Source organism: Macrobrachium rosenbergii, chromosome 29 (genome assembly GCF_040412425.1).
Source record: "Macrobrachium rosenbergii isolate ZJJX-2024 chromosome 29, ASM4041242v1, whole genome shotgun sequence".
Classification (NCBI taxonomy): Eukaryota; Metazoa; Arthropoda; class Malacostraca; order Decapoda; family Palaemonidae; genus Macrobrachium; species Macrobrachium rosenbergii.
The window spans coordinates 10,979,453-11,267,810 of record NC_089769.1 but is presented as its reverse complement, the minus strand read 5'-3'; the positions used below and the strand labels follow the sequence as shown (position 1 = coordinate 11,267,810).

Genomic DNA, 288,358 nt, shown 5'->3' with positions numbered 1-288,358 from the left:
AAAATACGTAAGCATGAAACAACTCCATTAATAATCAAACAATATATAATCAATTGTCATATGTATTCAGTGCATTACATTCCGTACATATAGTGATGCCATGTAGTTAAGTAATTAGAAAGAGATAATCTACTGTATATTCTACTGTTACTATTATTATGCATTCTATTACACTATACAATACTGCAGAATACAGTATCAAACTAGTTACAGTACCGGAAAGTACTGTAACCGTTGTACTAATGGTATTCATTGCTGGGATATTTGTCATATTAGTGCATTTACTGTGTGTCGCTGTCAATAGAAATGTAATTTGTCATATTATTGTGCACTTTGTCTCATTCACTGTTATCATGACCTAGTGTTCTTTCAATCCGTTTTGAATAATGTTCCATTGTGTCGGCGTTCTGAGCTTAGACATCAATCACCGAAAAGCTGTTTGTCAATAATGCAAAAACGTGTAGATGAATTTATTCCATAAACACTGCTAGTGCCTGTCTACTATGATAAATGTTTCTTCTCAGCCCTTTTACACACATACGTGTGTGAATATATATACATACATACATACATATATATATATATATATATATATATATATATATATATATATATATATATATATATGTGTGTGTGTGTGTGTGTGTGTGTGTGTGTATCACTGAACAGCAGACCAACTTGGAGCTTCTAAAATATGATGAGGGAAAGACGGTTCTAAGTACGTAAGCTGGCCGTGTATGTTTATTTTTGTCATGTAATCATATTGCATAAACCTTTCAGTGTTGTGTTGTCGACCAGTTTCCACACAAATATCGCCGACATTCGCAAAAGTGTCGCCGGCTTTGCATCTTAATCTACCTTTACAGTATCCTGCTCTTCGTCACCCAAATACAGTTCGAATCTGTATGTGGATGGATTCTACCGGATACACATTCTGCAACTCAGCCTTCAAAGAAGGTATTCTCAGTCGACGGCAAGCGGGATACATGGGGTTATAACTAGCATTCCCCGCTCAGCTGTGACCCCGTGTTTTGAGAATCCGCGACGGAAGGTACTTCCGATGACATGACCATTAAAATTGGGCTGGTAGCAAAACCTGCTTCTTCGTAAAAGGATATCAAAATTTGGTTGCGCTCTGCAGTTTTTGTTGTTGTGTGAAAATGTCGTCTGATGGATACGTAACTTTTGCAGACTAGATTTTTTATATTTTACCATAAGTAATGCATTATCTGCTACGGTTAATTATTATGATTAACATGTAAAGTTACTTTTAATACCAAGATATGTAAAAAATGAAAAAAGAACCCAAATTCGAGACCAATTATCTTATAAGAATATCTTCTTAGTTAAATTTTCTCTCTTAAGGCTCTTGGTACTTAATGACCATTCAATAAACCTTCCTTACAGCCAGGAAATCTAAAGAAAGAATAAAACAAATCTCACATGTGTAACTCAAAGGAAGATTTCATTAAACCTACTGTAATAAAATCCTCGTCATTCCTTGCCAGAAATAGAGACGATGATGGAGACCCATCAAAATGAAGAAGGAGCGAGATCCCTCGTCCAAATGGAGCCTCGCGTGATTGATAACAGCCTGGATCGAGAACCATATTTTCTTTCCCATTTCGGTGCATTTTCCCGGATCCCTTTCGGCAATGGACCGGTGCCGAGAATTCCAAGAAACACATGACAGAATGGAAGGAAGACTGGGTCATACATTTACCACGGATAACAAGAGAGCCAGCGAAAAGAACTTCCCTCTGGAGTTGATGCTTAGATGAAAGTGGTTTCTTGTTGCTTTTTTTATTATTCAAATTGAAACAAAATTCGTATGGGACAAAGCCTAAATTGATAATGGCTTACAAAGCAAGCTTCCACAGATGTGATTTAAAACGGAGATAAGAAAATAGCAAATAATTAGCAAAGAAGATAAATCAGTTTACAAATATGTGTTTATATAAACAACTACAAAAGACAGAAAAACAAGGTAATGATGCTCGGGGGTTTAGTGTTTCGTAAATGAAGAGGTATTAAGAAATTACTGGTATAAAAGGGGAAGGAAAACCTCAGAGTGATTAGAGAGAAAGCGTATCAGATGATCAATATCGAAAAAACTTCAGAATTATTAAAGAGAGAGCACATCAGGTGATCAACACCGAAAAACCTTAGAATGATTAGCGAGAAAGCACATCAGGTTATCAACACCGAAAAAAACTTCAGAATGATTAGAGAAAAAACACATAAGGTGATCAACATCGCAAAAACCTTAGAATGATTAGCGAGAAAGCACATCAGGTGATCAACACCGAAAAACCCTCAGAATGATTAGAGAGAAAGCACATCAGGTGATCAGTATCGAAAAAACCTCGGAATGATTAGAGAAAAAGCACATCAGATGATCAATATCAAAAAAACTTCAGAATAATTAAAGAGAAAGCACATCAGGTGATCAACATCGAAAAAAAAAAAACTCAGAATAAGTAGAGAGAAAGTACATCAGGTGATCAACATAAAAAAAAAACAGAATGATTGGAGAGAAAGCACATCAGGTGATCAACATAAAAAAAACTCAGAATGATTGGAGAGAAAGCACATCAGGTGATCAGTATCGAAAAAAAACTCAGAATGGTTAGAGAAAGCACATCAGGTGATTAGCATCAAAAAAACCTCAGAATGGTTGGAGAGAAAGCACATCAGGTGATCAACACCGAATAAAACCTCAGAATGATTAGAGAGAAGACATCAGGTGATCAACATCGAAAAAACCTCAGAATGATCAGAGAGAAAGCACATCAGGTGATCAACACCAAAAAAAACTTCAGAATTATTAAAAAGAAAGCACATCAGGTGACCAACATAAAAACAAAACTCAGAATGATTAGCGAGAAAGCACATCAGGTGATCAATACAGAAAAAACCTCACAATGCTAAGAGAGAAAGCACATCAGGTGACGTGCATAGAAACAGAACCTCTGAGAAAAAATGGAAACCTCTTAACGGTTAGAGACAAAGCAAACCAGAGATGACCGTTACAGAGAGTCAACCTCTGAATGACTAGAGAAGCGGGTCGGGTGACCGTTAGACAATGACAGCCTTTGTCGAGGAAGATGATGATCAAGTGAAAAAAAGGTAGTTCGGGTGATTCAAGAAAAATTCATCCCATTGAGTAAAAACAAAATATACTAGGATATTTGATCCAGAGACAGGCTAATCCGGCGGTAAAATCTTTGAATTATTAATACAAAATCCAAACAAAGAATTTAAAAAATAGTTAGATACTTGACAAAAATTGAGATGCAGATTTGTTGAAAAACAGGGAAGGAAATTTTCGAGAAGGAAAAGAAATCATTCAGACCCTAATAACAAGATTTAAAAAAAAATACGAAGATTTTCCGACTAAGTAAGGAGCAGATCCGGTGCAAAACAGAGAAAACCACCATGATAAAAAAAAAAAAAAAATACCAAGTATGAAAACACTGAGATGACACCTAATGCTTTTACCACCGAATACAATTTGGGATGCAAACATGAAAAGTTTCCACTTAGCGTATTACAGTATCAGTGGCTGGGCACACAAAGGCAGGCAGGAGGAGCAAAAGAAATTCTTGGGAGAAGATAAAGAGTGACCGAGTTACGACAGACCCTCGAGGAGGAGGAGGTCGTCCCCGAGAGAAAAGGGCAGACAAACTCTCCAGCGTTATTATCATGCCTCTTTTCCCCTCCATCCTTTTGTTGCGAGAACATCACCAGCCTACAAGGGTTTGCTTTGAATGTGCGGAACAAGACTGAGGGGGTGAACTCCACAACAGGATGTGATTTAGCAATAAAGAAATCATGGGCTAACAATTATTTTAATTAATTTCTTTAAGAAGAAAACTTACGACCAAATTGTGGTAATTCAGATGCACCGTATACTATGCTTGTTTAAATATATATACTGTATATATATATACATATATACGAATATATATATTTATATATATATATATGTATATATATACATACATATATATATACATACATACATACATACATACACAAAGACGCACACTCCCTTGGGAGGGTGGTGCCTAAAACTGGTGTTACCCTTCTGATTCTCATCAAAGGGCATATAGATCTTCAGAAAAGTTATCCCTTTTGTCAAAATTTCTGAAATGATACTTAAGTAGAGACTAGACGATCCTGAATTTAAATGTTATAGCCTTTTGAGGCCTCAGAAGCACGTTCATATCACCCAGAATAATCGTATCCCATCTGTGAGAAGTAGCATTAGAACTGTGAGTATGTATGAGAGAGAGAGAGAGAGAGAGAGAGAGAGAGAGAGAGAGATTCTGACCATATTTAGACAAATATAGGCAACCTTGGGATGATTGTCAGCATGTGTATAGTTGCAAAGTAAATATACTCAAGCATATTTATCCATATGTAATTGCAGTAGCTACGTGCCCTCTTAACTTCTCGAATTCTTCACACTTTTTTTGACACGCTTGTCACAACAAAGCCATATATCCAAATGCAAGATTTCCGGTAGCGGGAGTCGAACCCGCATCCCGAGCAATCAGATTACTCGGAGTGTGGCTTCGATTCCCGCTACCAGGCATCAGAATTACTTCACATTTCTTTCATCAGGATCTAAGGCTTTGCAATGATAAGCATATTAAAAAAAGTGTGAAGACTTCTAGATGTTAAGAGGGCATTTTACTATAAACAGTATATATATATATATATATATATATATATATATATATATATATATATATATATATATATATATATATATATATATATATATATATATATATATATATATATATGTGCATATTTGTGTCGTCATACTATACACACTGTGTGTATGTGCAGTATGATGACAGAAGTCATCATTGTGGAGTCACGCGAGGGGCCATCAACAGCATTTACTATCTATGTTGCTATTGCTTTTGGGGGAAAAGAGCTGAAGGTGAGACAAAGACGTTGGCAAATGCAAAAAGTGTTGGAAGGGCAGAGTCAGTCTGGGGGTGTCACGTAACCAACGAAAAATAATGAAAAGGAAAGTATGAATTCAGTGGAACGAGCTGATCCTAGTAAATGATATCTCTGAGCTTAGGACGTAATGGAAATTTAGCCATTTTGCAGAAGCGAGTTGGTTGCACTCTTTCTTGAGAGTTAATAAGATTTCTTTTTAAAGCAATACATTGGAAATTATTTCCTTTGTGAACAAGAGAAGGAGGAGGAGGAGGAGGAGGAGAAAGAGTCAAAGGAAGAGAAAGAAGATAAGACGAAAGGACATTGAGGACAAAGAAAGGGGGGAGACCAAGGAAAATGGAGAGGGAGAACCAAGAATGGGCAAGAAAGAAGTAAGTTGAAGAAGAAAGGAAAACGGAATTATCATGAGAAGAAAGGCAAGGAGAACGAAGAGTAAGGAGAGAAAAATGAAGAAGCAAGAAAGAGAAAGAATAAACAGTAAAGGATGGATGAGAAAGTGTGAAATGGCTAGAAGCAGACTAAAAAGAGGGGACGGGAGGGGCATATGGGAGAGGAAAATAAAAGGAATAAAATGGAAAATCAAAAGAGGAAGCGGAATAAGGGGAGAGCGAGAAGTAGAAAGAAAGGAAATAAGAAAGAGAAGTAAGAAGAGTATGAAGGAACAGAGCAAGAAGGATGAAGAAAAAGAAAGGAAATAAAAATAAAGAACACATACACTCACACACACATATATATATATATATATATATATATATATATATATATATATATATATATATATATATATATATATATATATATATATATATATATATATATATATATATATATATATATATATATATATATATCTTGCACGCACATACATATATGTAGATATGTATGTATATATCTATATCTATATATATGTGTGTGTGTGTGTGTGTGCTTGAAATCAACCAGAAGGCGTCGGCCTGCCAGTTCTCAACAAGTCTTACTTTTGGATGAGAATGTTAACCCATTGCCATTTTTAGGCCTGCTTATGAGTATCCATCCACCCATCCTTCCCCAGGAGTAGAACTCGGGTCCCCTTGCTAGGTAGACAAGGATGCTACTGATTCTACTGCAAGCATAAAAGAAGAATAATACCCTATGAGCTCTTAAACCGAAATGAAATGACAGCCACTACCTTTAATTCTTTCGAGCTATATTTTTACCACTTTCATTGACATTTGCATGCCAAATGAGGGAAGCCATGAGTCTCCCTCGAGTGCTCTGAGCATTATCTGAAACATTTTTCCAAAACTACACCAAAGAGGAATTCCCACCACTGAACAAATTGCTGTTCTAAAATTAGGACTGTGAAGAAATTCTTACTGAGAATTCGAAACATTATTAAATTTGAATATTCGGAAAAAATAAATTCTTACTGAGAATTCGAAACATTATTAAATTTGAATATTCGGAGAAAATTAATTGACTCCATGTACATGGGCATCAACCAAATTTTCAGAACTGAATTCAATTTACGTTCCCGAGGAAGCTACAAAATTTTATACACATTCTTTTTGGTCCTTTTCATTCGCTTCTTTCGTTGGGCCGTTCGTGACGATGAAGTGCTTTGAATTACATTACAGATTATCTTAAGGTTATGAACATTCCGATTTCTTGGTTGCTTAAGCCATAAATAATTCACATTATTCCATGTTTTTTTTTCCATGAAGAATTATCTATTCATTTCGGTAAAAAGTGGCACGAACATAAATTTAACAAAATAATAGCTATAATACAGGTAATAAATAAGACACATTTTTGTCAACCCATTTGTCAACACATTTTCCATCTCAGCTTTATATGGGTAACACGAAAACGGACCATTTTCATAGAGGATGAATATAAGAGAATGAATAATGTCAATTTCCTCACTTTCCCTTTCTGGTGAGAGATCAGTGCGTAGAGAATCTAATCATTTTCCCAGAGACAAAAAATTCTGTTATTATTTAGAAAGTTTTACCTCATTACGAGAGGGGAATGAGAAGAGGAATGCATTCGAAAAGGGGAGTGAATCAGAGCAGCAAAGGGAAAACAAACCCTTAAGGGAATACATCAAGGGGAACTGTGCATTAACAAAATAAATAATAAATACACAGGGGAAAATCATCAGAAGATGCCGACTCGCAATGGCTGTGTAAGGTGTATTAGATTTCTCTTTGTTCCCCAATGTCTTGACAATCGATTTTCTAGGGAGAAGGTTAGCTCGTAGTTTGCGGTGATCGTCAATTGTAGTCCAGTAATTTAAAACACTTCCCCACCTTGAGTCAAATGCTATGAAAAATTTTCGGAAGGTGGGTCAAATGCTAAGAAAAATTTTCGGAAGGTGGGTCAAATGCCATGAAAATTTTTGGGAAGGTGGGTCAAATGCTATGAAAATTTTTCGGAAGGTGGGTCAAATGCTATGAAAAATTTTTCGGAAGGTGGGTCAAATGCTATGAAAATTTTTCGGCCAAGAATCTGAGAAAAGGGTAAATGAAAAGGGTAAGAACAGAAGAGGAATGTGAGAGATAGCGGGGAAAAACAATGAGAGACGACGATTCTATTCTTCCACAATGAATGGAGACACACGAGTTACAAAATGAGTGGCAATGCATTATCTAAGCATATGAAAATTGTATGATAAGAAATGCTATTCTTATGTTAAATATGCGACAAAGTTGCAAGCGCTTTTCATTTTGTATTGGATAACTATATAAACTGTGAATTAATGAACGTAAATAAAGAAAAATGTCCGATTCCACCTACAGGCATTCTCTAACCGCAACTTTCAGTTCATTCAAGATATTGCCTTGCTATATACTTGGTAAGATAGTAATAAAGTATCTCGTTCATTTAAAAGATAATCAGTAATTGCATACTTTAGTAGCATAACCTTGCCACAGCTGATACCCACCTTTCTCTACGGATGTTGATCTTTCAAACTTCTAATGAAGGTAATTTGAATGAGCAAGTGAATGAATTTTTTATCATGTTTGTAAGAACAGCTAAGATGGGAGACTGAGATTATTATATATTTAGAAACAGTATTTTAATTGAAAGTTAGAGTAAAAAAGTACTGATGAACACTCAGATATATCCATAGATTATTCATGTTTATGAAATGCATATTCTACTCAAAGTACGAACAATATCAAAGTCCGAGGCTTACAAAACCGGATTGAACGTAATCCTACATTCGATTAATTTCATTTATTTGTTTACATAGAATAAGCCTTTGGTAACAATACTTTTATATTAATATATTCTTTGTTCATCTGTGTTATAAGAGACATTGTCACGAGACAGATTAATTCATCTTTTTACTTCATTGTAACAGATTGAACATTTGGTAACAGAACGGTGTAGATAACATAAGCTTTGAGTACCTGTGTCAAAATAGAAATTGCTAGAGTTATGTATTCAGTTTTATTTATTTCGTAATTATCCAGGAGACGCCACTCACTCTGCAGCAACACAAGACGGAACAGAATATCAAAAGGGGCGGAGTCACACTTGAGGAAAATTATCATAAATAAGTTAACGAAAGTAGATGAAAATTGGTGAAGATGGAGTGTGAAGGGAGGTAAGTGGAATTTCTGGGAGTGCATCCTCTTTAAGGCCATTACTTCTATAGGTGTGGTTATATGGGCGCTATATAAAGTAGGAGAGTAGAGGGGTGAATATGAGCAAGTACTTCAGGGATGATAAGTAGGTGTTCTGGAGGGAAGTGGATGCAGGGGGAAATATTAACGAAGCTTCCAAGCCACTTCATTTACGATTTTGAAGGAGGAAATGTCAGCCTCTTTTAAAGCTAAATGGAAATCTGACTACCACATCTTGTTTCCCTTTTTTTTTGTGGATTCCATCTGAATATTGAAAAAGGTGTCGTTTCCTTTTCAAAATCACGTACAAGTGTTGGTCGTCGATGACCTTAGTCGCTGCAACACCGAATTGCACAACCAAACATAAAGAACCAGATATTAATTGTAAAAATATGATGTGAAAGTGATCTTTCACAACCACGTGATAAATAATTTTCAAAAGATTGATGTGGAGGGCAGAAATACAGGTATTTTTCAGAGAAAGTTCAGAACTACGTTAAAAAGCCAATGAGAAAGTCAGACACGCAGAGAGAGAAAGTGCTTATAATTAGTCAGCACTTTCCAGCACTTGAATTACCTCGGACCACAAATCATAAACAAGCTTAGAATTGTCACTGGTAGTTTGTGAGCATAATATATTAGTTTTTTTTTCATGTTAGTATGTCATGAAAATCGACGAATTATTGACAATGACCTAATAAAGCTTTTGCTAGATATTCACTCAGCCTTTAAATGCGTCTTCACTTGCCAGTATGATGAGAGAGAGAGAGAGTCAAATTTCGATGTTATTTCACACATGACTAGACCTTTCATCGCGTGAGACCCCTCCACAATTCGTGAAGTGAGAGACGGCTTCTGAAAGCCTTCGGCTTAAGATATGATAATTACACTCGATGACACGTTCATGAACATTGTTCCAGGGTTCATGCATATTCTCTTTATACTTTCAGATTTTTATATTTTATAGTCTGTTGAATTTTAATGACAACTGGCTCAGTGAATCATTCACTTCTTGGGTCGAACAATCACTTTATCTTATTATTTTAGACGATGTCATTCAAAACTTCCATTTCCCAACCTGCGGATTTATTTTTTTGTCTTGATCACTTAGTATACATAATAATCCTTTCGATCAAAAGACACCCAAATAAAAAATTACATATCATTTACATAAAAGCTACCACTCACTGTCAAATAAATGTTGCAAGTTTTCTTATTAGCAGAGCAGATAACTACAATCGTTAAACCGATGATGAACACTTAGAATTTTTCTGAGACATTTATTTTGTATTAGATTGTGATGAAGCGATAGCCACTTGAAGTTCCAATGTGACAGCCATTTTCCAGGACGACCTCCAGACAAGCCCTTAATATTGACGTATGGCGCACACTCTCTCTCATTCTACCATTATTCAAAATATTTACTTATAAATACTAATGCTTCATTCTCTCACTGATATATCTTCTTCGTTCACATTTACCCTTATGAAGTTACTCTTGCTCGTATTTACTGTTAAACTCCTTCTCTAGTTTTTTTCAGTTTCTCTTCACTACCTCAATAAGTGCTACATCATCCGCAGATATCAGCGATTCCACAACTTAGCATCTACACCTACTGTCCTTTGTCTGATTTCTTTCGTCAGTCCATCCACAAAGACATCAAACAGCTATGGAAACTTATTACACCCTTCTCTGAGAATTATACATCAGCCAGTTACGCTCTCACTTGCAAAACCCAGCACATGCTTCATTTCCATTATAAAAACCTCTGAGTGCTGTCTGCAACTTACCCTCTATCGACTGCCACGGTAGTTGGCGGTTAGTAAGGCCCAGCCACCCGGAGTACACAAAAACCCCGACTTTGGCCCTTTATAACTCTGGAAATATTCAGCCAATCGGGATGAAACTTTGGCTTTAGAGGTTCCAACTAAGGTCTCTAATCGTGCCAGATGTCATCGAAATCCGTTCAGCTGTTCCAGAGATCCAGATATCGATTTTTGGCATTCAGGGGATGTGGTAGGGTGTGGGTGGGTGGGTGAGGGACCTGTAATATCTGGGGCAATAACGATAAGAGATACAACCGTGATGCTTTGTTTTTCTGAAAGCTCGTATTCTGGAGGGTTGCCTTCTGGGGTTTGTTTTTTGAAACAATGAAATTTTAAAGTTACAGTATGCCATTCATATTAGCCACCATAATTAAAATTGCTGCCCACCTGTGCCGAGTTTGGTGGGCGTATCCGCTTGAATACTTTCTTAAACCTTTCCCTTTCCTGATGCTCAGGTACGGACTGCTCACAACATTAGAGGAGATGCCGTTTTCTTAATGTGTGTGAATAGCAAGTGGTGGCAGGAGAAGCTGGCTGAATTACTGTCAGTTATCTTAATTAAAAATGATCACACACGTTGAATTTACCTACGCGGTTGTGGTTTTCGCGTTGGTTGACCTACCCTAAATAAAGAGCCTTAGTAGTTAGAATGTTTTTACACACACACACACACACACACACACACATATATATATATATATATATATATATATATATATATATATATATATATATATATATATATATATATATATATATATGTATGTATGTATGTATGTATGTGTATTGTCTAATTATGCAGCAAACGAGCTGAGCTGACCTTAATCACGGAGAAGCCACATAGGTCTAAAAAACTGTATCTAAAACCTAAATAACCCCCATTCCTTTGTTACTACATTTTCTCGATCTAGGGCGTTGCCATTGCAAAAAAGGACTGAAATCACGGGCAGAAATGTAATGAAATCACAAAAAGGTTAGTAAAGCCCAGCCACAAGGGACAGATATGGAGATCAGGGGATACAAAGGAAGGGGCAGGGCTTAGGGCTTTACTCCACAACCTGGTAAATTATGATGAAAGTGAAAAATAGAAGTAGGAGTCTTTTCTCAATCAGTATAGAAAGCGAGTGCCATTATAATACGCACAACGCTAGCCATACCTTAAGAGACAGACAGTGGCACTTCTTCAAGCAATACAGTTTGAAAACATAGCAAATGTATCAACTCAGAAGCGCGCGATCATATAACGCAACGCTTGTTTGTGGGTAACATTTTTATCTCTTTTTTTTTTTTTCTTCTTTGTCTTCGAGAATAATACGGGCGAACTCATCCCGCTGTTGCGGAGGCTAGAGTAATGTTCAACAAAAACCTGAATTCAGGGTCTTGACAGAATAGAGGGAGGGAGGTATTCTTCGTGGTTTCAGGAAAATGAATGAATGTATATATTTGGTACTGGAATCAGGCGCTCTTGCATAATTTTCAGTATGTGTATCAATGTATCTCTCTTGTGGCTGGGTTTTACTACCCCTTTTGTGATTTCATCACTTTTTTGCGCGTGATACCATAGAAATTCAACACCCTCCATATTGTCTCGCTATCAATTCGATCATAAGTTTTCTCTAAGTCCCAAGTCTGCCACATACAGAGTTTTCGCTTGATTCCAAACTTCCTAAATAACTGTTTCATAACAATTACTTGAACCAAATGCGTTCCTACTTGTTTAAACCTACACTGTTCCTTAGTTATCGATCCGTCTGACATCTGCCTCACCTCTCAATTCAAATCCTCCTTTACACCTTCCCTGGTATGCTAAGCAAGGTTGCGTTCCAGACTTTACCTTATCCAGACATACCTTGCATATCCCAGCCAGCCACTCTATCACGCTTTCACCATTGTACTGCAGCTTCTCAAGTATAACCCCATCAACCACTGTTATTTCATTTTTCAGCATCTCAACTGCCGTCGTTACGTCCCCAACAGAAACTTCTGCACGTCTTCTCAAAATTAAACTTAATCCTTCCACACTTGTGTCATTCAGCAGATTCTCAAAACATTAAGACTGCTTTATTTTATGACATACTTTCTTCATTTGCATTTATTATTCTGAAATACTGGATTTCATTAACCTTAGGCTCTCTCTAACCTCTCTCTCTCTCTCTCTCTCTCTCTCTCTCTCTCTCTCTCTCTCTCTCTCTCTCTCTCTCTCTCAAAATATATATATATATATATATATATATATATATATATATATATATATATATATATATATATATATATATATATATATATATATATATACTGTATATGTGTGTTTACTAACTATTATTTGTGAATTAAAAGTATGACCCAATTTCATATTAAGACAGTCTTACTCCAAGGGTCTCGAACTGTTGGGCAAAAGAATTATCAAGAGAAGTTTATAAAAATGATGAAACACCAACTAAAAGGTGCAGGAGAAAAGGATTAAATTCTCAAAAGAATTCAAAGAATTCCCTCTTTGCCTTGGTGCTGTTTCATATGTAAGATTCTCGGAAAGAGAAATTGCAATAAAACTCCAAATTTTACAGTTATATTATTTTCTCTCTTGGAGACTTCCAGGAAACGTGTTTTCCAAATGGCGTTTTCGATTTCGTTTACAAAGGCGGCTTCTGTTTGTTGACCTTGACAGAATAAAAAAAAAAATGATAATGGGGAACGCTCTGAAGTTCGTAGATGAATTTTGCGTTTTGGTTTATTGAAAAAGAAATTGACGCTGTAAAAAAAATGCTCAGCACGCGTTCAGAGTGATCAGGTTTAACAAGAACGCATTTTCATATTAACACATGCATTCAGAGACACGCACTCGCACGTTTAAGCGGGTATGTTTGTTGGCAAAGCATATTGTCGTATTCAGACAGGTTTTTCAAAATCCGTGCACTTGGTGAAATTTTCTTTCAGCCCATGCCACATCTATTAATCGGGAATTGAAAGAAGAATAATAAGCAGACGCTCAACAATTTTTCTTTTAATTTTTTTGCGCCTTCTTCTTCGGCATCGATCACCAAAGCAGTTTCGACGCGAGTGTACATAATTTAACAGCCAATACGTAATTATTAATTATGATATCACGATATCCAGTCACAAAATTAAAATTGTACAACTCACTGGTCGGCTCCTTATTTAATCGGCTATATGTCAATGTGCAATCTGAGGCAATTTGTGTCGTAGTTATTTAACCAGACACTCCAACATTCATCCTTGCACGACACGCCCTGGACGGTACTAAACGTTCTTAGCAGAGGTCCTTCAGCTCCAGTTGCATTGTTTTTTGCCGTCTACTCTGTCCATTCCCCTTTTGCCTAGTTTCTTTTAAAATTCATCTTGCTCCAATGTTTTCCTGTCGCTAGAGAACAAAAGCCTATGCGTAATCTCTACCAAAGTTAAGAAATGTAACTCAATGTACAGTACCTGACACTTCATGACAATAATAAACAAGTAAGAAATGCGCCGAAGTTTCTTCGGCGCGATCGAGTTTTCTATACAGCACATAATGCTGTATGAAACTCTCAGCCACAGCCCATGAAAATCTCAGCCGCGGCCCATGAAACTTTCAGCCACAGCCCGGTGGTGACCTGTGTTGTTGGCACCAGACGCACGATCATGGCTAACTTTAACCTTAAATAAAATAAAAACTACTGAGACTAGAGGGATGCAATTTGTTGTGTTTGATGTTTGGAGGGTGGATGATCAACATACCAATTTGCAGCCCTCTATCCTCAGTAGTTTTTAAGATCTGAGGGCGGACGGACAGACAAAATGCCATCTCAATAGTTTTCTTTTACAGAAAACTAAAACTTAACTATTTCAAATATTTGACTTACAAGCGTTATTGGTATTCTGAACAAGTTTGGGTTAATCTCTCTATCTAACTGTTCTGTGCGCGGGCACACGTGCGTCCATTCGATTTTATTCTTCGTTTAATTATAGCAATCATTATTCATTTGGCAACATATTAATTCACAAAATCCATTTGCTAGTATATTGCTTATTGGGGCGTAATTAAAATTCAAATCAGTTGTGTGCGAATTTCCATTTGTGAATTAAACGTTTGAAGAATGTCAGGCACTGGATTCTGCTAGAATAATAATAATAATAATAATAATAATAATAATAATAATAATAATAATAATAATAATAATAATAATAATAATAATAATAACTAAAATTTATACATTTGCTAATAATGAATTAAATTGATCAGTATCCTTTTCTTGGGAGAAACTGATCCACAGCTTCTCAGTAGTCATGAACAGAGAAATTAATCTTGTGCAGAGCTTATATTCACTAATTTCAGTAACTTTTTGCTGGCTTCCTTTCGTCCATACCTTCCATCCAATATACTTCTTCATGAAAAAAGAATAATATACTGGTCGCTACTATGTCTGTGTAAGGTACATTTGCCTCCATATCCATGACAGGTACGAGTACATTTCAGAACCACCATGGAAAGCGGATAGCGGTACCGCCTAAAATATCAAGCCTAGGCAGACTCTACATTACTCAGCGTACATACTTACAGATACTGTCTCTGGTAATTGGTAAATACACATCCTCTTTCTCTTTTAACGTGCTTTTTTTCCCATTTTTTGTATGGGGCAAGCACGATGCCTTCTTTTGAAGGACTTTCAATTTGGCTCTGGGGTAGACCGTAGTCTCGATCGGCTGCCCTGCCTGACATCGCTTAGACCCCGGTAGTGCATGTACATGTATCGTTTCAGTCACCAGCTCCCTTTCTCCCAGCAGCGAGGAGAAGTTGAGAGGTTAGGTCGACAGTTCGAGACGTGTAAGGTGTCTTATGTTTTTAGATGTTGGGGTGGCTTTGTTTGTGCGTGAATTTCACGTTATCATAATACGTGCGTTTCTCGGTCTCGGTTTCCTCCCTGCAAAAGGAATCTGATGTTTAAGCCTAACCACAATACGACTCTGTTACAATAAAAATGGAATAATGAATAGCAATAGAGGAAGGTAAAAGGGAACTATATCATTATAGGGAATTCATGAAGCATGTTTGAATTTAATAGATCTTTGACAATTTGTCAGAAGGTTCTATTTTTTCTTTATATTCCATATAATTTATTTCCATGGATAGTGACCATAATCGTGCAACGCTGGTTTATAACCGCATTTAGTTGAAGAATGTTAATTTAGCACTTAATTTTTTGTCTCCTTACAAAGTTAGTCACACATCAGTTTCGAGGTCAGCGCGACAGTCCTACAACCCGAAGTGTTTTCACTTAAAAGTCTCTCTCTGTCTTGGCCCCGTAGGGGGTTACTGCCATGAGGCACTGTAGGCATTACTTGAGGTTCTTTGCAGCGTTCCTTCGACCATTAGCTGCAACCCCTTTCATTTCTTTTACTGTACCTCCGTTCATATTCTCTTTCTTCCATCTCACTTCCACCCTCTCCTAACAGTTGATTCATGCTGTAACTGAGGTTTTCCTCACGTTACATCTTTCAAACCTTTTTACTGTCGTTTCCGTTTCAGCGCTGAATGACCTCATAGGTCCCAGGGCTTGAACTTTGGCCTAAATTCTATATTCGAAAGGTATACGGCGAAGGATGATGTCTCCTCATCTCTCACCGAAGCATTACACTCACATCTCCATTAAAGTGCATTTCTAATAATATACCAAGATTTAATACGCAATGAAAGGTTCTTATTTCATCCTCATCTTTAAATAGCGTGACCTTTCTTCATGGTCAACAACAACAACAACAGTAATAATAATAATAATAATAGACGGTTGCGACATAATCATCTTAATAGTGATACGCGTGAGGCATTACAATATCAAAAAGGAAAATAAACGCCTGTTTTTGTTAGATGCTTTATCTCAGATGTAAGTGATATGAAACTTAATTTATGCCGTCAGTGAAATGACGGTGAAAGTGAAAATCTTACTTTAGTATGAAGTGCCAGCAGCATAAACGATTTTTATAAAAAGATTAATTCGGGCATTTTGAAGCGCATGAAATACAAAAATGTTTTATGGAAAGCGAATTCATTTGGGAAAATCGAAGTGGAATATAGTTAGATGTTTGTGCCTGTGGTCTGATGCACAAGAAGGTTTTATAGACTTTACGTAAATACGATTTGCCCAGTCATTACTTTTGGCAGCAAAACCAAACTAAATTAAGCAATTACCGAATGTATTTTGTTAATTACATATCAGTGCCACTCCATATAACCTTTTCTTCTGTAGGAAAAGAAATAAAGAAGCGTTTGTTGTCTGATTTTAATATCACGTTAAAAATAAAAGAATAATCAGCATTGGATATGTTTTTAGTATTGAAGCATAAACAATAAAGCACAAATAGAGAGGAAAAATTCTTAATTGTATGAATTCACGGCGATGATCATTTCAGAATTTTAAACCTGTGGCTTTCCTTACATTTTAGCAGCCCGTGCACGATCTCTCTTGCTTACTTGCGTATCGCATTAGCTTGGTAATCTAGATGCAAATGCTGGAGATTTTTCGTCTGGTCTCAACGCTGGAACACAAGTTTAATGAACTTTCAAATTCAGGAATAAATGAAGCCTTCTATAATGCGGCTGGCTTCGCCGAGTCTGTTAGGAAGTTGCACCCACCAACAATAACGACATTAGATTAAAATTTACACATTGTTTATATATGTGTGTATTTATGTGTGTATGTATATTTTCTCTAAAAAAATAAAAACTCTTGATAAGGTCGAAGCATGAATTGAAAAGATCACCAAGATGTATGGCGACAAGTGTTAATTACAGGGACGAAGTTCGAAATGTCTTTACTGTTGTACCAAACATTGCAGAAGTCTCAGTGAGGATAGAAATGGATCAGATATGAACCGAAAAGGATGCCCGTTGGTGGCAACATGTTGTGACCAAAGTCATAAAGCCTTTAGGATCCCTAAACAGGTATATAATTAGCAGTGTATAAAATGAACTAGAAATGGCTTTTGGCAACGCAACTTCAAGGCATGAGTGACGACTCTGTCATTTAATAAATAGTCTCACCAATACTACATCCCCGATGTGAAAGAGTACGTGGAGAAGGAAGAGCTGCCTTTCAAAGGTTTCTCGGTGATAGGCATTGCGCCTGTCCGTCCCCAGTCCACCAGAATGGAAGCTGAAAATAATGCAGTGGAATTTGGCACCGAATCTGATATCACTGCTTCAGCCACTCAATCAGGTCATCGTTAGGTGTGTCAAAGGCCTCAGACACGCCGCAGTTATTCGAGATGATTTGAACAGCAACTGATGCTGAAATCATGGACTGCTGGATATCATTCACAATTGCTGATTCTATAACTTTTCATCAAAGTTATTGCATCGACCGAAGCATAAAATCCGCGCGGCTCATTGAGTTTGTTTCAGCCATGACGACATCAAAATCAAACGACGAATGCTTGTCTTTTTATTTCTCCTTCTACAAAGGAAAGGATTTTATGCACTGGCACTCTTGTGTAATGTCAAAATTCGTAATTAATTGCTTGATGTAGCTTTGTTTTTCTCTCTCAAAAAACAAACCGTAATTAGAATTTATGTATAGTCTACACACACCCCTGTCCATTAGACCTCAGTCACAAACATCTGCTTTTTCCATTTCGATTCTCCTTGATTATGAATTCGCTTCGCATCATACATTTTAGTATTCCATGCGCTTCAAAATTCCCAAATTAAGCCTTATCTAAGAATGTTTAATATGCTCGCAAGTTATACTAAAAGTAAGAGTTTCGCTTTCCCCTTCCTTTTATCTGGTGGCATCAATCAAGTTATGGGTAAAAGCAACTAGCAAGAGCAAACTTTTATTATCAATTGGGTATTCGTCTTTATACTTCACGTGTATTACTCTTATCATAATAAATGTCTTATTATTATTATTATTATTATTATTATTATTATTATTATTATTATTATTATTTTCGTTGGCTATGAAGAACGATCACGTTCCTTAGAGATGTGGATAAAATAAGACCCATTTCTTGTGCGTGTTTTAAATCTTGGTGTGTTGTTAGAAGTATTCTTACATCCTTAAGCTTTACTGTCCTCATCGTCGGATGTTTGGAGTTGACAAGATACTTTGAACGAAAGACGTAATGATCGAAAATATAAGACACGTCCAAATAAGGAGGGCAACATAATCTCTAAGCTAAGAAGAACTAGATCTTCAATAAAACTTATTGTATTTACCTCGAGTTACCTCCTATCTTTTCAGACAGGGAAAGATCTCTTTGTAACTCTTTTTCAACTAAGTTAATCTTTTCAGACAGGGGAAAGATCTTTTTGTAACTCTTTTTCAACTAAGAAAATGCTGTGAAAACACTTCAAAATGAACGTCATATTTTGCACACTTTTTTAATATTTACGGAAGAATTAAAGGTATGAAGAAAACCAGACGATAGCTGTGTTCAGGCATCGAAAAGACTCCATGTAGTTTATTCATTCCTTTCTAACCCTTTTTGTTTCTGTGAGGAAGTTTTTTTTTTTTTTTTTTTTTTTTTTCGAGAAAGTAAAGAGAGGCGTGAAAAGTAGCCACTCACCGGTAGACAAGGACCTCCTGAAGAGACAATCTTCCTCTCACGAAGGGCAACAACTGGTCGTTGTAGTTACGAAATAACGAGGGCGTCGGAAAGATTCCTTAGGATATAATGCATTTTGTTACAATAATGAAAGAAGGTGATGCAAGAATGGCAAGGCATAAAAATTATTATGGAAAACTTTAACCTAAAGTCCATTATTACGAGGAAAAAATATAATATTAATTTATCTAAATTGGAGACTAGATGTATCCAAAGTGTTTATAGCTGAACTTTATGAATCGGTTGAAGCCATAAGGGAGAAATTATAAGGTAACGAAAAATTAAGCATTCAGATGATTTTAATCACCATAAGAAAATATTGAGTCCAGTTGATGTGTCTTGCTCGATCAAAGAACATCATTGAGATGACTTGTTTAAACGCCAAGAATAGGTCATTTTCCAACAATCAAAACACACATCTGATATAGGCATAGGAAATGGTAAATAACTGTGAGGTTAAACATAAAAAGTCTCTCTCTCTCTCTCTCTCTCTCTCTCTCTCTCTCTCTCTCTCTCTCTCTCTCTCTCTCTCTCTCTCTCTCTCAGAAATAATAAAATGAATATGGGATGGACCGTAAAAATTATAGTTATTCGGAATTAATGTATCATGGAATGATAATTATACTAATAAAACCAACTTAGCATTGTGTGCATCTGAAAAGACGTTCAAATGAAGTAAAGAAAAAAATAAATAAAAGTTAACTACTAAGTATAGCATATCTGTAAAATGTGATAGAGAGAAAGAGAGAAAGGAAGCATACAGTATATACAGTCAGTATTATAAGATTTTGTCTGTAATACATCTGCGTTCACCAGATAGACTCACTGAATATGTGTACAGGTAATAGGAATACGATTTTTAAAACTAATTTATATTCTTGAAAATACGTTCATTATCAAATGGCCATGTTACTGATAAAAGTATTGTTGCCTTTCATAAGTAAAATAGATTTTTTTAAATATGTTGATAGCGAATTTATGAGGTACTTTAGTTATTTATTTCTAAGCCGCATTCCAAATCAGCTTTCAACAAAGGTTTAAAAATGGAATTTAAGACAAGCATTTACCTGAGAAATTTCTTTTCCGTATTCGTGGTAAAGTCATTGATTCCAAAACCATTGGAACGAAGGGAAGCCTTAACAGTTACTGAGTTGTATTTTTCAAGAAAATTAAATTTAACTTTTATTTATTAAGAATTGGAAAACGGGTGATTTGTTTTTGCGTGTGTGTGTCAAAGTAATGTGCTTATGAAACAGCGAGTTACATTTTCCACTTGTTTATAACCAGAATTACAGCAGATAATTATGAAGAAATGTGTCGTCTTGGAAAGTTTCTGCGAGAGAGAAAATGAAGTTAGCGAAGAATTACGCGAGTAAATGCGGCCTGGGAAGTTGGATCTTAAGTAAGAGGAAGTTTATCATAGACTTTTCAGGCTTTAGAAGCTAATTGTGAGTAAAGGAAAGGAGTTTTTCGTGAAAACATCCTTTCTAAATACGTTGCGAGGTGCGCCTTGGACGTGATTGTGAATGTGAGTGTGAAGACATGCACCTGAAGAAAAATTGGAATAACACAAGGATGTTATTATGAATTTGTTACGCTATTGCTGAATGTAATGTAATACCCGTTTCTGGTCCGTTCGGTATATTCCTCTTTTAAATCAATTTTGGTTTAACTGATTAAGTCCCACAGTTAAATCTTTAACATTAGGCAGTGAAGGAATAGGGAAAAAAAGATGTGTGGCTTGACATCACCTGACTATAAATAGGCTGACCTTTTGACCTGGATTAGCAAGTTCTTGCTTCCTCACCTCACGAATGCTGGTCATAAAGAGATTAGCAGGAACTTTCAGTGGTCTCATGGAGGTTTTTAAATGGTATTAAAGAGATCAGTAAGAACTTTCAGTGGTCTCATGGAAGTTTTTAATAGTATATCTTAAAATTAACTTTGTTTCGTTGTAAATGATCTCGTTAATTTAATTTCATAAATACTTAGCGCGGTAACATTTTTTATATTTTTAGTTTCATTTCAACGACTTTACAGACAAATCTCTCTCTCTCTCTCTCTCTCTCTCCAGCGCATACCGCTGGCCGCCCTGGCTGTCAGAAAGGTGGAGAGAGAGGGGAGGGAGCGAGTAAGCAAACTTTAAATATTACGTGAATATTAGGAGATTTGTCTGTATACATACAAAATGCTATTAAAGATGAAATTCCTTCTTTACGACGGGCCTATTTCTCTGTATGGCTTGTTTATTTTTTTATTTTTATCATATTTGAATGAAAAACATACTGGCACTAAACACTTCATGATAAATACCAAACGCTCTCATACAGTAAAATATTTCCAATACTTAATGCATATTCAACTTCAAAGACATTTATTCCGGAGCCCTTTGTACTTAACATTATCATTAATTGAAAAACGAGTCAAAAGAATTGATACGACAAGAGGATTAACATATTAATCTGCCCTGAATGCAGGAAGGCGCGTAAAAACATTTGTCCAGCTCACCTTTGCAGCTAGGTCGGGCGACTTTAAATCCTATTATCAATATATGAGATAGATCAATACGCAATAAGCTTTGATCAAACATAATTCTGACATTATTAACTTTCTGACGTCCCTCTCGATTGGAGAGGGGCTTCAAACTTCATGGATAGTTGACCTACAATGTGGATGAACTCACATTAAATTTGTTGGTGATAACGCCGTCACAGAACTTGCAGAGCAAAAGAGTTCATACCAGATTCCATAATTTACTGTATCACAGTTTTATTCTATAAAGTATCAATAGAAGAGAGAAACCTACTTCACTTTCAAGATTACATGCTTTACAGCTCCTGTGTTGGTAGAATTTAGATTTATTTTCCTGAATGTTAAAATACGTTTAGAGTAAAAGACACTAATAGATATTTCAAAATAAAATAAAGAAAGATGTTTGTTCTGGTTTGTTGGTACAGAGGCATGGTTGCTTTGCTTCTAAAAATGAAATTTCAGGCTCATTATCTTAGTTGCCAGACCGAGTCAGGTCTTGAGTTATTAAACTATGCAATATTCCAGTTTTCCTCATAAGTAGGATTAGCGAAGTCATTATTAAATTTAAAATCAGTGCAGTATTATTGCTTGAGGTGTTACTTTTCATTAAAAGCATTTGGGTCTTGAATACAACAGTGAGAGACAGAAACTTGTTTCACTCTTAAGATTACAATCTCAGCAGATCATGTGATGTAGAATTTGTGTTTATTTTCCGCAAGGACTAAAATAAGTTAACAGATTTCATTTCAGGCTCTTGAGTTAGTTCTTCAATTAAAGTACAATAATTTTCCCGATGCACAGGCTTAATGAGACATACTTAGATTAGAAATCAATGGAGTTTAATTAAACTATTGCACTGAAGCTCTATAAAATGATCTGTCAAGGATATATTATGAAGACATTCGTAAGGTAGATCATTATCAAAATGTCTAAATAAATTTTTGTTAAATTACGGTAAACAAAATAATTTCTGTATTTTCAAAATTACAACAGTAGTGTGGATGATATTTAGCCAAGTAAATTCGAAGAGCGTGTTTTTTTTAATTGCCTCAGCTTTAAATGGAATCATTTTAATTTTACCAGTTAAAGCCTTAGACAGGGATATATCTTCTTCAGTTAAAGAAGAAATATGCCATTCCTTACTTTTAATTTCCATAAGTATTCAGATTTACCCCAAAGCTTTCCCCTCAGTGTCCACTGGAAAGAGACGATGTCAGATAACGTAAACTCTGTTGAGCGGATAAACTGCCGAGTACAAAGATATCAAGAGAAATTGTAATAATGTAAATATTTTCTCACAAGAGGATTTGCATCATCTAGAAACAATACCGCAATAAATGGCCCTGTGAGTTATTGCCTATGAGTTGCTCCAAGAATTAAAAGGATGTGAAATCTTTGGGACATTCACAGAGAAATTGAGGTCATCTTTTAATCAGATAGCTGTGACGTAGAATTATGGAGAGAAGAAAACTATAAAGCAAAAAAATAGAAAAACTTGAAGGGGCCAACCTGATGAACCTAAATAGTATCGATTAGAGTACCTCCAAAAATTAAACAGTGTGATGATGATGATTAGAAATTATATTTCTTTTGTTGTTAGTACGTTGCAAAATGATGGTGTAGTTCTGAAATAAGTACCATGCAACGTAATTTGTAACATAATTGTAAAAGATATATATGGCAGTGTGGTTTAAGGCGTCACTGTAGTCCTGAGTTCTTGTTCTTCCGTGGTTCGATCCCACGAGACGACGAACTTATTATCAACTAAAAAATTTCCCTTCGGGTAACATTTACGAAAATATATTATTTCTTAGGTAGAGCGACTTGGATATTAAAGGATATTTGTAGCTTAATGCTTGTACATATGAACCATGGTGATGTGATAAAATTCATTTTTATATATATATATATATATATATATATATATATATATATATATATATATATATATATATATATATATATATATATATATATATTTATATATATATATATATACGAAGGCATTAGGTTCTTCACAGCGTCCCTCAGGCGGCCAACTGCAGCCGCTTCCATTCTTTTATTTGTACCTCTGTTGATTTTCTCTTTCTTCCATCTGACTTTCCACCCTCTCCTAATAATGGTTTCACAGTGCAGCTGCGAGGTTTTCGCCTGTTACACCTTTCAAACCCTCTTACTGTCAATTTCCGTTTCAGCGCTGAACGACCTCATGGGTCCCTGTGCTTGGCCTTTGGCCTAAATTCCTATATATATATATAAATTATATATATTGTATATATATATATATATATATATATATATATATATATATATATATATATATATATATATATATATATATATATATATATATATCCTATTACAATTTAATATATATAAATTACAATTTTAATTTGTTTTTTTTAGATAGTTTAAACTACATGTGCTTTAATCTGAAAACTTTTGACAAGATTAACATGGGTAGTTGTAAAGTCTTTTATTTTGTACGCACTAATTACCTTTTTCTGTCATGGAGTGTAATTTGTCATAAGGATTTAGGGATTAAAACCCATAATCGTGTAAACTGGTCGACATTTAATTATTGCATTTTTTCTACCATGAAGGCTTTTGTGAGAGATGTTTTTCAAATTATTTTTCAAGTCATTTTTTGTGTCCAACGAGAAATCATTTTAGTGGTGGATAATTCTCTGTCCTTTTAGAAATGTTTCCAGATGTAGATAATGTTTGTAATTAATTAATATGTTATAAGTAGGAAATCGTTTTCATAACTTTAAATTGTTTTAACAAAGGTTCTTCAGAGTATATTTGAAGGACCTTGGTTTTAACGTAATTTATGAGAAATGTTTCCGTAACCAGATAATATCATTCAAGTTTGTTTGTTTTTTGAGTGTGATGTGTTTTCCAAGGCAAGATAAACGCTGTTCAAGAATTTGTTGTTCCTTACCGCACAAAGTCTTAATGACTACCCTATGAGCAAGAGCCTGCGCTGGCATAAAGCCAGCTTAATCATAGAAAACAGCAACAACACTCAAAGAGATTGAAGCAAGTTTCACAGCCCAGAACCATCACTCTGATTGTCGCGTTTGAAATTATTTAGGGAATGAGTTGTAACTAATGGTTTGTGTATAGTAAGGTCATAGATGCTCTTGTAGCATTTTGGTCATTATTAGTAGTACGAGCTTGATGGCGCGTGCTACGCTGAGCGGGGCAGGTGGATGGATGTGTCATGTCTCCCCTACCCTCCCGATCCCCTACCTACCATGCCCCCAACCGGGGAGGACAAACAGGTTTGCAGAAGGTACCCTCCCGATCTCCTACCTACCATACTCCCACCCGGGGAGGACAAACAGGTTTGCAGGAGGAGGGTGGATGTATCATGTCTCCCCTACCCTCCCCATCCCCTACCTACCATGCCCCCACCCAGGGAAGACAAAAAGGTTTGTAGGAGGAGGGTGGATGTATCATGTCTCCCCTACCCTCCCGATACCATACCTACCATACCCCCACACGGGGAAGACAAACAGGTTTGCAGGAGGAGGGTGGATGTGTCATGTCTCCCCTACCCTCCCGATCCCCTACCTACTCCGTCCCCCACCCTGGGCGAACAGACAAGATCCACTCGGATTTTATTATTATAGATAGGTAAGGAGAAGACCAACGTAAGCGGATAAATCTTTTAACCCGTGCACCGTCATATTTGATAGCATCTGACGCAGCTTGTACAAAAAAAATCATAGCACTGTTCGTATTGTTTTAGTGTCTTTGTAACATCAGAGTAAAGTTGTGTCAATATTCCCCTTACAGGGCATTTTGACAATGCACACACTACACGAAAAACCTTGTGAGAACAGTGTCTGTCGAGTGCGCAAGTTTTTACCTTTAATAGGTGCGTGTTTTTTTTTTTTTTTTTTTTTTTTGACATTATAAAGATCGGAAGTATTTGAGATCGTAAAGCCAGAAGAACCAAGGAATGAAAAACCTCTCCATTAGCGTGAATAAAAAGTACGCAAATAGAGGCGCTTAAGGAGAATTTTATTGCTTCAAAGGGATCTCGTCTCATTTCGACTCCATCAAAAAGAGGATTTTTCCAAGGTCTTTTCTTTGACGTGAAGTAATTTCGACACTACCGCACCATGTAAAGTTTTGTAATATGTATCAACTCATCCTCATTAAATATCTTACATATAGATCAGATTCATGCATGAGTGATTTCTGTATATAATTAGATAACTGAAGAGCAATTTGGGGACACTCAAGAGTCCCACCTTTAAGTATGCCTCTCTGAAGTAATTAGAGTGTCCTTGCCGCTACTTATGGCTGGTGGGTTCCCTGACCTGTGTCCCAAGGCCTTCCACAGTCTTGGATTAAAGTTCTCTTACTTAAAGGTACAGCCAAGAGCAATTTCCTTTTCTCATTTTTACACCTGTTTTTTCATCAATAAAATGTTACTGATTTTTATTAATTTTCATTCTGTTTAATTGTTCATAACGGCATGCATACACATCTGTTCATTCATATTTAGATTTACTTTCGATTTCTGTTTCAGTCCTAATTTTTCTTGTTTTAATGAAGATGCTTGCAATTCACATCCAAGTGGTATTCAGGATGTTTGCCCATTATGGATAATAATGATAATAATAATTTATACAAATCCCGTAATCACATGCGTCACTTAAATAGTGGAGAAATCCACTGTAATGTAAGTGTAAATATATATTAAAACTTTATATATAACGAGATATTCTCGAAAGTTCTCGTTTTAATGTGTATTTTAATAGATATTTACACTTACGTCATTGTGCATTTCTTCACCAATAATAATAATAATAATAATAATAATAATAATAATAATAATAATAGTTGTAGTTGTAGTAGTAGTATTGTAAATGTGGGTATAATTCATCTGAACCGATGTAGGGCAAATGAGGTCCTTAGTCCAGTTCAGCTTTGCAGCTTGATCAAGCACTGCAATATGTAATTATGATTTCAAAAAGACTTAATAGCCAATTACCTTTGATCAAATACGTTTTTCTCGTTATTAGTTCTTTGATGGTCCCTCTTCATTAGTGACATGCTTTTGACTAAATAGACACCTGACTAAAAAACTGCATCGTTTTGTGAGTTCTAGATACAAACAAAAATATACATACTCGTACACATAGGCTACGTACACAGGCACACACCCATATATGTGTGTGTGTGTTAGAATAGCGATCGAAGTATTTTTTTTTTCACAATGATCGAATTACAGTAAGGAACTCTGGTAGGATCCTGCCTGTCTTGAATTGAAACCGGACGTCCTTGTAGGGAAAGAACACTGTAAAATATTTTATTTTTTCACCATATTTCTGATAACAACGCGAAAAAATAAGTCTAAAAATAACAGTTGTGAGCAGTTACATTGAGACCATTTACTAATATCACAATATTAAGTCTAATGAAGTATATGGTTATTTCTTTCATTCATTTCCTTTCAGCAAATTGTATCCAAGATTACTGTGAAAGAATGTAATGTTGCCAAGCGCTTTTCTTGAGGTTAAACAAAAATTACATGACTGCACCACGAGGACCTAATAATGTGTTCTATCTATCGCAGTCCAGACTTGGATGATGATAGTATTTATGACGTCTTCTCAATATCATGGCCAAGTCACCAGACGATAGAAAGACCCCTTTAATGACTGTTAGCGGTGTACAGTTCGGAAATGTTAGGAGAAAGGAAAGGAGGAAGGTCTAGAATGCTTGAAAGAGATGTTCGGAAGTCAGTGCATTAACATCCAAGGAGCGCGTGGTTACATATAAGAAAAAGGTGAGTGGAACAGTGTGTTTAGGGAGGTTTGTCACGGTGCGGATGAGCCTTCTGGGTAGGTGTAAGAAGCGGCTAGTGTTGTCGAAGTTTCCTGCACAGGGTCTCATCCACGATTCAGCAGTTGCAGCGTTAATGTGAAAGTGACAATTTTCTTGTTTATTTTCTGGAGACAATCGTTCCCGTCAAGGAAAAGATCTTAATTTTTAATATTATATATATATATATATATATATATATATATATATATATATATATATATATATATATATATATATATATATATATATATCAGGCTTCTCTCTTTCCCCCTCTCTCTTCCTGTTCAGTAACAGTGTCAAAATTGCAAATATTACTGACCAGCTGCGAGAGATTAATTCTAATTCTATTTAATTTAATTGAGTATACAGATATACTTATATATAAACATGTATATATATATATACCAGCTGGGAGAGATTAATTCTAATATAATTCTATTTAATTAAATATGTATATATATAATTATTTAATTAAACAGCATTATATTATAGTTAATCTCTGCAGCTGGTTTGGTAATATTTTGCAATCATATATATATATATATATATATATATATATATATATATATATATATATATATATATATATATATATATATATGTGTGTGTGTGTGTGTGTGTGTGTGTATTTATAAATTAAATTAGTATTATATTAGAATTAATCACTCGCCCTTTCCCAACTGAACGCGGCTGGTATTAGATATCACAGGAACCAATAAATTCCATGATATTTGTCATCCACGCTCAAAGAATCGGCAGCTACAAAGATGGAAGGCCTCGCCATAAAAAAAAAAATCATACGACGCATTTTCTATCCAGTTGTAATACATAGTCCCTGTACATGAAACCTATTGTCATATTCACCAAATACGTGGAAACGCAAGGGCCATGTAATCAGTGTTCAGTGTTTCAGTTTCTTAATATTTTGGATACTATTTCCTCTAAATTCCTTATGAAAATCCGAATTAGAAATAAAATAAAGAAACTTCTCTGTTCTCACGCCGAGCGTCTAACTAGTCATTCAGCTAAAAGGTAACTGACCTTATTTTAGCTGAATAAACACCGTGAGATTATTGTGCTTACATACATTCCATGCAATATGTGACTGGTTTTATACTTTGTTTTTCTAGGATCAAGGGCAAGGATTTTTTATATTCAATAAATGATACTTCAACTTTTGGCAAAGTCTAAAACAAACTCTGTTTTCGGGTCACATGCCTCTAGAGTGCAAATGTTTACGTTTCATAGAGAAATGTTTTCTTTTATGCATGGACAACAATGGAAGCCTTTGTAAAGCCTTTGCATTACAGCGAGTCAAAAAAACCTACCAATTTCTCCTGCACGAGCTGTGAGAGAGAGAACCCTTTCTCTTCAAAGAAATCGCTTCTCGAGGATATATTATCCGAAGGCCCATTTCTGTCATTGTAAATAGTGATGGATCATAACGCTACAAATAAAAAAAAAATCTTCTTACATAAAATACCATTCTTTTGTGTGGCTGTCACTCTAAGCGAGGTTTGGAATAAAAATGAGGAAAGGTACTGAGGTATGGAGAAGAATATTGAAGAAGAGAGAGAGGTGTTTAAGTAATCTCAGTGCTACATACTCGCATATCTTGTGTTTTGAAGAATACGCAGTTGGGGATAAGAGATAGCTTTTTAATACTCACCAGTTTTTGTAAAGTAAAGCATTGTTTCATTAAAAGGTAAACAACGAGACATTGTGATTTTCCAATTGCTATTAATGCGAAACAAGTTTACATAATCTTTATGTAAGGATTTCTAGAACAAGCAAAGTGTCTAGCAAGAGGATCAGAAATCGAACTTCCGCCGTGGGCAGGTGAGACGAACAAGATTGACACCCATTGTGCCTTTGTCATATTATGCATGGAATTATGCAGCTGATAAATAGTTGGTTGATTGCAGTGGTTGGCACTGAGGTTGGGGACGGGCATGCGGCTATCAAAACTCATTTAAACAAAGTAATTCATAATCGGAGGAGGTAGCACTTTCTGGGGTGATCTCTCCTATAAGGTGAAAGAAGGCGTATATGTGTTGTATATATATTTTTAATATATGTTTATATATATATATATATATATATATATATATATATATATATATATATATGTGTGTGTGTGTATATGTATGTATGTATGCATGTATATGGGTGTATCTTTGTCAATCTGTATTTGTATGTAGTGGTGTACATATGCTTGTTATTTGTATGCCTCAAATTTTGTATGCATGAAAACGTTGGGCTTCTATTCTCTGCAATTTAGCATTCGGTTATTTGTGTTAATCTTCAGGAATGAAACTTTTAAATTGTAAATGATCATTAGCATAACCGGTTTACACTCTTAGAGACCTAATTGCCTTAACAAGCATACCCAACTTGCCCACTTTTAGAATATTAATGTGTTGACGTCAAAGACAAAATGGAAACTAACGCTGCCACAACATTTTGTTCAGCTTAAAAATTCTGTAGTGGTTGGCGAAAGCTCACTGTTTTCGTAATAAAATTATTTTGATTTAGCTTGAATATCACTGTACACATTTATATATATATATATATATATATATATATATATATATATATATATATATATATATATATATATATATATAAAATCACTCTCAGGGGACAATTGTCCCGTGAGAGTATATTGTGGTTTTTAGCCAAATGAGTTTTGAAGGCCACTCCTACCTTGACACCGGCCTGTAGGTGGATATGTAGTCTAACAGCTGTGCATGTTCGTCAGTACTGTTCCTGTAGTATATATATTTGTGGCTTCTAATACTCTGTATCAGTCCTTCGTCAATGGCTTGAAAATATAGTCGAAACCGGTCAGGCCTACACCCCGCCTCTTATTTTTCACCTGTGGTAATGTGTGATAAATGAATCACGTACAAAAGTGATTATAATCGTGTGTGTGTGTGTATATGTATATGTATATGTGTATATATATATATATATATATATATATATATATATATATTTATATATTTATTTTATACACACACACACACACAGACTGAGACTGACAGGGACAGACAGATAGACTGAAATACAAACCATATTTATCATACACGGTTTCAAGAGTTACTAAGGGAAGTAGGGTTTCATTTTGTGCTCCCCGTCTACATGTAAGGCTTGTAGTGATATGTATACCGAAAAAGAGGTGTAAGGAAATCATGATGTTAGGCTAATAAATACTGAAACACTGTGGTCCAGTGATGAAGAGGCGTCCATTCCGTCTCTTTCAAAATGCATCTGTATTGTGTTTCTGAATTCAACAGATATATGCGTATGTAAGTATGAGCTGAAGCAGACTATTAAATAACCTCTTCATTACCTTATGTGGATCCAGATCCCGCTAGTGAAGGTAGGATTTACTCATTTGCTCTCCTGTCGGGGTTTAAGTCTAGAGGTGGATCTAAGTCTTGAAATATTCATGAAAAATTAGTTCCTTTTCACTCTGTTTTTGTATGTGCATATATTTTGTATAACAACCCTTGTGTAATCCATGTAAGAACGGCTGAATGAGATGGGTCTGCTTTCGGTGCACAGGAGGGAAATAGGAGTATTAGTAAAAGAAATTGTAGTGGCTCCTCTCATCCGGGAGTCAATTTTTTCTCATTGTATTCCTCCTTCTTTCCTTGTCACAGAGCCTATGAAGTCATCGCTCCTGAATTCTTTCTCCTTTGCTTTTGAAGTCTTTTCCTCTGATTAATGCTTATATGTTTATTTATGAGTAATGATAGCTATTATGAGCAGTTACTAAATCGCTGACAAGTTCCCTAAGCTAATGTATAGAATCAGTAATAGATTAATTTTTGTTCACTCTTTGCGTTCACTAAACCTTCTTTCTCGTGCCTAAGTTCTTTGTAAGTTCTCTTTTGTCACTCTTTCTGCCTTGCTTATATTTTCATTTTTTTTTATACTTTGAAATACCTTTTTTCATTTCACTTGTAAAAAGAACGTTTTACCCCTATTCGAAAGAACCAGTCTTTCCTTCTTGTAATTAAAGGTTTTCCTTATTTATTACGGTGATGTTTTATGTACAGTGGAAGCCTTATGCATGCATTTTACATGCAAGGTATGATAAGCAACATATCCTCATTTTGGACACCATTAACTATTTACTAATCACAAACAACATTAAAATTTTGTCTGGAGTTCCTTCCTCACCCTTCCCCCAGCCACTTTCATATCTTATTCACAACATATTCCCAGTATTCTAGTTTGGAAAAAAAAGTATCTGATTTAATTTTGTTCTTCAAGCAGAAATTATCGTGGGAGTTGGAGCTGAAGAGGTACCTAAGGCGATGCTTTGGTTTTATTCCATTTTATTCACTAAACATCTTTTATGTGTCTGGACTTAATTTTTCAGTTAGCTGTAATAATTTTCCAGTATTATTCCTTTTAAGTTTTCTGTAAAATAAAACTACTGAGATGGCTATTTGTCTGTCCGTCCGCACTTTTTCTGTCCGCCCTCAGATCTTAAAAACTGCTGAGGCTAGAGGGCTGCAAATTTGTATGTTGATCATCCACCTTCCAATCATCAAGCATACCAAATTGCAGCCCTCTGGCCTCAGTAGCTTTTATTTTATTTAAGGTTAAAGTTAGCCATGATCGTGCGTCTGGCACCACTATAGGTGCCAACAACACAGGCCACCACCGGGCAGTGGTTGAGAGTTTCATGGGCCGTGACTGAGATTTTCATACAGTATTATGCGCTGTACAGAAAACTCGATTGCGCCGAAAAACTTCGGCTCATTTTGTACTTGTTTTGTTTTGGAGTTAACTTCAAACTTCTTAAAACGAGAAGAAAATAAAAATCAGTGGCCTTTTGACTAGCCAGACTGTTGTGCTAAATATTCACAGATGCTAAGATGACACTATCAAGGATGCGAAAGTCACCTCTCCGCAAAAATGGCTTCAGAAAAAAATGAAGATTAAGCAATTTTACAAACCAGGATGCTTCTGCATGAATCCTCCAAGCCCAGAGAGAGTTACATTGATCTGTAACCATTTTTTTTAGGTCCAACATAGTTCATATCAAGATATTTTCCTTGAGGGCTAATGCACAGGTAGGATCTGTGACTCCAGTACCTGCTCTTATCTTCAAGACTGGAGTTTTGAAGGGATGGACAAAAAAATTTTATTATACTGCTCTATTTGTTTAGTCTTAAGGCGACAGCTGTTTCAGCCATGAACTCAAGCTATTTTCAGGGCTGTATTAGATCTACAGGCACTTGTTGGGAATGCAATATTTTGAAATAAGGTGGATTTTTGTTCAGACACACTCCAGCATGCAGCGTGTATTTTACATAAGTTAGCATAATATATGTACAGTATATATATTATTTATATACAGATATATTTATGTATATATAAATAGTTAAAAATCCCAAGAATTACACATGAAACTAGTGAAACAGTCTCCTTGATTCATGTTGCACGGTCGTGATCAATAAGAAAATGTAAGCGGACAAACCAACAAATGAGTAGCAAAGGTTAGCATTGAACGCAGCACTTATTATGCTTAAACTCTGAGTGCTCTATTTTTTTTATTGTTATTTAAAAGCTGACTTCGGTTTACTACTTATACATGTTATATAATCGTTTTTGTAGCCTATTCAAACCCTTACCATTGAATCTCGAGGGTGCTGATAATCCCCAAACTCCTCGACAGATGATTAATGCTGCTCTTTCATGGAAATAAAAAACCTGACCATTTTTCTTCAAACGCATCTGAACATCCTTGATTAGACCTGAATTTTGAATGCCATATGATTCCTAATTAGGCGGAGCCTTGAAACTTTATAAGCACTTATTCGTTGAGGAAGACACACTTTTTCTCTTCAAAATATGACGTTATTTATGGAATTACGACGCTGAACTGTGTCCTGATAGAGAGCATGTTTGAATTTATTTCAGATTTTCTTAGTTCGTAGATAAAATAAACATGCAATGAACTTTTATTTTCTCGGTTCCTTTAATAATGTTGGATGTGTTCTAGAAAAACGTTAAATTTAGTATTTTTTTTAATGAAATGAAGTTCTTCCTTCATGCCAGGATGCGAGCTCGGTATAAGGAACAGCTGTCAACCACTGAACCGTGAAGGAAAATAACTAAAAGTTCCTTTATACAAATTACATTTGTGGAATTCAACTGTATTCAGGGTTTTCGGTGGAAATAATTCATGAAAGATTATACAAGATGAGTGTAACAAGTAGAATCCAGATTTTCTTACATTTTCCCTCTAGCACCATTTGTGGCGGGCGTTGTATTGATTAATGATCAAAAATGAGTTGCAATTAGGAATTCAATTTTTTATATGAAAAACGTTACATGCGTTCAGGGTTTTTTTTATGAAACTGTAACAAGGATCGCAAGAGAAAAGGTCATAATCAGCATTACTCTTTTAAGCCTCCAGTTGACTACGTAGTAGTGGTGCTTGCGAAAGTTAACAGTCACTGCTAGAAAGCTTGGTACTTATTAAAGATTCTCTCTCTCTCTCTCTCTCTCTCTCTCTCTCTCTCTCTCTCTCTCTCTCTCTCCCAATTTAAAAGTGCTTCACTGCATTAGAACGGTTCCTTTATACTGTTCACATCTGTTTTGAACTCACTCTTACGCTCTCAGAGTGCAAGATCATATTCCGAGTGCAAGATCATATTTTGTTAAGATTATATACATATATATATGTGTGTGTGTGTATATATATATATATATATATATATATATATATATATATATATATATATATATATATATAAAATAAAATGTGTGCGTGTGTACACATGTATATTTTCATTATTATTCATTAGTTATTTTCTTCGCTTCATTTCCTCATTTTTAACATACGGGCAATCTATTTAGTGCAACCTGATTTGCAAGTTGAAGCATTTTGGCAATTTAGTAGTGAATGTGTTCTCTTTATTCCAGTAATAATAATAATAATAATAATAATAATAATAATAATAATAATAATAATTTTTAAATTCTGTTGCTTGCTTTACAGTTCCATATTTCATGATAATGGCCAATATAAGTTCCGCACCGAAAATGACCTTGCTTTTATTGGGAATCACGAGGGGATGGAAGCTCTAGTACATTAGGTAATTAGGTAATTGCATCACACTCGAAATAAGTGAAAATTTGTGATTGAACGGGTAATGTAATTTGAAATGTTACTTTTTCATGTGAAATTGCATATTACTTATACATTTCATACCAATATATTCTTCCAACATTGACTCTGTGGAAATCGGTACTCCTCGGAATACACGGTTCTTTGACTTTTACTTTGCATTTGCTGCCAAGTTAGGGAATTGTCATTCTTCTTCTGATTTTCTTGACTATTGTAATTATATTTTTGAAGACTAACTAGTTTATTGCTTCCATCGTAGTTAATTTCATGAAATCAGGGTTGTACATTAGCTTACTCACTCGTCATGACTTTTTATTCAGTTATATTAACAGTTACCAAAGTTTGAATTTCCCTGGACTGACGGCCTCCATAATCTCTAAAAATTTACTTTCTTCAATCCAGTCTATTTCTCAAAGAGATGAACTGTTAACTTCTTATTCGTTTAGGAATACTTACACACATCTGAACTGCAGTGCAATAAGTACAAGCTGTTAGTCATTGGCATTATTAATTTTTCTTTACTTAGGAAAAAATCCCCAATCATCACATTTCATACATTTTCATCCTAAAATGCCCTTCCTCTATCCCAAGACCGAAAGAAAAACAGGAAAGGGAGGAAAGAAGAATGTGATTTAACTACAAAGAAAGCGATAGACCTCCCTTTTACAGGAGGGAAGGTTGTAAGACCGGGAAAACAAGCAAAAAGAGAGTCCCAAAGCTTGACAGTAGAGGGAAAAGTTGTCACTGAACGATGTAATCCAAGGAGTCTGGTATCGGGTGTTTCGCGATCCTGATCTTTACTAACTTTATGTATAAGTATCATCCCACAAGGAATTCAGGGAAACTAGAAATAGTATGAAAGCACTCACCTGCGTAGGTCTTCTCATTTCGTACGTAACTTGTACCACATATCCATCTTAGATTCACCATACCGCTTCATGCAACGAAAAATGAAGTCGGAAGATTTTCCGATAGAAAAAAATGTCGTTGTTGACTTTCTCATAGAGGTACTCGGGAATAAAAATCATCGCCATTTGAAGGGGCAAGTTGAAAGAGCACATCCTTTCACCCTCTTTCTGTCAATGACACTCCAGTACATTTTTGAAAGAAGCGAAGATGGAAGCCGAACGAATCGATTTTGATTGAAAGGAGAGGAGAGGTTAGTATGAACTGCTTCCTGGAATTTCAGCACAATGGTTCATCATTGCTAAAGGCTTCCTGGAAGTTCAATACAAACGTACCATATAAATTTCTAATCTGTTGCAATAAAAGTGCGGCACGTAGGGCATTTAATGTCGGGTAATAGAGAGAAAGATATTAATGATTAACATTCAGTGGAGGTGCCAGCAAATTCCAAAATTGAATACCAACTGGTATCACTCCTGAACGAAATTTGTGTGTAATCCATAGAGCTGGTGTCAAGGGTACCTGGTGGATAAGCATTTTCCTAGGAAATACTTAAGTTCTCTATGGGTTTAAACTTTCACATTACGCTTTATGAATGGCTACTTCTTAGCAAACATTTCTACTGACAAAGCTCTTCTGTATAAAGTATTTTGGAAGGAATTATCTTATACTCTAAGTTTAAAAGAGACTGTAAAGCTATTTTAAAGTCTCTGAATGCCGTTATTTAGTCGCTTAAATCCTAAGCAGTAGTCTGCTAAAGTATTAATTTTACTTGAGGATTCTCGGGAACAGTTTATCTATGCAAATATTTTTGCTGATTTCTTTTATTTGTTTATTTACATTGGTCTCTCTCTAATTTAATCTCTTTGCTATGGTCTCCGTTTTGTTTCCACTTAGGCGTTTTAATTTTTTTAGAAGTTTGCCGATAATGTTGATGGCCATTTGGCTCGTTTCATGTTTGCCTGTGTTGAATGATGATGATGATGATGATGATAACATTGTCGGTAAAATGTCGAAGACGAACTTTCACGTTCCAGTTGATAATTGGAGATGAAGACTCACTGAGTGAAATTTATATTTCTACTTTCTTCTTGTTATATACACAATTTTACAAATGATTTTCAGTCCGATGACCTGATTATCCTTTAGCTCCTGATCTCGTCCACGGCCGCTTGTATAACTCCAAGGGGTCCTCGCTAATCCTTTGCCTTCTTCGAGTCTGGGGATCTTCAGTAATCATTCTCTTGCGGCCCTTTAGCTGTTGTACCCGCTTTGACTTTTTGAAGATGTAATATGCCTGATTCTTTTAGAATTAATTTGATTTCCATGTTTTCTAGGTTTTCGTATGTTTTGTTTACTTTTGTATACTAGTTTTCTTTCTTCGAACTTCGTATTATGATTTTTATTCCAGCATTGCGTAGCTAATTCATTATTTCTGTCTTGTGTTCATGGCGTTTACGCACACTCACAACCCCGCTACCCCACCACCTCATGGAATTGTAAAAACCCCTGGGCCCTTGTCTCCCTTATTATGTTTGCTCTTACTGCTGAATAATTGTTTCCTTCCAACTGTATTGTTAAATAAAAAGTAAAATCATACTCATCAATTTTAACTTTGCTGTTGGTTTCTTTTATTTTTCGGTCATGAGCTAACTATTATAGCTTTGTCCCCTACATTCTATTTCTTTTTTTCCTGTTAACAACGAAACCCGGAGGGGATTTTCGTTTTTAGCAAAAAAATAGAATGAAGAGATAAAGCTATTATAAAAAACTACCATATGACAGAAAACTCGAGGAAACTACCAGAAAATTTAAAAGATGATAAATACTAAGGATGAATGCTTTAGGAAGTAAGTTGGTGAGCAGGGTCAAAAGTTCTTATGATAAAAGCAAAGTGTGAATTATAATATACTGGTGTGCAAGTGACTGGTTTGATGTAAAATTTGGTCTTAGACAAAAGCGAGTTAAGTCTCCTTGGCCGTTTAATATCTTTATGGATGGAGTGACGAGATGAGTCATAGAAAGGACTATACATGTGGTTATAATGTTATGAGATAGGAAAATTAGTCGTGAATGGAGTGTGGAATGGCTGATACTTGCAGGTGATACAGCACTGATTGGGATAGTGATGGGGGAAGCTACAGATACTAGTGAGTCTGACAGTGTTTACAAGAGGAGAAAGTGAGAAGGAATTGTGAGGTGGAGGAGACTTATGAGGTTAAATGAAAACCAGTACGATAGAGTAATGAATGTTAATATGAATAGTAGAAGAATGATAGAAACAGTATAGGAATTTGGGAGTAACTGTGACAGATGAAATAAGATCAGAGAAGAGGTGAACCACAAATAATGTTGAGACAGGAAGGTAGCGGAGTGTCTCACTCAAGATTGAGGATAGACTTGGAGTGGCTAAGGAAGCCAGGGTTGGGATGTAAGAAAAAATCATTTAGCCAAGTAACCTTCACGGAAGCCAAGTGATACTGTTATTTGTGCATAAGGAAAGGTTGAAACTGTCGTGAAAAACTGATTGCCTTGCGAACGTAATATCAGAAGAATTGAAAGTGAAATGTGTAGATACGAGGAAAGTGGTAAAAAGGTTAACTGATTGCCTTGCGAACGTAACATCAGAAGAATTGAAAGTGAAATGTGTAGATAAGAGGAAAGTGGTAAAAAGGTTAACATTGGTGAAAAGGTGGATTTAGAATGTTTTGGGATGGCTAGATCATGAGGAAGGAACGAAGGACGGTAGGTTAGTGAAAAGATCGTATAGTTCAGAGGTGGTAGGACCCGGAAGTAGAGGAGGGTATAGATAAGGGTGGATACAGCATCTGGAAGAGGTGTTGATTAAGAAAGCCCGTAATATCCATGTATACAAGATAGATGTACGTGTATGAAACAGTTAATAGTTTTTTGCTCAATGGGTTCGTCCACGATTCAGCAGTTAGAGTATGCGTGTGAAAATCATCTTCATGTTATATTTTCTCTGGAGGCCTCCTCCTCCTCCCCCTCCCCGTTCCCTGTAAAGGTCCCCTATAAAGGAAAATTTATATATATATATATATATATATATATATATATATATATATATATATATATATATATATATATATATATATATATATATATATATATATTATATAATGTATGTGTATGTGTGTATATATGTGTATATATATATATATATATTAACAATAAATCATTTGGGTTTCTCTCATTAAAAGATGTTACTCAACGTTCAATGGAAACTGAAAGTACAAATGGTTTCGAATAATTGTTAATGTCGAGGAATATATGTTTTTGGCCTTCTCTTGAGAAAAAAATCAAAATGAAAGTTAATCATTAGCGTAACTGACTTCTTTTTAATTTCGCTTTTAGAACTTGAACAAAATTATAAGAGTTAGTTAGATTAGGAAAAATTATAATTGAGGTTAATTTAGTCTAACTATTTTTTTAATTATTATCTTAATCACGTACGTGGCAACGGTACAATTACGCGTCAGACAAAAGTGAAAAGCAGCTTATTTTTCATCTTGAGTGCTTAAGTTACTTTTCAGCTTATGGGTTTGTAACTTGTATGATTTTATATGCGCTTGTATGAGAAGGTTGTTCATCTTGTATGGATTTGTGTAGGGCATTTCTGTCACGTACAATTTCTATGTGCATTGATGTGTCGAGAATTAAAATCGTAAATGAATGTAAATGTTTATATTTGTGTAGGAGAGTTAAATCTGCTGCGACTGTATATGTAAATATATGTGTAGGAAATATACATGGTTTATAGGTTTATATCCGTGGCTGTATGTGCAGAAAATGTATGTGGATTGTATGTGCAAATGTAGAATTATGTATAGGAAATTGTTTTAAAGAAGGATGTATGAAATATTGCATCCCTTGAATTTTAGTTCCCGCTGCTCAATACAAAGACGCCAAGAATTACTTCCCAGACTTAGATAAAAATAAATAAGATAAAAAGGACAAAATGCGATTCTTCGAACTTAACATTTTTTTCTATTTTAGCTTTTGGTATTTTCCTTATCTTTGCAAATTCAGATTTTTTTTATTTATTCTCTTAAGGTAGATGAATAATTTCATGTTGTTCATCTTAATGGTAGAAGCGAATGAGTAGCTTTCTGACATACCTTTTTACGATGTACAGATGAATGTTAATTGTTAATGTCTCAAATTCATAAGATGGTCTGTAGGGGGTAACTAACAGGGACATCAGCTAAGTAACCGGCAATATTTTCGAAGTGAGAGAGAGAGAGAGAGAGAGAGAGAGAGAGAGAGAGAGAGAGAGAGGCAATATTTTGAAGTGAGAGAAGTGAGAGAGAGAGAGAGAGAGAGAGAGAGAGAGAGAGAGAGAGTCTGCTATGTAAACAAACGTATTCCATAATTTTAATAAACGAAGCTCACACAATTCTAGAATTTATTCAACTAGATTTTCTCAGGTATTTCATGAGAGCAGGATGTTGCTTTCCCTCTCCCAGACCCATAATTACAAATCCAGAAAATATAATCAAGGTGGCAATTCCATTTGATCTTTTATGAAGCGCTATTAATGGACTCCCGGAGATTAACTACAGATATTTTCATTGCTGTGATTTCTTTTTGGCCAAAGCAAAACCGTTGTGGTAAAAAATTGCAATTTTCACAGGATATATGTTAAGCCTCTTATGTTAACGAATATCATATCACATGAATCTGTATTTTTATTAGAGAGAGAGAGAGAGAGATTTATGAATAAATTAGAATGATTTCATGCGAATCCCAAGCGTACTGGATTTTTTTTTATGAAACGTCCCCATACTGGTCGTTCCTCGTTGAGAGATCAAACACAGGTCCACTCATTTGTTGTGTGTGTGAGAGAGAGAGAGAGAGAGAGAGAGAGAGAGAGAGATGCTATTTGCGTAAAATAAACTAGACATATTTTTCAGCTAAAAGCATTCTTGGAATATTAAATGATTTTCTGTGCTGCCCAGTCACGCCAGATATGCACTGGGGAAGCCTGGCTACTGGGACCTGCGGAATCTGCCAATTCGAACCCGTTACTTAGGTACCTGGCAGTTCCAGGCCCGACTAACTTCCAGTTCGTCTGCTTACAAACTCAGATACTCCGATACTCTAGGCTACTACCCAACCCGGCTACTCCGAGCCCGAGAGAGAGAGAGAGAGAGAGAGAGAGAGAGAGAGAGAGAGAGATTACAATAATGATGTTTGCCTAAAATAAGTTGAACTTATATATTTTTTTCAAGTAAAAGCATTCATAGAATATTAAATTGTTTTCTGTGCTGCCCTGTCACTCCAGCCATGCACTGTAGAAACCTGGCAACTGGGACCTTCTAAACCCAAAAACTTTAAGCCTGCTACTTACGAACCTGGCAAAGTCAGACTCGACTAACTAAAAACTCGTCGACTTACAGACCCAACTCTCCTGAACTTGGCTAACTACTAACCTGGCTACTTCATATAAGCTACTTACCAACTTGGCTGCTCGGGGCCCAAATTAAATTAATATTCAAATAATGATATATTCGTGGGGGTTATTCAGTGGGTACTACGTACCCCTTTAACTGCAAAGGTGAGTAGCCTAGTGTGTAAGTAGCTGCTTGACTGACTGGCGACCATTAAATTTGCACCCCTGTAGGCTTCCTACTAAGAGGATTTATTTTTTCCCACAAAAGTACTTCTGTTTTATTTCTTTTTCTCACTTGAAAAACAGCTAACATTTGTAATGGATCTTCCGATAGGTGCGTGTCGTTATTGCTAAAGAGCTTACAAGGCAATCTTCTTTCAAAAACTGATTTAAGTGTGTTTGTTATTCGACCAAATTTGTATGGCATCAGTTTGCCGCTTTGTAACATGACGACTGCCGGTATTGCAACTTTTTTCATAATAAAACTGAAAACCAAAAGTATTCGCAGTGATATTTTTACGAGAAACACATTTCACTTTTCGCCCTTTTCATTGGTCTTATCATGATTATTCATTGCTTTAATGTTCATTACCTCCTTGCAAAATTATAGTCGCTAACTTTTATTCGTTTTCGAGTTGTAAGTGCCCAACTAAACTTCGCACAATTTCGTGATAATAAACGCTTTCCTGAGTGGCTTTTCTCTGCCTTTTTTTTTAATGCACGTACATGAAGATATTTTTAGCGTATGATACATCGTGGCATTTGGAAAGTTAACAAAATTTACGAGTGAATCCCTCACAGTTAGGCAAGGCATTTCGCATGAATTGTGTGCCTGTGCGTCACCATTTGTCTGAATTTGCAAGTCGCCTTTGAAATTCGTCGTTTTCACGTGTATCTTAGGTTATATTGGCTGTAACTCAAAAAATTTAGGTTGGTGGGTACATACAATTTTTAAACACGATAAAGAGCCTTTCGAATACATTTTTTCACTAGCTTTTCTCAGGTATTTCGAAGGCTTTCTTTAACCTGTGTTGTTCTTGCTAATTGGTTACGCCTGGACTTCCCATTTAATTGGTCATGGGTTAAAAAGCCGCTCAGGATTAGGTCATTACTGGAACACGCCCTTCCTGCCTCACTCTGGAGACTCGTTGAGGGTGGCCTATAGGTTTTCCTGCTTAGTCACCGGCAGCCGTCTGTCAAGTTCCCCCAGGTTCTAACGTGGGCGCATGCTCGGTCTTTTGGTAATGCGGTGCAATGTTCCTTGCCCTAGCTGATTATTAACGACCGTTAAACCTTTGAACTTCGTGCATTTCTTTGGCAGCATAAAAAAAAGGTTTTGCGTAGCCCCACCGGAGACATAAAGCGGATAAAAGGCTTAAACAACAAAAAACAAAAACCGGACACATTTCCATCTGTTTTCAGAAACAGATGGTAGTAGTAATTTGTTTTTCAGTGGGTATTTAGAGAATGTGGAACAATTACTGTGCCATAACATATTCATCGTCTGTGTATCTCCAACGATTAATCTATAGTTTTGTACAATTTATGTCAAAATTTATAGGAATGTATAAATTAAAACAAAGGAACATCCTTCGGGACGGAATGGTGGTGGTAGAGTTCAAGCTATTTCATTTTCAAAATTCGGATTCAAGGTCTCCTGTTAAAAGAGTACCCAAAAGTTTTTGAGAGATGAGAAATGGAGAGTTCATTACGTGTTGTCGGTTGTGTTTACTACATATCTAGTGAATTTGACCACTGGGTTCTTTATATTCTAACAACTGTTTGGTTTTGAGGAAAAGGACTGAACGGCCTGTTAATAATGGACGATTATGAATAAAATTCTAATTTGCATGGTTCAAAACTTTTGTACATTAAACCCCTTAAATCAAATATCGTCAAGGTATTTTAAGTTAAGTATATCTTAGTTTCAGACCACTGAGCTGATTTTAATTAGACTTATTTCAAGTATTGAGAACCACATTATGACATCAGAAAAAGGTATTTTAATTATTTCAAGTTTGAGCTGACATCTTTCACCACTTTTCTAGGCAGTTCTTTTTTTTTATTAAAGTTGTCCTAAGTAGTCTTGTGGTGTTCAAACTTGAATTTGTGGCTAAACGATGAATGTGTCAGCGACTATTAGTTTTGTGCTTTCTCAGGAACCATACTTCGTTAAGGAAAAAGCCATGTTATAGAAGAAGGAGAGAGAGAATTAAATGTTACCATAATGTGATGTGATAAGAACACCGTAATGTTTCTTAGCAAAATGATAACACCGTAATATTTCTTAGGAAAATGCTATATTCTCAATAAACTTTTTCCAGTCACCCAAATATTTTTATATATACAAATAAAATAACTACTGAAGTTGAGATTTATTTTGCAATCATCAGTATATTTTCTGCTAATTTCGTATAGAAATGAAGTGCCAGTGGGTTCTGCTGGATTAATACAGTAGTATTGTAGATTTCCTTAAATCGTTTATTGTTGGTAAAGCGTACAAAATTGCAGATAATGATAATAATAATAGATAGTTGGTATGATAAACATGATGCAAAAACATGCATTGACCTGAAACAGTAGCAACTGTGAACAAAGACACAGAAACGCAAACCCAGAGAAACCTTTGTTTCCATCAAAGCGAGAGAAGAATAACTCGATGCGCAAAAGAGCAAACGCCACAAGGCACTCGGAGATAAGAGGCAAAAAAAAGGGTTCCAATTCCATTTGCTGTTGGAGCAATGCAGGCTGGTTGGGAAGCGGCAGATTCCTTTATGGGTTGTTTTGCTCAGAGAGAAAGAGAAAGGGAAATTATCTGATGAGCATCTCATTTGGTCTGAGTAGGTAGGTATTATGATTATGCTCTCTCTCTCTCTCTCTCTCTCTCTCTCTCTCTCTCTCTCTCTCTCTCTCTCTCTCTGTCTCTGAGATCTTCATTCTGGATGTTCAAGGAAATGTTGCAGTACAGTTTCCCTCCTCGATACGGAACTGCTAATATAAAATACTAAACATTTTCGCTGTAGTGACTTAGTATATATGAATCTTATCATGATATCTGTACTGTTGCGTATTCATTTCAGTTTTGGAAAGCAAAATTTTTTCGCAAATTCTACAAACAATTCTGTTAGATTACTTTCTTATTAATCTTTCAGTCAAATGTAATCCCACTGAAATCGTCAAAGTATTTATATCAGCAGATTTCAACCATATATCAAACAGTATAATCCACAATATATTGAAATATATTTTGAAAAACTATCCTACAGGCCCCTATTTAGATCAAGAGGAAAAATAATTAACTGTGTCTGCCTAACAACGAACAGCACGGCTAGTGAATGGGTCCCATAAGCATTGCAGTCAGCGGATTTCATCAGTAAACATAGGCCTCATAATTCAAGTTATTATTCCGTTTCTTTATCTGATGAAACAGGGGAAATATGACGAACTGCTTATCAGATTATTTTTATTAATAAACCTTTACATTTTCCATCAGAATAATTTTTCCCCACAAAAATCATATTTTCAATTTTCGCTTCAGAACTAAACCTTGCAGCAAACTCAGTCCGCTTCCACAAAGCTCTTCCTGTGCTACGTAAGAGGAAAAACTCAGAAGGAGAGAGAGAGAGAGAGAGAGAGAGAGAGAGAGAGAGAGAGAGAGAGAGAGAGAGAGATCTTGCCTCAGAGGTGCCAGATATGTTTTCCCATAGTTTACCTGATTTGCAATTCAAATTGGACGTTCGTCGAAAACGCGTTCCTTTGCTAGATGGCGGAAATTGTGGTTTGAAGTCAATTTAATTTTGAGGTAGAATCTACGTCAAGGATTCCTTTAGAAAGAAGGCTTTCCGTTGGTCTTTTCACAGCCTATGCTTGGCTGTGTTTCGTTCGTTGCGGCAAAGCGAATATTCAAGCTGGTGACTTGTCTAACATGTGTTGGTATAGAGTGGAATATTCTTCTGTCATCGTTGCCATGCTGTTGAACATGAGTTTGTTTGTTCCTCTCCATAATAGTTTTCTTCTTTTGTCATTAGTCCTTTTTCTTCTTTGTCTTCCTTCCTGCGTGGAGTAAATCAAGACGATTCATTGATAATAAAAAAGTTATAAAATGTTGAAAGTTAACAAAACAGTATTACTATTCGCTACATTTGTTGGAAAAAAGGTAGTCATTAGGCATGTTAAAACGTTGTTATGGAAATTGTTTATTTACATTCAACCCAGCAGGATATTACCGTATAATTACAGTAGAATTACCCTTTGATTTGCTCCTTTTTAGTAAACGCGGAGATACTTTGATTTTGTTTCCGCCAACGCAATTTTTGTTACTGGAAAGGTCCACTGGAAGGGATCAACAGAAGTCTATATGACCTAAAGCGGCTGTGAACTTTATATGAAGTTGCCAGTATGGGAAATTAGATGCTTAGATATTTAACGTAAAGGGGGTTCTTAAATCGATTTGTATTTTGACTATGGAACGAATAAATATTACTGCATTTCATTGCAAAGTGAAGGAAATAATGTAGGTTCAGACGACAAAATAAAGTTAGTCGTATTTATATCTTTAACAGTAAAAGAGATATATGTAGACATTGTAATTACATTTTAAAGAGATTTTTGAGTAACAGTACAAGAGCAGGGAACAGTCAAATTAATATTTAACTTGCGTGTATACGAACATCATCATTCTGCAATTATCAGACTTTCTGGAAGGCCTGTGTATAGAAAAAACCTCAAAGTTAAAGAAAGCTTACAATAATTGCACATTCACCTCAACTTAAAAGAGCTGGAATTTGTGACGCTTTTTGCCAAAAGAAAATTGCAAATGCCAATAAACGTTTTGAGTAGAAAGCGAACAACGTTTAATTGCAAATTGCCGGGCTTTTGCAAAATCAAAATTGCAGGGGCAATTAAACACTTTTAGATACAGGCCTTAATTAGCTCCTACGGAATTTTAGCCAGCTGGAATTTTTACAGAACTTGGAGAGACGTCACTTTTACGGTCTGGAAATTCATGTTGATATTTATCATATTTTTTACTGTGAATGAAACTGCTTCAAGGATATCAGACCTGTGAAGTTGCTTTATATGGAAATAGGCATTAGATGTATTTCAGGGGATTTCAGGTAAGCCCACTGAATGAAATTGATTTTCAGATGTCACCTGTGAGAAGTGATGTTGTGTGTAAAAGGAGATCACGTGTGTAAAAGGAGACCACCGAAAGGTAGATCCATTTTCGATGGCCTTGATTATGCGCTGTACAGAAAACTCGACTGCGCCGAAGAAACTTCGATGCATATTTTACTTGTTTGTAATGGTCTGACAGGGAGTGGTATAAAAATGAACGTTTCACAAAATCTAAGAAATTGAAAAGCAAAGAAATATTTATAATAACGAAATTTTTTTGACGAAAAGAAGTTGCATAAGTTAATAACAGGTGTTCTGGCCAAAGCAGTCATGTAATTTTAATGAAAATTCTGAACTGTCTAAAGACAGCGCTCAAGAAGCAAGGTCAAGTGGTGGCACAAGCCCAGCTTAAACTAACATGGAAGACGAAAATATTATAGTTACAGCATTCGGATTACATCAAGTGTACATGGAAATGAATGAATAAATTTCTATCAGAGAAATTTTTAAATGCCACCAGATATATCCGGTGGAGAGTAGAAATAGTTTTGATCACTTACGGAGATAGAAAGACAGAAAAAAGCAACGGCCTGAAAAATATAAATTTGAAACTTTGCCCTTTTTAGAACGATCATTTCTCCATTTTTGTAAACAAAACATAATGCGCTTCATTCAAGACTTGGCATTTTATGACACACGAGAGAGTATACATTCTATTTCAGTAAAATGTGCTTTGTTATGAGAGAGAGAGAGAAGAGAGAGAGAGAGAGAGAGAGAGAGAGAGAGAGAGAGAGAGAGAGAGAGAGAGAGAGAGTTCCAGCCATCCCACTGAATAGAATGCTGGAACGATTGGGTGATTGAAGTGACGTCCTTCTTCATTTAGTAAATGGATCTGGGACGGCGTCTCTAACGTTTTGAGCTTGAAAAGTGTTGGAGATAACTTTGACAAACGTGGCACTTGTCGAAAGATTCTGAAAGATACTAGCCAGAGCGTTTCCCCTCGGAAAATGTAGAACATGGCACTTTTTGTTCATTTGTCAAGCGTCTTTATATACTTTCTTGTCTCACTTGTTCTGCCTGTTATTTCTCAAGTATTTCTTCCTCTTCATTGTCTACATATTAACTTGGATACATGCTGAACACCTACGAACCGGGATGGCTGTATACGAACACAGTCACGTGCTAACTATGCTATATGTGAACCCAGGCTACTTGCAAATCAGCAACCAACTAACCCAATTGTCTACAAATCCACCTGTGTGCGAACAGGTGTTATATCCTAACGTAACCTAACCTAGGAGTGAATATATGAATATTGATTCCAGACTGGTAACGGAGTTGACGAGTTTTGTAAATACCCAAGACACATACGTAACAGGTTTGACTGGCTTTCGTCTGAACACTTACCTGAAGCTCAGTAAAGCATCCACTGGTGTTTCCCAGAGCTACATTTTGGTTCAGTGGTTAAAAAATTGGATTATTCTTATGACACCAATCTTACCTAACGTGACGTGCCATAGACTCTGTGCCATGGCCTTCATTATTCTTGGGCTTGAGTTCCCGTGCTTGGGGTATTTGCTGTGTATTTACTTTTTTTTCTTATCACTAATTTCATATCTACAATTTCGTTCATTGTTATTTGTTATTAATAATGTGCACTACGATTTTATTGCTATTTTACTTACATACAGTATACTCATGTCTGCTCTTTCCTTCTTGTATCTATCCTGTGCAAGCTGATTGTTCTAGTTCCGTAAGAATGAATGTTCACTAATTATAATATTCCAGTGTGGAATTCAGTCAGTGGATGCCATCAGTCACCAGCCCTGATAACCAAAGCGTCAATTTCAGACCGTCCACCTGATCCTCTTACTCTCTCGATAATCAACTCTTGAAATCTCAGAGGCCATGCAACCGTCGGTTCACTTTGGAGTGTATGCAATGAGGAGGGTAATTAATTAGTCATTGGGAAAGGCGTCTTTGTTTCATTCCGAATCAACAGACAGGTGTGCTTGCTATTTCTGTTCATTGTCAAGAGAAAGACGCACGTGCGAATGAATAGATAATCAAACAGATAAAAGATAATTTTTGATAGGGTGGTTCTTGGTAATTTCGTCTTTCCTGTTTACAGTACGGCCTTTGAAAACAGGCGGAAAGTAAAGGAATAAATCATGAAAGGTCATATGATCTTTTGCAAAGCCTCCGACAGGGAAATTGTCTGACTTGATCCTGAGATAAATCTTGCCTGCTGGTCTGACTGTCTCCTCAAACTGGGAACCCAAATACTTTTCCTGTATTCAGGTATATCATGAAAATCATAATTTCGTTAAATAATTGATATCGTAAAAATTCAGTGCTATCTGTAAGCGTGAGACGTAATTTTGGAGCAGAGATTATTTACTCGTTGAAACCATATTGAAGTTTATTATTTATAGGTAGATTCGTTGGGGGGGTTATATAAAAGTTAATCAGTGATCAGCATATCTTATCAAGTTATAATTAAAATTTCTATATTTAGTTTTAGATCAGGTTTTGATTTTTTTATAATGCAAAAATAATATGTATCATTCAAGATTCATTTCCTCTCAACCAAACAAACAAAAAAGATGTAGGACAAATAAACGTAATAGGGAAACCAGTGCCGGTTCTCAGGCTAAGGTCTTTTTTATGGCGTTCACACTCTTGAAACATCATAAGTAAATTAAATAGATAAAACAGTATCACTGGCAGTCTTCCTGAACTTAGATTCGACCATACAAGCTCATATACCATTGTAGCTTTCAAGTTCAACATCCTTCTGCACGTATATGCATCGCAAATGGTTGCTGAACGTTTATAGAAACAGCTTTCTATGCGCCACAGTTCTAATTGAATTTAAACTAAACCATTATTTGAATCATTCCTAGTAGCGCAGGACGTGGCGTTTAACCAGCGTCAACTATAAGCACCAAATAGAAATTCCTAGTGCAAATGAGATAGTTTTGTCAAAGACTGATTTGCGGTGGATGGGGCATTGATTTTAAGTACATAGGGGTCCTGGCCCTCTAGACTTTAGGCCTAATAGGAAATCCGTTCGGATTAGCATTGTTTCGAGCATGGGTGTAATTTGATTTAATCCTTAACATCGTCTGGTAATTTCCTCTTTCCAAAGGAGGCGACCAAATTACTCGAATGAAAATACTGAGAGAGAGAGAGAGAGAGAGAGAGAGAGAGAGAGAGAGAGAGAGAGAGAGAGAGAGAGATCAAGGACCTGGAATTCAGAGGTATTACCAGGTTTTCGTAACTAGACAGAATTATTAAAATGTTTCGGTCAGTAAAACATCGCTGGGGATTTTTCAAAGCAGCTTAAAATGTTTGGAACTATTGAGTTATTTATTTGTTATATACAACGATTACCGTTCTGTGTGTAGGAACGATTTCTGATTTTGCCAGTAAAATCTAAGCATGTAAAGATGATAGTTTGTCCTACCAAATCATTTACGTTATGATATCATCATCGTTATGTGTGTGTGTGTGTGTGTGTGTGCGTAATATGTATGTATGTATGTATATATATACATACATATGTATATACGTGTGTGCCCGCGCCCGCGTGTGCATTATTCCATTCTCCTTTGTCTCTGAAGGTGCAGTAGTTCCAGAAAGTGTTATACTCATCTGGTTTCAGGTTACCATTTGGGATTAAGTTTCTAGGCTAATGCTCTGCCCTGCTCTAAAGCGTCTGCTTCAACAGGAAATTGGACCCCGGCCCTTTCGCAGTTTAGGTGAGCATCATAGCCACTACACAAATAATTAAATCAGGTGAAATTTGTTCCTTCAAAATCTTCAAAAGCACATGAAAATTTTCATCTGATTATCCACATTCCACAGACTCGTCTAATGCTAAATCCAGAATTGCTCTATTTTGTTAATCACATCTCCACATCTATCAATGTTTTGGAACTCTCCTCCCCACCCACCCGTAGCCGAACAAGAGGCGTCCACATTAATTACAGTGATAAAGGGTTCACCATTTGTCATATTAAGCGTCTTGTGTATGGACATTCCCATGACAATAAAGATGAGTTATGACTCGAGCTTCATCTGACATCTTGCTGCTGCACCGTCATACAACTGGTCCGCTTAGGATTCGCTTCGTGAGATGCGCGTTTAATACGAAATCGTTACCTGTTGGAAAGAGTATTAGGGTCGTTATGAAAGGAGAAAGGTGTGTATGTGTGTGTGTGAGAGAGAGAGAATATCTAATCAATGGTTTCGTTCTAGTGGGATTTGGAACCCTCCCGTTTTATATTATGATAGTACACATTTTAACGTAGCACTGATCACTGCAGGTCTTTTTGACAGTTCTCTCTCTCTCTCTCTCCCTCTAAAACCGGCGACCCACAACAGTCGACTAACAACCAGAGAATCAGAAGGCTCGACCCTTCTGGCGTCATCCCACTGAAAATAGGAAAAGAGATTATGGAGTATATATATATATATATATATATATATATATATATATATATATATATATATATATATATATATATATATATATATATATATATATATATATATATATATGTGTGTGTGTAGATGTGTGTATGTAGGTGTGTGTATGTACGCGTGTGCGTGACTGTAGTTATGTTTGATGTACAAGCGTGTGCGTAAGTTTGTTTGATATTTGTTAAATGGCAAAGCTGCCAAAGTCAGAAATCTGGAATAGTTAAGGCTTTATTATAGAACAATGTAAAATGTTCTATCAGTAAACATTAATATTCCATTCAGAATTAATTGTTACGAAAATTCTATTACCGTCCCGAATGCACGAGCGAAGGTAATAACACTAATTCATTTCTCATCCTAACTTTCCGATCCAACTTTCTAATGAATGAAGGCTTAGTAAGAGGGAGAGTATTAAATAAATGGCCTTATATAAAAGAGAGAGAGAGAGAGAGAAAGAAAGAAAAGTAATTAGTGGTTATAAAGCTAATGTCCACTAAGTAATTTGGTTATTTCTCTTCATTTGTCTTTATTCTTTCATTTTCTATTATGAGAATTTCTAGTGAAAGGACTTCTTGCTTACTTAACATAGCGAGATAAAATCATTCTGTTACAGGAATATTTGTCACCTTTTTTCATTATGCCATTTTTCAACAAAAATGCTACGCCATAAAAACCTATGATTAAACTTCCTCTTTTGTATAAGGAAGCGGAAGCCACCTCACGTCGTAATAACATTTGGAACATTCAAATCAATTAAAATACTATTACCAAGAGATGTATAGTTTAAAACCAACGTGATACAAACAGATACTCATATCACTGCTATGTAAGAAATCAAAACACATGACTAGGCCACTTCTGCCAGTGCATAAACATGCCGGATTAACAATCCTGTTCTCCTTACCAGACATGTGCCATAAAGGAAAACGTAATCTTTGGCAGCCATTGAAGAACGAATCTGTATTGTGTCTATTGACTCTTCGTCTTTGGAGACAGTGAATCGTGATGGGCAATCGGGGACAGAGATCAGCTGGACAGGTGACGTTCTCAGGGGGAATCGCTTATTACGAGGGAGTTTCCGTCGGATCGAGTATTCCTTCGCTTGGCGCTGGAGGAGGGTGTTTGCTCTTCTAAGCTGTGTAAGGGTCTTTATAATATTCTTTCGGTTTCGGTTTGTGCAAGAATTACACTGTACGGATTATTGTAGCTCTTGCTGTATTTTGTGCCTTTTCCAGTATTTATTTTTTTCTTCAGGATATGAGGAAAAAAATGTTCATACTATTGGGAATCAAACCCTATTGACGTATCTCTTCGTTAAGTTAGTGTTGGTGGAAATTCTCTCTTAAAAGGAAAAATAACCAAGAAATCCAACTATTGAATGGCAGCTTTTCGTGAAGGTGATATTTAGTTGCAGTTCTTCATAGATCTCCGTTTGCCTAAATTTAATTCTTCATATGAACTTATACTAATATACTCCAAAAGTAAACGTAGTTTCAAAAGTAAAACGTTTGCTCAGGCATTTGTCCTTGGTTGTTTAGAAGACAAAATAAAAACGGAAATTCGATGCCCTGCCCAGTTTGATATTCCAAGTTACATACGTAATGGTGCGATTAATAACGTGGGAGACTCCCTCGTATTGTTGGTCTAAAAGAAGCATTTCCCATCAGTATTTTTAGACACCATCGTCTGTGGGTTTGTATGGGTGCCTGTGTAATTCACATTTAAAACTATGCTGAACTTGATGTTACGAAAAAAAGCTTTTATCTCTTGTTTGAGAGATAAGTCGTGGGCTAATTGAGTTCATATTTGGTAAATATCCGTGTTCTTGGATGCAGTACACTTTGGTATTCGTAACTTTTAAAACAAATTGCGATTTATTGTGATTTTTAAGGAGATACAAAAGTTATTCAGTATAATATTACTATTGCAGGTAATAAATTTGGTGAGTCGCCTTAGTTATTAAGGAAAAAGGAGGCGCAATGAAAGTGATCCTCATTTTGGCAACGTTGTTAAGTGTTGGGTGTTCGGGCAGTCCTGTCAAAACAGGTAAGAAATATTCAAATTAACCTTAAAAACCACGCACCCTTTTAAAGATATGAGTAGTTATAAAAATGACAAATGGCATTATTCCCGCCTATTATAAACCTTTACTTCATGAATAAATTTGACATTCTATTTTAATGTTACTTCATATGTATGAAACTAGATGTGATTTCCTTTTGATTTTTCTTTTTCATAATAGTTTTAGAAAGGGTTTATACCGAAAGCCTTGAAATCTTAAAGGAAATGAGTCAAGACATTCCTCCTTATCAAATTAGAAAGGAACAGCTTTGTTCGAATGCTAAGGCTAGTGATTAATTCATCACACCACCAAAGGCAATAACAATATATTTTACTCCATACATACATGCATCCATACATACCGTACAGTACATACATACATATCATAACAACCTAATTCACATACCTCGTTTTAGTGACGTAAAGTTTAGTTTGTCATTTTCAGCCGCGTATGTGTAGATCTACCCTCAGTCCCATTCATCAGACCTTTGTAAATACATAGGCCAGTGGGAGACTTGTCCAAAAACATTTAAGAGTTCTTTGTGTGAAGACCTTTTATATTTACGTATCCTCATATCCTTCGCACAGAGAGACCTAGTACAACCACCCAGCGAAGTTTGCCTGAAGTTCCCCCAACAACAAGAACACCAATCACAACAACAAATCCTCCTGTAGATTTGGATTCCCCATATGGTAAGAAGTTGCCTGAATTCCTGTTGTTCTGCTTTACAAAGTCTGAGGACTGGATCCTTTGTCTGATGCACATTGCATGAATTACCATGCTGTGATTGATATGGAAGTTATCGTTGCTTTAATTACCCATAAAATACAACCACTTCCGTATGTTTTCGTTCTGTTTATTTACATTTGCTTACCGAGAATGTCCCAAGACTTATTTTTCTTCAGTTATTATTATTATTATTATTATTATTATTATTATTATTATTATTATTATTATTATTATTATTATTATTATTATTTCATAAAATAAATCCAGGTAAAAAAATCCTAAAAGGCAAGTATCCACAGAATATGGTACCCAAGTATGAAAAGGTAATAAAAGTGAGAGACGAAAATAATAAAATAATAGCAACACAGATGAATCAACAAATGCGTAAAGACCGGAGCATAGAAGCAAGAATCATTTTTACATCCACTATAAGGATAAAGACTGGTAATTGCTAGGTATATGGGCTATCAAAACATTTTCCTCTCTCTCTCTCTCTCTCTCTCTCTCTCTCTCTCTATCTATATATATATATATATATATATATATATATATATATATATATATATATATATATATATATATATATGTGTGTGTGTGTGTGTGTGTGTATGTAAAATTGCGTAAAGTTACAGTTCAGGAAACTTGACATAAAAAAGGATAAATGTTATTTATTAAATTACAAAAAAATATACAGTATGGCACTAATGTATTTAGCAGAATAAAATGAATGCGTCAGGAATATATATCAAGAAATAAACCTTGTCTAAATAAAAAGATGATGGAAAAATTGTTATGTGCACCAAAGCATGTTATGGACAGATTATTGTGTAAGTTTCCAGTGGTAAAAAAAAATTTTGTGCACCATACACTATTATAGGCAGATTATTGTCAGTCGATTTTAATTTGACATTTTTCATTTATTTATGACAGGAATCTCACGGTTTCATAACATTAGATAATCCTTCCTTAAGTTTCCTTTCAATTAATTATTTTCTTGTTTATTTATTTTTGTTTATTTCTTCCAGCAATGCCACCACTCCTAGCTGAGCTGGTGAGAGAGAACAAGATGGCGCCTGCAACTGAGATAGTCCCTATTCCATTACAACTTTGGTTGTTGTGATGATAGTCGAAGTCTTCACAGTTTGCTTTAAATTCCATTGTATTCTTTTACTCCAGGATTATCGGCTCAATAGAGTGGTTATCGATAGCTGCTGAGTGTAATTACATATATTCATTACATATATTCATGTAAGTAACTCGTCTTATCTAGCAGTAAATATGCCGGGTCTGATATAACATTTTTTCTGAACACAAATCTGGTTTTCATTTTTCCGGGCTAAACAGCTAATTTCATCCCAATATTTATTTCTTTTGTTTTGCAAAAATAGCTAATTAGCATAAAGCAAATAAAGTTCGAGTCATAAGGCTGTAACCAAGAGCTTCATAACTAATTGATGAAATAGGAACACCAATGCTCAATTTCACTCGGTGAATCAAAACAGTTAGTTACTCTAATGATTGCGACACGATTCACTAAACAGGTCTTTCGGACTACCAAAATTCTGCAACAGGGCAATGATGCTGCCAAGACAAAGCTGACAACTACTATATTGGACTTAGTGAAACAACCACCCTTAATTTATATCGAACCTATCGAGCCATTCGCAAATATGTTATAAAAAAATCCAAAAACAGAAATATGTTTTGTGTCCTTTTATGTGAAATTGCCCCATTGAGTTTTGGACTGGCGCGGCTGGACACAACAATATTTTCCATTTCAGTTCATCAGCCGCAACAGAATTGCAAATTCACCACTTGATTATTAGCAGACTGATGGCTTTTGCATTGGACTTTTGTTCTGCATTTGCAGGGAATGCTGAACGCCGATAGCCGCGTTCTTTTGCACAATGAAAGTGAGAGAGAAAAAAGAGGAATACAGCTTGTACTTCCGTATAATTTGGGTTTACACAAACATTACGGCGTTTACATGCAAAACGAATGCTATCAAACACACACATATGTACATACATACACATACATACACACGCGCGTGCATTCTCGGCAAATATGTAAACCAGTTGAAATTATCCACGAACGAAGTAGACACAGAGCTAATGTTGCTGGGTTCTTGTCAAGTGAACTTGCAGTAAAAAGTGGGATGCTAATGGGAAGTCATTTCACCTTGGCTGTTTGCCCTACTCATAGATTTCGTAACAAAAAACGAGTGATAGAGGATGGAAGGAAAGGGAAGGTTTAAACTGGAGAACGACAGAACGTTAACAGACAAAATATGCAGATGATGCTGTTATACACAGAGAAAGTAACACCCGATTTACAGAGCTTTCTAAACTGATGATACACACTTTTGTCTGCAGCAGAAAGTGTCCAGTCCGAATTTGTGCTGAAAAGTCTTTCATTACTGAACTCACTACTGAGTTCAATGTTATTTGGGAAAAGTTTGAAAATATGCAAACATTTTAACAGAAAACTAAATACAGCGTTGAGACTGGATGCCTGATGAGTAGCTAAATCAGCCAATCAGGAGAGAAGGGAATTTATATTAATCTGTCGCAATCAAAAAGTCAGTAAATTTAGGTTTTGACAAAGTATATTTTAGAAGGATTATTGTTGATTAATCTTGTCGAGGTGAACGAGCGGACTCATTTAACGAAGTTGGAAACAATGTAAAACAAGTTATTTTAAGGTATGAAACTTATTAGCATGATACAACCAGAAACCGTGTAATTTAATTTTAGAGGATCTGAGGATGGCTTGGCAACATATACATTAACGAGATCGGCTGATATGAAACGTTGATCAATTACAAATTGGGTTTCTCTTAGTTTTAATGATGTGAGTAATGAAAACCCAGTACTTGTATATATCAAGAAAATAGTGCAAAAGTCATGCAAGTTTTATAAGACGTGGAACGAATTAGTACTGTAATAAAAACATAAAATATCAAAAAAAAGCACTAAAATAGGAAAATAGTGAAATAGTACTTATATAACTGTGATGAGGGGGTCAGAAGGGTTCCCAAAACATTACTAATAAATATCTTCAGGATATTGGCATGGACATCTCTCTCTCTCTCTCTCTCTCTCTCTCTCTCTCTCTCTCTCTCTCTCTCTCTCTCTCTCTCTCTCTCTCTCTCTGTTTTTTGCAACTTGAAGAGCATAAAATCATAAGAAACGTATGACATTTTCGTATGTAAACATGAGCTGAGCAACAGAAAACGAACCAGGATTTTCTACATAAACTTTTGTCTCCTCCAAGAGCAATAAAACTTCTGGAACTGAAGCGAGTAAGCTTCCCACTAAAAATACAATAAAGATTGGATCATTTTCTCATTAGAAAGGCAATAAAGATTGCTTATGGTTTCATATAATATTTTCTACCGGCCTCTTCAAGTCTTGACAGTAATTTGTTCTCAGGGAAGGTCAAAGTTTGTAGAAACTTCTTGAGGAGATGAAAAAATACTTGGGCAACTCAGATGATATAACAGTGTGAAGGTGGCGGTCCAACGATCTGGGAAACCACATTACACACAGTGATTGCAGTTGAGGGAAGTTTCAGAGGTGAGGGGATATGGGAAGAAAAACTTGCATGCAGACTAGAAAGATGATTATGGAAAAGGATGGAGAAAATTTAAAGATGAAGCTTTTATTTTATGTGTAAAATTTTTCTAACACCTGTCCCTCTTACATCGCTCTTATTTTTGGTCATTCTGAGTATTTATATATCAATAATTGCAGGTACCGATGACGAAATGAAAATAGTGCCATTTAGAGGATTTCTCAACAGTGTGAAAGCAAGTATTGTATCCTTATGTAAAGTGGGCATGTGTGTGCACACACATATATCTATCTTCTATATATATATATATATATATATATATATATATATATATATATATATATATATATATATATATATATATATAATATATAAAAGTGAAAGTTTGTATATTTGTTTGTCCACTATAGAAACCGAATCGCTTGACAGACCCACACAAAATTGTGCACACGGCCTCTGTGTCACCCCAGAAAGGTTTATAGCTCAAAATCAAACCCCTACCCCATGACAGACATACAAACACAGACGAAACAAATCAAAATTTCGTTTCTAGTCCACATTTTCTTCAGTAACGTTATGGAGTCACCAGTAGGTACGAATTATGAATAATATGAAATAAGGCACTTACCTTTCCAGTAGACAGGATTGATTGAAACCCTCAACTTCCAGTTGTGCCCCGTAGCAACACCGACTTAGGCCTAATTTCATATATGGGAAAGCAGTCTTGTTCTTTTTTTCAAATACAGGGATACGTTCTTGTTCTTATTCTATCCTTAAATATTCCACCCCGTTCCTATTACTTATTTTCCGGACACGAGATCCTTACTGGAAACTATAAATGTAAACAGCTACTTTTACCAGATTCAGCGTTAGCGAAATCTTAAAATTACCGTTCTTACGACTGAAATCAATCATTTCTGTTATTTTGATCAGTATATATATATATATATATATATATATATATATATATATATATATATATATATATATATATATATATATATATATATGTATGCTATGGTGAGGACGTGGTTGGTTATTGCTTTGGATAGAAATTTTGTTGCCAAAAATAATTTTATGATTCATAATTTCACAAATTCATTTAAATGTAAGGTTAGCAAGAAATTATGAAATAATTTCTGATTAAAATAACAGAAATGATTGATTTCAGTCGTAAGTACGGTAATTGAAGATTTCGCTAACGCTGAATCTGGTAAAAGTAGCTGTTTATATTTGTAGTTTCCTTTGCGCCTTTTGTGTCCCGACATTCCAGGGATGCTTTCAACAAGTGTGTTACCCCACATCAGTGAGTATCTCGTGTCCGGAAAATAAGTAATAGGAAGGGGGTGGAATATTTAACTATAGAATGAGAACAAAAACGTAAAAGAACAAGACTGCTTCCCTGTATATGAAATTAGACCTATGCCGGTATTGCTTTCGGGGCAAAACTGAAGTTTGAGGGTTTTAATCAATCCTGTCTACCTGAAAGGTAAGTGCCTTATTTCATATTATTCATAATAGCTCCGAAATTGTACCAATGATAATAATGGCAGATTAACTTCATGTAACTTCACAAACCACACATATTTCCAAGTGCACATTTCATGGACTAGGATAGGCCTACGTACTGTTGGCCATTGCTCGTGTTTCCCCTATCTCCTTGTATAGGACCTATATGACTAAGTAAAAAAAGAGGTCACAGGGCCTGTAATCAGGATACATCCTGCCTCCCTTCCCTAACCTATTCCCACTATACTCCACAGGGTGCCGGGTTCCACCCTAATCCCTCACCTAACCTGCCTTAGAGAGCTGTAGGTCCTGGAGTAAATTACAGGGTGCATCCTAACCTTCCTTCCCTTACTTAACTTAAACTAAGGTGCCTGGGCTTGTCTGCTTTTGGGTTCAGGACCCTCCATCCTCCCTGTTCTGATATGAAATAGAGCAACATGAATTAGAATTAGGGCCTACAGAAATTCTGTTTAACCTAACTTTGTACACCAGGTCCTAACTGGCTGGGCCATATCCCCTGTCTTCCCACACCTGAGCATTGCACACAGTATAGGCTATTCTCTACTGTGACTTTGGGAGGTAGAGTTAGAAGACCTTTTTTTTTTTTTTTTGTCTCAGTCCTGATAGTTTACTACCATCCTGTTAGCCAAACAGTGTGGGAGAGGCAATATATGTTTTATTGCCAATGGCAGTTGTTATTCATAGGGCATTGGCAAGCTGAATACTGACCATGGGAGTTGGAAACTTGGAAGATTCAGAAAAGGTTGGAACTTCACCACGAGAAGGTGTGAAAGTTGCATCATCTTACTGTTGCACACAGCAAAACAAAAATTATTCCACAAGTGCTATTGTATGTGCTACAAACAGCAAACACTTCCCTAACAATATCCAATAAGTCCATCGAAAACTTCATTCAAAGCCGTAGAAATGGACTAAAATACAAAGAAGTCTTCATATTTTTATTGCTGAATACATCTATTATTCACTTGCCCAACATATGTTAGAATCTGATCTGACTTACTCCTTGAGTATATAGGAATCTTTTTTGATTGCTTCTTGACCCCTGGAGACTCACAGTGGTTCTGATCTAGACATACAAGACGTTAGGGTTTCTACAATATTAATCTCAAAGAATTTAAATGAAATACCCTCAGCACTTACCTGGTGGTGGTTTTTATAAATGACTAGTTTGAACCACCCTTGGTTGTTACTGGTTTTTGTTTTTATAAATTCAGTTGGATATTTCCCGTTGTCTAAATTATAGAGGTTCCTCTTTTTGAAGAGCAGGTTGTCTTCCTCAGAGAAGATTAAGGATTTTAGGCAGACTTGTATACAGGAAACTGTCTTCCCCTTCCCTCCCTCAACCCGTCCATATGGTACCAGATTGGAAGGTTTCTCAGTACTGACTCTCTTGCTTACTGACTTTCAAAGAGTTTCCAAGGCCTTCATGTCAAATTAATCCTAGACTCCTACCTACTGTCTGGAGAGTAAGTTGTTTCTAAGAAATGCAAGCCTTCCCCTTTTTATGTCGGAGTGTTCCTCAGTGCGAGCTTGGAACAGTTGTTGAAAGTCGTAAATTGAAGGTAGGCAGGTGAGTGGGAAGTCCCTATTTCAGCTGTTGTTGAGTGAAGATGTGTGTTGTTTAGTTGGTGAAGGGGGGGGGTGCCCCACTCCAGCTGTTTTTTTTGAGTGAAGATGTATTGATGTTAAGTTGAAGCAGTTTTTTATATATGTATGGTGATTTCTTTGTGTTTAAATAAGCGTGTGAAGGTATGAAGGTTGTGAAAGGGTGTATAGCCACCTTTATGTCTTATGAGTTTGTAGATCCTCACAATGTTTGTAGGTGTAGGCCCTGCAGCCTTGATTTTCCCTGCTAGGAGTAAGTATCCTAGCTTGGTTAGTTATATGCATTGCTTATTGTTATGTGGTCATTTCTAGGAACATGTAGAGTTATCATATGTGATTTTGTAATGGATATACAATATACTGTACTGGTGTTCCAAGTTCTGTGTTAGTTCTCAGTTAGTAATGTTCTGAAAGGACAAGCACATGAGATTATATTCTGTTATGAGTTGTCTTACTTCATCTAAATGAATATTCATTTGGAGTCCTAGCACATAACAGTAGATTGTATAAAGATTGAAAATCTAGGTTTGAGTTGTTTTTACTTTGATTAACTACTGTGCTATTCTTTTTCAAATTTTGAATAATCCTACTCTGTTCTGTATTTGCATTTTAAATTCTAATGCAATATTGGGAATTTTACTTATTGGTATTGCACGTTTGTTTGGACATTTGTCAGTGTTTTTTTTTTTGGGGGTGGGAGGGGGATTTTGATTTGAAATTCTTCACACTTTGTTTTAGATGTACTGCTCATAAGCAGTTGGTTTTGTGTGTTTCTGGCTTAGCCATTATTTGTGTTCTTCTGTTGTTACTTAAGTTGGATATTTTGTCAAGGTCTGGAAGGGCATTTAGCTCATGAAGCATTCATTACTTCTAATAGTTTGAGGAATTTTAGAACATGTTATTTTCCTCTAACTTTCTCCATGTCTATTTTATGTTCTTGTTTGATGTGAAGAAATCTTATTTTTCAGCCTTGGCTTTAAGATTGAAACCTATATTACATTCTGTCTGAGATATGCACTTTATTATGGAATTTAATGATATTTTGCTGTTTCTCTCCAAATGCCTTTTATCTTCTTCTGTCACCTGCTTTGGTGTTTATTGACTGTGCTTTAGGTCTTATTGATAGATTAACCTCAGTAGTATGAATTTTTGTTTTTGGTGGCGAGCCATTATCAAGTAACCTTTTGTTGAAATTGTTTTTTTTTTATTTATGGTCTCTTTTTTTAGTTTTCTCATAATCAGCAGTCTGTCCTTATACATTTTGAGACAGTATTTCTTTGTGTAGATTCCTGGTTTTTAAAAATTTTCTTTGGATTCATTAGTTGTTCTTATTTCATGTGTCATTTCTTCAAGGTTCTGATGTAACTAACAATTTATGGTTATGTAAACTTTCTAGATGGGTCATTTAAACCTCTCTATTTTTAGCTCTAGCTTATTTTATGGTCACTCCTGTTCTCTCATGTTGTAATTTTAATTCTGTGTTGTTATATTATTCAAGCATTCCTTAGACCTTATGATGGTTTTACCACAGTTTATGTGTTTTGGTGTTCCACATTTCTACATAGTAGTGTGGTCATATGATTCACAGTAAAAGTGTACTGGATTACTGTGGCACCATTTGTGTGAGTGCCCTCCTTTTTTTTTTTTTTTTTTTTTTTTTTTTCCCATGGGACAAGTTTAGGTACATAAGGTTGTAATTCTATGATTTATCTAGAAGGTTTCATTTTAATTCATAGGTTTTGCCCATCAGACTTAAATTTTGCTATCTGCATTAACATTTTTTTGTTTGTTCTACTTGGAGTACTGTAGATTTTTAGGTCTTGTGTGCATTATCATATCTGTTTTTCAGGGAATCAAGCCCATATTGTTCATTTAGCTCTCTCAAGTTTAGGTTTTACTTATTGAATTACAGCTTTTTTCAAAATTTATAATGGTGTTAATTAAATATGATGATTCTGACAAGATTTTGTTTCCAAAACTTGGCTTTAGTTGTTGATCATATTTGAGACATTTACCTGAAAAATGTTTACCTGTTAGTATTATCCTACAGCCTGTACATAAAGGGATTGTATCATTCATCAAATATCCATGGGTCAGATGAGAATGACCAGTTCTAGATCAGTCAAATTTACTTGTGTTTTCACAAGCTTGTGTAAGATAAAGTGAATTTTCTTATTACAATGGTATAATAAGGTATATTAAGAGAATTTTTGCTTAAGTGAAGTTATTATTGATAAATCTTTTTTTGTATTTTTGTGTGTTCTTGTGTTTACAATCTCTTGATTTTTCAAATGTTATATATTTGTGATTTCACATTTATTTTAAATATTTCTTGATAATTTAACATTGCATGCTTGATGTGATTTTCATTTATTAAGATTTTCTTTTCAAATCTTGAGTAATTCTTGGTAGTTTAAATTTTGCTTGATTAATTTAATTTCTTGATAAATTAAAGTTTTGCAATATAATTTTGTTTAATAATTAATTTAACTCAAGAATTAATTAAATTATATGTTGTTTTCAAGTATTAGTAAATTTTTCAGATTGAGAATTGTAATTATAAATTTTGAATTTAAAAATAAATTTTTGTGTTTAATGTTTTTAAAAAAAGTGTTTCATTTATTGACCACCAGTGAACAGGATTAATTGTGTGCATAAGGCAGAGTAATAAACATGTTTTGTTCCTTTAGTTTTGCTGAGGTGAATTAAGACCAGGGAAACAGTTAAAGTTGTTTGATGGAGTGATGCCCTTTTAATCTAGTATATTTCTTGTTTAATTGTTGATACCTCACACTAGTCTTGATAAACTTAGTTCAATTTTTCATGTGATTAATGAGCTTTTTTTAAGGGATCACTATTACCTTTAGAGTACTCAGTCATAATTCTTATTGTTATGAGAGTTCAGGCATCTGGCTGAAGTGAGGTATATTTTTGAAATCTGTGATTAGTTCTGTAATAACCAGGTACTTGGTACATATCGTGGCAATATATATATAGATATATATATAGATAGATATAGATATATATATATATACAGTAGATACAAAGATAGAAATATATATATATATATATATATATATATATATATATATATATATATATATATATATATGTATATATATATATATATATATATATATATATATATATATATATATATATATATATATATATATATATATATATATATATATATATATATATATATATATATATATATATATATATATATATATTATATACATATGTATATCTATATATATACATATACTGTATATATCTATATATATTTCTATCTATCTTTATATCTATTATATATATATATATATATATATATATATATATATATATATATATATATATATATATATATATATATATATATACTTTATATATATATATATATATATATATATATTTATATATCTATAGATCTCTATATATATTTTTACAGATTGGGTCTCATTTGAGGAATGCAATGGGGTCTTTATTTAGTTACTGCCTTAAGGGACCAACAGAGAAGACCAACCTGTAACAAAATGAAGGGGAAAAATGGGTAACTTACCTTGATATTACCATTAGTTAATCAGGGATTGGAAAGTCGCCATATGAAATGAGTATCTAGTTACATTAAACTGAATTTTTTTACAGAAGAAGCAATTCAGGAGGTAATCTGAAAGGCTGATGATACAGCAAGTAAACTTAATGAAAAAATGCAAATTGGCAATGTGTAATAAATCTCTGCATATGACGAGGTATATTCGTCGTGAATGATCAGGCTCTCTTGTGTGTAACGAAAAGGGGGAACAGGTTATTGCTCCCCGGACTGCATACCAGGGAAGTCTTGCGTTTATTGAAATGGCAGTACTTTTAAGATGATTTGAGTTCACAAGGCTGGGTCGACTGAGCAGGATAGTAGCGAGGACCCTGTAAGAGAATGCAGGATTAGCATTCCACACAAAGGAATTTCTCTCACTAAGCTAAACAATGCACCATGGAGGAGTTGATTAATTAAATTTAATTAGCCCATGGTAACAGTATGGAGGGAGTAATCTACTGCTGATCACTGAATTGAACTAGATTTAGTTTAGGACAAGTCATGGGGAGTATTTTGGGCTGGTTTGGAGGTAGGTCCTTAACAAAAGGGGTTGGTTTGGAGAGTGAAAAGTGAAAATTCAGAAAAATAAAAGGAGAGAAATTCACTGAGAGGAAAAGGACAGGCTAGAGGACTAACTGCTTCTGATGTACCTTGAAGCCCGTGGGTGTGAGCACTCAGCATGCAGGATTGGCTGTCCGTTGCTTCTTAGCCTCTCCAGGAGAGGGAAAAGGAGTGGAGAGGGATGTGTCTTTCCGTGTCACGGTCTGGGTTCCGGATGCATTGTTTACGACAGGTGAGACTCCTCAGGCGGTGCTTGCTTCCGTCGGTGGAGATCAGTCACCTGCAAAATAGTCACACAACTAGCAAAAAACGGTGTAGGAAAATAGGTCTTAGGGTTAGGTACTTAAAGGTTAAGTTTCTAGTCTACCTCACAGCCTGGCTTCGCCTCTGTACCCCAACGGACGGGCATCAGCTACTGAACACGTGATTTTGGGGCGTCAAAGGGGGTGCTATTGTCCTACCTGAGTTCAAACAAGGCCGCTCCCTTCTTTCCCACCAGTAAATCTAGTCTACCAGTTAACTGAGAAGTGTTTTGGTTCAGAAATTTGAATTATTATATGGCTTGTTAAGAGGGAGGAATGAAAATACATGAAAGGTCCCCCCTTTGAAAAGGTGTTCACACCCTTTCGGGCATGAAGGTCTTGGCTAAGTAAGCTATTCGTCCCGACTAGTCAGCTGGCATCTCTGCATGAATTGTGCTTTTGCACTGCAATAGCTAAATGGACCTACCTAACTGCTAAGATGGGTACTTGTTTTGCTAACTTACTTACTACAGCAGAGCCTAACCTACACAGTGGTATATACAGTACAACTTCTACTGGTTGTCTCTGACAACAGGGGAACTTACTCCTAGGCAATGGGCACATGGTAAGTCTTTGACATAGGCTGCTATTCTATAGCTCTGGCACTAAATTAAATGACACTGACTTAACTAAACGCAATTAATTACAGATTACGCAATGCTTTATGAATAATACACGCAATAAATGTGAACATGAGTAACCTGAAGGATTTATTATAGTAAGTGACCAGGGGGTGTACCAGCTTGAGTATTGGATAGTTAGATGATGCTAATCACAAGGTTAGTATTAAAAATACTTAGGGTGTTAGGGGTTAGTCTACTTGGACAGAGATCACGCAGGCTACCTTCTCTGGGTAGGTGCCAAGATCACTTTGGGGTGGAAGCGGCACTGTGCCAATGGGACACGAGTACCAAGGAGAGCTTGTGGCTCTGGTTGGTTAAGTGGATCTTTTCTGCCCCTTCTTCTTCTTTGAGGGCCTCCAAAGTCTGGCTACGCCATTCTTAGGAGGTGACGAGGGCACCAACTCTGGGGAGAGGCCAGAAGTGCTGTCAGGAGCAGGATCAGGGGTAGCCCTAGTAACTACAGGCTGGTTCCCTACTTCGGCTGCTGCGACAACCATCGTAAGGGTAGAGTCAGCGTCTGCGTCCCGGCCGGAAAGTTCCGGGTTGACCAGAGAAGGTATAACATCCAGGTTCGCCAGAGGGTCATCCTCGGCAGTGGAAGGAGATTGGGAAGAAGAAACATCAGGTGTTGGAGACTCACAATGGGCAAGACTAATTCGGTGAGGTTTGGCGGATCTCCCGTATGGGGATCCAGGTTATGGTTTGGATCCGGCACTGGCACTAACTCGGGGCCAGACACAGGGATTAATTTGTTATAGGGATTCCGTCTGAGATGGGCGGAGCTTGGCACTGCCCAGTGCTCTCAAGTGGCACTGGCAGAGGATTGGAGTCAGACGCAGCTGACGAGGGACCCAGGAGTGCAAAACTCACTCTGTGTACCTGAAGTAGTGGGAGACAGAGATTCCTGTCTTGGGTGGAGGGCAGAGCCTCTTGGAATTGTTGTGGCACTGGTATCTGCTGGGGATAGCTTGCTGGGGCACCTTGCCCAGTTTTCGGAGTGCCCTTGTACGTTGCAGGTCCTGCAGCGGTACCAGGTGATATTCCTTCGTGGTGAGGGAGGAGAGTTTTTGTGGCCATCCTGTCGTGCAGACTGGGGACTAGGCCTGAAGTGGGTTGCAGGATGTTCTCTCCGTTGCACACCTTGGTGAACGGAAGCTTGGGCTGACAGTGGCATGGCTGTCACAGTGGCTGTGTCCTGGTCAGGTTGGTTTGGAATGGCCTCGGAGGTAGAAAGGCAACAGAGTGGCTCTGGGGACGGACATCCCCAGAGAATGTCTCGTCCTAGCAGGAACTCCACTCCGTGTCGGGTGCTTTTCACCACGCCAAGGCGGTGAGGTTGAGTGCCCCAAGGGTTGGTTACCCTGAGTTCGACTGTTGGAATGGTCTTGGAGTGGTCGTCTACCCAGGTCATCATCCACCTGGTCTTTTCATCCACAGTGGCACTGGCTGGCGCTTGGGCTTGATCAACCAGGCTAATGTCTGAGCCAGTGTCTACTGTGGTTGGCAGGTTCACTGGTAGGCTAGAGCCATGCAGAGGTGCCACTGAGATGGACTGGGTCCAGACCCGCTCAGGGTGAGACATTTCTGGCACCACAGCCATGGAGGATGTGGCACCAATCAGGTTGACGTGCCTAGGATATGACACATGTTTCTGGCAGGTAGGATATCCAGCAGAATAGTGCCCTGGAGTTCCACAGTTTCAGCAGATTCCCTTGGGATAGGCTGATCTTCCTACAGTGACGGTTTGTGGAGGAGGTTGTGCAGACGCGGAAGGAGAGGAGGTTTGGTGGTTGTTGGTAGGCTGCCTGTTGTTTTTCAATTTAAAGCGGCAGTCAGCTTCAGCATGACCAAACTTCTTGCAGTTGGTGCAAGTGGGTTTGCTAGGCAGGCCATTCTTTGGGTGAGTTGAGCCTGAGAGGTACCCAGGTGGCACTATGCGGCGTTGAGACATGCTGTGGGATTGGTTAAAAGCAGGTGGTTTCCATAAGTGTGGTTGGCTGCTTATCACTGAGATATACAGCAAGGGGCCCAGGCACACATTGGAAAAGATGTTCCAGCATGGTCCCATTAAATAAGTCCTCGAAGGTCATGCATGAGAGGGAGCCGAACAAGCGGGTACCAGACTGGGTCTTGTGACAGGCCCGTTCTGTCCAGGACCAGCCGACTTCCTTGGAAGAACAGTCCTGAAAGGGCCACTGCTGAGAAGTTTTTTTATTAGGAGGCAGTGAAGGTTGGTGGCTCCTACGAGGGCCTGTCGTGCTTTGAGGTCTTTTGGGTGAAGTATGTGAAGCAGTTTGAGATCTGGGTTTAGGAATGTTAGCATGAGAAGGACCAGATGTTTTAGAGGCACCCTGGTGCCAAGATGGTCATTGCTGTCCACTCTCCGTTTGTTGACTGCCACGTCCACTTGGTCCTTAGGAAACAGAGACAAGGAACTTAAAATATCTCCATTTCTTAAAGCTAAGATGGAATCCTTGCCAACATATCTGGAGACCTTGGAGGGCACAGAATCAATCCTTTTTAGGAACCAATTGGCCCCCCATATTTGCTGTTAAATGAGCCAAGTAAAAAAATTGTCTTTCCGCCAGAATGCAAGGGTCTAATGAAGGCCAAACCCTCCTCACTGTTGCCCACGGAAGTGGAAGAGGTTTTGATAGAGAGTGAGGACTAGAAGATCTAAGAGAAGAGTGGTTCAGATCCTGAGAACGTTCCCTCAATGTAGACTTCTTAATGGGGACCTTATCGTCCTTTTCACAGTCTTGGCAAAAACACTTATTCTTAGGGCAGGATGGGTAGAAGAATACGAGATCACTGAGACCATTTGCGGAGAAGTCCAGTACATAGATCCATGGGTCTTAGAAGAGACTTCCCTTGACATGTGTGCTTCCCCTTGGGAGTCATGAACTGGACATTGTTCATCATCTAAAGCAGAAGAAACAGTCATGTGCCTTGGTAGACACATGGACGTGCGAAGTAGCAGGAAGGCTTGGGGCAGCTCTAAATGAAGCAGGAACAGGTGCGACCTGGTTGTATATAGATGAATGAGGATTGGCTGCAGGAGAAGAGGAGCGAGAATCCAAAGAGGGCCTGCGAAACTTCTTGCATGGAGGAGCAATGACGTCCTTCTTCCCACATCTGTGACAGTGATGGAACAAACACTCTTCAAGGAAGAGGAGGAAGAAGAGAATGATGAGGATGGAGATCAATGACGTCTCTTCTTTGATTTCAGCAACTCTGTACAGCCATATTTCTTCAGAAAAACACCTTCGACTCTATCAAAGAGGGCTTGAATGAGAGTCGGGAGCAGCAGGTGATTAGGTCCAGAAATGGAAGTCGATAGAAGGGACACAGCTGATGACAGAACGGTGTATGGTGAGGGGAGAGCAGCTGTGTTAACTCAGGATGACGTCACAATGTGTAAGTCTGGAAACCATCATGTGGCGGTAGACTAGGGTGCAGGAAGACATTGAAGTAGGACAGTAGGCCCCCAAAGGTTGGCCCCTGTTAGGCCGAAAGATGCCCAACACTGAAAGTTTATGCACATCCATGCCCAAAAAGACTGTACAAGGGCTGCCTCCTCTGTTGGGGGAGCTTTCTTCCTCCCCCGAAAGAACAGGGCAGTATCATCAATTACAAGATCTCCCGAACCCCTCCTCGAATCAACTAAAGGCGAAGCAGTAGAAGAATGAGGAATAAAATCTTCCTGAGAAGAAGATGTAACAAGAGGAGATTTTGGCAAGGATGAGGTAGAGCAAGAAGGAATGGATGCGTCTGCCGCCATTGGAGGAGGAAAGCCCTCCCAAAACTGCAACTGATTTCCTCTTATATCTCCTCTTCTTACCAAAATATAAGTAATTCCCTTGGAACAGGGATTACTTACTTTACAATTGTTAGATCTGCGTCTGCTACAAGTGGCATGTTGGGTTATTACTGACACCCAGGCATCTTCTCTGAGGCTTGGATTGCTTAGATAATTCATGGGTTTGTATTTTCTAGAAATGCAAAAACACACAGTTAGCACAATATCACACAGAAACACACATACAAAAAACAGAATGAAAAACCAGAACGCCAAGGCATGATTTGGGCAGGAAGAGCTAAAACGTGGCTTCTTGATAAGAAAGGCAGCGCCATCTTGCTTGGAAGGCGGTTAAGAGAGAACCAATATGTCACAGCATATGTTGGGGAAACCAGGTTGGGCTCTGCCCACCTCCTTTCCCAGTGGCTATCTCCCGTTGCCACCAAACCTTGTGCTATTAATAACCAGACTCCAGCTAGGTGCTAAAGAAGCAACTTGTTAGAGATATTGGCCTATAATTAGTAGGGTTGCTAGGGTCTTTTCCTGGTTTACTGATGGGTATGATTATTGCATGTCTCCACTTAGTTGGGAAGACATGCCTGAGCCATAAGTTATATAATTTTAATAAGAATTCTTTAGCTAGTGTAGCTAAATTTTGGATCATTTCAAAAGAAATCTTATCGTGACCCGGAGCTCATGATCGACATGATTTTAGGGCAAAATTTAATTCACTCATATTGAATTCTTGATTATAATCAAGGTTCCCATCAGTTTCAAAATTAAGTGTATGTTTCATTTTTTGTTCTAATTCTTTTGAAGTATTCATCTAAATTAAAATAAGCGCTGATATCTTCTGTTTGTTTGGCTGATATATTTGAAATATCTTGTAGGTTATGATTTAGTTTGCCATTATATTGTATTGGGCTTCTAGGTGGTCTTATAAGTTTACCATTGATTTTACTTATTTTGTGCCATATTTCCTTAATTGATGTTTTGGTGACAACTCCGAAATACTGTATAAATTTTCCACAATTGAGCTTTTTCGAATATTATTGTTTTCCGAAACTTTGCATTACATTGATTGTAAAGTGGTTTAATGTGATCAATAGTTATATTTATAACTATTATCTTGTTTAGTTTGTTTATATTAAAAGGGCCTTTATTAAGGGTGTTTAATCTAGACTTTAGTCTATTCAAATTACGTGCCAGAGTGTGTTTGGTTTGATTTAAGAGAGATAAATTGTTAGACCACCATGGAACAATGGATATATTAGGAGTTGAATAAGTTTTGGGGATGCATTTATTTGCAGCATTGATTACAAAACTAGAAAAGAAATCATTTGTGACATCATTGTTTTGATTTAGTGGAAAGGGAGGGATATTTCTAGTTTGTAAATTATATTTATCCCAGTCAGCTTTCATCAAGTTATATTTTATGGGAAATGATTTTTTGTTGTTGTTCAAATAGTTAAAACAATTGGACAGTGATCACTTGTGTATGAATCGTCTAGGACATTCCATTCCAATTTTTCGATTAATTTCAGTGAGCATAGTGAAATATCTATTTGAGAGAAAGTTAAATGACATAAATTTTGAGAAGTAACGTTTGGTGAATCACTTTCATTCAGAGCTTAATGTAAATTCTCTAGGACATTCCATTCCAATTTTTCAATTAATTCCAGTGAGCATAATCATTTATGAATTTTCAGTGTTTGTCACCCAGACAATGTAAATTCCATTTTCAGTGTTTTACTAGCATGTGTGCTGTCCATAATGGATTATGGGCATTAAAGTCGCCTACCATCAGTAGGAGGCCATTTACATTATTTAGTATTTGTGGTAAATCCCTAAAGTTTGAGTTAAAATTTGGCTGATTACATAGATTTAGAATAGAGATAATTTGATTGTCTGGCATATTGCAATTTGATTGCAGTTATTTGATATGACAATGATGTAATATTTAAGGGTTCATAAGTTGAATCATTATGAACATACTGTATATACTGTAGCTGTTCCTAGCTTGCCATCCACTATTGGTGAGTGGCAAGCTAATTCGTAGTTTCTAAAGTTATTTGGAGTTGTGCCAATATGCTGCAGACATATGCAAATAGGTTTATGTTCCTTTAGTATTCTCTGGATTTCACCCAGCTGAAGCTGAGTAGAAAATCCATTCATGTTCCATTGAATTATTTTATTGGTCATTGTTTGGTGGAATTGGAGTTAAATTTTTTAAGTTAACTGCTGATTTAGCTATATCCCATAACATTTTAAGGGAGTTTGTGTTAGTTTATGGTTTCTTTGTAACTTGGTTTGATTGCTGAATATTTGATGCAATGATTGGCTCTTCTTCATATTTCCTTATTAGCAAATCTATTTGAGTTTTGATCATGTTTCTTTTAAGTCTTAAGGATTCCGAGCATAGTTCGCCATCTTGATGGAATGTTAAAGGGCATTTTCGGAACCTAGTAAAGTTATTTATGAAAATTCGGGTTACATTTTCATTTTTGTTAGATAAACGATTGTATGTTATGATGAAACACTCTTGACATCTGCAAGATAAATCATGTTCTGAGTGTTGAAGGAATGCTTCTGATTTCTGGGTCCCAATTATGTTTCCATTATTGGATGTTGAAATATTTTTGCTGGGAATTTCTGGTGTAGGTATATAAGATCTCCGATGAGCTGGTAAAAGATTTTGATTTGAATTTTTAGATTTATTATTATTATAATTCTTTGGTCTTGTTGAGGGTTGATTTGATGTGGTTGTGATTTGATGAATTTTGGGGGTTTCTGATTTTTCAGTGGGATGTTTAATTGAAGATTTCTTTGTTGATTTTGGTGATGAGAGTACAGAAGAGTTAGATGATTTACCCTTAATTTGGGAATCATTACTTATATTTGTCTTGGATTGTGGAACACTATGGATTTCCACTTGTGATGCAGTTAATGTAATCTGTTTCAGATTAATGGTGGGCAAGACTGGTGTTTTGTTAGATTGATCTGTGAATGGAATGTTAGGTTTTTTACCCTTGGGGGCGGGGGGGTGTTCTGTCAATTACTTTAGTTTTTTATTGTTATTTTTGTCAGTTGAAGCTTTCTGTGGATGATGTTAGTGCATTATGAGTATCCAGATCTGGATTATTAACCTCTGTTAATTTTTCCATTATCATAGGAATTCGTTTCTGAATGATTAACTGGGATTATTATTGGGGAGGCCTGTTGTAAGAGATGTCTGTTGCAATTGTACACTTGGGCTTTTATGGGTAGTAGAGGAGGGGGCAAGGTGTGTCTCAGCTATTCTGTGTTGAGATTCTTTATATTTATTATGAGTTGTTACAGCATTTGAATATGAATAGCGTTTTACTGGATCATTGATTCCTCTCACCATCAGTTCAAGTTTAGCCTCATCAACGGGCATACCAGTTCTGTCCATTAACATTTGTAATTTTGTATATTGATAAAATATACAGTCTTTAGATTTTGCATGATGATTTAATTTGCAATTGACACATTTAAAGGTTTTGCATTTCCAATTTGTTGTATGATCTTCAGAACATACAGCACATATAGCGTTATTTCTACGTCTTTTTGTTGAATGGCCATATTTTAGACACTTAGAACATTTGAGAGCTTTAGGGACAAAGGGGCAAACTTCTCTATTTAGTCCTAGAATTTTTATTTTTTGTGGTGGTTCCCGGTTTGTAAATTTTATTTTGACTATTTCAACATGTTTATTTGCATTCTTTCTACTTGGGACAGTATATAATTCCAAGTCATGTACAGTATGTTGTTGTATCTTAATTTAAGGGAGTCTATTAAGATTTGTTTTGATGGTAGCTCTTTTTCATCATTGTCTGGGAGCATCACTGTTCCTTGTGTATAGTTTAGTGTTTCATGGCTGGTTACTGTTACTTTTGTTTATTTGTAGAAAGGTTGTTGATTGGGCTTTGGTTGTTGTTTGTATTGGCTAGCCATTCATTGTTTTTTTTTATGTCTACTTTCCATATCTTGTGTGGGGTGTATATTTAATAATTTGGCTCTAATATGGCTGGTGAATTTTGTTTTTCTCCTTTTAATGCTAAAAATCTGGACCAATTGTCTGGTCCAAAAAGAATTAGTGTTGGCTTGAGTCGATAGTTATTTCTTTGGATTTTTTTACATTCATCGGTGATGAGTTGTCTTGTGTTGATGGGGTCTTAGGAGGATTACTTGTATCTAACTTACAATTTATGTATGGTTCCAGTGTTACGATACTGGAGTTTACCAATTTGTTTTTATTTGTTTCTTTTTGGTTTTCTAAACACCGAGTCTTTAGGAGTTGATATTTTACTTGGAACAGGGTGTTCCTTTGTAGCATTTATGTCTGTACTAAGGAGATTCGGGAGTGACGTTCAAATAGTCATTGATTGTGCCAGAATTTTACCATTATGAGGTCCAGGGGTACTGAAATCTTTAGTTCTACTTTCCATAAAAAAATCCTTGAAAAGATATCATTGGCTTTTTATGAAGTTCAATCTTCCACTAATGGCACAAGTGGGAACTGACTCCCAAATGTCCGCGTCCCTACCCTACCCGGAAAGGGGATGGCATACCATGATTAGTATGGCCCAAGTGTAAGCAAAACTGGTTTGCTAGGACTGTGTGTATTGTAATAAAATAGTCATCCCCATCCTAATCACATTTTGGGCTAATCGGACAGAAAGCCGAGAGTCCTATTCCTAGAACCAGGCCCCCCTGGAATCCGTGGTCGAGCTCCACAGAGTAGTTCTGCCTGAAAAGAACGGGTCCAAACATTATCAGGTAGATGATGGTTCTACCACAGTTCCCACTAATTAGCTTCAGATCCAACTCCACTCCATCCCATGTTCTCCCTTCATTAGGTTTGGTAAATTTGACAAAAGTGGAAAAATCCACAAAATTGCTCCTAAAATATATCCTTATATATATATATATATATGTGGGACACTTGGGATCAAACTTAGGGATAAAAAAAAAAAAAAAAAAATCCCTAAGTTCAAGAGCCCTCTCACCACATCAAGGTGGTCCCAATTTGAGGGGGTAAAAAGGAGCAAAGTAAATTGATAGTAGTAAAAGAATTTATAGGTCCACTGGAGGAACACTCTTCAGATGAAATTAGAAGTAGAAATAGCTAGAGAAGTTGGACCACAATCTTGACAGCTGTTAAAATACAAAAGCAGTGAAATCAGTAGATATTGATGATACAGTATCTGGATTCTAACTGGACATCTCTTCACCCAGTTTGAAAACCTTTTTTTCTGTCATACAGCTTCAAACGCCAACTTATGAGTGGGGTTAGCCAAGTCCCCTAATCCCTTCAACAGGTAGTGCTATGAGTCTGAATTTATTATTATAATGAGAAATTCCTCAACTTCAATTTCTCCATATAATTAACCTGTATTTTCTATTAACTTAGGAACTTTCAGTGAAAGAATACAATATGAGTTTCAGGTGGGTCATTCTTTAATTTAAGGATTTATTTCAACAAGATGTTACAATCATATATGGGCCATAAATTGTCATCAAAGCTTTTTTTCCATAATTTTACAATACAACCTTTCTGATGCACTATTATTATTTACAGCACAGCTACAGCATGTTAACCAATATATATATTTTTTGCACCTGAATCTTTATGCTGATGAACAGAACAAAAATACTGGTCTCAGCAAACTAGATGGAAACAAATACAATATGGACATTGTTATTAAGAAGCAGTTTACCATTAAAATGTAAGCTTAAGCTCTTGGGTGAATTAACAGAAATACTGCATACATATACTGTAGAATATACCTTTGGTCAAAATAAAGGTAAATCATGACATGCATAATAATGTTCTCTGTATTCTACATTGGCAAATTGTTATAAAAAGCTGCCACTTACTCTTCAGATTGCTTCATTTATTAGAAAATGGTAAATAAGAAAATATTAAGACAAAAATCAAGTTACTTCAAAAGAGTCAAATATTGCTTTATCATTTTGACAAAATTGAGCTGCATCATCAACACGAAGAATACTAATGGTCTTAGCTTAGGCAGTTACAGTTAGTTCAGAAAGGCATGCTGTTACTTTACAACAGCCCACCATAGGATGATGATGACAATTTCACTGAAATTAAACGCTTCGTCATGTATATGGCCATTACTTAAGGTCAGTATAATTTCTTCTAACTGCACATTCCCTATGGTACTCTTGAGATGTAGATTTTGACAAAGATAAATTCCAATAGGCATCAAGATCTAAAATTTAAGAAAATACTCTCTCCTTAACTCTTATCTTAACTTTGTATATTAATTTAGCCTATCTGAGTTCATCCCTGTATAAATATAATTTACATTCCATTAAAGTTAGACCTCAATCTAAATATCTACCTAGTACTGTATTCACAATTTTACTTCAAAAGAATATTATACAATTTTTAATGTATAACAGGGATGGCAATTTAAGTACAAAAGTAATGGGTTCTTTTAGCAAGTTTTCAAGGCCAAAATAGCTTTTAAATTTTCTAATAAATTGTATACAAAATGGATAAAGCCAATTTTAACTGGATAATAGTGATAAAAACAGAATGGGTTGGTAGCCTCTAGTAAGCAAGGGGGCCCAGTCCACATTAAAGCTTGGTTGGGTGTGAAGCAGTGCAGGGCTGCATTCCACTCCTGTCTTCACTAACGTCTATGTACAAAATTATTTTACACAACTCATATATATATATTTGCATGTATATATATACATAAAATAACCTTTTTTTTTACTGGTTACAATCATTTTCCAAACAGGAAAAATATGACAATATACTAGAGATACATGTCCAAGATATGATGCTATTAAATGCATTGCCACTGATTTCATGCATATTTAAAGCATCTGTAAGTGAGAAAGCCTCAAGATATCAACAATAAATAGCATGAATAATTACTTAACTCTCAAGTTTTCCTTCTGAAAAATGATTCATATGGTTGTAATGAAATAATACCATAACTTCAGAGTTTAATCTTAATCATGCTATCCTACATTTAGCAAAAGTTTAAGTTTCCAGTTTTATATATATTTTTTTTAATATGAAGCAATATTGAAGTGGTCTTACAGCATTTATGGGTGTACAGTATATGTGAATAACAAATCTGAATGTGATAAAGTTTAGCCTAATAAAGGCTTTTATCTAAGCAAAAAAACATAGAAAATGAATCACAAAATATAACATAGGATCTAAAATACCATAAAGATATCTATATCAAGAAAAAGGTCTTAAACCTCCACACAGTACAGTACTTTCAAGGCACTACATCACAACAAAAGAACTCATTCAATATATCACCATATACTTTTACATAGGCAATTCACTAGAAACTTTATATCATTTTGATTCATCATCTATTATTATTATTATTATTATCATTATAATACAGATCCATTCTGTAATGTGAGCTATAAAATCACAATAACTACAATCAGAACTATTACTGGAATGGGAAAAATAACAATATAATTTTGATTGAAATGGCGCTTCAGTATACACCCAGAGTTTCCCCACAATGGTCGTGATCATGTACTCAGTCTTAAAATCCTTCAAAATAAGTAGTGTACCACTTACATTAATATAAGTGTGTACTCCATTACAAATATCTATTAGATACAACCCTTAAAAAGTCACACTAAATAAAAAAGCACCAACATTATTAACATTAAAGAAAAGCATGAGCAAGTAACACATATTAAGTACACAATCTTCACTCCATTAAAATAAAGAAAAATCACAAACATACATTTACACTTTACAGCCTTAATGCAAAAGCATAAATAATGAATTACTAAAAGTCTTGATGAAATATGATACAACTGGACATGGGCATCATGCAGATAAATATGCTTAAAACTATTTAAAATCACAAACAATTAACACAAGAACATCAGTGCTGTTATAAAACCATACTAACCATATGGGCATTCTCCAAGGTCTTAACTACACATAAAAAGAGGACACTGTATTAAGATGTATAAAACACTAATTCTTACTTAATCATAAAACTAAATCTTCGCCATACCAAACAGATCCCAATTATAAAAAGTAAAACAGTATAACAATGTTCAAACCAAAAAACTTGTGCCAAATTGGAATAAATGAATATAATTAATCACAAGTAATCTATCAACTTAAATCTATTGGGAATGATTTTTTATCGCTCCTATTTGAATGTTTTCCATTCTCACGCCTAACAAGAAAAGTGGTTTGCTCTCTTACCTAACCTACATGTAAAATGTGTAAATCTCTTTTCATATGTTTACGGCAAAGCTTAAAAAAAAAAACTATAGAATTTTCTCTCCAATTCCTTTGAAAACATAAAAGGAGGCACGGTACAAAAGTATTTATCAAATGAATGTATTTTGACCTCCAACCCAGTTCACTTAACAGCACAGTAATACCATTCCAGTACTTCTAAAGCAAATACTCAGGTCTTACAAAGACTAATTCCATTTTAAATCATCTAATTTTTGTAAGTTTGATAACCTAACAATTTTCAGAATATTGAAAAAAAAAAAAAAAAAAAAACCTAACTTATTAGAATAATAGAATACTAATTACTTGGTAATCGTAACATTTCAAAATTACATTTTCAAAGGATATAGCGAACTTGTGGTGTGCTCTGTTTCAAAAAACAATGGAGACAACACTATCAAAATAGACCACTTTCATTACTGTTGTTATCATCAAGATTTCTCTTTAGCCTCTGCTTCCAAGATGACAGGTTTTAGTCCAAATTTCACCATAAATAAATTTACAGTCACATTTGATTGCCATTTTCACCAAACATTAAGGGGGAGATCCCAAGATTGAAAATTTTAAAAATGTAATGGCTCAGAAGCTCAAGTACAACTAATTATTTTGAAACTTATATTGCTGAATACATTTTTGAAAAGTATATGAATGAAACTTTTCCATGCTCTGAGAACACTGTTACAATAATGGAAAGTTTTGATGCACTGATAAAAATTTACTTAAATCTTCATGATTAACTGTACAGTGGTGTTGTGATTTAATACCATTAGTTAGAGAACAAAGGCTTGACTGAAGAACATTTTAAACTTCAAGTAAAAGACCTCAAGCCTTGGAAATTTCATTGTTCAAGTAGAAGACCTCAAGCCTTGGAAATATCATTGTTTAAACAAGTGAAATCACCTGATAACCTTTGGTCTGCAAGTAGAAATTAAAATTAATTTAGCAAACTACTGCTGAACTACTGTGTTCTAAGACTAATGTACTGCTGTGGACAAAATATAATGATATCAGTACTACACTAGAAGACTACAGTAAGGGGTACTGCATCCAGATTCCCATGTGACACACTGATAACTGTACTAAAGATTTATTTTTAGTGATCCTTTTGTCCTCACCTGCATTGTTTTCAGCATTTTACTTTTTTGTCCTTTTGATCTCTTCCAACTTGAATGTCCAACTAATTTAACTTTACCATGGTCAGATTTTCAGTTCTTTTAAGAACAAATGCCTTTGGCAAGCCCTACGAGTCTCTCTCTCCTAGGATGTGACTGTGGTCTCAAATTAACTCTAAAGAAGTAACTATTGTACATTCAAAGAATGACATAATGTGTAGATTTCACATAACCATAAATAAAAGTTTAAGTAGCACTCCATGTCAATTTAGAGCCCAACAAAACAGCATTTGCAGTGTATTATACAATACAGTTATCATATTGACAACTGCCACAATTTTATTTGTTGATTTCTGTAATGTATAAATATCACATTTGTCATGTCAAAAAAATCTTGAGTTTTCAGTGTAACATGATGCTAGGAACGACTTGAAATTCACAACAGCAGCAACAGGTTTCCCCACTTCATTTTTTGCCAATACTAATGTATTTAACTGCATAATTTCTGTATTGTTTAACATCTCCCTTATGATTCACAAAATATTTTTGTTCTCTATTTTTTGCCGTTGTATTTTATGGTGGGGGGTGCCTCTGCTTACCATTCCTCTTCATAATACTGAATCAGTAGCTTTCTAAACAATCAGCAATATAGCCCTTCTAATTTACCGATAGGATAGTGCCTTGCCCAGTATACTGTAGACATTACATATTTACAGCATCCCTTCAGACCCAACTGCACTGCTGTGTGCCTGTTACTTTTCGTCTATCCCTCAATGTTTCTTGCTACTTTGCTATCAAACTTCTCAACTTTGTTCATCAAATTTTCACCTTGAAAGTAACCCTTTGAACAAGCTCTCAAGTCCAAAAGCATGATTCAGTGGTCTCAAACTATTGTCTTACAACAATAACTTCTAAGATTAAATTAACGAATAAACTTCATCAGGTCATAGTTCTCTTTTATCACATCAAGTTTGGGGTATTGCTCGTTAGTACAGTACAGCGAATTCACCACTTCATGTTCTTCAAATAATGTAAACTGTAAGTTTGTCTTCATTCAAGTTTGCTCAAGGGATTTTACCAGTGGGCAGAGTAAGTTCATGAAAAGTTTATGTTGAATTAATGCTAAAAGGTAGAGGATGCGAAAAGTTCTTCAAATGAACAAATTTATCTTAAGCACCTGCTTTTAAAAATGCATCAGGCATTCCATATACTGACCTTGCTACTTTTATAAATCCCCTACGTAGAAAAAGCCACTTAAAAAGGGAATTAGAAGAAAAATTGTTAAATTAGGACACTAGTATCTTATACTAACCCAACTTTGTCTTATACTATAACACTCCTGACATGGAAAATACAAATACTATAACAAATTAAGTGTTAATTTGTCTGTAATGTATTCCCCAAAGAAATATAACTTAGGTTATTGAGCAAAAACTATAACCAACTACACAAAGAAATATTCTATAAGCAACAAAGTACTTGCTAATTAAATCTCTAGGGCAGATAGGTTTACACATCTATCAGTCCAAGATAAAAATTATATTAAAAAAACACTAGCAAGTGAAGATATTACCTGTACCTATTATCTGTTAAAATGTGTGCACTGAAGATGAAAAGGGAGTGCTTACAGAAAACAGGATTGGTTAGTTGAATTGAATAGGAAACATTTGGTCACTCGTTACTTGGTAACCTCAATAAGAAATATAGCTGTCCCTCAAATTTCATGGGGTTAGGGCATCATTTATAAAAATGGAAAATCCATAAAAACTTTAATCCTCAAACCTTATACATATCCTAATACAGGACAGTGTATTTTGGCCACAAACCTTATGGATATTTAACAAACAGTTGATTATTTTATCAAATTATACAATACAGTACAATAGACCATTTTGAAATATAAAGAAAACTATACAGTTTAATAAGCCATACATGCATAAAATACATATTAGTTCGACCCCAGTATCCGCAGGTCAACTTACCTGCAGTTAGCCATGGGGAGAAAAGAAGATTTAAGCAAATTTCAAACTGCACTTACAGTTTGAAATTCATTTACAACTTTTTCCCCTTGACTAACCACAGTTAAGTGGACCAGCAGATACTGGGGTTGAACTAATATGTATTTTATGCATTTATGGCTTTTTAAGCTTTTAATTTTTTTTATATTTCAAGTTAATGCACAGCATCTGCAGGTTTAAGCAAATGGCCACAAAGCTTTAAAAAATATCTCATTTAATTATTGATGAAATTTCCATGAATATCAAATACCACAACCCCGATACCCATGAAATTTGAGGGTCCGCTATTTATATGAACCCTTAAAACACTAAGGATAGTCTAAAAGTGATGATTTGTGAAAGGTGTACTGTATTACTAAATTTTCCTTATAAGGTTTAGTCTGAAATTAATTTTTTGTAAATTAAATGAAAACCTCACCGAATAAGTTGTCTTAATAATTCATTAATCTACATCAAATGGTACTATTGGAAAATAATTTTTCAAATGCAGAAAGTATTTATAGTACTTGATTTATTATGCTCAATTGTATTCACTCATCATTTACTTTTTAATACATGCCATGAAAAAGGGGGCAAGGTCAAAGAACAACCAGCTGGGGTGTACTGGAGTGTGTTAAGAAGCCAAGTGTGGAAATTGAGAGCTTACAGTACCAAAACAGAAGTGTAACATACTAGGCAGTAGTTTGTTAATTAGATGAAGTTTCAAATATCTCACTTTTCCTCATAATTATCAACAGAAAATATAATGGATAAGTATCAAATAAGGTGTATGCACAAATAAAATCAAGGATGCTATGAAATAAAGTAATTGAATCTACATGACCTTGAGGGAATGAAAAGAAGTTTTATAAAGTGCGAGGTATGTTCCAGAACTTTGGCCATTATACACAAGTGGCCAAAGTTAGAATAAGTACTAAAATATATTTAGTAAAAATAAAAAAGATAAATTAATATAAGGGGATAATCTCAGCTTCATGAAATGCAAAGAATTTATTTTGTAATACTCAAGAGCCCCAGAACATAATTGGAGAAAAGAGCTTTGATGTAGTGGTCTGGTTAAACTGTGTAACAATAAATATAGTGCAGTAATAGGACATAATACAGTTCATTTAACAGCTTCAGTATTTTTATTTTAGTGTTACCTTAAAGTTCCATGGTAAGCCAAGTAGAAAAAATATATCACAGACATGTATAACTACTCTCTTTAAAAAAAATGTAAAAATTTGTACAGTATGCTTAAGAACTGAGAAAACACTTGTGGTATTGTGGCATAAATGTTACTACTCCTTACTAATCCTTTGAAAGTCAGATTTTTTTATTTGTAGTCATACAAATTTTCAACCATTGAGATGAGGGCAACTGATGCTATCCAAAGAAACCTTTTGGCTGACTCATCATTTTAGAAACTGTGAGACAATGCCTGAAATTTGAGAGTGAAATTCACAAAAAATTGTTAACATTTTCATAAAATTTCTTAATTCTTCAGGTCTAAGATAGAAAATTTATTACTATGCTCTTTGTCAGTTTGCATATAACACCAGGGTTTTCTATGGAATACTACACTATAGGCCCAGAAATTTATGTGTAGAAGTAAATAGCTTAAAAAGATTACTGATTCAGAGCAAAGATGGTTCTCAAACTGAAGATAATCCTGCTCTAGTATCCAAGACATGTGAGAACAATTAGTAGCTCAAGTACGTATTTTACAGGATTGCATAATTAGGAAGCCTTAATTAAAGCTTATAAAAATGCTGTTACATTATTTTGCAAGGAAATACAGGGGTTGGAGTCTTGAGGCAGTTAAGTTTTGTTAAAATCTTTTTTTTCCCTTCTATATGAGAAAAGGCTCTTCTCCAAAGATGAATTATAAAACTAACACTGGGTTTCAGGAGGCCATGCAAAGTTAACCAAACAATTCAAGTTGAGAAAGTTTGCAACCCCTTTGGTTATGTTGTTGCTAGCAGTTTACATTTCATAAAAGCAAACCTGAACTTTCCTCTGGGAGATAGTTTTCACATTTCAGCATTGTGATCAGGCAAGGTGTAAATATTAAGTTTTCACATTTCAGCATTGTGATCAGGTAAGGTGTAAATATTAATAAACCATCATTTTCTAAAGATTAAAAAAAAAAAAAAAATTACTTGCACACTTATCGACTAAAGTCCAAATCCCTACTGTTCCTAATTTCACCCAATCATATTTAGTTCAAAGTTAGTTAAATTACTTTAACTTTCCAACTGTTGTTGGTTGAAACATACACACTTTTAACTCAGTGGTCTGAATATCCTGACTACCTGGTCCTATGACATATCCATTTAATGTCTTCTAGTTTTTAAAGTTTTCTTTGCTTTCTATTTCTCTGAACTTCCTGTTCTTAGTTTCCTGCTTTTTTTCTGTAGGGTGGTTCCAATTCTTTTGCTTTGTTACCTATAAATAAACTGTGTATATCACAACTTAATTTCCATCATAATCCTTTGCAATGCTCCTTTCATGATGACAGGTTAGGATAAAGGGGAGTTCATTGATAGTTAAAATTCAAAGTCAGTATGACAAAAGAAATTCTACAGATGAGGTTTTCACAATGTTATCTTGTTTATCCATTCAGGTGCTCCTCAGTCCATATCCAAATTAAAATTTTGTGCTCTGCCACAGAGTCTTGGGAGCTTTCTTTAAAGGGACTTTTCACTGCACTGGGCATTGGTGAGGGAGACAGAGAGAGAGAGAGAGGTTCTCATTCACCACAAAACAAACCTTTAAGGTATACCATGCATATGTAGATATGAGTGCATAAAACTGTAAATATAAGGTAACTATGTCTGTGTGATTGACTACAAGATGCATTGGGTTGGTTGATTTATATCAAATGCAGACTAAAGCTTGATTTTAATTTAAATTTCATATTATAGTAGATACATACTAGTGCCCTAATTTAAAAGCTTATCATTCATACAGAAGTGAGAGCTTGTTGTAATGCAATGACTTTATCTTTCAGCAAAAAAAACTGCCATTGAAATGCATGAAATTCCCAACAGCTAGCCCAAACTAGTTTAATTTTCAACCAAGTTTTAAGTTGTATTATTGATTTGGAAGATCATTAACACCTTGTTTCTAATAATCTGTGCCTCTAATAAGTTTTACTCATAGCATATCACAGAAATTAATTTTTGAGCTTAAACATCACTGCATTTTCAGAAGAGAGATTTATAAATAAAAATCAGTCACACAAATATTTAAAAACGAAAACAATTCAATATGCTGTAGTAAACTGTCAAGGATCTGGACTAAATGGGAAGGTGGGAAAAGGGGTTGCTGCCAAGCACTTAAAAAAAAAAAAATGGTTTCCATGGAAGGTATTTATACTGAGAGAATGGATATCAGAGTTATCTTTAAAAAAAAAAACTATATAAAAAATTTGATTATGAGAAAGAGACACACACAGCTAACTTACGGTCCCTTTAGTTTGACAAATTTTCTACTGAATTTGTGTTCCACATTCTCACATATTTCTTTGAAAGGCAATGTGTACTGCTGGCAGAAAAGTGCTTTTTAGATAGTTACTTTTGCCTATTACCAATGTGTTTTTTACCTTATAATTATGTTTTCCAGTTATGATTTGAAAATTTAATTGAAAATATAGCGCAGAATTTTACTGAAATGTTTGGCTTCATACTTTAAGTTTCCATTTATCCCTTTTCTTTGGTCAAAAACCTTGCAAAATACTGCTTTTCCATCATTACCACTCCATGAAGTTACAATGATATATGAAATGAATATCAAGAATATTTATAGTGCTCTATCATGGAATTTTCACTGTTTTTAATGCGATTCTCATGAAATTGGAATTAACTTCTGTCAGAAATGATTTGTTAACTGACTGTATTAGCTCTCCTCCCCATTGGAAAATAGGATTTCTGGATGGAGGAAGAATAACAATGAGGAAAAAATGGGCATGTACATCAGCATAACCATCCTAAGCTAACTTAGGATGTCAGGTCCTAACCTGGCAAGAGTCCTCCCTGAGCATCCCCTTAAACTGACCTTTTTTGGGGGATGTTCTCCCTGGGACTGTAATAGTTGACCAGGCCTTCAGGTGAAAATGAATATCAAATTTGCCAAACTCACATCCAAAATGATAAAAAATCCACATTTCACCATTTTCAAAATCTCTTGCGCCATTGATAACTATAGGATTCATTTTATGACAGTGAACGCATCATTTAGTTGCATCTGACACAGAGGAAAAGGGATAGTTTTCACAGTATTGGGTAAAGGAACACATTATTTCAAACATAAAATGAAAAAATTACTGCATATCAAAGCTGGATCAAAATCTCTGGAAGCATCACACCACCACTGCACATGCATACTAGTGCTGATAACACATGAAAGAATGAACAATGTTACACAGAGAATGAAAAATAATTCAAGAGCACATGATATAACAAACACCACACCTGCACACCTATGCAAGTGACACCAACAGATATGGGCAGGAAGAACCTTCAGTATAGACAATAAAGAGGATCAACATTTGAATATGACATCACAATAACAACATAGTAAAAAAATTTTTTTTTTTTCTAAATAGCATCATTACTCATTTCTGAAAATTTCTGCATAGAAGAAAAATCTTTCAAAGTGGATGTAATACTCATTAAACCTTTTGTTTAATGAGTAAAGTAATGGTGAGTAAAGTAATGGCAGCTTTTCATTTATAAAAATTTTGTTGAGTAGAGAAATCAAAATTTTGTTGGAGTAGAGAAATTAAAAACCTAAGTCATCATAATGTGGGACTCATTTCATCTTGATTTTCTGTATTCTCTCGTTTTCTTTGAATTGACGCTATAATATTTTACTGTTTGCAGACGTATGCATTTTGTGGCCAACTTTGTATCAATTACTTGAATGATTTCACCTTATTTTTTCTACATTTTAACTGAGATTACAATACCAAATGTAAAGTGAACTGTTTAAAAGTTTGGCTCCATACATTAGTTTTTTCTACATTTTAACTGAGAATACAATACCAAATGTAAAGTGAATTGTTTAGAAGTTTACCTTCATACATTAGTTTTCCATATCTTAATAATTTTTTCTCAATTATTTTTGGTTTTTAAATATGAAAACAAATTCAGAAATTCACAAAAATTGGCTCATAAATGTATCAAGATCAACCTAATCACTAACTGATGTTTATTCCATTGTTCTCCTACCAAAATCTACACTAGTCAATACAAAATGACTATTCTAAGCAATGGCAACCTAATATTAAATAGGTCATAAAACAAATATCAACAATTAACATTTGCTGATGATACCAGGCTAAAAGTTTATGCTAAATTTGTGAAACAAAATATTTAAAACAGCAGTGTACTTATTCACTCTTTAACCAACACAAAATATGTAGTCATTATTTCAGCAATATAAAAAATGATGATAACAACAATTACTGGAAATCAGTACCTTTAAAGAATAAGATGGCAAATATCTATAACCTTATGTGGCCATCCATTATGATAAATTACCAATGTACCATACTTTTCCAAAATTTTTCATCTTTTCAAATCTCATTATTTTCATCACCACAATAGTACCATAATCATTAAGCTGAAGAATTGTACCACAAAGTTCATAACGAGAGTACTGTACAATAAAAACACTACAAAAACCCTATGCATCCTCACAAAATACAAAAATTGCATACAATATTATCTATCCTTTCTTCCCTATTGTGGAATATAACTTACTTTCATGGTTTCTCACTCAGAAAGTACTAGAAAATAATGGCAATCAATTAGGCAATCATAGGACTAAAGCTATCACAAAATATATACTGCTTGATTTACTGGCTTTTCAGCATATTCCCAGTGATGGCATGAACAGGATGTGAATAAGCAGGGATGTCTTTGTAAACATACACTAAGTAGAAACAAATTACCTATTCATAAAATACTGATCAATGATCATATATCACTGCATAGTAACATGGAGCTTGCAACCATAGATCACTTATGAGTTATGCCATTAATGAAACTTCCCAAGTTTAATATATGCAAATATGGTACTTTTCTTCTTTTACTAGACATTCGTGCAGGTTCTTTTCAACCTTCAAGAACCGTGACATTCCAGACAAGTAATTAGACAGTACTTCGCTAATATTACTTGACACCAGGTATAACAAGGGCAGGCTGTGTGTGTTCTGGACTTCATTTACTGGATGTATGCTTGAATGTTCAAAGGTATAGGATGGGCTAGATTACTATGGGACTAAACTCACAGCACAGTTTACTTAAATTTCAATTAAAGATGTGATGGAGCAATGTATTCTGAGGTGCATAACTAAACTATCCATGGTTTAACTTTCTCGCTTAAAAGACTACAGCAAGGGTTAGTGAACCATGATAAACGTTTCTTAAGAAATGAGTAACATTATAATATACATTTTATAATCTTTTAATATAAAAGACCATGTCACTAAATCTATATTCATTCTACTTCACAAGAACTGCACCTCAAAACTTTTCTAAAATAACTATTGTAAAAATGACCTTTATACAGTATTATACAAAACTTTGTCCTGAGCCACTAAGAAGACTTGAATTTAGTCCTTAAAAATATTAATTCATAATATGGTTTCTGGTCAATGACCTACTAGATAAAATAACAATAATTTTCAATTTCACACTTCATGAGAAGATGATAATTTCAATCAATTTGACTTTAAAACATGATATTAAACACTGCTACACCTAATTTGGTTACCATTAATCTTTTAATGAGATTCATTATGAATGATGCATGAATTCTAGCTAAAATACTACATTATGATGTGGCTATGCCTTATATTTACACAGTACAGGTTAGAAATTTTGCACACACATTCAAAATGATATGCAAAATTTATTTGTACTGTTGTTGAGCTTGTGTACAGTAATATTCTAAAATAAGAAAGAGAAAGATGGGGATATACATTTGAAATTTCATTAGGAATATCACCTTTGCTCCTGAAATGTGTGTTAATGGATTTTTTTCACTCCACCATTTGCTTAACATCTTTGGTAACAAAATTTTAATTAACATTTCCTTTCTCACCATCACCACTATATTCATATAAAATCCTGCACATCCATCTCTACCACTAGGATCAACTAAGGCAAATACCATACACAAAGACTGTTCCTCCACAATCACTTGAAAAAGGTTGAAATGGTCTCAACTATCAATGTCACAGTCACTACTTATCAATACTGTACTTACATGGTATGGAGTTCCACTTGAACATTCTAGCTGGCTAACACTGCAGCATGTATTACTGCAATACAGTTTATCTGAAGGAAACATTCCCTGCGTAATTCAATTTCAAATATTTATTCTATATCCTGGAGCCTTGATTCTAGCACCTAATACATACTGGATTCGTGACCAGCAAGAATGTATAGATTTACTCCCTGATTCCCTTCGGACAAAGTTCCGCTACTGGTTTCTAACATGGAAGATGGCCGGCTTTCCAATGTAATAATTCTGAAAATGAAAGTAACTGTCATGATTTTCTTGAAAAAACAAGTGGCATACCATTACAGTATATAAAAATTAACAAGAGAGATTTTGATATTGAGAAAACATGTTCTCACCGAGCTATTTTCCAATTCCAAATAATTTTTCTCTTAAAAGTAAGTCAGATAATTAAATGTGCTTTACTGGGGATTAATAATGCAATAACAATTCAGCAAATCTAATCAACCCCATTATCAAATGAAAATAATTAAAAATATATTTGAATAACGGATGGATAAAACTGTTTAAACTTTAGCACTTATAAGCCAATAACATGCAGGTGTTGTCAACAATCACTTCATGCAAAACTGTACATGTTACAATATCTTGCAAAGAAAGAGTGTGGTAAGACAAACTAAGTATGTTTCACTGTCATACAAATTTATATGAAGTATTTAATGATTTTTAAGACAAATTATAATGAAAACTGTAAAGCAAAGTCTAAAACCAGAACCAAGTGAATTAAGCGACTATGAATTTGTCGACTATCAGATTTTATTTACAAATATTTGTTAACATTTTCATGTTTCATAAACCCAAACCATTGCTTTACATAGTCTTCATTTTCATTCAAAGTGGGTGAACTTATACACATTACTGAAAAAAAGAAAAAAATAATGCAAAAAAAAAAAAAAAAAAAAAATGCAACTGAAGAGGTTTATAATTACCATTACAGTGAGTAAATCCTCAACATTTCCACCTTCCATATTCAAGATAAAGTTCCACTTCTGAATTTATGAATCAACACTTAATTAAAGGAGAGGGAAGGATAGACAAACCTTAGGGTGAAATTTCATCAAGATTGCACAGCTAATGCACAGAATGTAATGGTAATGAGGGAGGTTTTGAAGATGACAGGTTTAGCGGGGGGAGATGCTTTCAATAGAAATGGGCAGGACGCATCACTTCAACTGACCCATAAGCTTAGGGATAGCAGCAGGGCTGAAAAAGAATGAAGGGGATGCAGCCTACCCTAACCTAAGGTGTATCTGCTGCAATGCAGACTTGGACTACTTTTGCTACCCTGGGGCTCTGGGTTGTAATAGTCTTGTCAGATGTCCTATTTCCCCCCAAAAATTAAATTCCTACCTCTTCAAAAATTTAACCACAAGGCCTGCCTGTGGTAAAATTTCTATTAAAAATCCATAAAAATTTTTGCATACACCAAACTAACCAAACAAACAATATAAACCAAAACAAAACCAACCATCTCCAACTTTCTTGGGACAAGCAAATATTTACCTACTTAGGAAAGATGGTTCACAACCTGAACAGAAATGACTCCTCAGGGTCAGAGATATGGGGCTGTGAAGTTAATACCATTATCGTTATGTTTATAAAACCTTGTCATAGTGTTTATACCCGTCTTCTTTTGACTTGGGATGGTGGTGAATTATAGTTGAAACTTACTATCCACTGGTGAGGGTTAGAAGTTTCATGGCCCCCCAAAGGGGTTGGGCAATTATCTGTAAAGTGGTTGGATGAGGAAAGTGATTGTTTACAAGACTAAAAAGTCAGGTTGGCTCAAATATAGAATTTATTACCATGCTGAGCTGGACACAGAATTCTATGGAGAAAGGCAAAGGCAAAGACATCCATATAACAGGGAGAGGCTTTGACTTGAAAGTAACCCATAACTGCCTCCCAATATAAGAATCAACCAGTCTTATGTGACCTTGAATATGAATGAACAGTCTGGCATACAGTATTCTTCTATTAAAATCAATCTCTTCTGCAATGAATATCTGTTCTGGAAGATATCTGCTATCCTCAACAATCTTCACTAAAGTCCCAAGGAATTCAGATGCTGCTCAACTCATCAGTCTACACACTTTTACCTTGGATCTTCATGTTGTGAAGATTGTGTCACTGCTTAAATCACATAAAACATCCTAAACTTCCCTTGAATGCTATGAATTTCGTATCAGTAAATTTCTTCTTGAGGTCATCAAACAGACAATGCTTTCTCCAGAATCAACAGCTGGCTTATGGAGATACACTGACTAGTCTGCTGTTCAATCCAAAGAGAAAGATGATCTTGTTCTTTTCTTGTTGATGAAGGTGTCACTAAAATATCATCATTGACAAGGGGCTTATTATGAATAATTGTCAATACTATCATCTTACTCAAATCAAAAGCACATTTATTGCTGACTGACAAAGCTGTATAAACTGACAATAATTTTTTTCCATTTTCATTACCAGAAACCTCTGTAAAGCTGAAAATGATGGAAGTTGGAGTTACATAACTGGAGGTATACCTGTATTTTAAGTCTCACACTGTGCTAGTATTACTAGTATTTAACTGCACCTTATACCTACATGTCCTGAATATGTCTTGCAAAGGGCAGGGCAAAATTGGTAGTAGGCTAAGTGGAATTCAGTACAGGTTAAAGATGGCTGATAAAACAGAACAAGAGGAAGAATAGTATACAAGAATTCTTGAAAGGAGCTATGGGTGGATCAGTAGTTTGATGCACAAAAACACTATGACAGAAGGCACAGCTCAGTAAGCCAATGATTGGAATCAGGTAATATGGTAGCATAAAGGGAAACAAACAACATCCATTTCCAGATATCCATTCTGGAATGTTATGACCAGGATAATCCTCACAAAAGACATATGTAAGGTGAAGCAAAAATAATCATGCATGCAGATTTGGAGTACTTCCTGAGCGAGATTTTGAAAGAGCTTAAACAGTATCTGAGACATAATGGGAACATAGTGGGAAGAGATCCTAAATGTTTGCTCAAAAGCTTTAGGCCTCCCTTCAAAGACAGAGATCCTTAATCTGAATACTGTTACCAAGGGGAGAGAGTTGGATGCCTTGCTAAAAAAAAAAAAAAGAATCGCTGTTTTGTTGAAGCAGCAGAGGGAAACCACTCCCCAAAATACAATAAGAAGGATGTTCAGACAAACAAATTCTTTGAGTGTCGGCAGGAAAGACACCTCAAAGCTAGGAATCCCAAGAGAAAACAGATCACATGCTTTAAATGTCATGAATAAGGACAATCTATGTTCCATACCATCATTAGTATTAGATACAGCTACAAAAGCATGCAAAGAGAAAATGCTTCACATACAAGCATACAAGAAAAATATTTCACATGAGTGGACACAAGATAGGAGAAAAAAAAAAAAAAAAAAAGTCAATTCCAAATAAAAACCAATGATGGAGTGATGAAGAAAGGTAAAATGGAGGCACTATATAAGTGATGAAATGGGGGTGTAAAAAATGTTAGTGAAATGGAGCAATGATCTAATAGTATGAGGAGTGAGGGAGGTTAAAATAGAAATAAAGCTGGCCTCCTTAACTTATTAGTTTTTCCAGGCTTAGACAGGTTAAAAAGAATGTCTTGAGATAAAAGATCTGACATGAAATTTTTGCAGTATTTGCACTGGTTGTTAAAATGGTCCTGGAAAGTTTCCTTGTTGTCACGAGTATAAAGAATATATAAGGAAACTTATAACACTAAAAAGGTAAATGCAGGTACCCAAAAAAGAATGAATGTTCATACTTTTTTTGGAAAAAAGAAACATCTTTTAACTTCAAATTTTGATAAACTAAACTCAAGAATATTTGTACTACCTAAGTGAGATAATTTGGGACCTTTAATGTTTGCCAATCCAACAAACATAAAGACAATCAAAAAGCAAGTAACTAATACAGTGGTCAAGAACCATGTAACTGGCACCCACGTAAAAACCGCAATTCCATAAAACAAATATGGGGAAAAAAGTAAGGAAGAGGGACACAACCACCTCAGGTAAATAGGTTTGTGAAAACGTGCAACTAACACGAAAGACCTTAGCTTTGTACTAAATCAAGGAGGCAACAAATATAGGGGACCCTACTTCAAAGGAACTTATCACACTCAATGGTAGCTAGACCTTTTACAGAGAAGTATACAGTCACCCACAATGAACTGAAGCATAAGGCTATGTAAGGCAATGTTTTGCCCAGTGTGCGAGACATTTGTATCAGGGCCTCGAATTTTGAACAAATATATGGTACTGTCAAGCAACAACAAAAAATTGTCAGATATAAATCACAAATACTAAACTTTCATTCAAATGCCTGAAACTACATAAATAACACTGTACATCTTCTAAGTTAGAAGAGCTATATGTAAGGAAGTAAAATAATGTACGAATATGAAGCCATTAACTAAGCCATTCAATTGTGAACACAAGTAGCATAGTCCTTGAAAAATTGTGAAAATAGTTGTACCTAAGAGATGAAAAATGGGACAGTGGATAAAAATTATTTACCAGTATTATATTATTATGACATTTAAAGTTAACACAAAAACATAACTAACTAAAGTACACATAAATATTGCAGGAAGCAGCAAAAATTCATGAAGCTTTGAACAAATATTTTAAATTGGCAAAGAATGCTCTTACACTAAGAACCTTTTAACAGTCAGTATAACTGGTGGTATAAGACTATAATTCTCGAGAAACAGAAAAAAAAAAAAGTTCTGATCTAAATACGTACCATAACCATTTCTACTTTCATGGACATACAAACACACCCATAAACATAACTTTTTTATAATGTATATGAAAGTACATATGCATATAAACAGCTTATATATATATATATATATATATATATATATATATATATATATATATATATATATATATATATATATATATATATATATATATACTGTCGCTAGGTTGGCTTTGATTGCATTCCGAGAAAAAGAATTCATATAAAAGCACCCCTGGAATTAGTCCCAGCCACATTATTCATCTCAATATTTTTCTTAAAAACTAGATACTCCTATCTTTATTGACAAAAGCTATATAATTTCATGAACTCTATTGTCCAGAAAGGAAATGAAAGAAAATAAAACTTATACAACCAAAGTGGCCAATATATATTTGTCCTGAAAGAATCAGTGAAATGCCAAGAACGCGATACAGATGCAGTGTGACATATAGGATTGGATAAGTGAATTTCTGCTGTGGTTAAGATAACTGATTGGATAAGTCAATTTCTGCTGTGGTTAAGATAACTGATTGGATAAGTGAATTTCTACTGTGGTTAAGATAATTATCATCATTATTAATGCTACAGCAACACACAAGGAACTTCCACAATTAATGCTTCAACACGAAACCATGGATTGTACTTGATGAGAATCTAAGAAAACAGAAATTTTCATCTATTTTTAAGGAACAACACTTATGCAGTCATTAAGAAAATTCACAGAAAATACACCATAGTGAAATGGTCTCTTTCTCTACTTCCTCCCTTTCCCATCTAAACTCTCCCTTCTTTCAAAGTTTCCTGATTCCCGTTATGTTTAGCAGACAATTAGAATATAGACCTTCATTACATATAAATCTGTTACTCATACTGTATTTCATAATCAGTCAATCACGATAATGCTTTATCCACCAAGAAACTGTATTAAAACAATTTTAGAAAACAAAACTGCAAATTCAGATAATGCCCAGGTATCTACATATGGCATGCTGTTTTAAACTGAAGAAACTTGGCAGATACTAGAGCCACCAGTACTCTGGTAACAATTCTGGTAAATAAAAGGAGCCCATAAAAATGCCAAAAGGTAGAAATTGATGCTATATATTTCAGAGACATAAAAGGAGCCCATAAAAATGCCAAAAGGTAGAAATTGATGCTATATATTTCAGAGACAAATGTCTCCCTCAACAGCAGGTATATATATATATATATATATATATATATATATATATAAACTTTATCACATACACAATTATTCTCTCCATTAGTAGAATTACTAACAGGACCTCTTCAGAAAAAGTTGGCCCAAAATGGCAGAATAATCATAATTTTTTTTTGAATAAACTCAATAATCCATTAGTTTACCATCCAGTTTGAATGAGAGCATTAAATATAGGTTTTATATGATTTTTACGATTTATATTTATATATATATATATGGGTTATATATATATATATATATATGTATATATATATATATATATATATAAACTTTATATATACATATTGTTATATATCCATTATAGAATTATAACAGGACCTCTTCATAAAAGTTACATACATAATTTTTCATATATATACATACATATATATATATACATATATATATATATACATACATATATATATATATATATATATATATATATATATATATATATATATATATACAGGCATTCCCGATTATCGGCAGGATTCCGTTCCTGACAGCGTGAGGATAACCGAAAATCAGTGATAATAGCACTGATCCCTGGTTATTGGCGCCAATTACTGGCGATCAGCGCTGCCGATAAGAGGCGATCAGCGCTGATAACTGGTTATCAGCGATGAAAATCTGGTTATCATCATCGCTAGACAAGCCCCGTAAAACCAGATTGCCAGTAACCGAGGCTGCTGATAACCAGGGACTGCCTGTATGTGTGTGTATATATATTGCTAACAGGACCTCATTCAAACCGGATGGTATCTAATGGAGTATGTATGTAAAAAATATATATATATATATATATATCTATATTGTAAAATATATATATATATATATATATATATATATATATATATATATATATATATATATATATATATATATAATATTCTAATGAAAAATTTCTCACAACAATCCTTTCCCTGTGACAAGAAATTCGGTTGCTTTCACTGCACTTCAACATTAAAGCTTCGAGTGGTTAAATTCAAATTTTACCTCTTTGATAAAAAAAAAAAAAAACATGATATTGAATTCAAGAATATTGGCACAAAATAAGGGAACTCCAGAAACCAGCATTTTTTCTTTATACTTATTTTCAAATAATAATAATAATAATATATAAATAATAATTCTTTATGGCATATTCTTTTACTTTTTATTTTTATTTTTATATATATATATATATATATATATATATATATATATATATATATATATATATGAACTGATTATATAGAAATTCATGTTTGAGACATAACAGAAAATCTGCTAGTTGTTTGCACATCTTTGTGATCAGAGAGTAATGAACAGATAGATACTGCTGAGTCGTCGAATGTCATGTGATCATTGGGGTTTAGCATGGGTAATTCAAATGAGTGCCATACATCGATGACCCTTATTGGTTCCTTTCGATTATAAGAGACCTCAGTTGAGGTCTATGACCTAAGCAAATTTCAGTTGAGGTCTATGACCTAAGCAAATTCAGTTTGAAAAGTTAAGATCAGTAAGGGTTTAGCAGTCGTCATGGCGCGTTTCATTTGTACTGGTAGAACCTTTACATGACTGAGAATCAGGTCATATTTTTGGTGTCAGTCACGGGGTATTCCCAGTACATATAATAATTAACTGCGTAATTGTGAAGGTGAAATAAACAACGCAAAATTGAAGAAAATCAGCACAAGATGGCAGGAGTGCCAGTGCTAACAATAACAGTGCCAGAGAAGAGGACAGTGCGAAAGAGCATTCAACAAATATCCAACGCGTGTTTAAAGAGTTGCACAAATTAACAAATAAAATACAAAATAAAAAGCCCGTCGACCCACCCACAATTTCGGCCGACGTTGCGTCGTCCCCACAAGCGCGATCAGTCGAAAAATAAAAAAACTGCCAGTGCTAGATGGATCAGTGCCCGAGCTTGACAACTCACACACACTGGTGAAGGTTTCCTTTTGACCTTCATAAAGTGTATTGAAAATGCCACCGTAGGCTGGACAGATAGAGAAAAAATTGTGCAAACAAAACAAAAAGTGACCGGGAATGCAGCACGGTAAATCAGGAGTTGGGACGCCAGTGAATTATTCCTCAGAATAGGGTACTTTTAAACAACACCTCACCAAACAGTTTGCCCTGCACCGAGAGGAGAAGGTAGAGCTAATGGAAGCCTAAGACCCCATGCTGGGGGTGAGAGAGTCGATTTCAGCATTCTGTAGTCGCGTCAGTGAAGACTATGAGTCTCTCACCTCTGAAAGAGACCAGACTGTAGAGGGAAAAGAAGACTTCTGTCGACACATGCCGAGGCAAATTCTTCCCACCTCCATAGTGGGATTCATTATTGGCGATGAGAGGCCCTTGCAAGCCTTGCTGCTGAAGATTCAACTTCTGTTAGACCATGAACAATGTCAACAAGAAGGGGGAGGGGGCAGACCACCTCCCAACCATTTGTTGCAACGGTTAAACAACCTGACCAAGCGAGTCCTCAGCCAGCCTCACCCACCATCCAAGGTCACGCACCCAGGGACCTCAAAGAGGCAAAGGGAAACCAGCCAGGAAAAGGACTGTTGGTCATTGCTGGCGGTGTGGAAGGGAGGGCCACATGAGGACCCAGTGTCCCTCTCTCACTCAGCCGTGACGTTTTCAATGCAATGCAACAGACCACCTCATGAACGCTTGTTAAAAAAAGGGCAACGGCCAGCAAAACAACGCTCCCCCTACACCAAGGAGAGGAAGGGGAAGGCAGTGTGGAGGAGGAGTTGGGAGGACTCCGACTACACCCACACTCATCAGGCCCAAACAACGACTGTGCCCCTGGAAGAACAAAGGATGCACAGCTCCATCTCCCACAACCAGTATTTCTCTCAAAATTACTGAAATTAGGTAAAGAATTCTTCACTTTTTTCATTTTTATACATTTTATATTGTTTTATAAAATATTTTCCTTTATAGTTGCATACAGGACTGTACAGTAGTACAGTATATAGTGTATAGTATACTGTACAGTACTAATACATAGTAAATGTTTACATTCCAGAATCCCCTGACAAATGGCCACACCAACATTTTATTGTAAATACAGTGTGTACTGTACTGTACAGGGGTTATGAAGCATGACAATTTCAAAACAACAAGTAAGGAAATACTCTACAGTATTCACTTTCTTTCACTTTGTATACTGGACTTACACTACATCGTAATACTGTATATAACAAAATGTATTTTTACTGTACAGAAGTACAGTACAGTATGTACTCTACTGTACTGTACTTTAATTAATACTGTATTTATTACATTCTGTATATTGTGCAGTTCTAATTTTAACATTTTCATTACAGACTATGTTCCTGCTTCACATTCATCAGCAACAGTAAGTAATACCCTGTACATACTAAAACAGTCGGATTACAGTACTACTATACAGTAACAACATGGAATGAAGGTATGCATGTCTTGTAGAGGACACCCAAAAGGTTGTAAGGTTAGACTTTCATCATTTTACAGTACAGTATATTGTACTATAAAGTACTACTAAAGTAAATCCTATATATAAAATATAGTTTTTGTTATGGCGCCGATAACCGGTTGTTGGCACTGTACAATTTTTTCAGAGCTGGTAGACTTTATTTTTGGTTAACGGCGATTTTTGGTTGTCGTTGTGCCGCCGAGAACGGAACCCCCTCCAACAACCGGGAACTACCTGTCATGAAGCTAAAAATGTCGTGGCTCAATATTTTGACCGTCGACTGGAGTTGCTGTGTCCAGGAATTGAGGCCCGGCAGTGCCTATCCATTTATCACTAAAATTCCCCTTCAGTGATAACTCCCCATCGGGGATATTCCTGAAGTTGCGTGAATTAGATATCAAATGACATTTGTCCTTTCATGACTATATATATATATGTATAACTGAATCACGAAAATATGGAACGTGATGAATATATAAATAAAGATAAAATCCATGAAGGAAATGGGAACTCCAGTGTTTCCGTTTCCTTAAATGATTTTATCTTTATATATATATATATATATATATATATATATATATATATATATATATATATATATATATATATATATATATATATATATATATATATATATATATATATATATATATATATATATATATATATATATATACACACACACACACACACCTGCCTGTTGAGGGAGACAGTTGGTCTCTGAAATATATATCATCAACTTTCTACATTTTGTCAATTTTATGGGCTCCTTTTATTAGATGGAATTCTGTTTTAACAGAAAATATTTCACAGTCATATATATATACAGTAGAGCCCCGGTCCTCGACGCTAATCCGTTCAAGAAGCAGTGCGAAGATTCGATTTAGTCGAATTCTGAATTAATTTTTCCCATAAGAAATAACTGAAAATGGATTAATCCATTCCTGACCACCAGTCATTACCCCAAACCTTACCTTTTTATACAAAACATTACACAAATTACAATTAAATAAGTTCAGAGTTGAATAACTTACTGTATCAGAAGCACATTTTACATTTTTAAATACATATTGTATAAAAAAAATTGGCCTACGACCAATGTGGCCGTATTACCAATGGTAGACCGAGCGCCATAGGCTACGCTAGGTAGCCTATAGGACTACCAGAATGTACTGCAACGGGTACACATGAAAACTCTTGTTAATAATGATAATATTGAAAAACAAGCCTGATTATCACATTATCAGAGTAAATTAATAATACAGTACAGGTTGACCATCACTAATCCGACATCACTGGGACCTGGAGGGTGCCGAATTAGCCATTTTGCCGGATTAGCCATTTATTAGGCTAGAATACATGAAACCCAGTAGCTAAGCACCTCATCTTAGAATTAAAATATCCCATAAATCAGTACAAGTTGGATAATAAAGAAAAGACAATTATCAAATACAGGTAGTGCTTGAGTTTACGATTACGATGGGGTTAGCAATTAATACCGGTACGAAAATATTTAGGAAATATTTTAGAATTCGTGTAGGTGCAGGCGCAGGCTGCAGGTACAATCAGGCAGCGAGAGAGACCGACTTACAATTGAAAAACTTCTTTTCCTCCATCTCTTTATTCCATCTGCTAGTTAAAAAAGTAAAAGAGAATGATAAAAGTATTGTTAGTAACGTTATACTCTTGCGTAAATGCGTACAGCCATAAACAACCGAATGGGAAACTGTTGTTTTGCTAATAATCGTATCGGATAACAACTGTTTTGCTTGTATTTCAACCATTGTATGGTAATACAAAATTATCGTAGTTATGTTGCAAATGACGTTAAGTACTATACAATAAGACTGATATATTTTTTACACTATACCCTTATTCGCTTTGGAGAAAAGATCGGCAGGGAAATATACTGCTACAGTAACTTAAAGCTGTAAGTTGTAGCTGAAGCTGAGAAAACAATGTTCAAGCTGCTGACTATAAATTATTGTGCATCGGCAACATGGATGAAACTCAACCGTAAATAAAACTGGAGAGAATGTATTTTAATCAAAACTACTGGGCATGAAAGAATACAAATTACTACTGTTTTCACGCCAATAAAAGATAAATACGTAAAGTGCATATTATGATGAAATCGAGAGAAAATAGCGAACGGAATCTTGATTTTTTTTTACACAAAACAAACATGCCCCCAAAACGGCCAGCCGTGATTCCCGTGAACGTCATATATTAATGAAAAAAAATAGCCAAAATAATTTCACAACGGAACGTATTTAAGTTATATTTCGACTTAAAAACACTTCGTATAACGAAAAATATCTGTGTCCCAAATAAATAAAGTACCCATATTCATTTACGCTAACTAGAAGCAAGAAAAGCGCTTTGAACTTAGTTAAATGCATCGTAATTTATAAAGAAAAGCAATATGAGAATATACGCGATTGGAAACAATATAGTAAAGCATAACTTTTAAAAGATCCATGAAAAAGATGCACATTTGTTATGTTGATGTTTGTATAATACTGTTAATATGTGAACAGAGTTCAGTATAATGTAGGCTAGGCTACCAGTTTGTTGATGCAGCACACTGCGCCACCAAATCAAAGCGACCGGCGAGCGAGTTAGCACAGCGACCCGGGAAATTTGAAAATTAGCGCGGAAACATTGGAAATTACTCTAGCCAAAATTTGTGCCGGATTAGTGATGGTCTACCTGTATTTATAAGCCAAATTACTGAATGTGTGTTATCATAAAATTAAGAAAAATTTCCTAAATTATGTCGGAACTCAGCAGCTTCTGGCATGAGCAGATGTAAACAAACCACAGCACCACCTTGGTGGTGTATTGGGGTACTAATTACATAAACATTGTTTACGTTCAGTATTTATGGTAAATTTCATACAGAGTCTACTGGAATACTGTACAAAATCACTGTAAAACATCTTTCAGTAAATATTATGATTCCCTAACATAGTGGGACCCATGATTGGATGAAAATTCAGTGCAGAAAGCCAAAAAAATTATGATATATACCTGTACAAGGTGTACTTCTCCAAACAACAGCAGCAGCAGTGTGTGGGCTTTAAATGCTTTTACATGGGAAGAACGCCACCTACAACGCCAACTAGCGGCAGCCGCCCGAAACTTTTTTTCTACAAACATCATATGATTCATCAGGTCGGATTCCGGTTTGTTGTTCAAGCTCCGACGCAAAATTTACTCAACATTTCGGGTTGAAATCTGATTATGTCGAGTTCTAGTACAGTTGAGGACTGGGGTTCTACTGATATATCTATGCTAGAATACTCATGATTCATACTATGTTTAGTGTCATTTTACAGCTAAAGAGTTGAACTTCATAAGTTTAAGCAGGCAAAAAAGCAAAATATAATCAATAACATGAGTAAAATTTAGCCATAATAAAGAAATTTGTCACGCTTCTAGAAAAAAACTCCAGATAAATATGAGAAAAGATACTCAAATTTCTGTGTACACAGTGTAAAAGTATAATAGACTGCATTTCCAATGACATGTAATTCATTAATATTTCAGCCACGTGTGACAACACAAGTGCATTGAAAAACGTAAAACATATTTAGAGTGGTGTAAGTTCACCAAGCAGAAACTGATTGTCACTTTTTTTATATGCCATTAACTTGTGACAAAAACTCAGATCCACTGCATGTACAAGTTTACCAGTAGGAAAAAGTTTTAAACGCATCATTTTTTAAAAGTTTTCTACAATATACAATATTGTCATTTCTTCTTTTGCATAGTGCAATTGTTCCATAAATTACTTTTCCAATGATATATAATTTCCATAGATTTTCTACCTGGAATGAGACATGAAATGCCAATAAGAAATGCAACACAGCATGAATATTTACAAGCGGTAAATAAATTACATATATGACACCCTCCCAAAAAATAAGAATAATTATACAAATATATATATATATATATATATATATATATATATATATATATATATATATATATATATATATATATATATATATATATATGTATGTATGTATGTATGTATGTATATTCAGTCATGTAATAATAATCCTATTGGTCTTGGTAATTATATGGTATCTTCATTTGATTTTAGTACTCTGTATGTTACATTACCATATAATAAAATTTTAATTATATCAACTGAATTGTGATTATTGTGTATAGTACATATATAAAAATTTGATTTATATATTTCATTATTGCAGATGCTGTTAACAACTTATGAATGCTACTGGCATTTGCCATATGGATTATATTAGCAGAGACAATGAAAGACAGTACAAGAACTGTATGTATATGACACACATATATATGTGTGTACACATACATACACATATACATATTGTCAAGAGGTAAACCTCACACATGCCACCTCATCCTCTAAGTACGAATATAACATAACATGCAAATGGGAATAATTTTACTTTTCTTGAAATCATGTTCATTTATTCCATTTATCTTAAAGATAGTTGCAGGTGGAAATTCGACCCTAGTTCTTCTCCTCTCACCACTAACCCATGTGGGAAAACCTTGATTCTTCCTTACCCTAGTGAGTGCCAAAAGTCCTTGATTTCAGGTGCTGATTCATCCGGAGAACAATAATCCAGCCTGAGGCAGGCAAAGCCGGCAGAGGAAGGCCAAGAGAGAAAGTGGTGCCCCACCTAGCAACTGACCATGTGCTTGGCGCCATCTTGAACACCTGACCGAATGACTGCATGCGGATCGTATAGAAAACTGGACACCAGGCGAACAACAGTAGTGCCGCCTGGAATGGACAACAATGTAATCCTTACGAGGGCTTAAAAGGACAAGCAAAGACCTCACCTCGCTCAGAAGACGACAGAACTATCCCAGGAAACTTGGTCCTCCACTCTGCTCCTTGAGCTGCTCCTTACAATCCCATGTGCCTGGGAGTTTTTGCAACTATTATTGGCTTAGGAGCAATGTTGTCATTTTATTTATATCTTTTGAGTGACTTAGAAAGATCAGACTACATCATAGGGATTACGTTCTCTCACTGGTTACTTGAGTCTGTGTGTCCCCTTCTCACTCCCCTCCATCTCCCCCACCTCCGATGAATAACTGATGGTGACGGTGAATTTATGAGTCCTTAAATTTTCAAACAAAATAAAAAAAAAACCTTAGCATAACTATAAGGAATTAACATATTTCCCAACATCAATGATACTCTGACCTTGGAGAAGTACCCCACTTTTTTGACTAGCAAATTTTAAAAACGTAAAAATAACGTGGCAACCGTCACCAAGTTAATTGCTTTGTTTTGAATAGTGTGCTGCTGCATTCAAAAAAAGTAACCTTAGTTTTACCAGACCACTGAGCTGATTAACAGCTCTCCTAGGGCTGGCCCGAAGTTAATTTTTGGCTAAGAACCAATTGTTTTGAATATTGTGGAATCGAACCACATTATGCGAAATGCAGAAATAAATTAACTGTCATCAATCATGAACTTTTCAACCGACTCGGCCAACAAAGGGCTTGCTGCTGCATTCAACTGTCCCATCATTTTTTCATGTCGTTCATTTAAAAAATACTTTGTTTTATGCTTTTTCATGTTTGCTGAGATTAATATTAAATAAGCTCTTTTGATGTTGAAATACTGACAAACTGGAAAATTTGAACAGGTTATGAAATAATGCACCAATATAAACTGCCCATCCAAATTGCATCACAACTTTTATTTTCCATTAGTGTTTCAGTCTGTGTGCATGTGTGCACGTACAAATATGCATCATGCCAAGGTACACTACTGTACAGCATGCACTTGCTCACCTTGTCTCTGGGTTATTCTCTATTACAGGCAGTCCCGGTTATCGGTGATCCGGTTTTACGGCACTTGTTTAGCAACAAAAATCGCTGGTTTCCACTTATTGGTGCCAATAATTGGGTATTGGTGCCGATACATGCCTAACAGAGGCGCCGATAACCGAAAATCAGCAATTTTGCGGCGCAGCAACCGAAAATTGCCGAAAAACTGCCAATATTTGGTTATCATCACGCTGTCAGAGCGGAACCCCGGCCGATAACCAGGGACTACCTGTACAACAGTATTTATATGGTATGGTGTACAAAAATTTACAAATCTTTCGTAGTCCAGAATACTATATCATAAATTGACTTAGGCAATCATACATTATTGGTTGAAATGTTGTAAACCTTGAATGCTCAGATTCCCCTGCAGAGACTTGAGGAGTGGAATCAGAAGGCCATGTCATAGGACAACAAACTGAGGGCACAATACATGCACAAGTCAAAGGGATCTTCAAGAGAGGATTCAATGCAGGAGGCACTACTGTTTCAGGGGGCAACAGTGCTTGAACCACAAGAGACAGCAACTGCTGGGGCTGAAGTTGAAGAAATCTGCCACTCTTCCATCTTAGACCTGATGACAGATCAAATCTTGTGAACTGCAGATTTCACAGCAGAAAACACCTGACACTTAGGCAATCTATAAGGTCTGGATCAAGCGATGATGGCAAGGGCCTTCCAGCTGAAAAGGCAGCAGGCAGAGGAATCCATAGGCCAAGTAGGTGGCACAACCTCTAAACGCAACAGAACAGCAGCAAATGAAGGCACCACAGATGGAATATCTCTCACTGGAATCATGAGCATATCCTCAATCTTTGGACCCTTTTAAGGGAATGAGTTCCCACCAGATGAGTACACCACAGTAAATCAGAATCCACTTAGCACTTGTGCTTTACCCTTGCGGCATGGGCCTGAGTCATGGCAGTGGGAGGCAGCACTGAGGCCATCATAGGTGGCCCCTGAGAGCTGAGAAAAACAGTTACAGTACCTCCTCTTGGTGAACAGACACCTATGACCCCCTGGCCAATTCTTTCAAATATGGTATGTTTGCTAAGAAGAACAAAGCTGACACCTACAAGAAAGACACAGGAAAAGCAAAGCCTTATCAGGAAAAATATATAAAGGCATTACATGCCCTCCCAGCAAAACCTACATATGTACACTGGGACATAGTGAAACATACATGCATACACAATTGAAAATAAAATTAAGAAAAATGCTACTTGAACCCACTGAACCTTACCTCAAGTACAAGTCAAAGGAAATTAAATACAAAAAATTCAGTGATGAATACAAAACAATGAGGGCACAAAAGAAACTGCTGAAGCATTAAAACACAAACTATGAATGCTAACGCAGAGAGTAAAGGACAACACTTCAAAAATAAACTGAACATAAAACCACCAAAAATTCATACTCAAAAAGAAAAGTGGAATACCTTTAATACCTCTGACAATCAATTAACAATATAAAACTATAATTTTAAGTGCAATTAAAACAAAAAACCTCCTGTGAAAAACGAAATTATATTGATTATTAAAAAATGAAGGCATAATGGTGTAAATAACTTGGAGCTAGTCCAGGGTGAACAACACACAACAACATCTTTACTCCATGAAGCTGAACAGAAGTCTAACTGTTAACTGAGGAGTCATAAGACAACTGGGCATGCACATCAATGGCATTTGAATCATGATCCCTACAAGTAGATGTTACTATTAAACTCTAAACATGTTATCATACCATGGAAAGAATGAACTTGACACCTATCAGTTTCAAAGCACATTACATGCTATTCATCTGGGGAGGAATGTAGCTCATTATATGCTATTCATCTGTACACGAATGTAAAGCCCATGCCAATCAATATGTAATATGTCATAAATTTCAATTTTAAGCTTCTACACTTAAAAACAAATTTTAAGTCTCATGAATATTTTGCAAAAAGTTCTTACTTACTTTTAAAAGTTATTGTATAAAGTCATTTTGAACAGTAATGATATTCATTAATTTCTTATGTGCTAACCATCAGTGAATGGAATAAAAACTATTATGTACATGTACCTCTTACAGTAATATCTATTAGGTTTATGTAAGCCTGCAAAAATATTCCTTTGCATCCTTGAACCTGAATTCCAACTAGACTAAAAGAAACAGCTGTCTCTAAAGATTATATTTAATCATTTCATATTAAAGCCACACAGAACTCAAATTAAAACATTTTGGCCCTGCTATCCAATAGCAAAATAATGTAATATATTTTTACCTTCTCTGGTACTTTTAATCTTTTTACTTGAAGAACACTGAGAGAGAAAAAAAGTTCCTTTCTACTGAAGCATGAGAGAAAAAAAAGTTCCTTTCTACTGAAGCACAATGACCTCACCTGTGGTTCAGCATGTAACAAATATTGGCTATGAAGCCCTGAAACATAAATGTATGATAACTAGAGAATTTTGTGTAGCCTGGGTGCTTAAGAGCCAAGTTGTTCCCCAAGAGATAAATCTTACTAAAGTACTGCCTGTGATAAGTAGTATGACAGACTGGCACTGAATACTAAGATACAGTATATACTATGGCAAGAAATTATTAAAAGTTTGGTAGTAAGTTTTTCCATATAGCTATAAAGGAAAGGTCAAGATGCAGCTGTTTGTTTTGCTCACCTCTTCTGCACATTGTTAAATAAATGGTCTTCAAGGATGGTTCCTAATGTTAAGAGTAAAATTTGTTACTGCCAGATGAGGTTGCTTTAAATATACTCATGCTGAATGCAAAAGAGAGAGAGAGAGAGAGAGAAAGTAATCAAAAGTGACTACTGTAATGTAAAAGACCTTACAGTATTCAGGCAATTTACCAATTGTGTTGGAGTGCCAGCTGAAGCTATGTGTCAAGGCAGATAAAACTACTATAATATTTCTGTACATGAAACTAAGAATTTGGTTTTTTTTATACATCAAAATCATCACCACTGGTGATGGTAAATTTTATCATCCAAACCCACAGCCCCATTGACAAATCGGTATTTTGAGCCATTGGCACAAATGCAAGTCAGTTCTGTAGGTTCATGTGAGACTTGTGTAACTACCTGCCACATAATCATAACCCAATTTTCCTTAATGCACATAACAACTCCCAGTTTACATGGCTTTATCTGCTTATTCTGTTTTGAGCACTATGTACTACAGGATAGCCTCTGATCATTGTAAAAATTGATCCAAAACCAAAATGTCTGCCTGAACATACTCCAGTTGCCAGCATGACATTACTAGACAGATATATTCAACATAAGCTACCCATTACTAGTAAATAAGAGAGAGACAGAAATAAATGTTATCACTTTTTAAACCTCACTTTCAGAGGAATACTAGATATCTATGTACATTACGCTTACATTTACCTGAACTGATTTCTCATCACTGTATACTAATATGAGGCAAATACAGTACTGTATATGAATCTAAATATAGTATGTAAACACTACACATAAAGCACGAATCTGCTCAGCATGTGGTGACTTACGCAAGTGTTCGATTTAATTGGTGTAAAGCTACTTTCCTTGAAGGATTAATTACACATTTTTTTCTATCAGTGGTCAGAAAATTAACATTTACCATTCTACACAAAATCTGCCTTAAAAACTTGCTTTTACTTTACTCTATCCACAGTAATAAATGCCATATCTAACATAGACAATAGAAAAGGATTAACATGCAAGCCAAATACATATATTAAAATTGTATAATGACTATCTTAAATATCATTAATATTTATGTTTTACCGAACACAAATAATTTATTGCAACAAAAATGATTATCAGCCTAGTTCTCCAGAAAATAAATTGGTGAAGTTGATTAAAACCAATATTTGCATTCAACTATTATTTATACGACTGCTTCACCTAAACAAAATAAACTAATGCATGCCAAAAATAAGGAAAAACATGCCAACATCTGTATGAATACCCTCAAAACAAAACAGGACAAAACATGGTTTTTGAATAATCGGACTATGGCTTACTCAACTATCCTCAGGAGACTTTATGTAATAATTGTAGACGCTTATGTATATTTACTCCTCAGTAACTATTTTCATGTCCGGCAAGAACATAAAGGTTGACGCCTTGTTCGCTATCTCGTACTTCCATGTTTCTGCTTGACACTATTACAACGCTGAAGAAGTGGTGTTTATCCAGAATGGGAAAGGGATGGGAATATTAAGTAACTTGTTAGTATGGAAACACTAAAAATTATAAGTTGAATCAATTTATATTAGTAATAGACAAGGGGGAAGATGGACACCTGTGGAAGCCTGGTATGACACCAGCAACCCTGTGAAAACCAGGAAATCATAGTTTTATCTTTGTACTGCTTACAAGATCCCAGTAAGTTTTTTTATTTACATTTCCCTAACAGTACATATAATTCCAACTCACTTATTTATCAACTCATCCAGCTACATTTTGATAGTTAAGAGGTCTTAAGGAAAACTTTCAAATTCCTTAGCTTTCATCATTATACAAATGATCCAACCTCCACAACCATGAACATAATACATTCACAAAACTAACAACATTCAGCTCCTATATAATAATGAATATTCATAAAATCTCACTGTGCAAACAATACTCGAGTAGACACAGAAGTGCATACATGTATCACAAAATACTATGCCTGTATGTTATACAGTACAGTAACCTCTTTTAGCCATATCAATAAGTCAGAAGAGGGTGGGGGAAAATATAAAATGTGGTTAAGGGAATAGCCCTATGCTTAGCCTACAACAGGGTACCCCTTAACCCTAGCCTAGTTTTTGATGAACTTGGCCTATCCTAAAGACGCAAACAACATATAAAGCAATAAAAATTAATAAAAAAATTCAGTGCATTAGCCTAAATTAATAAATGCTTGCATTTAAAGTTCGTAAACTAGGCTACAACAGGAAGTTTCATGGCTTAGGCTTGGATTTATTTGTTTACTGTAGCACTGGATATTGTATGGCAATGAAACAATTTATATATTACTCATAATCTCGCAAAAACATTTTTCGATAAACTTTTTACTTTGAATGAATGGTTTAGACCAAAAAGTATTTCTATTTTTAGATTGATCAAGTTTTTTTTAACACATACTGTATAATGGATCCTACAAGGAAGTCTGCAAGGTAATTCTTGTGATAAATAAAAGATGTGTGTGCACTGGAGATTAGGTGATCATGGGTTGAATCCAAGAAAAAAGTCACTAAAAAATAATCACAAAAACCAGAAAAAAAGTCATGGATGAAATGGTTAAAATTCATAATACTCATACACAGAATTTTGTCCATTTTCTTTTCTTCAGTGGAAAAGTTGATTATTAAATCATATCCTTTAAGGATATGTCAGTCTCAACACTGTACAAAACTGCTAGTAAATTAATGAATGTTTTAATAAAAAAAAAACATTAAATTGTTGTGTAAAATTATGAATAACATGAACCTGGAATGGATTACAGTACATCAAGTCAAGTGGGATCACTATGACCAGAGGTTGTCTAATCAAGTAAATTTTTAATCGAGCTTGGTAAGAGGTCACATGGATTAAGACATGTCAGGTAAGGTCACTAAGACAAGTGGTTGTCTAATCCAGTTAAAGTGTCAATCAGGTGTTTGATGTAAAGTTAAGCTGAGGTGAACTATATATAACCCATCTCTTTGTATTGCCAATTGATATCCTTAATGATGAGAGAGCCTTATTAGTGGAAAGGTCAGTGTTTGGTTCAGTTGTGGGTTAGCAATAATTTCATTAATGAAAAAAAACATTTGAACCTACAACCATGGAAATTATTAACAGCAATAAGTGTGGGTAAAATATCTGCTACAATGGGTACTTGTATACCAAACATGCTATGCACAAAAGTATACTGTGGTGGAAGTCTGTTATAAGATCCAACAATCCAGTAGTTGCTGCCTGGGCAGTAAGACTACAAATTTACAGGGAGAAAATCCCAATACAGGCTGCCCTCTCAATCATGCCCCAGATCAGTCCTAAATCCATCTTGCATAAGTAAGTAACTGGATGAAATACCAAGCTATGAATACCATATACAACATAGCTCAGTTCAATAGTTATGGTGTGAATCAGTGCAATGATGATGTACTCTTACTCACTCCCTCTGCTTATACTTGCAAATAAATCTTGCACATCCAGTGGCTGACTACACCTCCACCATGTCTGATAAAGGATCTAGATGAAATTCCTAATGAGTTTACTCTGAGGACTGACCTAATCATAAAGGAGTATGAGTAATTTTTTACATTTTTGTAAAAAATTAGCTAGAAAGTCAAAAAAATACTTTTGAAGGCATTATTGCATTTTTATTGATTTTGAGTGTACTTTAACAACCAACTGATTTTGGGTGCACTTTAATAACCAACAACTGGCAGTTCTCTCTTTTTTCCTATTTCCACTTTTTGTCAGCTGATCTCACTGTGTACTTCTATTAAACAATTGAAAGATATCCACACCTCTTTCTCACAGTGGCATAGCATAAATTGTCAGCACCTGGAGCAAGGCACTTCCCATGTTCCTTTCCCTAGTCCAGTATTGATCCCCTTACCACCCCAGCAGATGTAAGTAAAAGTAAAATACATTCAAAATTTTTTTGTAATATGCAAGTCTTCAAAAACAGTATTAGAAAACTGCACCGAAATCTCAGTTACCAGTATTGCCAGGCTAAAGTCTTTCTTGGCTCACTGTAGATCTCTGGGATGTTTTGATTTAGTTTTGGGAAACTTCTTTCACATCTCTCTTGCATCTTCCACTTACACATCCACTTAACCAAATTCAAACTTGTGCATTTAGCAACTTGCCCATCAGTATTACCTTTCTTCTTCAAGAAAATGTTGTGCCAAAGGGCATTTCTGTGATCATAGCAGTAGCATTCAATTTTGTGTACTTAACAAATGTGTGCTAAATCTGTTCATTGATAAAATCACCCTTTCAGTATCTAACAATGAACCTGCAAGAGAGCAAACCATTTGTGAAGCTGATTAATTATTTCAAATTCTCAGCATCTCTTGTACTAAGGACAAACAAGCATCACAGTTCTGTTCACCAAGCATCTTACATCTTCCAACTCCTCTCTCTGCAGAAGTTTCATATGTCTTGCTCATCTGCAGAGCTGTCTCAGTTGCCTTGACATTAGTCTCGTTTTCCTTGGCAAATTGGAGCCTGTGTTCTCAACTTCCCACACTGGTCAAGCAGAAGTCCTTGTTGCAGGAAGATCTGCGCATCATTCACTTCAGTTCGTGGTTGGCTCAAAAAATGCAAGAACAAGAAAAAAGGATAGGTCATGATGCAAACTAATCGACTTCCTGCATCACCCTCGCAGATTTCTCTGTGGAACGTATATATGCATTATTCACGGAAAATTCGCCCATTTGCGGTATTTTCCACTGAGAAACATTCACTAATTACTGTATTTTCATATTTTCATGACAAAATGTACTTTTTGTGGTAAAACTATTAAAATACTCAGGTATAAGCAATTTTAGAGGTTTTTTGGGGGTTTAAACTATCAAAATAGGCAGTTCTAAGTGTTTTTAGAGGGGTTTTAAGTATTTGAGGATTTTAGCTATCGGGGGGGGGTTAAGTAATTATACCTTAGTTTAACCAGACCACTGAGCTGATTAACAGCTCTCCCAGGGCTGGCCCGAAGGATTAGACTTATTTTACATGGCTAAGAACCAATTGGTTACCTAGCAATGGTACCTACAGCTTATTGTGGAATCCGAACCACATTATAGTGAGAAATGAATTTCTATCACCAGAAATAAATTCCTCTAATTCTTTATTGGCTGGCCGGAAACTAGAACTAGCAGAGTGCTAGCAGAGAACTCTACCGACTCATCCAACGAAACTTGGGGGTGTGGTATGCATTCCCAGCGAATACAGGGGTTTATTGTTTACTGTATGTGCAATACCATATATATATATATATATATATATATATATATATATATATATATATATATATATATATATATATATATATATATATATATATATATATATATATATATATATAATATTTATATATATAATACTTTATATATAATTTATATATATATACATATATACAGTAAATCCCCCGTATCCGCGGGGGATGTGTACCACACACACCCCAAATGGCTAAAATCCGTAAATACTTAGAACCCTTCTAAAAACACTTAGAACTGCCTATTTTGATAATTCAAACACATAAAAACTCTAACAATACTTATACAGGTATTATCCTACTTAAGATGGGGTTAGGTTCCAAAAAAACCCATAATTTGTTGGAAAAAATGTATCTCGAATATAGCCTAGCCTACACTATATAGTATACTCTATACATACATGGTATAGTAATTATTAATATCAGCTAATTCTGGAAGTTCATGCAGAGTGACTTATGATAATTCAATACAAAGAGAAATTGAATAACAAACAAGAATTAGCTTAGCCTACACTATGGTGTATTGTATGCATATATGGTAGCCTAGCCTACATTATACTGTACTCTATATTCACATAATGTCGTATTATACAAACACCAACATAATGAGTATGCATCTTTTCCATGGATTTTTTAAAATGTTATGCAATAATTCACTGTATCCAATAATACTGTATATATTATATTGCTTTTGTATAAATTGCAATCATAGCAATCAATGTTTTGGTCTGGAAATCGATTACGCGGTATGTTTATTTCGCTGTATTTAACTTGGTTGAGAGCACTTTTCTTGCTTCTATTTAGCGTAAATGAATCTCTAGATACTTTACTTATATGGGGCAAAGTTATTTTTCGTTACACAAAGTGTCTTTACTTATATGGGGCAAAGTTATTTTTCGTTACACAAAGTGTATTTACGTCGAAATATAACTTAAATATGTCTCGCTGTGAAATTAATTCAGCTATTTTTTTCATTAATAGATGATGGTGGAAGTTGGGGGGCATGTTTGCCTTGTGTAAAAAAAAAAAAAAAAAAAAAATCCGTTCGCTATTTTCACTTGATTTCATCATAATACGAGCTTTGCATATTTATCATTTATCGGCGTAAAAATAGCAGTAATATGTGTTCTTTCATGCCCAGTAGTTTTGATTAAAATACTTCCTCTCCAATTTTAATTACAGTCGAGTTTCATCCATGTTGCCGATGCATGGTAATTTATAGTCATTAGCAGCTTGAACATTGTTTTCTCAGCTTCAGCTACAATTTGCAGCTTAAATTTAGCAGTATATTTCCTTGCCGATCTCTTATCCATACCAAATAAGGGTTATACTGTAATAATACATCAGTCCTATTCTACTTAACTAAGGCAACTGTATATTACCGTACGATGGTTGAAATACAAGCAAAACGGCTGTTGTTATCCAATTCGATTATAAGCAAAACAACAGTTTCTCGTTTGGTTGTTTATGGCTGTGTGCATTTATGCAAGAGTATTATGTTACTAACTATACTTTAATCATTCTCGTTTACTTTTTTTAACTAGGAGATGGGATAGATGGAGGAAAAGAAGGTGGTCTATTGTAGTTTGGTCTCTCTCGCTGCCTGATTGTACGCTGCTGCCTGCGCCCGCGGTAAATTTTAAAATATTTTCTAATTGTTGTCGTATCGGTATTAATTGCTTACCCCATCGAATTATAGTAAGGTGAATCATCGTAACCCTAGCGCTACCTGGGTACCTATCTTAATAGTTTTATCACAAAAAGTGCACTTAGTCGTGAAAATACAGTAATTAATGAATATTTCTCAGTGAAAAATACTGTAAATGGGCGAATTTTCAGTGAATAATGCGTATATATGTTTCATAGAGAAATCCGCAAATAGGTGAGTCCGCGAATCGTGAGACCATGAATACGGGCTTTCTTGTATATATATATATATATATATATATATATATATATATATATATATATATATATATATATATATATATATATATATATATATATATATATATATATATATATATATCTTGTATGTATACAGGATATATAAATATATTTATATAGTTGACCCCCTCCTATCTGCAGTTCAGGATTTCCAGTTTCACCTATTCGCAGATTTTTCTGTGGGACTTACCTAATTGTTCACAGAAAATTTGGTAATTCGCAGATTTCTTCCTTGAGCAATATTCACTAATTACTGTATTTTGCATGTTATTTTTGTAACTAAATATATTTTTTATAAAAAAGATTTACTAATTTACAAATATTAATGTTAATGCAAACACAGCAAACTGTCAATAAAATGTATTTTTTAATGCATTTTTAAATACATGTATTTCTTAACTCAGAGAGAGAATTATGGAAGCTTGGGGCGAGAAACAGGTTTGTAAGCTTTGCCTTGATAATACACCAGTTGTCTCTCCCCCTCTGTACAAGAGGACCCTCCTTATTGAAATGATATTGAAGTGATATTGAAATATTTAAGTGATGTTCAAGTGATATTAAAATATTACTGTAAAGTGTTTTAGGGTGATAGTTCAAGGTATACATGTAAACATAATATCACTTCTCCCTCTCTTTCAAGTTATTCTTCTTTCTCCAATAATTCATAATTAATAATATTCTTTTTATATTTAACATGAGGCAACTCTCTCTCTCTCTCTCTCTCTCTCTCTCCATGATAATACACTATTGACTTTGTGTTTGCTAGTCAGAAGGGTGAGTTGTATTTTCTCTCTCTCCCTCTTTCTCTCAGAGATGAGAGAGAGAGATTTTTATGCATATGTAACATGAATGTTTTTTTTTTTTATAGCTTTACAGATAAATGTGACATTACTTTGTCATTCATTTTTTCATATTTTCCATGCTATAATTACAACTTTTTGTATTTCAATAACTAGGAAAATATAGTAAAAAATACAGTAAATTATTTAAGATTTTCGCATAATTCTGTGCAATTCCCAGTCTTTTTCTGGTAGATAAACGGGAGAGGGTGTAGCCCTAACTGTCAATTATTTTGACTTATTGATGTGAAGGGTGCTTATCTCTCTCTCTCTCTCTCTCTCTCTCTCTCTCTCTCTCTCTCTCTCTCTCTCTCTCTCTCTCTCTCTCTCTCTCTCAATGATATATGAATTACTGTATCCTAAACAAAAATACAAAATAAACTGTATGAGTAAATGGTTGTGCCTGAATATACAGTAGGGGTAACTTGATTAGTTTTCACATGTAGCTGTAAGCCATATATTTTTATAAGGGTAATAATATTGTAAGAGGACTTTGAAATGCTAATAAAGTGTTTTAGGTTGATAGTTTAAGGTATATTTTGTGTCTGAACTAATAAAATAGGCAGTAAACTACTAAAATAGGCAGTTATTAGTGTTTTTACGGGGGGGGGTTGTCAAGTATTCACTGATTTTAGCTATTCATAGGTGGTTGTGGTCCCTACCCCCCCTGAATACTGGGGGCTGACGGTGTGTGTGCGTGTGTATGTATATGTATATGTATATGTATATATATATATATATATATATATATATATATATATATATATATATATATATATATATATATATATATATATATATATATATATATATATATATACACACACACACACACACACACACACACACACACACACACACACACACACACACACATACAGTAAACCCCCGTATTCGCAGGGGATGCGTACCACACCCCCCACGAATAGCTAAAACCCATGAATACTTAGAACCCTTCTAAAAACACTTAGAACTGCCTATTTTGATAGTTCAAACACAAAAAAACTAAAAATGCTTATATATATATATATATATATATATATATATATATATATATATATATATATATATGTATATGTATATATATATATATATATATATATATATATATATATATATATATATATATATATGTGTGTATATGTGTGTGTATATATATATATATATATATATATATATATATATATATATATATATATATATATATATAATATATCACACACAATAGAAGCGGAAGTTCATACAGGGTGACAAGACATGCACGAACTTATTGCTATTTCTTAAAGATCCCCTCCCATTGTTTTCAAAGGGAAAAAATTTATTTTTTGACTGCTTGGCACCTTAACTGGTGTTTCCCCAAGACAAAATGACAAACTGGTATTTATTACTAACACTCCGGTAAAACTGACGGGCTTCAGTAAGCGATCTTTTGTTTACAAATTCCGATGCATTTGAGCGTGATTTTCTGACATTCAGTGCTATTTTTCTCGAGTCCCATGGCTCTAGGCAAACAACTGGAAAGAGATATGGTTGTTGCTATCATAACCCTTTACAAAAAGGGGCTAAGATCTAGGCTCATAGCCAGAAGCTTAAATTAAAGCAAAGAGTAGTTCTGAGGTGGTTGGCGAGATATCATGAAAATGGGGAGTCAAGTATTCCAACAACTCTTCCTAGGTTTGGACGTCCCAGGAAAATTTCTGAGAGTTTCTTGCAAAACAGATCATGTACAGTATTGGAAAAAGAGCTGTCCCTTATAGCTCGCAAAGTGAAAGAAGATTATCCAGATGATCTCCAGGTTGTCTGTGAGGTGATAAGTGATCATTTGGCAAAATATTGCAGCTTTTGTGCCAAGGTTAAGCCAATATTGAGTGTTCGCAACACTAGAGATAGGAAGGCATTTTCACAGAAATACGAATAAAAAAATCAATGTTTCCTTAGAAAACAATGAGGGGGATCTTTAAGAAGTAGCGATAAGTTCATGCATGTCTTGTCACCCTGTACGAACTTCCCGCTTCTATTTTATATATTATATATATACAGTATATATATAACATATATATATATATATATATATATATATATATATATATATATATATATATATATATATATATATATATATATATATTATGTATACAGGCAGTCCCTAGTCAACGGCGGGGATTCCGTTCCTAGTTGAGCACCGCTAACTGAAAATCGCTGATAATTATGGTAATAAACGGTGTTTATGACATCATAAGCGCCAATAAACCGCTTATCTATCGGCACTGTTAACCGCTTATTGGAGCCAATAAACCACTTATCGACACCAATAAACTGCTTATCAACACTGAAAATCACTTACAGTTGCCAAAAACCTGGTTAACGACATCACTAGCTAAGCGCTGTAAAACCGGAACGCCATTAACCAATGCCGCCGATAAGCGAGGACTGCTGTTTATACAGTATATATATATAAATATATAAAATACAAGTTGGACAAGAAATTTTACATATATATATATATATATATATATATATATATATATATATATATATATATATATATATATATATATATATATATTTCCGGGCATTGAAGATGTTTAGAATTCAAAGATGCACCAACTTTTGACCTAGCAAAATTTTGGAGAAAAATGCAAACAAAAGTAGCATTACAAAACTTTCACTTACATTACCAGTATCTTTTGCAGGTGGCTTAGTGACATGCACATCCTGTTAACCATTACAGTTTGCATTTTTCTATTACAGTATATAGACATGTTAAGTTTACACCTGAGGTTTACACCCTTGTGCCACCCCTCCCCCCCTCCACTGCTCTCTCATCCAATTCCTATAGCACTCTCAGCTTCACCACTGCTCTTAAATCACACAGTATGTGAAATAAAAATTAGTTATAGCACACTTGAAGAGCACAGCTGCTCGTTGAAAATGCCTGCATGACTACTTTTATTGTTTACTCACAGTGTATGCTCCTGCATGCTGCCAAGCATCAGACATGCAAACTAACCTTGCAATACTGCTGTGAAATTTGAATTTCTGCCTAACTTTGAATTTTTAACTTTAAGAAAAAATTAAATGTGGACACAGCCATTTGCATCTTTGAAAGTTTGTAACTTCCATGTTTGTATTTAGAATACTTGCTCTACATTAAAGTAAATAAATTATCTACTTGCAATAAATGTAATCAGTAAAAGAGTCATCTTTACCATCCAAATAATAAATAAAAATAACCACTGTTATTGTTAAATTAATTAAAATCTATTGTCTACAGCTGGAACACATTTGTAATCCTATCTATGACAACATACTGTCATTAGTATTTGTGCCACATCTGCTGGGCATATCTGATGCATGTTACTGAAGGAAATCTTCAGCATTCTGCTTTTTATAATAGTGCTACAGGGCAGTGAGCTCCCAGCATAAGTGATAGGCTTTGGGTCATCTTCTCTATCAGTTAGGAAGTCGGCAGCTTTCATGCAGATGACTCTTTGTTCCTTAGATTCTATGTCATTTTTTTATTTTGAAAGTTTTTTTTTTTTACCTCTTCTATAGTCAGGACCCTTCAAGAGTACTCTATTCCTAGGATTGCATGTGACATTTTTGACTAATGTGCTTCCTATTATGTATATAGTTGGGATTCTTCATGCAAATGACTATTCATAAGATTCCATGGTTAATTTTTTATATTGAAAGTGCCTTTCTATCATCCACATGGTTGGGATCCTTCAGGCAGTAGACTTTGTTCCCAGAACTCCATGTGTCATTTTTGTATTTTGAAGGATCCTTTCTGTCATTTGTACAGTAAGATCATACTGTATAAATTTAAATGGAAATTACTGAGGTCATCTTAACATTAATACGGCATTTCTGAATCTGAAATATTTACATACAGTACAAGTCCAGTCCAATAGTCCAGCATCAGCAGGACCGACTTGGTGCCAGACTAGCAAAAATTCCAGACCAAAGGTGGTCCTAAAAAATACTGGTTAAAATTAGAATTCGCTTTGATTAAGAGAGACCATAGTTATGATTTTTTTTTTATGTTGTTTTTGGTCACAGAATAATATTTAAACCTTATTTATGATATTTAAAATTGCCTAATTTAAAACTGACTTAGTCTAAACAGTAATTGTCTATTTCACTGCTCTTGCTACCACTATGTCATATGAGATATTTCACAGTTCTGCTATTATGTAATGTTACTACACTATACTGATGTCATACTTAGCGAGGCAGTTACCCTTGCTTAGCCTACGCAGAACACTCCATCTACACGACATGGCGTAAACAGACCAACTGCTCGTCAGGCATCATCATATTTTTTTTCCCTTGTAACATCTTAGTTACTGCACACTCAAAAATTGTTTCTAGACAAAGACAGAGCGTGCTGTGAAACAGATTATGCTAAGCGATTTTTTATAGTGTGCATGTAGAGAGGCATCAAAATCAACCTCTGTTCTACCTCCAACTGTCCTAACGTCTTAGTTACTTTACAAAACTTTTAAGATACTCTTCAGATTAATAGATACAGTATAGCAGATACTGTACTTTGTTTGCTCTGTACACTTAAAAAAGATCTGCAGACATACACATATGCAAACATGTGCTGTTTAACTTAGCTTACTCTTCCTCTAGCACGCACGCAATACGGACAAAAACTTATAATTGGCTTAAATGTACTCTCAACAAGATACAAGATAAGAAAACTTGCCATGGAATAATGCAGTTTCTATGATAAATAACATAAACAGAGAATATTTTGGGAACATAAATCTCATTAGAAAACACCAAATGCTAACACAGACCTAAGCACAGACACAATGCTTAGTGACTTGTAGACTCATTTCTCAGATAGTGTTACGCACCAAGGAAGTTGTATTTCACTAGTAGCTATGAACCTCAGAAGATATATCTTGCAAAACACCAATTTCGATTGGTCAAATTTACCTGAGTGAGAAGTCTCTCTCCCGACTAAACTGGGCAAAATATATAATCTGTTTATTTAGTAAACACATTTATATTTTTGCACTAATAGTCAGTAACTCACAAAAACTTCAAAAAGTTCTGATTTTTTTTATCGTTTAAATTATAGCATCTTTATTCTTTGATGTTAAATGCAGTATTATTTTTACTTGACATTTACGAGGTATTCACAGTTTTACAAAAAAGAACATACAGATGTACATACACACGCACACACGATCATACATCAAGATTTCAACACGTTAAACATTAGAAACATTTCTAATGTTTATTTCTTTCCTTATATCATATTGTTGAACATAACTTGTTATAAGCCAGAGAGAGAGAGAGAGAGAGAGAGAGAGAGAGAGAGAGAGAGAGAGAGAGAGAGAGAGAGAGAGAGAGAGAGAGAGAGAGAGAGAATGTCTTCAGCTTTGCTGATAGACATGCAAATGAACAGTTGTTTTGATACAAACTATTTCGGTACTATTTGAGGCTGTTCCATATAATGCATTAATAAAGTCAATTCGCTAATCACAAAGTCGATTCGATAAGCTATGTTCTTACATGTAGTGTAAATTAGGTTGTTAATAGATCACTGTGTACCTTATATTATTGAAGCAAACAACACATTCACAAACAAATGCTAATAACCAAGCATGCATGGTTAATAGTTTGTTTCCATTATACCCTTCTGTATTGCTGCATTAAGTTATTTTTTATTTGATGTGTGCACTTCTCATTTTTTTAGTTGTACTGTACTGTCGTAATTAGCCCGCACGCATGCACGCACGCGCACACACACACACACACACACACACACACACACACACACACACACACACACACACATTTCTGTAAAATGAATACTAGTAGTACATTTTAATATTGTTTCTTAATTAACATATTAGTTATATACAAAAACATTATTGGATAGAATGAATGAAGGTGTGTGTGTATCAGTTTAACCAAGGATCGGTTAATGATGGGTGCATTATCATTACCCTGATGCACTCTCGAACAAGATCAACAATCAAATGCAAACACACAAATTATATAATTTTGCTTCTTATGTTGATTGTACACACTGTTGCGTTTATTTCAGTATAAATGTTGTCAACTATTATAAAGGCTCATTTTATAAAAAAAAAAAAAAAAAAAGGGTCACATAATATAGTCTAGCTCTTTGCGTCATTTTCAAAGAGGTTCACATGCTTTTGTTAACACTTTTTACAGTATTCCTCAATTATGAGCGGAGGAATTTCAGATATTTGGAGAATGGACTGTAATACGTAATTTAAAATACCGTTTTTTACTGGCAAAACAAAGATGAGTGAGAAGCTGTTGTCTTGATGTCATTTGATAATGCAAAACTTAAACTATGGAGGTGCTCATAACTATTTAAAAAGTGCGGTAATTAGCAGAAAGATGCCAAACCAGCAGTATTAATCCAGAGTGGGACTTTTTGATCCAAATGCCATACCAGAAAGTTTTCCGGACTAAAGAATGCCAGATAATTGGACTTTTACTATATAAAAAATGTTAAATACTAATACTAGATTACAAACATGACATGCTTTTAATCAACGTAATTTAAAACTTTACTTTGTTACTCATGATTCGTGAAAAAATTGTCTCAATTTACTGTTTCCCTTTTGGCATATGTTGCAGATGAATTTCAGATGTTGGACAACAATAATCATTTCATTACTTGAAATGCTGCACTATTTACATACTTATGTTAACTGATGAATATAACATCAATACTATACTCTGATTCATAAAACAATTGTTCTGGTTTCTAATTCCCCTCCTGATTGCCTGACTCTAGTAATCTGTAAAAGCTAGCCAACTCTTCCCATACACATTTACCAATTTAGGGTAAATTAAATCAATTAAATTTTCTGTTTTTTATTCTTGTTTTGTAGCTGATAATAGCCTATTACTGTAATTATGCATTAAAATATTCACAAAGTATTTCTTAAAGTCTACGTTTAGTACAGGTTAACTAGTACTGCCTAGCCATCAAACCTCTTATCTTGGCCCAAGTATGAAATTTTCACACAAAACATCCACTATTTGAGATTAATAAAATGTACTGAATCATTTATACTATATTCTTATCTCAAATAAATAATATTCTCTGATGATATATCCATTGTTGACTTGGTCTAGTTTTTTTTTTTTTATAAAATAGATTGCTGCTTTCGAAGCAAAAGTGGTAACTTGCAAAGCATATGTGGGTTATGCTTAACTACCAGTTTTTTCACTTGAATTTGTACAATAATAAATCTGGCAATATGAGTTTTTCTGTTTTCATTCAAAAGCAACTTGGCAAATCCATTAGTTTCACTCACAATAAGTCAAAATATCATTTAGAAACTTCTCAAAATATTATACAAGGTCTTTATTTTGAACTCTAAATTTCATGCCAGGATCTCAAGAGAAAACAAAAGGATCTCTTGCATGTTGTCACTTTGTCAATTACCTAGCAGACTGACTGAACCATTATCAATACCACTGCTTTCATAATGCAATGGTCAGTACCATTAAAATCAAGGCCACTGTAATCACCGTCTAGAATTTCATCAATTACTCTATGTAAGAACTGTCTTTTTTGGAGAGCAATTTGTGACTCATGCAGTTCATTTCAGGCCTTTAGGAGTACTGACTTTGCCTCATTTAACTCCTGTTTAAAAACTCCCACATAGTATTACTCCTGAGAGAAAACTGTCTACATAGTATTTTAGCTTATTCCAAACACGTTTGATACGTGGACCTTGATAAGTCAGTTTTAGAACTGTACAAATTTTAAATTAACTATGGATAACAAAAGTAGTAGCAAAAAAAAAGAGGAATTGACTTGTGTCAATGGAAACATCTGACTACATCAGTGGAGACACTGATAGGATAAGAGACAGAACTGTAGTGTTTTGATTAATTCCAAACCCACAGTTACTGACAATAAACCCCTGTTATGCTAGACCAAGTAAAAAATGGACATGTAATTAGAGAAAATTATTTATATTAAGTTTGTGATGTATGCTGAGAAACTATCTAAAATGATTCTTGCTATCACACTTCTTTGCCATACCTAGATAACCACTCCCATAACCCAAGATAATTCTTTACTGGAAATGCAAAAAAGCACATATGCTGTGAGACAATCTGCCTACCATATACAGTAAGTCATAATATATGTATTACTGTATTCAATCAATTCTCTGAAGAAGGAAACAGTAATTTCCAAAAAAAAAAAAAAAACCATATGAGTTTGTTGTTATTCTCAACAATACACCTTCAACACTGTATTTTTTAAGTGTTTCTTTTTTAATCTTTTTGAACGTGTGCTTATCTTTCTTTTGTTATCTTTTTGAACGTGTGTGCTTATCATTAGTGTACTTGATTAATAGCTTTATAATACTGATTATGCATGAAAAAATCCTCTGAGAAATTATACTGTGAAACTATCCTCAGTTTGCAAATAAAAAAAAGCCACTCAATGAATACCTGGTTATCAGTTGTGTGTGTGCACAAATATTTTAAACCACACACCCACAATAAAAGGAATACAGCACTAAAATTAATGTTATATTCAAAATATCTTCTGGACACCCTTAACTTAATTTCACAGTTAAGAAAATCTGCAAAGTTTCCAGGATAAACATGCATTCTATTGGGAATGGTACCGAACTCAGCAAAGCAATAACCACTCTTATGATCAAGTCATTAACTGAATTCATACTGAAAGCTGTGAAGGATTGGTGGTTTGACAAACAAAAACACCATGCCAAGTACCTGGGAACATTGTCCAGCTGAAATGAATCCCGTATATGCCTGTATTAAAAATATCCAAGGCTACATTATATTAAAAAAAAGCTATCAAACATATGCAATCAAAGAATCTTTGCAAAGTATGAAGTATACTGCGAACTCTATCCCACCTTAACTTTCATACATTGTAAATATATGCAAAGCTTCCTTAATTTGGACATTAAAAGAATAAAAGAATGGTGAGTGCACAAAAATGCCATAAATAATTTCTGTTAACTTTCCATAAGTATTAATTACAGTAATTTCACTCAGTAAGTCAATATACCTTACTGATGGTAGTTTTCAGGATATTACTTCATACAACATCTCTTTTATAAGAACAATTAATGTTACCTTGAAAATAAACAAAAATGTTAAGTAAATTTCTACTGTTCAAGTTTATATATAAGCTTTAGTAAACTGTATACTTATAAAACTTATCCTATCCAGAGAATTACATACTGTATATTTCTGTGTATGAGAGGACCTTTATATAAGACAAGGTAAAAAATTATAGCAAATTTTCATGAATTTATCTCATATCTATGGTATAAAACGGCTGCTAAATTACAAAACCATCTGTGTATAAGCTAGCTTTGGTACGTACAGATGACGTTACTACAAGTGCTGTTTAACAAAGCCGATTCTATATCATGTTTTTCCTACATGTCACCTAAAAGGGAAACCATTCTTTTGTTTATGTTTCATCGCCAATCACAAACAACCCTTAACAATACGATAATGTACAATAACTATCATTCGTATGACTGAAATGTTCTAGAGTTGTGTGTAATCCAAAATTGTGTTATTTACCACCAAAATGATAATGAATTTTTAATGAAAAATTAATATTATGTATCCTAAATAATTTTACTACTGTAATTATACTACCATTAAAATTTCTGAAAGGTTTCCGAAAGATGAAGATTGCTGTGAGTGCAACCATAACTCGGTGTTTACATTTTCTCAGCTGGGTTTGCATAGATAAAAGTTGATTTCATTGATATGGATTTAGTCCTCAAATATGCCAATAATATACTATAAGGTAAAAATGGTTTTATTTTCAGTTTATTTCATAATGTGAATCTTTTCATGTATGTCGGTGCTTATCGCACTGAGGCCGAGGCTAGCCTACCAATAAACATCACTTAGAGTTCAAGGTTTGATTTTTAAAATGGTAGCATAAGACCCCCAATTTTTATGGGTGAATTTTAAGATTTAAAAGGTCGTTTTATATACGGAAATATACAGTAATCCTAAAACCATAAAAATTAGTTTGAGGAAAAATAAACTGTAAAACAAAAACTAGTATATATTCAGTTCCTTCCTGCAAGTTCAGGATCAATTACAAATTTATTAAGGCTTGTCCTTGACCAAAGGTCTGTCCTCAAAATTTACGAAATCTGTGACTCAATGTGGAGAAAAATTTGAAGGAGACTAACTGTTTGAGGGGAAATCTTCATTAACTGGGTATCTCATGATACTCAAACCAGGAATCAGGGACAACATTAATAAATTTCTTCCAAAAAAAATTAATTCTGAAATCCTTTCATTTTCACCCCATCATAAAATATAGAATAATTTAACTATCCCTTCTATACAAACTGCTAAAATTGCATCAGATTAATACAGGACACTGCAAGGAACTTGTTTGAACCTTCCAAAAAATGTCTGTGCCTCCTATACAAACTGCTATAAATGAATGAGATCAATACAGTATAATGAAAGGACCTTGTTTGTACCTTAAAAAAAAAAAACCTTGCTGAAAGTCACCAGTTTACACAATATGTTTACATTTTCAGACTTCCCATCACTATTTACAAAACTGCCAAAATTCAACCCTTTCAGGTATATAAAAATAAAAAAGTATTTTATCAAAAAGACAGGTCTATACAATGCTTATGGATTTTTACTGCAACTGGTTAAAAAACTTGGTTGAGTAGGAGTTAAAAAAAAATTGTAGTAAGAGTTTCAAGTTATATGTTTTTAAAAATATGGAGTAGCTGAAGTGTCACAATGTTATGTCAACCAATATTTTAAGAAAATTAAGTCTTGGTGCACAGTCATTATTATTATTATTATTAGGTACTTTAATGAGACCTAAGTTTTATTATACTTAACATCTATAGGGTTGGCCCAAAGGCTTTGGTGCAGTCATATGTAGACTCAAGAAAGGAATAAGAGGTACCCTTTTGCTGATAATTTTTTTAAAACTTTCTGTTATTCATTTGAATAAGCAAAATTCACTCCAAAACAAATCCATTACCTATAATTAAGCCTTTTGTGTACATGAAATCATCCCAGACACTTCAGTCCCTCTAAAATCATGATAGACAACAGCAGTTCACTGTGAGACTACATCTGTATGGTCAGACTCCAGGACCTCCTCTGGGGTAACCATCTCATTGTCAGTGTGGCTGACAGCACATTCATCACACTCTTCAAGTCTGCCCTTGTTTTGTTATTCAACTTTATAATTTTGCCTCCTATTAATTTTCTACATAATTGTGTATTTACTCTGATTTTCTGTTGCAGAGGTAGGTATATTTTTCCAATATAACACTGGAATCAGCAAGGTATGATGCACAGAGCCCCTTTGTGATGGTACTATAGTTTGCTAGATACTGCACTTATGTAAGTACTTATGAAAGTACAAAATTTGTTTTTGTGTAAAGAAGCAAGCAGGTAATACTATTATACTTCAGTTTTGCATTTCAGGTTTGGTAGTTTGTTAATTGTATTCTTTGTGACTTATTACTATTGGCAATACCTTATCAGGGACTAAGTTTCCTTGTGGTAGTCTGCTCAACATGTTATGCATTTTGTGTATAATTTATATAAACACAGTAGCCTGGTTGAACTACCTAGGCAACAGATATGTGTTATGATTTCTCTGCTTTGGCTTAGTTTGCAGTTGGTTTGCAGACACAATTTTTACATAATTTTTGCTAAGGTACTGTGCTACACTAGCAATTTAGTCTTGTAAAAAAAAATATATATATATATATATATATATATATATATATATATATATATATATGCATGTGTGTATAACAGAAACCTTCTGACTTCTTGTAGTAATTACTAGAGGTTAGTGATGTTTGCCTTAAGTTCTGTTTTAACTGCAACAAGTAGCAGTCAGAGCACTAGGAGTTTTGTTGAGTTGCATTGTTTCACCTTAACCCATTACATATATGCAAGTAATGGGTTTGTATGAAAAATTAATTTTGTATGTAAATATTATCTTTTAAGGTAATGAATCTTCTGCCATTGTCTTTACTTGTTAGTTAGAGGTCCTTCCTTCACTACTATTTATCAATGCTATGTTTTTCACTGAGGCAATACCCAGGTTGCCATACTCAAGTGCCTTTCCTGCTCCTCCTAAAGCAAGACTTTGCTTAGCACCACTTCCATTCCTGCTATGGTAAGGTTATCCCCAGTGTGATCCTTATCCCTCTGCAGTCACTCCTCATTCCATTTCTAATGAGTGTCATACAGATCCAAGATGATTACCAGACATTCTCTGCTCCTAACTCCTGCCTAAGCAGCATATGAACCTGCAAGTACTAATTAGAAAGCATTTTACTAGCACCAGATGAACCACTTCCAGTTATGGTGAAAAAAAAAACAACAAAAAAACACCAGTGCAGCACCATGTACAGAGCCCAAATTACACCACTCTGCAGTATTTGAAGGGTACTTTGTATCATCTTCAAGAGGCTTGAGTTGAAATAATAGTGGTTCTAGCTCTCAAGACTACAGTATATCCCCTCTATCAGTCTGCGCCAAGATAATTCATGGCTTTAGCCACTGATACTGGAGCTGCAATCAGAGCTGCTCTAGTGACCCAAGCCACAACATGGACAAATTACCCCCTAAGCATTTTCAGCATTGCTGCTTTCTTGTCTAGCTCTATTCCTGCAAAGTCAGTAGGGAAGGTAGTAGCTTCCTTTTGCCATTTGGCCTGATTCAAGTTTAACTGGAACAGAAATTCACTGAGTTAAACCACATATAGTGACAATTACAGTCCCTCCATTGTTCTTGACAGCACTGCTCAGATGACTGGAGTTGCAGCTACAGATGCATACATGGAGATTCTGTCTCCATTCTAGTGCCACACCTTTTCCATCTGGAGACCAGATTCCTTCCATTACTGCTCCATGATTCTCTTATTTCCACTGATTGATAATGGAGTTTATGCACAGCAAAAGTGCACAAAAACAATGTAAAGCCTGATAGCAAAGATTCTACATCTAACAGAAGGCCTGTGCCATCACCAAGTGTTCTGCAACAGAACTCCTCCAATTCAAGCTACTCCATCTACAGTAATACTCTGATGACTAGAGCCAGCCAGGACTAGAACAGCAGCTTAAATTGTTCTTACATTCAAAAGCTACTGTAGTAATTAATACTCTAATCCTTCCTTTGGAAGGACCACAAGAACAAGAAACCTTTGACACAGGTAACTTTGTTGGATTACATAGAAAGACAACAGAAGTGCTGAACCACTAGATCCAGTGGACCTGGAATAGACCTGCTTCACTTCTCTCTCACTCATATTTGCCATTGGAAATTTTGAAGCCCATAAGATTTTTTGCTCCCTCACATGGAGTAATTATTGTGTCTTCTACAGACAAAGGACGGTATCTGATCTGCATTTTGATACACAATTTTGTGAAACATCAGATGCTTTGGACATTCCTTTTCATTTTGCATAATCTAATTTCTGCTGGTAGCCCAGAGCAACTGTTTATTGATGTGAAAAAAGAGAGATGGGAAATTTAATGCCATCAATATCTAAATAAGGATATTGGTGATACCATAGCGGGATCTGTGATATCTTCAATATAGTAAATTGCAAAGCCAAAATGTAATGCCTAAGCAACATAGTCTACAGCAAATCTAAAAATGATAGTTCACCTCTTTTCTTCAGGTTTCCTACCACCACCAAAACCATAAATACAACTGCAGATGGCAGGGTACTGCAGGCAGGAAAGAGTATTGGCAAGGACTATAGAAGCACACAAAGTTTCCCAACTTTTCTTGCTTCACACTGAAAGCTGAGATGCTTCTCAGAGAGCTAAATGTTCTGCCCAAATCCAGGAACAGATGTCTTTACCCATCAGGTATTAGGACATTGTTCCTCTCCTTTCTGCGACCTTCACAGCTTTGGAAGAGCAACATGGAACACCTCTCAAAAGCATTTTTAGCTATGTTTGATTGTCATGAGTGAGCAACAGGTGCAAAAGTGACTCCCCTTTGGTATAGGGAACTCCAAGATTTCTGAGAATATTACCAATGCTATGGGCATTGTTTCTTTTTCTTCCCTTGATCAAGCATCAGTCTTATTCTGCAGAGGACTACACACATGCTTGTTATCTCATCCTTCAAAAGAGAAATAAACTCTCGAAAATTCTCAGACTTAGAAAATTCTAAAGCTTTTTGACTTCTTCAAAAAAACAAAAATTCTGCCTGTTTGACTTCATCACTAGAGCTGAGTGTTGCAGCCAGTTGAATTTATATCTTACAGGTACGAACAAAAATAATACTAGGTGTTGCACAGCAAGGCAATATCACTGTTAAGGAAGCACAAAACTGAAGAGGTTGTGTGGGCCTCTACCTGGTTGGGAGTTACTAAGGCCACACCAGTGACAGCCCATTTCAGAACTCACCACTCTGAAGTCTGAACTACTCTCTCTTGCAGACCCCTATCAAGATGTAGGCAGTGGTTGTGGTCTATCAGCAAGCGTGTACACAAAAGGAAGAAGAAGAAGAACACTTCCTAGATCAGCTGGACGTTACAGCTTTAGCAAGCAACACTGATAATTTGTGTGATTTGGATATGTATGCACTAGCTGCTCGTTTGTCTGACAGAACCCAGGTTCTAGATGCTTTGTCCCTGACACAGTAGATTCTACATATGAGGGAACAACTTTCCCCTAAGCAGAAGTCACCAATGTAGAGATTGTCTCAAAGCCCATTCCAGGAAGAAATTATATGGTTGCAAACATACTCAGCTAGAAATATCAAGTCTTCATTCAGAATGGTCATTTAATTACAGCCAGAAAAATCAAGTTTTCACTCAGAAAGGTCATTTAATACAAAGTGAAGGCATCCTCTGGTTGAATTTATTCATGGCCAGCCTTAATCACAAATAAGCCTCAGTGCTCTACTCTTTCAGATCCAGTAACCTGGAATTCAGATGCTCTAATACAGCCTTGGGATGACCTGGAAGTTTCTGCCTTCCCAGTAAACAGGAAGGTCAGGATAGTAACAGTCAATCTTGGTTCCATAGGATCTGTCAGTTTTCAAGTCTCACAAAATGAGTTTGTCAACTATCTAATATTAAAATATATCTTATTGTGAGGTTCCCCAAGTAAAGGATATTCCTGCACCAATTGCACTTCCTTTGTTTCAGCAAAAATACAGATATTTAGGTCAATTTTCAGCAGAACCTAGGAGGTAAAGGCTCTCTGGCAGAGACAACCATGACTACCTCCACACCTTAGAGGAGACCAGTCTTCATCTGTACCAAAGTAGAGGTCATTCTGCAGTTGGTGTAGTAAAAGGAGTTTTGAGTCTACCAATACCATTATTTCTCCGAAAGCTGACTTTCTGTTTTTGAGACGGCAGAAAAAGTCAATCCCAGGAATAGAGGTTATATGCCTGCAGTAATGATCAATGCCTGCCCTTAGTCATGAGCTACAAGCACTTACATACTTCAAGTAGATCTGAGAGGTAATGTCAGCACTTTGGAAGACTTTTCTAAACCCTCCCTCCCCCAAGGCAAAAAAAAAAAAAACTTTCATTGGTCATAGGCAGTTCTGCTATACCCCCAACAAGCACTTATTTTAGGCTTCTCTGGCTTTCTTATGCTAAAGAAAATCTTTCTTATGACTTCTGTGACTTTGAGATAGGCCAATAACCTGCACATCTGAATTGCATAACACATATCAAAGACTGGAAATCAATATGTCTGTCCTTACTGGAGGCCAAGGTTCTGTGATCTTTGCCTTTCTGTCACACTCATATCATACCAGTATGAAGAGAACTTGTTCGTTTGCCTCTCAGAGCATTTCTCCTTCATCTTTGGAGAACCACAGGGTTCAGTGAAGGTACTTCCATACTTTTCCATTCATGGGAAACAAAAGTAGCCAGTATTAGAAATTTTATCCAAATCTGGCTTTAGGCAATCGTTCTAGGGGCCTATAAGGAATAATTTATAGCAGAGCAGTATAAGAAATTTGGGCACTCATAATTAAGTGTCTTTTTGTAGCAGTTGGGCTGAGGGTCCCTGTTTCAGGAGTGGCTCTTTACTGTAAGTTCTTCAGCAACTTAACCATGTTTTCTTATCAATCATGACATTCTCAACAACAGATTCTCTGGGGTCACACCTAATAGATTAGTACTGTCCTCTGCTACATTAGCCAATCCCAGGAGTACCTTATGGCAGTCTCAGGTCTCCAAATCTTACAATTCTCAAGTGATAAAGTGGACATAAGCACACAATTACACACCTCTTAAAGTTACTTTTTTATATTAGGATTTCTGTACATAAGAACTCTCATTATATCTTTTAAAAACATGATTCCATAGTCTCAGTTAGCCAGTATAGGGTTTTTTGTAGCTCAAACCTTCCAACCTGAAGTGAAATTTTGGGCTAATTTTATGAACATGTCTTGAAACAAACATTGTTCATAAGAACCTGTTGCCTTCTGGAGAGCCTGATGTCCAAGAAAGCACAGTACTTACAGCTGATGGGCATTTTCTTTCTCTAAGCCAATTTTGTGTACACAAAAAACTAATTCTAATCCTAAAAGTATTAAGAAAAATCTATTTTTATTTAAATCGTATTCCATAATGACCAACCACACATTATCCATGTTCAGAATGGGGAAATCCCTATGACAACAACTTTTGATGAAATAATCCATTTTAGGCTGTTGAATGTCATAATCGCCTATTGAAAAAAGGTCACTGTTTTACATTATTATTATTATTTTGATGAACCCTACTCATAGGGAACAAGCCCACTGGGGCCACTGACTGGAAATTTAAACCTCCAAAGAATATGGTATTCATACATTTGCTCAGCTTTCCATTGTTTTTCAAATAGTCAGTCCCCTTGGGAAAGGAAAGTAGCTCAACTACAAAGATCTCACCTAATCATAATATTATCTTACAACATTTTTTCATGCTTTCTGTTACAAGTCACTGTTCTCATGACAAAATTTATATACAAAAAATTTTACCAAAAAATCTTATCGTGAATTTGGAATTTTTTCTATGCTAATCAATATTTCCCAATACATCCTTATCTTAAGTACCAATAAATTCACCATACTTTATCAAATTCCTTCAACTAGATTTGTTAACTTGGCCGGATAATATTTGTTCCCTGCTGAAGTTTGCCTTTCATCATACCTTTGAACACTTGCAAAAAATTATCTTCCTTCTTTTTTCAATATAGTATTTGCATTGTACCTTCAGCATACTCAAAACTCAAAATAATCTACATATTCAATAAAAATCTCATTATTTTACTCATGTTACACTGCCCATGATGGTGCAGTGATGAATGAAAATAGTTAAACATATAAAAATTTCACTCTTCTACTCTAGTGAGTACCTATCACTAGAGGGAGCTCCTGACTCACTACACAACAATAGCAAGGATGCTTAAGCAAGATGAAATGTCTGAAAGGATAAAACCATTTAGAGAAACTGTGAAACAGAATAGTCTGTATTTATGGAAGATAAACATTTTAAATTTTGTCTGTTACTACAATGTAAAAATCTCTCACTGATTTATTACAATCTGCTCTTTACGCTATCGTCATCGTCTTCTTTCGACCTTATTAGTCCCACTGTATAGCAGGGTCAGCTGCTCAAGTCAACTTTCTCCATCTATTTCTATTTCTGCCCCACATAATAGTACGGGCCTGAAAACCGTCTTAAAAATCTTCACTTTGAGCCTTAATGGCATTTTCTTGTCTAAAACAACTACAGTTACTTCTCTCCATTTTTGCCATGCTTTCACTCTGTCTCACTGCTTTGTTATTATTGATCCCAAGTAGTTAAACTCACTGTTCTCTTTTAGCACTACCATCTTCCACTTGAATGTTTACTTCTTCATGTCCTTCTTCACTACTAATCATTAGATCTGTCTTTCCAATGTTCACTTTCAATCCTTTCTTTTCTAGGGCTCCTTTCCATGCTAAAACCCTTTCTTGCAGTTCTTCTTCTGCATCTTTAGGCTATATTGATACTTAACTCTTTAGTATTCTTGCCCAACTGAACACTATTAATAAAGTTAGTGACAAGGACCAACAACTTCAAAGAGCATGAAGTTATTTCCATTGTCCTTGGCATCCTAAGTACTGTTCATCAAAATGAGTAAAAATAATAAAGTTTTCCAAAACAGTGTTACAGCACTTGGGAATCATACCTACAAGTGAACAAATGGGAAATGTGTAATAATGTGAATGCCTCTTCATCAAATCAACTATTGAATAAGATAAGGCAGAAGTTAAACATGCATTTTTCACCTTACCAATCAGAAAATCTAGCTTTTCAGTAAAATATATTTATGCCTGTACATTTTTTTTAACAACTACCTCCTACATGGAGATTTGAATCACTAATCAATTATACACCAAGCCAACACATTCAAATCTCATTAAATAAATATGACTATTTACTTTATCAAAAATTATTATATTATGTCCACTGCACATTAACGCAGAACACACATAATTTAAGAGACACTCCCTGAATTACAATGGGACTATATTCTGATTGTAAACCTATCATAAGGCAAAAATATCCCAAGACCTATTGTGTTTGGAGTTCTGCACGGTAGTGTTCTTGGTCCACTATTATTTTTATGCCGATGATGCAACACTTGTGGGTGTAGTAAAGTCTCCACTTATGAGAAATGAAGCTACTTTCAGCCTCAACTGGGACATGGACCAGATCAGTGAAAGGTGTATAGTCGGTGGGGTATGATACTGAACCCCAGTAAAACAAAAACACTATTGATTAGCAGATCTTGTACAGATTTTCCACCCCATCCTCCCCTTCAGGTGGATGGATCTTTGCTGAATGAGTCTGAAGTTTTAACTATTCTAGATGTAACTTTTGACTCACATCTTACTTTTGAAAAACATCTAATGAAAGTTTCAGCAAATGCCACACAAAAGTTAGGTATTGTTCGTGAGGCCTCGTACATTTATAACAGTGATAAAATCCATGCAACCTGTTTTAGGTCACTTGTGCTTCCTTTACTAGAATACTGTTCTCCGGTGTGGATGTCTGCTTTTGCCAGAAGTTTAACTTTTAGATAGTTGTTCATGGTGGCAGTTTTCTGTTTCTTAATGTTAGCAGTTATGACTTGGACAATCGATGGATGGTCTCGTTTGTCACTTTTTCATTAGTTGTATTTTAATAGAGAGATCTCTCATATTCACAATTGATCCCTGATCCCCTTTTCCTGCTGAAAGCAACCAAATTCGCTGAACAGCAGCACCAATATGCAGTAAATGTGCCTCACTGTCAAACTTCTCAATTCCAGAGATCCTTTATTCCTCGAACTGTTGGACTGTGGAACAGTCTCCCTTAGGATGCCGTGCAATTGGAACTTCAAAAGTTCACGTGAAGATGCAATGCATTACTACCCTAATGCTATTCTGCTTGCATTTTAATACATTTTCATCTATTTATTAATTTATTTTTCTTTTTAATAATTGAGATCTCTTCTCTCTGTATTTCCCTAATGCTATTCTCCTTTCATTTTAATACATTTTTATCTATTTATTAATTTATTTTTCTTTTTAATAACTGAGATCTCTGTATTTCCCTTTACTTTCTCTTACTTCCTAATGAGCACCATATTCTTTGGAAGCTTGGATTTCTAGTCACTGACCCGTGGGCTTGTTCCATATGAATATGGTTCACCTTCTGAATAATTATAATTATAATAAGTCGAAAATGCATTCAAACACACCTATCCAAATGAACAACCTAGCCTAGCCTACCTTAAACATGCTTAGAATACTTGTATTTGTCTACGGTTGGACAATATTAAATCCATATTGAATTGAGTCATGTATTGAAAGCGAAAACCAGAATGGTTATATGGGTACCAACCATTAACATATAACAGATGAAAGCACACTGGGCCTGAAGAATGTTTGAAGATTAAATGGTAAAATTACAGTGCCTTCTGAAGCATTAAAACTACCCATGACTTGCTATAATTTACTGTGTATATGTAGGATTAGTGGCATGCTTTTAGCAAGTTTCAAAAAGACTTACTGCCTTAGCCTGGATTGTCAGTAGGCTAAGCAGCCCACTCTTCTGTATGCAGTCTCAAATCCATGTGACGTAATTAATTTTTCCATCTCATCAATCAGCCTAGCCCCTTCTCTTTGTGAAAGTTGTACATTGCGAAGACCTAAGTTCCTGTGCTGTGGTCATTTTAGGGATGCTGCCATCACAGTTGGTGATTATCCTAAGTTACCAAGAGTAAGTGCCTTCCTTAATTCATCTTACCAGTAACAGGAGACATAAGGTATATCACATACATGACAACATAGATGCACGAGGACATCCAAAAATAAAATGAAAGCAATAAAGAACACCAGAGTATCAGTTGTATACGCTAGCAACCACGTGGCGGGCTAGGTTATGAGGAGTGTTGCTGCTGCCTGGATGCCCAGTATTCATGAGAGTACTGCACCCTGTTATTGCTGGCCCAGGAAAAATCAAAATTCAATATTCAGCATACAGTTTCTGCTGAATGTGTACTTTCTCTATCAACATCATAAATTTGAAATAACTGCATGAACCGTTGAAACCTGGAAAGTGCCTGTTCCTACAAAATGAGATGTTAGAGAAAATAGAAAGAACAGACTATTAAAAATGAAAATAATGCTAAATCAAACAAATACTCAGGTCTAGATGATTCCACCAGACAATAGATGACTCCACCTGATAACTACCAGAAAAGTAGAATAAAGTCATCCTCAATTCTGACATTAACATAGCATCCTTGAATCAAAGAACTGTAGTGAGGAATAGGAAACTTGAAATTGCTAAAAAAATTTCAAAGAAGGGGCTTCCTCATCACAGAAGATACTATACCACTCCAGTGGTACCTCTACTGGGTAGACAGGTTAACCCAGATGTAGCCAGGTTGAAGCCAGGATTGACTCTGGACTAGGTGAGGATGGAATGCCCCTCCCTTACATTTCACGAAGCCGCTGCATTGGAGTCAACAGCTTCTTCTGTCTTCTAGACGGCCTCTTGGCTCGACTCATGGTCGACGGCACTAGCAAAAATTTTCAACATCGGCTTCTGCAAGAGACTCGGCTGATGAGGCAGCTTATATCAGATTGTTACAGTCTGTTTCAAAGGCAATCTAATACCTGACACATCTGAGTAACAATATATGGGCCAATATCCTTCTGATGAGAAGTGAGGCAGCACTTGCTAAGATAACTCAGTCTGCCGATACTGATTCTTTGTTGTTACGGAATGGAGATATTTTGCAGTCGCAGTTGCTTCTCCCTAAGTATAGACTGGAGTCAGCTACTGACAGACAGAGAAGCGATACTAATGACAGATTGGTACAGCAAGCAGTAAGTAAATCTACGACTGTTTTGCAACCCAATTTTGCAAGACAGGTTCAGAAACATCCTCCCAAGAAGACGATAACGCCAGCGCCTATAAATAAAGCTCCTTAACCTGGTTCATCAGCAAAGAAATTCCTCCAAAAACGGCCCTTTCAGAATCATTCTCCAAGAGGAAGAGGCAATAGGGGCAGAGGCAGAGGTGGAAGATGGTAGAGTGGGTGCCCCTCCCCGCTCCTTGCCACCAGCCGGGGATGCCTGGCGAGCCATTGGGCTATGTGGCAGAGATTCGTGGCAGAGTCGTGGGTAGTAGATGTTCTATGGGTAGGATATCTACTCCCGTTCAACTTCTCCCCTCCTCTCTCAGATCGCCCTCTACTTCACCTGACCTAAAATCAAGGATCTCAAAAACACCTAGCCCTCCAAGAAGAAGAGAAGATGGTTATAGAGAAAGGAGCGATAGAGCAAGTAGAACGTCCTACTCCAGGGTTCTACAGCAGAATCTTCCTGGTCCCCAAGACCAATGGCGATTGGAGGACAGTCATACATCTTTTAATGTTGAGTCTTTTCATCAGGAAGACGAGGTTTAGAATGGAAACTCCACGGTCAGTCTTGGCAGCCGTCAGGGGCTACGGCTCAACGACTGCATGCTGACCATAGACTTGAAGGACGCATACTTTCAGATTCCTATTCATCCTTCTCCCAGAAGTTTCTTCATTTCAGTCTTGGAGAGCAGGTGTTCCAGTTCAAGGTGCTGTGCTTCGGGTTGATGACAGCCCCTCAGGTGTTCACAAGAGTGTTCACACTGGTATCAACATGGGCTCATGCTCAGGGGATCAGATTTCTAAGATACCTCGACGACTGGCTGGTCTTGGCGAGTTCCCAGGAAAAGCTGATTCAGAACAAGGAGCAGCTTCTCCAATTTTGTCACAGCTTAGGCATTGTGGTAAATTTGGAAAAGTCAAATCTCATTCACAGTCCAAGAATTCTATAACTGGGAACGGTAGTAGACACAGCAGCGTCAAGTCTTTCCGTCGGAATGGAGGATCGAGAAGTTTAGGGCAATAGCTTGTTCCTTTCTGTCCGAAAGGACACAACCAGCTCACCAGTGGCAGGTTATTCTAGGCCTGTCAACTTCTTTGGAGAAGGTGGTTCCACATGGCTGACTACATCTTTGGTCCTTGAAGTGGAGATTAAAGGAATACTGGCCTCCAGCAAGAGATTCCCCTCACATACAAGTCCCTCTGTCAACAGAAGTGAGAGACAACCTACTGTGATGGTTGGACAACAAGAATCTAGCAACAGGAGTTCCTCTTCATTCACCCCCTCCAGATCTACTACCGTTCTCAGACGTATCTTCCGAAGGTTGGGGGGCTTATCTAGAAGACCTAACTTCCAGACTGTGGAGTCCTCAAGACAGTTGACTTCATATCAATGTGCTGGAGCTGAAAGCAGCCTTCCTAGCACTTCTGCAGTTTCAAAAGAGAGTGATGGGACACACTCATTTTGATGTCAGATAACACTACAGTGATAGCTTATGTGAATAAACGGGGCTGGTGTCTCGCCAATTTCACCTGATAACAGCCCAATTGCACCAATGGGCCATATACAATTCAATGGAACTTGTGGCCAGGAACCTTCCAGGCAAAAGGAATGTAGTGGCCAAGCAACTAAGTCGGCAGAGACAGATTCTAGGAACAGTGTGGTCTCTGCATCAGGGGATTGCAGACAGGCTATTTCACTTGTAGGGGAGGCCAATGAGACCTCTTCGCAACAAGGTTCAACAGAAAGTTGGAGGTCTACTTTTCGGTAGTTCCAGACTTGTTTGCCATGGCAGAGGACCCCCTTCAACATCCCTGGGACAACCTGGACGTATATGTACATCAAACAAATTTAATATTAAGAAAGAGGAGACCAGGCTAAAAATATTATGTACATTAAACATAAATTTACTGTTAAAAAGGAGACCATACAAAGTTAATGTAATGCACTAGTTAGACTCCACTTACAAATACCTTGTGAATTCTGAGTGCCATCCAAGAGGATTAGAAGCAGTACAGGTAAGAGCCACCAAACTAATTCCATCAACTAGACACCTTAGATATCTAAGGTGGTTAGAGTGACATAATCTGTATTCTTTAAAAAATGCACTGATTGTGAGGTCAGTTAATACAAGCACTAAAACATACTCAAAGGTATACAAAACACAGAATCCCCACTACTGGCATTGCTCAAGTTTCTTCTCAAATTTGGGAAAACACAACAGACAAAAAAAATAACTTGACGCAAGAAAAGAAAAGTAGCAGGCTACTTATCTAAATTCAACATACTAGGGAGCGAGAAGCTAGCTGAAGAAGTAATAATGGCGTGGGGTGAGTGAGGGTATTCCCCGACTCAACCATCCACCTCCACCATGGAGCTACCCTTGTTTCCAGATCTCAATAACTACACTCCAGTGCAAGCGCTTAAGATATTCCTATGTGAAAGACATTGGTTTGTACCTCCATAGGAACAAACATATACTACATGTACCTACTTTCCATAAATATTAACCAAATTAGATCTGGTACATGGAAAATGGAACCATAAAATTTTAACACCAACAACTACGGAAATTTCTTCATATGTAAGAGTCTCATTTTATAATATACTACCCAAAGAGGTTATGAACGTTACCACTACTGGCCAATTACAAAACAGATTAGATAAAATGATCAATACAAATGTGAGTAATTTATTTTCATTTATTTACTTTTTACATAAGTAAACTTGGATGGATCACTGTGTCTAACAGGTAACTAACCATGTAACACTAATGCTGTACTATGGAATATGAAGTTATGTAGAATTCCTGTTGTGATATTTGTACAGTTCTGTATATGAATTTTTACATGTATAGATAATAAATATGTAATAAACTTATAATAAAAAACCAATTCAAGTGCTTAATTCCATTCAATGTTGTCTCTGAACTACAAAAATTACATTACTGGTTCATAATCGTCTTGAAGAGATGACAAACTCTGTAAAACAACTGTCAGAAATGTCGAAGAATATTTAGTTAAATAATTCAAAACACTAAATGATTTAAAATTAATTTTTTACCTGTTTATACTGTAATAAGCCACTTACCTGTCAGAACCTAGTAATCTGAATATTCTTGAATTGTCAATAATCTCTTGCGTTATTTCACCATTCTTGAAACTTCGTCCCTGCATTCCGTGTTCGTGAAATGCTAATACACTATCAGTTAAACATACTGAAAAAAAAAAATATTACTTAAAACCTTGAATACATAAGAATACAAAATGCCACATAATTCTATAATTTTAAAGATTTGAATAATCTTAGGTTTTATAAGCAAATAATGTTCTGAATAAAATTTAATAGCCACCTTCTTGTCAGTGTAGAGATAATGTTATACTTGTTAGCCATGAAAAATCAATGAAAAATCAGTTACTAAATCAAATTACAAGCTTCTAGCATCTGAGGCAAAATGCCTTGACGAACACAGTACCAAATTATCTAGAAGATAGTAAATATTGCAGTACTTATATTGTACTGCTAAGACATTCTAATTATATATTGTCAAGCCTCATTAATATTACCAAATATGCAACATGGTAGTTGAAAGCAATCTTGCAACATGTAAGCATATTCCAGTGACCATATTTGTTGACAACAGTAAATGGAATTCTTCATAGTATAAGCAGTTTTGGTTATACAGTACACTGAATCCAATGATAATATACTTTTTGAAAGAATATGAGGTTAGTCATTTTATAATACAACAGTGCATATCGAACAGTTACCTTGACTATTGTTGTTAACGTTTACAAAAGATTACCGAAGGCGGTAATTAAAGTTGCTATGCTACCCAAAAGTTGTCATAACGAATAGCAAAAATGGCGTTTTTGAACAAGACTTTTTATACTCAGTTTTCTAAAATTTCATGCTTAACCTGAAAAATTCAGACTTGATTTCTTAATGGTTACAGGACCACTTTTTAATGACAATACAGGAAACAATTCCTCACATGAAGTGGATAGTGCAAACAAAAAATCTAAACTTTAAAAATTGCATCTTAAAGTTAATATTGTTACAATTTACTAATAATCCAAACACCATTTACAGTGTAATGTACATAATATGGTTATACCTTGCTCTCATGACATTACACCAGATATATAATTACTTGCTTCAAGAAATACACAAAAAACTTACCTATAGAATCTATATTGAAGTCAAATTTCAGTTCAGATGTTTGTTTTTTCCTTTCCTTTATTCTCCCTTGTAAATTGACTACTCTTACAAGATCTGAAAAAGAATAAGTACCTACTTAGTACATAGAAATATTCCTATGAATTTTGTTTCGGCTAAAATAAACACTGTATCTAAGATTGTCCACAACATAAAATTAAGCCACAGGCTATAATCATCAAAACAGTAACACAATCCAAAAAGACAATACTAGGGATAATCAGGGAAGGGGTTAAAGGAACAGGTTCTTCTTCTTCCTTATGTTCTTCTGTTCTTTGCAAAAATTCTTACTAGCAGAATAGGCACCCAGAGCAAAATTTGAACTTATGGGTGGCAAAAGGAAAGTGCTCCAAACACAATTTTAGCTTGTGATCCTGTCTGTTCGTATCTCTGAAAGTTTGTAAGTTGAAAGTTCACAAGTAGGGTAGTGTCTGTACATATGGATTCCTCCTTGACAGGTTGGGGAGGCCATTAGGAGGATGTTCAGATTGGGGAAAGATGGTCACCTGTTGTGAGGGAGTGTCATATAAACTTCCTGGGCTATTGGCTGTCTTTTCATTTCAGAAAATTGAAACCTTTGAGGATTCACAGCATTCTCCATCAAGATGAAACTTTTGATGCTTGTCACTATATGTAGAGCAATGCACCAAAGCAGGCTTAACTAATAACTTATTACACTGAGCACACTCAGGAGTCCTGCTACCTTTAAAAAGATACTGATGGGTTAAGTCATTGTGCACAATCCTTACCCAGCCTAAAACAATTTCATTCCTCCTATTTGTTTGGAAGGTAGGACAACAATAACTAATGCTGCTTATGCTGTTATATTAAGTTGCAAAATTGTTTGAAAAAATTGCCTTACACATGCCATTTGTGCTATTTACCTAAATTATATATTTGCCCTTATTAATATCAAATCTATAAATGAAGCACCCTTCCCAAAGAAAATGATCATGTAAATAATGAACTGAGTATACAGCAATTCACTGTATGCATTCTACCACATCTAAAAACAACAAGCAGTATTCTACAAGCTATGAAAGCTGTCCACTTACTTCCAAAGCAGACTAGAATGGCATCTTTTTCTATTTGAGTAACATTTTTTACATTGAGGTTGTGTCTTGGAATAACAGTAGCCATTCCATCCATGTCATCGTCGTCATCAGGAATCCAGGTGGTACCCGTATTGAGGTTGATTAGGTTGTGCCGGAGAATGTCCTCTGTCCCGTAACTACGAGTTACATCTACACACATTAATGGGTACTCTAGATCTGGTGTTATTACCATCTCAAAAACTCTTAATGGATGCGGCAAATAACACTCACTTTGCTGTAAGGAGGAAATAGTGCTGATCAGTTGTCTAGTACATGTACGAAAATATATCAACTAATAATTCATATACAGTAAATACAGTTTTGTAGCTACAAATATTTAGTTAATATATATCATACATGGTGACCTTGAATTATTACATGGTATCATAACACTTAAATGAGGAATTTTTAGTAATGTAGATGAGTAAGGCTGTTACAAATATAAAAAAAAAAATGTTGAACACTGCCATTTATGAATTTATGGAAACTAACCTTGAGAAGCATAAATTTGTTGAGTGGATCATACCACTGCATCAGGTACAACGAAGAATTTGTGGCACCACACAGGTACTTGTAGCCATTATAAGGGTTACGGCCCACACAACACCTCAAGGTGCCCTTTGTGTCTGGAACCTTAGAAATAAGTAAAAAAAATTATACAAATGAAATTACTAAATGATCTCTACTCTAGTATAGTATTCCATGTTTTAAAAAAATATTAAAATAATTAATTTTGAAAAAATCTTAGGCTAGTCACAATTTCACTATAGCCAGTCTTTCCTAAATTGCAAGTAAAACATAACTTCAAAAAAATTAATAATAAATGTAACTATTAAGTAACCTTGTGCTGGTATCACATGTCTTTCATCCATCTTTTATGTTTTACTGCAATGTTGGCCAATTTACTAAAGACTCACAAGAACTTCCTTGCAACTTCTCAGGTAACAGTCAAGTTTATAGAATGACATAACTCACACTTTCTACTAACAAAAGTTCATCACCATAGCAATAAGGAAAAATTGATAGGTGTTTGCCTCGCCACATATCACATTTATGTACAATGTGTCCCAAACTGGTTTTCTACCCAGAGAGATAAAGGTGCCTCAAAGGCGTCTTCGTGTGAGCAAGTGTATCTGTGTATGTGCACACACAAGTGATATGCACTGTTTATTAAAATGACAAATTTCTAATTGCTAATCTAGCATAATAGCTAATATCTACTTCCAGTGACATCTGAGCCAACATCTTTGGGTAGTGAGCCTACTTTACTACCCCTAGCTACCTTTGATGGTGAACAGATTGAGCTAGTCCTTAATTCTTTTGCATTACGACCTCTCTGTGCTTTCAAGTGCTAACAGTATGTTAGAAAGTTACTTGGATACACTCAGTATGCTTCCACTTACAAATCTTAAATCAGGAATTGAAGAAATATTATGGTTTGTGTATGACACTTATTTCTAAACCTCAGTCTCTTCACAGACCACTGTAGCCTCATGGTTAAGGAGTGGCCTCATTACCTCTTGGTCATAAGAACAAAAACTACCTGGGATATAAGAAACCTTCATTTCTCCATTTTTACAATTCTTCATTCAGAATAGATGGATTTGCTTTAAAACCAGCTTTGTAATTTTCATGGTAAAACAAGTTCTCCTCACAAATTATGTTTTTTCATTGATTCTATATATGACCGTCTCTTGGAAAGAGTTAGGATGGCTTCATTTGTTGTCTGCGGAGACTGCAATGCAAAGCACGAGTGGCTTACTTCAAATTCCACAGATCAATAGGACCAGTCTGCTCTTGAGTTCTGTGTATCCTACAATTTTATTTACCGTATATACTCGCGTAACTTGCAATCTCGCATATTATGTGATCCCCAAATTTTCACCCATTAAAAATTATTTTATCATGTATCCTGGAGTGCCACAGGGTAGTGCTCTTGGTCCACTGTTATTATTAGTGTATACAAGTGATATGGTTCTTAGCCTGGAACACAAGATTGTTCAGTATGCTGATGATGCACGACTGTAGGTGTAGTAAAGTCACACTTAAGAGAAATTAAGTTACCCTAGTCTCAATCATGACATGGAGCAGATTAGTGAATGGTGTAGATGAGGTGTGAGGGTGAACTCCAGTAAAACAAAAACACTATTGATTAGCAAATTTCATACATATTTTCCACCCCACCCTCCTCTTCAGGTGGATGGGACTCTGCTGAATGAATCTGAAGCTTTACTTATTCTTGGTGTAACTTCTAACTCACATCTTACTTTTGAGAAACATCTAATGAAAGTGTCAGCTAATGCTGCACATAAGTTAGGCATTGTACATAAGGCCTCATATATTTACAACAGTGATAAAATCAAGGCAACCTGTTTTAGGTCATTTGTCTTCTTTACTAGAATACTGTTCTCCAGTATGGATGTCTTTCTGTCAAAGAGTCATCTCTTTTTGATAGTGTGGTTCATGGTAGTAGGTTTCTGTTTCCTAATATTAGCAGTTATGACTCTGACCATCAACGGATGGTCTCTTGTTTGTCAATTTTTCATAACTTTTATTGTAACTGAGATCTTTCTCATTCACAGTTGATCCCTGATACCATTTTCCTGCTGAGAGCAACTAGATTTGCTGAACAGCAGCACCAATATGCAGTATATACCTTGCTGTCACACTTCTCAGTTCCAGAGATCCTTTATTCCTCACACCAGTGGACTGTGGAACAGTCTCCCTGAGGATGTTGCGCATTACTACCCTAGAACAGTTTTACCTTGCATTTCAATAATTTATTTATTTATTCAACTATTTATGAAATTTATTATTTTACATTTGTTCTTTTTTAAGAACTGATCTCGTCTTTCTGTATTTCCCATTCCCTTCTGTTAATTCTTTCTAATGAACACCATATTCTTTGGAAACTTGAATTTCAAGTCGATGGCCCCTATGGGACTGCTCCATAACTTGGATTTCTTTCAAGTTAATATCTAGGTGCTTATGTGGGCCTTTCATGAAATGAAATAGCATACAGGAACTTCTGTTAAATTGTGGTTACTTGCATCAGCAACCACCAGTTTCTGTATATGTCTGAGGGTTGGATCCATTACTTGTGGTTTTCACTAAGTTTTATATGAACAAAAGTCTAATACTATATATATTTGTTATTTCAGGTAACAGTTACCAATACCTAAAACCTTGTTACTAACAACTCTATACAAGTAACCTAGGAACCAGTTTTGTTAATGAAGTATTTGGAGTTCAGTTTACCAGCACTACATCTCCACAACCACCAGTTGCTTGTAACCCGCATGCAAAACCTGACAACCACCATCTAGCGAGAATGGTGACTGTGTCCTTTTTCTAGGCAGAGGAAAGGCTTATCTTACGTGCCTGAAAACAGAGTGCTTTCAAGTGTTGTAACTGCCATTTCACCATGCTATAAAGAAGTAACACCTACTTGGTTCTAATTATGTTCCAGAGTTGAGCTTCTTGAAACAGACTTCCAATACAATATTGTATTTTTTTTTTTTACCGAGTCCTTAGTTTATGAGTACAGACTTGCAATGAAGCATTGTTGGTCCATATGATCTGTTTAAATGTCTAATATCTTGGAATACAGACTTCACCAGATTAATCTAACTAAAATTCAATTATAACCAATCAGTATAACCTTAGAGGGAACTACATGCTGTGTCTCACCTACCTTAGTCGTAATTGCATATTTTCTAGGAAGAAATTTTTCAGGAATCTTATTCATAGGTAAAGAAAATTTATGCAAGTGACGATTATGAAGACCAATTAACTCATGTCTATACAGGTATGGACCCTTTCCTGAAAAAATAAAATGTTAACTTAATTAAAATGCTGGAAAGAGAGGAAAAAGATAAATGTTTCACAGGTTTACAATCTCTCACTTGTAATTCTAATAACCGAAAAGCTCTAAAAACCAAAATATTTTTTGAGATAAGTTATCATTTGCAAAAGTCAAACAGTACAACTATATTTGTGATAATGATCATTCAAATAAAAGTTGATTTGCTTGCTGTATCCAATTACAATAAATATTGCACATATCTTCCTGTTATTGTACTGCATTAAAAGAATATAAACGTTGTGATTGTACGCCATTTGCATTTGATATTGTTTAGTCTCAAACCTCCGCTGAATGAGTACTACCAACATCTTGATTGCCATTAGTTGCTAGAAGAAACATAATTCAGAGATGCTTTTTTCTTGTAAATTAACAAAGTTTGGTTTAAAACTTGCAGATTATTTGATTGTAGAAGCAGTAAGTGGAGTCTGCCAGTTCCGGACATTTCTTTCATGTATTCCAAAATGTTTTGCAACCTGTCTGTTATCAGTTTTATTCAGCCGCGACTATAACCTGCAGCTTTAATTTAGTGCCTTTTTTTTCTTAACACCTTCTTCATTGTGTGAAGAATGAATAAAAATGTATTTTATTTTTACTTATGGAAGTCACCAATGAAAATCGACAAGTTTTAACAACTTGAAAACTTTAACGCAACTCTTAATAAACACTTGACAGTTATGGTAAATGTCAGCATCAGCTTAACACAACTCTTAATAAACACTTTACAATTACAGTAAATGATGTTTGCATCAGCTGTTTCTTGATTCAGTTGTTTATGTCAGTACAGGTTTACAATCCTTCTTCATGAATTCTAAAACCTGGGATTTTGGTATATTACAACTGATATGAGAGAGTGAGTTAAGTTAAGTATATCTTAGTTTAACAAGACCACTGAGCTGATTAACAGCTCTCCTAGGGGTGACCTGAAGGATTAGATTTATTTTACTTGGCTAAGAACCAATTGGTTACCTAGCAACGGGACCTACAGCTTATTGTGGGATCCGAACCACATTATGACGAGAAATGAATTTCTATCACCAGAAATAAATTCCTCTAATTCTTCATTAGCCGGGTGGAAGAGTCGAATGCTGGGCCAACAGCGTGCCAGGCGACAGCTCTATCCACCCCTCCAATGAAGAACTTGAGAGAGAGAGAGAGAGAGAGAGAGAGAGAGAGAGAGAGAGAGAGAGAGAGAGAGAGAGAGAGAGAGAATTATCCTGATTAGGCTGTTACACCAACAGATATCCATTTGCAAAAGTCGAATAATAGTTGTATTGCGAATATTGATCATTTTAATAAAACTGCTTTATTGCATGTATTACTGTACTGTCATATTATTATCATATTACAAATTATGGACAGAGCGATCATGTGCCACTTGCATCCTGGTTCTGTTTACATTCTTAAAACCATTAGCTGACTGCATTTTACCAACATCATCACTGTCATTAGTTGCTGAATGAAACTTAATTCAGACATGTTTCTTTCATAAATTACCAGAGATTGGTTAAAAAACAGAACTACTTTATTTATAAATGCAGTAAATTAAATGAAGTAGATGAGTGATTTTGCCATTTTTTCAGCCACAGCTATAACCTGCTGCTTAAATTTAGTGGCATACTTCCTTAACAACTTCTCCATGGCATGAAGGCTGTAATGCAACTCTTAATAAAAGTGTTAGTTATGGTAACTAACATTGGCAAACAGCTGTTTCTCGATTTGGTTATTTCAGTACTTGCTGTTGTTTACTCCAGCATTTTGCATGCATTGGCAAGTGGTTGTTAATTGTAAGAAATAAGTAATGAATTCTTACACAAGCCACAAGTTTGGAAAGCCTGGTTGAATGTATGATGACTCCCACTTAACCTACTGAACTTTGCTCCCAGCCCCACTAATTAGTTACAAGCTGACTTACATACTGTATGCCTTATTGGTGAAATCTACCGAAACTGACGCAGGCATAGGAAGCCTTGCTCAGCATAATCTACAAAAAAAAGAAAAAAAAAAAGAACCTGCACATTAAGCATATCCTCATGAAAATGCATCTCTCACTATGTATACATATTGTGATGAATCACATTTTGGGATAAAATTTAAAGGATCACATGATACACAAGATCAGGTGATACATGAGTATGTATGTACATGTCAGTTCTTTTTGATACTATTGATTTTTTAGTTTTACAGAACGTTTTTGTTGGAAATGAGATATGTGTTGATGTTAGGAGCAACCTTTTGTTCTGAAATCCAAAAAAATAAAAAAACTGAGGGTTTCAGATAAGGGATTGTGAACCAGTATTAATAATTAATGATTCCTTTTCTGATTTAAATGAACTCGACAATTTCATAACATGGCAATCACATAAAAACTTATGATAGTCTACATCCAGCTTAAGTCAGTACTTGTGTTTGAATATAGAACACTAAAATTTACAAAAGAATAAGCTTACAGAGGAACCACCATTAGATCCAAATAATATATGCAATATTAAGATGTATCTACAATAATTTTATAACCATAACCCAAGATCAGAGATATCTGCATACTTCACATAAGTGCTAGCTGATAGCTGTGCTTGACAATCCTCCTCCTCCTCCTCCTCCTCATCAAATAATCTGACCAACTCTTTGAAATGTTAAGTTAAAGCAGAGTATAAGTATGAAAAGAAATGCCCAGGTGGCATGTGCAAGGGGCTATATCATAACCTGGACATGATGAAAAAAATTTAAAATATAACAACAGAAATAGTGTCCCAATGGAATATTTGAGATTTCAGCATTTATTAGCCTTTTAAAACTCACAGACCTTACTTATAATGCAAGAAATGATGATTTCATTCAAAATATCAAAATACCTGTGAAATAACTAAGAAGAGCTTCACTTACAAACCAATTAATCATTACACATACAGGCAGTCCCCGGTTATCGGCAGCCTCAGTTACCGGCGATCCAGGTTTTGCGGCGCTTGTCTAGCGACGACGATAACCAGATTTTTGTCGCTGATAACCGGTTATCGGCACTGATAACTGGTTATCAGCGCTGATCACCTCTTATTGGCGGTGCTGATCACTGGTTATCAGCGCCACTAACCGGTTATCGGCGCCACTAACCAGGGATCAGTGCTATTATCGCCGATTTTTGGTTGTCATCATGCCGTTGGGAACGGAACCCCGCCGATAACCGGGGACTGCCTGTACGTGCCAATTATTTTAATTCCAAGTGTTTCCACATTTGCCAATCTTTGTTTAACAGACAAATGAGGAAACAGGTAGTCAAATTATACATGCACTACTGTATCTGAATCTTTTGGTATGGTTTGGTCAGTAACCTTATATAAGGCAGCATGATTCCAGGGGACTGTAAGACAGCATTCTTTATATGATTGATAGGTTTATATGAAAATAACTTGTTTTATGTTACAAAAACATTATGTCCTTCCAAATTGTTATACATAGTAGGAGACAAGCCCCAATTAAAGGATACAATGTCAGTGGTGCAAGGTCCTATTTTGCATCATCTTCCTCTACCAGGGAAATTAGCCGGTGACCTGCCTCCCCAATCAGTAGGAAAAGGAAAATGTGATCATCTTGACAGGAAAGTTCGGGGATTTTCCTACATATCAGAAATACAGGCCATATAATAAACTGGAGTGGGGCGGAGCTGGTTTTCAAAAGTAGCTGTCCATACAAAAGAAAGATGCTGGAATCTGCTATCATCAATCAAACCAACAATATGAACTTGTCAGGAGGACATTGGAAATCAGACGACATCGACGCTTTAATCCTCAGACCGCTTCTGAAGAAGGTGTTCCAGGGCACACGACCACCAGAATCGTCACCAAACGGGAGTTAATGGGCCGAAAACCACTAGGGAACAGTTTACTCTCCTCCTTCTTAGGAAACGGTCACCTGCATACCATCGGAGACTTAATGCCACACCTATATATGCTTTGTATATATACCCTTGTAACATTTCATCTGTCCATATTTTTCCAGTGAACAGGGGCACAGAAGGAAGTGCCCGAAATATATGGTTGCAACGTTCAAATAGTGTTTTATGGGCCTTTTTATCTTCATATATATATCTATCTATCTATATCTATATATATATATATATATATATATATATATATATATATATATATATATATATATATTATATATATGAATTATAGGCTTAACATTTTAAAAGATCCATATGCATATTCGTTATGTTGACGTTTGTAAAATACGATATGCGAATATTGAGTATAGTATAATGTAGGCTATGCTACTGTGTATGTATACAATATACCATAGTGTAGGCTAAGCTAATTCTTGTTTATTATTCAATTTCTCTTTGTACTGAATTATCATAAGTCACTTTGCATGAACCTCCAGAATTTGCTGATATTAATAATTACTATACCGTGTATTGTAAAGAGTATATTTTATAGTGTAGGCTAGGCTACCATATATGTATATAGTACATGGTACCAAATACCCTAGTGTAGGCTAGGCTATGTTCGAGATACGTTTTGGTATTTCTTACGTTTTTTCCAACAAACAATGATTTTTTTTGGAACCTAACCCCATCGTAAGTAGGATAATACCTGTAAAAGCATTTTTAGTTTGTTTTGTGTGTGTTTGAACTATCAAAATAGGCCGTTCTAAGTGTTTTTAGAAGGGTTCTAAGTATTCACTGATTTTAGCTATTCGCGGGGAGGTGTGGTACACATCCCCCACGAATACGGGGGGTTTACTGTATATGTATGTATGTGTATATATATATATATATATATATATATATATATATATATATATATATATATATATATATATATATATAATAATAACTTTGTGATAAAACTATTAAAATACTTAGGTTTTAAGTGTTTTTAGAGGGGTTTTTTGGTCTTTGAAGTATGAAAATAGGTAGTTATAAGCATTTTTAGAGGGGTGTCAAGTATTCACAGATTTAAGCCATTCGTGGGGGGTTGTGGTACACACCCCTGCAAATACCAGTGGTGGTATGCCAGCAAAGTGTCTCACATCCATCTTCTGGGTAGTGCTTCACTCACCTAGAAACACACTTATTTTGATGGGCCAAAAATTTAGAAATACAAAGTTTGTAATTTACACCAAAGTGGAAATACATGGTTTGTAATATGCAATAACACAAATGAGTGGAAGATAAAGTATGCCCAGAAACAATCCAACAAATAACCCTCAATTGAGATCTGGTTCATTACATAATTCACAAACTTCAGTTAACAATAATAACAAACTCCATTTGCTAGGCAAAAAGAGTGGACTTTTTTTTGCTATGCTTTCTAAACGACAGATTGGACATTTTTGCTATACTTTCTGAAGAGTATGAACACTTTTTATTAATCCAGAGATGCAAATTTCAAATTACCTGATATTGTCATGAGCACGTCTTTTATCACAAACATCCAAGTGGTTCTTGCCGGCAATAACTGCTCCATGGCAGCTTCATGCAATTCATTAAGGTTTAAGGTGTATATCCCCTCCTCTGCTCCAATAAGGATATGCTGATCCCGAGTATCTGGGTGTATCCATGAAGCAGTACAGTGGATGTGTAGAGGACACCCATTAAATACCTGCTCAAAAGAAATATAGAAAGATGGAACACTTAGTTATATACAACTTTCTTCCATGAACAAAATCATTCAATACAAATTTCTTTCTATATGGAGTCTATACAAATGGTAAGTATAGTCTAACCTAGGGATGAAAATGAAACAACACAAACTCCCATCTACAAGTCACTATACATAATTTATAAAAAAAAAAATTACCAATACTGAAATTAACCATATTTTGCTGTATGTTTTACATTATCCTTGCACCAAAGTCTCTTTCAGTTACTTACTTCCTCATGTGATACTTTCATATATATCAAAAAGGAAAACTAAATATAATATTAAGAAGTTTTAATTTTACATGTTAATACAGTACTTGATTGGAAATCTGAGGTAAATGTCAAGAGTCATGATCACTCTTAGCCACACAATGTTTAATGAAATCAAATAAGAAAATTTTATATTAAATCTTTCAAAATCGTTCACAACATTCTGCTAGTCCTCACATAAAAACACATAAACCAACTTTAAGTTTTCCATATGCCTACCATACACAAGTGTGCTTGAACTCTATGGCTTTTACTTCTTTTTATTTGCTCTGTTACTGTAATGGTATTTTTCAACTTCCTTTTCAACAGTTACTATGAGAATAATAACCTTACATTTCATCTTCCTATACTTTTCAACAGTTACTATGAGAATAATAACCTTAGGAGCATCCACTGAACCAGTTCACATAACCAATGAACGCTTAAAGTTGACAAAACTTACAAAGACATGTAAATATTTATACAAGCACTACCAAGTTTCCTTTTCATGAATGTTGGTTAACAATTTAAGGATACTATAAAACTACTCTTAGAATACTCTACCTTTGAAAAGCAAGCTCCCATGTGCACTTTTGGGGTAGGTGGAAGACCATTGGACTGAGGTCTTGGAGGAGTGTTGTGTCTTCTTTTGTCTTTCCTGCGAGGAGGAACAGGAGGAGTCCCACTACCATCTTCTTCGCCTCCACTTCCTTGTCCATTTTCTTTGGTAGCTATGATGGGGAATTAAATGGAAAATATTAAGAATATAAGTAATCATTTATACATAAAACAAAATCTAATAAAAAAACTCATAACTAAAGACCTCCATTAGTATAAGAACTATGAACTTGCAGTTAACACCAGCTTTCACACACATACCTTACATACATTACAGAAGTCCTTCAATTATCCGGATTAACAGAGCCAAGGGCCCATAGGATAAAGGTGAATTCTGGATACAGGCGAGTAAAAAATCTATGGGTGTTCATGGGCAACTATGCACCCTTCCTCACTTAACTTAGTCAATACCACAAAACTGTAAACTCTCAATATGTTTGTAAACAACAACCGTCACACTTCAAACTGGAAACTTTATGCAAAAGGCAATATCTACCTTTTCCCCTCACATTTGTAATAAAATATACTGCATAATACTCTTTGAAAAAAATGCAACCCTTCTTTTCTCTCTCTTGTAAACGACACAATTTGGTAGGCAGGTAGCCTACCTGTTTTCCTACAAGTTGTTACCATATTGTATTACCATACACAAGATACAAAATGTGTGTGAATTATTGGTCTAGACTAGGTGTTACACTCACAGTAACCATCTGCATAAGTCATATAGGCTATTACAGCTGTATTTAAGATAAAGGTAATGGTAATGAAACTGATATTTTACTTAGTGAAACTATTTCTACTCTATTATTATTCCTGTTATATGTATACAGTCAACACCCCTGGATTTGTGGGCTCACAATTCACGGAATTTTCTGTAGAACCTACCTATAAATTATTCATGGAAACACTCACCCATTCACGGATTTTTTCATAGAACAATATTCTGTATTTAAATAATATTTTCGTGACTAAATACTGTACTGTACCTACATATACATTTTATCATAAAATAATGATTTACAGAACTAATTTTCAAATATTAATATTAAGTTTAATAACATGAAATAATAATGTTATATAATAAAAACAATAATTATCTCTCTCTCTCTCTTACTATGATGAAATAATTTTTATGCATATGTAATAAGTATGTTTATTTGTTTTGTATGATAAATGATTGACTAATTTTCAAATATTAATATTAATGTGAACAGCAAAATATCAGTTCACTGAAGATAATATAGTGATTAGTAAGATTTCAGTTTAATAAATTAATAAATTATGTAAAATTTTACAGAAATACATATCAATTCCCAATCTTTTCCTGAAAATATGTCAAATAACTTGACAGCAAGGGTAGAAAATGTTGCCACTGGTTGGTCAAATAAATATTGCCATTTGGTGCATGCTCTCTCTCTCTCATGCCAAAGAAGAACTTGACAAATAGACTGATAGATAGATAAATATATACAAAGGGAGAGTGGTTGACAGAAAGTATATAACATATACTGTGTTACTGACATTTTTAACTGTTTAACGATGTAAGCAACTTAGTTCAGCACTTCTATCTCTCTCTCTCTTTTTCTTTCAAAAATAATGAATTTCCATCTTTTGATATCTAACGTAAGAATAACTTCTCTCTCTCTCTCTCTCTTTCCAAAGTTGTTCTCTCTTTCTTTGTCATAATATTTACCTCTCTCTCTCTCAAGCCAAAGGATACTCAAAATGTGAGAGATGGATGGATGGATGGATAGATGGATAGATAATAGATAGATAGATAGGAAGAGTGGTTGATAGAAAGATATACTCTCTCTCTCTCTCTCTCTCTCTCTCTCTCTCTCTCTCTCTCTCTCTGTGTTGGGAAGGGTTAGAAGTACATAAATATATTTTTAAGGGTAAAATATTTAAGATGGCTTTGAAATATCAATATTATTTCAAAGATTAATACAGTAAACAGTTTAAGGTATATTTGATGTAGGATGCTAGTTTAACGCATACATTTGGTATTTGAACTTTCAAGACAGGCAGTTATAAGCATTTTTAGAGGGGGGTGTTAACTATTCGCAGGGGGTTGTGGTACACATCTCCGCAAATACAGGGGTTGATTATTATTCCTGTTATGTGTAATATGTATAAAACAACTGATCATCTGCCATTTGCATCGGTAATGTTTATGTTCTCAGGATCTGTTGACTGAGCCTACAAGTGAAAGAATTAGAATAATTTTTTAGTTGCTAAGAGATAAACGAATGCATACTGGAATTATTAAAAATATAAAATGGGTATACAAAGATTAACCAACATACTTTGTTCAGTAAGTAAAGTCTCTCTCTCTCTCTCTCTCTCTCTCTCTCTCTCTCTCTCTCTCTCTCTCTCTCTCTCTCTCTCTCAAACTTATTAATCACAAAACAAGCTCTAGCAAGTTCACCAATGCCAGCATTGGTGTATACAATAATGGTGACAAAACTATGGTAGGCTGTGGGCAGGCTACCTACCGACCGTGTATGTGTGTGTGCAATTTTTTTTTTTACTGTAGTAAATGAAAGGGGATGATCCTTTACCTGCAGATATTAAGTTACTTAACACTTACCTATTAAAATATTGCATCCTGTTCATGAACAAAAATTGGTAAAAAAAAAAAGGAAGAAAAAGTTAAGGATGGTACTTTCAGTAGCAATTCCTAAAGAAAACCCATTTCAGCATTCTCAGTTCAACAGAACTTGTCATTTACCTACCATCTCGTCTTCTGTTATGCTGACTATCACTTTGAGCACGCGCACGAGAAGTTCCTGGCGTTAAAGTTAAGGTTGCAGTTTGATCTGTGAGTTCCTCTCCATCTTCTTGGTGAGCATCTGCACTGGAATGCCTTCTAGCATGTCCTCTTTCCCGACACGGCGAAGACTGACTGTACCTACACAGGGTTAAAAAGATGCTACTGCTATTACTGGGTATCAGGATTATACTCCGTAACTGAAATAAAAAGAAACAATATAAAGTTTTCACAGGCACTCAACTACGGTCTTGATTGACCTTGGACCACTAATAATCACTTTTTTCCATATGGTCATTACTTTCAAAAACTTGTAAAAAATCTGTAAGAATAAAATAATTATCAATATAAAAACAATAATTACCATTTAAGAATACGTAAAATTTGCATCCTGTAATTGCTCGTCATTACAGTTTTCCAAAATTAAGACTACAACAAAAGTAATTTACAACTAACACCAAAGTAAAAGCTTCACAAATTAAACTCTTACTGAGATATCAGGTGGTATTAATAACAGCATGGAAACATATTAAGCAACTAACATAAACACAAAAAACATGCTAAATTGAGAATCACATCCATAACATATAGAAAAAAACATCCCATGCATAATTATATAGTAATATAACAGTCCAGAGACTAAGTCACACAAAATTTTTAATACTGAAGCTTTTAAGTTGAATATAAATTAAATCATGCAGTATTCCTTTTTAGATTAGTCGCATCTATGCAATAGCATAGCAAGAAATGCACCCTAGGAATGTAATTAGCAAGACAGCTGTTTTCAATATCAAATACTGATAAAAGTTTTTCTTTTAAAATACTGTTCACTTTGCACAGAAACCTGATCAGAGGTAGCTCGATATTAGGGTCTATATCTCAAGCAAAATTTCAAAATATACAGTACAAGAAAAATTTAAAAGGTGCTAAAACACATTCCATGAAAAAATGAAAATAGTAAAAATAGGAATTCATTTTCCTCTAATAATGCCTTCTGATGCTGGTACTGGTCTGTCTGTGGCACCCATTTAGTATACAACTTCAAAGAAAGAAGAAAAATCTCAGCAGTGCAATAAGCACATACTGCAAACATACAATGCGAATCACTAGGTCTCAGCTGTCAAACTGGTTGCAATTTGTTTGCATGTGAGTGTACAGTATTTTGCTCTCCAAATTCATTCGAGATTTGGTTGATATTGGTTTGATATTACCTTAAACCCCTTTTCACTGCCTTATGTTTGCTAATTAAACAGTTACTTTAGTGGGGACCGACAGGAGTTATTCAATTTTTGCTAACAAATAGGGTTGCCATACAGAATAAAAAGGTTGGCGTTGAAGAAAGTGTTTTCTTATGCGTCTGAATTTTATGGTTTGTCCATTTTTGTCTTACAGTTTGTTAAGCAAACCTTGCTTTTTCATACTGACATAGCTAACATTTGTACTTCTCTCAGTTCTTGTTAACAGTACTTATTATGTGTTGAGCACTCACATTGTATATGACTGGGTTTCTCGTATACGTATTCTGGTTTTGATTTCTTTAACACTCCGCTGAATGGTACGTCAAAGAAAATAACTACTGTGTTTGTTTGTATCTGTATTCAAACTCTCTAAGGATGTCATCTCCCAAATGGGACAGCGGAGCTATAGTATACCTATAGTTCTGTGATCCAAACTGAAAGGGTATAAGTATCTTTTATTAATGTCCCTCAAGAGATGTGCATTTACTATTTTCTCTTACATTTTCCACAAGCAATTTATTAGGGAAAATGGTCTATAATTGTTTAAATTAAAGTACTTAGGTCCTTATCTGGTTTGGAGATGGGAATAATTATGGCATTACACCATTTCTTTGGGGAACAAATTTCTGAGCTGCATGTAATTATAAAATTGTACAATGTACGATATACCTGATGGTGCTTGATTTGTGATAATTTCAAGACATTATCTCTACCCGAGGCAGATGTGTTACAATTTGAAGTGGCATAATCTAACTCTTCCATACTAAATTTTCTACTGCAATAAGCATCTCATGTCATTTCAAGATTTAGTGAGTTTGATCTAATTTTCATTAAACAAATTTACAACAGTGACTGCACTGTAAGGTTTTAGAGTTATAAGGTTTTACTTCTTGATTATGCCCAATTCTACTTTTTAGAAGTAAGTTTTGTTCAATGAAATTTATCTCGGCAACAGTTAACAGTGGTCATCTGTCTTAATTTTTTTTTTTTTTTTTTTTTGTAAAGCTCAAGATCATGAATATTGTACCTAACATGTAAAAATTCCAAAAATAGTTATCTGGTAGTTCTTCCTCAACCTATATTTTTGCAAGCATAACAGTTCCTTGTGTGTAATTAAATGTGAAGTGTTTTGTTTGATTTATAAACTTCCCAGAGTTACTTGGTATTTAGTAAGACTTCAATATTTTTTTAACCAACCAATTATTTGTTCTTAGTACTAAAGAAATTGTTAGGTTCAATTTCTAAGCTGGCTAAAAACATGTTGTTAGATTTTAGTACTGAAAATCATGAGCAATTATCAAGAACACACTTATCAGAGAGGGATTTGGTTACAATCCTATCACCTTTTTTTTTTCTTTCTTTAAATCTTTAGCTGAAAACCCTTATGGACAGAGTCAATAGGCTACAAACCCAAGAGTGCTCAAATAGGAAATTAGCCTATGGAGTGTGAAAGTAATATATAAATAAGAGGGAATAGAAAATAAAACTGATCCACCTTAATTTAGTAGATATCAGCAGAAAGCAGAAATGAATTAGCTCCTCGCTCATACATTTGGAGATATGGTATAAGTAAACTACACGACATTTTAGTTGTAGCCAAAATAGACTAGCAAACTGAGTAATATAAAACCTGATACTAAAAAACAACACACTGTTTGTTGTTGTTGTTTTAGATTAAGCTGGCTTTATGCCAGCATGGGTCCCTTGCTCATAGAGCAGCCTGTAGCCCACGCTGATTACAACAGCCTGTCTGGTGTTGCAAGCAAAAACACCTAGGCAGGCAAAGGTGAGTGCAAAGGATGTTTGTTGAAGTACAATTTATGCAACAGACTTAATGAACTCAATTTACATCTATACCAAAAGTCAACATTATGAGTAAGCAAAATAAACTTACTGATGACATAACTCAATCAAAGAGTTTGAGATCAAAGTCAGCACCAGAAGACCACACTAGAGAACAGTATTCCAAACAAGGAAGAAGAAAAGTTAAAACACTCAGATATAATAATCTTAACCCAAAAAATTCCAAAGCATTTCCACGAGATATCTACTTTTTTGCAAAATAGAGGAAGCAACATTATATGCTTCTCAAAGGCCAAATTGTCATAAAAATTTACAGCAAAAACCTTGAAGATTAACTGACATTTAAAACTGTACCATTTAAATTTAAATTAAGATTCAAAGGCTAAAGTGTTCTGGCTTTACCAACTACAGGGTATCACACTTTGAGTTTTAGCAGGGTTAAGCTTTGTGCCCCAAAGCCTTCTCAACTCATGAATATATACTGTAACTCTATTCAAGGATTCTGCAACCATAGATGCAAGGCACGAAGATGGAAAACAACTAGAGCAACACTGGCGTATGCAATCAGTTTGTTCTCCACACCTATCTCTTCCTCCATTTATCAAATTTTTCTTTTTCACTGTAAGGTTCAAAAGTAATGACACTTAAGCTTTCCATTTGATTTATTGGGTGGTTATCCATAGCAACATTCCATGCTATTCCTATTTATCCTCATTATTTGGAATTTACTCATGATATGGAAGAAATATTTCATCAGAAAAGATTCCCAGCCTCTAGGTGCCCGACCAGGGGAGGAACAATACTGCTATCTCTCAAAATCTGCTCTAGGATATCCTCTTGAATATACACATTAACCCCAGTGCAGTAAAGATCGTCAGTCAGTCAAGATTAGACCCAGCACTACGGAAAAACTTTCCTTAAGTTTGTTACAACTGTCTTCCCTAGCTTGACTACCCAGATAATCCAGTTCTGAGGATGGGGAGGTTTGCTGTTGTACTCCACCCTCCATTAAAACAAAGGTACAGTCAAAATTTCAATGTTTCCCTGACATTCTTTGTCAACAGCACATAAGCTGGAGACCAACAAAGGGAAAAAAGGAAAACTGACTCAAGACCAAGCGGCAAAATGGAAAATAAGATAAGGGACGAAATAAAAAGAGATCAATTCTTTATCTTCAACAAGTGCTACGTCAACTGGGGGACTTTTCAGAAAGAACACTGCAATCCAACAGCTGGTTTAACCTATTAAATTTTTCATCAGCTTCATTATTCCACAAAGCACCACAATGCAATAAAACAAATCATTATACGATTATCAGTACTAAACATACAATAAACAGAGGTGACTGACAGCAAGCCTATTAAAAGAAACTAACCTTGGATAAACAGCGGGAAACTTTCTTTGTAACTAATGTGCCCCACAACAACTTGAGAAAGAATGACACCATCCTTCCTACCAATTGGTAAAAAGTGTGACACACATGGACAGTCACAACTGGTTGACTTTCTAGTCAAAGTATTATTATTATTCTTCCACCATCCAGACTTCAGAACTTAAGAGTTTAGGGAATTTGACATGAATTACGGCCAACTATGATTGATGGGTTCATCATGAACAAGCAAAGCATTACAAGGCTGATTAATGAATCGGAGAGATAAATTGTCCTTAATAAAAAAATACTGTTGAATGGTTGCCATTAGCAAAATACGTAGTGGAAAACAGCAGATTTACTTACAGCAAGCTGTGAAAAGTACACTAGGTTTACATTACGCTTGGCCACAATGAATAAGTACCATTTGTAGGATGAGAACATATGATTACGTACCAGTTTTTAGTGTCATAAAGCTCAAAATGGTACCTAAAGTCATACATTTTGACTTCCATAATGCTGCTAAAAAACTTCATTATACAACTCTTGAACTTAACAGCTAAAATCCAAATATAGCACTGCTGATAAAAACAAAAATGTCTGAATTCTATTTATAAGCAGAATGTCTTACCCCACCAATGTGGATGGGTTAAGGGAAATCATACTCTTAAATACGTGAAATCCAATGCACCCACCTACAAATAAGCCGCTACAACTTCATAAAATTCGTGGTGTTACACTCTTGGCATGATACACATAACTGATGTTACAAAGATCTTACCAGAAACTTAAAAGTGCCAACTATTTCATAATAAATCCTACCACAATTGAAAAGTGAAGGCTTACATAGCTTGTGTGGCTGCATTTCATACAATGTCCTAGTTAACTTGACATCATCTGAAAGCTGTCTAAGCACATGGCATCATCTCACAATATTTGAGTGCTGTCCAAACATATGGCATCATCTCACATAACAATTTTCACAAAGACAATTGAACAATTGGTGCAACAACTTTAAAAAAGAAAATTGTAAATACTAATACTGAGCATGTTCACCAGTGACGATAATGGATTTAGATACAAGCAGTCCCAGGTTATTGGTGGAGGTTCCATTTCGACAGCGTGATAAGCGAAAATTGGCGATTTTCAGCGCCGATAACTGGAGATCAGCACCTCCGTTAGGTACGTATCAGTGCCAATACCTGGTTATTGGCACCGATAAGCAGAAATCAGTGATTTTCGGCGCCAAAAATTGCCAATTTTCCTCACTAGACAAGCACCGTAAAACCGGATCACCAATAACCAGGGACTGCCTGTACACTTATGCATGGGCAAACAAATACGATGCAATATATCACTTTTCTGGATGAAGAAACAGAGATCCAGAAGTCTCCTTTTTCTGTTCATCAAAACCACTTATTCTCTACTCTCAATTTCAGTTGCATCATGATTTAAAATGTGTATATTCATATGTTATATCCCAAAGAAAGGCCAATAACTTACTTAGCATGCTTTAAAAAAAAAATAGACCTGTATGTGAAGAGAAAACTATGCAGGGAAAGATACAGTGACTGTGATAAGTACAATGTTTACTGCACAGTAGTAGATTATTACTTTAATACAAAAAGTCTCTCACTTGTCACACTGGTTTGGTCACCATTCCATAATTACAAACCCTAAACAACCAAGTGCCCTTGAGCCTTTAATTGTAAAGGACCCAACTCATCTGGGAAGGAGGATTCAAGTCCTATATTTGAAGCGAATCTCGTTCAAAAGATGTGATGCAAAGGTGTTCTTGGCCAAAGTAGAGAGCAGCTTCATACAAAGCTATGGATGAACCCAACTACAATGTCCTAGTCTAATATGGAGTGTAATATATAGAAAAGAAATACTTAATCGTGTACAAAGTTGGATGCGACAGTGAATGACTTGAAATATACTTGGGAAGCAATAAATTAAAATACAGTACCAAGATCACTGCTTCCAGGGAACTAAAGATACATCTAAACCATTAGATGCTGCTAAGTAAAATAAAAAAATTCAAAGTTAAGTATTTTCAGGTTTACCAACCTCCTAGCATATTACAGTACTTTGAATCTTTAACCTTGCAATATAAAAACCTAAATGATTATGTCACTTCAAGAAATAAAATCTACAGCTCTGACATTCCAGATAAAAACAAAATCTCTTGAGGAAATGACACTGGCAACTGGTTAGCCAAAACAAAAGAAGTTACAATGAAAAACCATTCATTGGGAAATGAAATAATTTTTATTTCTGACTCAAATCCCTCAAAAGCATGATATAGGAGCACAACTGCTGTACTTCCAGAAATGTTAACAGTACATATAACAAAGTTGTATCCCCTTAAGAGCTATAACATCTGTTGAAGCCTACCCTCAGAGGAATTTATTAGTAATTCAAGAAGCTTTGGACCACTTTTCACATTTACCTTAGATGGAAATGGCCTTAAATCAAGGATTTAAGTCCATAAACAAGGACTCAGAGTACCAGAAATGAAAGCAATCATATACATGCATTAAGCATTTTAAAAACATACCTGTTATGATTGGCCTCATCTAAGGCCTGACTAGCTTCACTAAGAGAGGTCTCATCCAATCCCACCGGTAAGGTAGCTCTGAAGGGAATCAAAACACAGTACTGCATTACACAAATGCTGGTCAGTTCAAACAGAAAGATCTCTTCCCATCTCCAATAGGCCTTAGTCAATAAGAAGTACAAGAAGACTGGCATATTTCCTGAAGTAAAGACTTTGTCTAAATGGTAAAACTAAACAATGCACTGTAATATCTTAAAATATAAACAAGGCAAACTTGTGAGAATATAACCATTATTTGCAGGAATCAATTTCAGGAAAGTGACATACACATGCCTATAATTATTCTCAAAATTTTCACTAAGGCCTAAAATCTTTAGGAGGAAGGGTCGACAAAGATGCTTTTGAAACCATCTCCAGTTTTTTACAACTAACAATGTTAATGCTATTCTAACACCATCACCAAGTATTGCAGATAATGCAGCCAAGGATATTGGTTAGCATCTTAGAAAGCCCTTAACACCCGAAGCCTAGGCAAGAACTCGGTAAATGTATAAAGCTTAAACAAAGTCACTCTGTGTTTGACCTCCAGCTCAGACAACTTCTTGCCAAATAAAACACAAACTAAGAATTCAGCTAAGAATAGCCCACAGCAAAGGCATGCTGCTAAATATCATTCTACCTTTAACACAAAATTTTTAAACAATCACCGTCACCCAAAAATGCACACTTGTAAATTCACAGCCAGTCTTGTATATACTGGCAATAAATAAATTTAAGCCACAAGCAATGTACAAAGCTTGCATATGTAATTAAAGCACATACCCTTGCAAAAATCTTCCAAAAATAATAAAGGTTAAAAGAGCGAACATAATTATTAAGTATATGCAGCGCAGTACAAGAATTACCTAAAAGCTAAAATCCCTAATGAATACAAACTTCATGTAATTTTATGATAAAATATATTGCAAAAACTATCCTTACGAGATACTGTCATCATGGTGAGTCCGTAGTTAAAATAAAAAGATTGTCATGAAACAAACTTTGTTTTACAAAATATTCTAGAAAACTGCCCAAGCTGTAATCTAGTTAACAGTGCTTCAGGAAGTATATTTTTCTACAGTTATACAAAATAGTGAATGACTGCAAAGAACTTCTATACCTTTTCATGAACTATTTGATACATTTCTACTTTTGAGAAATGTAAATTTCCATTTAATCTTGAATCAAAAAATCCAACTGTACAAAGCAACATATTCCAATTTATCAAGGTATTTCTTTTTCTCCTAATATAGAACAGTGCAGTTCTGACAATAACTATGTAATAGCAAAGCAAACTTGAAGAAAAATCAACCACATCTATCATAATATCTATACTTCCATTAAATATTCTGTTATATAAAACTGGCGTTAACATTTCTTGAGTTTAGGGACAATGCAGTTGGGGAAAAAGGAAACCAAGAGAGAGAACCATCTCTTTAAGGAAATTGAAATTAGTAATCACCTACACCAGTGTCGGTTAGCTGGGTCAACTTTCTCAAAACGGTCACTGCAATAACACTTATCTTCTTAAAGAATGAAAATCTTATTCACTAAGATGCAATCATCACATCACCAATAGTACTCAGCAAGAAAGATAATGACAAAATAAAGGACAACCTTCGAAAATAAACACCATAAAAGGTTATATTAAGTAAAAGTGATACAGAGCTAAGCAAGCACTGGTCCTTATTGGTACGGCTCCTGGAATTATTATATAGGTACAGTACTAGGCATTACTGTCATGAAGTTAAGAAACAGGTGCTTAAATGCTTCACATGGAACTACCCTACCAGCAATGCTTATCGTATATGGATGACACTGCACTTATCAATCACAAAATTTCAATTAAAATTTATGCAGAAATACGTCATTTTACATCCAAAAAAGAACAAAAACCATATTCTGATACACTAAGTATACCAAATATGAGGATAAATAAATACTCAGCTAGTTGCTGTCACTGTTGTTCCAGAAGTTGGGCTGTATAACAATCATGAAATTAGTCAAATGGCAGTTTGTGAAATTTTTACAAACACCACAGCTGAAAGAGTGCAACAAGTTAAAGCATACATGGAGCACTATAAAACTTTCTTTTCTTGGGTGTGGCCTTCTGTTTGGCACTAGAGTACTGTACATGTGTGTGATGTAGCTTGGAGTGAATGCTACTTAATTGTACACATTCATGAAGAAAAGCAAGATGCCTAGGGGTACATCCGCTAAACAGAGACCTTCCAGGCCAGCAGAGCATAGTCTAGGCATGCACAGTGGGATCTTTCATCAAAATTATTTCTCAAAATGAAATTGTCCCCAGTAGCCAGCAGCCACAAGTTGGTGGTGGTGGTGGGGGGGGGGTACTAAGCATCTCTGAGGATGATCAAAGTAAGTTCACTCAAAATTAGCACTATTACTATAGGAACAATGGTAAGAAAAAGTAGAGAGAAGTGGAAATACCGACAAGAAGAAATGTAGACATTTTTTACAGAGATAAAATTTTGGTGCAGTGGCAATGAGCCTTGACAAAATAAAATGGCATTACTGGTCAAAGACTTAATGCTGAAGATGTAATAGAAGTGGGGTGATTATATGAATGAATAATTAAGATTAAGATGATCTAACAAAAAGAACATTTGTTTGTGTTCTTAATTTACTCACCATAATCAGCAAGAATCAAAGGAGAAAAGCAAGAGTTTTAAGAAAGGCTCTCAGATGCATTGAGAAGTGCCACAGTCATAATGGGCTTATGATAGATGATTGAATTGGGTGCTGGAGGATACTATGGGTAGATAAAGCTTATAAGAAAGAAATTTGGAAGGAGAAAGAGTTCTGGCAATTTGCCAAAGACAGAGATTTGCTATAGAATAGAAGAGAACTTTCAAGCCCTGGAAAAGAAGAGGATGGCTAAAAAACAAGGCAGGAAGGCAAACAGGAATTGGAAGGACAAATCAGACTCAACATTGCAGAGGAAGAGAGAATACAGTAAATTATATTCAAATTGTGAAATGGCTAACAAAAGATGGAAAAGATGTAAAATGGGCAAAGTATATGCAAGACAAAAATGGGGAAATTAAGCCTAAAATTAAACTGATACTGCAGCAATGCAGACAGTATTTTGAAAATCCTCAGAGGGGAGAAAATGAACATGGGATCCTTGGGGGGGGGGAGTAGAAAAGGCAGCAACTAAAAAGATAAAAGCGACCACTCAGAATAACAAGTGACCTAATAAAGCAGCAGGAGAACCAGTCCTCCATATGAAAACTTGATAGAGAAAGAGATATGATGAGCGTGATGCACTATAACTTTTAGAGGAACACATTTCTGAACACAACTCCCAAAATGAGAGATCAGAATTGTAGACAACTTCAGCTGAATTGGACACAATATATAAGTAGCAAATACTGTATAATAAATTTTTAAAAGTACTGTGATTTGTATTTTTCTTAAGTATACAAACCAGAGCCTTTTTATGAGCATAATTCAGCATGAGCTAGACTGGTTGTTGAATCTTGAAAACAAGGTAGTTAATTGGTGGAGATAGCAGGGCTACCGCTCACTTGCCCAACCTCACCACTAACTTTTTCTTTGGCCATCAGAAAGAGGAGATGGTCCCGCTCTCTCTTCCCCGTCTACTCACTGGATTTTGGATGAGTACCTTGTTGACTGACTGACTGATTATTACTGTTTGCTTTGCAACCATTTTTGCTTTTTGTATTTAGTCTTTGCCTTGTATTTTCGTCTCTCTTTGATCTTGTTTGTTCTTAGAATGAAGAAAAAACATGACCAAACCAGCTGGATCTCATCTACCTTCTCCAGTGAGAGGCTTGTCTGGTTCAGGACAAATCTGGAAACAAGAAGACTACTGTGAGCCCCCTCCATGACTTGGAGGATCCCTCACTCAAGGCCTGAGAGACCCCTGCAGGCAAAACTGGAGAAGCACTTCAGTTAGGTTATTTCACTCTTTCATCTTAGGGATGAAACTTGGCTTCACACTTGTCCAGTCTTGTTTACCAAGCTTTCCTGAGGGAATGCCACTGAGGCGCAACCTTTAGTCAGGTTGCCATGGTCACAGTTAGCTCATGGTGTTATGGAGGTGAATGCCGTATGAGCAGGTCGGGGAGTTCCCTCACCTCCAGCAGACTGAGTAAACTCCTCTCCTTGTTGCTTTCCTGCCAACAGAGGTAGTACACATCTGAAGAGGCATCAGTCTGCCAACTGACAAATAATCCTACCCAAGGCCAGAATCCATTAGGAGGATTTTTTGTTTAAATGGTGCAGAAGCAAACGCGTCATAGTCCACATCCATGGCGTCTCTCCACTAGTAAACTACCTTGTTATCAAGATTCAACAACATATCCAGCCAATGCCAAAGGATAATCATATATATAAAAAGCAATGGTTGTACCCTATAGGAACAAACACTATTTAAATTTCCTTTTTTCCTACTCTTAATTTTTTGCACACTAAAATATATTTTGTAATATTCTACATAAATTAGCAAGCGTCTAACTGCATTTGTCACCCAAATATAGTTGATATAAGCAAATGGGGTAGCAGACTGAAGAAATATAAAAATAAGTTACAAAGAAAGCTCATATAAATGACAGATGGGGATTACAAAGGAAAAATATGTACCTGGAATCCAACACAACTGAAGAATTGGTAGAACTGCCAAAACAGGGTTAAATAATTTAAGAAGTTTTACAAAGGATTAGACTCAACCATTCAGAAGCAGGGACAGGACAATTAAAAGATCATCCTCTGTAAAACCTCTTAAAATATTTAACCCTGTTTTGGCAGTTCTACTAATTCTTCAGTTGTGGTGGATTCCAGGTACATATTTTTCCTTTGTAATCCCCATCTGTCATTTATATGAGCTTTCTTTGTAAACCTATTTGTATATTTCTTCGGTCTGCTAAGTACAGGACTTTAAGTCGAAAGGCCTTGCAGCACTCCATTGTTTCTCTTTCCTTTGTGGATTTTGTCTTTATATTTATATATATATATATATATATATATATATATATATATATATATATATATATATATATATATATATATATATATATATATATATATATATATATATATATATATATATATATTTTTATATACATATATACAGTAAATAAAGACAAAATCCATGAAGGAAAAAGAAACAATGAAGTGCTGCAAGGCCTTTTGACTTACAGTCCTGTACTTAGCAGACTGAAGAAATACAAAGATAAATGTGTATATATATGTTTGTGTCTGTGTGTGTATTTTTTGCAGGGCCTATTTCCTCTCTCACATACAATTTCTATTGTTGAAGTCAATAGCATTGTCTACAGATGCCAACTTCTTATCAAGGCTTTGAATCTCAGTCTATACTTCTTTTTCTCTTCTGGCAAGCTTCTCAGGAATAATGAAAAATGATTCAAGATACTTTCCATTAACTAAAAAATGAAAAAAGGAAAAGTAAATGGAAAGATCTTGAATAATTTTTCATTATTCCTTAGAAGCTTCCCAGAGGAGAAAAAGTATAGACTGATTCAAAGTCTTGATAAGAAGATAGTATGTGTGAAAAAAAAATACAATATACATAATATACTGTAATATATATACGAGGTGTGATCATAAAGTATCGGGACTGTTGCTATAGTAAAGGAGCTAAAATAAGCAGAATGAGGCCACTTAGCACAGATTGACCTTGACCCCCACCTGTGCATGCACCAAGTTTTTAGCATCCTTACTCACTTCCGCTCTTTACAGCAGAGCTTGGAAGGAATGCATGTGGGGTCATTGCATTGACTATGATGGAGAAAGTTGAGCAGAGAATCTGCATCAAATTTTGCCCGAAGCTTGGCAATACCTGCACATGGACCCACGCAAAGGTGCAGAAAGTGTATGGAGGGGAGTGTATGAACTGTACACGAGTGTACGAGTGGTTCAGACGTTTTCAAGATGGCCGACAAAATGTTGATAGTGACAAATGTTCTGGGAGACTGGCAACCACCAGAAATGAGAAAAACATTGCAGTTGTGCGTGCAGCTATGATGGGAAATCGTTGAAACACCATCTGTGAGGTATTGGAGGATGTGCAGATTAGTTACGGTTCAGTTCAGTCCATTCTCACTGAAGATTTGTGTATGAGACACGTATCTCCCAAGTTTGTGCCAAAACTGCTTTCAACTGACCAAAAAGAAACTCGGTTTTCAGTGCGCAAGATCTTGATTGCATCGAGAATGATGAAACTTTTTGAAAACGGTCGTAATGGGTGATGAATCTTGGGTCTATGGCTATGACCCCAAAACCAAGGCTCAGTCTTCGCAGTGGAGGACCCCAACCTCTCTGAGACAGAAGAAAGCACGAATGAGTTGAAGTAATGTAAAGACGCTGTTGACCACTTTCTTTGACTACAAGGGAACTGTTAATCATGAGTATGCTTCACATGGTCAGACAGTAAACAAGGAGTACTACTGTGACGTGTTGCGGCATTTGCGGGATTCTATTTGTTGGACAAGGCCAGGATTACATGCATCTGGTGAATGGCAACTGCACCATGACAAAGCACCTGCCCATTCAGTGCAGCTTGTACAGCAGTTTTTGGCCAAGCATAATATCCCCCAGGTCTGACAGCCACCATCTTCCCCAGATCTTGCCCCTTGTGACTTTTTCCTCTTTCCAAAAATCAAATCCTACTTGAAAGTAAAGATTTCAGGATGTCAAGGAGATCCAAGTGAAGGAACGAGGCAGCTGCTGATTATCCCAGAAAATGAGTTCCAGGAATGCTTCCATCATTGAAAACAGCGCTGGATAAAGTGTGTGGCTTCCGAAGGGGACTACTTCGAAGGAAATTAAATGCTTAAATAGTATGTCTTGTAGTTTTCTTTTTATAGCAACAGTCCTCATACTTTATGATCACACCTCATACATAAATACATACATTCATACATAAATACATACATTATATATATATATATATATATATATATATATATATATATATATATATATATATAATATATATATATATATATATATATATATATATATATATATATATATATATATATATATATATATTTTTTTCACAAGTACAAATTAGTATTTTCAATTAATATACAGTAATGAGCATTTTGTCATAATATAAATATAAACTTGGTGACTAAAGAATTCTTTATTATAGTCAGTTATTTAATAAAAAAAAATAATGATAATTTGCATCAGAGCCCTAAAATTCATAATAACAATACTTATAATAATATTAGTCTCTTATCCTGATATATATCACTTCCCTTTGAAAAACACTTATGGTACTATCCTTTGATAATAATTCCTTTTATTATCTTTAACGATAACAAAATTGTCTATAGTCTTGCACTTCCTATGAAAGATAATTTCAACTGTCAGTGACAACAACTCAACTCTATGAAGACAAACTGGGTGTGTGCCTGACAGACAGAAAGGATTCACGAAAACTTACAATCAATAGTGCTGATTTCAAAGATTACAATTACATTTAGTGATATTAGGAATATATATATAAACCATGTGTTGCGTGTTTCACAAGGATAGCATTTTCCTATCATTAGCTTTTGTGTACCAGTTACTTCCATTTATCAACCATGAATACAAAAAGGCTGGCTTAAGTTAGTGTCAGGTTAATTACAAAATAATGACCATATACAGTGCATTATGAAAGAGGGTCATGCAGCTACTTTTTAGTAAGAACTTAACATGCAATAAAATGTCAAGAGATGCATCTACAAACTAGAACTCAACAAAATCTCGAGCACTACAGTGAAGCTAGGCATGCTTTCGTTACACTAATGGAATTTGGATTGCAAACAACAGGTGTGTGCATTTTTACATAAAAGGCTGTACTAACTAAAAATACAGTATTTCTCAGAATCAATTCACAAAGTTGAAAAGTTAGTAAACCTATGAAGTAAGGTTACAACAAACTTAGTTGTTCCTTTTACTCCACAAACAAATTTAGTTGTTCCCTTTACTCCAAAAAGTTCATAAAAGGTCTCTATACTGTATATTAGATAAGTATTTCAACCTTTTACAGCCTTTCACAATATCAACTACTTAAGAATGCTTAGCATATTTAGTAAAATGTAGGAGTAAACTAAAATGAAACTTCATTTTCTAAAATCAGTGGCACAATGATTAAAATTTCAAAAGATAGCAAATTTGCAGCATTTTGAATCTTGATAATTTCTTGTAATCCATTCAACGTAGCATTTCAAGAACACTAATTTTCTTTCATGTCAAACCATACCTTTTGCTTAAAATATAAAAGTATACAAAAAAATAAGTAGAGGAAGGCTTAAAACACCCAGCTACAAGAGTACAGTATTTTCTTGCCAACAAACTTTAAAGATATTTAGGTTTCTGGTATCATGGTTCAGTGTTCTGAAACTCACTGAAGTTATAAACCCTGTCTATCATCACATACAAAATACGAGAAATTCTTTATTATATGTATGCAAAATAAACAGAAAAATCCACTTACGGTGACCCAACAGATTTCTGAATAAATCATCACTACTCACCTACTTAAGATGGATTAAAGGCCACAATAAAAATTCTCCAAATCAGTTCATGCCGCACACATTACAGACTATTCATGGTATGGGATGGGTAGGTATAATAAACAGGATTTACTCAATCTACATAAAAATATTTTTAAATTTATATTTAGAAATAAAGAAACATTATTAGAGGCACAGTGTGCAGAATAAATTACTGTGTATCTAGATGTAAGACTGAAAAAATACAGTATTAGATTTTATTCATGAATGGAAAGATAACTAGCATGGGCAAATCCAAATCTTAGTTTGGTTAACTATCTTTTATTTAAGTTACAGAATTTAAAGAAAAAGTCAATACAGTATACCCGTGTACAACAAAGGACTATCAACATGCATTCAACTATTCAAAATATAAAACTGTGTTTGGAAAAGGGTGTAACTTCTCGATTATAAAAAAATTAGCCTGATATGAAATTTCTGTGGTTACAGCACAATGGAAAATTCCACAGAGAAGTACCATAGATATCTTTATACACCTCACAAACTAAGCTGGTCTGCCTATTTTGTTCTTTTGACTTCATTTCAAATTAACTCCATTAGAAGGCCTAATGCCCAGTTTAATAATCCAGTCACATCTGATAGTTGTTCCAGGCTATTTCCACCCAAAGTACATCTTGTGCTTTTAACAATATGTTTATACTGAGCCAACAATTTGATACTTCTCTATGGATGGGGAAAATCTTCACTTCTCATTAGCCACAGCCACCCTTTCATTTCAATATGTAATATTTTATTCATGACCAACATGAAGTCATTAGGATAAAACAGTTTAGCTGTATCACCAAGTCAAAATTTTGGATCATTAATGCTTAAAGAGAAAATAGTGAGGGAAATGGATGGAAAACTTTGAAAAAATGGAAAATGGATGAAAAGACAAAAGCAATACAGCTACATATCAAAGGGAAATTCCAAAAAGCCCTTGAGTAATGCCTATAGACACTATTCCCATATGGTACCCTAAAGCAGGATTATAGATGAGCATTTCCTTATGAACCTCATTCATTTGAGATCACATAAGGTTTAACACCCCCTACCAACTTCACAACCAGAAATACTACTAAGTATTTAAGAAAAGAAATGAATTAAACTAAAAAGTTAAATTGATAAAAAATAAGCACCAATGATTATAGAATAATGAAGTTTCATATTCAGACACATGAGCACCTTATAAGGTGCAATTCTTAAACGTACTGCGAGGAGTAGGTCATGTCCACGTCCAAGTCAGAGAGACGATCGCTGTGCCCCCTGAAAATGGACGCCTCTCCTTAGCTCTCATACCACACAGCCATTCATGCATACATCTATTGCCAGGAACAGCAGTTTAGCTCTCAGAGGGCATGGTTTAACTTTTAACAATTTGAGAAGCCATTATGATTCTAAAACATAACCTTTGCTAAATACTGTCCAGCCAAACCACATACAGTATTTTCTAATTTGCAATATAAAGATCTATATAGCCATGATACACTATCTCAAAACACCTCCTATGAGAGCATTGCCTGAATGTTTCTGAGCTTAATTCATCACACTGTTTTTGCAAAGATTGTATTTACATCACATAACATTTTAAAACATGAACTATTTATCTTCCTGTTTTAAGAGAAAAAGTCTTACTTTATCATTACCCTACACTACACAAATACAAAATTTCTGTAATAATAAAATGTCAAAAACTAAGATATCTGATCCATAACTTTATACTCAACTTTATACCATGGTAAAACTCACTACATCAGATTTATTGACATTACTTCCATCCTCATTATCTGGTTACTAATTCCTGTTATATTAGAATTTTTCATACTGAATTTCCCTGATACACACCATAACTTTATTTTAACAAAAAATAATTTCCTTTTTAACAGTTGCACAAAACAGAATTTACTCTTCTTTAAAAGGTTTCTACTGCTTGCAAATTCTTTCAATCCCATCAAAACACCTTTGCACAAGGGACATTGTTCTTGTGTCCAATTTTTACTTGGAAGTATTTTCTAATACAAAGAAATTGAGATAGAAGAGTGTCTGATATAGTGATGTTTTACTTATGTCTAAATAAATATGCATAGCTAATTATATATTTATATACAGTATAAACATGAATATACCATACAGTAAAACAATGATTAATTTCCATACTGCATTAGATATTCATATGTTAATATTAGTAACCAAAACATCCACAACATTCATGAGTATTTTGTGATTTCATCTAATAGCTACTTAAAGTTTTGTGCAGTAAGCAACAATTCACAGGGAACACTTGTAACTAATGGCAATGCCATTCAAATTTCTAATGAGAACTGCAGGAATGTAACAGTTGAAAAAAGCAAAACTACAGCATTAATCACTTTCATTCAATAGCTATGATAAAACCAGATAAAAACTCAAAATTTAATATGGTTTCAGTCTTTAATAAACCATTTTGCACATCAGGAATAACTGACTAAACATTAGTAATAAAAACCTATGTTGCCAAAAAGTGTAATAAAATTATTCTAAATTAAAAACTAAACTGCAGTGAACATAACAAGCACACAGTACTAGTACAAAAAATTGTACTTTAACCACTAAGGATATGTAGTAATTTAAAAATGAACATGAAGCATCACATTAGAAAGAGTTAAAGAATGCAACCTTAGAATTTTATTTTGTGCTCTGGTATAAGCCGCACAATATGAACCTCAAAGAGGAAAAGTGGCCTTCATTCTCACCAATATTTTATATCTACACAAGTGCAACTAATCAGCAAGTTTTAAAGACAAAAGAGAGAGGCTCTTAAAAAAACTCACTTAAGAAGTTGCAAACTAAAAGCTTTCCAGTCCTTAAAAAAGAAAAAAATATAAAGTTGTTCCTTCACAGATACCAACCATTTGTCTTACTTCAATGATCAAAAAGGTAAGTATTGTCATACTATTATCAATATTTTACTGTTAAATAATTTTCCAGACCACTGAGCTGAAAAACTCGCTTCAATATGGTTGGCTTAAAGGATTTGTGCAAATGCTACAAAAAATGTACACCTTATTTATTAATTTACAGCTTCTTGAGAATTTGACAGGAAAACAATAGTATACCGAGTTGTTGATAGTTAGCTTAACAAAAAAAATCTTTTTACTGGTACTTTTGTAATAAACTCTGTTCAATACAGAGGCAATTATTATTAAGTAGCTTAACCCGACCACTCAGCTAATTTATTTAGCTCTCACAGGGCTGACCCAGAGGATTAGGATTTTATTTATCGCATTACAGTTCCTTAAAAATTTTATAATTGGATAACAGAAAATAATGAAGATTTACCAAATTTCTTTAACTGATTTGCTCCCAAAAATTGACATTCGATGTGAGTTTTGGACATTCACAAAAAAATTTTTTAATTGTTAAGTGTTCTCCACTATGCATATAGGGATTGGATCATATGCACTACTCATCAAATATCCATGGGTAAAATGAAAGTTACCAATTTTGTGTGTCCGTCTTTTTGATACGATGAATTCCATATTCCGACATATCCCTTTATCTGTTTTAATTTGTTACTACCATAGTCACTCTTCCACATATTCTGCCATTTCCTGATTATAGCGGGTTTTGGAGATGTTATATAAGCACAACAGGAATGGCTGTGTGCTTGTGTCATAATTGCAGCTTTGGCTGCTTTATTAGCTTCCTCATTTCCTGGATTCCTACATGAACATGAATCCAGTATATTTCTATGTTTACCATCTTTGTACAGCCTGTGAAAGATGGTACGACCGGTGAAGTGAAAATTTTATTTCTTGTGGAACGGCACTTCATGGAGTATCATTCTAGTACTAAAAATGACAAATTTCTGTGATGGTAGCTCTTCAATAATTTTAATCGCTGATCCTACTGCATATAATTCTTCTGTGAAAACAGAAGCATTGTTAAGCAACTCCATTCACACATTCTTTCTAAAGTGATGGATTCCATATTCCACCGTGGGTTTGATTTTCTTAAACTTATCATCGTGGCAATTGCTTCCTCATTTGATTTATCAGCATCATCTCCTTTTATACCTACATGGACAAGGATCCAGTATATTGCACACTTTATTCAAACTTCATACAATGTATGGAGAATGTCTGGTTAATAGTAGTACTGTAATGTACTAAGGAATCTAAATTCAGTACATACAGAAAACCTACCAACATTTCCAAGTGAATAAAGTTGACTAAGTCCTTATTGTCCAAGTATCAGCCCATTAAGACACTGGCTGAAATTCTCTTCATGACAGATGCATTTGTCATATACAATTCTCTTTTGGTGTAACTTATAACAGAATTAGTGAATTTAATATTAACAGGCTACTATTGTCTTGAAGAATAAGAGGAAACATAAAATTTAGCATAGAAGGAAAAGGAATATAAGTAAAAACATAGAACAGGAGGACTAGTTACCATATTTTGTGTTAAGCATATCAAACATACATAAATAAAAAATATATATATGTGAGAAGGAATAGATCAGTGAAAATTATAAGGTCAAGCAAAGTCAATATATACTATGTAGTGAAAGGTTAGTTAAGAGAAAAATTAAGGAAATAAGGCAAATAACTTTGCTAAAGTAAACTGTACAGTAAATAACATTAAAATTATAAACTCAAAAGTAGGAATGAAAAATTAAAAGCACAAAACATATAAGCCACACACTGCATGTGCACCTGGAATTTGGACCAGGTCAGTTTAAAATATATTTTTAAGTGTACACAACCATTGCTAATACATGCACTGCATGTGGTTTCTTAACTTTTTTACAGAAATTATAGATAGTACAGAGTGGAAAAAAGTACAAGTATAGACATAAACGTGCAAGAGGTGCATGTATACATATAAACACAGTTCTTGCACCATCAGTCATTGTGTCCACTCATATTACCCAGAGGGTAAATGCAGTGCAGGGTGTAGTACTAAATTGTTAACAGCACCTACTGTAATAAAACAATAGATAAATAATGTTTTTATAAATAACATTACAGTAGACTATGAACATTGAGCCATCAAGAGGTGTATGTATATATATGTATATGTGTGTATATATATATATATATATATATATATATATATATATATATATATATATATATATATATGTATATATATACACATACATACACCTCTTGATGGCTTACTGTTCATAGTCACTGTATCTTCTTTGTTTCCCAACAGGAGGCAGTTCAAATTCACTGTGGCAAAGCACTTTTATAATTCCCCTAGGGGTGTAAGCTTTTCCCAAGGTACAGTGAACTGGATAGTAAAATGAAATTTGTGGTTTAATATTTGTGAATATATAAAATGTCCCTGTGCATGGGACAAATATACATACATACATACATACAGGTAGTCCCTGGGTTACAGCGACTCCGACTTACGGCACGTTTTCAAGTATATTCATCAAAAAAATCGGTCCCAGGTTACAGCTGATGTTCCATCCAAAGTTACGGCACTGAAACCCTAAGGTTGCCATGCTGTAAGCGCTATAATGAGGAGAGAAAACCAGTTTAGGGTTCACTATAAGGAGGTGCCTCCTATAAAGAGGGAAGAAAATCAGTTTATTACCAGGGCAAAGCTTAAAAACATGTCTCCAGAGAGAGAGAGAGAGAGACTCACATAAGTCTCTCTCTCTCTCTTTTTAAAATTTTTATTATGATGTTCCGAGTTACTATACAGCGTTTACCGACTTACGGCACACCACTGGAACGGAACCCGCCATAACCAGGGACTGTCTGTACATACATACACACATACATACATATATACATACATACATATATATATATATATATATATATATATATATATATATATATATATATATATATATACATATATATATATACATACACACATATATATATGTACATACATACATACATACACACACACACACACACACATTAATCTCCTGCACTTTCACTTTCCATATCTTGCTGCGCAATTCCATATAAGTTTTTATCTAGAAGCTACCTCAAAGAAGGCTAAATTAATGACAAATTCAACTTGTTTTACCTCAAGCTTATGTTTCGAAGCTGCAGAGAGAATAAGTGGTAATGAAGTAAACTAAGAGCTTGATAATTCTTGTGCAAATTTACCTGAAAGGCAGCATAAGACTATTAATCCTAGTACTGTAAAAGTCCAGACCCTCTTCTGAAATATGGAAATTAAGCCTGAAAACTATAAAAAAATAGTATGTAACTTCCTATCTCATATTTGCTAATAGAAAATCTAAGGTTCTGCAAAGAAAACTCTTAAACCACAGAATAAATTCTGAACATAGAATTTGACAAATCTCCCCACCAATTTTTTTTATTCACATTAACTATCTTGGAGATTAATTTCTTTAAAATTTTTTATTGATGATGGTATGTTTACCTAGTAAAAGATGAACATATGAGCAAACTGTCACTTTCCACCAGCTTCATTATCACACAAGACAAACCATGTTAGTTTTTCTATGTTAAATCACTAAAATGCAACAAAATGCTCAACTGTGAACAGTCAAGAATAAGTGCTGACTTAGTAAAAAATCAATTCAAATCAAAAAGGAGACAAAAAAAAAATTTGCTGAAAAATCTAATTTGTCAGTCTAATATCCTCACTCAGCTAATCACCTCATCTCTACATACCATCTTCTGTGCACACGACCATGAACGAGGCGTGATAGGGGAGACCACACTCCAGACCATGGAAACCAATGTCTACCAAAAATAGATAAAACAAGACATATTAAATCTTGATAGAACACCTAATCTTAACATAAGGATAATCCAAGACCGAGGACAAAAGGCATTTTCAGCAGAACTGGCCACAAAACATGAAGCACAGTTGCTAACAGGCAATCGAAAACTGCTAAGGAGAGTGTGCTGTACTACAGCACACTCGTACTTCTGCAGTAACCAACTCAGTCCCTGCTAAATGTATTGGACTATTTGTGAAAATTATAAAATTAATAAAAGCCAAAAGAAAAAATTCATGACAGGATAGATTGGAACAGTGAAGCTAGTTTAGTAAAAATGGAAGAATGTACAGCTTCAGCCCAGAGAATACAAGTAAATACCACTTCACAACTACCAAAATAAAGTAAAGCATTTCATAGTAGTGCTCCATTAAATCTTCATTCAGTATTGTTACATTGTATCTAGAATTAAATGGTCCTCAGTGAAATTGAATCATGAGTAGTAGAATGCTATACATGGGTAAGGGCAGTTTATGCATATGTAATAAATAAATTATATATATATATATATATATAAATATACAGTAAACCCCCGTATTTGTGGGGAATGCATACCACACCCCCCCACCCCCATGAATAGCTAAAATCTGGGAATACTTAAAACCCTTCTAAAAACACTTGGAAAAAATGTACCTCTAATATAGCCTAGCCTACATTAAGGTATTCAATACCATGTATACACATAGCATAGCCTAGCCTACACTATAATTATATATACAGTGGACGCCCCATATTCGCGGGGGTTAGGTACCACAACCCCCCGTGAATACTGAAAATCTGTGATATTTTGGAACCCCTCTAAAAATGCTTATAACTGTATTTTAAAAGCTGGAACACCAAAACCCCTCTAAAAACGCTCATAACTGCATATTTTTATGATATTTTTGTGACTAAAAACATTTTTTATGATAAAAAATGTCTTTAGTCACTAAAATAGCATGAAATTACAGTAATCAGTGAATATTTTTTGACGGAAACACCTGTGAATTACCGAATTTTCTGCAATTTATCGAAAAATGCGTCACAGAAAAATCCGTGAATAACTGTGTATATATATATATATATATATATATATATATATATATATATATATATATATATATATATATATATATACACATATACATATACTTATACACACACACATATATATATATATATATATATATATATATATATATATATATATATATATATATATATATATATATATATATATATATAGTGATACCTCAACTTAAAATTCAGTTTGGTTGTCTGCCTCCCCTCCCCGCCCACTAAATAATGAAATCGTATTTGGACTGTAGAGTGCAATCTGGATTTCAGTTTCATAAAAAAATGTTTTCCTTCAAAGTGGGCATAATTTTATTTTTGGGTCTTTGTTTTTGCAACATACTGCAGTTTGGTAGCAATATATTGCTATGGAGATAAACAATTTTTTTATGCCTGCTTTCACACCAAACCAGCTACTCTTCCATCTATATATTCCAACATTTCCATCATGAATACTTTTAATAACTTTCAACTTATATTGTACATCATGGACATGAGTGTAGAGGGCCATGAATAATTACAAAGGAGTAGGATTGTGGATTTTTAGGGTTTATGGATGTGGTGATGTAAAACCAATCAAGCATTTATGACATGTGCACAGCTGCTGCTAAATTAGATGCACAGATCTTCATATTTATAGCCTCAACTGCAAACAAAATTAGAAACACTGGTTTTCAGAAAGTGTAAAAAATTAAAGGATTACTTAGTAAATGATTGTGACATTTATTTGGAAAACTATTTGATCCTACAGCAACAGTTGCAGTGGAGAAGTGCAGCACAGTTATCAGCAGCAGTTTACTTAGGCCTAGGTAAACTGTTAACTAAAACAATGCTAGTGTCTGTGTCTTGGTGTCATAAGAAATACCTGTACTGTGTCAATGTACTGAAAGGGCACCTGAGATTGAGAGCAATTCCAATACTGTTTGCATTGCAGTGTTGGATGCAATAAGAGCAACTCAAAGCACGTTAAAGTAAATGAAACACTGTGTACCCAAAAGTTACATTAATTTGCAGAACAGATGTGTGACTGAATGAATGCAACAGTAAACAAAATAATGGTGACATGCATGGTTTAGAATTAAGGCTTTTAGTTAAGAATTTTGATCCCACCTAAGGTTAGGGTTTCTTTCAGAATCCTTTTAAGTTACAGAGTTTGGTTATTAAGCTTACAACTGACTGAAAAGTATCCAATTGCAATTATTGTACCAGAGATTATAGTGGCTATTACAGACCTTGGAGGCTTTAGGTGTTTAAAATCACAACCAGACACATTATATCAACCTGAATTACCTGCAGGTAGTGACACTGTCAAGTGCATTAATCGTCAAATCTACCAAGTTCAAACAAGTGTGATCAATTAGACCAGATACAACTCCTTTCATGTAGTGATCCCTTTGGTATGAAAATACCATAATTCAACAGTGGATCTCATCTAGTTTAAAATGCAGTTACCAGATTTATTACAGCACAGCGTGCCACTTACTAGATATGATAAGTTTTTGAGATGTTAAATAATCAATCACAGATTTACTATATTTCATTGATCATAGTAGTTGTGGCTTTGGCTGCTTTATCAATGTTTTTACTTAACTCAAAAGTAACTGTCAACAGATGATAGCCCCAAAGGTCCAGAAACAAAATAACTTCATATCAAGGGAGCTTGTAGATAAGCCAAAAGTTAACTAGCATCTCAGCTATGGATTTTGATAAAAAAAATGTATAATCATCAATTTTGATGACTCATAAGACAAATGTGAGGCAGAGGCAAAAACAACACACATAACTATGAAAAATCTTGATGATTGGCCCTCTTACCCATGCCAAACGCATGGTGCAGAAGGAGTACAACGCATGTTGCACAGAGAGTAAATGAAGTGGGAAAACTCAAATATCCTACCCCCTTCCAAAATGCTGATTACCACAGAAACAAAAAATATAAGTTTGATATAAGTGCCCTTGCTATTCATGCTATACAAGATAGTGCGATTTTTTAGTTTTGGCTTTTATGAAAGATTAATATCATCTCAAGCCAACAAACCAACAAGGGGTGATACTATGCTTAATGACCCTGAATATTTGACAATTCTCAGTGAGACCACTTGAAAATTGGTCAATAAAGAGCATTCTGTTGGTTCCCAAAGCAAAAATGTGTGTGTATGGCCTGTGTTGACACACATCAACCATGCATACTTGCAAAATGCTAGGATTCTTGGCTGAAGTGCACTGAGAAGATAATTTTGTAAATGATGTGGGGAAAGCTGCAGAGAAATAGATATTAAGAGGTTGAAAAATAGACTGAGATCTCAAAGACTGAGACAGCCTGGCCATGTGATGAGAAGGGTGAGGAGCAGTTAAGTTAGAACAGTACGGGATTTGGGAGGACGCAAACAAGCAGTAGGGCCCAGAAAATCATGTATAAAGAAAAAAAAATAAAGTACAATCGAACTGAATACTGGCAAGCTTTTCCTGACTGATGCCAACTTGAGGACAAGACAAAATATAATGCTGCAGCTGTTACCTTGAAACCCTAATCAAAATCAAGCTAGGATTAACCAGCCCACAGTCAGGCAGCTGCAAATTTTGGAGCCCTTATTTCAAAACCTAACTTGTTCTAATTCATTTTTCAAACAAATCATTACCATGTCACACACATCTTATTGGTTAGATATAACTTTCACCTCTGGGAATATTGTGTTTAGCATATTGCCTTTCAATGAATTTGAGATTTTAAAAATTTAAATATCAAAATCACAATAAGAGTAGGTATTTGTTTAATGTGAGTGGAGCAAAACTTGAAGGGTTTCAGAATGACTTTTAGGACTAATACTGATGTGTATGATGTCTTCTCGATTTATATATCAGAGCAACTTCCCCAATTTAAAGACTTAACTTCCTAAAACTGGATGATCAACCCCTTTAATGCAAGCAATGCTACTGTAAAGAACAGAGCTCTTTTGCCTAGTACTGCTGTTTACAAATGCATTTACTTGCTTGTTATGTTTATTGTTATCCAGTAATTCTCTTCTATCCCTTTCTCAATTCACACATAGTTTCTATTCTGTGGAAGCCTGTTTTGCAAGTTAATGAGATCTTGAACTTTTTTCATGAGCTTTTACTAACTTTCTTTATGAAAAGGTAATCAATGAATATAAAAAATAAATGCAATTATTCTCAAGTTGTATACAAAAATTGAACATATTGTTTCTAACTAAACAAAACTCATAAATGCATACATGGAGATCAGAGAAAAGAAAACAGATGAGAGCCTTAAAATCTCTTTAATGTAAACAATAAGTAGGCAATTCCTCAATTATCCAACAATTGACATTATCCAACAGCAACAGGCCAGCAGCCAAAGATACAGATAGATAGATAGATAGATAGATAGATAGATAGATAGATAGACAGATAGATAGATAGATAGATATATTTCAACAAGTTTGAACAATCACTCTCTAATGGTTGGCAATGCTGTGCAGCTTAAGGAAAATGCTGGTAACACTGCTTACACTCATGAAGAAACTGAGAAAGGGTTTTGGGGGTGGGGGAGGCCTGGAGAAATTTTCAAGGGGGGAAGGGTCATATAGCTGGATGTCATGGGAGAAAGGGGAGCAGTAAGGTTGTGTAGAGGAACTCAGAAAAAGGTCTTGCTTGTGTTGTGTGTATGGCCCCACCTCATCATAAGAGGGCAAGAACAGTGCTGGCCCCTCAACAGAAAGTCTTAAAATTGCTGGGAGAAAGAAGCAAGGTCGGTCTAGATCAAGTATTATGGAGGTGTACGGCTTTGCCAAGTCAACCTTGCATGATATCAAGGCATAAGGACAAGCTGAAGAAGTATGAGATGGACTTCAGAAGATGGCCCAAAGTCAAGCCCAGAAGGTCATGGCACAAGGCCATTATGAGGACACTGACCAGTCTACCTTGATGTGGTTTCATCTACAAAGGGCTTCAGCTACGAAGTTGACATGCTTGCATAAGGTTGCAGACTTTAAGGCATCCAAAGGCTGGCTGTTTTGATTTAAGATTCAACATGAGCTTTCTAATGAGAAAACTCCTGGTAAAGCTTTGGCTGCTTCTGAGGAGGAAGGAAAGGAATTTCAGCTAACAGGAATTCCCTATGTTGATGGTTATGTGCCAGGTTCATCCAGTGAGGAATCTGACATCTATTTGTTGCTTCTCAATGACCAGGATCCTCTAGACATCAAGGAGGTACAGGACCTCGATGATGCAGTGGTGTTGGAGGAGGGGATGAGGAAGACTTGTAAACCTCTCCAAAAGTTTTTAAATGGCAGTTTTTGCACCACACACAGGTAAATGAGAGAGAAAAAGTTGTTTATTGCAGTATATATGTTTAAGCAAAATAGGAAAAAGACAGTAATACTCATTGTCATAAATGTAACCTCTGTAATGTATGTTGCATAGAGAAAAATATGGGTTTGCTTCTTTTTTTTTATAAATATATTTATGCAGTATATTTTATTACAAACATGGGAAAATAAGGTGGATGATTGCTTTTTGCATAAAGTTTTCAGTTTAAAATGTGATGGTTATTGTTCATAACCATATTTAGTGTTTACGGTTATGCAGTATCGACAAAGTAGGGTGAGGAAGGATACGGATTTACCCATGAACACCCATAGATATTTTTACTTGCCCATATCTGGATTCCGCCCTTATCCGACTGGGCCTTGGCCCTATTAATCTGGATAACTAAGATTACTGTACCTATTATTATATTACTGTATCTATTATTATCTATTATTAGTTTTAAATAAAAATCATTTAAAACTAAGGGTGCTTTCTGGGTTATGATGGTCCATTTTATATTTCAACTTTGTGATGGCAATAACAATGAACATTCAGCTAAAACTGTACTGTGAATTCTGGATTCAGATATTTTCAAAGACCAATGAAATAGGGTATGATACCCTCTTGTGAATACTGGGCATCCAGTTAGCAGTAGTGTTCGTTAGAACCCAACCTGCCAAGTAGTCACTAGTATATACAAGCATTACTCTACTGTTATGAACAGTATTGTTTAATTTTAGGATACCCTCCTGTATCTACACTGCTTTTAAGCGTCCATCATGTCTACAAAATCCCCATCTGTGACTCCTAATCTGGTGAGAAAAGGAAGGTAGTTACTCCTCAGGAGAAGCTTAAGAAAATTTCACCAAGCATGAAGGCAAATGCCTGTAATGGCCATTACATGCAACTCTGACTTACACAATTCGCTCTTAAACAGCTATTCTTTTGACTGCGGTAGAAAAAGAAATGGATAACCCTGTTGCTACAACACCTCCATCATCCCCATCACCAAGTAATTAATTTACCATTCAGTTCCTCAAACATTCTTCAGTCCCAGTGTGATTTTGTTTCTGTTAATGGTGGGTACTTTTACAACCATTCATTTTTTGCCTTTCAGTACAATATTCAATGAATTAAATGAGATATTCAACACTGTTATAGAACCCGCTTTGGGTTAATAATTTTGGCCAACTATAGATTAATGTTGGTGTTCTAAGCTTGTTTAAGTAGACTTGGCTAGGCTTCAATGTTTTTCAGTATATTTGCATTAAAATGTATTTTTGACTTGCAATAATTTTGCCTACTACAGATTTATCAAAACATAACCTTCATCATAACTTAGGGAGCATCAGTAAACAAATTTTTTCTTTTTAAGAACATGAAATATTAAGAAGTTGTATAGTGCAATGAGAAAAAGTCACAAGTAATGTAGATTTAGTGACAGGAAAAAATGCAGTAAACAAATCTTTACTTTTTAAGAACATGAAATATTAAGAAGTTGTATAGTGCAATGAGAAAAAGTCACAAGTAATGAAGAGTTAGTGACAAGAAAAACACGCAGTAAACAAACTTTTACTTTTTAAGAGCATGAAATATTATGAAGTTGTATAATGCAATGAGAAAAAGTCACAGGTAATGAAAAGTTAGTGACAGGAAAAAATGCAGTAATTAAAAACATATTGAGTATTTATTTCTTAACAGGAACTTCCAGGACAGTGAGAACTGCTAAGAAAAGCAGTATAAGCTATGAATCACAGCCGAATTTCCTGTGATACTGGCAGCCGCTGATAACATAATAAACATTAATTCTTTAATAATTGTTTTTTCATAAAACCCAGTAACTCATAATTAGTCCAATTCCATGGTAACTTTGAAAATGAAAGTTACCACACGACACTGTGAATAAAAGGGTGAATCACACCTCCAGCAACCACCATTATCAATATTCAAGTCATCTGAAACAAAGTGTGAAATAATTGGGTTTGTATGAAAATTTTTGTTTTAAAAAAATTACATTTGTTTCAAGACACTCATTACTTTTAACCAGCTCCAGTAGGTATTGGTCTTCCAGACCAATACCTGGAGATGCCTCAGGTAGTAAAGCCCTGATATGCAAAATTAATTGTTAAGAGTTGGGAAGCTGGGAACATACCTGAATCAATGGTATTTGTCCACTGTGTGTTGCATTCCCAAGAACAAGCTTGGAAACACTGGAAGATACTCCTAAATGAGTCAATATCTAGGTTGTGATTAATGAGATGGAAATTCATTAGAGCTTTAGATCTCGTTGGCAAAAAGCATGACATGTTTGCTCTTGGTGAAAATCCCATGTCATAAGAAGTTGTGAGAGCCAGAATAGGATGAAATTATAATTCATAATCCATGAAGTTTTAACATACTTCTCCCCATTTCCAAATATGCAGACAAATGTTTTGGCAAGGTAAACAGAGGATGTTTTTCAACTCTGACATGAAATAAGAGCAATGAAAAGGCTTATAGAATTTGTGAAGGTAGACATCTATCATCTAGTAAAACTTGGATACATAACTTTCCTTGGAAAAATCAAAAATATTTTAAGTATAATTTGCCTTTTCCTACATATACAAACCACAGCCTTACATACAAAGAACATCCTAGAGATAAGTAGAGATAGGGGAGAAAGGGGGTTACCCATGTTCTCCAACCTACGCCAACCATTTAAGGAGCAGGGGAATTTTGATAGGCACTTCCTGGAGTCCCACAACAAGCGCCCCAAACAACATCGACCATGATTCATCATACAACGGAAGTGCCTATCACAATTCCCCTGCTCCCTCCCAGCAATGCAGCACCCGCATGCAAAACAGATCACTGACGCACAAAATGCAGCTTAGAACGAGACAGAATGCCCACAGGTTTCCAATGATAATTCAGCGCTGAATTTGACCTCGCCCACCACTCATATAAAAGCTGATCTAACCCGTTTACTCATTTAGTTTGTCTTCACCAACATCCTGACAATGACCACAGAGATGGCTGAAACATGTAGACTACACAATATACAAGATATAAGCAAAATACTGTATATTTTCATAAAACAATCTTTGACAAATATCCCAATTTAGACAAATATGAATATTGGAATTCTACTCAACAACCTAGCTGAGCCAGAAAAACAAATTGTCAGGAGAATTGAAAAAACCCTGTATATGATTAATTCATTGAAAACTGCCATTATTTTCAACAAAATATTATTATTATTTAATGTTATTTAATCTATTAAACTTAATATCAATATTTGAAAATTAGTATAGTACTGTAGAGCATTATTTATTTAGTCATGAATATCAAAATACAGAATATTGCTCTGCAAAAAAATTGGCAAATGGGCGAGTTTTCCCCCGAATAATTTATAGATAGGTTCCACAGGAAATCCACGAATCCCTGAGTCCGTGAATTGTAAGAACACGAATCCAGGGGGTTGACTGTAGCTATAATACACCTTCAGCAGAAACTGTAAGTAAACCTCCCCATATCTGTGGGGGATGCATACCCAAACCCCCGCCGAATAGTTAAAATCCGCAAATAATTAACAAACCCCCCTCTAAAAATGGTTATCACTGCCTAACTTGAAAGTTCAGACCCCAAATGTGCACCTTAAACCAGCATCTTACATCACATATACCTTAAACTATTATCCTATTACTGTATTAAAATCTTTGAAATGACATTATTAATATCATTTCAAAGTCATCTTAAACATTTTACCCTTAAACATATATATGTATGTACTTCTAACCCTTCCAACCAATAACACAAGAGAATTTGTTCTTACATATGACAACGAAAGAGAGAGTAACTTTGGAAATGGTATAGGACTGTATCCCTGTGGCCTCATTTTGTTACTAACTGCAGCATCCCAATGTTTTTGTCATGTACTCTTCACAAAACTTCTGATTATCAGTAATAAATCATTGCACAGAATTTGACATTTCCATGGAACTAAATCTGCTACAGCTTCTTTTGCATATCAGTCAACCTCCTCATTACAAGGTACCTAACTGAAATTTAATTACAATCCTCTACCACTGATTATATGAGGCCACTGAAGTATTTTCAATTCCACAGCTTAGTAGAATTTAAAATAGCATGTGCTGTAAAGCACTTTTTGTACCACTTAAAATGGTGAAATTGCAACCAGCACTGGATTTGATGCCATCAGTTAAAATAGAAGCTGAAATGTTGAGGCAACATGTTCCGGGCTACATTTGCTTGATGCCAATAAAGTACTTTCCATTCTTATGCCAAGAAATTACTCACATCTTTATCATATATGATTACAGTATATGGAGGAAGAAAGGGGTAAGAGGTTAACTAATGGAACTAGTTGTATAATATGATTGGCTGTTTTTTCCTTGAAATATTTAGATTTATGCTTCCTAATTCATACGTGTGTCAGCAGATATCATAATTCTTTTGCTGTTCATATATTTTAGATATAATTGTTTGGCTATTGCTGAACACAGCTAGAGAGTTGCAACACTTCTCATTTGCCAGTTTCACATGGACCTGAGCGTAAGGTAACCAAATGCCAGGAGACATACTACAGTGTCAATGTTATAACTTCATCATAATTCTCGTTAATGTAATCATAAATGTATATGTAACTATTACCTAAATAAACAAATGTTGACTCCTTTAAAATTCCTAATTGTTCCTGAATGTCATACAGCACGGGCTTTCCAATCCCTAAAATGTAAACACTTGCTTTAAGTTAAGCAGCAAGTCAGTGTGGCCTAAAACCTTGAGAGCCCAGCATGAAGCTACTAAGTGAATTAAAATTTCTCAAATAATTTAAGGTCATGATCTTGAGCTCTGACATGAAGGCAAGTGGAGTTCCATGAAGGCAAGTGGAATTGCAGTGAACTTTTGTTTTTCATTTGCATTTTAATGCTAAGAACAGTTACCTGGCATAACAACCAGATTACATTTTCTTCAAAACATATGGTTAGGGATATTTATGGGAACTCATAATTCCTAAAATGCTTCCCACTACTGACAGTCTGAAAGGCTACACAATTTGTCTGTCTACAACCTATAACAATATCAAGCAATAGAAGACTACCAGTGAAAGAAAAGGTAAATCCAGCTTTAATTGGAAGACTTGAATAGGTGAGAATCTAAAAGGGCCTGTGGGTGGCCAATCTGACCACAGTATGGTGTCCAGAATCTGATACTGTATCTTCAATTGGCTTGGGATGGCTGATGAGTATATTTCAAATCTAAATCTTAGTTTTGATAAAAATAGGGCTTTACATAATTTTAAGGGTCTTTTACAATTTACACCCCAAGATTTCTGGGAAAGTACTTTTATACGACTAAAAGCATCAAAACATTTGACTTTTAGAGCTCTGAAATAAGGAACCCATGTCTACCTAAAAACCGCACTGCGTCTACAAATGGGACCTACTGATGTAAAATCTGGGTCAGAAAGTTCTCCCATAATCTGGCATATAACAACTATTACCATTTTAAATGAAACCATTTAGACTGGGCCAGCGAATAATTTTTATAGGCTGCAGTTTCATTTGCAGCTAAAGCAAATTATGGCATACTCAACACATTATCTTTGGGAACTCCTCACTGGCATGTCCCCTCCTCTCAGGTAAGTATATTTGCTAGTCTGTCCAGTAAAAACTGGTGCCACAAATACCCTACTGATAATTCCCTCAAATAAATAAATGGTTAATTTCACAAAAGAATTCCTAGGAAGGCAACAATTTTGGCTCTCAAGTCACAGAAATCCAAGGACAGAAGAGAGCATCATACGCAGGTCTGGGCATGCACAGCAGAGGCCTCACACTCCCGAATGGAATGTTATGGCATACTACAGTACGGGTTAGTGTAAACAGGTCATTCCTGTCCATGGAAATAAGGCATATCATGATTACTGGAGCTGTGATGAAACATAAGAAAATACATGAGAGAATTTTTGCTCACTAATCCACCGGTCTTTTACTCTTATTCAAACACAACTAAAAATATTTAGTAGCATTACATGGCATATTTAACTAACACACTGTCAAAAATTTAGAAGCATTATATTGTGAATTTAACTAATATTTTTTTAAGAAGTAAAAATTAAAACTCAAATCTGGCACATAATCAGCCTAAACTACTCAACTTCATTGCTCATTAAAAATTCACATAACCACATATGCAAAATTCCACTCTCTCTACAAAATAACTGCCTGAACTTACTTCTTGTTAAAAAATAATTTACATCGCTACATATACAATATGCCACACTCCCCACAAAAAATTGCCTTATTGCCCAAAGACATACACAGAATACTTTAATTCTCAGACATTTATAAATACAAATCCAATGCCTTCTTTCATGGTTTCTACTAACAAAGCCTTTTTTCTACAAAACTTTACTCAGTTTATTCTGGCAAAGCCTTTCAGTATTTTTTTAATACAAATAAAAGTTAAGTCCCACTAATTGTAGAGACACAGATAAGGTAATAACTTCACTTGAAAGTGCCTCTAACCCAACTCACAAATATGCTGTACAGTATGTACAAAACAACATCCTTAGAGTTATGCAAAGGAAACCAACATTCTATTAACACTGAAAAACGAGCAAGCAAAGGGACGATGACTGCAATCTCACCATTCCATCACAAATGGAAAAGAAAAACTTTTTCAACATTCCAAACACGGTTACTAATTATTTTCGGTTATTATTTGATAACACATGAGCAATACAGGGCAGTATGCTGTGTTCTGCTAGGAGTACCTTTTGGTTAATACGTGGTTCTCTGGACATAGCATGACAACAGTTTACTAACAAGAGTTACCAAGGTGCAGATTTTTATACAAGGTGATAACCAAATGCTCTCATCACTCCTTAATATTAGCATTGGACCAATATCAGCATTACAATATGGTATTCAAACTTCAACCTTCAAACATTGCATCACAAGGAAGGTTGGATTAAGATGCACTATTATTATCAGAAGCCAAATTATTAAGACACTTGCACTCTATTTGACAAGCCAGTACAAGTAGTATCACACTTACCAAGTATAAAGTTTCAAGAGCTAAGCAATGAAAATTCATTACATAGTTGAAGTGTTCCTTCATGAAATTCTTCTACATTATGAGAATACACAATACTACATCTGTATGGATGTTGTGGATGTTCAGTAAACAAATACTTTGACATACGTCACACCATTCTTAAAAACTATATAACAAAAATACGTGAGGTGAGGCTACATAGGAATGAAATTTGTACATGTATCTAATACTGAAGACTGTAGTTACATTATATGCTGTAATTATTACAGAAATACTCTACACCCTAAGCCTTTTCTTCTATGCTGAGTAAATGTTTGTAAGCAATATCATTATCAAGCATGCCAAAAACTGTACATTATATACCATGCAAAACTACACTATCACACTAACAAACTCTACAAAGAGTAAGCCACAGAGGATGCTGTTTCAGCTACAAGTATGATGGTTAGGCAAAATATGTGATAAATTCACAACAGTTAGTTTGTTAAACTAGTAATAATGGGGGTTCATACCTCATTCTCAACTCTTCATCAATATACTGCAATAGGCTCCTGTCGAGAGCAAGGTACACAACGCATGAGTTAAGTAGCATAGCAATAACTATGGGGGGGGGAGTTACAGGAGCCCCAGTGTTCCCAGCCACAATGGGGCAGTCCATTGCAGTGTTCGTGAATGACAAATTGTCAAGACTAGGGTTCAATTAAAAAATGCATACCTGTAAACCTGAACTAGCAGCTAACTTACTGGAAAGAGACAAGTCTGATGAAAAAGCTTAAAAAAATATATCATGATGATGCATTTAAAAGTATAACCATAATAAGCTAATTTTACTTGATAATTATTGGGAAAACTACAGGTGTTACTTTCAAGAATGGATTTATGAAATACAAAATACAGTACATGGAAGCATATATATATGTAGAGAAATTATTATACAAAAACACCGCAGGAATATTCAGTGGATATGTTCAAGTTTTAACACAAACACAGTAATATTTTATATGAATGTATATACAGCACAGGTATCAATATCATGACGAGGACCAGAGAGAAGAAATCTGAACACTCCGTCATTTACGAACACAGTCACTATTGGGTCAGCCTGGCTACCACCTACCTTGTGCAGTTTACCTACCTAAGTGGCATCCTGTCTCATCCATTGCCACAATAGTAATAATAATCAAATATTATCGAGTATTCTTAATGGAAGTATTTAGGTAAAATGTCACAGCTGAAATATATACAGCATAAACACTATTCTCAAGCTTTCTGGACCTACTGTATTCACTACAATCATACAATATGAATAGCACATTCTCCTACAGTTACTTAGGTTAAGTAAAAATTAGTTTAAAAATTGGCATTAATAAATGCATTACAGCTAAGCGCATATGGATATTTTAAAAATTTACACAAAATAAATTACAGTGTACATTTTGACAATTTGCAGGCATTAAATGCTTTCATTTCATACAGCCATTTATAGCAGCTTTTCCAAAGTCAAACACAGAAAGAGTAACCTATCAAATTGAACAAAAATTACTTCAAGTCATCCTGAAAAAGAAAGTTAAGACTTCTTGAAACCAATCTGACCAGATATGATTATGCTATAACACAGCATGTATGTACTTATCACAGAACACAATCATTATTTTAAATATGGAAATCTGAAACTTTCTTCCATTTATAGAAAAAAATTCTCCAGTGCACAACAAAAGACAAGAGTGGTTTAATCCAAACCACAACTGAAAATATGTGATGCCAAGATTTCTACACTCGACATAAGAGTCAGTATTACATTGCAAAAAGTTAAAAGAATACACAAACTGATCCAGAAGGAGATGGACGTAAAATTAGTGCGAGTGAAAAGCTTGATGTCATAAGTGCGCAGCCTCCTTACAACTATCATGAATCCTGGAGGAGCAATGCAGCCCAACTAGAAACTAATGAACAAGAAACTGGCAAAGTCTGAAGCAATGAATATTTATAATATATATAAAAATCCATCCCTTCACTTTCTTCAAAATAATGCAGTTTAAGAAGGGAACCTAATACTGTATAATAACGATCTTCTAGAGTATTCAAAGTGACCTTAGGTGATGCATAATTTATTCACTATATTAATTTAAATTTTCCAGATAAAATGACGAGCTTGATAGGATAAGAATCCAATTTTATTAGAAAACTACTTAATGTAGACTGGGCTTTCAATTATTTTGACAGTGCACTGTTGTTGTGAGTACTTCATAACTAGATGAAATGGTTAAACATACTTGAATTTATTATGTAAAAGACTTAGCCTCCTAAAATCAGATAAATCTGAAAACATGTAAAAAGTGTGAAAAATGAATTTGGGAAAAATTCTCTTTTGCAATCCATCAGCTAATGTGCCTTTATTCATAGTGCTTACCTATACCCAAAAACTTAATTTTCGACCAGATTTTCTAATGCCATTTTTTATCACATCAGACATCAGCATTCAGGTACACAGTATTTACACAGGTATGTAATATACCGTGGTTATAAATAAAAAAAAAACATGGTTTGAAAATACTATACAAAATAAAAATTTGGTAATTCATAATATTCAAACCTCTTACTTGACTTGCACATTATCACATGCAGTGCAACTGGTTAACAGACAATGGTTATTCTTGATACTGAGTACATCTTTCTACACAAAGTCCCTACTCATCATGTCATCATCAATCAATCTAAGCTTAGCAAGATTAAGCTTTGTGATAGAGCCATTCAGTGATGTTGGGAACAATGTTCAACCCAGTAAAAATTACATTTAAGAGCAAACATAAACAGCTTTCTGATCAGCTAAAAATAAAGAGAGTTGATTACCATATCCAAACTTCTTAATGACCCATGGTATCCCTTACCACCAGTTGACCTACTGGTACAAGTGACTTAACACAAAGAGAAATGTGACTTGCCTACATTCCCATGAACTACCATTGTATGAAAACTAACAAGTTTATAAAATGAAGGAAAATGATTAGCTAACGTAACACCTACCAATCCACAACTGCTGCTTCCTACCTGAATAAGTCTATAAATTGCAAGGAACAGATCTAAGATATGATATGGTCAAATCTGACTGATACTTTAACATCCTACACAAAAACTTTCATTCCTTTTCACTGACAACACTGACCTTGATTATGCTGATCCAATGTAGTTTTCTGATTTAAATATTACCTTCCTCAGAAAAATAAGTAATATTCTTTGCACCACATGAACTTCCATGTGGTCAGTTATTAACATGAATTGAGGCAACTGCCAGACAGACCACCACATTCCCATTTATTCTGACAAATCCATAGAGGGGCAGCCTCTGTTTTGTAAAAACTTATTGCACGGCAGTGTAGTCTAGTCTTCAGAAAAGACCCACATATGTATGTATGCTACCTACAGGCTACTCACCTAATATGGCAGACAAAAAGACTTATTTATACCAAGTTCACAAAATACACATAAATATTCTTGTGGGAATAAATGTATATGGAAAGCTATCATCATGTCCAATTATGATTAAAAGTTAAGGAAAAAATAAGCTCCTTAATTACACTAACATCAGCATGGATTAATAAAATAAAAATAAAATCTTTAATAACTATGGGAACTCACCTTCATGATAAGGGCTCTGCATTTGCAATGAAGGAAGAGGGTACATATGGAAGCAAAGGTGCAGCCTACCCTTAATATGGACCAAGTCTTATAATCACTTATCAATAATCCATGTAAGTGTTCTTAAGCTATTTATGGTTGAATAACTTTGATAAAGTTTTAAGCAAAACTGTTGCATTTCATCAAAATCCAGTTAACAGCTTTTCAAACACACAAAGTAGAAAAAACAAGTTGAAATTAGCTGAAATGCTAAATTTCAACACCCTTTGGTAATAAAACACTGACTTCATCACGAATACTGATGGCTACTCTCCACAGGACTCCCACATTTGTATCTCCCTGATTCCTTTGGAGGGATACAATTGTCAAGTTGTTCAGATGGATAACAGTTTTATGCATTAAGATGTCTTTCTGATATCAAAAAGTCCCCTCAAAAGATAGAAATTCCATCCAGATACTCTGATAGGGTAGGTATTACAATCTTTTAATGTGGGAACTCTTGAAGAGTAACAGGCACTGATGGCACAAAAAATGATGGCAGCTCTAGTTCTTAAACAACAAACCTTTACCAAAAAAGTAGATCTCACAAAATACTTTTGCTAATAATTTCTAAGAAAACATATTTCTAAGGATCCCCTCTCCAGCTGCCATCAAGGAAGAAATTTTTTTATAAGTGTGAGTACGATTATGCTAAAATTCACAGCTAAATTGCACTAAGAAAGTAACAGAATGTTTAATAATAATGGGTGCTTCCACAGTCCTGTTGGCCAATAGTGTCTCTCCAAAAACTTTTGGAAAATGCTGAACAGGCTGTCTAACAAGTGTACTACTGGCTACATCTAAGCTTCCAGAAGATTTGGCTAGTTATAGTAGGTCCTAATTACCAGCTAAATGCAAAGATGACTGATTAATTTTCATTATCTGGTGTTGAAATCATTTAAATCCTCACTCAAGGTTCCAGCAAATGTTTTAAAAAGTCTCTCCCCGAAATGACACTCTGATCAGCCACTCATCCACATAAAATCAAATTCTGGCACAAATGAACAGCCACCTCCACAGGAGCCATAACAATTTTGAATACCTTGGTGCTGTGACGAAAACAAAGCACAAGACTCAGCTGAAGCATGATCCATCTCTCCATAAACCACGTAATACCTATATGTAAGACTTGGAAAAAGGACTCTTCTGTGGCACAAATACCATGAAACATATTTCCTTGATAGACGTCTTGCATTTGATAAACTTCTCATACAAGTACCTTCTTGTCTGATTATGAGATTCCAACTGATAAGGTACCTCCACCCTCCTTATGGCTTGGGCACCACAAAAACCCAGCTGTAGAACCAAGGTAATACATCAAAATCAGCACTGATGGATGACTTCACAATGTCATCCAGAAATAATCTTAAATGACCAGGTGCTAAAGGTTTGTTGAGCTACCACTGATAGTGATGTACAAAATCTTCTGGGAAGCCAATCCTCCAAACTTTCTCAGGAGCACACAGTACTCCTGGTCAACTGGGAGGGTTTATCCTGCCCTACAGGCCGATTGCAGAAGCACAACTAAACTGAGTTGCTCTACTGGTATGGGGAGTTCTGCAATCATCTGCACATTCACACTTCCTTAACCACCTCTAGTTGAAAATAAAGACAACAAATATAGGCAATCTATAAAGTATGTGGTCATTGTCCTAAGCTTACTGAATACCTTCCACTTCATAATCTAGGCTTAATGTATTTTTGACTTCAAGGCCTTATACTCCAACATCAACTTCAGGGACTGCCTACAATTCTACCATATTGGAGTTAAACAGTAGTCTTCTCCAAGTCATACAGCACAAATTCCAAATTGTCAAATTCCTGCAATTCTAGATTAGCAACAGGATAGACTACTTTATTCACTGTGGCAGTGCTGATGACCTGCCAATGAAGAGGTTAGGTTTCCTAACCTGCCAATGTTGTCATAAACACAACCTGGGGCATGCGTGTGATTGACAGTGTAACTGTCTAATAATCTTGCCGCATGGAGACTGGCCTCATGGACTCCTAGCAGGAGCTAAAAACCTTTCAACTTACTTTACAATGTACTGGTGGGGTTAAAGAAGCCTAGGGCCTTCATTAAAAGTTACATTCCTCTTATGTGCCAAACTGATACAGTGCATAAATTAAGGTGTGCCGCATCTGGGAAATTAAGGATTTTTTTAAGCAGATTTCAATCCCAAGCTGCCCTGCTTTCTGTATATGACTTTCTAGCAATTTCCTAAGGTCCCTTCTTACCTAGCTTTACTGTTCATACCTGTTGTAGGCGTGATTCAGTGGTATCATGCAACTACCGTATAATAATAATAGGTAATAACAATAATAATAATATTAACCCACAAGTGAACAATTACTTTCAAGAATTTGCATTTTAAAAAGAAACTAAAAAGCTGTGATTTAACATGTGCTGGTGAAAATTACAACAAACTGATGAGTTTTTGCCAACTTCTGTTTCCTTCTTCTGAAAATGCAATATAAACAAAGTGATGAATATAAGCACAAGTTGTGAATAAGAACATGTTTATTTCCTTCATAAGTATTGCACTAGAGCCACATCTTTGTTTTCCTTCATATGTATTGCACTATCTCAGATACCCTGTCAATGTTGTACCAATAGTGTCCCTAATTTTCCTCACTGTCTAACATCAGCCCAATGCTGAGCATCAAGGAACTTTCTTCTGCATCAAAGGCACCAAAAAATTTAGCTGATGAGCCAAGGATTCCTGAGTAACTGTCCTTGCTCCATCAATTCCCATGACTACTTCACATCCACTCAATTCTGCGTGTTGAAAATATATCCTTGCACCCAGGAGGCCTGAATGGATACTATCACACCTACATGAATGGATTCAATTATGACTGCCAGTATGGTTGCCTAACAAGTCTATGGTGTTGTACATGGTGCCTATGCAGTTGCCTGTGGTTGACTTTTGGAGCTTATTGTCTTGGCCATTAAGGAAAAATATTATTCATGGAACCAGCTCTTTCATTATAATATACTGAGAAATCCTTAGACAAAGATCCACTGCACATGATCTTTGTCATGTGGACAATGGTCCATTATCTAGACCTAATCTTTCAGATTTCCAGCTTCTAATGCTTCAGTGAGAATAATCTGGATAGTCCCTACAACTCTTAATTTCTTCTTGTATGCTATAACCCTAGACAATGATCCCTGTGCAAGATTTTTGTCATGCGAACAATGAACCCACCTCTACATCTATTCTTTCAGACTTTCTGCCCAGGGAAATAGACTCACCACTGAGTTTATTGTTTATAGTTATGCATGACCATGATCACTGCTGTTACTAGCAATGATCAGGCTTTCCCAAGCCTTGTATCCTATAGTTTGAGATATTTCAGTAATCTACAACATTGTCCCAGACGTTCTTATCTTGTGTATTCCCCTAATCTATTCCTTTGCCTGTAATGTCTGAAAGATGTGAATGATAGATTAAAACACCACAGGAATGAACATTAATACAGAAAACAAAAGATGTCCAGGCTCTAGGTTACTTGAAAAAATTAACATTTAATGATGCAATGAGTGGGGGACTCATTTGAAATAAGCTCCTCTTCTCTAAAGACTGACCATCTTTCAACAACCATTTATACTGGGAGTGATAATGGAAGTCAAATACAGTAGTCTGCACATTGCACAGACATAAAATCTCATAGGTTCTGAACAGTCCCTAAGCAACTAGCTACCACCAATTCTATGAGCTGCAGATTCCAACTGTAGTGACAGAAGCCTTTGGCAATATAAAGCTTAATCAATTAAACAATCTGCCAACTGAAACTCAAGAGTCAAGTTGTTTTATGATGTTTCTAGAGTCTCATATAAACACCAAGGCCTTTGTTGTTAATAAAGGGCAGCACTTTTACTATGGCCTTTGATATTCCTATAACTCTGAGGATTCCATCAATTCTGAAAAACACTTAAATAATACAAAACTGTAAAATGGTTATATTTAAAACGTACATTTCATAGTTTTTGCCCTTGGATGGCACCAGTTGTTTGTGTAGATATTTAAATCTCCATTCCTTGGAGATAAAATATCACATACATATATTCTTTATCTACCGGCTCATTTCAAAGTATCTGTGCTAAAAAATAAAACTTACTTAGATATGATAATATAGTAGTTTATGTTTATAATTCACACAGCAACATTAACCTGAAACTGTTCATTTATCAAAAATAACAATAAGCACTCCACAGCAATTAAAAGAATTTACATGACTTATAAACAAGTATCAATGCAAAATCTGGTCAAAATGGTTTCAAGGTGAAAGATAAGATGCAAGAGAGTAGTAATGAAAGTAACATAAACTTACACATAAAATTAAACAATTCATCTGCAAAAAATACAAACAAAAAATTCATAAACAGATTAAGCAACTTAGCATCCTAGTTCAAGACAGATTAAGAAAAAATAAAACCACATTCTTCCCCTCATAATTTACCATTGAAGAACTTTGGTTAAAAACTACCTTGGAGACATTCGTAGAACATCTGAGCCTGAAAGAGGCCGTCTCTCCTTCCTGAGGGTATCTGGTATCCCCTCAGCAGAAGAATGGGCTTCCTGCCCATCTCGGAATGCTGTAGATGATGGCTGGGAGGCATTTAAGGAGCCCATATCACTCTTTGAACGATGACGATGTCTTTTGTGATGTCTTGAACGTGATCGAGACCTAGCTGGTTTCTCAGTAACTGGGTCAGCATTGTCATAAGAGGTTAATGAATGATAAGGAATGGTTGTATCATCCGTATAGTCTGGTATAAGACAGCTGGGTCTTTGACAGTTAGCAATTGTACAGGTAGGATCATGGTAAGGTATCTCCTCTTCCTTCAAAATGAATGATGTAGTCATGTCATTATTGTCAGTATCAGGCAAGTGATACCCATTGTTTCCATCAAGATACGAATATTCATTGTCTTGTTCCCTACGTCTGTAGTCATTATTTGCATAGTAGTTGTGTGCATAGTGACCATGAATGTTTCCCTGATGTATCTCCCTATTCGCTTCTGAATGTCGTGAAATAGGAATCTGAGGGGCATTGATGTGTGCTTCTAAATAAGTCATGTCAGCATGGTAAGAAAAAGACATGGGAGGTAAATTTGCATAGTCTCTATCACTGTCAGCAAGTAGTCTCAGATAGCCACCATTTTCATTTGAACCATTTGCGTCGTCGTTCCTGCGACACCTTCGGCCCCTCCGAGCTCCAGGCAGTGACTGGGTCCAGGTCAGACTAGTGACAACAATGAAGTTGCCTTAAAAACTTATCATTCATAAGGATAAAATGTACATAGGACATCTGTAACATTTAAGGAATGGGTGTTATCTATTTGGTTGCAAATATGTTCAAACGAACAATTGTAAAGACAATCAATTTCCCAGGTGATACAAGTTTTCATAATAAATTTCTAGAAGTGCAGTGAACTTTTAGGTTCAAATTGTATTCTAACCTTCTTTAACGGATAATAAAGTTAGTCCTGCATGAAATGTAGTACATGCACTTAACAGAAGAAAGGCTTAACTAAATACATTTAAATTTTGTTAATTGCTGATAATCTCCAAGAATCCCTCATTAGTTAAGTGACAAGTTTTATATAGGTTATCTAACAGAGGCTACAGGTATTAAACAATGAGAAAAATTTTAGATTTTACATGGCATACCTGGTAAAAAAATAAAATAAAAAATACAATACAAAAAAAAAAGCAGCAAATTCTTAAGACATATTTTGAAAATACAGTACTTATATGTTGCAGATAAAATTGATGAGCAATACTCTTAAGATTCGGAAACTTTATCCAGTTACCCTAAATTTTATCACTGAATTGTAACCCTACGTTGACTATCTAAACAGCAAGAAACAAACTAATACATATAAGATATAAATATATTAAAAGGTTTTCTTTAAACAATCATATAGAATTATTTTTAGCTTTGCATTCTCAATACTTCATATAATAAAACATTTCTTCTATCAGTAAACAATGCAGTGATTTTATTACAATTTTCAGCTTCATATCCTATAAACTTCTTAAGACATTTTCTCCTCTCAGTCAACTATATTTTAATAAAAAAAAAAAGAACCATTGCATATAAACTAGCTTGTTCATACACAGAACAAACCTTTGGTTTTAACGTAAGGGAAAATTTCTCTAGTGCCAGCTGGAGTCCGGTTAAAAAAAGTTACAAGGAAATTGGTGGCATCGGGAGATGGGTGAGATGGCAGTAAGTAGGAGGAGGAGCCGACCTCCTATGACCCATCTCCATAAGATAACATCTGTTTTTCTCTGACCGCCTTTATAGGAGGATGTATTTTTGCTCTCTCCTAAAAGCTGCCTATTTTGCCACTTCCTGCCGTATTCGCCACTGGATTCTGCTTTTACTTTTGGTTTTTGTGTTCAGTGTGATTTTGTTTTTGTGTGTTCCTAATGTGAGTATGCAATCCCACAACCATCCTAGATCTGTTAAACTCCAGAGAAATGCCCTGGTGTTGATAACACTCCTTGTTCCCAATTCCTGCCTTCCTTTGCGAATGACCCATATTCTTTTTGTCCTAAATGTAGAGCTATCTTCTGGAGCGTAAGTGACCCTTGCCCTGAATGTGTTGAATCGCCTCCTGAGCAATGGAAGAGTTTTGCTAAGAAGAGGAGTTATAGAAGGAAGTCTGCACTGCCTTCTTGGGAAGGTTTTCCATCCTCGATGGCGGCTTCCACATCTTTCCCTTCTATATATTCCCCTTCCTTTCCAAGATGATCTCATGCTGCTTCTTCTTCCATGGAAGATTTTACCCTCTCATTCTTCTAATTCTTCAGCGTTTGAAGACTCATTTGGGGGTGCAAGAGATCTTGTAATTGACGTGGATGCCCATGCTCCCGTTGACTTCTAGAGATTTACAGGCTCCCAAGAAAGTATTAGGCCCTGAAAGAGCTTACGCTCCAGTTATTAATCAAGATATTCTTAACTCTAGAGGCCAGGAAGTAGAGGATGCAGACCATCAAGAGTTTTTCTCATCCTATGGTGACATACTCAACTTGATTCGTGGTTGCAATGGACTGACTCGAGAGCCGGTAGCATCCACTACTGATTTGTCTTCAGGTATTGATGCCTTGCTAAGCCTTAAGAAGGAAGCGAAGACTCCCGTAGCAATGCCTTTCCCCAAGCTTGGAAGAGAAATTCTCAAGCAAGTCAATTCCCTTATCTCTGGCCAGAATAACTCCTTACAACCCAACATATCATTAAATTGTTACCTCCCTCTATGCCATAGCATGAACGGTTTTATGCCACTACACTAGACATATTACAGCAAAGGAAAGTCAACCCAGACATTGTTTGGTTAGGCACAGGGGTATCCTTGGACCAAGTTAAGGCAAAGGGCACCTCCTTTACCTGTCACGAATCAGCAACTTTGGAAGCATCTGCTTCTTGGCTAGACCTGTGGTCATCACCAGTGGCAAAGGTGTCGTCTACCGTCATGGCTGAATCTTCAAACAGCGCAGCGTGGCCTTCCCTATGTTATTACAATCTAGAGGTAAAACCATCATATACCTGTCCCATCTAAAGGCTAATGGGCCAACTGGCTGCTTAAGAGAAGAGATTCTGCCCTTTCCAAATTTTCGAAGTTTGTCAGTACAGTTTCGGTATTAGCCTTAAGAAACAGGGATATTTTAACTTCTATGTCTCTCTTCCCAAGAGACCAGCTAGACTCTTCAATAAATAGGCGTAGTGCTGACAATAATGGCAGATTGGTCCATCACGCTATCTCCAAATCTTCCGTTTCTTCTCGGGCTAGCACTTCCAAACTAAGACCTTGAGCTTCCTCTAACACTCACCAAAGAAGACTCAAGCTGCAACAATGCAACACAGGCCTCATCAACCTTCTCGTACCACTTCTTAGAAATTTTCTCATCCTCACTCTTCCAGGCCTGGGAGAGGAGGCAGAGGTAGGGCCAGAGGAAGAAGACAATAGGAAGGGCGCCTCTCCCCACTTGCTGCCATCGGTGGGGTGGTGCCTGCGAGCCACTGGGCAACTTGGCAGCAGTTTGGGGTGGAGCCCTAGGTAGCAGATGTTCTACAGGTGGGGTATCTTCTACCCTTCAAGTTTTCTCCCCCACTCTCTGAGTGTCCACTTCATCAATCACTTACGCTCCAGGATCACCGACACATCTGGCTCTTCAAGGTGAGGTGAAGAAAATGATGGAGAAAGGAGCCATGGAGACAGTGAAGGTCAACTGGAGCTGTATCTTTCTAGTTCCCAAGGCCACAGGCAACTGAAGACAGTTATAGACCTGTCAACCCTCAACCTCTACATCAGAAAGACACGGTCCAGGATGGAGACTCCCCAAACAGTTCTCCAAGCCATCAGAGAGAATGACTTCATGCTAACAATAGACCTGAAGGATGCCTATTTCCAAATTCCAATACATCAATCTTCCCGGAAGTACCTTCGCTTCAGCTGATCAATTCAAGGTCCTATGCTTCAGTCTCTCAACAGCTCCGCAAGTCTTCACCAGAGTCTTCACCTTAGTCTCGACATGGGCACACTCTCAAGGAATTCGGATCCTAAGATACCTTAACAACTGGCTGGTTCTAGTGGATTCTCGGGTAAAGTTGATTCAACACTGACAGAAACTTCTCCAGTTTTGAAGCGGCTTGGGCATCGTGATAAATTTGGAAAAATGAAACCTCTCTCCACGTCAAACGCTATTCTACCTAAGGATGGTACTAGACATGACAGTTCTGAGAGTATTTCCAAGATTAAGCAACCCACTCATCAGTGGCAGGTCATTCTAGACTTCCTGTCATCCTTAGAGAAGCTAGTCCCTCATGGTCAAATTCACAATAGGTTCCTCCAATAGAGACTGAAAGAGTTTTGGTCCCCAGCAAAGGATCCTCCCTTGTTCAAAGCTCTGTTATCAAAAGAAGTGAGAAAAGACTTGGCCTGGACGACAGGAACCTGACCATAAGAGTGCCCCTGCAATCTTCTCCTCCAGTGGTCTTACTGTTCTTGGATGCCGCTAATGAAGGATGTGGAACACACTTAAGAGGATCTACTAACATCAGGAGTGTGGGACCACCAAGACAAACAACTCCATATCAACATTCTAGAGTTGAAAGCAGCCTTCCTAGCACTTCAGGAATTTCAAGACAGGGTGTTAAGATACTCTGTGGTTCTACTGTCCAACAACACTAAAAAGGTAACTTATGTCAACAAACAGGGAGGCTAGTGTCACATCATCTTCACAACCTGACAGTGCAACTGCACCAGTGGGTGGTCTCTCTATTGGCAGTTCTTTCAGCCAGATACACCCCAGGCAAAAAGAATGTATTAGCAGAGAAGCTAAGTTGACAGGTTCAGGTTCTGGGAACAGAGTGGTCACTACACCAAGAGGTGGCAGAAAGGCTTTTTCTTCTATGGGGAAGGCTGTCAATAGACCTGTTCGCAACGAAACACAACAGAAAACTAGGGGTTTTTTTCTTCGGCCATTCTGGATCCATGGGCCGTGGCAGAGGACGCCTTTCAACATCCCTGGGACAATCTGGACGCTTATGGGTTCCTTCCCTTTTGCCTCATCTGTCAGGTCATCAACAGAGGATGACTTTCCAGATACACAGAATCGCGCTAGTAGCTCCCTTGTGGCCTCATGCAGAATGGTACCCCAATCTTCTAGCCTTACTGACAGAAGCACCAAAAGAAATTCCTCCTTGGCACAACCTTTTGCGTCAACTGCACATCAAGAGATTTCACCAGGCGGTACGGTCCCTATCTCTTCACGGCTGGAGACTATCCTTTATCTCTTGCGAAGTGGGTGGCTTTTCTCGCAGAGCAGTAACTGAGATGTCAAGCTACCTCAGGAAGTCTTCTACAGCTGTGCACCAGGGAAAGTGGGACTTCTACTGTGATTGGTGTCATCAACGGGGTCTCTCTCTGGTAAGAACTACTATTCAACAAGTAGTAGACTTCTTCATTTTCCTTCATAGGGAGAAGCTTCTTTCAGTGTCTGCAATCAAGGGTTACAGGGCTGCCACAGGCTTAGTTCTATGTCTCAAATACATGAATTTATCCTCTTCATGGGAGGTTTCTATGCGTCTCAAGAGTTTCGAGTAGTCCTGTTCTCTGAGAGACCTTAAACCTCCAAATTGGGAGCTAATATTGGTGCTGAGCAGTCCGACACATGGACCATATGAACCCTAAAGAGCTTCTTCAGACAGGAATTTAACTCTCAAAAATGTTTTCCTTTTGGCCTTGGCATCTTCCAAAAGAGCAAGCAAAATACACGGACTATCCTTTAATGTTAAACACATGAGGGGTTGGGGGTCCTTAGCCTTCGAATTTGTCCTGGAATTCATGGCTAAAACCCAAAATCCCTCAGCTCATGACGACAGATTCGAGATGTTCTCCATCCCCTCTCTAATGGACTTTGTTGGTAATTAACCCGATGAGTTACTTTTATGTCCAGTTAGGGCACTGCGTAACTACCTGAAAAGGACTCAACACCTCAGACCGGGTTGTCGAAGAGTTTTTGCTAGTGCAGGCCAGATCAAGAAAGAAGTGATCAAGAACACTGTCTCCATTTGGCTTTGAGAAGCAATTAGACAAGTCTACTCTTCTCCTTCAAATCCAGAAGCCAACCTGGTGCGTGCAAGAACACATTATGTCAGGGGACTAGGACCTTCCATCGTGTTCAAAAAAACCTGTCGGTTGAAAGGATATTGAAGGCTGGTACATGGCTACACCAAACCATCTTCACATCCCTCTATCTTCAGGACGCTGCCCACAGGTCCTTGGGCACTTTTTCGTTGGGTCCGGTGGTGGCTGCTCCAGTTGTATAGCTCATCCCGCGCCCCTAGCGGGACAGTTTGTACCTAACCTAAGATGATTGGTTTTTAAAGTGAGAATGAATGGCTTCACTGGTTTACTCCCTCTCTCTTTCTAATTCCTTCTCTACTGGTGGGCAGTAGAGAGAATTTAACCATCATGTGCTGGAACTGGTCAGATACATGTGAGTGTTGAGTTCTTGCCATTAGTTTTACTGATTGTTCACACAAAATATAAACTACCTTGGAAGCAAGTCCCTTCCTGTCTCTTACAAGGGTGAGAGGAAAAACTGACAACAAGGCTGGTGGTTATCTTAGCAATGTTGTCTCCAACAGTTTAGTTCTTTATCTCTATCGAGGCACAATGTTACAGGAGTTTGTCTCTTTACCCAGATGTCTGACTGGCAAGTAACCCTTCCTTGACAGTAACCCTTACTTGACAGCTCAGAGGCTTACTACTCCTTCCTATACTCATCCTTGGCCAGGAAGTGAGACCAAGTGAGCTGAACCTCCAGTTGGTTCTGAGGCTTTCTCTATCCTCCTTCCAAGGGTAAGTCTCCCTTATGTTAAGACCAAAGGTTTGTTCTGTGTATGAACAAATGAGAAATTTTAAATTAATTTGTATTTTTCATAACTAACAAACCTACGGTCTTAACATATACTGCCCACCTCAAGCCAGCCCCTCATGTTTTACCTGGGCCAGAGGAAACTGATGCCATCTACTGGAGATGGGTCGTAGGAGGTCGACTCCTCCTCCTATAGTACATTCACATCAGCCATGCATTTGGTGCCTAGCGCCGTCCCTTACAACGCTCCTGATTGGCTAGTGGTCAGCCAATCACAGTGCTGGAAAATGGCCAGTGTGCATCTCTCTCAAAGCTCCGGAGAGTAAACATCGCTCCGAGACCTGAGGAACATGTCTTTCAAAAGTTATAACTTTCATTAAACCTCAGTTTTACCCAAAGAATAGTAGTGTTTCCCAATTTCATCACTAAACATGTCAAGCTAATGGTTGAAGGATTATAATGATATATGAATTATTTACTTCAATAAACTTAATGGTAAGATGTTTGGTAGTGAAATAAACAAGAAATTTTTAAAGATAAAATGTATTCTTTCGTTCCTTATAATCCTTCAACCATTAGCTTGACATGTTTAGTGATGAAATTAGGAAACCCTACTATTCTTTGGGTAAAACTGAGGTTTAATGAAAGTTATAACTTTTGAAAGACATGTTCCTCAGGTCTCGGAGCGATGTTTACTCTCCGGAGCTTTGAGAGAGACTGCACACTGGCCATTTTCCAGCGCTGTGATTGGCTGACCACTAGCCAATCAGGAGCGTTGTAAGGGACGGCGCTAGGCACCAAATGCATGGCTGATGTGAATGTACTATACCTATCACCATCTTGCCCATCTCCTGTACCATCAATTTCCTCGCAACTTTTTATATCAGGACTCCAGCTGGTGCTAAAGAAATTTTCCCTTACGTTAAGACTGCAGGTTTGTTAGTTACGAAAAATATAAATTGATTTAAAATTTATTATTTTCTGCAGCTTAGCCTTTATGAATACAACACTAAAAGACACAACATACAAAACTTTGGCAACTGCAATATGTATCCATACGCAGTTACATCTTCAAGAAAACAAAAAATATTAGTGCTGTGTAATGTAATTCGGCTTTCAATGTCAATCATTTATGGGAGATAAACGAGGTGTTAATCGAAGAAAACAATACAATTAACTTTAGACATGCTGTAATTCTGCCACACCTTTGGACAAAGGGTGAAAAATGAGTCTTATATGAGTAACTTCAGCAACTAGTGACCTAGCAAATTCCCTCCACTCTAGGCTGCTGTTACTTTTTCTTGGTGCTCTGTCAATTCTGACCTCACAATCTAGTGTCTAGTTTTACTAAATTCACAGAGATTTTCAATCTCCTCGAAAGTATCCCCCTCCACCAAAACAGAATCCTATTTGATCACTTCATCATCCCTTACAAACTGTGGGAACTGAAAATTCCTGACCGCATTATAACTTAGAAATCTTGGGAATCTCCAGTGACACAAACTTAATGTACCTCATACATAATATTAAAATCATCCATAAACATAGTCAATAAAGTTCGTATGCAAAATTTTCTGGTGTGTAAAAGACCAGGTGCCTTTCTATGCAAAGGACATAACCATTTAGAGAAAAGAAATCAATTCTGAAAAGGGATAATAAAAAATGTTGATGTTCATGGCTACAGTAGATCTTATCACAAACGTGGAATTCAAAGATTAGGAAATTAAGAAATAATGATGAATTTTACATAAAGCTGCAGAGTGTTATAGGTGAAATATCTGAAACATAAATACGAATTGTTGTTGGTGATATGAATGCAAAAAGTAGTGGAAACAATGAAAGTATGAAGAATGTAATGAGTAAAGAAGGCTTGGGAGCGACTGCAAATGAAAAATGGGGCAATCTATTAGTTTTTGCATTGCAAATAATTGGATAATTGGAGGCAGTATTTTTCGATTAGTGGACATCTATAAATACACTTGGACATCTCCAGATGGCAGTCTGAGAAACCAAACTAATCATACAGCCATCGGCCCACACTGAGGAACGTAAAAACCTACAGAGGAGCATATGTCAGAAGTCATCGCCACACTAAAACTTAAAATCAAAGAACCCAGTAAAAGGCTGACAAAGTATCTACGTATGACACACTAAAACTTCTTGAAAATGAACATCAAGAGGCTTTTGCAATTAACTGTCAAAATAGTTTTGCAATTCTAAAAATCATATCTTAAAAGCAGACAATCAATTAGGACTGGGGTATGAAAGTACACAGTAGAATGTGCTATGCACTCCAGTCTAGATTATGTAGTAAGGTTACATAAAGATCTAAAAGAAATGAGAGACTATTTGGGCAAGCAGGCTGATGATGTTGAAAGGCAACATTAGGTAGGGCACAGAATAAAAATGTCATATCCATGGGATATACCTGTCATACATAGGCATGTGAACTTTTTTTGTGAATCCATGAGTCAGATATATGAGAGGGATAATTTAACTGATATAACCCACATTGACAAAGACCTGAATGTGCTTACTATCAATTTACAGTTTTTGAATTAGAATCAATAATAAAAAAAAGGTTATGATGGAATCACTAGAGAGAGAATTTTAACTGGAACTGCAGTGACACTTGTATACTGTACTAACTAAACTATCTTGCATAATATGGAACGAGGAAACAAACCATGGTGATTAGGAACTAGAAGTCATACCCTAATTACCAAAATAAGGTGATCTGACAATGTGACAACTCTACTAGGTGCATTATACTGAAGTCAGTGGTAATGAAAAAATTCACTATGCTTCCTCTTAATAGCCTGACAAAATTGAAAAGAAGCTTAAACATTACCATGCTGGCTTTTGGAAAGACAGCCATTACACATATCAAATATCTGTGTTAAAGGCATATTGTACAGCAGTAAGGGAAATTTAAAAATCCCCTTCTAATGGCCTTTGTAGATTCCAAGAAGACATTTAATAGCATCCATACAACAATACTATCGAATGTCTTGCAGCACCATGGCATTCCCATTAAATGTGGAAAGCTAACTGAAATTATCCATGAGCAAGCATACTGTGCAATGGTTTAGGGAATCTACTGGTTTATGTGGATTACCGGAAGGCATTTTCCAGTATCCACACACCAATATTATGGAAGGTCTTGCAACACTATGGCATTCCAATCAAATACGTAAAGCAAACTGAACTTATCCATGAACAAGTAGATGTAAAGTTAATGATGATGAGGTCTTGTCATGAACCAAAAGCTCGTGTAGCCAGGGAGCTTCCACAGTACAATATTCAGTATGAAGTATTATTCTAAACAACTGGAATGATTACATTCATCATCAGGCTCTTCTGCCTCTCTTTTGAATATAAAAAGATTTCTTTTAATCAACAGGGATTTATATTGTGCTATGCATTTACTGCATTGTACACAATCAATTATATTACTGGAATTAGCAGGTATCTGATAATGACTCAGGAGCCAGATTGCATAAGAATAAAATGCTTATGTAGCCAGGGAACATTCATAAAAGCTGAAGCGAAGCTCCCTAATCAAATGCATACATATTATGTGTGGATTTTCTGCAGGTACCAAGTTAATCACCAAATCATATTTAGTAATATCCATCTGTCTTGAATCTTAGATCTGATCTTTGGATCAGCCATGAAGAAATGGTAAAGATGTTCCTTTGGTTTCACTTGGTGTGAGAAGTGTCAGTTTTTAGGGCTTTTTTCTGGGTGTAGAGATATATAATTATAGTGTATGATGGGCCTGGTTTTGTAATAATTTTATCACTGTTATAAATAAATAGTTTAACCACACCAACTGTATTAACTAGTATTAAATAAGGAAAGAAAGTGACTGATTGGTTACAGATTTTCTGGTATCGTAACTACTTACAAACCTTTCACAATCTTTGGCCTGCAATAAAATAAAAAGTGATCATTCATGAATGCAACACCTGGTTTTGCAAGTAGGTACCAACCACCTTTTCCACTGTCACTTTGTCTGGATGCAAAGCGGCAAGATTCAAAGGTTCAGAGGGCAAGAATCTGTAAATGATCCATGGGTCTGAATGAAACTATTACTAAGTTATAAAAACTTAAGTTTGTTTCATCTGAACCTCATAAATCATAACTGTACTGAAATATCAGTGAATTGGACTGTACATGGGAGACCAAGATGCTGAATGCCCCAGATTATTTGAAAGTGTTTGAAGAATCCAGGAGATCACTTGTGAGCTGTGTTCAATGCCAAGGCTCTGTTAAATAAAAAGATTATTTCGGGTAGTCTGTAACACAAGGAGCTTATAGTGTGTAATGCAAGGAGCTTAAACTAAAATTTGTGTTTAATGTCCACCATCTGTTAACTATTCAAATGAAACAGAGGACACTGACCCTAAAGGGATGGTCTCTTGATGTTATGAACAAGTAGAAGATGAAGACTCCTAGATATCTTTCCCTTTAGATAAAACATGGCCTGCCATGACTACTGGTCCCACTGGGACCAAATCCAACAATTTATATCAAACAGCCCTCAAATAAGAGTTTGTGAATGCAAACTGACCACCAGGTACCTCCTTTTACAACTGAAGATATATCATATGTTTGAAAACTACTGACTTGCCTTTTCTTGACATATCCCTATGAGTAGGAAGATCATCCTCTCAACCATGAAATGGCATTTGGATAAATCTGCTTCTTCCATTGACCTGACATAAGAATATCCAGAAATTGCCAACTGTGATGTCCTTGGTTCTCTGCAAAAAGTGACAGATGGTCCTCACCAGACAAAGCAATAATTCATAGTGTCAGACTGTCCTAACCAAACAAAGCAGTACGTAATCTTCAGTGCAGGTAGTCCCCACTTACCGGTGGCATCGGTCAATGGCATTTTGGTGTTACGGCGCTTGGCTAGCAACGTCGTTAACCAGATTTTCAGCACTGCTCTCCGGTTAACAGCACCATTAATTGGAGATTTCCGCACCGATCTCCGGTAAATGGTGGCGTTTTCTGCGCTATTATCGCTGATTTTCGGTTAGCAGAGCTCAGCTGGGGACAGAACCCCCGCCGTTAACCGGGGACTGCCTACTTGTAACCAAGAACATAGAATGAATGGCAGAATGTGCACTGGTGGCTATTATATAACTAATTTTCTTGCCAGAAAGTCAGGAGCAAATGACAACTGAACTGATGACCATCTTCCTGAAAGTGTAAGTTTGCTTAAGAGTGCATACAGCCCACCGATTCTTCTTGTAGAAGCCAATGTAAAAGAAACAGCATCTCCAGTGTGAGATCTAGCGTGGAAAAATCCTGACAAGCCTATTCAGTGGCTTGGCTTTTGATAATAAGCACAAAATGCAAAATTTGGATTTGAGCAACCTATGAGGAGACTTTTTCAAGGTGTTGGATCCATATCAGCTCCAATGAAATTTCAACATCCAGGCTTCAAAAATTTAATACCTGCATGAGAGTGAACCTGTAAACCTTGATAGCAGGTACAAAAAGCTTCCGATAATAGAGAAACCAGAAACAGGAGAAAGCCTGCAACTGCTGGAACATAGGAGTCAATTAAATTAATGCCGCTGTCACTACACCAAATACAGAATTAATTCCACCTGGCTTGACAAAGGTTTATTGTTTAAGGCCAAGGAAAGTCTGTAATGGCCATGACTGCTACTTTAGAAAAAATCTCAACCTTGGAGTCCATGAAGCTGAAGCACCCTGAGATTATAACTTAAGAATCATCTTCCAAGATGGGAAACTACTGAACTTGCCTGACAGCATCAGCTACAGGGCTGAAAATCATTCCTGCTATGACCAAAGGGTAGTACCCATCATCAACCTTGTGTCACTGGAGGCCCTGAGCTTGCCCAGTGAGACTGAAAGGCAAGAACAGATTATGTTGCCCAAGGAATGCAGCATCACATCAACTTCCAGACTACTGACTCTAGACATGGTAAGAATCTCTGCAAATCTCCAGATTCAAAGATGATTCTAGTGGCAAGACTTTCTACCCCACCTGACAATGTCTGCAATCATGTTGTGACTTCCTGGAACAAATCTGCCCACATGTACAAATCCACTGCCAGAAGAGACAGACACGCAGTTACTTTAATATAATTTCTAATTTAGGCCAGTGTTGTTCAGTTTTTCAGTGTTCCTAAAGACCTTTCCTTCTGATGACAGGGCAAATCCTTGGAGGCCTTAAATATAGCTTTTATCTTGAGCAATATGTGCTACCTCCTAACCAGCAATAAGCAAACACTAGCTGCCAGGTGTTGAGAAGATACATCAGGCGTCCATGGGTGGATGTGTCCGCCAACATTTAAATCTAGGGAAAGAGGGATTAAACTACCACCAAAATTAGAAATTACTTGCGGTCTTGCCACCAATGAGGATCCTCCAGGTCCTCCTTTGAGACTAAAACCAGGTGATCTCTGAAAACAACACTACTGACAATGACTTCAAAAGTTGCAACGTGACAGATCTTGAACTGAAGTGTCTGCACAAGATAAGATTACCTCCACATATCAGGCACTGCTACAACTTAGCCAGAGGGTCTGGGCAATGCCAGACCTGAAGGATCAAAAAGGTCTGATTTCTCCCAGTTGACAAGGAGTCCCAAAGCTTGACAAAATCAGCATAAAAGTTCAAAGTAAACCAAAACTTTGCTGCTATTGTCATCATCAGCTAGTTGTTTGTGTAATGTGCTTCCAAAGAACTAGTCGACCCCCAGTATTTGCGGGGGCATGTGTACCACAACGCCCCCACAAATAGCTAAAATCCATGAATACTTGACACCACTCTAAAAATGCTTATAGTTGTCTATTTTGGTTCAAAACACCAAAAAAAAACCTCTAAAAACTCTTATATTTAGTCATGAAAATCATATGAAAATACTTTAATTAGTGAATATTTCATTATGTAAAATACCACGAATGTGTATATATGTTCCATAGAAACATCCCCGAATTGGAGTCCGCACATCCGGAACCGTGAACAGGCGGAGGTCGACTGTATACTGAACCAATGAACCTACGCTGCCACTAGTGCCAAAGTCCAGGAAGAGATTTATGGAACCATATCCAGAATGAAACACAAAATATAAAAGGAACTTCATGGATAATGAGTGAATCAGGGTGTGGAAGTACAAATTTTGCTGCACTGTCTCCATCCTGAAGGGGGTCTTTTATAGGAGCTCATTTACCTGGCTGACGTTAGTCATCAGATGTCACCTTGGGTAAGAGAAAACAGGGGAGGACAAAACCCAGGTAAACCGTGCTGGATGTTCCTCATCACCAACTTCTATAACATGAACACCACCTAGCTGCCTAAGGCCAAGAACCTCTCAGTTGCTGCAACTTTACTTCCTAAACTTGTTGCAATGAGACAGGATATTCTCTTCAGAAAGGGGACTGGTACCTGGCCCAAACAACCCTTGCTGCCCACAGCTCTTAACCCCTCCCCGTCACAATGTCTAGAATTTTTAGAAGAGCTCCTCCCAGCTGAAGAGTTGTTCACAAAAATAAGCACCATCCTTGCTTCCTTCTACCTCCTTGGCATAGACTTCATAATAGACCATCCCCTTTCCTGGTCTGAAAAGACAACCAATATATCCTTGCTGGAGTCATCCCATAGTGCACAGAATGAAACAAACACTTGGCTAATATACCTGGGGTCCTCTGCTGCGAAGACAATTAGAACCTTGAGTACTTCCTTCCTGGAATGGCAAATGCCTAAATACAGCCCTAGATAAGGGTAGAGTAATTCAACTAGATTTTAGTGCTGCTTTCGATTTAGTAAATCATAATGCACTAATATATAAACTGCAGAATCTTGGAGTGGATTGATATGTTTTAGGATTATGTCCAGATTTCCTTACAGGTAGGCAGCAGCAAGGTAATGCTGATAGAGTATTTAGCGAACCATGACCTATTGTCTGTCTCTGCCAGAGATTTCTCTCTTTTAGACAGCTGTCCAAGTTATTTAACTTGACTTTGCTCCAGTTTTCACCTCTCAACAAAGAGGAAATCCTTCAGCCTTTACAAGATTTATGAGTGTCTACAAAACTGTTATAAATTTTATTGTTAATATATCATGAAAAGTAACCCAGACCCCTTCTAAAACAAGTTTCCAGCACAGAAAGGGATCAAAAACTCAAAACCCAGCTTTTGTACCATCCGTGAATGTATAGATGACAAACTAAAAGAAAAAATGAAGATAAAAATGGAGGGGGAAATTTCATGAGGAGTACTCGTGAACATATCCTCTAATAAACAAATTGAGTACAGTATTGTAAATAATCAGCTGTTTAACTATGTCGATAAAGAAGTGAGACCTGTGGTAGATAATCTGGATGTTTTCCCTAGCAAGGAAATTTTTACCCATTTATAATTTCAAATAATTTCATTTATTTTAACTAGGAATTTGGCAACTAATTTGTATGCCTAACAGATATCAAGGCTTGATAAAATAACAGGTTTGTAAATTACATGACCACATTGGAAAAATTTAATAAGTTGTTCAGCTCAAGCCTCAAAGCCCAGGAACCATAAATGTTCTGAAATGTTTAAAATTATGCAATACTATACCTGCATATACAACAATTCACAAAAGATTTAGTTTCTTTTGTTTAAATGCATATGAATATGAATATGGGTGATGCAACGTGTGCCTAAATAAATATGTGAATGAGTGTACAATTACCTCTGTTTGAAACTTATGGAATAAGTTGCCCATTTATATGACATGGATCCTGCAATGTGTGCCTAAATAAATACATGAATGAATGTACAATTACCTCTTTGTTTCAATCTCATGGAGTAAGATGAAAAAAAAAAGGGAGACATGGGTAGTAATGTTACAAAATTGTTCTAAACGCCACTGAGGAGAAATGCATTTATAAACCCTAGCATATAAAGAAAAATATTTCTGAAGAGCACCCTAATGATAAAGGAACGACCCTTTTTTCAAAATATTGTACAACTGCATTCTAACATAACTCGAACCTGTCATTGTAGCCCATGGAGACTGTCAGCGGTACATTAACGGCATTATACTGCCAAAAAATTGCTGTTTTTTAAATAAAAACCCTGATGGATCACTGCCTACATATTGTCTGAAGCCATACCCTATTGAAGGAAATAGCTTATTGGTGAAAAATATTTTTAAATAGCATCTCAAAAGTGATACTATTTGGCAATTAATTAGCGAGTTATTTTCTGAAGCATATTTGGCAACCAATAAGATTAGAACATCTAGAACCACAGACATGAGCCACATGAATCTGCTGCCTTGAACCAGTCATGCCCAAGATATATGCCAGATTATAAAAACTTAAAAGGGGAAAAAGGAGGATTAATTAAATAAGAATTTAGAAAAAGTCAACATTAAAAATAACTATAAACAAGCTTGTTAAAACTAAAGTCAAACTTTAAATATTAACATATTTTGTATGAAATGAAAGCATTTGTTGCAGGATTATTACACAGAGAAGCAACATTAAAGAAATAATATAACAGCATACCTACAGAAAAAACTATAAATGAATACATGTAAAGCTTCAAAGGATTTAATATAGAGGACTCTCCATTTTTTATATTAAACAGATTTCTTTTATATATATCATAGAAAACATTAACTACAAATACTGTTTATAAATACTCTACAGCATCAAGTACAGTACTTCATGTACATAAATAAAACCACATAATTTCTCTTAAGATAGATCAATGTTTAAGTTAATAAACTTGCAGTACCTGAAACCAATTAGTGTACTGTATTCACAAATATTTGTCAGAATACCAGCCAGTGAAGTTCAACCATGCATTGGAGATCTATTACTGTTGACAAGTTCCGAGAGAGACTCCTAACTATTTACAATGAAGTTTGTAACTCAAATATGCACTCACACTTACTGCATTCCCTTACACAACCTTCTTATGGAAATGTTGTAATGTGACATATGTGAACAACTGCTACTTTACAATCCTCACATTCAGAACACATTCTTATCAAAATTACTCCCTAACTGGAAGTACATATATACAGTATATATAATATATATGCTTTGAAATGTCTCTTTTATCATATCTTAACAGAAGACATATCACAAGAAACTAATCTATATGTAGGACGTATGACATATGTCTTACTCAAAATAAAAGATAAACATAGTTGAAATGCACTGTACTACTTATATTCACATGTTTTCTTGTTGCTTCAGTTTCCAAAATGTGGCTTCAAACACACCTATAAAAATCCTTAATATAGAAACTTCTCTGGATAAAAACCTTAATATCATTCAGCCAAAATTTTTTGGAAACTATAAGGATGAATGTGTGTATGTGTGAAATTTAAGGAGAAAGTCAAAGCACTGGCACCATAAGAGTCATTCAGCACAATTACTGAATTATGGACATTTCATTCAAAGCTTTCATTAATCGTTCATACACTTATGTCTACAAGAATGAACTAAAAGCCAAAAAACCTTGTTTCATCACAACCCTCATTAATCATATACTGTATTGCCTTATTTCCATGGATGAGGAAGTATACAATCATGCCAACTTGTACTAGCTTCTAATGCATGTGCTTGTCCAGCACACAATGCCTGCATTAACCTCACCACAATGCCTTATCTTGGTGTTTGTGCAGAGCCTTCACTGCTACTTTCATCATTCCAGCATGTTCACTGTCATTTAAAATGTTACTTTCTTCTCGCATTTCTCTTTCAGTCCATAACTGGAGTCTGATGCCTTATCTTATGGATAACTGAGTATCCATTTTTGTTCTTGTTCCTTGTTATTTTAGTATTTATTACATTATGTTAATTGTGATGCTTCACTCTCACTTCGGCTGGGCATCTTGCTTAGATTTGTAATGTAGTTTTTCATATCTTGTTATTACATAACTTTTATGGATATTCAGTTTGAAATTTTAGAAGTTATCATATACTTTTTGTAAACAGTAATACATTCCCCTCCAATGGTCTGAAGACTTGTCTTTATAATTGGGTTAACTGAAAATGGCAAATCTGATATAATTTCTATAACAGATGCGCTTCAAAAACTTGACATTCATTGTCAATTATATTTTGGATAATATTCACACAAATAATTTTTAACTTTAGTGTTATCCTATAGTCTGTACATAGAAGGATTGGATCATGTGGGCTACTTGTTATATATTCATGGAACAAATGAGTGTAATTCATTTTAAGATAAGGCAAAATTATTTTTGTGCCCCTGACCTTCTGATATGAATTCCATATTCCAGCGCCAGGCTTGATTCATCTTAATTTGTTACTATCATGTTCACTGTTCACCTATTTCTCCAATCTATTATATTAATTTCCTTGGCTGCCTTTCTGTGTCTGTCTGTCTGCCTGTGTGTCTTGAGGCTTCTTGGGCTGAAGACAGCTTCAGATGATCCTAGTATCTTTAAGACTTCAAGAATATGTTATAATCCAATGCTCGTTTCTCCAGGAATGCCTCAGGAGCTGAAGACGGCTTCAAAGGATCCTGGAGTCGTGAAGACGTCTTCAAGAAGACGTTATAATCCAACAGGCATTTCTCCAGCTGAAGAAGGCTTCACATGATCCTGGAGTCTTTAAGACTTTAAAAAGACATTATAGTCCATTGGGCATTTCTCCAGAGCTGAAGACAACTTCAAAAGATCCTGGAGTCTTTAAGATTAAAGATGTTAAAAAATACTAAAGAACAGAGTTTTATGGAGAAGTAGTCTGAGACGAAAGCCTCCCATTATATCATTGTTCCAAGAAGCCTTTTGAATGGCTTCACAGGATCCTGGAGTCTTTAAGAATTTAAGACGACATTATTTCTCCAGGAATGCTTCAGGAGCTGAAGACTGCTTCAAAGGATCTCGGAGTCATGCAGACGTCTTCAAGAATACATTTAAATACAATGGGTGTTTCTCCAGAATTCTTGAACACTATTAACTTGGCTGGGCTGCCCCCACATGCACTGAATTTGAAGAAAGGTGCAGTTACTATGCTTGTTCTCAATCTATGCTTGGCCTATCTTTGCAACGGCAATAGACTGGTGGTGATGGATATTAAACCAAGGGTGCTGCACTCAATACTATGGCTATTGGTATGGGCATGGGTATGGAATGGACATGGGTATGGCTATGGATATGGGTATGATACAGATATGGGTATGGTACAGATATGGGTATGGGTATGGAATGGATATGGGTACGGGTAGGGTATGGTATGGATAATGGTATGGGTATCAGTATTGGTATGGATATGGGTACAGATACGGGTATAGTTATAGGTACGGTATGGATATGCAGATATGGGTACGGGTACGGGTATGGTACAGATAATGGTATGAGTGTCGGTATTGGTATGGACATGGGTACAGATATGGGTATGGGTATATGTATGGTATGGATATGATACACATATAGGTATGGGTATGGTATGGATATCAGAGCTAGCAAATGCGAGCAGTAGCAAGTATCTGCTGGTTATTGATTATTATGGGTTTTAAAGATGTGATATAACCACTAACAGGAATATCTGCGTAATCTCGTCATAGTCTATGCATCTTTGGCACATACTATGCCAAAGATGCATATACTTCATTTTCTTAATGCTCTTCGCCATAACAGTCACTCATTTTGCTACCCTTGCATCGCCTGTGTCTTCCACTCACACTTAGAAATTTCTTTATCCCATTAAGGCACTTAAAATTTTATCTATAGTGTAATGAACTCCAGAATCACCACTCTCCTTTTTTAATTTCCTCAAAAAGGTCACAGGAAAAAACATATTTCCAAGTGTACAATCTATCACGTAACCACAATTTATTGCAAATAAAGGTGAAAGCTCACCGAGTCCATGCTCGTTGCATGGTGGACACTTAGCAGTTAAGCATAATTTCTGGTAAGAGTTGTGATTTTTTCTCCCAAATCCTCCACTAACCGTATAATTGTACAGTTATACCCACGAGGTTATAGCTATATTGTCCTTCTAAATGGATATTCAAGGAATACATAATTGATTAACTGGTTATGATTAAACAGTTACTAAACAAAACTGTTTCTTCATATAAAAGCAATCGTCATAAGAGTATACCTCCATGGAAATAACGCAATGAATGACTGATGGGTTTTTATGAAAAATAATGTTATAAAAATACAGTATTTCTTTAAAAATCTTAATAGCTTTTAAAAACTGAGTGCAGGAATGTCTAGTTTCCTAACACGTTACTTTGAACAATGCACCATAATACATTTAAATGACAGCAACTTATCACAGTGAGCACATGCAAGAGCAATGCTACCTTCTAAAATACATATGCAGGTTAGGTGAGTATGCCCAATCCATTTCATTAAAGAATATCATCTAATGAGTCATTGTACTTATTCAATATACACTACTGTATGCAGCAATTTCTGAATCTCTGACATCCCCATTTTCCTGAAACCCAACAAGAGCTCGGCTAAAACAGAGAGATTTTTTCCAGAGCTTTACAAGTTAATGAATGCCTGAGTAAATTATTTAGACAACTGTACCTCTTAGTCGGAACATACTTCAAAATCTGTTTAGCATAGCATACTACATCCAAGCTTGAACTTTACCTGTCACCTCTGCTCTATTCACAGATAAGCAATATGATAGCTACACCATGTAGGAGACCATTAAAAATTAATACAATGTAGTGTGTGTAAAGTAACGGCTTGCATTTACCACTTTACATAGCCATGTCAATTACAAACTAATGCTTTTCTAGCAGGCTACTAAAACAGATGGAAAGAGAGTTAAATACACAAGTATCCAACAAATAAGCGGTAATCTGCCGATACCAAATCTTTCCAAATTGCTTTATTCCTTTCTAACTACAATAATACTTAGAATGGTCTAGGCAACTGTGTGATAACTAACTAAAGCACACTACAAAACCAAGTAGTGTAATACAGGCAGTCCCCGGTTATCGGCAGCATCGGTTATCGCGATCCGGTTTTACGGCGCTTGTCTAGCCACGACGATAACCGGATTTTCGACACCCATTCCCGGTTATCATCACTGATAACCGGTTATTGGCGCTGATCACCAGTTATTGGCGCCGATAACCAGGAATCAGAGCTATTATCACCGATTTTCAGTCATCGGTGATTTTCGGTTTCGTTATCATCACGCTGTCGGGAACGGAACCCCGCCAATAACCGGGAACTGCCTGTAACAAGGCTTATCTGGCCAAAACCAGCACAACTGAATTACTGTATGTTATTCAACATGAGCTTTTTAACTTGTGGAAGAAGTTGAAAAGAGCATTAACTTGCTAGGCAAGCTTCCATAGATTATACAAAAGGAGAGAAATTAAATTTTTTCAAAGTAACTACCTGCACAAAAGGCTGATTCAGGAATCCATCACCATCAGTAAAATTGATAATATGAACCTGTCAGGACACTTGAAATCTATAAAACTGTCAAGAAGACGCTTGAAATCTATGAACCTGTCAGGAAAGCACTCGAAATCTACGACCCTGTCAGGAGGACACTTGAAACCTATAATCTGTCAGGACACTTGACTTCTATGAGCCTGTCAGGAGGACACCTGAAATCCTTAAACCTATCAGCGGGACACTTGAATCTATGAACCTGTCAGAAGGTCACTTGAAATCTATAAACCTATCAGGAGGGCATGAAACCTATGAACCTGTCGGGAGAACACCTGAAATCTATGCACTGTCATGAGGAAAACTTGAAATCTGATTTCACAGACAAGTTAATCTTAACACCCGTTCTTAAGCGAGCATTCTAGCAGATTGGCCAACCAGACTCAACCCAAATGGGAGTTAACAAGGACTCAAATGATGATAGAGTGACCTCTTCCATCACAGAACAACCACCATTTCCAATCCAACCAACATGATTATTCCACACCTGCATATTCCATATAAACATTCTTGTCAATTACCATCTGTCCACACTCACCAGTAATCAGGATTAAAATACTGCTAATCAGAATACTGTACATGGGTTTTGTCATGTCGACAATATTTTCATGAACCTTTTAAATCTTCTACTATACATACACACACACACATATTAGTATTGGCCAAACAGTACAACCAAGCCAAGTTTACTCTTTCACATTCCTACAATAGTTTACTGTATATAAGTTCGAGATTTTACATACCATATATTTTTTAAATTTATTTATCACTCTAAGTTAGTTAATCTACATGGAAAGAAAATACAACTAGCTTTCTTTTACACTCTGATCATATTTCTGTAAAAAACACTGTCAGAGCCACAAATTTTAACAACCAAATAGCACAAAACAATGTGTAACCATAGCGACTGATAACTGCTGTAACATGTTACACCTTGTCTTCTAAATTCACAAACTTTAAATGACACAAAAGTCACTGCTACGATAAAAAAAAGTTTAGTAAACAAAAACAAACTCTCAATTACATTAATTCACAAATAAGAAAGGGCTAAATTACTTTCATCTAATGTTAAAAGTACAGAGGCTAAATTACTTTCATCTAATGTTAAAAGTACAAATAAGACAAATAACATCAAAAGAACTACAGTACTTTATTACTATCATTAGTTTAACGAGCCCACTGAATATGACTGACAAATCTATAGCACAGATCTCTGCTGTGAAAACTAAAACACTGTTTTGCCATGGGAACTGACTTGTTTCATTAGATTTAGCAACAAATCCTACTATGGTCAGAAAACTATATTTAAGTGGAAAGACCCAAGGAATCAATTAAATTAGTTCAGAAAGGAGGAGTAAATATTTATGGAAATGTCTCACTGATCAAATGAGTCCTTTTTGTATAAGTTTTTGCTTTTGTTTTAATTGTATTCACACAGTTTCAAGGCCATGAGCAGGGAAAGTTGTGATGGTTTGGTTGGCGAAGGCCTAAAAGGCTCTAAGCCCTTCCCAATACAAAAAAGATCAAGTTTCTTTAAAATTGATTCTGATCCATATACTGTATATCCATCTGTAATCTATTATGGAAAAAATGTGCTTAATATAGAAATGAGGTAGTGTGGGAAAGTTTCTGAAGCAAATAGAAAATATGCCTTCATGAGAATCTGGTCATACAAGAAACTTGCAACACATCGACTCAGTCGCATTAAGCTCAGACACAGCATTTGTAAGCTGAATATCTTTGGTACATATTTTTCTTTGTATGTTAGTTTTTTAAGTGCTTTGTTTTATTGTACAATACTCTGTTAGCAATATTATTTGCCATCCTAAAGGATAATTGTTTACTGAAGTGAAAACTAAATCAAGAAGGGTAAAAGTTATGGAATTCTAGATTTATCAAACTTATATAACCTTAATTCTTTATATACTGCATATAATTTTCAAACAGGTCACAAATACTTATAGGAATTAAAGGCAATATATTGTTGGGGGAAAAAACAAATTCTACACTATCCCAGGTTATTATCAATAAAATTTTTCAGATATCCAACATCCTTAAGCACTGAGGCATTCAGTATACAGAACTTTAATGTGTACAACTGAATAATTCTTCTGAATGTTCATGTTGTTGAGAACTTCTAACACAAAATACTAGGAGCAAAGAAGTCTACAGATCTCAACATATAATATCATGATCAGAAAAAGCTATGGAGTTCCGGGAACACCCGCCATCCATTGATGTAGGAAAAAAATTCTCCCATTTGCCATATTCTTTAGAAATTTACAGGTACTGTTCATTATAACCATGACTTAATGATATCAAAAATAAAAATTAAAAAAATTGAGGCCAAGGAGACATTTATACTGAAGTTAGCTTAAAATTTCAATTCATTTAAAAGACCAGATCTACAATTATTACTAATATATCATACACTATGCATCCAAGGAGATTCATGCAAGTGTACTTTGCATGTACTTGAGATTTGACTGTTTAACTTCTACTGGATATATCTTTTTGGGGCTTTCTTTTGTAGATTAATATAGCTGTATTACTGTGATAGCTATTTAAACCATTAATTTTTATGAGCACGATTCCAGTTCAATTTCATACACAGATTACAAGACAACCATAACAAATTCACACAGGAATGATGCACATCTCACTCAATCTCACATATTTCACCATGTTTTACACTGTCAAAGAGAACAAAACAAATTTCCAACAAGCTGATGTACCAGTGATTTTCACACACAGACACAGCATATTTTCCCTCTACAACTAATAACTTACATGAAGATACAATCTAAGATAAACTGAATAGTACTTACAATATGAATGCACAAAATGTCATGCTTATTTTCACCTGGAGGTAAAATATTGAATTAAACTATTTACTATGTAATTATGCTTTTACAGTACAGAATACAATATCGCTAACTTCTGGAATATACTGTATTAAAGATGATAAGAGACTGTTAGTCAATTACACTTCTGAGAAAATATGCATTACAAAACAATCTTCAATCACTAAGTCAAAAAAGGGAATATGATTCAAATATTACTTATATAAAGTTAGAAGCTTAAAACAAAGAGCCATATTGAAAAAAATCTTAAAATATCACTGGCATTATCCAAAGAGGAAATTTTTTACACCTCCAAATAAAAATCAGGCAAGCGCATAATCTTAATGCTCTTGCAAAAGATTTTTCCCCTCTAATCTGAGCAACTTGCTGCCTAAGATTTCGAAAACGAAAAAATCATGAAATACAGAATTTCTCACATAACCTGAACCCAAGAGTTATTTAAAAACTTACAGCTGACATAAACATACCAATTCTCAAAATGTTCTACTTCAGTTTACAACAATCAAAATCCCTTTTTCACAAAGTCTCATATCTCAAAATCCTTTTAAATAATTTAAATAAAAAATTATAAATATTTATAGTCTGTCTTACTGTGGTCAGTGTTATTTTAGTATTAGGCGAGAAAATATGTTCCAATTATCTGCATATTTATGCACTTGTAATTTTAGAAAGCTTTCCCCTAGCATAAGTACCTACACAAATTTTACGTACTTATATACATATCATATATAATGATGGACATTAAAAGTTGCAAAATAAAAATGGATTTGCCTAACCTTGTAAAGAAAAACTAATTCACAGATAAACAAAAATAGTAATAACATGCACAAAAACTATAATGCTCAGGATATGAAAACACTGAAAATTCATTGAGATATCTGACAACCAAGGAATATGAAGGAATACAGAACAGACTATCATCCAATCAACTACTCTGGATACTCAACAAACAGATGCTTCCTTCAGCTGATGCATTCAGCTGTTCAAAAGAAGCAAACAGAACTCTGAAAATCTGATATATAACACAGGCCAGAAAAACACCTTCCTACTTTCACTTCAACCTTTAAGCAAAAAACAGTAAAATAAATCCCATGCAGACACTCCCATAAGGTCTGTTTGAATCAAAATCTAATTCAACAACATAAGGAATACTGTAAAAGTAAAAACATGTTTTAGTGTCATAGCTGAATATAGCTTGATAAACATCTAGTTGCTAGACATTCACATAATGGTCAAAACCATCAATTACACAAACTAGAAGCAAATAAGAATTTTTTTGCAAAACACAAATAAGCCAAGCATATGACAAAGACGACTTCATAATACTCGCTATTAAAAGAAAAACTGAATAGTGAAGAGGAAAATCTGGAAAAAAAAAATAGTTTTGCTCTTCAGAAATGCAGCAACCTACTAATTATATCTAATTAATGATAAAGTATGTTACTCAGCATGAAACAAATATTTTTAGACACAGACTGTAACAATGTATATGAAGCACTCATGATTAATTCTATACCTAAAACTTGTGGAAACTTCATTGTACATGAAGAATTTCATGCAAACAACAAGCAAAATCACGGAAATAACTAATCAGTTGAACTGCATATAAGCATGCTACCATACTTCTCCATAAACACTGAACTGTAAAAGGCCCTTCACATGACCCATATTTGTGAATACAGTAACACATCAAATTAAAGAGATTATGTGGAACATTATGTAAAATGTGTGCATTTCTAAATATACCATACTGTACATGTGTTCTTTTCTACATCCAGGTCAACTACAAATAGGTTTATACAGTTTAAGACAAAAAATCTACAGGTCTAGCACTACACAGATTTCTTTTAGTTTATACACTGAGGTGCTTTGATTTAATAAAAAAAAAAAAGTGCTTTATACACCTATCTAAATCTTAAAGAGATGAACATACACGAAGGTTACGTGTTTTTCTCTTAATAAAAAAACAAATAAAGGACAGTTTTCACCCATTAAATCTTGTTTCATTATTAAAAAAGCATGTAACTAAAAAAGTATATATTTCCACTGTGCAAAAGGCAATCACAGCAAGATACTGTCACCTGCTGTGAACCATATAAATATGCTTGCTATGTGGCTGGTATTGAGAAACTAAACAGGTTGTGTGTGACATTCCGAAATGCCTAACTACATCTACTGACCTGTCACTCTTCACTTTTCAGTTACTCTATATACATCTGACAGTGATTAAAAAGTGAAAGGGCGAGGAGAAAAGGAGGGTTATCAAAAAAAAAAAAAAAAAAACAGAAAGTACATAGAATTTCTAAATTATACTTAAAAATGAGAATATAAAAGAAAATATTTCACCAAAAAAATACTTCACTAAACTGTACAAAAAGTACATAAGTCAAAACCATAAATTATTAACCAAAAATGTCTGAATACGGTTTTCAAAAAAGGAATGTATACCCTATATACAGATTATATCAAATGTTACATGCTACTAAAAGTTATCATAGCTGTAATTTGCACTTGGAACGGTGTCATGACTATAAGTTCTAATTCTTGTCTCGCGTGTACATGAATGTTTACTCATCAAAAGTTAACTATTGCCCACTTTACCATAACTCAAAAGTTTACCTACTGTTCACCATTGCAATACACCATCACCCTATTAGCTTGCCCATAATTTTTACCTAACATGGAGCACTGATAAGTTTGTAAGTCATCAAACATAAATCACAAACTACATAACTCAATTTTACGTAAATTATTAAAATACTAATTCTTTTTAATTAATCATAAACTAAACAAATTCCTCTTAAATGCAGTAAAATCTAATATGTAAAACTTCAACTGAACATCTGGAACTTGAAAACAAATGAGAGTAAACATTGCTAGGCAGTTCAAACAGTGCATCTAAAAATTGGATTAAAAAATAAATAAATAAATAAAAGATAAGGGCCTAACTTTAAAAATACAAAAGCAAATTAATGAAAATGTTTTGGTAAGATGTGAAAAAATCTACCAAAAGTAGGTGATACAGTAAATAGTAATCTGACTGCACTTGTCCTATATATTTCATGGGTGTCTACTAGTTTCAACTTAAGTCATAAATGGGGTCCCATTCATGAAAAATCTTAAATTATTACTGATTAATGTTAAATACTTTTAATAGCTTTTGAAAATATAATACAATAATTCAAAATAAAACAGGACGTTTGCATAAATAAAACTATTTACAACGTATGTGAGAGAGAGAGAGAGAGAGAGAGAGAGAGAGAGAGAGAGAGAGAGAGAGAGAGAGAGAGAGAGAGAGAGAGAGAGAGAGAGAGAGATACACTGTCTTCTAATAAAATATAAGTGAAAGCATGATGAGCACCTCTTTTCAAACGATCATATCCAAATTACATTTGCATGTGAATCTACACTGATCCTTGTTCAGCATTACCCAAGAATTCCCCTGACTAGCAAAAAAGTGATTAACTAATCTTTGCACCTTTTCCACTGAAAAGTCAATGCTGGCATAAAAAATTAACACCTCACTTCACTTCAACCTTCTTTATACATCAAAATCAACTTTGTAACCTTAGCTCTTACTACAGCTGACATTGGCTACCAGATAACTAACTATAGTGCAAAGAACACTAGAAAAATACTTGCTTGTGCAACAATGCACTAACTTGACTTTAAGACAACATGACTTTTCTCCTGAATCTAATGGCTATGAACCTTGTGTTTGTAACTAAACCAAATCAACAGATTATTTTGTTACTTAAACAATTTATTGTCCCAATCTGCAACCTTACCAAACCAAAATTATCCTACTGTAAGTCCCAACCATTGTACTTTGCAAGTAATTCAAATCCAACTCCATGTATTAAATGTTAAACTAATCTTAAAAGAAAATGCTACATTCTTTAAACCTTCAATATGATTAAGTCTATTTCAAGTGCAGTATTGTCTTCTTTATAAAGTAAGCTCACCTATGAATATTAAAATAATAAAGAAGCCTACATCACAAGAGAAATTTTGCCTTCAATATTCACACCATTTCAGTAATACATTTAATCATACATAGCCGTATTACCAGATACATGAAACCCCAGTCATACTAAATGAATCCTTCTAAAACAAAAGGTCTCCATATACAAGTTTTACTATGCAAGAAATGCCTGCTCAACCATCACTGAATGAATGAGGATCCAGCTCAACCATCACTGAATGAATGAGGATCCAAAGTAAAAATGTTGGGGGGAAAGCATTAAAACATACGATTAATGGCTTTGTTTGAAAAATATGTTTGATGTTATCAATACATGTCACTGAACTGGAGGAAAAAAGAGTAAAAAGCACTTTCATGTTCTCACACTTCCATTAGGTCAAAGCCCATTAATCATAGAGGTGGAGGGCTAAGAAGCCAATCTTCTTTGACAGTCCTTTAATGCAAGATCAGCACAATCTAGAAGATTGCAAACAGAAGGCATACCTGTATTAAAAGTGTCTGGAAGGCCATAGCATGAAAAACACAGGTGAATAATGCCACTCACTCACCAGTGGCTTAGTTTCAAGTATTCACTCGCCAGCAATGTAAATGTTTCCTCAAGTCTTCAGGACTACCACACCCCTTAGTGCCTTTGAAGTGAAAGGCAATAATCTATGAAGACGATAACGATAGCTCAACACTGACAACGTACAGCCCACTACAGCAATCAGTCCCAGTGAAAAAGCAGTCTACAAATCACACCTCTTAATTAGACCATATAAAGGTAGAGTAACATTTTCACTTTCCAGTCTAAAGAATAGCAGAGCTTCAAGTTATGCTTAAAAAAGAAATCTTGAGGCTGGTGAACTAAATTCCGCAGTTATCTATAGGTAAATCCTCACAGCATGAACTCAGCACAAAAAATCATCTTTCTAAACAGATGAAGACAAAAGTTTGGAAAGGACTGGAAAAAGCTTATCTGTACATTAACACTGGAAGACTAATTTAGCTGCAAAATTAGGAAGAAATAAAAGGCCAAAAGTTGAGTAATTATTGGAAATACAGTATTCACCATTCCAGACTATGCAGTGCTTACCGAGGTGTCTTGAGGACACCATATCCAGCATGAGGATGTTTGATGCATAGCAGTGAGTAAGGACGTAACTCCCAATGGTTTGTTTGATAACCTCCACGCATGAGATGGAGAGATTCTAAACATTGCAAAACTTGTGCAAGTAAAAGTGCCTCAGAAATAAAACTTCCAAACATAGGGAACTCTGTTCAAAAAGAACCAACGAGGATCATCCTTAAACTTGTTAACCTCTACAACTTCACAACAGCCTGCCTGACAAGGCCAAAAGGGGGAGGGGAAAGGCCCATAATTTTAGACTGTCTAAAGCCAATACCACTGCAGTAGTTGTTTAAAGATTACATGAAAAAGACTGATAACAGGAAACCCCCATAACTGCCACACATCTCTGCAAATATTGCTGTTCATGGACCACTTGAAACTGCCTGTTCAAGGCACTGGTGAACACATTTTGGGACCCCAACATAAAATTGACATTATCCCTATGTTGTGTTCTTCCCAAATGAAGATTTCTACAGTGAGCCAAAACAACAACAACTGAATGTTTGCTCCCTTGGTTTTTTAAGTATGTGATGGCAGTCACCTTATCTGGCAATACTCATACAGTTTGCCATTCCAAAGACATCATGAATGTCTGGCGGCCTAGGAAGCCCTTAACTCTAACATTTTATATGTTGTGTTTCTCTTCTTCTGACAACCCTCTTGCCTGAAGATCTAGGAAATGGCACCTCATCTCAGATGGTGCATCCAAACACAGGAAGACTCCCAGCTCTAGAGGTATTAGAAGACCTCCCTGTCTCAGTGGATTTTCGTCGCCACCCTGTAGGGTCTGCAAAATCTTGTCTGTTAATAGTACTGGAAAACCCTGGAGCAGCATCAACTCTGCCTGCCAGTAAATTATCAAGTTAAACCTAGAAAGATTGGATCCTGAGTTACGTGTGAGAAACTAGCTTCTTTAATAAATGAGATGCCTATCAAAACCAGCCAGTATTTGGCTGCTGACTGACATGATGCTCACCAAACAATGGCTTCAGTCCTCCAATGGTTAAACCACTTCTTTCCCAGCCTTTAAGCATTCACAAATACTCTGTTATTTCAGAAGGAACATCTGTCCAATTTCCAGAAATTTGCCAGCCCCAAGGACTAACACAGGTTTAAAAGTATGGAGAAATGTGGCAATGCTTCTCCCAATGAGGCTATGATAAGCCAACTGCTGAGATGAGAATGAAGATGAAGCATACTCAGTAAGCCTACACAATCATTTCAGGTGCCACAAGCAGGCTTTAGTCCTTTCCCCTCTCACATAAACCATAAGAATTTTCTAAAGGATGGGTGGATGGGAACTTGAAAGTAACAAGCCTTTAGATCTGACAAGGCCCCACAATCTCCCTTCCTGCTCGATCTTCTGACAGATTCAACATTCACAAAACAACAAAACAAAGAATTAGTTCAGCTGACAAAAGTCTAAATAATCAGTTTCTACCTGCCTGTGGCTTTCAAAAGAATGAGAAGGCAACTTTAAAACCCAATGACAAAACAATCACTACTATTTTCTCTTTCTCTCATTTCACTCTTACTTGTAGTCTAAAGAGCTCTTTGCTGTCGTGGGCATAAAGTCAAAAGGGATCAGTCCAGGAAGGCAGAGAGACCTGCCTCCAGAGGGAGGCTGATACCAGTTTCAAAAAAAACACACAACCCATGGTTCAGCCACTATATTCTCCCATGTGCCCAATATGGCTATCACCAGGTCTATACAAAATATACAATGAAACTATACTCCAAAAAAACAGGTTGTGGTAAAAAAAAAAATTATAGCTTAAAAATAATAATCTGAAAAATAAATGTCAAATTATTTCACAAATCAGGAAATTCGAAAATTACTAATGAAATATCACTAGAGACTTCTCTGAAAGATTTCCCAGGTTTTACTCGACCAGCCCCTTTGACTCTAGTGATAGCTTGGTGCCTGCAGTGAAACCTCCTGCTGCAATGGACACCACAAGCTGAGGACATCTGGTCATTAAACACAGGCTGTAGCAGTGTGCTGATCACTGCATCAGCAATCACCAATAGCCCTTAGTTATCCTCTTGATGAACTACCTCACTATACTGGACAATACCATCCCAAGGTGGCTTTTCATCAAAGAATAGAATAAAGAATTTAGGCCACAGGCCAAGTGCTGGGACCTATGAGGCCATTCAGCACTGAATGGAAATTGACAGTACAAAGGTTTGAAAGGTGTAACAGGAGGAAAACTTTGTAGCTGCACTCATTAAATTGCTAGGAGAGAGGAGAAAGTAAGATGGAAGGAAGAGAATATGAATGGAGGTACAACAAAAGGAATGAAAGGGGTCCCTTGCTGCAAAGAACCTTAAGTAATGTCTACAGTGCACAGCAAGAGGTGCACTGATGGCAATACCCTGCTATGGAGGCTTTTCATCATATACATCCACAAAGTACTGACACATGGACCAATACTGCAATGGGCCTGTAGTCACCACCTGAGGGTTGTTGTCACAGGGACGACACAGCTTATATTGGGAGGATTAGTAGCCTTTTGAACATTTAAACTTGTAAAGCACAAAAGATGACACTATATTTTAGCTCTTGCTACATAAATAAACACAGAAACAAAAGTTGTACCATAGAAGATAAACTTGAAAAACCAAATGACAATGAAAAAAACACTTCAAAAATGAGCAAAAGTAGTGATCCTGTGAGAGCTTCAGCACTACAGTGTTGACATTACCACGTCACACTGTATGGTGAGGGTAAAGCAGGCATCTTTCGTAGCATAAAGCATGCTTAGGGGAGCCTTTTGGTCTGCAAGCATGCATCTGGTGTGATAAGAGATTTCATGTCCATGATAATAAGGCAATGTGATGAAAGTTCTCTGTGATAACAAATTAAGCAAGGAAACAGCCAATGCAATGTACAATATTACTTCTCTTTTTCATATAACAAAAACTGCACTCCTATGCAGCAAACAATGGATCTTTCAAAAGGCCAGTGAAAAACTCCATGGTTTGCATTTAAATAAATAAAGCTTCAATAATATATAATATATATATACATATACTTATCACTGTTCAATAAAACTGGTTGTTAATAAAAACTTCCAGCAACCAATTACAGAATGCTTCACATTATGACTTAAGACCACTAAATACATAAGACATACCATTCAGTAAACAAAACAGATGTCCTTAAATTTAAAATTACTCTATTCCTCACAATATTACTCTATTCCATGTACACAAACCTCTTATTTTTCTTATGCTATAATCAATGCATGGCATAGTAAATGATATGGCAGTAGCCAAGAATTGTCATCAACTGCTGAAAGAAGTCCTGGATTTTCCTCTACCCATAACAGAAGAGGGTTCCCTTACTCATCACAACTGTCACTGCTTCCTCAACAAGCTAAAACAGCTGGCCAGATGGTACTCACGGCAGCATGAGTGTTTTCATCACACACACTTCATCTACAATCTGGTATATATAATGACAATGTAAAAAAGTTATGTAAAACCTATTGAGTATCCTAATTCCACTAGTGATCAACAAGTTGGCAACATGAACGAGTCAACTCAAAAGATCTTAAGTGATCTTAACGGTTTCCAGAAACCTGGATAACGTTTGCCAGAATGTAAGAGGTGGTGCACTCTGTGAATATGTATTACTCAAAAACTAAACTGCCATGTCATCTGGAGATAGTACAACTACCAAGTAAAGCAAGGTAAATATAGCCGGTAAAGTCAAACAAAATATGAAATGTTTTGTTTACTAAACAAAATCTACAAAAGTACAAAGAGCTTTAAAAAGTAAAATTAATAAGTCAAGTGCACATCTGTCTTTTGTTATCATAACTTCACTAATAACAAGACAATTAAATGACTACTGACACTTCAGCAAAAAAATATGGCAAAAGCTGAATGACAATTAGGTTTTCTCCTCTAAGAATAGAGAAAGCCTAATTGATGAACAATAATGATAAATCACTGATCTTACCAACACTAACCATGGTAAGAAAGCAGTCGCATACAACATAAAGACTTAGTGTCTAAGATGACTTCTATCAGCCAGAAGACTTAGTTTCTTCAGGTCCTTGTGTATCTTTACAATGACTGGAGCTCCAGTCGATCATCTCAGTAGTATGGTAAAAAGCTCATGGATTTTTTTGTTGTTTATTCTATGCAATCTTTGTATTCTAACTTTGCCTCCCGAAGTAATTTATCTAACTTCCTGTATTTTTTTTTTATTGTCTCTGTTTCATGTGGTATTTGTATCTTTGACAGTTTTTTATTCTTTCTGTCTGTCTTGACTGCTCTAGAAAATTCTGTACTAAATTATATTGGATGCTTGCTCATGCTTGGTGTTATTTTTCTCTGCTAGATGTAACAGCCTTGAATCCTCATAAAACTGGTTTCGAGTGTAAACCACTTTAGCTCTACATTACAGTACTTACTTTTTCCAACTTTCAAAAATTATACTTCTATTGTAAATCACATTTTACTGTGTTCACTTTTCCTTAAACTTTCTCCAGCATTTAGACTGGATATCATATAATCCCTGACATAAATACAAAATATAAGTTGTTACAGTATTTCCCCTTGTTACTTTGTTAAAACACTGTGTCTAATCCTAATTATTTTGGAACTGAAAAAACTAAAACATACCAGTTTTGTTTTTAACAAAATGAGCATTAAAAGCTTTAATTTAAAGAAATTTTTCTGCTGTTCTTGTCCCTCCAAGATTTTTTTCAGCTTTTCTTTAGAAAACTTGTACGTGATTTGTCAAGATTCTCATTTTCTGACATAAATTAGACGTGAGGAAACAGCATGAAAAGCTATAAGTCAAAAGAATTTTTCTGCAGTTCTTGAATAAATTTTTGCTAGTTTTTCTTCAGAAAACTTAAAAATGATTCATCAAAGTGCTAATTTTCTGACATAAATTAGACTTGTGGAGACAGCATGTTGTCTAAAGAACCGCGGTACCGCGTACTGAGAAAGAGAGGACCTTGATACTGTGCTTGTTGAGATTGAGAAAAAGTGCAAAGAGAAGAAAGAGGTGTCTAAATTTGAAGTTAGAATCACTACTTATCTTTATTTTCCAAAAGGGCCTCTTGCCATAGCCAAATAAATCTGCAGCAGTGATAGCAAACAGACCAAGAGACAAAGAAAAAGAAGCAGGAAAACACTTTATTATTGTTCAGAATATGAACCCTATTCTTATGGAAAAAGCCCACAGTAATGGTTAGTAACTCTGGAAAACTACACCTTCAAGGTTCACAAATGTCATCACAACTGCTATTCATGTCTGTAATAACAGTGAACAGTCCAACATTTCAAGGTCTATGCAGCAAATGATGGCTCCATGGAAGAAAAAAAATGTATGGAATGGCAATAATCTGCAAGAATACTGATTAAGCCAGACCCTCTACCTCACACACTTCCTTTGGTCCATGAAAGGCTAAGATAATAAACTATAACCTCAAATTCCATAACATTACAGCTGCCTTCTCAGCAGTGTTTATTCCTTATCAAGATATAGGTCCTAAAATTAATGTATACCATAAAGCACCTAGTATGCCCCTTTTCTCCTTCCAAATATCCAATTTGGAACCATGATAACTGGCCAATCTGCATCCTTACTGAGCACTTTACAATGTCATTCAACCAAATGTAACTCATTTTACATTCTATTTAGGCCAAATCCAAAGATAAAAAGTTAAATTTTGTAAAATTCACATCAAAAATACTTCCATATCATAATCACATATGATGTCATCCAGCAAAGGCTTAACAATGAGGAATGTGGTGTAATGAGTGTTTGGGCTCCTAAACCCACAAACATTTCCTTCATAAAATGCCCTGGGCAGCAATGACACTAATGATATAGTAAGGGTTTCTCTCTGGCAAGGGACTGAGAAAGACTCAAAGACTTAAGTCTACTGATATGACTATCATTGGTTAATACCATATCATGCATGCCACTATAGCATAAGTAAAATAACAGACTTGTATATTGTATGGACACCTTTATTTCCAACAGCAAGTTATAATAATTCTTCTTCCTCATCTCACTTAAGCATTTCAAAGCTTTTCTTGAACTAATCTGATATAATTAAATTAAAGTACTTCACTATTCCAAGAGCTAAAGAAATCATAGTTATGGTGGTGCAGTCTATGTAATCTTCCTAATGATATTTAATATGTAGAAATTCCACTTGTCCAAATTTAACATCCCTCCAATGCTAAATTGTATTCACATATTTTTGTTCAAAATTAACGTGTATTTGTTTGTATAGAAGAGTTACTTCAGAAATTATGAACACATCCATTACATAGGTATCTTAGGTCTACAGTATAATTATTATTATTATTATTCAGTAGATGGAATCTATTCATATGGAACAAGCCCACAGGGGCCCTTGACTTGAAATTCAAGCTTCCACATCTATATGATAAATAGGGGGCTCTCATACAGCCTCAGTAAGTTACCTGCTACTTCTAGCAGCTACAATTCTATTCCAAACTGACTGAACTATTAATAGAGATTCTCTTGGTAAAATAATGATGGTAAGGTTTCAATGAGGATATGCACACACAAGCATGGTTAGTCCTCCCCTCTATTATTAATACTAAGGAAAGCCTCTAAGCTACAAAGAATCTACTAAAGCTCTAAAGATTATTAGCTGGGGTTTAAATACTAAAAAAATCCTTGTCATGTATGGTAAAACAATGTGGACCCTGGGAAGTGGCATACTGAGTTTAGAATTTATTCATCATTATTAACATGGAATATTATGAAGAAAATCAGTTACTGAATAGGAAACAGCAGGTAGGTACAAACGGCAAAGCTTTAGCTTTTAATAACCATTAAAGAAGACTAGCTTGTAAAAAGATTCCCAGGGACCTTTAAGGACCAACACAACTGGGAAACTAAATGTAAATCACTGAAATATACATAACTACAAAATTTGCAAATTAACTGAATGAACCCAAATTAAAAGATGGAATGAACTCAAAAAATATCAGAAGTAAAGGAAATAAAGCAGGCAAAATAATGATAAATCAATGAGCATCTGCTTTACAAGGTAACTGTTCACCCAAAACAATACACAAATATACAGCAGATTTAATCAGTATCTAAAATACACGGGGAAAAACTTTATTACACTTGAAGGAAAAAACCTGACAAAAATGAATATTCATATTTCAAACACTATATTTCCAACTATTACTTCAATTTACACAAATCCCACTGAAGATCTTCATACCTTTAATAATTACACACCAGCACATGCATATTTACCCTGAAATCAATTCTTCAATGACATTAATTCAACTCATCTAAAGTTAGAGCTCAATACACCCTTCACTTTCAATACACCACTAAGACAGCAGTTCAATATATGACTGAGAATGTTTATAAGCACAACTTTGTGCATTTAACAAAGCATATAAGCAATTTTACTATGTGAACTATACAGTATTTACATTTTAAATACAGTGTACCTGACCAATTATTGCTACCTTCCTAAAAATATTTACTATATATACAAAATTATGATTATCATCAAATGAATTGTGAACACAGACAATATATACAGAAGGATGTGTTTTAAACAGTGTTCACACAGACATAAAAACAAGCCATCTCACTTACTTGGTTTTGACTTCAGTATCTGGATCACTCTCCATCCAATTCTCAGCAACATCATTGTTGTCCAAGCTGATATCTCCTTCCTTGGGTAAAAAAGTAGAATCTCTTATTACATTCCCTCCTCTATGAAAGAGGGTAGCAAAATACTGAAAAATGTATGTAAATAAAAGGAAATAAATCAAAAGTGCAGTGTGTGTAAAATTCCCTAAAATTTCAAGAAACAGTACTAAAGTAGATTTGCACTGATCACCAAGCATGTGCTGAATTAACTGCACATAATTAGACTGATATTTCCTATTTGCATATGATGTTGGCTGAAAAAGGAAAAGAAAAAGTTTACATAAAAATCAATCAATTTACATAGCTTCACCAGTTACAGAATTGTTTTTCAAGTTAATACACTACACACTTCATAAAAAATGTACAAAACATCAAATGACCCACAGATGTTTACTTCTGTATCACAGTTTAACCAGACCACTGATCTTCACACACCGCTCTCACTGGGTTGGCTAAAAGGATCAGCTTTCACTAAAATTCCACATTTCCTCAAAACTCCAATGCTCATGAACGTCACTGCCTTATTTCTATGAGCACGGAAGTAAATGCCTGCTCATACCTGCTCATTTTGGTCAAGATTATGTATACCCACTAGGACTTACTTTAGGTTATCACTGTATAAAATATGGCTACTAAAAATTGGTAAACATGGAATAGGGGGTATGGCAGGACAGTGCAGGCATTGCAGTGTCTGTTGTTTTAGAATCTGAAGGCTGATGATCATCAACACTGGGCACTTTTTTTTTTTTTCCTTCCTCTAGAAGATCAATTGGTAGTTTTTTACTCTGCCTTCTGAATTTGTCATACACCTGTTGTAGTAGTAACACTGCCTCAGATACAATATGGGTGACTTTGATGCTCCATTCCATGGAAAGATCATAATCCTTGATTCTATCTTTAGCTGTCTTAATTAAGCTGAAAAACTCACTCACGTTCTCCAGTGTCCACTTTGGAGGTTCAGCTTCACTTTCTGATTCATCTTCATCCTCTGATGTAGATGACTTAATTAGACCTTCCAGCTCCCTGTCTGTCTGGTTGACATCCTCTGAGATCCTCAATATCATCATCAATCATGTCCCCCATTAAATTCAAAGCCTCACTCCACATTCTCCCAGCAAGCAGTCACCATTTCTGGCTTCAATTCACCCATTGCTCCCTGGAAAAACTTTGCTGCATCTGCAATGGTAAATGCTTTCCAGCAGTCCATAAAATTCACATCACAGTCAGCATCAATAACTGTGTGGATCATGTCAAAGACCTGCCAAGTGTCAGCAGTATTGACAAAGCAAATGATGCCTTGGTCAGTCAAGAGACTGGAGAGGTGCAGTCAAGTTGGGAGGCAGAAACACATGCACATCTGCGTGTTCAATGGCAACGAATTGAGAATGGCCAGGAGCATTATCTATTATCAAAAGAACTTTACAAAAGACAAGCATTCCTTCTCTAAATAGCTTTTTCCTTCAGAGATGGAACATTCATGGAGCTACTGTGTGAAAAGCACTAGAGTGATCAATGCCTTGCTTACTGTACTGCCAGTGAACAGGAAATAGCCACTTATTTTTACTATATTCAAAGCATGGGATTATTTGCTTCGTAAACAACACCAGGCTTTATAATATGGCCAGCTGCAATGCCACATAGCACCAGAGTTACTCTGACCTTCCATGCTTTAAAGCCTCATGCCTGCTTTGCACTTGGTAGAAAAAGGTCCTGCTAGTCATTTTCTTCCAGAACAATCCAGTTTCATCATGGATGAAAACCTGCCTGATATCATAGCCTACATCTTTAATTTTTTTTCTTTTGCTCTGTGAGAAACATGCAGGTGGCCTCTCCTTCAAATTGCTTTTCCTCCTGTAATTTCAATTTTTTCAGGTTAAACTGATGTACCCATCCTTTACTTGCTGCAAATGGCTAATGGCTTGGTTCCCTTTTAAATTCCAGCCTAGAACTGAATTGTTCACAAAAAGACAGGCCTTCAGCTGAAAAATGTTTTCATCAATGGGGCACCTCTTCTTTGTCATCCTATCAACAATATTAATGAAGAAACCATTATACTTTTAAATGACTGATAATGCAAATAAAAAAACTCACACAAAACTGAAATAACAGCACATACCTCCATTGCAGGGTCCCAAGGCTGACCAGCAGCAGGGTACCGGGCTGGTGGCGGCTCTGCATTCAGCTCTGTGACTAGAGGTGGTTCAAAGTTTACAGATTCCACTGAAATAAATAATATCAAGCGATACAAATATGAATGCACTTATGCCACGAGAGACTAATAAGCACAAAATTGCACCAAGGTACCAATGGAACTTCTAGTGACTCCCTTTAACTAAAGATCAGTATTTCTTCATTTTACCAGCATTTATTTCAATCTATATCTACAAAGCAATTAAGATGTTTAATATTCTGACAACTGTTAAACCTGATCTCATTTTGTGATTCATTTAACTAAGCACTTTTATGAAAGACAGCACTTACTGTGTAATTCTGATTTTGTTCTCTGCTTAGGACGTGTCGGTGTTCTAGAAGTTATTCTTTGAGGAACATTAGAGACAGCACCTTCCTCATCCATCTAGGAATAGAAAGAAGATAAATATACTATCAAGCATTGCTTTGACATACAGTATTTAGAAAACTATAATTATGAAGTTATAACCCCTTAAATAATAAAACAAAAAATATGAACAATTTATAATCCAGAAAATCAAGTACTGTCCATTTGGAGTTTATGGCTTCCAAAACCATGATAATTCTGTATGGCTTAAATACCTTTGATTACAGAATTCCTATCTTTTCTGCACTATCAGAGGATATTCTCTCTTTCTCCATTAAAGTTACAGGAGGGCTTTCTAACAGGTGTTTGACCAGATAATAATGATTTGAAAAATTTGATCAGAAATTTTGGAAAATGACTTGCTACATTCTCTCCAGCCTCCAAGGTGGGGACATTCCAGTGGTATTGCGGAGCCCATTACAAATCTGATGTAAGCCTTACAGAAGGCATCTTTTGACCTCACCCTAAAGACCATGTTTCTGCTGGATTTGGCTTCTTGCCTGGTCAGGAAGCACAATTTACCCAAGGAATTGGTCTTCCATCAGTCTTCCTGTATACCCAACTTTCCATGAGTAAATAAGGATTAAGCAGAAGGAATACCCAATGATAGGACAGATCATGTGCAAAGTGAGTTTTCTTTATCCTAACCAATGAGTCTAGCACAACTGGGAGTTCTGCATACAGAAAAACAGGCAACCATTACTGTAAGATTCAGTTAGGTTCCTCAAAAATAGATTGTTAGGTGATCAACTGACTAATGAGCCCATTATTTCAAGAATTCAATGAGGATAAGTTCTTATTCACTCAATAATACTAAAAAATCGTAAAAGAATCCTTTACCTATTGAAAAAGTTATTTATAATAAATATAAACATTACACTTTAAAAGAAAACAGTATCATCTAACAAAAAAGAAATTAACTAGTGTGACAGACAAGATCATGAACAAAAAAAATTTATTGTTGCTACTAATTCTTGCAAAATGATGAGTGCAAGCTTAAAACTTGTAGATCTGGGGAAGTCATTCAATACAATAGCAGAGGATGGCACCCTGTGCTTGCTTGTTTTTACCACTATTTAAAACTCACCCTTTGCTCAGCTATCAAATTATATTTATACAAGCAAATAATTTTGATAGTCTTTTGATGAAAAAGTGTGTGCGCAGTGTAGTCTTATGAATCTTCATTGATTAGGGTTTTGGATCACTGTGCATTAAGCTACTCACCAACCCTTTGGATTTTTCAAGTTTTCTTGACACTCTCATACTTCCTTATTTTTTCACTGCAGTAGATTTCTAGGTCAAATCTCCTCAATCAGCTATATGACCTGAATACCTGTCTAACATTTTCGTATCTTGGAGAGGAGTCATCTAAGTTTCCTGTCTGTAAAAGCCCATTAACAGTTCACAGATTATATAAACCAGTGGCTGCCAAGAACAAATATTCTTTTTAATCTTTCCTTTTTCAAACTTCACCTTGTGTGACACTTACCTATTGATGTGAATTCTGATTTCGTAAAACAAAGGGTTTTATTACATAGGTTGTAAATTTGGTCAAATCCAGACTAACTCACCTTCCTATGTTTGCCCTTCATTTGAACAACACTTGAGTAGATTTTTAAGTATACAGAATAAGCATATTGTAAGCATGTCAATATTTGATGACAGAATAAAACATTCTCAAAGCTTTATGGATAAAAGGATAGTATTTATGGACAAAGCCCAGACACTGGGACTGAGAATGTGATTTGTTCTCTATAGTAGGAATACAGACAGATGATATGAAATACTTCATGAGCAGTAGCCTACATTATGCCATGTAAGCACAGAAAGAATCAAATTTCTTTATCTCACTATCAATGATTAGCAGCCTAACAGATCTCAAAGAGAAAGCACAGATCTCAAAAAGAAGGTGATCCTAAAGCCCTCTAGGTTAAAATATATCATAACTTTGATTTGGAAACTAAATACTTTGGTAAAGGTAGCTTGTTTTGGCTGAATTCCCAGGTCCCAAAATAGAAAATTCATATGTCCTCTCTATTAAGCACATTATGGGCATAGTTCTTACAGTTCTTACACATTCACCCAACATTAGGGGAGAAAAGGTTGAGGTAATGAGGCCTGCAAATTTCTATCTCACATTACATAATGAGGCAGCAAAACCATAAATAGTGGTAAGAAAATTGCAAGGGAATACATAACATACAAAATTGTATAAAGCTTTTACATTCTTTCAGAGTGACTAAAAACAAAAGCATAACATACCTCTAGCTCAGGTGGATACGAGTGTTGTGGATTGTGAGCTTTTTGTAAGAGCTCAATCGCTAACCATTTTGGAAGGTCTGCAGCTACAAATGGATGCATTAAAAGCTTATCTGCAGTAGGTCTTCTCTTGGGATTTTTAGTTAATGCCAACTGAAAACAAAAAGTAACCTTCAGGTGTGCTGTTATTACTAAAAGTTTTAAATCAATACTAATTAATACATTAAGAAAATGTACCCAAAACTATTTCAATATAGTAATTATAAATGAATAAGGTCTGATGTACAAATGGGGGACACTACATTACTAACAATACAGGCAGTCCCCAGTTAACGGCGAGGGTTCCGTTCCCAGCCGAGCGCCAATAACCAAAAATCGTCGATAACCATAACATCACAGTAATTATGGTAATAAATGGCATTTACAACGCTGTAAGCACCAACAAACTGCTTACCGGCACCAAAATTCGCTTTATCGAAGCTGATAAACCACCAACCGACGCCAATAAACCACTTACCAGCACCAAAAACTGCTTACCAGCGCCGAAAATCTGATTAACGACGTCGTCAGCCAAGTTTTGTAAAAACTGAAACGCTGTTAACCGATACCACCAATAAGCGGGGACTGCCTGTACAGCATTTTCTCATAGGGGACTGCAATACCTAGGAGCAAATTATGTCTAATGAAAACATCAATCAAATGACATATTGAAAATATGACCTACTGCTTACAGATTTCTTGGAAAGGTAACTCACAACACAGTAGCATTTACCTTTACAAAATTATGGAAGTTTTGTGTCCACTTCGATTTATCTTTTAAGGTTGGTGGCTTGAAACCACTTTTGGACATGAGAAACAGAGCCCGCATTGGATGAAGGTCAAACATGGGAGGCTGCAATTCTGCTAGTTCAATAGCTGTGATTCCAACAGCCCATATATCACAAAGCTGATTGTATCCACCTTTCCTTTCGACAGCAGCAACCTACAGAAAAAAAAAATATATAAAAATTTACATTTTGTCTCTTAATCTGATTACCATTTCCTAGACAAGCAGCACAGGGACACTGAATTTATAACACAACTTCTATGGTATATCACAAAAGATGCACAATACATGGAGTAATGCTATACTAAAAATCATAATTACCACTAACAAAACCAAAAAATCTTAACACCACAGAGAAAAAAGGAAATACAGTCATATCCCAAACTTACGTAAGGTAGGTTCCAGAACCCCTCGTGCAAGGCAAATTTTCACATAAGTATGGCATGGTCTTCAAAAATGCTAATAAATGCTTATTTCTAAATATGAGCCTAATCATGCTCCCAAAGTATTAAGCTAGCTTTTAAATAAAATTAAATTTACTGTAATTTAATTTAAGAGTTAGCTTAATACATTACCCCTAAAAAAAAGAAATAAATGGTTGACATAAAAATAGAGAGGTGGAAGAGAATTTCTTTCTCTCCCTTTCCGACCGACCTATTTTTAGAAGTCTTCTCAACCTCGTTTTTATGAACTTCTTTGTTCTACGTATCTTTCTCTTTGTTCTCAAATGCTTTTTCATGAACAAACAGTGCTTTTTATCTTAGTTATTATTACATCTCTATATTTTAGAACGTATTTGCCACACTAGCACATTCACAGTTCGTAGACGGTACATACAAAATTAGATCAATTTAAACTATCTACTGTACATGTAAAGAAAGTTGTAAAAATATGTGAGCGTTAACTAAGAGAGAGAGAGAGAGAGAGAGAGAGAGAGAGAGAGAGAGAGAGAGAGAGAGAGAGAGAGAGAGAGAGAGAGAGAGAGAGAGAGAGAGAGAGAGAGAGGGGGTTTGACCAGTCCTGGAGCAAGGAATCTGTGTAAGGGAGGCGGTGGTTCCTCGACTTTGCAAACAGGTCTATCGATGGCTTTCCCAACTGTTTCACAGGTCGATGCACACCTGTGGATTCAATGTCCATTCCATAGGTAGAACCTGTCTGCAGTGACCCAACTCATCCACAAGAACGTTTAATTTGCCCTGGATGAAACGTGATAACTCTGGTGTGATTGCCCTGTGCCCAAAGGAAAAGATTCTTGGCCACTTTATAAAGAGAGAAGGAGTGAGTCCCTCCCTGGTTCTTGATGTAGGCCAATGCAATTGTGTTGGCCAAATGGACCATGACCATCTTGTTGAATGTTGCTGTTGCAAAAGACTGATGGGCCAAATGAATTGCCTTCAGCTCCCTCAAGTTGGTGTGTAGCTTTTTCTCGTCCAATGGCCAAAAGAAAAGTGGAGTTCTGTCAGGAAGAGTACTGGTAATCTACACACCAGCTAGAGTTGACAGGGAACTCCTATTATAAGACAAAGGTTTAAATACCTTGTAGGAACAAAGTTAAATAAGTGGTAAATATGGATGTTGAACACTAAGTGTAAGGGTTGGCATAATCATGATGTTACTGGGTTTCATTTACCACAACCACTATCAACACAGTGACAAATAGGAAGGCCCAGAAAATCATGAAGAAAAATGAATTCATCAGAAGCTTTGAGGGGCAGGAGCAAGAGGGTGTAACATGGAGGGTGAAAGTAGGATAAAAGCAGCTTGGGGGAAATGGAGGGAGAGGGCAGGAGTGTGACAAAAGAATGCCACATAAACTTATGATAAATATCAACTGTACTGTAATCAGACCAGTGGTGATGCATGATTGTGGACTCTGGGGATCTCACTGCTTGAGGCTGAAAAATGAAATTGGAAGTGCCAGGTGGTAAAATTACTGATATGATAAGAGGATCAAGACTGAGATGGTATGGGAATTTGGAAAGGAGGGGTGAAAAAGAAAGGAGCAAAGAAGGGGTGGAACCTTTTAGAGGCAGAAGGTCAAGAGGATGTCAAAAGATTAGATGGCATGAAAAAATAAAGGAAGATTTGGAGAAGATTTAACAGAGGCTTTCAACAGAAACAGTTGGCGAGGACACATTCAGGCAACCAACCCCATAGCTTACAGAAAGTGGTGGAGATAAAGAGAGAGGATACCATAACCTAACAAGAGAGAGATTAGAACTTACCTCTGGGGCCATCCAATATGGAGTTCCAATAAATGATTTCCTCTTGCTTATAGTTGCAGTGATTTGAGCTGAAACACCAAAGTCTGCAAGCTTAACATCTCCATTTTCTGTTAACAAGATGTTAGCACCCTGAAATGAAATTTTTTGTTTTAAAAGGTTATATCCCATGCATGGCGCGTTATTGAATAACTTTGATAAAATACCACAAAATCTCTACAAAATAAATGTGAATCAAAATACTGTACCAGAAAGAGAGCAAGGGGAGCAAGGATGCTCAGTAAGTGTGTGGCATACCTTCACACGAAGCAGGCTAGCCTATAGGCCAGACTTAAACATTGATTTTCCATAAAAACACAAGTACATGACTTTTTTTTTAATTAAACTTAACATCTTATTTCAATATACGAGCTTTTAAATAATTTTTATATTTAACCTGCAATTTTTGCAATTTAAGCACTCATAAATTCAGGAGAGGGAGGAATATTATCAAATGTTTTCTCTTGTAAATTGCAGTAGAATTACCAAGACGAGGATTTTTCCTGCTGTTCTAGTTGCATGTTTGGTCCAAGTTTTTTCTCCCATATTGTAGTTTATATATTTCAATGACATTAAAGGCTTACCATATATTTCCGTGTATAAGATGACCTTCATCTCCTAAAATTCACACCTAAAAATTGGGGGTCGTCTTATACTACCATTCTAAAAATCAAACCTTGAATTTTAAGCAATGTTTATCGGTAGGCTAGAATCGGCCTCGGTGCGATAACCACCGACATACATGAAAAGATTCACATTATGAAATAAAGAGATAATAAAGGTAATAAAACCATTTTCCATTAAAAATTCAGGCTGTTTGTAACTGTTTAGAACAATTCAGTCACATGAACAATAATTATGTACATTAATTATTATACCTTATCGCATTGTTGTTAGGGGTTGCTTATGATAGCTGATGAAACGCAAACAAAACAATGGTTTCCCTTTTAGGCGACATGAGTAGGAAAAACATGATATAGAATCGACGTTGTCACTTCGTTTACCGTATATCCTCGTTAACGCGCGACCTCATGCATCGTACGACCCCCAAATTTTCAGCCATAAAAAATTATTTTATCATGTATCTCGTGTATCATGCGAGTTCCTGTTTTGAGAGACCATATTACTATAGAGTAACCTCTTTTACTCCATCTCTTTATCACATCTTCCAGTTACATAAGTTAAAAAAGTAAAAGAGAATGATAAAAGTATTGTTAGTTACGTTACAGTATATTCGTTTTGTTATGAACACGGTCTAGGCCGCGGCTATGAACAACTGAATCGGATAACAACAGCTGTTTTGCTTGAATTTCAACCATCGTACAATAGTAAACAAGTTACTGTACTTAGGTTGCAAATGACATTAAGTAGAATAGGACTGATATATATTTTACATTATACCCTTATTCGCTATGGAGAAAAGATCGCAAGGAAATATACTGCAAAATTTAAGCTGCAAGTCGTAGCTGAAGCTGAGAAAACAATGTTCAAGCGCTAATGGCTATAAATTATCGTGCATTGGCAAATGGATGAAACTCCTAAACTTAGATATGCCATCAAACTCAACCGCAAACAATACTGGAGAGAAGAGTATTTTAATCAAAACTACTGGGCAAGAAAGAACACATTTTACTGTTGTTTTAACGTGTATGGCAAATGGGACGAAACCTTCCCCACAGTTATCTTTAAACGGAAATTGAATTTATGCCAAAACAAAAATTCCCAGAAGGTATCGTTGTTTACGTTCACAAAAACCTAAACAATGCAAATGGCGCATGAACGCTATGTTTGTATTTTATAATGCAATTATTAATATGCAAATATACATACAATATTACTGGATACATTGGAGTAACATGTTAAAAGATCCATGGAAAAGATGCATATTCGTTACGTTTGTATTTTATAATATAATACTAATATGTGAATATTACATACGCTAATTTTATATTTCGTGTAGGATGCGACCCCCTTTAATTTAGCTTCAAAATTAGGTCTTCAAAAGTCGCATGATACATGAGTATATCCAGTATTTTGAATTTCTAAGGATACAGTATGTAAAACAGCACTGCACTTGTAATAACATCATCTCACAACCAATACTTCATAAGATGCCTGTTGTTGCAAATGCTAGCCTATACACAGATGGTTTTATAATTTAGCAGTCGTCTTATACTACAGATATGAGATAAATTCACAAAAATTTGTTGTAATTTTTTACCTCATCTTATCTAAAGGTCGTCTTATACACGAAAATATACGGTATATGTAAAAACAAGAAAATATCCCCTTCTGAAATTAAGGTGGAGGGTCTAGGGGTCTTAAATACTCTAGGGTTTTATATCATCAAATAAACCAGTTTGATTAACTTTCCTTTAATACTAATGCTATACATATTTGAACAAATACAGTAAGTTCCGGTTCAGATTCAAGTTACTAATCTTTTACTCCTTTTTATCAACCAATTATTTATTGTGAAGCAACATGTTTTTTAAACTGATGTTATTTATCATGGGCTGCAAAATCAAAACACTTTTTATGTTAGCTGCTTTTGCAATCTTTTCAGGGGCAAACAAAAGATCTATTAATCTTAAGAAGTCCACCATTCTTTTTCATTATTTGGTTCCTATTTTCTTGTATACTGTAATCCTGGATGACTTTTACTCAGTCTGGCACTGTCCATCCAGAAGTGACTATTCAACTGCATCTGTGTCAATCAACTTTGCACTATAGTACCACTCTTCACTGCACATGTACATAACAATTTTGTTCAGCTCTTGTTTATCAACATGTTCAACTGTTTGTACCACACTCGATGATAGTTACAAAACATGGTGAGAAACCACATGTTCAATATTTAAAAAATTAAAATATTTCTTTACCTTGATATCCCGATGCATTTTTCCCATTCGATGAAGGTACTCAAGGCCACGCAGTGTTTCACGACACATATAACCAATATGGCGTTCTTGAAGAGGTCCAGTTACTGAAATTTGAGACTAAAAATTAATACCAAAGATGAGAAATATTAGAAAGTAACATAAGAATTTAATTTCTTTTAAATATAAAAAAGAACAAAATTTACAAAAAAAATGATACATTTTTGTTTAGGCCTACATACTCCATTGGCAGTTAGGATCTCATAATTATTCATCATTGTAATTTTCATAGAATTAAACGTCTGGCGAGTTCTTTCAGCACTAACTGAATTCTAGTCTGGTTCTAACTCATCTGTATTCTTTCCTTCTGATTTTCTGTATATTCCTATTGACTGGCATACTACCATGCAGCCACTTTTCACAACTGTCACTTCTCTACCCGCCTGCTCATATCTTCTCATCACACCACCAAAAACCAGCTCTGTTTTCCAGCCACTGAATACCCATCTCTACAACTGCATTTCTTTATATTAAGTACTATCCTCACAGAGGAATCCAGCTGTGAATCTCAGCATTTTCTATCCAGAAATTTCCAGAATCTCTCAAGTTTTCTTTGCAAGTACTGTCTGAGATACTGTATTTGCTGTTTACTAGCAGAACACTGGAGTCTCATTCACAAGTAACACCTCAACTTAAAGGACCTCAACTTAGTGGACTTCTGTACTTATCAGCTACCATATCAAGATATTGTTTTACCTATACTTCTATTTTAGATGCGATACATTTTTAGATAAATCTCAACTGAATGTTGTGGAAATTACAGGTAAGTTTAAATTAGGAACTATGTGGAATTGCTATTATCTGTAAGATATCTAGAAAATATTAAAGTGGAAGGTAGAATATGGAGCCTTTGATACTCGATGGATTTTGTTGCTCGTCAGAAAGCCAGACCCCAAGTGTCTGTTAAGTTTGAGGCATTACTTGTACAGTGATAACTAGGTACTTTTTTTCTTCTTTTTCATCAAATTTTGTTATGGGATTTGTCATGAAAAACATTTTTTTGGTTCTATTTTGAAACAAATTTTGCAAGAGGATTAGGCATGTCACATTTGTGTGGTTCTTAGCTGAAACAAAGGGCAAGAGTGCAGTTCACCCACAGCTCTCAGTTGTTTACAAGACCATTATTTTATTTAAACTACTGAAACTAATGGCAATTTTCAATTTTTTACTTTATGTCCCATTATTTTGTTTGTGTTGTGGTTTGTTGGCCTTTTTGGAGGAAACAAAAACATTTACTGAATGTTCTGTTAAGCTTGGAGTTTATTATAATGAATATTTTTTGGTTTATAACTCAGGCTTTTGGGCATCTAGGAGGGAATTTATGTTTTGTGCTGTTTTTTCTTACTCTTGCTGCATGCAAGGGAGCTTTAGCTTTGGCTTTGCTGGACATCACATCCAAGATGAACGAAAAACAAATACATTATAAATAGAATAAAAAGATGGAAAAAACTTCAACTTCCAAGTTGGTCGGAGGGCACCATGACGCCTTAACTACAGCTGAAGGAAAAGTGTTGGCTTGAGGCAAGTGAGTGGGTGCTCTCCCCACTTACCTGCCTTCCACCAATTAACCACCTCGTTATCAAGCTCCAACAACTTTTCCAACTCATACTGAGGAATACCCCTACATCAAAAGGCAATGGCTTATATTCTAGTAAGAACAAGAGAGAATTGTTCTGTCATCATCAGGTAAACTGATTTAGCGCTATAACCATTAATAAGAAAAATGCTGAAAGAAATACCAGTAAATGCTATTCATTTCCTTTCTAAATCCTTTACTGGCTAGCTTAGGCTAGCATACATACATGAAATTAGTCAAGACTCAGCAACCTACTTGCAGCAAACATTGATTCATAAAACTAACACAAATGCCACACAAATTTTACATCTAACACATCTCTAGCACAAATGACCATTCACTTATGCTTAACTGTTTTGGTAACACTTGGTACCTTTATTAGTTAACAGTTATTAAATAAATTTGGTCAATGTGAACAATCTGCAAATTCAGATAAGATTTCCCCATAGTTGCCAGATTGGGAAGCTTTTACTGTAATAAGATGAATAGAGAAGACACTGTATGGTGGGCATGCTACTAAAATGGCAATTATAATCAGAACTGATAAGTAATGACATAACTTTTACTTACTGTGATAGATATCCTGCAAAGAACCCCCACCACAAAATTCCATGCATATCCAGAGTTTGTCCCGGCGAAGATAACTTCCAAAGTAAGCAACGATATTTGGATGCCGGCAGTCCTTCATCATAAGGATTTCTTGCTGAATAATGGTGAAATCATCACCTAGAAAAAACACAATGAGGGTGAAAAATATATCTCAAAATTTGTTTGCACATCAGCTATGCTTTAGTTCATACAATATGAGCATTCTGACAACCAAAGCCATCTTTACCAAAACCATATGTTTTTGTTCAGCTGCATCTTTGTGACATTTCAAATTTTATTCGTAACTCTACGACGTATTTTTTTTAGAGATTCTTCCCATTATGGGTTTCCTAACTACAATTTGTCTTGTGTAGCATCCTCCTGCCTGCCACATAACTCAAGTTTTAGAGAAATAGAGTCACACCATATTCGAAGCTAAAAGAAAAGAAAATAACATACATGATGAATTACAGTACATGCTTTATGTCTATAAAAATCCTGTCTTTAAGATATTCTTTAAATCTAGAATGATCAGTAAAGTTTCAAGCCTAGTATGGCCAAAAAGTGTAGTGATTATTCTAGATTAAAGGATGCCATAAGAACAGATCTTAACTTTGTACTTCCTTATCCATACAGAAAGTGATTCAGCTACACCCTATGGTACTTGTTGCCCTAAGACTACTCTTTGCCTTCTTCTGTGATCACTTTATGCAACTTCTTTCTGATTATCATTGAATTGCAAGGTCCCTTATATCTAACTACTAGAGGAAACATCAGCCAAGGTTTCTGCATCAGCACTGTTGTGAGAACAGGGTATCGCTAAACTTACTATCATTAAGATGAATGGTGCCATGAATTCAGTAGTATCTGATGGATGTTCTAGTCTGAGAGGCCTCTTGTAAGATGCTTTCACAAAAACTATGATGAGCAGAAATAATATTCCACTTAGACATAGAAAAATGACATTTTTATAATAAAATATGATTTTATATATACTTACAAAGTAATTACAAGGCTATTAGTTTCTACTTTATGGCAGTTTTAGATTTGAAATTGGCAGTAGTGCTCTATTGTTTTGGTGCAGGTAAGTGCCCCGCCCACTTCCGGGGAAGTATAGGAACAACACAGCTGAAGAGCTCAGTTCGTTTATGCTTGTCTAAAAGGACTTTCACTGAAGCTCCTATTTGAGTGGCAGTATCCACTAATGCGTCAAACTTCTTGTCAATCCAGGCTTCGAGACCGGCAATGGCGCTAGGTTCAGAGGGATGAAAGCCAGGTAATGGAGTAGAAGGGAGCGTAAAGAGAGCTGGGAATAAGAGAAAAAGCAGTCACAGGTGTCGTAAATAACCGGTTTAGGAGAAGAAGACACTGGTGCCCTAGCCTCAGCTCTAGCAGCCGCCTTTCTCAGTCTAGCTTTTTCTAACTTGTCTGAAAATTTTCCATTTACTGTCGCCCCAGTCTTCGCACTCCTCACATGTCAAGTCAGGAAAACAAATTTGTCCTCGGCAATGATAACAAATAGAATGTAAGTCATATTTAGATGATGTCAACCTGGTACTGCAGCTCCTGCTACAATACTGGTTACTAGAAGCACTAGTGACTGATGATAAGTCACAATCAATACAAAAAAAAAAAAGGCCAACTAAGCTTAACTAACCTAGGTAATTTAGCGCAGAGGCCACCAGAAGTCCAGAATACTTCACCAAATCCTTTGACTATAAGCAAGACCATCTGGTGAACAATCCTAACAATCAAAAACAAAGCTGCTTAACAACGATGTTGGGTCATTGAGCGGCAGAAACAAAATGAGTTCTTCAGCTAAGTTGTACCTATACTTCCCCGCTATGTTGTACCTATACTTTCCCAGTATGTTGTACCTATACTTCCCCCTGAAGTGGGCGGGCACTTACCTGCACCAAAACAATAGTGCTACCGTGAATTTCGAATCTAAAGCTGCCGTAAAAGGAGAAACTAATAGCTAAATAATTACTTGGTAAGTTACATATATAAAACTTCTAATTCCCTCAAAAAAGAAAAGCAATTTTATAATCATCAAAGCAGATGATGGTGGAAAACCTGTAATAATAGACAGAGGTACCTATAAATGTTAACTGCTAATCCCTTTTCCTGTATTCAGGTTTATTTTAACAGAAAACTCAACAAAATACAGTAACCAGAAATGTGAATTTCGACTGCCAATAGATTCATCAAAAGTCTTCCATTTTTACCTTATATAGGTTTACGAAATCCATAAACCAAACATTCCATTACATCCCATTATTTCAAACAACGGGGCCCTTCATATCTCTTAGCTAAATGGATAGCATCAGTCTTGTCTCCAATTCTTGGTAAGTTTTCCAAGGCTCATAAGAAAAATATAAATTTTTATTAAAACTTTATCTGAATACTTACCTACAGTTAAAAATAGCTTTTATCTCCTTGCCTATCAGCACAGAGATAAATAGCTAGCACAGAGATAAATAGCTATCTTAAACAGTAGGTAAGATTCATCCCAAAATATTTGAATTTTATAAAAAAAGTAAAAATTACTTTTCTCAATTGGGGAGAAGATAAGTTACAATGTAGTCCTCTTGTTTAAGGAGGCTGAAGATGAGTGCAACTTAAACTTTTTAGCAACAAATTGAGAAAATATGAACCAATACCCATTACCATCCCCCCCACATATTAATACACCTAATAAAGTTGTGCATTTATATTAACGTTCTTACTTTTCATGGGATATTTTATTAACAAACAATTTAGTTGTTCCATGGGCTCTCCTCTTTCCCCAATTGTAAATAACCTGCCTACAGAATAAGCTGAAAACAAAATATTATATCGTATTCTTCCACCTCATATCCCTTAGTTTAGGTATGCTGATGATATCTGGTCTATTTGAGTTACAAAGTTACCATATACTTTTTCAGCTACTTATTCCACTGTGTCTATCAATTACGATCAAATGTAAATGGGAACATGACAATTCAAATGGCTTTCTTTGGATATATTAATCATTAGTTATAGTAACACTATTTTATTAAATTTTTTAGAAAACATACACATAGCAATAAGTTAATATGCAAGTTGATTTTTTTTTATCATGATGAGAAAATAAAGATCTCTCCTTTCTCCTCACTGTTCCTAAATGCCTACATAATTTGCAGCCCTGTTTTCATTGACAAGAGAAATTTCTTTTCTGACTGATTATTTTTTTGTTATCCAACCTTGTTGCAAAAACCTTGTTACATTTATTTGGTGATTCCATATCTCCAGGATAACTCTTTGAAAGAATTGGACAGTTGTCAGCCAAGGCATTATGTAACTATCCTAGAATGATGATCAAGTTTTAAGCTAAGACTCCACCAGATTTTAATGCACTTCAGGAATTTATTGCAGTCCTTGTAAAGAGTGTTCTCATGTTTATATACCAGAATCAGGTTTTTCAGTATATAAATGTAATTTCGAACATAAGTCAATTACAAATGTTGATACAATTAATACTTCATTTATCCATATGTCTGAAAATAATGATACAGTACTATAAATCGAGATAAATTAGAAATGTTGTACTGTAAGAAAACTCTCAAGCAATGCAAAATTATGGGATTTCCTGTAATTAAAGAAACCCCTACTATGACTTTGAATAATGGTTGTTATATTTTGAGGGCAGTCAGCCTTAAAAGATTAAATGAACAGTTTGATGTTCCTGAAGTGATCTTGACGTCTTTGATAAAAATTCTTTCTTTCTATTCTTGCAGACTTTCTTGGCCACGTCCATGTATCTACTCGCACTCAGAGGAATCTAGAGTGGCTCAAAACTATAGTGATTATTCCAGATCAAAGGCTGCCTTATGATGGGGTTTTTATTTGAAATAAAATACTGTTTTTATTCCACAATATAACATTCAGGATCATTTGTATTTTTCCTTGATATACAAATCTGCAATCTTTCATGTAATTGAAGCCTTTTATAGGTATACCTTCAGTGAAAGCTTATCAAATTGTTGAAGCTTGGTAACAGGGTAATTAACTAGCAGAAAGCAAGAGTTAAATAGTTTTATTCCATTTCATTTGATTTTCAGTGCATGTATGGCATGTTAATTTTGTTTTTTAATAAAATTTTTATTACTGTACTGTATATGCAAAATAGTGACGTACAGGTAAGAGACAGTAGGCCTATAGTATTTAACAAATTTTGTTCAATTTTCATTTATTTTAACATTTATTGTATAAAATTTATATTATATATGTGTATTTTATAGCATTCATGAATATAATTGTCATTCTTGCTGGTGATATGAATGCTGGCAGGGACAACAAAAGTATGGAGGATTTAATGACAGTAAAGCCCTGGGAGAGACTGCAAATGAATATATGCCCAAAAGCAAAGAGTGATACTTATTGGCTTTTGTGTTGTAAATAATTTCAGTAACTGTAGGCATTCTTTTCCAACAGAAGGGCATCCATAAATACACTTTGATATCTCAGGATGGCAGTCACAGAAACCAGAGATAAAATAACTATTAACCCAGAGAGAAAAAGAACACTGAATTTTAGGAGTTACAGAAGAGCAAATACTGGCAGTGATCAACAACTTGTCATTGCCACACTACAACTGAAATTAAAGCAGATGACAAAAAAAAAGGCAACAGAGCACAGGCAGTCGCCAGTTAACGGCAGAGGTTCAGTTCCTGGCTGAGTGCTGATAACTGAAAATTGTTGTTAACTGGAACATCACAGTAATTATGGTAATAAATGGTAACGATCAACGCCAATACACTGCTTACCAACACCAATAAACCGCTTATCACACTGAAAATTACTTACAGACGGCGATAAGTTGCCTGTCAACACCGATAAACCGCCTACCAACGCCGATAAACCAGTAATTATTTACTACCATATGATGGTTGAAAAACAAGCAAAACAACTGTTGTTATCCAATTCAGTTATAAGCAAAACAACGGTTTCTTGTTCAGTTGTTTATGGCTGTGCGCATTTATGCAAGAGTATAACGTTACTAACAATATTTTTATCGTTCTCTTTTACTTTTTTATCTAGAAGATGGGATAGAGAGATGGAGGAAAAGAAGTTGGTCAATTGTAATTTGGTCTCTCTTGCTGCCTGATTGTATGTTGCTGCCTGCGCCCCGAGCGAAATTTAAAATTATTTTATAAATATTGTCTTATCAGTATTAATTGCTTACCCAATAGCAAAATTGAATTATTGTAACTTAAGCACTACCTGGGTACCTGAGTATTTTAATAGTTGTATCACAAAAAGTGCATTTAGTCATGAAAATGACAGTAATTAGTGAATATTTGTCAGTGAACAATACTGCAAACTGGTGAATTTTCCATGAATAATGTGTATATATGCTCCATAGAGAAATCCGTGAACTGGTGAGTCCGCGGATCCTGAGAATGTGAATATGGGGGGTTTCCTGTATAAACCATGGCAGCAAGGAGAATTATGACAAGAGCTACACCATGCAAAACACACCTGGTGGAGAACAGGTGTATACTACAGTAGATAGTCATCTGGGCAGCCATTCGATCTTTCGTTTGAATGCAGACTCACATGTCAGCGCAAAGATATAGGATAACTTTAAAAGCAGGTAAGATTCATCCCAAATAATGAAGATTTCGTACAGTAATGCTTCTTGTACATGAATATCAAAAGGCTTTTGCAACTGAATGATGAAATAGATTCACAGTTCTACATGACTTATCTGAGGAGAGGAAGCATGGATTGATTTGACATCAAGGCTGTAATGAATCTGCTGGAAAAAGGTAACAGGGCAGAAGCCTTCGATATCAGATGAGACCTGGGATACAATAAAGAATAGACAAAAGCAAGAAAGCTTCATTGAGAACACTAAGTTTGAGTGATTGATTTAAGAAAGTTTGGTCTGATAACATGGCACTTGAACCATTTGCTTATTCAGTGCTGTGATGAAAAATGGTTACAAGATAAAACTGATAAAGCAATTACTAAGAATCTAGTGATAAATGTGTCATAATTCCAAACCTCTCCTGTGAAACCTGAACTTTAATGTTGACTTCTCTCATCTTTCTACAGGAAAATGAGCACTAGCTGATCCCCAAAAGAACACATACAAGGAAGAATTCTGGCTGATCCCTGGAGAAGACATACAATACTTCCAACCATCTCCAATTTAGTGGCCAGGAAGCCATGACAGACAGAGAGGAGGAAAAGGAAAGAGGGTAAGGTTCCCCCATTAATCTGAAATATACTTTGCATATGAATAAATTCTAAAAGTTGTAGACTTTCCATCAAGAAAATTCTGAGAAAGTTTTTTTTTTTAAACTGTAATCTCAAAGGCCTGAAGGACAACAACTGAAGCAACCAAAGGTCCTAGATAAGGTCAATACCCTTTAGTCAAGTTCTTCACTGATCACAGAGGCTCCCCTGGCCCCCAAAACACCTTAGCACCAGTCATAAGAGTGTTAGAGAAGAGTCCTTTGATATCTTGTCATATTCAAGAGCAAAACAGAATATCAACATGGACAGTCCTGGACAGCTTGGAAGATCAATCAAAGGAAGGAACAAAATAAACATGCAGTGTAAACCTTACTGAAAGTCACTCACAAACTTACATGACTAAGCTCAGCCTTCTCCTAGATCTCCGATCCCAATTTGTAAAAGGGTCAAAGACAAGCATCTCTTCTACTGGAGAAGGGAATGCACAAGGGAAATCTGAAAGATAACCCAGACTCCTGGCAGGCATTCCCTCCTTCAGCAGTCCGAAGGCAAAGGAAGGAAGGAGAGAGCAGGAGGATCGAGGTGGAACCCAGCTTTCCTCTGGATACACATCAATCCACTCCAGCAGAAGACAGTATGGCTCTCTTGTAACTGATGAAGTTTAAGTATACAAAACCAAGTTTTGCTGTACAGTATACTGTATGAACCATAATATAATAGTTGCAAAGCACTGACCCTGTAAACTTGACACAGAACTTGTGAAAAAAAAAAAAATAACAGGATACGGGAGCAAGCAAAACACAACATTATTTGTCCATAAACCAGTCAAGTTTCCATAACTGCAGAAGCACCTGATGTCTTGACTTGACAGCAGCCAAATAAAAAGTGAAGGGTTTCTGACAGGTTAGTGGGGATACCATGCCACTGGCTTATCTTTCACCATTAATCATGTCATTTTCAATCTTTAATGACTACCAACAGTTGCTGAAGGTGAAAAGAATATAATACTGTAGCCATTTAACACTAAAAAATTAAATTAACTTAGACTTTAAAATGCAAAACAAAACATCTTTCCCATTCAACAGTCCTTACCAGGTTCCAGTTTGATGACTTTAATGGCCGCAAACTCATTTGTAATGAGTCGTTTCGCCTGAAAAATAAAAATTTTTTATAATTAATTTCAACTTTACCATACTTCATGATAAAAGAATTTCAGTTCAAAAGATAAACTATTAAGTTAGCAATATTAAGATCACCTACACATAGTAGAAAAAGAAATAAAAATATTGTGATAAATATAAAAGCATTATGATTTACAATGATACACGAAATGGTAAAAGTGGCTATCTATAAAATGTTTTTGGCTGAACAAGAGGGTGTTAAGTAACAAAAAACCAAATACCTTGGAACAGACCAACAAATAAATTAAAAATTAAAACTGAATACATGTTAAGTACTATACTCTGTTTCAAGGGAAATTTGGGAATTGACCATTCTGTCATAAAGTTAAGACTCTTTATGAATAAGTTTGTATCCAGTACAGCGTTGTGCAAGTGCTGGCAATGCCAATAAGCAAAAATAAAAAACTTCATGCATATCCTTATGATAAATCCCAACAAATCACCAACCTTTGATTACTGCCATCAATGAGCATAACATACTGAGCTCAACAGATGGCAAAAAAATCTCTACCAAATGATCCATCATCAAAAATCTTATTGATAGAGGTCCCCCTGTTGCAGTTTCAAAAGAAGTCTGAACCTTCCCACTACTGGACACATGAGGCATGACTGCCCCTGAAGGTTTGACAACCATTCCCTGCTATGCCCTTGGGGCTGAAGGAGATTGCACAACAGATCATGGTTTTCCTAGCTATTTTAATGCCCCTTGTCCAATACTACCTCAATTTTACTCATCGGAAAGAGTAAAAATGTGGTATGGATGGTTATCCATACCACAAAGAACTACTCTCAGCTGAAACTTGTCATGAGAAGAGAGGATTGTTGAAACCTTTCCTAACAATACCAAAGACCTCTGGAATGTTGTCATAGACTTTCACAAGATCAGTCAAAAGTGATCTAGAGCAGAAGGAACAACCCTATTTATATCAGATGTCTAATCAGAGGTGAGCACACACCAACACCAGGCTTTGAAGACATCCACTCACTTGAAGTCTGATGGGTCTTTTTGTAAAAAGGCTTCCAAGATGATATTTCTCTTCCTATGACAGGAAGGCAGAAGATACAGGAGGCTAGGATGAAAGTATGCGCTTGCATTGCTTCACCTGACTCTATCCACAAGTCTTACTTTCCTCCTAACTTACAGCAGAAGGTGCAGTTAAAGCAGGTAATACCAGTGTTGGAGTATGGCCTGTGCTCTGTACAGCTGGGCTTTCTCCATAAACAAGATGGCCTCATTAGCACTGAGCTCCTTAACAGGAACAAAAGAGAAAGATGGGACACTCAGAAAAACTAAAAGACAGCTACATCTCCAAGTTCTCAAGCAAAGCTTCCAGCAGTGATTCATAGTGCAAATGTGAGGTTTTTTTTCCTCCTGTTACACCTTTCAAACCTTTTACTGTCAGTTTATGTTTCAGCACTGAATGACCTCATAGGTTCAAGTGCTTGGCCTTTGGCCTGAATTCTATAATCAATTCAATTCAGTTCCAACAACACACACGAGAGAGAGAGAGAGAGAGAGAGAGAGAGAGAGAGAGAGAGAGAGAGAGAGAGAGAGAGAGAGAGAGAGAGAGAGAGAGAGAGAGAATGCCACCAAGAACACGCCCACATATGTCTTTGGCCTCTCTTCATTCTTGCCAAACTTCTTTCAACGTGAATTTTAGCCAGTACACACTTGCAAGAAGTACTAACTATGAGGACATGGACCAGTCATATATCTATTTTACATCCTTTGCAGTTTCCAGTGTTCACTTTTCTTATCCATACATATTAAAAAGATGAAAGCTTCAACTTGGGGTTGGGCAGAGCACAGAAAAGTGGGCGACTCCTAACTCACACATCTACCACCAATTAACCACATTGTTAACAAGCTTCAATGGCCATTTTCATCTTGCACGAGGAATATTACTACATTAAAGGCTCTGCGTTTTTTCGTTCTATATGAACAAAACCAATGTAGTGAATGACCATTTGGCTGAATTAGTTCACCAAATCAAGGAATTACTACAAATAATTCTGTAAGTTTAACTAGCTAGGAACTAGACTTAAGCTAAGAGCTAGGACTTAGTCTCTTGGACTAGGACATCCTAGTACTTACTGTGCCAACCTAGCTGCTTAGCAATCTAGCCTAGCCTAGCCTAGCATGAGCCCAATGTTGATGAAGTCTGGCCTAGCCTAGCTTGCACAGCAAACTAACAAAACCTAACACTAACTGCAAACTACTGTACTGAGATCCTGCAATACTTTTAGCTTAACCAATAAATGCCAGTTTGCCCGTCATGCCAGACTAACTTTGTAAATATAAAAATTGTTTCAAGCAGAAAAATGTGGTCCCTCAAATGGCCTATGTTAACCTTCCCTAGAACCTAGGCCAATAATATTTCATAAATAAACCTTAAGGTAAGTAAATGATAGTTATACTGATTTCACACTGATCTTATGAACTGCATAATTTTATGACTGATTATCTTGGGTTTTATTCATTCTTAACCAATACTGTTAGTGTAAACCATGTCATCCCATGTAGAGTCTGGAGTCTGATAGCCTAGGTTAGGTCAACCAAGATCTTAACTCATTTTGTCCTGTGGAATAACCACTGCAAGGAGGTGGTCAGCAAGATACTGGTGTGATATCTATTTTTCACCAAATACACAAAAAGATTTTCAAGTTAATTCTATCTGTCCTTGGTACAGAAACCAAAGCCTTTTATCTTATATTCCTGAGCACAAGCTGGAAATAGTTCCTGAAGCTTGGTAGCACACTGGTTATTTGGTGGCAGCCACGTAAGTGGGGGAGTTCCCCATTTACTTAGTGCTAGCCAAGACTTTTTCTGTTGGCATCAAGGATAAAGTGGGGAAGGTGAAGTGGGATTATGATAAAAAGGCTCAAGTGGTACTGTATACCTAGAAAAAAAAAGTTACTCAAATTTTGTTAATAAAAATTTATTTGTTCCTACAGATATAGAAACCACTCTCTAATATGCAAAAAAAAAAGAAAAAAAAAATAACACTCAATCCTCAGGTGGGAAGTTGTCTCTCAACTGACTGCTAAGTTGGGGCCCATCCAGAAATATCAGTGTATTTGAACAAGGAAGCGATGACTTCAGTAAGTTTCAATCTGGTCTGGCATTGGGATGAAAGAGAGGTAGGGTTCTGAGCCTGAGTGAAATTCTCCTGAGATTTCACTTGAAAAGAAAATTCTTGGAGAACCAAGTGTGACCCTATGTGGGTGGCACAAGTTGGAAGGTACCTAAATCTAGCCAATAAAAAATTAGAAGAGAGAGCACGGAGTCACACCCTATCCACTGACTGTGGGCTCAACTGCGTAGCCACATGCATCTTAGCCGGTCCAGTACGTACTTGGCCCAAGCTGTTGCCCCACTGGGGGAGGAAGGGAGAAAAGCCAACCACTAAATTATTTGTCCTCAGTCTCACACCTTCCAAATAGTTTAGGTATGATTCTTTCTGTTCCAAAAGAGCTTAAGTGATTACACAACCTGTTAAGAATCCACCATGGGTCCCAAGGAGAAGGTGTCTGGGAACCAATGGGTGATTTCCTCAGGCAGAATGAGATAAAAGTGGTCTGATGCTTCAGACACCTGCTTGCATTACCAGTGCTACTGAAAAGTTACTCCAAAATGCCAGATACAGTTCCATGTCCCAAAACTTCAAGAGTTTTTCCCTAAACTATATGACAGTCTACTTCACCAGAGGTACTAAAGAAAATGGTGTTCCTGGACATCTACCATTTGTGCTCGCCAGTACTTGCAATGATGCATCAACTCTCTGGCCTGAAGGTTGGGGTTAAACTTAGGTAGCATCTGCAGCTCGCACAAGGCATGGAAGTCTCTCATCCAAACCACCAGACAGGTCCTGGAGAGAGAAAATCAAAGACCACATAACTCTCATCAGAAACTGACAGATTCTGAGATTTGCAATAAACCCGGGAATGAATGAGAATGAGAGATTCCAACCCTCAGTCTCAAGAGTACTAGATGAGAAGAAAGGCTGTATAAGTTGACAATACACTTCATCAAGGCTAAGGCTAGCAGGAAAACAGTCTGGATTGTGACAGCTCAGTCTCAGGGTTAGCTGAAGGAGTCATACAGCAACTGAGTTAGGCTAGAAAGGGCGAAAGTCACATCCCATTCCAGGGGCTGAAGCCTCCATAAACAGGCAAACCAAATCAGACAGCACTATGCTCTTCAGTTTGAAGACCTGGCTCAAGGCAGCAAAAGCCAGTCACCACAGTGTAGGAGGAGCTTACCTCAACAAGGTAGACGAGGAAGTCCATGGTCTGCTGAGCAATATTCAAACTGAAGAGACACCCCCTTTTACATCACCAATTACAGAAGATGGCCCACCTTCCTAGGTACACATTCAAAGAGAATGGCAAGAGTAACCACCCATCATGTGTAATTCTGCAAGAAAAGCCTCTCTCGCAAGAACTATCGGATAAATTCCAAGCATATGTTGGAAGAACTGTACCTCCTGGTAATACCTAAGAATGAGCAACTGACAAAAAAGAATGGGCCATGGGGGAATCTCTCTTGCCACCTACACCAAGAGGGTCAGCAGATTAGGAAACCACTCAGCATGACGCCAACGAGGCACCACCAGGATCATTCTAAACCCATATGTGATTAATGCTCAACTGATCACCAGGCAGATCAAAATGAACAACAGAAAGACATAACTGTTCAGACTGTCCTATGGATGCTGAAGGCAACTTCCAACACTGCCAAGGGATCTGGTACAGAAGAGCAGAACACTGGGAGCTTCCTGTTAATCCTCAGTGTTTGCCAAAGTTCAAACCTTTCTGTTACATGAAAACGTGCAGACCACTCTATCGATCCCACCAGCTGAACTGGTTGACAGCTCAATGGCGTGGCGAACCACCCACTCATGCACCTGCCTTAACAACTAACAGTGGTGAAGAGAAACCGTTCCCCCACCTGCTTGATGACATAACCCACTAAGGTGGTTTTATAGCTCATTAAAACTACCAAATGAGCTATCAAATGTTCCCAGAATGCTTGCAGGCCAGCAATGTTGTTGCATTTCCATAGTGCTGATATGCAGATGAGTTTCATCCTCTGCCCACTCACCTGAAATGAATTAGCTGTTCAGGTGTACACATCAACCCTCCTTCAAACAGATGCATTAGGGAGGTGAAGAGGTCAGGGGAACTCCTGCGAGTAGATCCCTGTCACCCAGCCACACTGCAAGATCTCCTATGATCTTCCTAAGGGCACATGATGGGAGGGAAGATTGCTTGGGGTTATCCAGTGCCACTACAGCTGCCACTAAAGTGAGTGCAGATTGAGTCACCTGTGAAAAAGAAACTTGCAAATACAAACAGGTGGCAGAGGGTAACCTGCCAAAGCTGAGCTGGTTGCTCCTGCACAGACAAGAATGGCACTAACTTCCAAGAGCTTGCCAACAGAAAGTCTGAAGGAAAGAGGGAAAACCCTCATTACAGCAGGGTCTATGAGTATGCCCAGGTACTTTACCTGCTGCCTGGGCATGAGATCCGACTTCTCCCAGTTTATCACAATCCCCAGGTTGTAACAAAATACAAGTAGGTGTTCTTTGTTCCAGAGAATCTGAGCCTCAAGGATACCACAACTAACCAATCATCCAGGTGACACAGCAAGCATATACCTGGCAAGTGGACCCAAGATGATACCAAGGTAAACACCTGCAGAACCATTGCCAGCCTGAAGCAAAGAGCTTTGAACTGGAAGACAAGTCTGATCACAGACAGAGAGGAGGTACTTCCTGGAGGACTGATGGACAGGTACTTGAAAGCAGTCCCAGCTACCAGAACATCTCTTCTCCATCACCTAAACTTAGGAATCCAACACCAATATATTTTGCTAAGCAAAACTACTCTCAGCCAAATTTTATGGAAGAGGAGTCCAGACTTAAGTACAATATTTTACATAATCATATTCTGGCATGTAGAACTTGCTCAGTATGCTGGACAGCATGGATCCTTCTGATCTGCAGATCTGATTGTTAACCTGGTCCATGACACCAAGAGCAAGCAGCAACATCAGCAGTCAGAACAACTGCTGCACCTGAGCACCCACGGAGTACACTCAAATGACATGTGCTCAACAAAGGGGGAGTGGTTGCTTTCCTGAGATCATTGAGCACAATGAGCTCTAAAGGACAGAAACCATCAGATTCTAACAATTCCCCAATATAAGAGAGGCTGACACACCAGTCTGCCTTGATAAGTGCTCTTGGACCATGGACCTAACAATACCAATCCTTCTTCTTCTTTCCCACCATTATCCCTATGTTAAGGAGTCAGTTGCCTGATGCGCCTTCTCCACTGCCTTCTATCAAAGGCATCACCCTCCACCAAACCTCTTCTCTCCATATCTTCCTTCACTTTATCTCGCATCTAATTCTCTGTCTCCCTCTCGATCTTCTTCCTCTAACAGGTTCTCCCCAAGCCCTCTTCACTCCCTCCTTGTCATCCATCCTTAACACATGCCCATACCATCTCAATCGTGACTCTTTTATCACCTCTTTTATCTTTACTAAGCCTGCTCTTCTTCTTATTTCATCATTTTCCAATCTCTATTTCCATAATCCACCTCAGTATTCTCATCTCTGTTCTCTCAAGCTTTACTTCCTCTTTTCTTCTTAGAGCCCATGTTTGTGATCCATACATTAACACTGGTTTTATCACTGTACTATAAATCTTGACTTTTTCTTATCATTAGCATTTTCTTATCAGCATACAACTCCACATCCCCCACACCACTTTTATCCTACACCACTTTTATCACATCCTCTCTCTTGGCTTAAAGTAGATCCTAAATGTTTAAACTTTTCCACCTGTTTTATAATCGAGCCTCTTCTTTCTTATATTACTATTCTGTCTCTATCTTCTCTACTGCTCACTAAAACCTCTGTTTTATTCACATTCACCCTTAAGCCACCCCTCTAAAAACTCCTGCCACTTTCCAACCCTTCTCCTGTAGGTCCTCCTCATCTTCAGCAGTAATCACCAGATCATCAGCATACAACAACTCCCACAGCACTTCATTCCTGATCTCTTCACTCAACACATCAAGGCCAGCACAAATAAAAGTGGGCTTAATGCTGACCCCTGGTGTAATCTAACACTAATTTCAGAGTTTTCTGTTTCTTTCCCCAACCGCTGTTATTACTTTTGTGCTCATTCTGATATATCATCTCGACCAGCCTAACCAACTTTTTGGGGCCTTCCTCTTCCTCAAACACCAAAACATCACTTCTCTTGGGATTCTGTCGTCTGCTTTCTCCAGGTCTATAAATGCACAATAAAGCTCCTGGTTTCCCTCTAGCCTCTTTTCCTGTAGCTGTCTTACTATGAAGATGGCATCCACCATCCCTCTTTCTCTCATGAATCCATACTGCTGTTTCCCGATCTTCCCAATTTCTCTTAATCTCTCTTCCAGTATCCTCTCTAAAACTTTCAATCCATGCTCTGTTAGTTTAATTCCTCTGTAGTTACTACAATCTATGACATCTCCCTTCTGCTTGTATATACATACCATTAGACTCTCCTCTCAGTCACTTGACATTTCATCCTCTTCCCATATAGCTTTTAATAAATCCAGCATCCATTTCTCCCCCTCTGTACCTAGTAATTGGATCATTTCAATTTGGAACTCTGATGGACTTGGTGCTACATTTTACTTAATGCTCTCTTCACTTCTCTATCCTGTATCTCCATCACTGGTCCCTCCACCCTCTGTGCTTTCTCATCTCCTCTCTCTCATTTTCAGAATTGAAAAGTTGTTCAAAATACTCTTTCCATCTCTTCTTAATGTCTTCATCCCTATACAATATATTTCCATCTCTATCCTTGATGACAACTAATTTACCCAAATCCTGTCTCTGCCTTTTCCTCCAGTGTGGAATCTTATAGATATCCTTTTCTCCTTCTCTTGTTCCTAGTCTTTCATTCAACTGCTCTGCCGCCCTTCCAATAGCCATACCTACCCTCCTCCTCGCGTCTCTTTCCTTTTCTCTGTACTGTTCCTCTGCACCCTGTGCATGCCTTACTTTCCAGTCCTTAAATGCTTTTGATTTTCTTTTCATTGATTCTTGCACCTCTCCATTCCACCATCACTTTTCTCCTCTTGACACTCCATATCCACTTTTTCTCCTCTTGACACTCCATATCCACTGGTTCTTCCCACCAGTTCCTCTCCTTACCCCCCCCAACATATTCCTCTCATGTCTGTCCACAAATTTTCAGCTCTGTTACCCTGTCCAGCTTCTATGTTCCCCCTTTCCTATCTCTCATCTCTCCTCTCTCTCTCTCTCTCTCACTGTCCCCATAAACTGTTTCCCCTTTTCTCCTTTAAATTCCTAAATCTTAATTCTGGATCTCATCTTTCTCTTTTTGGGTTTCCTCCCTCTCATTTTCAAATCCATCACCACCAACCTATGTTGTTTAACACACGCTTCTCCCAAGATCACTTTGCAGTTCGTCACCTTGCTTTTGTCAGCTCCTCTAACCAGGATGTAATCTATTTGGCTCTGAACTCCTCCACTTCCATATGTTATCAAGTACTTATCCAACTTCTGAAACCATGTGTTCATACAAGCCAATTTAAAACTCTGAGCCAACTCCAATATACAAAACCCATCTTCATTTCTATTTCCAAACCCATGGCCTCTGTGTACCTCCTCATACCCATCTCTTCTCTTTCCCACCCTAACAGTACCAGTTGCTGAATGACATTCTAGGATGACTCGAAACCATCTGACATTGTGGTCCCCATTCCTGTAGACTTTCATATAATGGGCTGAAATGGAACTAGGCGACACCAATAATTGCTCTAGTATGCTTTCCTACACATTGGGAATCTTGGATGAACCAGGGCACCACAAGTGTCTATGTAATCACATGCACACAGCTTGCCCCAATAATAGCACATCACAATATTTAGACTAGTATGTGAACCCTTGTTGTACACATGATTAAGGAATTGTGTATTTAAACATCAAGAGTTCTGGACACACCACTCACCATATCAGGGTTCACACAACCACATGGATGGTCAACATGATTCCCAGCAGTATTATACAGCAGTGACCTGTCAAGTATGAACTATCTGTCTGCAAATGCATGATTCAGGGATCATGCACTTCCTGAACAAGATGGTCCACATGACTTTTCTGCGTACCTCGGCAAGGGTACAAATGCAAAGAGTCTGAGACAGCCCTTGTGTTCTAGAAATAAATAGGGAGATAATGAGTCATGAGAACATTCTGAGTCGCATGCCAAGCCTACCTATAGTGGGCTTCCCACCCAAAGGTGAGTGGATGCCACTGCCAACACCCCAAAAGAAAGAAGGCACTCACTCAAAAAGTCCTAAGAAATATCTTTTAAAAGGGTTTCTGACACCTCTTCTTCTTCCTACATAAAGAAGAGGCAGAAGAAAACAAAGAGGAAGTGAAACAGCTTGATGAAAAGGAGGAGGAAGAGGAGGACATTAAGTGCTCATGTTTCTTACTCAGTCCATGAGCAGTACTCTCCTTGGTTACATAAAAGATATGTTATAGCAGGAAGCAGCACCAGATTCTTCTCTGCACACCTAAGCTGAAGTATAAAAGGGGTGACACTGGCTTACGAGCATGCTCTGACCGTGGCAATCCTCTCTATGGCAGACATTCCATAACAAGTGAATGAATACTGCTGCCAACCCCACAGAGGGAGGTGCTTACTCGAAATCTGATAGAAATTCTTGCGGGAAGGCATCTGAGACGTCCTCCTCTTGTTCCCACAGACAGAAGAAGAAGAAGAAGGAGGTGACAAGGATCAGGAAGAGCACAATGACCAAGAGGAGGAATAAAAAAAATATTTTCTTGCATTTCTTCACCTTACTCTGTCCACAAGTCGTACTTTGCTCAGTAAGCAGCACTGGTAGAGTACAACCTGTACAGTACTCAATACCACGCACTTGGACCCAGGTCAACACTGGCTGATTGCCTACCCTACAAGCTTAACTCTTACAACAAAACATGAGAGAAAATGGGTAGTCTGGAAGGATATATCAAAGTTGAGTAGGCCTAATCCCCCCTCAAAGAAACCAGCACACATCTTTTGGCCTACCTCCAAAGCAGCCAAACCTCTCCACATGTAAGAGACCTGCTAGCACACTCCTAGCAACAATGCAAAAGAACAAAATAGTTACACTATCACCAAAGGACATAAAGCTGCTAAAAAATGCTTACATCCTTCACAACTTTCATTGTTCACTTTCCTTATTCAAATCCATACGAAAAAAACTAACACGAAATGTACAATAAAAAAAAAAAGTGATGAGGCCAAGGCAAGCCTGTTAAAATTCACTGCATATCTAGTAATATGTAGCAAAGTATAGTCTGGGAAAATCTGAATGCTCACTGATCAGGATTACAATATATCTGAATTAGTATGCACAGTGACCTAATGGAATGCTGGTGCTATATATTAATATCAAGACATGATTTAAGAAATATTATTTAATAAGGTTTTATCCAACCATTTAAAATGCAAGTCAGGTGTTGAAAACCAAATGGAAACAATGCAAAAATGAAAAAAAATTAATAGAGAATTAAAACTTGTTTCTTTGGGAATAAAACCACCAGCTTTTATGTAGATTTCTAAGCGCCACATGCAATCAGTTACTGAAACTTGGTGGCACCCAGGAGAATCCTTAAGTAGTAATGCCTACAGTGCACTGCATGAGGTGCACTGATGTCACTAACCCCCCATGAGACCACAGAAAGTCTTTGGTGACAGTAGGTACTAGGTAGGTGAATGGGAGTTCCCCCCAACCTCAGCTACCTACCACCAGGTAGGCTAACCTCCTTGTTTCTAAGTTTCACTATCTAATTCCAACATGCACTGAGAGATACACTTATATAAAAGGCAACAGTTTGTTTTCCCAATGGAACACTTTTCATTCTTCATTTTTTTATATTGTTCCCTGTCCAGTTTTCAGCAGCTGACTTGGAATTTAAACAGTTGGTTACAACCTTATTATAAAAATTTTTTTATGTCTCACCTTTATATTAACCTCTGGAACCAGCATGCAATTACCTCATAGCATGCTATATCCTTTATAATCCTAATCATCCTTGGCATTCAAATCTACCCATTCTATACTCTGCACCACACAGGCTAGTATTTAATATCCAGTGAATTCTACGTCTTAACTTGTATTCTGCAATGTCCAATATAACCCAATTTTCTTTTTTTCCAGTTGTGACCAAACTGTGGAATCATCTTAATAATCCTGCTTATAAATCATTAGAACTTTTTAAATTTCAGACCTGGTACAAATGCTTTCTGTTAAGCAGACTGACTTCAAGTCTCACTCCACAGTACAATACAAACATTTATTTGTTTGATTTATTTTACTTTGTTAATTATCCTACCTGTTTTTCTTTATTTCTCTATTAAAATTTATTCTTTACTTCTCAGTTAACTTTTCTTTCTGTACCTGACTACTTCCCTGGGTTTGTAGACTTCTTTTTCAACTCGGATAGCAGTTTGGTTTATACTAATGATAATACCTCTTGGGATATAATTTTAAGATTGACATCTCACTATTTTTGGGGTGTTTTGTGAACTAGTTGAGTAAATAATTACTGATAACCTGGTATAATACTGTTTTAGAATATTCTTAGTAAAAAACAGTGCTAGTGGATAACCAATAATCTATAAGAACTAAGGAGCATTTTAATAAATTACAGGCCTATTGTAGGTATTTTAATTTAATAACACAACTCAATAATGAACTTAACATACTTAACACTAGTCTAAGGAACCTCCGAGCACAGTATAAAAAATCCAATATTGAGTTGTGGCATTACAGTACAATACTATAATGGGTCTATAATTTATTTAAATTGCTGCTTAGTTCTAATTGATTATTGGTTATCCAATAGCACTGTTTTTTACTAAGAATATTTTTAAAACAGCATCATACCAGATTATCAGTAATTTTCGACTCAACCATACTAAATTCTACCTAAAACCAATTGTTATTGGGTTATTTACGTTTTTTTTTTTTTTTCATTCCATGGAGCTGGTACTAGACACACCACTCATGGGAGTGGCTTTGGTATCAAAGTAAAAATTTACCATATAATATAGGACTACTGTCTAGCGACATCAAAGACATGTTATTTATAACAAGGCCGGCAGAGATCAACAGTGTCTGTTTGTAATGTGTTTCATCCAAGTAAATCAAAACTCACAATTTCTGTTCTACTGGTGAACACACTAGCTATGATAAATATCAACCATTTTTAAACTTTGGCTAGCCAATGCCAATTCACTGAACTTCTAAAAAAAGATATTTAAATTTTTCTAAATTTTATGCAAGATAAAGAAGGCAATTTATTATTAGTATCTAACAGGTATGTATGTATGATACATGTTTCTTTACAGATCATCCATAACATACAAAACACTCGTGTTTTAGTGAGTTTTGACATACCATGTGGAAGGTTATCCCATATTTCTATAGTTTGCTTGGCCTGAAGGGAATAAAAGAGGCCTAAGGAGAATAAAAGGGGCCTAAAAGGGAATAAATGGGGCCTACAGGAAATAAATGGGGCCTAAGGAAAATAAAAGGGGCCTATGGAGAATAAAAGGGGCCTGAAGAGAATAAAAAGGGCCTAAAGGGAATAAAAGGGCTTAGGCCAAATCTTATTTCACCCCAGAGACGATGATTAAAACCGATTTCTCGAAACTTACCTCCCCGTCTCCCAAACTGAAAATGAAATGGCCACTTAACCACCTCTCCGAATTTCTGACACTAGGATAATCAAGGGCTCATAACTGTCATGAAAAAAAAAAAAAACCTCACTGTCAAACTTGGGTGGGCCACTGGAGCACAAAAAATGAGAGAAAGTCTTTGGACTGGTAATAATTCCGACACGCCAAAAACACGGGCAACATGAAAGTAAACGAGGGGTATCTGGGGAGATCAACGTTGTTTGGACGACGATGATCCAATTTGGGTAAAACGTTATCGCGATTACCTTGTAAACATCTCCATAGGTTCCACTCCCAATACGTTGGATGAGTTCATACTCATCTTGGGGGTTGCGGCGGCTTATGTCTGACGACAGGGCTGCCGCCGCCGCAGCAGAAGACCCTCCCCCACCACCAGCCATAATGCCAAGGCGCTCCCACCACGCCGAGACACAAGAGATAAAATTCCTTTAAATGTTCTTTCAGGACTACAGACGACCTTGCAATACTATTCCCTTGTTCAATTGACTGTTCTCCCGTTCAGGAATGGAATGATGGCGATGTTAGGACACGGAACGCAGAACGAAATGATGTGAGAATGGCCACTAATCTCTGTTCTCGCCCCCTTCTTCGAGGTACAATCTTCTTGCTCACAGATGGCGTTGCTCAAAACACTATCCAGTCGACTTAGCCCTTTAATAACCATTAATCAGGAGTATATTCCTGATTTTAGGTAACCCGAGCACCTGATTGAGCTGGTAGCTGATAGAAAATATAGAAATGTAAAGAAAAAATTGCATTAGAATGGCAATAGTAAACATGTCAAATGTCACACATATGTTAATTAAAGGTGACGATTGTGACCCACAGAACCTTAGAGACGGCAAGAATTGTAGTTGAGGGTACAACATTATTAATACTAAGGAAAATTATAAGATTAAAACATTGCGGTGAATATCTATGTTTCTCGCGGTTTCTCAAGGAATTTAAACTCAAGCAATATATATATATATATATATATATATATATATATATATATATATATATATATATATATATATATATATATATATATATATATATATATATATATATATATATATATATATATATATGCGTGTGTGTGTGTGCGCGTGCGTGTGTGTGTGTGCATGTAACTGAATCACGAAAACATGGAACGTGATGAATATATAAATAAAGACAAAATCCACTGGCGGAAGCAACTGCACGTACGCATATATACTTCCGTTGACTTGCAAAGGTTTGGCTGAGTGTAGCGAAGGAGGAAGAAAGCGGCCGGATCAGCGAAACCCCCATGAGTCGTACAATAGCTTACCTGGAATTTATGAGATTTATTATCCAATCGCTCGGATGTTAACATGTTTTCACTGTTATATTCAGCCAAGTTGATCGTAGATTACCTTCTCTTTATTATCTATTAATTTGTTTGCGATGTCAGGATGTGAAGGAAATGCCATATTTTTATCCAAGCGAAACCTAAAGGATAAACAAGAGTGGCGTCTAAGTTCTAACCTTAAAGGAAGAGGAAATGCAATAATTGTCAGGTAATTGGATAGAAGAAAAAGAGTTCGAGAATTTGGTGATCCATAGACTGCTACACAATTTACGTGTCATTCATTCACTAGTGATCATCTTTTTTTATTTCTTATTTAGAACATACTATGTGAAACAGGAATTATTTAACAATGGTTTTCTTCCCTAGTTTTTTACAAGCATAGCCTCCTGAGTAAAAAAAAATATATATTACTGTCACATTCGTAATATAACTGCTGAACCCCACCACTTGGTCAAGATTCCATAGCATTAATCACTAATACATATACCAGGGGCGTCATTTCAGATTTTTGTTGCGGGGGGACAAAGACGGTTTTGCCAGCGAAGCGAGCCTAATCAGCTGAGTTTTTTTTTTTTTTTTTTTTTTAGCTATTTTATGTGTTTTTGAAGCCACATGAGCAAAGTATTTCAGCAAAAATTATATACTCCTACTACTATATGTTTTATCTCATCATCAGTGGTAGCTACTAGACAGACAAAGATCAAGAAACATAATATTTCTGAGAAATTTTATATATTTATGATTCCACATTTAAAAAAGAAAACATGCTGTTACTTCTTGGGGCTTGGAGGTGAGGGGGCCAAGTTGAGGCTTTTGGGGGGGCAACTTGGGTCTTGGGAGGCAAGTTGAGTCTTGAGGGGGGGCAGTTGACCCCTCCAGCCCCCCCCCAAATGACGCCCCTGACATATACAGAGAAGGCTTATAAGCAAAGTGTCAAACTTCCTTTACACATGCATTGTTACCATTCACCCTTATCTTACAACCTATCTCTTCCTAGATATTAAGGCCCTTCCCTTCCAGCACCTCTCTCACGTTATTTAGCCAGTCCAACTCTTTTCACCAACATGTCATCCACTCCGTTCACATTGCCAAACCATATCAAAATAATATGAGACACACACACACACACACACACACACACACACATATATATATATATATATATATATATATATATATATATATATATATATATATATATATATATATATATATATATGTATATGTATATATACATATATATATATATATATATATATATATATATATATATATATATATATATATATATATATATGTGTGTGTGTGTATTTAGTCTATTTTTAAACTATTCATGTGTTATAACTTCGTACTTCTTTATGATCACGCATGATTTAACTCAAAGGACAAGCAAGAAATGTAAGCATTGATAATCTGAATTGACAGTGAAGATTGTATTCAATGATATATGTTGGATAAACATAAACGAATTTTTTTCCCTTATTTCATTTATTAAATTTGCCGATTGCTGAAGTCTCTAAAACTTGGCTAGAAACAATTTATAAAATTGCTCAAGTTAAAATCTTACCTCAGTTTTCATGCTCTTATGACGAGAGTAATTCTAAGAACAGATTCAATAAAAAAGATTCTTGACTATTAAAAGGAAAGCTGGTCACATGGATAAAGTAACTAAATTTGCTCTATGACAACTGAGTATTTGTTTTAAAATGCTTTAGGTTCCTTACTTCACTCTAGTTATAAAAGATTTATGACGGCCATCTTCGTTCCTGAATGGAATATTTCTCTCATACCTGGGATGCTTCGTATTGCATGTCTCTTTTTTGGTGGGATTAAATCAAAGACAATTCGTCTGATAAGTGACTGTCCTTAGAGCTTTATCAGTTAGCTACAATGTGGCTTCTCTTTCTCTCTAGTAAAGTTACTATATTTGCCAAAGTTCTGTTAAGCCCCTAGAGAGAGAGAGAGTCCCTCCTTTCAGGCCAGCTCTTCTTACAATCATTCTGTTGAACTCTGAAATTCCGGGGCTGGTTCGGTGACTATTTCTTTCCCTCCAGCACCAAGCTTAGTCCCCGACTTTATAGTCTTCTATCCTCCCAGAGGCAGGTTGATCACTTTCTCTGGTTTGAAGTCTTTATTTTTCATTTTTCTCTGGCTTGGGCTAGATAATAGAATTAGCCCCCCCCCACCCCCACCTTATCTGAGAGAGAGAGAGAGAGAGAGAGAGAGAGAGAGAGAGAGAGAGAGAGAGAGAGAGAGAGAGAGAGAGAGAGAGAGAGAGGGCGGATGTAGAACAAACTTGGAGATTAGGTTTACTTGAAAAATCACCGTCGTGAGCAGTTGAACTGTATCGTTTTTGCACACCATCCGTCGTCCTCTGCGGTGGGTGACCTGATTGACTTTACCCCAGAGTATGAATAAATAATTTCATACCAGAGTTAGTCGGAGTTGTTCTCTTCCGTCAGCTTTATTCCTGTGTGTTATATCACCTTGGGACTAAAGTCTGTTCTGGTGCATTTTCAGTCGCGAGAATTTGTGTGGTGCTTCTTCCCATGTTTTATTGATTGACTGCAAGCAGAATAAATCCAGCTCCATGAAATTCATATTTTCTTTTCTCTCATTTCCGCTATTTTATCCTAAGAAAGAACGGTGCCGGAGAGGAGGGGGCGGGGGGAAAAGGTCGAGAGTCTCTCCCACATTGCTCCTTTAACTGCTGAATCAAGGATGAACTCTCTGCAAAAACTTATACAACAATCCAAAAGTATTCTTGCACCCAACTTACACGTCTATATTTCCCCCAACCTAAAAGGTCCTCCTTGTCGAACGCTTCTAATTTTATGAACAAAGACAAATGGAACTACAACCTACAACCTTTTTCTAGGCCAAACCCGAAGAAAGCAAGAAAAACGACCGGATAGGATAAAGGAGGGACCTTAGAAGAAGAAGAAGGGTCTTAAGAATAAGAGAGCTATTTTCTTTTACTGTGTACAGCTTAAGGAGAGACATATTTTAAAAATTAAAGCGATAACTTGGGCCTGTCTCAGGGAGGATAGAACAGAAAAATCACGAATCTGCTTGTGTGTATGTGCTTGAGAGAGTAGAATATTGAAGAGAAGAGAAGAGAAGGGGCAGAAATACTTGTTTTCCTCTTCATACCTTTAATATAGAGTTTTCATATAGAAACTGCGTTTTCCTGTTAGGTATCTGAATGAGGAACATTCTTCCATTGCCTCTAGGGAACTTTCAGCGTAGCATCATTAAAATCAAGAACTATGGCAAGCATTTAGAAAACATTCTCATTTCTCTATAAGGTTATACAACAACAGTAACAGCAATATTAAGGAGTAAGAGAGGGCTATGGCATGTACTGGAAAAAAAATCTGAATGCGTCGCAGCAATACAAGCCAACATTGATTTTCTAACGACCGGATCGAGGATGAACTCATATTTACAAAACTTCCACAGGTTTGCAGACGTTATGTTCACCTACACAGGGTCACAATTAGCAGCACGTTAATTTCCAATATAATCTTAAAATCTCACATCCTGTAATGTCAAAACTTTATATGCTCTAGCCATACACATTCTCACCAACATAACGCCTTAAGATACACCCTCACATTCTGTTGCTTAACTCTTCATCATGTCTTTACCATTTTATTCCTTCTTATAGTTGTTCTTAACAGCTTCCAAACGCTTGATTAAATTCAGATTTAACAACCACGATCCGCTTCCTTAAAAAATAGCTAATCAATATCCCCTTCATAGTAGCTTTCGTTTGCTGTTGCAGTCTGCAGTATCTGCAGTGTTGTTGCTATTGTCTTTGCCTCGCCTAGTTTATTTCAATTATTCCTTATTCCATCATTCCTATTCATTACTCTATAAAATTTACTTCAGAATTTCTCCTCATTCCAAGACTTTCACATTCTTTCACCTGACACTACAACTTTTCCCTCCGTTTACTAGTCAGCAGTGTAACATCCTCAAACACCAGCTGTTCGTCATTTCATTTACTACCACTTTTAAAAACTCCCATACATACCCTTTGCTTTAATCTTGACTCATCTCATTAATCCATCCACAATTAATTTTTCTTCTCATAAGCTGTCTGCCGGACCAGACATTCCTCGTTCAGTTTTTCCAGTGTAAGACAATATCACCTTTAAAATATACTTACGCTGGCTGTCTATGATATATATGATTTCTTTGGAGTAATAAAGATTTTGACAGGTACTAGACCTACCTATTTGCTAAGGAAACTTGGTATTGTATGAAAAAACAGTAGCCCACCAGTTACAAGATATACGTGGCTAACCAACTTGCGTACAAGATATGAACAAAGGGAAAACTTAATCAGTGAAGGCACTGAAACGACTGAGTCTAGGAAAGTAACAAAAACATTACTGTAATTTCTAAGGAAACTGAAATGTTGAAAAACTATAGGCTGCTATGCTTGTTAAAAAAAATACAGTAACGTAGTAAACGTATATAATTCCAAACTAAAGGTAATTGCGGTCACTGTGATTACCTTACATTGAAATATGAAAACAAGATTGCACAAACGAGATCAGCTGGGTTCCAGATTTTGAAAGATTTGAAATAGTTTTTCAGCAACAATATTTTATTCATATCCATCCATAGATAGGCTACAAAAATGGAAACAGAATTTCATAATGGAAACAGCCCGGCTTTCCATGTGTATAAAGTGCCGATTAAGATGTGCAGTAATTACAGTAACAGTTTTATGAACGTCTCCGATTGGAAGAGCTATATTAAAAAATCTGTCACCTTGAATGCGATTTAAACATCCATCACAAAGTTAGCTTATGAGCTGTCATTCTTCCTACGGCGGACACAGGAACGGTGAATGGAATGAGCAGTGATATGAACATTCACAAATGAATATATTTCATCTTTTGGAATATCCTGTGGTTGAAACCTAATTCTATTGCTTTGGTGAAAGTCATAAATATTTTATAAATGGTATTGTGCATTACATAAATTCATATAGTAGTGAATTTAAGCTTTCGAGACGAGAAAAGAGCTTGGCCAAAGATATCTCATATTTGGAATTGCGAACTTTATACGTATTAAAGAAAAGAGAAAATATTTTTTAGATAACAATAAAAACGAATTCAATTTGATTTTAAAAATATCTGACATTTTTCATTTACTTACAGATGCTGTCTTCTCATACAGCTCTTACGGAATCGGCTACACTTGACTAACCATTCATTCAATTTCCTTGTGCTCAGTGTACGCGCTTTGCTACAACATGGTGGGAATTAAGAAAATTGTAGTTTTTGGTGCCACTGGAACCACAGGCCTGTGCTGCCTTGAAGAAGCCCTGGATTTAGGTGAGTACTGCAAAAAATGCAATTTATTTGGGCACCCGTATCGCGGTATTTCCCGCCCTTGGTATCGTCTGCATGTTTATTTGCATGTCTGGTTCCTAGATGGCATTAGCTTACCTTTAAACAGCTGATAGCCAGGCCGTGAAAGACTACCGCCGGTCTAACGTCATTTACATCTGGCATTTGGGTTATTGTCGAAAAGGTACGATGATTCAGAAACACGGAGAAGGTTATGAATGAGAAATAGAGGCCTTAGGAGAGCCCGAGTGAGGTATTGACCCCTTTGGTGGCGGGTCACGTACGCTCACGGTTATCCCGGCCCTAGTTTTGAATGTTGTATCTTTTAATGCTTTTGTGGTAGCATAGTCTAGCCTATATTGTCATGAAGTCACTGTAATCTCATTTAGGATAATGAATTTGGCATATTCAAGGCATGGGTAAAAATATTTTGTTTTCAATCTAGAATAGAAAATTGTTTCCACGTTGAATAAGTTATGGATTCATTACGTAAGAAGCTACACATTTCCCGTATTATAACTAGTTCTTAATTGTCTGCTTTCAGATATAAGTTTTATCAAATAGGCGTACTGTTAGTAGCTCATATTTCTAAGCATATCCATAGGCTAAGTTTTCAACTGTGGTGAACAAACCTTTTGCAGGCTCTACCATACCTAATTAACTATTTGAGGACTAGATTGAATGATTACTCAGTAAGTAATGAAATTGTTATAAGTACAGTATAGGCATTTTCAAATGGTTATTCTATTAAAAATTAATTCATAAGGAGAAATTTGGCATAGGCTTTGCCTGAATTTGGATTGCATATATCATGTCAAGGATGGGTGTTTGATACATCCAGTTTCATCCCTGATGGAGAGTCCATCATATTCAAACACAGGTGATTATTTACAATCCAGTGTTGTTTAAATCTCCCAGTTTTGATTTTAAATGTTTTAACACTTCATTTGATTAAGTAGCATAAATAGAAAGTAAAAAAAAGAAATCCAAGCACTAAAATGAAAAAAACTTTGCTTGTTAACACAGTTCCTAATTTGAGAAACTCAGATAACTATACAAAACTCTAAAGCTATCCTTATGCTTTGTATTGCTCATTTAAAACTAGGCGTAAAGTGAACTCACTGGTAAAATATGCTGAGTAAAGGGTGTTTTTTCCATACATTGCTATCATTTTCTGGTTATCTAAGAAATCTTAAACATTGTCATAATCTGATAATACAATAATACTATTATTTTCTAGTAATATTATGCTAGATAGGCCTGTACACACATATTTTTGAATATTTTTGTTGTATTTTGCTTTTTGAATTTCTGACCACTGTTGGTGTAAATTATTCATTTTTATTTCTCCAGTACCTTTATATAGGAATTAGTTTATGGGGGCACTCTAGCTGGAGTCTGGTCTTTTTTTGGGGTGGGGGAATGAATAAAAAATTAGTGAATTGCACCAACAGTAATGGTCTAAAATTCATAAACTGTGAGGTAATCAATCAGAAAAAGACATTGCTACTGTCCATAACCGGTGTTAATAACAAAGCGCATTAACAAGGACAAGGATACCAACAGAAGTAGTGCATATTAATATCACCTTCTGTGACCTAAGCTGAACTAGGACCCCAATTCCTTACCCTTATCCTCCCCCCCCCCCATTTTACCTGATCTAATTGATCTAGAGTGTCATTAATTGTAGAGTAAAATATATGGATGCATCCTAACCTTACTTTTCTAAACCTTGCATCCTAACCTTACTTTTCTAAACCTAACCAAACCTATAGTCCATAAATCATTGAAGTGAATGAAAAAATGCATCTCAGTCTAACCTTGCATAGTAGGTTCTAACTGGCAAGGTCCACCCCATACTCTTTCCCTTAGTATTGGTTGGGTGGTACACTGCTGTTCCCCATCCCGGTAATTGACTAATTCAGGCAGAGGGTTTTGTTCTTGCCAGAATGAAAACCAGGGCCTTTTGTAAAGGAATGTTCCTGGCAAGACCTAGTAATGGTTGTTAAAGTGAAGCAATGAGACAGGTAATCTGTGGTTAGATGTGTGAGTATCTAGGTACCACCTACTTACCTCTCAGAAGCCCTCCATTTTTTTTTTTTTTCTTTCATGAGCTGCATCTTTTTTTTTTTTTTAGAAATCTTGTTGCTCTTTGCATTAGACTGCTGTTAAACCCTGTCAAAGTATTTTCTTTGTTGGTGATTGTTTGGCTGGAATTGGAATATATTTGGCTTTGTGCATTATGGATGCTGTACAGAAGAAAAGTTTTTAGTGAACATCTTAGGTGTGTGAGATGTGAGCAAGAGTGTGGTCATTTTGTCATCTTATGATGTATATCTTAAAAATTTATGCTCATTTTGCTGGGGTAGGATCTGCAGTCCTGGTTCACCCTGCAAATACTGTACTGATTGGTCTCTGTGGTTGAAGAGTTATGAAAAGAAATGAAGGAGGGCCAAGAATCATTCATTGATTTCTTTGGAGGGAGCACTCCCCTTTGACACTGCTAAATCTTTTGGTTAATTTTTGCTCCTCTTGCTTGTTCTTCTCTGGATGCAGTCGCTATGTGACAGTAACAGCTCAGCTGCACATATAGCTGTCTTCCCAGGTAAGACTCCTTTGCATGCTTGTGGTCCATCCCCATCTGTGCCAGTTGGACAGCTACTCTAGGCATGATGATGGTAGCCATGATTACATGGAGCTGATGTAGCCTACCATCAGTATCCCAGATGACCCATTATTCTCTAGGGTTCTTGGACCACATTGTTTTGGTAGAGAGGTCTAGTACTGATGTTCCTGCTGCTCTTTCTTGTGAGGTCAACCTCATTGACCCTTCTGGTCTTTTTATAGTTTCTAGAGGAGAAGCCCCTGCAGCTCCTCCTGCAGTTAATATTCCAGACCATCTTCCGTCTGCCTCAGCCTAATCCTCAACCTTCACTATATCTGCTCTTCTTGAGTGGCCATACTTAGCTTATGCCTCTGAAGCTCTTGGGGTTGAGCGCACAACCCTCTTATTTCATTTGTGCACAGTACTTTACCAAACGCATGCAAAAACGATGTTCTTGCTATGGTTCTCTGTGGTATGACACTTGAGAGAGGTATTCTATTTTGTTTACTGATAAAGGCAGTCCCCAGTTAACAACGTTGGTTCCATTCTGACACCATTTCATAATCCGAAAATTGTTGTAAGCCTTTGGATGTCTTGAAAATGATGTAACCTGCATTTCTGATGAATATATTTGAAAAGTGTCATAAGCTGAACCCATTGTAACCTGGGGACTGTCTGTACTTGTATGCAAGCTTATGCAAACATGTTTGCAGCAGTAATTTTGAAGTTGACTGATCATACATAAGTGTACAGATTTTCAACCACAATTTTGAGCAGTTATTTCCACAGCAAATCTATTTTTATTTTGCTGATGGGCATCATTTAGTTCCATCATTCATGTTCACAGTACAAGGGAAAGCTCAATGTTATTGGTTTGAGAGGTTTCTTCTTGGAAGATTCCAGTTTTAGCTAAAGGGAATCTGCTTAACCCTGGAGGTTTCTCATTCTTTCAGAGCCCTTTCAGTAGTGTTGGTATAAAGATTAATTGTACTTTGTAAACTTAATGATTTCAGGGAAGTAACCATGGCCCCTCTGAACCATGTTGTTAATTAATGGAGTGTTCTTTAGGGTTCACTCAGGAAGTGAGGAAGTTGTTCTGACTTTGGTGGTTGCAGCTTGTTTGCAGTACTTTGGATCATGTTAGCATTCTGAGCTGTGGACCACAGGGTTCCCTGTCGTCCAGCAAACCACTTTGGTACTGCCATGGGAAATGCCTTAACAGCATCCTTGGAGGAAATCACTTTTCTTTAATTCTCTTCTGCATCCATGTTGAGTGCTTCCCCATCCCTCTCCTTCATCATTCTCATTGAGAAGAAGAGGAAGTCCAAGAAGACCTCTCAGAAGTAGTTCTGTAAGACTGAATGTGTAGCCTTTTCAGGCTCTGAAAACAATGGTGTTAGGCCATCCATTGGTGACCCAAACACAAAAGTAGGGATGCCATGGGTCTTAGTGAGTTCTTGATGCCCCATCCCAGCAGCTTTTTTGAACAAAAGATGTGTTCCTGGCTCATCCACCTGTGTTTTTTCTTGAAATGCACCCACTTGAGCCAGCACTGCTCCCTTGTTCAGTGCATTCACAGTTCCTGGACCATACATGCATAGTTGGGGGTTCATGAGTGATAGGTCTCAGCTTGGTACTCATTGGTACCAGGTTGGTATGTTTGCCTGTGATCCTGTTTCTCTCCATCAGCCTGTGGCTTGCCCTTGGCCCTAGGGTTGCATTCACATGACAGCATATGTAACTGTTCACTGTACCCTTTGATAGTTTTGTCATCACCAAACACAGGAGTCATATGATTCAATTGACCTTCGCTCAGAACTCCGTTCCGTGTTTGGGTCTTCCACAGCCTGGGTTCATCAACGAGTACTAGTTATGCTGCTTGTGTGTCAAAGCCTTGTGAGAATACACTGCACCAGCAACTTGCATAGGACCCAGGAAGTCCCACGACATTGTCTGCAGCAAACCTTATACCAATTCAAAGCTCTATGGTGTATGTGGTGAACATCCCCATGGGTGTTCACAACAGTGTCCACCCAGCTTTCATCTTGGACCATTGTAGTGGTATAAACATGCTAAGTTACCTAGTCGCTTGGTTTGTTCCGATGTCACCTTTGGCATAGTTACCTAAGAAGAGATATCATGTATTTACTCCCTTGCATAACCTGGGAGTTGTGGCAACTCGGAGAGTGTTGTCTCATCCCGAGGCAGCAGACGAAGCATCTAAGTACTCTTTCTTGCCAACCACCACACTTTTGGTGGGTTTCCTCAGCCAACTGTTTTATTTGAGGAAACTCATCCTAAACAGTTGACTGCCTCTCCGCTTGCTTCAATGACAACTGAAGCAGCATATATTAGCTCCAAGCAGTCCTCCCTCCCAGCTCACTCTCTGAGCAGGAAGATCAGAGGAGATCATGCATGATTGCTGAACAACAGGAGCCTCCTCACTAGAATTCCCCTGAAGTCTCTACCTCCCAAATGCATCTGCTCACAGCTGTATCGTGGGGTTTCGGGGTGCACACATGACGGGTTCATTTGTCTCAAACGTGTGGGTTGAGGATTATCTTCCTCTTAACTTCAAATTTTTGGGAAGGCAAGTGATGCTGCAGACCCTGCAATTTCAGGACTATTTGATGAGTCATTTTGTCCCGTCGTTGAGCAACAACACATCCATAGTGAGCGGCATTAACAAGCAGAGGGGTGGGGAGAGTTTTCTTTTACTCCTATCAGTTGATGCAGCAGACACATTGGGTGGATGGCTTACCAGACTTGTCTAAGCATCCAGTTCCTTTCAGACAGAAAGGCATCTTGCCTAAGGTAATTGGAGAGTGTAAGGCTAGGGCTAAATGGTAGAGTGTGTGGGCTCTGTTAATTTTTCCTTCCTAGTCCCTCTACAGAGCAGCAACATAGCCTAGGTATGTGCTGGATCAGGTCTAGATGTAGGTGAATACTCAGTCAAGCAACCATTCATAGTGCTTTGATGGCTAAGGTGTGACTCCCTCTCTGTTGTTCAGTATAAAAAAAGAAGGGGTGTTTTGCAGTGGAGCTATGTACAGTACTAATTCCAAGATAGAGCTGCCTTTTAACTTGTACAGCCCTCTCGGGGGTAGCACATGGTTTTTGGATCGTTTCCTTACTTGAGTGAAGCTTTTGCCTTCTCTTGGGCCCAGGGCCCTACTACACTGCCATTCCTATGCCAGACTAAGTAGGAGGTTAGAGAATGTTTGCATCCCTTGCTTGCTGTTGTTAATGGGATTATGGAATTTCAGTGTGTAGGTTGTTCAGCTTGTAGTCTGCTGTCAGAGTTGACCTTCCACCTGAGGAGTAATTCTCCAAAAATAATGGTTTGTATTTCCATAGGAACATAAATTTTTCAATAAATTTTTATTTTCCTGGGTATACAAACCCAAGCTTTTTATCACAGTTTCCACCTCAGAAAACAAAGTTAGTGAAGGGTAATTCCCTGCTTATCCCTGTAACCACCAGTTAATCACTTTGTCATCAAGTTCAACGATTGTTTCTCTCCCCTATATGAAAGGCTCTGGATTTTATACCTAGTTAAAATGCAAATTACTTAAAAATGTTAAATTTTTTTTATTTTTTCATCTTTATACTCTACTGTCCAAGTTACTTGGGTGAAATGATTCTAGATGGTTAACTTTTATGGCCCCAAGTTTTATTTCATTTGGAGAAATTAGCATGCTTCCCCTTCCTACTTACTATTAAGTGTCCTCAACAAATATTCTTGACAAGTTTATTTCTGGGACTGCATTGTATATAGTGATAATAATTAAGGATGTCTACCATTTAAGTATAGTCAAGATAAAATTAAAGCAATCACACAAAGATTTAGTTTATGGTCTGAGGTGAAAATTTGTTTGAATGTGGATAAAAGCAAAGCTACAAATATGTTATGATTTGCAGGTTAACACAATAGCACAAAAATGATGCGCTATGCTGGTGTCCGATTGCTCCGAAGGGCATGGTTGACTTCTGCAACAAAAACTCGATTGTATTCATCAAGTAACACAGACGTAATTATTCAGCGGTTAGAGGGGGATTGTGAAGGAATAACCGTTTTTGGCTTTAGTCGTCCGGCTGCAAAAAATGCAATAAGTAAAAATCTCCTGAAGGAATTCGAGGCTGCTATTTCCAGTGTGCGACATGACAGGAGTGTTCGAGTGGTGTTGCTACGTTCATTAGTTCCAGGTGTGTTTTGTGCTGGTGCTGACTTGAAAGAAAGAGCAACAATGAAACCAGAAGAAGTTGGGCCCTTTGTATCTAAGGCTCGTGCATGTATTGGTGATTTAGAGAACTTACCAATGCCTGTGATAGTGGCACTTGATGGTGCAGCTCTTGGGGGTGGCTTAGAAATGGCCTTGGCTTGTGATCTCCGTGTAGCTGCTGACTCTGCTAAAATGGGACTTGTTGAAACGAAACTAGCAATCATTCCAGGTGCTGGTGGCACTCAGCGGCTCCCTAGAATCGTTGGGACTGCAAAAGCCAAGGAGCTAATATACACAGCTGCTGTTCTTAATGGAAAGGAAGCTGCAGAAATAGGTTTAGTCAATGCTGTTGCTCCTCAGAATGAAAGTGGAGATGCTGCATACCTCAAGGCCTTAGAGCTTGCAAAGAAAATAATTCCCAATGGCCCAGTTGGTGTTAAAATGGCAAAGACTGCAATTACTCGTGGAATGGAAGTTGATTTAACTACAGGATTGAGTATTGAGGAAGCCTGTTATGCTCAGGTGATTCCAACAAAGGACAGAATTGAAGGATTAACTGCCTTCAGAGAAAAGAGGAAGCCAGAGTACAAGGGAGAATAATAGTGATGTGGTATTCTTGCACAACATCTCTCTTATGACATCTTTTAATTTGATTTTCATGAAGAATGGATATATGGTAGAAAACTTTGTCATTTAGCTGAAAGAGGTGAAATGAAATGTTTACTGAAAGTGTACAGAATGTTCAGCATTGTAACTACACATGTGTTCATATCAGTCTCTGCAGTTTTTATACTACAATATTCCTAAGAAAGTCATTTTTAGAAGAAGTCAGGGACTTTTGTTTCATTATTCAGGTCATTTTTGTATTTGTAGATACTGTATAATATTTTTTGTTTTATTATCAATTTTGAAAGTTGAATAGAAAACATTTATTAAAACTATGGTTTAGATCAGGGAAAGTTGGTAAGATGACACTTTTCTGTTGCAGAAAAAATGAAGTGGTATTCAATACAGTACTGTATTAACAGGTTTGTGTGAATGATTCACAGAGTTCCTTTATGCCATAAGTCTGAGTATGTTTGCAACAACATTGAGTAGGACACTAAATTATGCATTGTCATTTTTTGTTTGGTAGTAAAATATAGTACTAAAGTACAAAGTCTTAGGTTTTAATAAAGTACTGTAATTTTTTGGGTCTTAATAAAGAATTTATATTTTTTTATTTGTTTGATTAAATCTTAAATGAAATATTATTGCATTTATTTTTTGCCATAGTTTTAAACTTTGAGAAATAAGTCTGCCTGCCCTTTGTAAGTTATCTTACTTTTACTTCAGTTGTTTTGGGGCCCAGTTGCCTTGTTGTTAGATGTATACAAGCTGTCTCTTAGCACTTATTCAACAATACTTTGCAACTCTCTTCAGAATAGGAGTCTCAAATTTGCATGAGTATGTAGAAGGCTGGGTAATTGTTGAGACTTAGAAAGGCAGTGTATTGATAAATGAACTTTGGTAAGATCTGTTGGTAGGTGAAAGTGTTAAGAACATGAAACACGTTTATCATTTTCAGAATACAGTACTACATTTGTCAAGGTAGAAATGTTAGCTGTGTAGGACTAGAATTAATGCTGATCTTTGTACTGTACTTCCAAACACATCAGTCAAAATGGGAGGCAACCAAGTGTACCATGGCAGGGCAACCAAAGTGTGCTACAGGGGCATAAGGTTTTAATGGCAACTTGGGAAACCTTCCCCTGGGTGCCACTAGAATACTTGCATCACTTCCCATACAGTAGGGAAGGGAAGACATAATCTTACAAACTCCAAAAGAGATAAGCCTGAGGAGAGTGTTTTCTTCAAGGAGTGAATCTTACAGCGAGGTAGGATATTACAAAAACGAGAAGATTCACTAAATATTTTTCCATCCAGTGGGACTAGAGCAATGGATTTTAATTTATAGAAAAATCAAGAACTTGGTTTTCTCTGCCAGGAGATAACAAGAACCTGTCAATCAAAGTGAGGGCAAGGATGTCAACTGATAATGGCTCACAGACAGCATCAAGTACTTTCTGTCCGTGGATGAGGATTTCCAGTATATAATTTCATGCAGAAAATAATGTTCTCTTTATGGCCAAATGCTATGTTTAGACAGAGCATCAAGTTTGATGCCACAGACAAATTCTGATGGAAGCTCCTATCAATGATACACCTAATTGGATTTGGATAGGGCCCACATGGGTGCTAAATGCTCTGTGTGAAGTGAACATTCTAGGTCATGTCTAGTTTGTGCCATACCAGCAGGGACACTTGATCAAACTACCCATAGACAGTAAGCTGAAAGTTTGGGAATTCTGAGTATTTCAGATGCAGAAATCAAGAATTGACCTCACAGGATGAGGGAGGTAGCTATAGATTATATGATGAGTAGACCCTTGAGGAGGATGTTGATAGTATTTGCTTGGCATGCATCTAACATCATGGTCTAAGAAATTCACTGGGTTGGGACTCTTTGGGAGTCACTGGAACCTGAGAATTTGGAGACTTAAGAACAAATTTGTGTTTAAGTGAAGTTGTGACAAAAGATAAACAGCTGACTTGCCTTGATCACTGAGGGAGGAAAAAGATCAGGGAAACAAACCTTCCATGCTTGTAGGGTTTATATTCATTGTGTGTGTCTTAGAATTTTCATGAGCGAGTGTCAGTTGTTCACTCAGCAAGAGAGTGTGAGTGCCCAACAAGTATCATTTGAGTGCACAAAGGTGACATGGCATCCCTATTCAGAAATCTTTATAAAGGCACAAATGCAACGCACAAATGGAGCTCTGTTCACGTATCGAGACTGTGATGGTTTATTTCCATCAAGTTTGCAATATGACCAATAAGTCTTATCGTTGAGAATAATGCACTGGAGGTGCTCTACAACTAGATGCTTAGTGACGGAAGTGCTATAGTAATCGACGCCAATCATAATGCCAAAACCATAAAGTGTTTTGGACCATATGTGGCTGTTTGCCCGTGAGATTTCCATTTTTCTTAGCAGCATTGCAAAGTTATGCAATCCAGGTATGTGGCCTGAGGTTTTTACATGCTTTTTAACCAAGGAAACCATCAATGTATTTATTTTCGGCGTGAACATGCAGCATTACCATATCAAAAGTATGAATCTTCTTTGTCCAAAAAGGTAGCCAATTTGTTCTGCACTTTGTGTGTTGGGCATAGTCTCAGGTTTTCAACACTTGTGTGGTCAAGCACTTTTTTTTTTTGTTATTGTTGTACAACAGGACAGTTGCTGTGGTCAAAGCAATAGTATGGAGGTCTTTTCATCCCTTGCTACAGGGTGGTTGCAAACTGTTTACATCAAAGAAGAGCTTTAGACCTGCCCTGACTGCCTTAAACTAGCAGGAGATCTCAGTTGTGTGGGTATACAGTTCTCCCCCGCTTTTCCGTGCCTCATTTTGTTGCGAATTTTTGTGGAACACATCATTCACTTTTCCGCAGGGGAACTTCAACTAATTCGCGAATATTTCTATGGGCTGTATCTCCAAAATTATCGCTAGCACCCGTAATTCAGTAAATAAAAATACAAAATTATGCTGTAATACTCTGTACTTAATGAAATTTGTACATATTTTCCTAACCTACACTGTACAGCATTAGAACTGAAAATTCATGGTAGTGCTTTTTTTGTTTTGGTGCAGGTAACTGCCCTGCCCCCTTCCGGGGAAGTATAGGTACAACATAGCTGAAGAGCTCAGTTTGTTTCTGCTGCTTAATGACCATATATTGGTTGTTCAGCAGCCTTGTTTTGAAATTCAGTATTTTTCACCAGATGGTTTTGATTGTTTTTGAAGGACTTGGTGAAGTATTCTTTACTTTGGTAGCCTCTGCGCTATATTTTTCCAGCTTAGATAAACTTAGCTTAGCTTTTGTGGATTTTGACTTAGTATGTCAGACTCAAGTGACTAGTAACTGGTATTGCAGGAAGGGCTGCAATACTAGGCTAACCTCTTCTAAATATGACATGCATTTCATGCTTTCATTGCTGAGGACAAGTTTGTTCTCCTGACTTGACATATGAGGAATGTAGAAACTGGGACGAAGTTAAATGGAGAATTTTGACTGCCCATTTAGATGAGTTAGAGAAGGCTAGGCATAGAAAGGCAGCTGCTAGAGCTGAGACTAGACCGTCAGTGTAACTACTTGCTCGCCTATTCCTACTTCTCTCACACTCCCTATGACTCCGTAACCTGGCTCCCTTCCCTCTGAACCTAGTGCCATTGCCAGTCTCGAAGCTCAGATAGACAAGAAATTTGACGTGTTAGTGAACATGGTCACTCAAATAGGAGCTTCGGTAAGAGTGCTTTTAGATAAAGCAAGTGGTGATCCCTGTGCTAGTGTCGGTGCAAGTGTTGTGTCAGTGTAGGGGGGTGGCTTCTCGTCTCAGCAATGTTCCTAGACAGAGGTCCCTGCCAAACTCCCCTGCACCTAGGAGGAGGCAAACCGTAAGTCCAAGGGAGGTCGGTGGGCTTTGCCCACGAGTAGTTACTCCCCCAACCGAACCTGTTGCTATTTCCCAGGTTTTGGTATCCAAGCGCGGGAAAGATGTACCAGTGGATCACACCTTATCCTCCAGTGGTTCTGATTCCGAGCCCAAAGGAGGCAGTTGGCAGTTTCATGATTCCTCCAGGGCTTTGAAGAGGCACGTTTTGGACAATTAACCATCGATTCCTTGTAAGCGCCAAAAGGACCAAGAGCCCTCATGTAGCTATTGGGACGATAGAGAGCTCCTTTTGGATACCGAGCTCCCAGTGGCTCATAAGCGCCCATTGGCTCCCAAGCGCCAAATGACTCATAAGCATACCAAGGGATCAACTTCTCCCATGGGATCAGAGCTCCCAGCGGCTCATATGCATGCAATGGGATCAGTATGCTCAGTGGCTCCCGACATCCCAGTGGCTTTCAGCTCTCGTACAGTGTTGGATTACATGTCTGAGGGTTCTTCTGGTTTAGACGTCCCTATTATAGTGGGTCAACCTGTTTCAGCACCTTCTGAAAAGAAAGTTTCAAAGACTGTGCCTACTTCTGTCGCAGAGTGCCCGAAGGCGACCGTAGTGCAGCCTCCTAAAGATCTTTCACTGCTCCCCATTCATCAGTGATTGGACAATATCCTGGAGCTTCTGAAGAAACCTTCATCTTCTCCTCAGAAACCAGAGGAACCACAGCAGGACTTGGCACCTACTGCTGTTTCTTCAGCAGAAGAGGAATCCGAGCAAGAACAGCCTTCATCTTTATATGCATCCCTGTTAAAATACTTTCTGTTCTGCTTCCCTTCGTACTTTACCACCGTGGTGCCTTCTTCTCCTGGGTCTTCCTTCATGTTATGGTAACCAGCAGGGTCTGCTAAGGTCCTGAAGATGGCTCTCTCGATTTCATCCAAGAAGGCTTTGACGGGTATTGACTCTTGGTTGGCTGAGAAGAGGGAGTTAGGCAAGGCAGTAATTTGTTCTCCTCCTTTGCTCCTGATGAAGAGGAAGTATGTGTTTTATGTGACAGGAGAAGTGCCCTCCTTGGGGGTTTCTGCATCCTCCCAAGGGGACTTCTCCGGCCTGATTGATCCTGCTCGAAGATTGGCCTTTGACTCGGCGAAGATAGTTTTCTTTGGACGCTTAGGCTCTTTGCCTTTAGTCGAAGGGCAGGACGTTTTGGAGGCATCTTAACAATACAATTACTAGTAGTAACGTAATAGTAGGCGAACAAATCACGAAAGAGCATACTGTAGAGCTGCTGAACATGAGAAATTCATACAGTGATCTGGGAAGATGCTGCCACGTAGCATCCGCACAAGGCCGCATCTCGCGGTTACTCCAAGGAAAATGAATGGCGCTTCAGGATTGGCTGATTTACGAAACGTCAACCAATTGCGTGTCAAGTAGCATTGCACCTAGGTATTTTACTAAGACCCCATCTTCTGTTTTGCGATCTTTGTGTTTGCCATGGGTCGAACATCTTTAAGGGGAAAAAAAATACACTTTACAGTATGTATTGATATTCTGCTGTGTTTACATTAATATATTACAGAACTGTACTGTAATGTTTGAAAATTAGTACAGTAGCCTAAATAATGTTTGTTTTTATTATACATAAATGTATTTGTACATAATCACGAAAATACTTAACGTGACATAACTTAGCATTGTATTTGAGGGAATGTGTCCTGTTGTTCTAAACTACCCAAGTAAATTTAAGATATGCTCTATATAGTTGTATTATCAGAAAATACGTACTTTACGGTAAATATCATTTCAAAATCATCTTACAGGAAAATATCAATACACGCATCTGAATTGTAGGGGATACTGTACCAACGAGTAACAGTTGTAGAAGGTTACTGTATGTAATGTTGCAAAATGACTTTGAAATGATATTGCGGTGTTCTGGAAAGATATTTTGAGGTATATTTTTGTTTGAACTGTCAAGTTGGGTGATGAACTGTTAAGATAGGCAGTTGTAAGCATTTTAGCAGGTGTATGTATTTATGTATGGTTACTTTGGGTGTTTTGGGATGATGGTTTGGGGTGTATTTTTGTTTGAAATATTAAATTGTTTTAGTATGATACTTTAGGGTATATTTTTGTTTGAACTATCAAATTAAGCAGTGAACTGTTAAAATAGGCATATGTAATCATTTTAGTTGACGGGGTACAGGTTATTTGGCAGTTATAAGCATTTTTAGAGGGGATTTTGTGTTTCTGCGGTAGGTTCTGGCACCTATCCCCACGAAAAAGTGGGGGAGCACTGTAGCACCACAAGGGCTAGCTGTGATAAGGTTAATATCAGTTGCTGATAATGCCTGCAAGCAAAGAAAGGTATGGTGCCTGGCACGACAGTTGTGCCACGGGGATCACCCAGTCCACTCCAATTCACGTCTTTCTTGCTTCTTGTGTCCCAAGTATTAATATACTTTATTATGGTCTTCCAGAAAAATACAAGTCTGAGGGGTTCCTTGAGTGGTTTGCTTTGTGAATGCGCACAGAGCTTGAAGAGGTGGTTGCTTAGTTGCTGTTGGGGGGAGCCACCATTTTAGGTTGGCTGGCACCCAATGGTCATCCACGTACTGCCCTTTTAACTATGCAATGGTAACTTCATAGTTGGCTTCCATAGCAAACCCACCACCAGTTACGTGCCTCATCTCCGAATCATCACAGCAACTGGGAGAATTTCATCTCAGGGACGTCCAAATGGTCATGCACTGCAACTTGGTATTTAGACCAGAACAGTCAATTCTCTACCTTTCCTTGAAGGTGGGGAGGATGGTATTTGTTGTAACTGGGAGTGAGACTGGCACACTGTTGGCACGGGTTTCTCTAACAAATAGCAAGTTCTGTAGCATTTTAGGACGTATGATTCCAGAGGGCGGCCTCCAGGGACTCCACTTCGAGGCTATCCTGGTGGAAGTCAGCATAATCCCTTATGGCCTTGATGGTACTCCAGGCGCTTGATGTGGTATGCTGTCACAACTTGAGGCAGCTGGTCTTATGCCTTGATTTTCTCCAACAGTGCTGCATCTTTGCTGCGGTTTCTGACTAAATCTCCACCCAAGAACTGACGCTGCTTAACATGGAACCTATGCTATGTGGCTGGACAGGCATTCAGGACGGATATACTTATAGAGTTTGGCTTACCAATCAAATACAATGTTAAAGATTTGGAGTGCAAGACTTGATTAATATGATCAAGAGTCAGTGTCCAGATCACATAACAGGCATGATGCTGAATAATTCGAGCTTCACCGTAGATGTGATAAGAAACCAAACTAAAAGGAGTAAAAATATTAATGAACAATTGGCTTATCAAAAGAGAGAGAGAGAGAGAGCTGAAGGGACTAATGGGTGACAGTCAAATGAATTCACTGCGAGATGTGGGAGAGGCAGAAATTAAAATTGACCGGAATATATTGGTTAACGAGACCAAGAGGGAATTGTGGGCAATTGGTTGCCGAGAGTCTACGGTATCGGAGGGCGTTATGTTGAATGTAACAGCTTCCTACGAAAGCTGATCGGAGGACCGTAACTTATCAGAACCGGTATAATATTGTCACAGCAGTCAAAGAACTGCAGGACACGTCTGTCAAGAAATCCAAGATTAAATGAATGATTGTCCCTTTGGATGAGGGCTTTGCCAGCTAACGTT

The 288,358-nt window shown here is 36.0% G+C and overlaps 2 protein-coding genes across 14 annotated transcripts in view; one reads left to right on the top strand and one right to left on the bottom strand.

The window, feature by feature from the left end:
- Positions 1-85,392: 85,392 nt before the first annotated feature.
- On the bottom strand, positions 85,393-267,269 carry hppy (MAP4K3-like protein hppy). Of its 11 annotated transcripts, none has more exons than XM_067131024.1 (23): positions 266,905-267,162; positions 253,767-253,824; positions 246,432-246,587; positions 244,229-244,332; positions 241,311-241,439; positions 239,032-239,241; positions 238,263-238,412; positions 235,925-236,018; positions 235,560-235,663; positions 233,387-233,466; positions 196,450-197,208; positions 188,793-188,831; positions 170,296-170,349; positions 160,490-160,567; positions 153,485-153,660; positions 150,696-150,862; positions 149,637-149,841; positions 144,071-144,198; positions 140,869-141,009; positions 140,338-140,611; positions 139,247-139,339; positions 138,155-138,281; positions 85,393-87,810 (listed from the first exon to the last, which is right to left on the bottom strand). In XM_067131024.1, exons 1-23 carry the CDS (start codon positions 267,037-267,039, stop codon positions 87,690-87,692), a joined length of 3,582 nt encoding a protein of 1,193 aa, XP_066987125.1. In that variant the 5' UTR covers positions 267,040-267,162; the 3' UTR covers positions 85,393-87,689. The 11 variants fall into 11 exon arrangements, with proteins under 11 accessions (XP_066987125.1, XP_066987127.1, XP_066987129.1 ...); XM_067131025.1 differs by lacking the exon at positions 85,393-87,810 and adding an exon at positions 106,876-107,022; XM_067131026.1 differs by lacking the exon at positions 170,296-170,349.
- A 5,882-nt stretch (positions 267,270-273,151) lies between these two features.
- The window catches only part of LOC136854590 (methylglutaconyl-CoA hydratase, mitochondrial), a 50,285-nt gene continuing 35,078 nt past the window's right edge, over positions 273,152-288,358 (top strand). Inside the window, exons 1-2 of one of the 3 annotated variants that reach the window (XM_067131022.1) lie at positions 273,152-273,328; positions 279,870-281,389. In XM_067131022.1, the coding sequence (XP_066987123.1) occupies positions 279,890-280,771 (882 nt within the window). In that variant the 5' untranslated portion in view covers positions 273,152-273,328; positions 279,870-279,889 and the 3' untranslated portion in view covers positions 280,772-281,389. Of the gene's footprint in view, positions 273,329-273,402; positions 273,528-279,869; positions 281,390-288,358 lie in introns of those variants that run through there. The other 2 variants (XM_067131020.1, XM_067131023.1) reach the window with 2 other exon arrangements.

Excerpts from the sequence above, each read along its gene's own strand:
- hppy (XM_067131024.1), bottom strand. The coding sequence starts at position 267,039 with ATGGCTGGTGGTGGGGGAGGGTCTTCTGCTGCGGCGGCGGCAGCCCTG. Across the intron at positions 233,467-235,559 it reads CTTGGGACCCTGCAATGGAG|GAAGGAGATATCAGCTTGGA; the intron begins GTATGTGCTGTT and ends TTTTTACCCAAG. Across the intron at positions 153,661-160,489 it reads GATGAGGCCAATCATAACAG|GTACAGTCAGTCTTCGCCGT; the intron begins GTATGTTTTTAA and ends AACCCTGTGTAG.